Here is a 278664-nt window from a genome sequence, read left to right as displayed (position 1 = left end):
AAAAATACATATTTAATGACTCAACTCAAAAGGCTCCTAAAAGATGCTATAAAAATACAATCCCCTGTAATACAGAGGAATTCTAAATCAAAGGCTGTTTTGAATATTATGAGGTAATTTATCCAAGAAACACACACCGAGGTGAGGGAGGAAGACACTCAGCTCTTTTAAGCTGACTGGGAAGTAATACCAATATAATAAATGTGCTGAGGGAACAGGGGGCTGAATGGAGCTGATATTATCCTGCAGGGAATTCCTCTGTTCAGGCCACTGGCCAACACTACAGGAACAACCAGCAAGCAATGGCTAAGGAGCTGAAATGAGCCTTGGTAAAGTCTAACCTTTAAAAAATGTCATTTTTTGAACGGCTTCAGTTTCTGCATTATTCATTTTTTTAATAGCATTCATTGATGATGTTAATTGGAGCCCACAACTCCACGTTTAAAAGGACACAGGAGATTTTGAAAGAGATGTAAACAAAGACCACGAGTCATCCAAAACTTTTAATGCCCAACAAATCACTGAGGATATAACCCAGACTAAAATATCTTCAGGTTGGAGGTGGGGGAAAGAGAAGAGCTCACAAGTCAGAATACTTTGAGTATCCACAGTCCTCCAAAAATACTTATGTTCCTCCAAATACTCTGCTGCCATTAGAGATTATTCACATCCTCTTATTTTTAATTAGAGTACAAAGGAAATCTCTCTGAGACGTGCATCCATCTATCCCAAAATATCCATTATTTAGTCAGTCCTGAGCTACCCAAATGTGGGAACTCTGGGGTGTTTTTTCCGAGGGCGTGAAAAAGAACCAGAGAAAATTTTATTTCCAGCCCGATCTAATGATTCCTCAATCAAATGACAGCACTTGTGTGGTTCTTTCAGGAGCTGGAGCAATGAACTATTTGCATAAACACACTGAAGAGCTGCTGGAATAAATAAATGTGCAGGATCCAGATTGCCGAGGCGAGGGAACGCCTCGGCACCGCACTGCGCCAACCGGGATGGGAGTCAGCAACTTCTCCCTTCTCCCCACTCCAACAATCCCTCTTCCACCTGGGATCTCACCGAGGGCAGCAGCAGCACTGCCTCCCTTCCTGCTGCTCTGGGGGAGCCACAGGAATAGTGCAAAGCAGCAAAACCCCAACACAGCCACGTTCTTGACGGCCTCTCCCTGATCTTGCATGGTCCTGGATTCCTGACATTACCCAGGGATAATGAGGCAAAACCCCCCTAGAAGGCAAGGGCACATTAGCAAAGAGCATTAGTGGTTGCATTAAGAGCAGCCTTGGATATGGATCAGCTCCTTCCAGCACACAGAGGGCTCCAAATCCCACAGTCTCCATCAGCATCCTCCCCATCAAACACAAACTTTGGGTTTCATCTTGCCCCACCTGCATTCTGGGGCCTGCTGAGGAAAATTGCTCTCCCCTATAGAAAGCTGCTCTTGTTGCCATCAGCAGAAGAGCCCAGGGATGGATTTCAGTGACAGAAAGGGAAAGGACCATCAGCAATCTCCAGCAATCCACCTTGCCTCCATCTATGGGAAGGAAGCCAGTTCCTCACTCTCCTAAATTACCTGGCACAGCCCCACTCCTCGCCCCTTCTCCCTCTAAAGCAATTTCCCTGCCTCCCTCCCTCCTCCTCTGTTTTATAATAGAGATTAGATAAGAACCTGGTGCAGTGACAGCAGCTTCTGCCCTGGGCTGAGGCACGGCCAGGAGAAGCTCCTGAGATCCCCTCTAACCCTGTTTTCCAGCAGAATGGGATTTGTGGCACTTGGAAGTCCTTGAAGCCACCAGAGGAAAAGGGATTTATTTCTGTTTCAAAAGATTGTGCTGTTTGGGATACATCCTGGCACAGAGGATCTGGTGAATTTCAGGGTTTTATTCAGACAGACTGGGTGGACAGCGTGCTTTAATCTTGGAGTTTCAAGTAATAAATTAGTCTGGTCTAATTTGACAGTTCTTCTGGAGGAAGCGAGGTGCCACCTATCCTAAAACACATTTATCTGACACTGTTATGTAAAGGCTGCTATAATTAAAGAGTGTGAAGACTCGGTTGTCACTTCCTCTTGGTTGGAAGCACCTCCAGGGAGAGGTAACTGGGCTACATTTGTAGGTACCCTCTATATTTACCGAGCTGTGAAATGCCTCTTTCCCAGGCACTGGAGACCTGCAGGAAGCCAAGGCCTTCCAGAGGGTTTTTCATAGGGAGCAGTGGATGGTCCCAGCTCCTGAGGCAGGCAGGGTGTGCTCCAAGGGTTCAACAGCTCCAGCCAGCTCCAACTGGGGCTTCCACTGGCGCACAGGATTGAGCAGAGCAAATCCCAAATGGCCTCGAGATCAGCCCTGTGTGAGCACAGGGATCCCCCTGGAAGATGAGGGGCTTGGAATGAAGGGTGTGCAGGATCCATGGGCAGTCACAGGGATGTCCATGGACACCGACCCCTCCAGCAGCTCCCAGGCTGCTGAGAAGGTCCAAAACATCGAGTCACACCCCAGGCACCACCCCAAAAAGCCAGAGTGGATTTGTGGCTGGAATTGTGTCAGATTTCCTTGCTGGAAGGGAGATGGAGGGGTTCTGTTTTTAGGGAAGTTCCACGTTTTTATCTGCCCTGCCAAAAACCATCTGGGCCAAAGGATTAAGCACTTGTTTTATTCCTTATTTTAAAGTTCCTCTGCATTCCTTATGAATGCTAATCAATCTCCTTAGCTGCCATAAGTGCTGATGCTGAGTTTCTGTGCAACACTTCAGCCTGCAACTGTTGGGATGATGGGAAACGCTCTCTAAAAGCCAATTACAAACTTTATGGGAAGCTGCTGCTGTTGTACCCGAGCAGGGAAAGGCACCAGTGCATCCTGGAAACCCCATCAATAGTGGAACACACCCACCAGGGCTGCAATCATCCCCCTGGGACTGGGAACAGCCAAGCTGGAAGTGTGCTGGGAATGCCAGGACATCCCATGACAGAACATCCAACCTCTACAGAGCCAGGAACGGAAAGATTTTCCAGTCTCAGAACAGACAAACAGCCCAGAGAGCTCCTGGTCAGTGTTAATTTCCCAGATGCATTTAAATATTTGCAGTTTTATCAGTGCACACTCATGAAAAGGTTGCTTGAAATGTATTTTTGATAAATTACGATTATCATGTAATAGTTCTTTGGAGAAAACAAAGCCTTGAGTGAGCAAAAAAACAACCCTGCAAGCTACAATGAAATTCCAGCCTCTGTAAAATACAGGATCTCATGGAGGTAATTTTTTTCTTTAGCTAAACTAGTAGAACTACACGTTTTATTTTGTTTTTAGGCTCAAGGAGTAGGTCAAAGGGTGTCATTAGAAGAGTCAGACACAGAGCTTTTAAATCCCAGTGCTAAGAAGAATTTGCTGCTCTTGTTAAGAGGTTAAAAGAATAAATAAATAAATAAATAAATAAATAAATAAATAGGCAGACACAGCTCAACTTCATTCCCAGTTTGCTGCTTCCCCTTGGGACTTTACAGGGATGCCTTGATGAGGCTGCTGATTTTATTGCCTTTCCCTCTGCTTTATAATCCAATTACCATAGACTGCAACACAGCACTTGGAATTCCATGGCAGGGGATGACAGGAAACTCCTCAGTTCCCTGCAGTAGATTTCCATGACTCCTGTCCAGGTGGAGAAACTGATCCAGAAACAACAGATCAATGAAGGAGGAACCACTTGTCCAACCTGATTTCTTGAAATATCTAGCCAGAGTTCTTGGGAGCTGAGTTGAGAAGAACAAATATTCATGGCTTTAGCTCTGCATATTTAAGTGAGTTGTGCTCCTTCCTGTAAAGTCTCTGGGAGATCTCTCCTCATGTACCTGCTGAAACGATGACTCTGGGATGTTCTCACCACCCAGGAGCACAACACACGATCTGTGGAAAAATCCTGAAAATGATGACTCCTCATCCTCCTTGCAGGACTGCCCTGGAACATGCGAAAACCCTATTTGCTGCTTTTCCCAGCTTTCACAGAGATGGGCTAACTGAGAGGTGTTTTAAAAGATTTTATTCTCTTTTCAGTCTCGATGAAGGGTGAGACACAAGAGATGTAAAACTCAGCACCATTCCATCAGAAGCCACCCTATTTCCTGGTCACAATCCCTTAGAAATGTTTTTCAGCCTGGTAGCTTTTGCCACACGGTGCTGCTATTAACCACCTCTATTTTTCCTAACACTAATCACCTCTATTTTTCCTAACACTAACCACCTCTATTTTTTCTAACACTAACCACCTCTATTTTTTCTAACACTAACCACCTCTATTTTTCCTAACACTAATCACCTCTATTTTTACCCCACAGGTCCTGCTACAATGCATCTTTCACAGATGCATTTCTGATTCTCTAAAATACCCAGTCTTTTTGCAAGGCCATATTTTGAAACTCGTTAAAACTTGTAAAAACCCTATTTCTGTATTTCTACTGGTTCTCCATTGGAGAGGTTCATTCCCTTCCACTGGCAATTCCTGAAGGGAGATTTCCAGGAGAAGGACTCGGGGTTTTGCCAGCGAGGTGGGATGGCTCAAAACAAACACCCAAAAGCCAGAGCATCCCCCTGCTGCTCCTCTGCAGGGACACCTGAGCCAGGTCTGCTCCAGGGACAGCACAGGAATTTGGGGATCCCCGGGCTCTGCCATCCCCCCAGAGCCAGGAGGGAGTTTGGGATGAGCAGAGCCAGCCCTGTGCTGTTCAGGTGAGGAACACCTGCCATTCCCACTTCATTCATTCAGCTCCTCCCAGCACCAGCAGCTCTGGTGAGTCCTTTACAAACCCCAGGCACTCGGGAAGGACTGAAAATACCTCCTGCCTGTGCCTTCAAAGGAGAAAAATGTCATTCCAGCACTCCCTGCAGCAGCAGAGCCCATCCTTGTGCTACAGGTCTGAAAACCATGGGCAGTTCATGCAATCCCAGAATCCCAGACTGGTTTGGGTTGGAAGGGACCTTAAAGCCCATCCCATTCCACCCCTGCCATGGGCACAGACACCTTCCAGGTTGCTCCAAGCCCCAGATTGATTAAAATCAGGTCATTTCTGATGCTCTGAACACTTATAAAATGTTAATATTTTCCCTCTGACTCTTCCATGCAGTTTCAGACCTGCATTTTTCCCTAATCTCTCAAACCCTGCAATAAAAAAAGAACGGAATCATTCCTTTATTCCAGTCTTCCACAACATCCCTACAGAGATTACTTAAAAAGCCCCAAACTCTAAATAAACTGCTGTAAGTTCTGTCCTGGATCTAAAACTGCCTACCAGACAGGAAACAAAAATTAGGAATAAATAGGAAAGCATTAACATTCAGTGGCCCCCAAATAATTAATATTTTATTTAGGAAAATAATATTAAGTATTAATATTTTATGTAACAAATTAATATTTTAATTAAGAAATTGATTAACTTCCTAATTAATATTTTAATTAGGAAAGCATTAATATTTTCAGTGGCTCCCAAAAAGTTTGGGGACTTTTACTTCCACTGTATTTCAAGTGAGAATTGGAGTTCACTTGAGAGCAAAAAATGGAAAAATTCAGCCTGAGCAGCTCAGCCTGACAGAGTTACAAGCAGAAAACAGAATATTCTAATTGGGAGTGTGGAGAATAATAACTAATGGCAGCTCTGCCATCCCTGCCTATAATCATGATGAGCAATAGAGGAGCAGATCAGAACCTCATGTTCTCAGCAGTTAATTCAGTGTCCAGATGAGGGAGCACGGAATTAAAAGGTGATAGAACTCAAAATTCATAAAAGGAACTTATTTATCCCAAATGGAGAAAAAGCCCAGGCTCTGTTAGAATGATGAACTTGGAAGCTTAGCCTGAAAAAAAGATTGGCCCTGAACTGGAATATTACACCTGCTGTAGCCCTGCATGTTGTGCTTAGCAAAATTTAGGGATAAATTTTAAAATTTTAAAATTTAGGAATAAATGTTATTTTCATTTTAAAATTTAGGAACAAATTTTAAAAATTTAGGCAAAGCTTTGACTTCAGCCTTGATTCCTTGGCAGGAACAGGCTTAGCAAGGAACATAAAGTTGATTTTTTTTTAATATCTGTTTTCCTCTGCATTTTATTCTCCAAAACTATCTGCTGTGATGGGCAGAATAACAGCCTAAACACACAATAATTCACTGAATTCTGGGAGTTCCTGCCTTGCCCAGCATCCTGTGCAGCCAAGGGAAACCCAAACTTTTTGGGCTAGACCAGAAATTTAGAAGCAGAATTTTCAGATACCTCAATGCAGTGATGAAAAACTGGGCTTGTTCCAGTTCAGGCTAGAAATAAAATAGCTCATTACTGCAATTAAATATTATATTCATGTAAAACACATAAAATGTCTTAGTAGGGAATACTGCTGCCACCTCTTGGTTCAGCAGGATGAAAATAGCAGGGTAAGATGAACCAGAGAGCTGCAGGTGGAGCTTCCCTGGGTGTTCTCTCCAGTCAGAAATGTGGCTCTTGGAAACCTGTGGGTTTAGGATGGCTTTCCAAACCCAGCTGGGAATGGGATACTCTGAAATCACCCCTGTTGATCTTGAGTGAAGGAAAATTGGCTGGGCATGGAGGGAGTTTGGAGGGGGAAAAGCCATAATTTGACTTTACTGTTCAAATTCTCCTTGGAGCTGCACCAATGGACACAGCAAAGGCCAAATTCCCAACAAATGGAAATCCAGCAGGCACCACCTGTGTCCCTTTCTCCCCAGCCATGTCCCACTGGGACTCTTTTCACCTGGCCATCAGGGACCAGGATGGGAACAGGCTCCAAGGCTCCTGGCAGAGTCAGGAATTGTCACTGTTGCTGTTAGGAATGAAGGGATGGGGCTGTTTTCAGGCTAAGAATGATTTACTGCTCAGATAAACATCAGTCTCAGGGGCTGTGAGATTTTAGAGGAGCAAGCTGTCAGCCACAGCTCAAGAGTAGCCACAAGTTCTACTTTACAAGGCATTCTAGAACTTTCTAACCCAACAGACAGCTGCCACAGGGTTTGGTTTGCTTTTCCAGCCTATCACCTTTACTTACTTCTGCTGCCCTGGGGCTACTCCTGTCCAATGGCTTCTGCCTCACACACAGAATGTTTCTGCTCTAACTTCTGAACTCTGTTTCTGTTAAAACTTCTGAACTCTGTTTCTGCTCTAACTTCTGAACTCTGTTTCTGCTCTAACTTCTGAACTCTGTTTCTGCTCTAACTTCTGAACTCTCAGTTTACTCTACACAACCCCTCCACTATAAACCCTTCTCCATCTCACCCATGCAGTTCCTCATTATTTAAACCATACTCTTACTCACAGCTGTAGAAAGAGAAGTTGATGATTTTTCTGCCTACTGTCTGTGTGCTGTATTTTTACATCAAACCTCCCAAGGCTGCAGATCAAATTCTCCTGTGTCTGTGGAAGTTCCTGTTTCCCTGATTCCCACAAGGAATACCCCACCCAAAACCTTCCCTGTCTTGCACCAGCAAAGCCCACTGCTCTTTCCCACCCACTCCAGACTGAGTTCCTGGCAAAACTGCTCCAGTGGAAGATTCTGAGCCTTTGGTTGTGCCTCCTCTCCACCAGCTGAGTCAGATTTTGGGTCTCACAGGCGGCAGGGGCAGGACCCCATCCCACCCCACTGCACTGCTTCACCCCTTCCCAAGGATCCAGAACCCTCCCCAACAGCAGCTGAGCTCCTTCTGCTCCCCACTGAGCCTGGATCCCAGCCCAGGCCAGGGGGATGAAGGAGGGCACTGCAGGAGGGAAGGCACAGGCAAGGCTGCAGCTCCATCCCGGAGCCACCGCTGCAGACCTGCAGAGAAACTGAAACCCCAGAGCCACACGTGGAATGGGCTACAGCCAAAGGAAGTCCACTGTGAAAAATCCATAAATAGCCCTGATCCTGCCTAATGGGAGGTGTGGAAGGGCCAAAAGCTCTAAATCAGAGGTGAGGTGACCCCCCACAAAGGCTGGATGGTCCCTCAGGCTGGACCCACACACTCCTAGAGCCACGGGATTTAACCACAGCAGCTTTACACACTTAGTCATGGGGAAAAAATAAAAATAAAAGGGTTTTTATTAAACGTCTTCAGTACTTTTCACAGGAGCAGGAAGCAGGCATTAAGGATTTCACAGGTTCTTTTGTCCCTGGACTCATTCCTGCCCACACACTTGCGTGCCCGCTCTCCCCACGGAGCTGGAGAGCCCCGAGCTCCTCCTCGTGCAGATAATTTGGGTTTATTCATCTTCTGCAGAGCCCACCTAAACCCTGGGGGCGGTGAGTGGGTGGGGAGGGCAGAGGTGACAGAGGAACGGAGCTGAATTGTGCTCAGAACCAGGAATATCCAGCTCCTGACAGGGCTGATACATCCAGGAAAACATTTCCTTAAAATACCAAATGGCTCTAATTGAAAGCAGACTCTTAAATGCCTTTATCTTCAGTGAGCAGGTACGAAGGGGTAATGAGAATATTCCTTCTCCTGCAGACAATTCCTCCTCTCCCTGCTGAGCACTGACAGACAATAGCTCCAAAATTCCTTCCCAACATCCATAATGCAGATTAAACCTCAGCTTTAGGAGCCATTTCCAGACAAAACTGTTGTGTTGCAAGACTCACAAGCAGTTTTCCCACCACAAAAAAACACCCAGCAAATAACCCAAAAGCAATGTCTGATTCCAGAATCCTCCTCACAGGTAATTCCCAGTAATTTCCAGTGCAGCCAATCAATTCATAAATCCCAAAAATACATTTAATGAATGGAATAAGCAGGTTATGGCCATTTGTGGCCCAGGAATGCTTCACACACAGCATCATTTCCTTATTTCAAATGAGCTGGTTGAAGTCCAACACCTGAAAGAAGTGCCAATTAATGGAGGTGCATTAATTAGCAGCTCTGGAGACCTGGGCTCTGATTTGCAGCACTCCTGAACAGACACGTGGGCAAGACAAACAGGCTGGTGAGCCCAGGCTGGACTGGGGCCAGAAACCCAAAAAATGAACCCAAAACATGACAAGCTGTGGTCTGGGTGACAACACAGAACTGCCAAGCTGCTTCTGCTCTTACCAAACACCACAAATCACACAAGATAAACTCCCAGGAGGAGGAAATGGCACCACACAAAGTGGGGAAAACCAGTCCTGTGCTCCCCTGTGTCCTGCCCCGAGCCAATCCAAGGGAGGATTCCAAGAATCCCTCCAGACAGGAGCACCAGGGGGTTGGGGCAGGTGGGGAAGGGGAGGCAAAGCAGCTCCCACATCAGGGCTTTGGGCAGAGGGAAACCCCCTGAACTCCAGTTCCAGCTCTGCATCCAGCCTTAGAGATGTGATAAAAAAGGGAATTACCAAACCCTGCTGTATTTTACAGCCACATTGCAACCTCACTGACATTCCCAGAAAACCTGGGGACTCCCCATCCCTGGAAGTGCCCAAGGCCAGGCTGGACAGGGCTTGGAGCAGCCTGGGACAGTGGGAGGTGTCCCTGCCAGGGCAGGGGTGGGATGGGATGGGATGGGATGGGATGGGATGGGATGGGATGGGATGGGATGGGATGGGATGGGATGGGATGGGATGGGATGGGATGGGCTTTAAGGTCCCTTCCAGCCCAAACTGTTCTGGGATTCTCAGGCATTGGGATTGCTAGGGTGTCAGTGCAGGAGGCAGATCAATGATCCTGTGGGTCCCTGCTGGAATCTGAAATGTAGGGAACTGTCAGAACTTTGGGCCTGGAAGCCAAAGTTCAGGATTAAACACAGGATTTGATCTGAGCCCTTGGAAAAGGCTCCCAAACTCAGGTGCTAGAAGTGAGAATGTGGATTTAAAGTTTAAAGTAGAGATATGTTAAGTAGAAGAAAGTTTAGAGTTTTAGAGTTTAAAATATATGAAAAATAGAAGGAGTTACAGAGGTGAACCAGGAGCTTAGAATGCAGCACTGCAGGTTTGTGTCCCATAACATGACTGGCTAAGAAAGCTCACACAGGAGTCCATAAGGCAAAATATTCAAGGATTGGGTCTAAACCATGAATATCCTTGTTGGCAGTGCTTTATTGGTCAATAGATGCTAAAAAGATCTTGTAACTGAGGGTCCTGTGACCTTCTGAGCCATGCAGTGACGGTGTGAGCCCAACTCACCCTTCCTGCCTGTGCAGAAGAGAAGAAAAATAAATCCCATCATCTAAAAATCTCCGAGGTCCCATCTCTAACTCATTCCAAATCCCCACAGGTCCCTTTCCCTGTGGATATTCTGTGATTCCCAGCCTGCCTGTCCAGCAGCAGCTCTCCTGCATCATTCCCTGCTGGCTCTGCACAGATCAGCCACAGCTGCCTGGGCAGAGGGGCTGGGCAGGGGCAGAGCTCCTTTCCAAACTGCTGTGGTTCCATGGGCAGGCAGCCAGGAGTGCCAGGGCTCCCTTCCTCTGCAGCTCCCCGGAGTGACTCAGGGCACAGAGCTCGTGTTCATACACCAGTGATGTGCACACCTGCACACCATGAGAAACTTCCTCAGCTCTAGCACGGGGCAACACTGAGTGCTTTCCTCAACACTTCCATTTCTGGGGACACAGGAGCATCAGAAATCAATCAATCAATCAATCAATCAATCAATCAATCAATCCCAGCTTTCATTCGGAAGCTTCTCCAGGACAACTGGGAAAAACAAAATTCTCTTTGATTTCAATAAAAACACAGATACAAATTTCAACAATCACAGCTAAATCACCAAAAAATTAATATACACAGGGAGAAAGTGGCTCCAAAGCAGCTGGCAAGGGAACAAATGAGGGCAGCTTTTACTCCTGAGAGTTGGAACATGTCCAGGGAAGGGAACGGGGCTGGGAAGGGGCTGGAGAATTCCTGAGGGAGCTGGGAAGGGGCTGGAGAATCCCTGAGGGAGCTGGGAAGGGGCTGGAGAATCCCTGAGGGAGCTGGGAAGGGGATGGAGAATCCCTGAGGGAGCTGGGAAGGGGCTGGAGAATCCCTGAGGGAGCTGGGAAGGGGCTGGAGAATCCTTGAGGGAGCTGGGAATGGGCTGGAGAATTCCTGAGGGAGCTGGGAAGGGGCTGGGGAATCCCTGAGGGAGCTGGGAAGGGGCTGGAGAATCCCTGAGGGAGCTGGGAAGGGGCTGGAGAATCCCTGAGGGAGCTGGGAAGGGGCTGGAGAATCCTTGAGGGAGCTGGGAATGGGCTGGAGAATTCCTGAGGGAGCTGGGAAGGGGCTGGGGAATCCCTGAGGGAGCTGGGAAGGGGCTGGAGAATCCCTGAGGGAGCTGGGAAGGGGCTGGAGAATCCCTGAGGGAGCTGGGAAGGGGCTGGAGAATCCCTGAGGGAGCTGGGATGGGCTCAGCCTGGAGCAAAGGAGGATCCCCAGGGATCTTTTCCCTCTCTGGAATTCCCTGCCAGGAGGGCACAGCTGGGGAGATTTGGGATCATCCCAGGGAGCAGGGACAGGAGCAGAGGGAACGGCCTCAGGCTGGCCCAGGGCAGCTCAGGGTGGATTTTGGGGCAATTCCTTCAGGAAAAGGTGCTCAGGTGGAGTTCCCATCCCTGCAGGGATTTCCCAGCCCTGTGGATGTGGCATTTGGGGACATGGGCAGTGCTGGCAATGCTGAGGGAATGGTTGTTCTCGATGATCTTCAAGAACTCTTCCAACCCTAATGATTCCAGGATAATCCCTAAATCAATTCCCAAATTCCATCACCCCCTCCCAGACCCCCTCACCCCAGAGCCCCAGGCTGCAGCTCCAGCACAGCACTGCTGGCTCTGCCTTCCAGAAACACCTCAAAACATCCTGCCCTTCCCACCTGGGGACTCTGCCTGGCACAGCCACCTGTCCTCCCCCACTGACTGCTGCTGGAAAAGTCCAAACCCTGTGGTCCAGCTGAAGGTTGGGTATCCCAGGAGAGACTCCCCGAGGCAGAGCATCTCCTCCCTTCCCAGAGCTGCCACTAAGCAGGGCAATGTCTCCGTTGGAAGGGTTTCTCTCCCCAGATCCATAGCAGGAATCAGTTCATCAGGGATGAGCCCTCTGCATTTCTCATGCTCATGGCCTTGCACTGCTGTTTTCCATGTGGGTTTCCATGGCAATGGGCAGAACCCGGAATAAATTTGTTTTGTCATAATTGCTGCACAATTCTGGGCAAAGGGAATAAATAAATATTCTCTTACTATTTCTCCCAGCTTGACTCAGGAGCTGGAGCTTTCCTGAAGCTCCTGATTTAGTGAACAAACCCCAAAATCACCAAATATGACGAATTTCAGCAATTATGGTTATTTAGGATAACCAAAGCTGAGCCCTGCCAGCGTGTGGGAGTGTTTATTAGTGTCTCAGTGACTCAGAATTATTCCATCTTTAGAACTTTTCCCAGATTTTCCCCGTGCTCCACGACGTGAGGGGGAGAGAGCAGAGATTTGACATCAGCAGAACGTTTTTAGGGCTCTGAGGAGACAAACCAAAGGCTGAGCCAGCTCTGGGGCTCCCCCAGCACTCCCAGTTCCACCAGTCTGGGATAAGGGGAATAGATCCCCACATTCCCAGGAGATTTATTAGAAATCATAATTTAATTTTAAATTTTTAAAAATTTATATATTGTTAAATTGTATTGATTTACTTATTTATTATTTATTTTATTTTATTTTATTTTATTTTATTTTATTTTATTTTATTTTATTTTATATTTTATTTTATTTTATTTTATTTTATTTTATTTTATTTTATTTTATTTCATTATTAAAGTCACCATAGAGAAAACCTTGAGAGACTTTTTCCTCTGCTGGTTTCCATGTGCAAGTTCCCAAGCAAACTTGGATTTAAAAGAAATGGAATATATAAAGATAAATCATGCAGAATAGAATATAAAAATTAAATATTTTAAGTATAAATATAAGTTAATCATTTATAAGTATAAGATATAATATTATGGAGTAGATAGCTGGAGAAGGAGGATGTTTTTGGGGGAAAAGCTGTGATTCAGACCCAGCCACGTGCTCTTATTGCAGCTTCCAGGGAGGCAGTAGGGCAGGGGCCTCTCCCAGAGAAATCCTAAGGGCAGGATGGGGGAATAACTTCATTTTCCCTAGTAAAGACCTCTCCCTATGGAACATCAAGGGATGGGCCACTCAGCTGGGAAAACTGCACCTCCTGAGTGCTCTTTTAATCAGATTTCTCCCAGTTTTATGGTGTCCAGCAGCACAAATGGGGTCATTTGCATTGGCTGCCTTTGCCAGTTCTTTTTTTATCGTTTAAGCTGGAAGAAAATTCCAGATCTTATCATTAAAAAGCCTCAGTTCTTAATTTACATCACCCCAAATCTCAGCAGTGCCACCATGCACCCCACCACAACCCCACTGGGCATTTACAGTTATTTGTGGGCTGACAACATGGAATCTTCTTCCTTGAAAAAATAAATAAGTGCTGGGATTCCCATCCTCTACTCTCAGGACAAAATATTTTTATGCAACATAAACCAACTTTTTATGCAACTTATAAACCAACAGCTCTGTGAGGAGATGAGAGAAACCAATGAGCATTTTGTGCCAATCACAATAAAACAATGGTGATTTGTGGGGTAAACAGCAGGACAAAAAAAGGCAATCATGGAATCAGAGAATCATGGAATGGGTTGGGTTGGAAGGGAGCTTAAATCCCATCCCAGTCCATCCCCCTGCCATGGCAGGGACACCTCCCACTGTCCCAGGTGATCCCAGCCCTGTCCAGCCTGGCCTTGGGCACTGCCAGGGATCCAGGGGCAGCCCCAGCTGCTCTGGCAATCCCAGCCCAGCCAGGAATTCCCAATTCCCAATCTCCCAATATCCCAAAATCCCATCCATCCCTGCCTAACAGGAAGTGTCAATGAGAGAAATGAAAATATCCACCCACCCAACCAAAAAAAACCCAACAAAAAAATCCAACCTGCCTCTGGTATTGATAAGTTCCAAGTTATTGATAAGTTCCAAGTTACTGATAAGTTCCAAGTTATTGATAAGTTCTGGGCAGCCAGAGCCTGGCTTGGCACACCTGAAGTGTTTCCCACATGGAACTGAGCATGCAGCTCTGCAGGAGCAGTTCTGGGGGCTGGCACAGGGTTTTTATTTCTTTAGTTTGTGGTGTTTGCAGCTCAGCTCTCACAGCCACAAAGTGCTGCCAGTCCTGCCCGGAGATGAGGAGTGGCATCCCCCCCTGTGGGCACGGGGAATATTTCACTGGGGAGGTTGGTAAATGCTCTGAAATGGAATGTTCACTCTGCCTTGTGCACCTTGCCAGCTCAGCTCCTGCAGGGGAAGGGGCTCCCACAGCACAGGGACCTGGAGCTGCTGGAGAGAGCCCAGAGGAGCCCGGAGCTGTTCCAGGGCTGGAGCCCCTCTGGAGCCAGGCTGGGAGAGCTGGGAATGTTCCCCTGGAGAAGGGAAGGCTCCAGGCAGAGCTCAGAGCCCCTGGCAGGGCCTGGAGGGGCTCCAGGAGAGCTGGAGAGGGACTGGGGACAAGGATGGAGGGACAGGAGCCAGGGAATGGCTCCCAGTGCCAGAGGGCAGGGATGGGTGGGAGATTGGGAATTCCTGGCTGGGCTGGGATTGCCAGAGCAGCTGGGGCTGCCCCTGGATCCCTGGCAGTGCCCAAGGCCAGGCTGGAACAGGGCTTGGAGCACCTGGGAGAGTGGGAGGTGTCCCCACCCAGGGAATGGGTGGATTGGGATGAGCTTTAAGGTCCCTTCCAAGCCAAACCATGCTGGGATTCTGTGATTCTACAAGTTTCCATTCAAGGCAAGAGAGAGCATCATGGTTGTCTTACCAGGGCTAAAAAAATTCAGGAGTTCCTGGAAGCATCATTCCTTATACCTCCAACTCATCTCTCCTGGGATAACCCAGGCTTCTTACAGACATCCAGCACTGCAAATTATCCCCCAGAAATCAGCAGGAGCAACACTGGAAATCAGTCACTTCGTGTTTGTGGTATTTGTACCTGCGCTGAGGTGCTCAGGACTTTGAAAAATAGAAAAACATAAAGATATAAAAATATCAAACCCACATTTAAATGATGAAAAGGACTCGCAGTGGTGAGGACTCGGTGCTGAGCACTGGCCTGTTCCAGCCAGCCTCAATCCAACATCCCCATCCTGTGGCTTGGACCAGAACTGCAGAGTTTCATCCCAGAAACTCAGCTCCTGCTGCCCCCTCAGCCGAGACGCACACCGGGCATGGGATTCTTCTTTTTAATTACTTTCCTGCCTGTAATTCTCCTGGAAAAGCATTTTCCTATGGATGTGAGCTTGTAAAGAAACGGGAATTGTGTATTTGACAGCCATGAAACTCCTTGTAGTAAATCAAATCTTCCTCCTGACACTGCACAAGAACCTCGGAGCAGATTCCCCCAAATATCTGCAAAAACTGGGCTCACCACATGAGCCAGGATTTGCCAGGTTCATCCTGCCTGAAGGAAAACTAAGGAGTAAGGAGGAATCTTGTGAAAATGGGATTTTAGATGGGAATTAGTGACTTTCTGTGTAAGTGAATACATGACCCAGTGGTCTGACATTGTTATAAGCACTGCTCCTGTTTTTCCTAGGATCAGATATTTCATTCCCATGAAATTCAGTGTTGTGTGTTCCTGCAAAATGCTTCACGTGATGGCATGAGGGTGGAAGGACTCTCAAAAAAATCAAGACAGCAGCAACACAAACAAACTGCAGCAATCTGCTGTTGATGGGACCCAGCCCCACCTCTGGGGCCCCACGAGACAAAAAGCAGCAGCAACACGCCCCAAACGCAGCACTTCTGGAGCCCAAACCACATCTGGGGGGTTAGACAGCAGCTCAAGGGTTTGTGCTCGAATCCTGCACTAAACTGAGAGGCTGAGGGAGGGAACACAACCAGGGAAGGGCTGGGGGCAGCATCCAAACCAGGACCTGATCCAAACCAGGACCAGGATCCAAACCAGGACCAGGATCCAAACCAGGAGCAGGATCCAAACCAGGATCTTGATCCAAACCAGGACCAGCATCCAAACCAGGAGCTGATCCAAACCAGGACCAGCATCCAAACCAGGAGCTGATCCAAACCAGGACCAGGATCCAAACCAGGAGCTGATCCAAACCAGGACCAGCATCCAAACCAGGACCAGGATCCAAACCAGGACCAGGATCCAAACCAGGACCAGGATCCAAACCAGGAGCTGATCCAAACCAGGACCAGCATCCAAACCAGGACCAGGATCCAAACCAGGACCAGGATCCAAACCAGGACCAGCATCCAAACCAGGAGCTGATCCAAACCAGGAGCTGATCCAAACCAGGAGCTGATCCAAACCAGGACCAGCATCCAAACCAGGACCAGGATCCAAACCAGGATCTTGATCCAAACCAGGACCAGCATCCAAACCAGGAGCTGATCCAAACCAGGAGCTGATCCAAACCAGGAGCTGATCCAAACCAGGACCAGCATCCAAACCAGGAGCTGATCCAAACCAGGACCAGGATCCAAACCAGGAGCTGATCCAAACCAGGACCAGCATCCAAACCAGGACCAGGATCCAAACCAGGACCAGCATCCAAACCAGGACCAGCATCCAAACCAGGACCAGGATCCAAATCAGGAGCTGATCCAAACCAGGAGCTGATCCAAACCAGGAGCTGATCCAAACCAGGACCAGGATCCAAACCAGGATCTTGATCCAAACCAGGATCTTGATCCAAACCAGGACCAGCATCCAAACCAGGACCAGCATCCAAACCAGGACCAGGATCCAAACCAGGATCTTGATCCAAACCAGGACCAGCATCCAAACCAGGATCATCCCCTATGGTTGTGCTCCCACAGCCCAAATGGTCCCAGCCCCCATTCCAGGGAAGACACAGGATTTATTTTGGTCAAAACTTTACATTTTGGAAGATTGTTATTACTGCTGGATACCTGCTGGAAACACAGGGACGCTTTGTGCCTGCTCTCCTGGATGTGGGGCTCCAGGAGAGCTGGAGAGGGACTGGGGACAAGGGCTGGAGGGACAGGACACAGGGAATGGCTCCCAGCGCCAGAGGGCAGGGATGGATGGGAGATTGGGAACTGGGAATTCCTGGCTGGGCTGGGATTGCCAGAGCAGCTGGGGCTGCCCCTGGATCCCTGGCAGTGCCCAAGGCCAGGCTGGACAGGGCTGGAGCAGCCTGGGATAGTGGGAGTGTCCCTGCCATGGCAGGGGGATGGATTAGGATGGGTTTTAACCTTCCAACCCAACCCATTCTGGGATTCTGGGATGACCAGGGAAAGCTGGAGATGTGCCAGATGCTCTCCAAGCCCAGCTTAACCCCCTCAAGCTCAAACCAAGTCACAGCTGCCAGGGCCAGGGTGGAGGTCAGGGAGGCAGATCCCTGGGATCCCTTGGGATCTGCTGTGCCAGGAGTGGTGATGAACATCCGTGATGAGCACATGGACACCTCCCTGCAGGCTTCTCCCTCCAGATGGTCCCAGATTTCCAGTCATGCTCTGAAATTTGGGTTTTTTCTCTGCACAGTATTTTGCTTCCATAGGAATAGTGCAAGCTTATCCCATCCCAAAATGTTGCCTTTTAGGTACAACCCCAAAAGGGCTTTTCCAGGAACAAAGGATTTGACCCCCTCCAGACCAGTAACGTGGGTGGACACAGCAGGACCAGTTCAGAGGCACAGTCCTGCCAGGGGAGCCAGAAACCATCAGTACAGTGCATTTTGATTTGGGGTTGTATTAAAATCTACCCTACCAAGAAAGTGTTCTAAGAATAGAACTGAATAGGAAAAAACCCAGGGATTTTATTAAAATACATTGTACCAAGGAAAGGTTCTAATAATAGACCTGAATGGGAGAAAGGCACAGCTTGGAACTGCTGTGGATGGCAAAGCCACCCCTCTCCAAGTCTGAAATTCCCCAAACCCCAGGGAACTGATGCTGAAATTCAGGCAGAGCATCCTCCCTGCTCGCTCGTTAGCTGCTCATTAGCATATTTTACATTAGCATATGGCCAGGGCCTGAACCGAAGTCCTCTGATATTTGCCAACCAGAGAGCTGCATGTGGCACTGAGTCACGTCCCAGGCTGGTCGGGACTGGAAAGGACCTTGAAGCTCATCCTGTTCCACCCCCTGCCACGGGCAGCGACACCTTCCACCAGAACAGAAATAATCGTGCTTAAAAAATGACACAGAACGGGGGAAACTGCACAGATTCCTCATGAAAGCACACATGAGATCAGTTAAATATAGCCCAGGCAGGCTCCTCACACGAGACAATAAAACATTCCCAGTGTCTCTCTTTAGCATCTTGAAACGCTGCCTGCTGCATCCATGGCAAAATCCAAATGGTTTTCCAGGACTGGGGTTTGATTCCCACGATCCTCCCCCCTGCATCTCCTCATTCCACCCCTCTCCGTGGTGCCCACGCTGCTCCACCCGCTCCTTTATTACCATGAGAATCACACTTCCACTCCTCCTTTCCACAACGTTCTGTATCCTTGGAGCAGGCTGATTTTAGGTCCAAAGCTGTTCCATCTTCTCTTCACCTTCCACTCCCTCCCCAAAGCCCTTCCCCAGCAGCTCCTGGCTGCTGGATGTTCCCTCTGCTGCAGTGGAGGAGCTCAGATCCCAGCCCAGTACTTCTCATGGATAATTCTTAGGGCTGCACACTAAATCCCCCCTCAGCTGCAGAAATCTCAATATTATATCTGTATTTTACACCCCCAAATACAGGGTGAGCAGCAACATCCTTCACTTCCTTCAGCAATATCTTCCCAATCCCTTTATCTCCTTGCTCAGTCCCAAAGGTTTTGTGTTGCCCAGGGCCTTGGCTTGAAGGCCACAGCTCCAAAGGTTCTAAATCCATGGATGTATGGACACAAGGGCAGACTGCACCTTCCTAAACTCTCATTTATTCCCACAGATCCTTCAAAACCAGCTGAGGGATCTCTTCAGAGATCTCCAAAGCACAAGATGGAAAGTCCATAAGATGGAAGGCTCTGGGAGCAAATTCAGGAGCCCCTTTTCCAAAGGGGGAAATTCTTCAGAATTCCTCAAGGAAAGGGGAAATTCTTCAGAATTCCTCAAGGAATGGGTCTGTTGTGAGGAAAATAAAGCAGCATCCGGAGCTGCGAGTTCAGCCAAAGTTTAGAGATGATGTAAAAAGAAAGGTGGGGCCAAAAGGAGACATTTGAGTCAATGTAGGTACTGTAGAAATTCAGGGCATGATTCATTAGCCAAAAAAACCCTGAACCCCCTCTGTAGCTATTTCCAAGGAGGTACATCCATAATTTATGTGGAACAGGAGTGGGCTGCAATTTCCCCCACACTGCTCCTGCATAAATTACACCAGCTTGTGATTCCCCAACTCCTGGTTTTCCTGCCTCTCATTTACCCATCACAGGAACCAGAGGCATCTGTGAAAAAAGGAATGGGAAGGGTTTGCAGGTGAAAGGTTCCAAGTTGGACCTGGGGTGCCAGGAACTGGGAATGGTGAGAGGCTGTGGGGGATTCTCAGTTATTTATCAGCAGGGGTTACAGAAACCCACAGAAGCCTCCTAAATCACCTGCACTGAGCACAGAGAGGAGCCAGGTCATGGAGAAGTTTAAAATATCAAGAGATTTATCACCAGAGCTGCTCCCCCACTTGTGGATGGTTTGGAGCAGAAGAGTCCTTGAGTGCATGAAATAAATCCATAAAACATTTCCCAGCCCTGGGGGAGCCCAAGGCCAGGCTGGATGGGCTTTGGTGAGGCTTTGGGGCCAAGGAAATTTCCTTTGTGAAGGTTTAGCCCCTGAGAGAACAGGGACCACGTGCTGAAGTCAAGACTTCAATCTCAGTGCCTTGAGGAAACCCTTTAAACTACATCCCTGGAAAAAGTCCCTTGGAAAAAGGAGAGGGGCAGAGGCTGGACATGCAGAGTGCCCATGGAGAGGGCATCGTGTGGCAGGAGGCAGCAGGTGACTCCTGGTGGCCTTTCTGCTGTCCCCCTGGGGCCACTTTCTGTACCAACCCTCACCCAAACTCTGCAGGGACAAAAGAAAAGGGAAAGGGAAAGGGAAAGGGAAAGGAAAAGGGAAAGGAAAAGGAAAAGGGAAAGGGAAAGGGAAAGGGAAAGGGAAAGGAAAAGGAAAAGGAAAAGGAAAAGGAAAAGGAAAAGGAAAAGGAAAAGGAAAAGGAAAAGGAAAAGGAAAAGGAAAAGGAAAAGGAAAAGGAAAAGAACCAAATCAGAAAGAAAAGAAAGGGAAAAAAGGGATGAAAGCAGAGGAAGCTGCTCCAGGAGCACTGAGGGTGGCTAGGACATCCAACTGCTCCCTAAAGGAAAAGGGATAATTTTCCTTCCAGAACACCAAAGAATGGGGGAATGAAGAGACAGAAGATGAGTTATGAAAGAGTCACCCACTCTTTCGGGCCACTACCCACATTTTGTGCTCACAGACTCTGCACACAAACCAGAGACAGATGCCACCTCCCCTTTCTTGGTCTTTTTTCCCCCTCCTCTTCTCCTTCCTCTCACTTTTTTCCCTGCCCCTGCTTTTTGTCAGGTTTTGGGGAGCTCTTTTTTTATCCCTCAGTCTGTTCCCACCACTTGGCTGATGTGACACCCTGTCCACTGGGCAGCTCTCATTGTCTGGGGAGGGAGTGTCCCAGCACTGTCACCTCTAAGGGACAAACACAAGCTGTGGCACACAGAATGGGAAATAAAAGAGAGTAACAACATTCCCAGGAAAAACAGAAACAAACAACAATAACAACAACAAAAAACAAAACAAAGCAAGACAAAAAAAAACCAAAAAAAACCCCACACGCCGTCCTTATCCGAATTTAACTAGTTACTATAGTAAAAATTTGGGATTTCCCCTCTTCCCACTCTTTTTGTCTGGTACAAAAGTGGGTAATGAGGGAGCTGCTGAAATTCAGTGCAGAGGAACGAGAGGCACTGGTGAAAAGGAGACAGCCAAGGCAAGGCCAGAGGAGCTTTTGGAGGAGAAGGAAGAGGGAAGAGGAGCAGGGCCACGAGCTGCAGGAGAGGAAACAGCCTCAGGCTGGCCTGGGGGAGGTGTAGGGTGAATGTTGGGATCAGTTTTTTCAGGGCAGGGTTGTAAAGCACTGCAGTGGGCTGCCCAGGGCAGTGCGGGGTCCCCATCCCTGGAGGTGGCACTTGGGGACACGGGTCACTGGTGACCACGGTGGTGGTGCTGGCTGATGTTGGACTGGGTGATCCTAAAGGTCTTTTCCAACCCTAACAATTCCATGGCTCATCCCACAAGGATCCTTCCCACGCTCTCCCCGTGGCTCTGGCTCACCCAGCTCCTCTTCCCCACCTCCCTTAACCCCAGCTCATTCTTCACTTCTGTGCATCTCCCACACCACCTTCTCCTGCAAGGAACTGGGTTCCATTTGGAATTCCTGGAATCCTTCTCCTCCCACCCAGCCCAGCACCACCAGCTGTCCCCTCTGCCACCCCCAGGTCACACATCTCCTTTACCCACAGCAGAGCAGAGCTGTTGTCCCATGGGATGGAGCCTTTCTCCCCGTGTGGGGAGCAGGGAGAGGGAGGAGCAGCTGCTCCTGCTGGCCCAAGATGCTCCACGCCAAAGCAGCAGGAGAATATTCCAGCCCTAATTGCCAGCAGGCTCCTGGGAGATGAATGCCTGGCTGAGGCTTCATCATTAACCTCCACTGGTCATTAAGGCCCAAGAAATGCCAAGAGCTGAGGGTGTTTTGATCCCTCTCTGATGAACAAAAGAGAGAGGAGGGAAAAGAAACCCCACCAGGTTATGAAATGTCTCCTAATGGGAAAATCAGTTCCCATTGCTCAGAGGAGATCACCCAAGGAATGGACACCCCAACTAATTCCCAGTACAGAAATTCCACCCGTCAACTTTGAAGTGTGGAGGGAATTTGGCATAAAGGGCTCCAAAAGCACTTCACAAAAATGGGAGTGAACATTTACATGTCAAGTGTGGTCCCCAAGAAGGTCCTGTCCAGGAGAAGGTCCCCTAAGCCCCTGAGGGACAAGTGGAGAATGTAACCACAAGAACCTGGGCAAACAAAATGCAAATCCAAATCAATAATGGGATTTGGCTGGAAAATCCTCCCATAATCCACATTTCTCTTTGGGAATGGAGATGTAACTCTGTAGTTGTCAAGGTTTACTGGAGTCACGAGTGAGGAGCATCACTGGGATTTTCCTCCAGGACCTGCTTCAATCCAGGTGTCTGCTGCTGCTTCAGGTCACCCAGCAAATCCCAATAATTATCCCAAGAAAAGTATCATCTTGATCTCCAAAGGAGTGTTTTCACAAGGTTTTTTGCAAAATTCCAGCCTGGAATTCTTTTACTGCCCTGCCTGGCTGGGTATCTCTGTCTTTGCAGGGATATCAAAGTGCATTAAGAGCAGAAACCTGCAGGGATGTGGAGACACGGGGGCAGCTCCCGCTGTCTGCAGGGATCAATGGGAAAGGATGCATTATGTAAGCTGGGAAAAGAGTGCCTGGGGAAGCACTGAAACCACAGCCTGGAGAGGGACCCCCATAAAGCACAAACCTCAGGAGAAACAGGATCCAGGGAAAGCCAAGAGGAGGTTACAGCTTCCTCCTGGCAGGAAAAGGTGTCACAGCCCCGAGCTGAGCGCTGCACACTGCCAGGATTCAAGGGACCTTCACTGAAGGATGGTAAATCTCTCATTTGGGAAGAGAAAAGGTTTTCCCTGGAGCGTGCTGCTCATCATGGAAGTGCCAAGGAGAGGGAATGCTGAGGGTTTGTTGTTCAGTGGGAACGGGACGGGTGCAACCAGCAGGGTGTGTTTTCCTCAGAACCTTCCAGTGTTTCACACCCCCCTCCCCAGCGTCCCTCTGCAAACACAGGGCTTGGAGTGGGGACACTCAGGGACACCCAGGGACACTCAGGGACACTCAGGGACCACGGCAATGCTGGCACCAAAATTCCCAACAGCCCCGAGGGAGCAGCACCTCCCACGGAAGGGGTGAGGTGTGAAAGGTCCCAAAATCCCACAGGGTTTGTACCAGGGCAGAGAATGGGGCCAGGAGGGATCTCCAACTTCTCTCCCTGTCCTTTAGGAAAGTTTCCCATTTTTATTCGAGGGAAAGGGGAAGGCAGGCAAGGCCTTGCTGTTCCCAATCCCTTTTTATCTGGAGACCTCATTACCAGCAGCCAAAAATTAAAACCACAGAGGAAAGACACGTTCTCATTCCCACTCTCTAAATTCCCTCACTTGTCAAATTATCCATCAGTCATTACCAAAATGCTTATTTGGGATATGGGGAAGGAATTGCTGGCTGAGCTGGAATTGCCAGAGCAGCTGGGGCTGCCCCTGGATCCCTGGCAGTGCCCAAGCCAGGCTGGACACTGGGGCTGGAGCAGCCTGGGACAGTGGGAGGTGTCCCTGATGGAACTGGATGAGCTTTGAAGTCCCTTCCAACCCAAACCAGTCTGGGATTCTGGGATTCTTTTTATCCCACTTGACTATCAGCCAAAACCCCTCTTAACAGCAGATCTTTTTTAACACAGTGAGTAGCTCAAGAATTTTAGATTTTACTTTCCTAGAGCTCTGCTTGATTATTTTTTAAAGCCAATTTGGAAGATTATTCACATCAGGCTTCCCCCCCAACCCTGAAACCAACAGGAAGGAATTCAGGAGTTCTCTTTTTCCCAGCACTGTGGGGCCCCCAGAACCCAAGGGGTTTAGGATAAAAAGCTATTTCTGTTCCTTCAGAGAACAGAACACTTTTGAGCACGGAGTCCCCAGTAATCTCTGCTCCCTCCAGAGCCCATGTGTGTGCTGGTGTCCATAGAAACGCCAGCACAGCCCCCTCTCCTCCCTGGGAAAGGAAAACTGGGGGCACTGGGAGGAGGAGCTGGGAATGGGGCTGCCCTCGGAGCTCCAATCCCGGGCTGAACTCAGGCTGGGTCAGGTCTGCAGGACTCCTGAATTCCAGGCTCCTCCTTGCAGGAATGGGGACAGCAAGAGCACCATACCCTATATATCTATTTTTTAATATATATTTTTTAAATAGCCTTTTAAATATATATATTTTCATGTTTGTAAAGGTATTTTTTAATTCCTTCCTTTTAAATATTGAAGGGGGACAGCAAGAGCATCATGAATTCATATCCTAAATATCTATGTATATATATCTCTATATATATCTATATGTATAGATATATCCATATCTATCTATATATAGATATACATTTACACACACACCTATATATAAAAAACTATATATATATTTACATGTTTGTAGAGGTATTTTTAAATTCTTTCCTATTAGATATTGAGGGGGACAGCAAGAGCATCATGCATTCGTGTCTATATATCTACGTATACATATCTTTATATATATCTATATATATAGATAGATATTCACACACATATATATATATATATATTTATAACCTTTTCACTATATATACTTACATGTTTGCAAAGGTGTTTTTTCATTCTTATCTATTGAATATTGAAGTGGAACAGCAAGAGCATCATGAATTCATATCCTATATATCTATATCTATATCTATTTATATCTATGTTTATATATATAGAGATATATATTTACACATGTATATATTTATAACCTTTTTAATATCTATAATTACATGTTTGTAAAGGTATTTTTTAATTCTTTCCTATTAGATATTGAAAGGGACAGCAAGAGCATTGTGCATTCATACCCTATATATATATATTTATTCCCATATATATATTTTTTTTTTAACATGTTTGCAAAGGTATTTTTTCATTCCTACCTATTAAATATTGAAGGAGGACAGCAAGAACTTTGTGTATTCACATCCTATATATATTTTTTTAATACATTTATATGCTTTTATATGTATATCTTTGCATGTTTGTAAAGGTATTTTTTAATTCTTTCCTATTAGATATTGAAGGGGACAGCAAGAGCATTGTGCATTCATACCCTATATATATATATATATATATTTACATTTATACACAAATATATTTGTATATTGGAATATTTCTGTATTTCTATTTATATGATGCATTTTTAATCCCCGTATTTCCTGTCTGTGCAGGTATTTTGTCACTGTCCCTCTCGAACCTCCCCCATTCACATCCTGCTCCCATTCTGCTGCTCTGAGCACGGAGATGCTCGTTGGGATAACAGAGCTCGACTAAAGGGAATTAATTTTATAGGTCACGCTGCACAGAGCCACGTAAACAAACACCCACAGCCGCCACAGACACACGGATCACTCCCAAATCCCCCAAATTTGGGGTGAGGAGCAGCCAAATCCTATTTTCTCTCCACTCCTGCGTCGCTCTCTATTAATATCCGACTTTTCCTGGGTGACTTTGGGCTCTGTGCAAAGCCCAGCCTGGTTGCCATGGCGACAGTAAGCCGGCCAGCACATCTGCTGGGAGCAGGACCCGGCTTTGGGAAGGCACCATCCCAGCCCCACGGAGGGATCCCGCTCAGCCCCGCAATTCCAGGAGCTCCAATTCCAACTCCAATTCCAGGAGGTGCTGCTGAGCTCCAGCCCACCCCCCTCCCCGCGCTGGGGACACGGATGGTGCCCCAATTCCACGCGTGGTGACACCTCAGCATGGACATCCCCCCTGAGGCTCCAAACCTGGCCAGAATTCAGCAGCTGGGGGGTTTTTCCCTGGAAAACCACGGCCGCCGTGGGGATGTGCTTGCAAACACAGCACACACAGGATCGCCTCCCAGCAGAGCCCCGAGTGAGAGCTTAATTGGGGAATCAATTAGAGCAGGAAGAAACATTCAATTAAGCCTCCTGGTGCCACGGAGATTCCCGGGCACGCAGCATTCCAGAGGAAAAACGGGAATGTGCAGGAGGCTGCGGGCTCCAGCACGGCCTGGCGATGACAGAACTGAGGAGAGAAGCCAATTTTCCTACTCCTTGCTTTATCATTAAAAGCAAAAAGAAAAATCCATTTCATTTCCTGGTATTTCAGCCTGGTGAAGGTTGATGGAGTCACAGAATCTCCTGAGCTGGAAGGGACCCACAGGATCATGGATCCAGCTCCTGGCCCTGCACAGACACCCCAAAACCCCACCCTGGGCACCCCTGGCAGTGCTGTCCAAACCCTCCTGGAGCTCTTGGAAATGTGCCATTCCCTGGGGAGCCTGGGCAGTGCCAGCACCCTCTGGGGGAAGAGCCTTGCCCTAAATCCAACCTGGCCCAGCTCCACAAAGGACATGCTCCAAGTGCATCCATTTCCTGCCAGGAAAGCCTGGGCAAGGTCCCACCTGAGCATCCCAGGGCTCTGACCTCCTCCACATGGGCAGCATCCTGGAGGAGCTGATGGAGGGATGTCCTCTGCATGTCCTGGAACCCTTGGGCCCACCTGGACCTTCCACACTGGGAGCTGTAGGGAAGCAGGGCTGGACTCCTCATTTTCCCAGGATTTCCTCCCCGAGGTCTCTGCAGCCATTCCAAAATGCCAGCCCTGCCCCTTGGTGGGATGGTTCCTCTGCAGCTGCCAGGGTCAATTCCATGGAAGATCCCCAGTCCATCACAGGGAATTCCTGCCATGGATTGTCCCAGTGCAGCCCTGCCACCTTTGCCCTGCAGGGAGCAAACCATCCCTAAAAATCACCTGGAATTGACCTCAGGCCATGAGGACTGACAGAACAGCAGGATCAAGTGTCCCAGGCCAGGCTGGACCCTGGGCTTGGAGCAGCCAGGGACAGTGGGAGGTGTCCCTGCCATGGCAGGGGGCTGGGATGGGAGGGCATTTAAGTCCCTTGCAACCCAAACCATTCCAGGATTCCATGAGTCTGTGATGTCAGCAGAAAACATTGCTCCCCCCCAAAGCTGCAAGGCCCTTTTGGAAAGCTTTTGTGAACTCTGTGGTGCTGCATGCAGGAGAAAACCCCAAACCTGAGGGAAAATCAAGCAAGACACGCTGGGAACATTCATTTCACTGCAGGCCTTAATTCCCTTCCTCGATTCAACCTAAATATTTGGATTTACAAAGTCAAATCTTGACTTTTACAAACCAAACCCACTGTTTCTTCATCAAATGGTGTAACCTGAGAGCTGGCTGAGCTGAGCACCCTGATTCCAGCAGGGATGAGGCACAGCCATGCCAGGGCTGCTGCTCTGGGGAGACAGGGCTCAGCCTTTTATTCACCTGTCAAATGCTTAAACAGCTCCTGAGTGCTGCACAGAGGAAAATAAGAGCCCAGCCTAAGGAATAATCACATTCCATGACAGTAAGCTGTATTTTAGAAATTAATGACTCATGGCAGGATTGAGCTCATCCTGAGCTAAATTACTGAACCTCTGCTCTGCTCCTCTGCAGACACGATTTTTATCCATTTAATCAGTGCTGGATTTTGAGGAATGCCTGGATCACTGCAGGCTCCCACTGGAATGGACCCTGCTCCCAGCAGCTCCAGTGGAGACCTGAGTCCCCAGGTGATGCCCTGAGGAAAAGGATTTTGAGACCAAAAAATGCAGGATTCTGGGAAGAATTCAGATGCACCTTGAAAAGTTCATCAAGAAATGATCACTGACCAGCAGAGCCCCGTGGAAACAAGGCCACAAAACTCTTTTTAAAGATTCTAAATTCTTTTGTCACAATGTCCTCAACCTTTGAAGTGTTACAGCCTGAGAGCTGCTCTGAAACAGAAAATGCTGCTCTTCTCTTCCTTGCAATATTACACAGGAAAAATATATTTAAAAAGGGGAAGCACAAGTGCTGCCAGAGATGCAGCACCAGGTGTAACTAAGTCTCAAAAGAAAATTGGCTTTAACCTCAACTATCTCTAAAGAAGCAGCAAAAACTTCCAGAAATAAACTGCACATCTAAATATAGTTTTGTGTGAAGTTGAATGTCCTTGGGCTGCTCAGGGACACTCAGTGGCTTCACTTGGAGTCTGGCACAAGCTGGGAAGGATTTCCACTGATTCCTGTGCATGTTTCAAGGAGATTTTATTACAAGGCCCTGCTGGTACCAAAAATTCCTCTGGAATCATCGAGTCCAACTCCAACCATCCCCAGCACTGCCAAGGCCACCAGTGACCCCTGTCCCCAAGTGCCACAACCACAGGGCTTTAAATCCCCCCAGGGATGGGGACTCCAGTGCCATGGGCAGCTGTGCCAGGGCTGGGAGACCTTTTCCTGAAGGAATTGCCCCAAAATCCACCCTGAGCTGCCCTGGGCCAGCCTGAGGCCGTTCCCTCTGCTCCTGTCCCTGCTCCCTGGAGCAGAGCCCGACCCCCCCGGCTGTCCCCTCCTGGCAGGGAATTCCAGAGAGGGAAAAGATCCCTGGGGATCCTCCTTTGCTCCAGGCTGAGCCCATCCCAGCTCCCTCAGGGATTCTCCAGCCCCTTCCCAGCTCCCTCAGGGATTCTCCAGCCCCTTCCCAGCTCCCTCAGGATTTCTCCAGCCACTTCCCAGCTCCCTCAGCCCCTCCTGACCCTGAGGTGTGAGGGAGAACATTCCAGAGGGAGACCCTGCCTGAGGAGGTGTCTCAATCTCACCTGCACAAGGGCTACAGTTGGGTCAATAAAAAGCAAAATGTGTAAATATTCCTCTGGGAGACATTTGGAGAGGAGGAGAAGGAGTAAAAGGAGGAGGAGGAGAAGGAGAAAAACGAGGAGGAGGAGAAAGGGACGCTGAACTTCCACCCCAGCATCCCAAGAAGTGGTGGATGCTCTGACACAACCTCTGGGTGCTTGCTGCTGTCCTGCACAGGTCACAGCTTTTGTCAGTGAAATGAATCCCATCAGAAACCACAGGGAATAAACTGATCCTGCCAGAATTCCAAGGTAAAACACCAAATCCTGTGTCACAAGGGCTGGGAACACAAACCCCCAGAAAACACAAGGAGGAGTTCTGATGCCAGCCTTGTGTGGAATCACAAGCACATGTTTCCAGCTGCCCTAATTAGTGTCTAATAATTGACTCCTGTCCCTTAAGGGGGTTCTTGGCTCTAATTGAGCAGCACCTGCCACGTCAGAGGAACAGTTCTGTGCACCCACTCCTTGCTCAAAGGCCACACTTGACCCCTTCAGTGCCAGCTCTGCTGCCAGCCTTGGCTGTGCCCGGATTTGGGGCCCATCCGGTGGGAATCTCTGCACCAGGAGTCACCCCAGGACAGCAGGGACCCCACTCCCTCTGGGGGTGTTTAACATCATCCCACTGATTCCCAGCACACCCCTGGGTGTTCCTGGCAGTACAGGACTCCCCCTGTGCTCTCCAGAGCAGCATCTCCCCCAGCAGAGAGGGCACTGCCAGCTTCTCACGTGGAGAGGCTGGAGCTGGCAGCTCTGTCCTTGAGGACACACACTCCACAGACCCTCTCTGCTTCCCACCACACGGTGTGGACAAAAACAAACGCAAATCCAAAAGCTCCTCCAAACGTTATTCCCTTCCTAAATTAGATTGAGCAATGGATCGAAACCAGAAATTAAATGCAACATAATGAAAAGTCGGGTAATGAGTTCAAATCCCAGGGAGCTGCGTCTCTCCTGGCACAGAAGGAAACCAAGGATGTCATTTCCATAGGCACTGTGGGCTTGGGCAAGAAGCTGGTGCTCAGTTTTTCATGGATACAAGATCTACAAACGATTTAAACTCCTTTGGGACACTGGTTACAGATCTCACTACAGAATTCCCATTTGTTTTTAAATTAGACCTACAAGCACCACAGTGCTCCCTGAAGCTGATCCCTGCTGGTGGGACTTTCTGTTCCACTTCTGCTTGCAGAGCCTGATTGTTGTGAGGGAAAACTTCCCTGTGGGAAGGTAAAGGACAGGGAAAACATCCCATCACCTGATTTTCCTGCTCTTAATTGGAAAGGCCCCTCCAGTGTGGATGGGGGAATGACCCCCCCAGGGGGATCAGAAGAGAAGTGAGTTCCCCAAAACCAGACAAAGACAGAGGGCTGGCTTCCAAAATTCCAGGTCATGTCCTGCTCCCTTGGACACCAGGTGATGCCAAGGACCCTCTGCCCAAACCACCAACCCCGAATTCCCAGGTAGCACAAATCCACCTCTGGAAGCAGCTCCCTTGCCAGGCTGAGAGCTGCTCCAGGACATCTCCCAGGAGCACCCACGGCAGCATCTCCTCAACCCTCCAGCATAACCCAAAACTGCCTTTCTGCTCGTTTATCCTTGTTTCAACTCCAGTCTGCACGGCTCAGATCGCCCTGCACGTCAGACTCTTCCCAAGACTCTCACATGTCACTCTGGAAACGGGGACTGCCAGCCCCAAACGGCTGCTCCGGGCCGGGGCCGTGACAAGGAGGTGCCAGCAGGCAAATGAAACCTCCCTGGGTTATTTAAATCCCTTCTGTGACAGAGCAACCTCCACGTCCTGAGCACAGCACGCTGCCATGCGTGGCAAGTGTCCCTGGATCCACCAAGGGCCCAGCTCTGCTTCCCCTGAGCCTCCTGCCATTCCTGCTGGAGTCCCTGGGCAATCTGGGATGCAGGTTCATGCTCTGGGGAATGCTGCACACGCTGGACTTGGGAAGGAAATTGAGAATATTTACTGCAAACAGCGTTTTTGAGCTGAGGGTGATGCTTCAGGGGACTGGGGATGTCAGTCTGTGTCTGAGCAGGGACAGCTGCAGGCAGAGTGGGAGACTGGGAACAGGGATGGAAAAGGGGAGCAAGGAAGGAAAAGGGAGGCAGAGAAGGAAAGGGGGAATGTTAGCAGGAGGTTCCACGCTGATAGCTCCCGGTGCTCCTGCAGTGCATGGGGCTGCTGTGCAACCAGCTCTGAGCAGCCCCAACCTCAGATGCCGATGCTCTTGACACACTTAAAACCATTTTCTCCCCCAGAAATCCTCAAGTCAGGAGATCAAGAGATCACTAAAACCTCAGCTTCCATTCCCTACGCCCAGTGCATCTCCCGGTGTCCCGGGGAATAGGGAGGAAATGCCCAGCGGGTCAGTCACGGCCGGGAGCCCAAGGCGAGGACGATCCGTGCGTTCCTCCGGCCTCAGCCGGGCTCTGGGGCCGCTCCCAGCCCCGAACTCCGCGGTTCAGCTCCCGCAACTCCAGCGGTGCCGGAGCCGGAGCATCCCCGGGCAGCGGCACCGCCGCGCTCCGCACGGGGGTCCCGGCCCCACCGAGACGGAGCCGCCCGAGCCCCGGAGCCCCCCGGCCGTGCCCGAGCCCCGGAGCCCCCCGGCCGTGCCCGAGCCCCGGCGCTGACCTGCCGCAGGATGAAGCTGGTGGAGGTGGTGCTGCCGTCCGAGCGCTTCAGGCGGCTGCGGCGCGTCGCGGTGCCCCTCGTCACCTGCCCGGGGACAAAGCATCAAGGTCGTGTCACCGCCCCGGCCCCGGCCCCGCCGCCCCCGGCCCCGCACGCACCGCGGCCATGGCTCCGCGCTCCCCGGTCCCGCTCCCCGCGCTCCCGGGCGCTCTCCGGGCGCAGCGGAGCCGCCGCCGGGGCGGAGCGCGCTGGGGAGGGGGCGGCGGGCGGGGGGCGGCCCCGGGGCGGGGCTGGGACGGCAAAACCCCCGGAGCACGGCACCGGGCCGGTTCCAACCGGGGGGCGAGCCCGGAGCCCCGCTGTGCGCTGGGGACGGGCTGGGAGAGAGAGCTGGGGGTGCTCACCTGGAGAGGGGAAGGATCCAGGGCTCCAGGAGAGCTGGAGAGGGACTGGGGACAAGGCATGGAGGGACAGGACCCAGGGAATGGCTCCCACTGCCAGAGGGCAGGGATGGATGGGAGACTGGGAATTCCCAGAGCAGCTGTGGCTGCCTCTGGATCCCTGGCAGTATCCCAGGCCAGGATGGACACTGGGGCTTGGAGCAGCCTGGGACAGTGGGAGGTGTCCCTGCCATGGCAGGGGTGGCCCTGGATGGGATTTAAGGTCCGTTCCTTGGGGGATGCCCTGGGCAAGCAGTGCCCTCTGAGCCCACCGGGCCCCTCCAGCCGAGCCCTGCCCAGCCCTTCCCACATCCATCAGCACCGACCGACGGCGACTCCCAGCCCGGGAGAGAGCTTCATGCCCAGGGCACGGAGGAAAACAAGCTAAATCAGGAGACGATGAGTCGGAATAAAATCCGAGGAAGATTTGGAAGCGGGACCTGGATTTCCGGCTTCCCACTGCCGAGCTTCACCTACAGGCACATCACACCTCCCACCGGGATGAGCAGGAGGAGCAGTGTGCACATCCTCACTCACACCTGCACGCTCTGAGCACAGCCAGCCATCCTCCTGCCTCGCTCCAGACACCAAATCCTGCCATTCCTGGGCTGAAAGGAGCAGCCTGGTTTCTCTGTCCGAGGTGAATGTGGGTCACCGAGGCTGTAGTCTAAATGAGATTATTTTTACATTCAGTTTCATCACTGAATTGGTCCTAGGAAGGCACTTCTGTTGAAACATTAAGCGTGGGGTGGCTGATTTCCCAGGGAAAGGTTCTCTCCAGAGACCTCATGGATCAGGCTGGGACTCAGAAGGAAAGCAAGCCAGCATTTCCCAATAATTCAGGATATTATCTGGCTTTTAAAGGCTGACTTCCAGCCTCAAGTGACCCCAAATCAACCCACTGGGGTCAGAAGCTCCTAAGGGCTGTAAAAAAATGATGGAAACCAGTGAGTGATGTGTAAATGACAATTTTTGGGGCTCTTTGCAGGCGTTTTTGGTGTCCATGCACAGCTTCAGCAGCGGGGTTAAAGCCCAGGGATTCACCCTGACTGTCTGGGATGAGCCAGAATTCTCAGGTGTTTTTGGTGCCCATGCACAACTTCAGCAGCAGGATTGAAGCCCAGGGCTTCACCCTGATTGTTTGGGATGAGTCAGAATATTCAGGTGTTTTTGGTGTCCATGCACAGCTTCAGCAGCAGGATTGAAGCCCAGGGATTCACCCTGGTTGGATTGTTTGGGATGAGCCAGAATTCTCAGGTGCGATCACAGGACTCAGCTCTTGCCTCTCTGAGCAGGGAATTCTCCAGGGTGTGTTTGTGAACAAACGTTGCTCATCCCACAGACAGCTCTCACTGCAAGCAGGGGCAGTGCCTGGGAGCTCTTAGAAAAGATGCACAGATAATAAGGGAAGAAAATCATCTTCATCCCAGGAAATGATCCCTGAGAGAGGCCACAGCGTGGAGGGACAGAGTCCCACAAGCCCAGGGCCATCCCCACCAAACCCTGCAGCACAAAGAACACACAACAGCATGTGGAAGGTTTCAATAATCTGATTTTTAACATTATTTCTGGAGCCAATTGGAGAGACAAAGCGTGGCTGACATCAGGTGACAGCACAAACCCTCAGAGCACTCTGGGGTGACAAACTGAACAGACACAACAGGTCCCCAGCTCACACCAAAGGAAATGGATCTCATAGTGACACTGAACACCCATGAAACAAATATACCACATGGAAAGTCTCATTAGAAAGGTTCCTATGTTAAGGGTTTATATGAAAAAGCAGGAGTTCTCCACCCTGAATTCCTGATAGAAAACAGCAGGTAGAAACCTAAGGTAGAAATCTGGAGTTAGAGAAATCCTTTGGCAGCATGTTCAGTTACAATCAGGCCTTAAAAATAAATATGATCATGTCTAGAAGTATGAAGAGAAACACCAACCCCCTCTAAATACACTGGTTTAATAATAATTAAATTATTTTACACTATCTACAAGTTGCATATCACAGAGTTAGGAGTAGAAGAGGTGACAGAAGGACAAATCCTGCTTTTATAAAAGTTCAGGCATGTGTGGAGCTGTGTAGAAAATCTCAGACAAATGAGTATATACATTATTTATACTTAACAATTAACATCATCAAATCACATCTGGCTGGCTCAATTGAAGATTTCTCTTAGCCCAAAGCTCAGAATCCCAAAAAAACACCAATTTAAATTTTCTAACAAACATGGAGAATTCATAGCAACAAGAGCAAGGTTCAGTTCTACCCCAAACCAACTTGGAACAAAGTAAACTCTGACAAATAAAAGCTCCAAACAATAAGAATTTGGAACAGCAGCATTGAAATAAATTCATTTCCTCAAGAGACACAAGGAACAAGTTACCAAAACACTTCAGTATTGCCACGTGTGTTATTTGTACTGAGCCACTTCCAGGGGAAGGATCAAGACAAATTAAAGTCATGTCCAAAGGAAAGATAAAATCCTCCTTCCAATTGCACACATTTAAATAAAAAGTGATTTAAAGAGCACTTTTTGCACGAGCATGAGGCTGCAAATATAAGGTCAAGATAGCAAATAATTAAATAAAAGGAGGTGCTGAGCAAAGGGTGGGTTTTGTCACTCAGCAGCCTGGGAGTTCCAATCTGGGATGAAGTTTGTACATCAAAAATGCTTATTTAGACATCTGGGAGCTTCCTGCATTTAATGGAAATGTTTTTATCAGTAATTTGCTTCCATTATTTCCCCAAACCAAGGATTATCACTCAGCAGAGGTGGTTAAAAGCAGGATAAATGTGACCATGCTCCAATGAGCAGGTAAATAGGAGGATGAAGTGATTTTTTTGTTCAGCAGCTGAAAGAAGAAAAAGAAAGAAATCCCACATTCCCAAAGGATAATCCAGCTCATGTGCTCCCTTGGACAAACCCCACCCTACAAAAAGTGCATCAGGGAAGAAATTCTTGGATTCCTTTTCTGCCCAGCTGCCACTCATGGCCAGCTCTGAGGCAATCCCTCCCCCAGGGAAAGGCTCTGGATTTCCTGTGCACAGGAGCCCAATCCCACCTTCCAGCACATGGGATGGCCTCAAATCCCCCTTTCCCAGTGGTGCAGGAGCTCCTCTGGGCTCAGGGCAGTTTAGACATGGACACAGTGGCAGAGAAAGGAAATCCAAGAGAGGCAGAACCCCCTGGTCCCATCAGGACAGTTCCTGTTCCACTCAGCTCCCCTTGCAAAGGGAACAGATCCTCAGAGGCTTCAGCAGCTTCAAACGTTCTCCAGCCCCTCCTTTCCCAGAAGGAATTCCAATGCTCCTTCACTTCTACATCCATCCAGAAAGGGAAACTGCAGAGAGATCCTGTGAGTTCCTGGCTCAGCACCTTGGATCCACCTGGAGCATCCCCTGCCTGCTCTTCCCAAGGAGCCTCGTGCTGGCAGTGCCACCTCTGCCAAGACACCGGGGAATTGGAGGAAAACTTGTTTTCCTCAAGAAAAAACACAGCACCTCTCTGTGTTTTCCAAAACACAGAGGCAGCACTGTGAAACCCTCTTTTTCTCCTATTTCCACAGGGATGTGGTCCTGAGGGGCAGAGTTTCCTCTTCCAGCTGGAGCCAGGGACCCCTCGGATTGCGCGGCACATCCTTCAGGAAGGGGACTCCCAAGTGCAGAGGTTCCCTAAAGCCACTGGGACAGAAGGATTACAGAAGACACCAGAGGAGGCAAAGCAACAGCATCTCGGCATCCTCAAGCTTCCAGAAACACATTGAAAAGAGAATTATTTTGGGACAATCTTTCAAAGATTCACAAGTGACGTTTCCTGAAAGCGCAGGGAAAGAGAAAAAAAAGGGACTCGGAGGAATGGGGAATTATTTTAAACCATCCCCTAAGCTAGTTCAGGATGCAAAAATGCAAATAACCATCAGAGCTGGTGCCTATTTTTACTCTGCACCACCCTAACGCAGCGAGCTGGGCTATTTGAGAGGAAGATGGACTTTGACATCCACGGCAGGGACTCCCAAAGACCGCCGGCTCGGAACTCCTCCGTCCCGGCTGTTCACAGCAGAGGCTGCTGATGGAAATTTGGCTGCTGCTGGAGCAGGGAATGAGCAGGAAGTGCCACGGGATAACCTGGTCCTTGGTTGCTCTGGAACGCTGCCACGTCCACGGCCACGCCCATCTGGTGCTGGGGGAAGGCGGCGGTGCCGGTGACGCTCGGGACACTCGGGAAGGGCTGCGGCAGCGCGTGGTCGGGGCTGCGGGGACACAACACCAACCACGCTCACAGGGCCAGCTCAGGGACACCTCAGGGCCACCTCAGGGCCAGCACATCCACCACAGCATCGTGGGCACTCCCAAAACAAGTGGGAGCCTCCAAAACATGTACATTTGACCAAAACGGTCACTTCGGAAGGAATTCCATGTTTTGCCGGCAGCAGAAATGCAGTTTTGTACATGCACACTCTCAGCTTCAATCAGCTCTGGCCTTGCACCTTCCCTCCTGTTACTCCTCCATGTTAATAAACAGTGTTTCCTAGGAATTCCATACTTTTCATGCCTCTAACGTGGCAGTTTTTTATGGTTTTTGCAGGAAAAACGCTTTCACCCTCGAAATTCTTCCAGCAGCTCAATAATTCTACTACAAAACTTTAACTCTTTCTTTTTAATTTACTCTTTTTAACTTATTCTTGCTTTTTAACTTACTCTTGCTTTTTAACTTACTTTTTAACTTACTCCTACTATTTAATTTTTAATCTTTGGTGCTGGGTGCTTAGAGCCAAGGTCAGAGGTTCCTTTTCAACCTTCCTCTCTTAAAAACTTCCTGGGAAATCATCTCGTGCAGGATCAGTTTTATCCAGAATAAAGCTCCCTGGTTTAGTATAATTGGTATTTTCCTCTCAAAAATGACACGTCACTAAATGTAAATGCCACGAGAACATGCAAAGTGGCAAAACTCCCCCCAGGAAGAAGAATTTGCTGGATGCATACCTTAGATAAGCAGCTGGAGGTGGCTGAGAGGCTGCAGAGTTGATGCTCTGAGGCAGAGACCTCACCTGGCCCACCTGCTCCGGGGCCAGGCTGTACCCTGGGGACATGGACACCCCCTGGATCATGTAATTCCCACTGGGAGGCTGCACAGGATACGACTGCAAAGCAAATCAAAGCCAGGAAATTTGGTGCTCAGCACACTTTGGAGTGAACCCACCAGAATATTCTACAGCTGGAAGCAAAGCCTGCACTTTCTGCCAATTCTGGTTTAAATAATGCAAGATTCCCTCCAAATTCAGGTGGCACGGGCTGGAGCTGCTGGTGGGGGTTGGAGTTGGGATAAACAGGTTTGTCCCAAATAAAGCCCAGCACTATCCTGCATTTCTAGGCACCAGTCTTGGGAGGAAACAGCAAACTCCAGTTGCCTTTTGGCTTAAATTACTTTGTAACCTCCAAATATAATGAATTTTCCATCGTTACTGGAGTTAAGGACACGGAATTACTTTTAACTGACATATTTTCAGATCTAGCAGTTGCCATGGCAACTATTCTTTTCCCACTGAACAATTAACATGAAAGTAAAATTCATTTCAAGTAAAAACCCTCATTCTGTGCTTTTTGAAAATCTCTCCTTCCCCTCCATGTTTATTCCTTAAGCCATCATTAGGGACAGTGTAAAACAGTTTGGAGCACAAATACCACACGTTTAGAACTGATACAAAATGTTCATTTTTCTAAGGGCAAAAGGAGCTAAAAGCAGAGTGTTTCTATATTTAGCAAAAAATACACTTGGGATTAATACACTGATATTCCAGTTCCCTCCCATCCCCACTATTAGATAAGAAGGGAACATTTTACTTGGAGATTGACATGACTCACAGCAGAATATCCACCAGGCTGCTGCAACACCCAATCCCAACTGCAAGAAATGAATTATGGAAGGGATCTTTTGGAATTTTCAACAGTGGCCAAGCAAAACCTTCTGCTCTAGTGCATAAATTCCAATTTCTTGCAAAGGCAATGTCAGATTGCTCGTGGGCTCCCTTTGGTTTTTGCTGTGATTTTTTTTAAACCGGGGATAAGCAGCAGGGAATTTCCAGATCCCAGGGATACTGACCTGCACAGAGACTCCAGAGGAGGTGGGTGGGAATTGTGCAGGGTGCTGGAGCTTGGAGTAGGCTGAGTACATGGGGCTCTCATTCATCAGTTTGTTGTAGAGCTCCAGAGCTTCCAGAACCTTCACGTTCAGCTCGGATAACTCGGAATGTTTCCTGTTCCAAAACAAATGGAGAGGGCACTGAGCTGCTGGGATATCTTAGATGGGGAGGAAGGACCAGTGCTGCACGAAATATGCAAGAAAAAAAGCTCCTGAAAGGTAAAAGGCTGTTTTTTAACCCATTAATATTGAAAAATTGGTGCTGTGTGACTGGAAAGAAAATCCAAGAGCTGCACGACCATTTCAGGCACCAAACCAGCAATTCCCAGTGGAATTCCCTGTTCTTTGCACATTCAAATATCCCAGGAGTCACAGAACCATGGAATGGTTTGGGTGGGAAGGGACCTTACAGGATTTCATTCCAACCTTCTGCCATGGGCACCTCCAGCTATCCCAGGCTGCTCCAGCCTGGCCTTGGGCACTTCCAGGGGCAGCCCCAGCTGCTCTGGCAATCCCAGCCCAGCCAGGAATTCCCAGTCTCCCATCCATCCCTGCCCTCTGGCACTGGGAGCCATTCCCTGGGTCCTGTCCCTCCAGTCCCTCTCCATTTTCCTGATCAGCTCCTTCAGGCACTGGGCAGCCACACCAGAGGAGGGAGAGGTGAGGAAAACCTGGAATAATCACCAACAGACTGAAAATTCCAACCTCTGGACAGGCTGGAGAAGGCTACGGTCCCAAAATGCCAAAGTAAAAAGCATCCACGACCTGTGCAGGGAATTTTGGGAGAGCAGCAATCAAATCTCAGTGCAGACACTCAGAACTTGATATTTCAGCATTAAAAAATAAAGGTAGAGTTGTTACATTTTTCTTGCAAGGTTTTCTAGCTTAGGAGATGAAAGTACCAAAGAAATATCATTAAACCTGCCCAATTTGAAGGAAATGAGTGGATAAATTGTGCTCACCTATCTATCTCTTCTAGTTTTTCATCTATCATTGGACCCATCTGTTGGCAGATATCTGTGAAGACAAAGTGTTGAGGCAGTTGATGTCTTGCACAATTAAATGTTTAAATGCAGCCAGAAATATTTTATCCAACTACAGACAAATTAATTTCTTATGTATTTCAGAGTTGGGACTGGTAGATGGATCTTGCAAAGCTCAGGCATTTCACAGAGCTGGGAGTTATGCAAATGACTCTGCTAAACGTGGAGCTGGCTTGGAACTATTAAAAAAATTCAAATTATCCCCAGAGCCCCACACTCCCACGGTGAAATAAGTGTTCTCCAGCACTGTTAGTACAGAGCACAGCTCCCCTAAGCTCAAAATAAACACAAAGAACTCCCAGCTCAATCCACAAAAGGTAATTGTGAGAAGAAGTCATAAAAAAGAGCTCATTTAGTGCTGCAAGTACCTTCTGAGTTGAGAAGATCTGGAGAATCAAGCTTTAAATCCGTGGGATCTATGCTCTGAAGCACCTGCAGTGTTTTATCCATCTTATCCTGAAAGGGAAGCCAAGATGAAGAACTCTGATTTCCCAGCCATGCCAAGATTGGTTTAATATTCAAATAAAAGTTCTTTATGGACAAAGAATCATCTGCCAGCATTCAGCACCGAAAGAATGCAAAAGCCCAGCAATATTTTATTTTTAAGTGGCTTCATACCTCATCAATATAAACTGGCTCAGGTTCTGCTTTCTTAATTTCTTCTGCAGTGTCCTCAGGAACAGAGATTTTATCCACAGCTGCTGGAAGAACAGAGATGAGTTTCTTTTCTTTCTGTTGCTGTGATAACTTCAAACAAACATTTGCTCCTTGTTATTTTTCTGTGTGAAAAGACACTGTGACATTTGAAATGGCAATTTGCTGGATTTGTAAATATGTTGCTGACAAGGAATTATGGTGAATCGAACCAAATTTCTGTCACAGAAAATGGTAATAACTTAAAAGAGAAATAGAGACAGAAATTAAGGGGAGTTATGGAGCGATCTGTGCTTGATTGTTTGAAACAAGGGCAGGATGTCTCTCAATTCTTTCCTGGGGCTGATAGAGGAAATTATTTTGCTGCTGGGCTAATTAGGATTGCAGCACAAAGCTGCCTTTGTGCAGGGATCCATCCATCATTTCAGCAGGTAACTCACCTGCCTCGGGCTCCACAGACAAGTCGGAGGTGACGAAATTGGATGGGAACAGCCCCACTCCTCTGTGGTTCTCCCCCTTCCACCAGTTGGCATCACTGGGGAAATAAAGAAGGGTTACAGAACTCAGGGCTGAACAGAGCCAGGGACATATCTGGGGTTTTTACTGAAAATCTGAGGTTCAGAGACACATTTGGTAGGTTTTTACCAAAACCCTGTGATTTCTAAAAGAGAACTTGCAGGGATTAGCACAAAGCCAAACAGGAGCTTGGGGACAGGGAAGGGAAGGGAGGAAGAGGAATCAGGGGATCACTGAAAATTGAACACAATCCATCAAATCTTTATATTGATTACTTGCCAGCCCTTTAAAGCTGAATATATCCCTAGAGGTGTTAACAACAATCAGTATTTCAGCTATTTTTAATCAGTTTTATTCTTGGCAAATCTGATTCTTGCTAGCCAGAGGTTTAACAGCTGCTGGAAGCAGATGGAATGTGATGTCAGTGCATTTTCTTATGTCAGACAACCAACTAAGATTTATCTTCAAAACTACAAACTGGATTAAATACTCGAGGTTCTCCCTGAACTAAAAAAGATTTGAGGTCAGAAACCAGGAATTTGGAAAGATAAAAGGAAGAGAAAGGGATGTAAGGGAGGGCAGAGTGACAATGACATTTCTGGGGGGGTGGGGGGGAAGCATCAGAGGAAAAATGTGCTACCCTGAGAGAAACAAGAGTGGTGGAACAAAGTCAGCTCCACCTGAGTGTATTGTACCTGTCATCCAAAACAAAAATAATTTCTCCACTTTTAAAGGTGAGCTCATTGTCCTCGACAGCTTCAAAGTCATAGAGAGCTCGCACCTTCCTCAGGCTCTGGGGGTTTTGTGGCATTTCTGCAGGTGGGTACAAGGATTTGGTCTCCATCTGCTGCTGCTTCTGCTCTTGCAAAGACAATTCAATAGCTGCAGGTGGGGCAGAGAGGAAGAGAACGGGTTTGAGGGGTTTATCCCTGGAGACAAAGCAGTTTGATTTCTTGATTTAACAAAACCAGGATTTATTGCTTTATTTAAACAAGGTCTGTATCTGCTTCTGTAGTATTGGAAGCTAACATTTAAAATGTTAAAATGTGATGGGGAAGAATGTGTCTTACCCCAAACCCCCATGGATGAGGGAAACACCTGGAATGCCACAATTCCCAACCCACTGTGGCACTGACTTCAATTCTGTGCAGCAGGAAAGAGCCCAAATTCCCATTTCCCTGCTTTTTAACCAAGCTTCTGGGGTCCAACCCAAGGCTGAGACAGCAACTGACCTTTAGCTATATCCTCATCTTCTTTGGATTTACTGGATGAGGAGCCATTCTTAGCAGCACTGGTGGAAGCCTGCAAAGGTGGGAACAACAGAGGGACAAATGACAATGACATCTCCATAATTTGGTATTTTTTAAAAATTAGCACCGAGTTGTTCCTGATCAGGTGGATTATGGAATCCAGGTGATCTCCTAGAAATAAAAATCACCACCCTTCAGGCTTGTTTCTGTTTTCAGCAGGGAAAAAAAAGTAAAATACATACTGAGATTTAATTGAAATAAGTGATTTTATTGACATAATTATTTTAGTCATATTTATTACAGTGAGACTACTCATTTAAATGACTCTTTCCACTTTTATCCTCCCTTCAAGAGAGAAGATGCTCCAGTTGGGAGCTGCTGACTTACATCCTACAATTCTCCCCAGCAGCACAGTGAAATCATTCCTGGAGTTTTCATTCCCACCAGGAACTGGAATTGGGTGCCAGTGCTCAACTCTTCCATCTTCCTGCCATATGTTTTACACATAGCTCAGATTTAGAAGTGAAAACATCTTTGTGGAGGGAGGAGGGATTGTAAAAGTTAAAAAACTCACAGTGCTTGTAAAAGTTAAAAAAACTCTCTGTGTTTCACATAGAGGGAAGTAAACTTTGTGAGAGGAAATTGTTAATAGAAATTGTAATTTTAATTTTCAGGACTGAGTCACGTGGAAATATTTAGAAGTATCAGTAATAGAAGTCAGGAGAAAACCACCTGGCATCATATCTGCTGTTAGATTGGGCACAACACACCACCAGAAGTGAAAAATAAAGCACCCCAAACCCAGGGCAACTCCTGGGATAAACAGGAAATGGGACAAACAGGAAAAGGGGATTTGGGAAAGGACACCAGAGCCTGGGACCCATCACTGTCCCACAGCAGCTCTCACCTGGGATCCTGCTGCAGGAAAAGTGACCCCTTCTTCCTTCAGGGATTTGATGGTTGCAGATATCAAACTACACTGTGGGTCCTTCTGGAATTCTTCTGACCACTCCACCATGAGGGTTTTTAGCTTTTCACTCACTTTTGGGTGAGCCTGGAAGGCAAAATTGGATTAAAAGGGATGTTTGAGCCTCAAAATGAACAGAAGGAGCCGTTACCAAAATTGTTACCAAATCCATTTTATTGTAAATACACTTAATTATTAATAATTGTGTAGATTGAGAAGATTTGGGGAGCAGAGTGTAGAAAATCTGACCTTTTATACCCTGATCTGATATTCCAGAGAACATGCTGAGCTCCTGGAGCACTAATTCTGGAGAAATTCAGGCTGCCTACCACACTTATCCCAAATTTCTGCCTCTCTGTGTTACTCACCCTCCATTTAACCTCAATTTTCTCTTCATTCCTTCTCAAGTGTGTTGTTTTCCACTTCCCAACCACATCAACTGGTCTGATATAAGCCACTGTCTTTCCCTCCAAGAAATCCTCCAAAAAATCTTTCCCTACAAAAAATTCTCCAAGAAATCTTTCCCTACAAGAACTCCTCCAAGCAATCTTTCCCACCAATCCACCTTTTCTGGCCTCTGCAGTTTCTCCTCAGATGCCAGGACAGCTCTGTCCCAGCTGAGAGAACATCACAAAACCCTGATCTGTGTCTCCTTGAACCAGCTTCTCCCACAAAAAGGAATTATCCATAGGGACAATCCATGGGGACAGTTTCTATTCCCAAACTGGAGCTGAGCTGCAGGGACAGCCTGGTAAAAGATGATTTGTTGGGAGTGGGGGCAAACCAAGATCAATTCATGCTCTGCCTGAATTCCTGTGGCTCCCCCAGATCCTGGCACTGGGACAAGATTCCCACCCCAGGGAATCAGATCCCACTCAGGGCTGTGAGCCCAGCATGGGCTGAGCAGGGAGGGCACTGCCAGGTTTTTGCATTTCTTACCAGGAAGTTTGCTGGGCTCAGGAGCAGCACAAAGACATTTGTCACACTGGGCTGAACTCGTTTTCTCATGGAGAAGAGGGAAAAAGCTCAATTTTATTCATTATTCCTCCAAGGGGGCAGAGCTGGGGGTAAAGGGTCAGTATTTCCCAAAACCACAGAAACTGTGCTCCAGAACCCATCCCTGGGTGGGATCCCAGGATCCCTGCCCGTCCCTGGGTGGGATCCCAGGATCCCTGCCCGTCCCTGGGTGGGATCCCAGGGCTCCTGCCCGTCCCTGGGTGGGATTCCAGGATCCCTGCCTGTCCCTGGGTGGGATCCCAGGATCCCTGCCTGTCCCTGGGTGGGATCCCAGGACCCCTGCCCGCCCCTGGGTGGGATCCCAGGATCCCTGCCTGTCCCTGGGTGGGATCCCAGGATCCCTGCCTGTCCCTGGGTGGGATCCCAGGGCTCCTGCCCGTCCCTGGGTGGGATCCCAGGATCCCTGCCCGTCCCTGGGTGGGATCCCAGGATCCCTGCCTGTCCCTGGGTGGGATCCCAGGATCCCTGCCTGTCCCTGGGTGGGATCCCAGGATCCCTGCCTGTCCCTGGGTGGGATCCCAGGATCCCTGCCCGTCCCTGGGTGGGATCCCAGGGCTCCTGCCCGTCCCTGGGTGGGATCCCAGGATCCCTGCCCGTCCCTGGGTGGGATCCCAGGATCCCTGCCTGTCCCTGGGTGGGATCCCAGGACCCCTGCCCGCCCCTGGGTGGGATCCCAGGATCCCTGCCTGTCCCTGGGTGGGATCCCAAGGTTCCAGGATCCCTGCCCATCTCTGATTGGGTTCCCAGGGCTCCTGCCCATCCCTGGTTGCTGAAGGTCAGTGTGAGCCCCAGGATGGACCCTGGCTAATGGGAACACAGGCAGCACTTGCAGACCTATTTTTCCACAAAAGCCAGAAAAAACAAGAGCTGTGAACTCATTTTGCTTCCCAGCAATTTTATTACTTTCCTTAATTGCTTTGCTCAGCCTCTGATGATTGCAGGGATCTGAAAACTCCTTTTTAACCCATTAACCAGTTCTGTCTCCAACTGGAGCAGTAATTAGGGAAAAGCTGCTCCTGCTTACTCAATTCCTCACAGCCAGATTTAGATCCCAGCAGCTGCTTGACCACAACCATTTCAGTCTCCTTTTCTTGGTTATTTTCTCATTCAACATTCCCAGAATCTCTAAAAACTAAAAAGGATTGTCTGTAACTTCATCCTTTTCCTTGTACAAATGTCATTTCACTTCCTCATAATTTTCCCTTTCACTTCAGTCCAGGAATTTCCTTCAAGCCTAATAAAAACTCCCCTCAAGAAAAGCTGCACTTACCATGATCAAATTAATGGAGCTTAGGAACACAGATTTTAATTAAAATGGCTCATGTAATTTTGTAAAAGTGTGAAGGATTATCAGCTGTCAGCTCTTTAACAGATTATTTTTTCAGAGTTAAAATGACACAGATTTCAGTGAAAACACAGAAAATGTGCATTAACTACAACATTAATTTGGAGAAGTTACCAAAATAATCTTCCCCCAGGACTGCAGGTTCTAAAACAATTACCTTGTTTATTATAGCTCGAGCTTCAGTGGCAAAATCCCTGGAACACACCTCCAAGTGGAATATCTTCCCACAGTTTGACACACAGGCTCCTAAAAGCTGACAGCAGAAACACAATTGGGAAAATGCAGGGGGAAAAAAGTGCAAATAAAAAAGGAGTGCAAATAATCCAAAAAAAGAAAAAGTGCAAATAATCCAAAATAAGAAAAAAGTGCAAATTAAAGAGTGGAAATAAGCTAAAATAGGAAAAAAGTACAAATTAAAAAAAAGAGTGCAAATAACCTAAAGTTTTTAAAAGTGAAAATTAAAAAATGTAAATAATCCAAAATAAGGGGAAAAATGCAAGAGTGCAAATAATCCAAAATTTTTAAAAGTGAAAATAAAAAAGTGTGTAAAAAAAATCCAAAATAAGGAAAAAAAGTGCAAATTAAAAAAATGACTACAAATAATCCAAAATAAGGGGAAAAAAGTGCAAATTTGAAAAATGAGTGCAAATAATCCAATAAAGGAAAAAAGTGCAAATAAAAAATAAGAGTGCAAATAATCCAAAATAAGAAAGAAAAATGCAAATGAAAAAAGAGTGCAAATAACCCAAAATAAAAGGTAAGTCCAGCACAGACACTGATTTACTAAGGTTAATCCAGGTATTAATGAATTGCTCAGTAAATATTTAATTGCTGCACTCCATGAGGTTTTTGGGGGGAATTTGGGGATTTACTCACTGTGAGAGCTTGCAAAGCCACGTGGGGAACTTTGTGATTCATTCTCTTCATGATGGCTTTAAGGCAATCCTTGGCTCTGCAAAGGAGCAAGAAATTCAGGATACATGGGGGTGATAGGAGCTGTGCAAGGAATGAGCCCAAACCTCTACCAGAACTGAGAAAATCATACCAAAACTGAGCTTGTTGAACAAAAATGTCACCAAATCTGAGCCTAAAGAACTGAAATGGCACCAAACCTGAGCCTACTGAGCCAAAATGGCACCAAAACTGAGCTTGTTGAACAAAAATGTCACCAAATCTGAGCCTAATGAACTAAAATGGCACCAAACCTGAGCCTACTGAACCAAAATGGCACCAAAACTGAGCCTACTGAACTGTCACCAAAACTGAGCCTGCTGAACCAAAATGGCACCAAAACTGAGCTTATTGAGCAAAAATGGCACCAAACCTGAGCTTATTGAGCAAAAATGGCACCAAAACTGAGCTTGTTGAGCAAAAATGGCACCAAAACTGAGCTTAATGAACAAAAATGTCACCAAAACTGAGCTTACTGAACAAAAATGTCACCAAACCTGAGCTTACTGAGGAAAAATGTCACCAAACCTGAGCTTAATGAACAAAACTGTCACCAAACCTGAGCCTCCTGAATGAAAATGTCACCAGACCAGAACCTATTGAACAAAACTGCCACCAAACCTGAGCCTACTGAATGAAAATATCACCAAAGCTGAGCCTGATGAATGAAAATGTCACCAAACCTGAGCTTATTGAACAAAAATGTCACCAAACCTGAGCTTATTGAGGAAAAATGTCACCAAACCTGAGCTTAATGAACAAAAATGTCACCAAACCTGAGCCTCCTGAGGAAAAATGTCACCAAACCTGAGCTTAATGAACAAAAAGTCACCAAACCTGAGCCTGTTGAATGAAAATGTCACCAAACCTGAGCTTAATGAACAAAATTGTCACCAAAGCTGAGCCTCTCAGGGCTGGGCAGAGATTTAACCCCTGACCATTTAACCTCTGTCTGTCCTCAGCTGGGGGTTGGATCGGCAGAAATTCCCTTTTCCCCCTGGCATTCCACATCCATTCCCAAAGAGCTGCTGCCAGGCAGGAAGGGAAGCAGTTGCATGGTTTGGGGCAGACAGTGAAGGAAATGTCCCCAGAAAAAGAGAAGATCCAATAAATGGGGATTTTAGTGGAATTCACTCCCAGCTCTTGGATCCTCTCTCCCACAGCCTGAGGACACAAAGGTTTCCCTAATTTGTTTCAGCACAATCTGAGGTGAGTGGAGGATAATAAAGAGCATTTGAAATGCTGCTGCTGAGGGGTTTCCACATTTTAAATGAGCATTAATGGCTGGCAGGAGCTCAGGCACATCAAAGGCTTCATTAACACTGATATTTGGAACATTTAAAGACATGAAATCCTTAAAAAAAAAAAAGCTGATGCAGCGTTTAAAAAATAGTATCAGTGCCAGATACTTGAGCTGCTGGATTAGCAAAGCACAGAAAAGCCTCTGTGCCAGGAAAATACACTTTTAGTTCTAATATTTTCATCTTATTTCATGTACAAAACATCCAACAAACTCAACTCAGTTACTTTAAGTTGTGTTTTTATTTAGGGTAGGCAACAATCTTCATTATTTTCAAGGGCAGAAAGGAAGAAAATGACATAAAATTGAATTAAAGATATGCCAGCAGCAGTGGCATTTAAAATTCAGAATTTGGGATTTTATTTTCTATACAAATATACATATTTAGATTTAATTATGCCTTTTATATACTTCTATTTCTGCATACAAATTTTTTTAAAATAACCTAAATTTTTACAACATCCCTTCCTCCAAAACCTGATTTAAAACAGTTCCCTCTACAAAAGTCTTGTGGCACTAAAAATTTTGATTTTTAATAAAGGAACTAAAGTTTTTTCATTTTTTTTCTTTCAGGACTAGAGATTCCCAGACTGAACAGATTTGCTGTTATTCCTTGTGGCACGTAATCAATTAAAACCAAACCAAACCAATTTTAAAAACCCCCAATTTTAATGTCAAACAGAACTGCTAAAAATTCTGATTACTTAAGAATTCTGCCTATGCACTAATTGAGGATTAATTCCAAATTTAAAAGATGTTATCACTCAAAAATTCAGCAAATACTTTTGGCCACTACAGAATCACTGAAATTCCATTTATGTTCCACTCAGGCTAAACTGATTCCAAGTGATTTGTGCTTTGATCCCTGCTTTTTCCCTTTTCTCTCCCATTCCTCCTAACACCCCAACACAGACAAACATCAAAAGAAGCCCCTGGTCCCAGCCAGGTGTTTTTCTGCCCAGAAATGGTTTCACTCTCTGCTGCAGGCACAGCCCCTTCCCCACATTTATGCCAGATCACTGAATATGGATAAGAGCTCCAGGAGAAAGCTGGAATGTGCTCAGCACACACAAACTGCTCTGCCCAAAATCCTCCTGGAACGTTTCTTCCCAAGGATTTCCAGCCAGCTCCATCTATGTGGGAGGCTGGGCGTTTGGAGCTGTGCTCTCTGTGCCATTTTCCTCCTGCCAGCAGCACAGAATTCCCAGGAATGCTGAGGCCCAGCTTACCCATTGGGAGTGCTCCCAACCTTGTCACAAATATCCATGATAAGCCCCCAGTCCTCGCTGGTGTTGTATTCATTTGTGGCTTTTTCTGGAAAGAAAAGGAAGATTTATTAAGTGATTTATTTCTTCAGTTCAGATTCTATCAATAGAATGTATCCCTAATTAATACTTCATGGATTTGTGGAATGATTTGGGTTGGAAGGGACCTTAAAGCTCATCTAGTCCCACTCATTCTATAGATTCATTATTAAGGCTTAATGGTATTCATTTGTGCTTTTAAATTTTTATTAGCCAGGTTATTTAAATCCCATTTAATAACTGCAGTTCAAGTTAATAAACAGCAAATTAAATATTTTATTGCATTTGCTGCTTCAAGATTAAAGTTTTAACCAACTAAACTCAATTTTATTTTGGCTGCTCAGCAGAAAGATTTCCACAAACACAGCACCCACCAATGTCCCAAATCCATTTTGCTACAGATGTAAGAAATGGAAATTTTGAATTTTGGCCATAATTAATCCTCACAAACTGGAATATTTACTTCGAGGAAGTAAATAATATTTTGAAACCACAAACCTTCTTCAAAGCCTACCCCAAAAATGATAGAATTGCTAAATTTTCTTTTAAGTGCATCAATATTTTAGGGCATGAACAACAAATTCGTGGATGGTGTGGAAAATAAATGAGTGCCTGCAAATTTAAATACTCAAAAATAAAATAAAAAAGGAAAATCAAGTGAAATCAGCCTCAGGAAGCTGTAGATTCCCTGGATATGCAATCTCTAAGGAGTGAAAAGATTCCCAAGGATATCCTGAAGTACTTCCTGAGGATCCATTGAAATTTCCCCCTGTGTGTGCCCTGGTGGAAATGACACCAGCTTTTCCTGCCAGGGCAGAAATAATCCCAACTCTCCCACTGGCAATGGGAAGGTTTGATGATCAAAGGCTTCAGCAGGAAGATTCCACCTCAGAATTATGGAATTATTTCAGCTGGAAGAAAGCTCCAACATCCTCAAGTCCCAGCTGTGCCCATGCCCACCTTGTCCCCAGCCCAGAGCCCTGAGTGCCACCTCCAGAATTCCTGGCACACCTCCAGGGATGGGCACTGCAAACCTCCCTGGGCAGTGCCAAGGCCTGAGCCCCCTTTCCATGGGGAAATTCCTGCTGTGCCCACCCTGAGCTGCCCTGGGCCAGCCTGAGGCCGTTCCCTCTGCTCCTGTCCCTGCTCCCTGGGATGATCCCAAATCCCCCTGGCTGTCCCCTCCTGGCAGGAGCTGTGCAGAGCCACAAGGTCCCCCTGAGCTGCTTTCCTCACAGTGATCCCTCCTCCCACCCCGTCCCCATCCCAAAACAAGCTCAGCCCCCAGCACACCACGCTCAGTGCTGCTCCCTCCCAGCTCCCAGGACATTCCCACAGGAGCCACAGCCCTCCCCTGCACCCACCCTGTGCTGGGAGCAGCCGTGGGATCCCAGCTCTGTCCTTCCCCAACTCTCAGGGATCTGGAAGTTTCCCTCCCTGTCAGCATGACAAACTGAGCAACAGCTGCTGTTCTCCTTGCCTAAATTCAGGAACAATTCTGAAGGATAACTCCCTCACAGATGCTGAGACAGAGCAGAAACAGATGTGGGAGGATGCATTTTCCAGGAGTTTTTCAGCACAGAGGGAACATAACCTTTAAAAACACGGAATGACTTGTCCTCTGCAGCCCCCCAATTAATGAAGGAACATTAGACCTGAGCTGGCTTTTATGGAAATAATGATAAAAGCAAAATGTGCTGCTTGGGGTGCTTTGATAAAGAATTCCAAGGGCAAGGAATGGCTTTTCCCTGGGTGAGCTCCCTGAGCTGCTGCGTGGTTCCAGGGAATGCTGCCAGTCCAGGAGAGGGGAGAGCACTCACAGGAGCAGCTGGGAAGGGGCTGGGAATTGTTTGCTGCTCCCACTGCCAAAAGGAGAAATGCTTGGAGAGCTCCAGCCCCAAAGCACTGCCACAGCTCTTCCAGGAAAGGAGCTGGAAACTGAGGGAAAGGAAAAGGAGCTGAGGGGAAGCAGGAAAGGAGCTCTGCACTGAGGGAAAATCGTCAGGATCATCCCTGATCATTCCCACACCAGCCAGGGACCAGGGGATGTCCTCTCCCCCCTGTCACCAAGCCCTGGGGCCCTGCAGGGCCTGGGGCCACTCCAGGCACCAGCACACACCTCCTGCTCCTGGAGCCCTCTCCAGCTGGGAGAGAAGGGCAGGAAAACAAACACCAAAGGGAAGGAGGCTGCTCCAGGGTGAAGGGAATGGAAGAGGGAGGGCAGAGCTGGGAAAACAGCGAGTGCACGTGGAGTCTGAACGGATCCAGACAGGAAACGTGAAGGTTCCAGAAGTTTTGGGGGTTCCTGTCCAACCAAAGCAGCCACACTCCCCAGAGCTCCAGAGGGTTATCCCGGGATGTGCAGCTGTGTCCAGGCACATTCCAAGGCTCTGCTCAGCTCTGGGGGCTTGGAACCACGGGAGCAAACCCAGCTGTGGGAAAAAATAATAACACTGGGGAAAAAATAATAACATTGGGGGAAAAAAAAAACTGGGAAAAGCAAAAAATAATAATAAAGATAAATACTAGAAAAAGAAAAAAGGAAATAAAACCTAAGGAAAATGGAAACCCTTGAGGGCTGGGTTGGGTAGGAAAAGGAAATTCCTTTTTCCCCCACAGGTGTTCCAAAAAAGAGCAGCTCTGCATGAAGAGGCAGCTGGATCTGTCCCACTGCTGCAGCCAACAAAAGGCACCAAAATTCCAAACTCAGCACCTCCCCAGAGCATCCACATGTGATAATCTGATCTCTTCCATGGTCTAATTTACAACAGAATACTAATTTTTTTAAAAGCTTCTAATGACAAAGTTTTCCTGGCAAGGGACTCTAAGATTTAGCCCAAATAATTAAAGTTCCTATTGTGCTGAAAATGCTAAATTGTAATAAGTGATAATAACAAATGATAACTATTAATATTAAAATATTAAAGAAAAAAATACACTGAATAAAGTTTAAGAAACTGGAAACAAAGAGAGTCCCTATTTTGAAGTTCTGCAGACTGGGAGTCCTTGAAGCATTTAAGTTTGTTAAAGAATCCTGCAGAGTTCAAAAAAAATCCACTTGAACAAATACGTCAGTTTGAGCCACGTGAAATGTGAGTGTGGTCAAACAGCAAACTGCACCAGGGAACTGAAATCAGAAGTAAAATAACTAACAAAATAAGAAACCAGCTCAACTTATACTACAAACAAACCAGAGATTGTGTGGCAACCAGAGCACTCAATCTCTTCCATTTTGGCCGGGACAAAAATCCCAGGAATGTTGAATTCTTCTCTTTCCTAGGATCCCAACCAGAAAGCTGAGCCCCATGTCTCGTTTATTTCACTGCTTTTTTCAGTGCTGCCATTCAGAACAGACGTTGTGTAACAAAGAAGTGACACTGAGCACGAAGTGACACTGAGCATGGGGTTAAGAAAGCACAAGTCAGGGCAGGACACAAAACAAAACAACTGAGTCACCGTCTTCAGCCCAACTCCAGGCAGGTTTTGTAATCACTGAATCACAGAGTATCCTGAGCTGGAGAAGATCCATGAGGATCATCCAGCCCAGCTCCTGGCCCTGCACAGCCACGCCAGCACTCCCACCGTGTGCCCCGGGTGGTGCTGGGGAAGCTGCTGGGAAGGAATCCTCAATAAAAGGAGGAAAAGCAGCAGATCTTCCAGCAGCCACAATTCCCTGGATCCCTGCAAACCCAGCAAGGCCAGGAGGCACAGACACACCTCAGCCACGCTGGGAAAGCTGGGAAACTTCAGGAGTCAGAGCAAAACAGACACAAATCATTCCCAGATGTTTCTGAGGGGAAGGAAGAGAGGGACCCAGGGATCCTTTCCCTGCCAGAGCCCCCAGCCTGGGGATGGGTCAAGAACAGCCAGGGATCCCTGGAGCTGCAGTGCCTTGGGCCCAGCACAGCCACAGGATCAATCCCAGGATTATTTTGGTTGGAAAAGCCCTCCCAGCCCATGGAGTCCCAGCTGTGTCTATGCCCAAGTTGTCCCCAGCCCAGAGCCCTGAGTGCCACCTCCAGGAATTCCTGGCACACCTCCAGGGATGGGCACTGCAAACCTCCCTGGGCAGTGCCAATCCCTGAGCCCCCTTTCCATGGGGAAATTCCTGCTGTGCCCACCCTGAGCTGCCCTGGGCCAGCCTGAGGCCGTTCCCTCTGCTCTTGTCCCTGCTCCCTGGAGCAGAGCCCGACCCCCCCGGCTGTCCCCTCCTGGCAGGGAATTCCAGAGAGGGAAAAGATCCCTGGGGATCCTCCTTTGCTCCAGGCTGAGCCCATCCCAGCCCCCTCAGGAATTCTCCAGCCCCTTCCCAGCTCCCTCAGGAATTCTCCAGCCCCTTCCCAGCTCCCTCAGGAATTCTCCAGCCCCTTCCCAGCTCCCTCAGGGATTCTCCAGCCCCTTCCCAGCTCCCTCAGGAATTCTCCAGCCCCTTCCCAGCTCCCTCAGGAATTCTCCAGCCCCTTCCCAGCTCCCTCAGGGATTCTCCAGCCCCTTCCCAGCTCCCTCAGGGATTCTCCAGCCCCTTCCCAGCTCCCTCAGGGATTCTCCAGCCCCTTCCCAGCTCCCTCAGGGATTCTCCAGCCCCTTCCCAGCTCCCTCAGGAATTCTCCAGCCCCTTCCCAGCTCCCTCAGGAATTCTCCAGCCCCTTCCAGCTCCCTCAGGAATTCTCCAGCCCCTTCCCAGCTCCCTCAGGGATTCTGCAGCCCCATCCCAGCTCCCTCAGGGATTCTCCAGCCCCTTCCCAGCTCCCTCAGGGATTCTCCAGCCCCTTCCCAGCTCCCTCAGGGATTCTCCAGCCCTTCCCAGCTCCCTCAGGGATTCTCCAGCCCTTCCCAGCTTCCTCAGGAATTCTCCAGCCCCTTCCCAGCTCCGTTCCCTTCCCTGGCCCCGCTCCAGCCCCTCAGGGTCCCTGTTGTCCCAGAGCTGTCCCCAGCCCTGGAGGTGCCCCAGCAGTGCCAGCACAGGGACGGGCACTGCCCTGGGGCTGTGTCACACCGGGGCTGGCACAGCCCAGGGACCACCGGCCTCCTGCCCACCTGGGCACCCCTGGCTCGTGTTCAGCCGCTGGCACCAGCGCCTCCCAGGGCCTTTTCCAGTTTTCCACAATTTCGCAGCCTGGAGCATTCCCAGGGCTCGCTGTGACCCAGGAGCAGCACTCGGCCTCGCTGCCTGCCGCAGATCCCCATGGCTGCCAGCGCCTCAGGCGAGCCCTCCGCCCTCAGCACCCGGCCCGCGCTGATCTGACCCTGCCAAGGGAGCACTCGGTCCTCATCCGGATCATCCACCGGGACAGGCAACGGGACCGGGCCCGACACCGACGGGGAGCGAAAGAGCGGGGAGGGGAACAGGGAGAGGAAAAGAGGAGGAAAAAGACGAGGAGGAAAAGGAAGCGGGGGAAAAGAGGAGGAGGAGGAGAAGCTAGGGGACGGAAGGCCGCCCCGCCGCCGCCCCGCCGCTCACCCACGTCCTGCTCGAAGGGGTTGGCGGCGAAGAGCGGCATCTCGGCCCGCCGTGCCGCCGCCGCTCGCCCCGCACCGACTGACCCGGCCGGAGCCGCCGCCGCGCCCGCCCCGCCTCGGCCGCCCCGCGCTCCGGGCTGCCCCGCCGCGCCCGACCGCCCCGTGCGGCCAGCGCCGCGCCCGCAGCGCCGCGAACCGCCGGGACAAGCGGCTGGGCGGGGTAACAGCGGAGCCGCCCCACGGGTCGGGGGGGAACGGGGCGGGCGGTGGCCCCGGGAGCGCGGCGGCGGCGGCAGGCACTGCGAGGGGCAGCCCCGCGGCGTGGGGACCTCGAGGAGGGCGGAACTGACGAGGTGCTGCGTGCGCCCGTGACGTCACGACGGCTCCGTGACGTCATGCGCCGCCATGTCGCGGCGGTGGCTGAGGGGTCGGGGCATTGCCTCGGGCTCTCCCCGGTTGTCCTTTTAATTAACCGAAATTAAATTTTAATTAACCGGAATTAAAGCTGTCTGAGGGCACCAACTGAGGGGGGACTGCGGCTGAGGGGCAGCTCTGTCTGAGGGGATGGTGGGCGGGCGATTCGTCCTGACGTCTCAAGAGCAAGAGTTAAAAAACCAAATAAAAACAGTTCACCGTCGGAAATGCTGAACAGTTTCCCCAGAGGGCTGCAGGGAGAAGGGGGTCATGAGGCAGGGTCCTGCCTGATTATTGTCAAACGTGGAATGCGTAAAGCTTTTCTTCAGGCAGGATGTCCTCTGATGTTCTTTGTAGGTTCCAATTAGAATCAACAAGGAGGGCGATGGAAGCGGCGAGGCAGAGCAGCAGCGAGCTCCCAGGGATATGCAGGTGCCGGGAAAACAAATTCCTCCTGGGTGGAACTGCCGTGTTAAACTCAGGGCTCGCCACCTTTCGTGATGTAGGTGAAGCTAACAACGTTCAGGAGGAAGGATAATGGATCCTGGGATAATAATCCTGGGATTATGGATCCTCTGATAATGGAATGCAGGATTCCTGTTCAAGAGGATTTCCCTGGCAGTGGATCCAGGGAATGCAGGATTCCTGTTCAGGAAGGATTTCCTCTGGCAGTGGATCCAGGGAATGCAGGATTCCTGTTCAGGATTTCCTCTGGCAGTGGATCCAGGGAATGCAGGATTCCTGTTCAGGAAGGATTTCCCCTGGCAGTGGATCCAGGGAATGCAGGATTCCTGTTCAGGATTTCCCCTGGCAGTGGATCCAGGGAATGCAGGATTCCTGTTCAGGAAGGATTTCCCCCTGGCAGTGGATCCAGGGAATGCAGGATTCCTGTTCAGGAAGGATTTCCTCTGGCAGTGGATCCAGGGAATGCAGGATTCCTGTTCAGGATTTCCCCTGGCAGTGGATCCAGGGAATGCAGGATTCCTGTTCAGGAAGGATTTCCTCTGGCAGTGGATCCAGGGAATGCAGGATTCCTGTTCAGGATTTCCTCTGGCAGTGGATCCACGGAATGCAAGATTCCTGTTCAGGATTTCCTCTGGCAGTGGATCCAGGGAATGCAGGATTCCTGTTCAGGACTTCCCCTGGCAGTGGATCCAGGGAATGCAGGATTCCTGTTCAGGAGGATTTCCTCTGGCAGTGGATCCAGGGAATGCAGGATTCCTGTTCAGGAAGGATTTCCTCTGGCAGTGGATCCAGGGAATGCAGGATTCCTGTTCAGGATTTCCTCTGGCAGTGGATCCGGGGAATGCAGGATTCCTGTTCAGAAAGGATTTCCTCTGGCAGTGGATCCAGGGAATGCAGGATTCCCAGGCCACAGAGACACCTGGCAGAGCCCCCAAGGCAGGGAAGATCCCAACAATCCCAGTGCAGCAGCTGTGGGTAAATCAGAAATCAGCTGGGCAAAAGGGAATTCTGGCAGGGGGGAAGATCCCACCCTGAGAAACTGCCTGACCCCAAACAAGGGAAGGATTAATTAGCATGAGGAAGGAGAGAATCATTAACCAGCAGGAGAGAGGACACTAATTAGTAACTGGCAGAGGAGATGAGGGATAAGGGGTTGTGGTGGGATGGTGGCAAACAGGTGACATGCCATAGGGAAGGTGCCTCTGGAAGGGAGGGATGGCTCTGGGACAGTACAGATTTTTGGGATGTGTGGCCCCCCACAAATCCCATTATGGGCACACCTGAGCACCAGGAGTAACTGGGCTGAGTCAGGGCTTGTACCAGCAGCAGTGCCCTTGGAACATGCATGGTCACCCTCTGGGAGCCAGCCTGAGTCATTCCCAAAGGATTTGTGGCAAAGTGAGGCACAGGGCCCGGGTCTGGGAGAAGGGCAGGACCTTGGAAGTCCAACACAAATCACTGTAGCCTTCCTAAAAGCTTCCTGTGTGAGTCAGTGACATCTCCCTGCCCACTCACCTGGAATTTCAGGGGCCACATTCCTTTTCTCAGATGTAATACCAAAGTGTGAGACTCAGAGATGCCAACGTTTCATTTCCATGTGGGAAAACAGTACTTTTTAGCACCTTTTATACAGAGTTTTAATTCTTACATTGGAATTAAAAGAAAGTGAATGATACATTTGAGAAATTAGAAATTATTATAATGATTAATTAAAATTTGAAGGTCATACTGATCTTCCTTCAAAAATTTAGCAGTTCATTTTTGTAATGAAAACAGTTGGTAGTTTTTGAACATTTTGCACTTCAAAACGTCGGTTTTTAAATCAGCTGTGATGGCCTGGGGTTATCAAAGCTTCTTCGTCCAGTTGTTTTGATTCTGAAATTCCATGAAATCAGCAAGGTTGGAGGAGAGCTTTAAGCTCAACGCGGTCGGAGGGATGGGCTGTGGAGGGCCGGTAGGAGGATCTCCTGCCCGGCTGTTCCCTCCCCTCCTGTTTTCCAGGGATTTTTTCCAGGGATTCCGGCTGTCTGCAGGGGGCACGGTTGCCTCACATTGCCGGCCACCCTTTGCCATCCCGGTCCGGCTGCTGGGAATCACCTCCTGCCAGATTTTTAAGGCAAAATGCAGAGTCTTTCCCGAGGTCTGAATTCACTAATTGCATCGAAACTTCTAATTTCGTGTAATGAATCAGAGCGAGAGCGGCGTTAATTGGTTTAATTGCCTTAAAAAAAGGAATTGTGAACCCATTAGTGCAGGAAGGCACCAAACACTGACGTTGTCTGGCCAAAGTGGGAATGTGTAATGGATCCTGGTTAACTCCAGACATTAATTCCAGAGTTTGGGCTTTTCTTAACTCCACACATCCCACGTGGTGCAACAGTCACAGCAGCTGGGCGTGGAAATGAAGGGATGGCTCCTGCATTTCCATAGGTGTTGTCACCTCAAATCAAATGACACTTGGCTCCGTGGAGCTTTGCTCTCTTCTTTACCTGGATGTGGTGGGACAGTGCATCCAGGACCACCTGGAAAGGAAGGATTGGGAAGTCTGAGCCTCCCAGGTCCAAGCAGTCGTGGAGAACCTCCAAACATCCAGTCCAGAAGCACCTACAGAACTCCTGCTCTGGGTGACACCACAGCCAAAGCCACGGCACAATTCCCAAAGGAAAAATCCCCCAGGAAATGGAAAAATCAACAACAACAATATGGAAGGGAAAAGAAAATACCAGGGCACTGCTATCCCAAATCCTGGAGGAACAAACTGTCCCTTGAGGAGAAGCAAGAAGCAGGATAGGAGGACAGCAAGATGAAATAAAAATGAGCTGTTCCCAAAGCTGTATTTCCAGACTCTGGCTCTGGGAATCTCCTTCTCCCTGAGCAGTCTGTGTCCCCGTGTCCCAGGTGTGTCACCACCATTAGGCCCAGCTGCCTGCAGCGTGTCCACAGCCCTGATGGATCCAGGGGCTTTGTAGGGAATCTTTACTCCCCCTCCTCCCTGCCCTGCCCCACATCCAGGGGCCAACTCAGCTTTCCCAGCTTCTTTGTTACAAAATGTTGTCATAATATTTAATCTGCAGCCTCGGCCTGAGCAGCAGCTGTTTGAAAGGACAATTTATATTCCCCAAAGTGCTTTGAAAACCCTCGGGAAGCTCCCAGGAAGCTTTTTCCTGGTGCACAGAAGCAGCTTGTCCGGGCCTCCAGCTTTGTTTTGTGTCTGGCTGGATCCTCTGGATTCCTCCAGCTGCCCTCTGGTTTACTCTGTGGTTTGCTGGAATATTTGTTCCCTGTTGTTCACGCCGCTCCCTCCGTGTGGGAGTCACGCGGCCCCAAAACGGACAAAACAGAGAAATGCCCAAAGTGACTCCATGGAAGGCATTCCAAGATGGGAGGGAGGAGCTGCTGCGAGGTTCCTGTGAGGTGAGAAACCCACCCTGTGAAGTGTAAGTGCGCTGGGGTTTCACAGCTCTGCTCAGCAGCTGGACACGCTCCGTATCCGTGGGGATATTCCTGCAGGAGGAGCCAGCTGGAAAGGCTGGGGTGTGTTGATAACTCCTGCCACTGCACACACAGCCTGGTGCCACTTCAGTGAGCATCCCCTCGCTGCTCAAAGCTCTGATTCATTGCTGCTCAGCTTCCTTGGGCCGTGTCACTCGGCTCAGCCACTCCAGTCTCCTCATGGAAGTGTCTCCGATGCTTTTCCACGAGTGGCTGTTGGAAGCAAGCTGGTGTTAACAGGAATGCATTTGTTTTTCTAATCACACTTTATTTCCTTCTTGTTACACGATGGGATTCCTCTTCCTTACAGTAGCTGCCACGGAGGAGATGGGTCCTAGATTTTCTGTGCTTCCATGCACAGCACCCACCCAGTGTCTGCATCCAGAATTCTCCCAAATGCAGAGAGGTAATTCCAGTGGCAAAAGACCTGGTTAATGGCCACTGCCTGGGAGTCTTGGCATCTCCTAAAAACAGCCTCAGCCAGGACAGGGTGGTGCCAGCAGGGTGAGTGGCTCCTTCTGGAGCAGCCAGAAGATCCAACCCTGAGACCAAACATTTCCCTGTACCCTGGGAAGTATTTGGGAGTGCCTCAGCTCCTTGAGCCACGGCTCTTGACTCCATGTTTGCCGTAGGGAACTCTGGAAAGAGTCACGGAATCCCAGGATGGGATGAGTTGGAAGGAACCTTAAAAGCCATCCTGTGCCAGGGACACCTTCCACTGTCCCAGGCTGCTCCAAGTCCTAATGTCCAGCCTTGGGCACTGCCAGGGATCCAGGGGCAGCCACAGCTGTGCCAGGCCTGCCCACCTCAGAGGGAAGGATTTCTCCCCACTCTCCCGTCCATCCCTGCCCTGGCAGTTCGTTGTCAAAGACCTCAGCCCGCCAATCCTGGGAGATGCTCTCCCAGCTCCTGGCCGGTGGGGCAGGTGCTCCTGTAACGCAGGAAATTTGCCTTGGAGAAGCAATTTTATTGTGGCTGGGTCACATGGAGCATCCCGGTGCCCATCCCATGCGGCAGCAGATCCTAACCCAGGTTTTGTGGACAAATCCCGCTCCCTTTGGCCCGTCTGGTCTCCGGTCCCGTCCCGTCCGGGTGGATGTGCGCCGGGCAGGAATGCGGCCGCGGGCGATCCCGATTGTTTCCCGGCACAAGGCAAAGTCGGGCTCAGGCGCTGCCTGGGCTGAGCTGCGGGCTCAGTGTCCTTTCAGCGGGGCATTTGTCTGTGTCCTTTCAGCGGGGGCATTTGTCTGTGAATGGAAAGTGCCGCAATGCCGCTCTGCATCTCGCTATCCGCGCTCCCAGACAGCGTGTAAGCGATTCTCTCTGCAGCGCGGGCACCTCGTCTGCACCTCCGGCTGCCCCCATCCTCCCCCACAGCCCAAATATCCCAAATATCCCAAATATCCCGTTTTTCCCGACGCCCTCCTGCTTCCCAGCGCCGCGCGTTCCTTTGGGATGCTCGTCCCACCGCCGCAGTGAGCGCCCAGACACAGCGTGCCTTGAAGGAGATAATTAACAAGCAGTCTGGAATATGCAAATGGCACGGTTTTAATTAGCCCTGGAACATCCAAGCACCTGCACAGGGGGTCAGGAGGGGAGAGCAGGGAGGCTGGCTGCGCCCAGACAGTGTCGGAGCCGCCTGGGGCACCGTGTGCCTTTAACGAGGCTCAGATCAGCTGATCCCAGTTCCAGCCCGGGTCCGGTCTGTGCTGCCAGGCTGGTTCCAGTTCTGCCCCGAAAAACAGAACAAACCAAAACAGACCCGGGTCAGGAGGAGGATGGGGAAGCTGTGGGGACACAGTGTGTCCCACAGTGTGACAGATTTAACCCCCGCAGGTGACAAGCACCGCGGGTTAAACTGCGGGGAGTGGGAGTGAAAGGAATCCATGGATCCAGTCCCCTCCTAAATGGTGTCAACCCCCAGATTCTGCCTAATGAAAAGGCACTTAAAATCAGAGATAAACACGGAATTGCACCCCAATTCCAGCATCTCTGGTGATTTAACAGTGGAGGCACCCGAAGATCCGCAGGGCACATCCAGAGGCACCTCTGGAGAGCAGGGCTCCAAGGGCAGAGCTGCTCCTGGGATTCATGTGTGTCCCTTTTCCCATCCCTTGGCAGTGGCAAGGACCAGGCTAGTGCCAGCCTCACAGCAGGATGCCACAGTAGCCCCCGTCCTGCTCCCTGTCCCCAAGAGCAGCTTGTGTTTTGGGGGGTTTGCTAGAGAATCCTGCTTCCTCCAGGGCTCGCTTCCCAAGGCGTTCATGGAAGTGATGAGGAGCAGAAACACCCTTTGCTGCCAGCTGTGTCCACTCACTGCAGGAGCCTGTGGTACTGCAACCATCCAGGATGCTCCTGGATCAGCAATGCCAGGGAGTTCCTGCCCCAGGATCAGCACCACCAGGGTGTTCCTGCCCCAGGATCAGCAATGCCAGGGAGTTCCTGCCCCAGGATCAGCACCACCAACGTGTCCCTGCCCCAGGATCAGCAATGCCAGGGAGTTCCTGCCCCAGGATCAGCACCACCAGGGTGTTCCTGCCCCAGGATCAGCACCACCAACGTGTCCCTGCCCCAGGATCAGCACCACCAGGGTGTTCCTGCCCCAGGATCAGCAATGCCAGGGAGTTCCTGCCCCAGGATCAGCACCACCAGGGAGTTCCTGCCCCAGGATCAGCACCACCAGGGTGTTCCTGCCCCAGGATCAGCACCACCAGGTGTTCCTGCCCCAGGATCAGCAATGCCAGGGTGTTCCTGCCCCAGGATCAGCACCACCAGGATGTCCCTGCCCCAGAACCAGTGACACTCTCTTGGTACTGTCAATGCTGCATCAGAGAACTCTGCCTGAATTTCCCATTCTAACAGCATTCCTATGAAAATGTTTCTTCCCGTTTCCTTGTCTCGCCTTCTTTTTTTTTCTTTTTTAATGTATTTCAAATCTGCCCCAGTGTGACTTCAAGGAAATTCCCCAGATCTCAAGGAGCTGCCCTCTCCTGTGCAAACCTGGGCAAGCCCTGCTCCTGATTCCCCACCTGTTGGACCAGTATGATTGGAGAGCCCTGCCCCAGTGTTTGTGGCTTCATTCATGTTTATAAACTACCCTGAGATCTGAGAAAAAGGATTTACGAGTGCAAAATAATAAGTTGCCAAACAGTTTCTAACCTCATAAACACATAATTTTAAATTCAAGGAGACACAGAGGAGGGCAAGATCACACAAGTGGACTGGGAGCAGTTTCCATCATCCATCCTGGGAGCTCCAACTGCACAATTCCCTCCACTGCTGCAAGCCCAGCCTCGTGTTTAAGCACTAATTGGGAAAAAGCCTTTCTAAAGAAATTTTTTACATTGTAAAAATGGGACAGTCATTTGTTTTTTTTTTTGCAGCCCTCCTCCTTCTTTTGTTTCTCCTTTTGTGTTGTGTTCACGCGGCGTTAGGGAGAAGCTTCCTGGAAATGTGGACTGAGAGGTGGGAATCCATTCAGCTGGGTTTCACTTTGTTCCTTTATGTCCCACAAACCACTCCCTGCAGCAGATCATCCCAACAATTGTGCAGCTGAGCTGGGATCCCGCGGCTCCAATCCTCCTCCCACTTGTGGACCTGCAGTGGGAAAGCTGGAATGGTTGGGCAGGCAGCCTGAGAGCCCCAGAGCCACCGGGGGAATGATGGATGGTGAGGAAATCAGCAGTTGTTCATGGGCCACTTTGCAAACAGGGTGATTAATAATAATTAATTTTGCTGCAGTGGCACGGGGTGCCCAGAGCAGCTGTGGCTGCCCCTGGATCCCTGGGAGTGTCCCAGGCCAGGCTGGACAGGGCTTGGAACACCCTGGGATAATGGAAGGTGTCCCTGCCATGGCAGGGGCAGGTTCCACTGTCCCTTCCAGCCCAAACCATTCTGGAATTCTCTGATAACCAGAGGCAGCAGTGGCTCGGTGGCCACAGCCTGCTGTCCTGGCCACGCTGGGAAATGCTCACCCTGAGCCCCCTGACTCCTTCAAGCACTCATTTCCCCTCCGTTGGCTGCTGCTCCCTGAGTTTTCCACCCTTTCTGCAAAGGCAGAAGCCTCCCCAGCCCTGGGCAGAGCCACTCTCCAGGTGGAGTTTCCTTGTGGAGGCTCCTCCAGCACTGCCAGGAATCCTGTCTCAGTCAGCAGGAGCCCCCCACACCTGTGGGGATGCACCTGCCCCTGGCTGCTCCTCAGCAGGGCCAGGGCTGCCAGGTGTCTGTCACTGGGTGCCCCTGGGTGCCAGCTGGCAGCAAAGTCCCTCCCAGCAGCAGGCTGCTCCCCAAGGCCGTGCTGTTTAATATTTGAGCAGAAGGCACCACAATCACAGCTCCATCTGATGGAGGAGCCCTGATAAGAGGCTCTGCCCCATTTCCTGTTCCATCCTCAGCCTGGGCAGGGAGCAGGGAGCTGGCAGAGCCCCAGTGGCTCCCCGTGGCCACGGATGCTGTGGCTGACAGGGAAGTGCCAAACAAACAGCGTGGACAAGCAGCTGCCACCTCCAGAGCTGCAGCCAGCCCTCACACCCCATTAGGCCACGGACCAAAAGCACAAATCTGGTGGTTTGGCCACTGGCAATTTTCATTTTTCTACAGAAAAGGCTTCTGGCATTTGTTAAAAAGGGGGTGAGGGGGGGAACAGCAGAGGGAAGAGGGCCAAGGGATTTGAGGACTTGTTTAAATAATGGAAAGGCTGCTGCTGCTGGTTTTGTTTATGTCATCAAAAAAGGGCACAGCTTTGAAGTTCCTCATGAGCAACCACAGTGTTGGCTTATGAGAGCAGCAGGGCTGTGATGCTGCTGGGCTTGAACCTCTCCAGAGCAGAGCACCCAGGGGTGACAGCATCCAAACAGGCTGCTCCTCACTCCCTGCTTCCAGCCCAGGGCTGCTGACCCCACAGCCAGCTGATGATTCTTTTATTTTTAATGTAGAAAAAGCAAGAATCTTAATATTTCTCTCCCCCAAAATATTTATTGTGCTACAGCTTCTTCCTGTGTCATGGAATGCCAGGGAAATCTGATCAAGGACACCTGTCCTGGCTGTCCCCAAGCCACATCCTCCTGCTCTGACACCTCCTCCAGCTACCAGGACTAGTAAATCGATTTTAAAAAACATTTTACCATGTTCTGTAGCATTAAACCCTGAGGTGATTCTGTCATAATTCTACAATTCACAGATATTTTCACATGATAGATCTTATTTTCTGTTTCCTGAGTCATCCTCCATTCCCCCTGATCCAATCTCCAACCAGTGAGCAACTCCCAGAGAATGCAGTCCTGCAGTCCTAGTCAGGCTCACCTTTATTTCCAGATAAATCCAAGCTGGATTATGTACCCAGGAAAAGGAAAAGTGTGCAAAAGCCAGATGGGGGCTTCCCCTGCTGCTGTCCTACCCTGGTTCAGCCAGGCCAGGGACAGGGCAGAAGGATTCTCTGTGCTGTCACTGCCAGAGAAAGTGTGGATGTGTGAAAACCTGCTCCAGACTTGTTGGCATTGTCAGATAATTCCTGTTTAACCACTTCTGCTTCAACCCTGGATGGGGCATTTGAATACTTGTGCCTGCACCTCCCTGGCTCGCACTCGGGTGCAAACTCAAACTGTTCTCTCTCACCAGAATCTTGGGAAATTCGTGGGATCCTGGGATGGTTTGGGATGGGAGGGAGCTGGCAGCCCACCCAGTGCCACCCCTGCCATGGCAGGGACACCTCCCACCATCCCAGGCTGCTCCAAGCCCTGTCCAGCCTGGCCCTGACACTGCCAGGGATGGGGAATCCACAACCCCTGTGGGCACAAGTGGCTCCAAGGAGGTCTGAGTGTGGGAGGGAAGTGCCAGGGGTTTCTCCATGCTTGCAAAAATGTTATTCCATTGCTGCTGCAGGAATCAACTTCCCTGATGCTCACCTTGGGACAGGGACAGGGACAGGGACAGGGACAGGAGAGGAGAGGAGAGGAGAGGAGAGGAGAGGAGAGGAGAGGAGAGGAGAGGAGAGGAGAGGAGAGGAGAGGAGAGGAGAGGAGAGGAGAGGAGAGGAGAGGAGAGGAGAGGAGAGGAGAGGAGAGGAGAGGAGAGGAGAGGAGAGGAGAGGAGAGGAGAGGAGAGGAGAGGAGAGGAGAGGAGAGGAGAGGAGAGGAGAGGAGAGGAGAGGAGAGGAGAGGAGAGGAGAGGAGAGGAGAGGAGAGGGAGGTGCTGGTGCCTGCTGGGCTGACCAGGATCTGTTGTAGGAACTGCCCAAAAATGAACAGCAAAAAAAGGAAGAATTTTCTGTTGTGAAACTGTTGTAGAACAGCTCTGTGGGCTAAGCACCACAGGCCCTCTTCCCTTTGCACCTCACTGCTTCCAGATCCTGCTGTGGGCTCCTCTCTGGGCAGGATCTGCCTCTCCCAGGAGAAGATTCCCTGATGGCTCACACAGCTCCATCCCTCCTGCTTCCCACTCTGCAATGGCAGGGCTGGGACAGGGCTGGACAGGGCTGGGGATCCAGGGGCTGGGCAGGGCTGTGCTTCCAGGAGCTCACATCTGGGTCCCTTTTATCCTTGTGGTGCCCATTACTGATGGGAATGGATGTTGGAGGGCTGCTGGAAGCACTGCTCTGCTCCAGAGGGGGTTTCTGGGAGCTCCTTTAACCCCAGTGCTAATGGCTGGTGGGTTTGGCAGTTCAGGCAGGGAGTTCATCTGAGCTCAGCTGGATGGGTTCAGGACAGGACAGAGCCCCAGGGACAGGGCAGGTGCCACCAGTGCCACCTCCCAAAGCCCAGGAAGATGACAGGGCCATGCTCCCAGGTCCTTTCCATGAGGAAAGAAAACTCAGTCGAAAAAGCTGGAGAATGTCACTGGCTGCATTCTACATCTGTTACATCTCAGGATAATTTATTTTAACCTCTGAAGATACAAGGGAAAATATGTGAAGGAGATGGAGACGTGCCAGTATTTCCAGTTCATTACAAGCAAAGAACTGTTGCTTATAGCACTTTTTTGGAGCAGAGAGCAGTCTGGTTTTAAATCCCTCAAGCAATGAGGAATCACATCCCCACCAATGGAAATGGTTCTTCAGTGCAGAGTTTACTAATTAAAAGATTTTCAGTTTGAAATTCAGTTTAAATTTCCTCCCTTTACATAATGCTCTGTCTGCTTTCTGAGGGCACTGCTGCACCCCTGCAGGGGGGTCACCCCGTGCCTCTCCTGCTCTCAGGGGTGAAGCCCCAGCTGGAGGGATTTGGGATGCAGGGCAGGGGCAGTGGGAACAGGGATTGTCATGCAGGATGCTCAAACCTTTGGGGTTTGGGGTTTTTTTTTGTTCCTATTGAAAGGCAATGCTGCAGCTGGGAGGCAGAAGTGATGGATCTGCACTCTGGCCATGCTGGGACTGGCACAGCCCATGCCAGCACCCACCCACCCCTGGTGGCACCTGTGGGTGCTGCTGGGCAGGGTGTGACAAAGCCCTGTGCCCCCCGAGGGGTGACAGCTGTGTCCCTCTGAGCCCACACAGCCCAGTGAACCCAACCTGGCTCTTCTCCAGCTGCAGGACCACGGCACAGCCCCGGGGACCCAGCTGCACAAAAGGGCCCTTCTGCACACTCAGTGTGGGTGGGACCAAAGGATTTGGGCACAGAGGGAGTGCTGCAGCAGGGACCAAAGGATTTGGGCACAGAGGGAGTGCTCCAGCAGGGACTAAAGGATTTGGGCACCGTGCTCCAGCAGGGACCAAAGGATTTGGGCACAGAGGGATTGCTGCAGCAGGGACTAAAGGATTTGGGCACAGAGGGATTGCTCCAGCAGGGACTAAAGGATTTGGGCACAGAGGGAGTGCTCCTGCAGGGACTAAAGGATTTGGGCACAGAGGGATTGCTGCAGCAGGGACTAAAGGATTTGGGCACAGAGGGATTGCTCCTGCAGGGACTAAAGGATTTGGGCACAGTGCTGCAGCAGGGACTAAAGGATTTGGGCACAGAGGGATTGCTCCAGCAGGGACTAAAGGATTTGGGCACAGAGGGAGTGCTGCAGCAGGGACTAAAGGATTTGGGCACAGAGGGATTGCTCCTGCAGGGACTAAAGGATTTGGGCACAGAGGGAGTGCTCCTGCAGGGACTAAAGGATTTGGGCACAGAGGGATTGCTGCAGCAGGGACTAAAGGATTTGGGCACAGAGGGAGTGCTGCAGCAGGGACTAAAGGATTTGGGCACAGAGTGAGTGCTCCAGCAGGGACTAAAGGATTTGGGCACAGAGGGAGTGCTCCAGCAGGGACTAAACGATTTGGGCACAGAGGGATTGCTGCAGCAGGGACTAAAGGATTTGGGCACAGAGGGATTGCTCCAGCAGGGACTAAAGGATTTGGGCACAGAGGGAGTGCTCCTGCAGGGACTAAAGGATTTGGGCACAGAGGGATTGCTGCAGCAGGGACTAAAGGATTTGGGCACAGAGGGAGTGCTGCAGCAGGGACTAAAGGATTTGGGCACAGAGGGAGTGCTCCTGCAGGGACTAAAGGATTTGGGCACAGAGGGAGTGCTCCAGCAGGGACTAAAGGATTTGGGCACAGAGGGAGTGCTCCTGCAGGGACTAAAGGATTTGGGCACAGAGGGATTGCTCCTGAAGGGACTAAAGGATTTGGGCACAGAGGGATTGCTGCAGCAGGGACTAAAGGATCTGGGCACAGAGGGAGTGCTGCAGCAGGGACTAAAGGATTTGGGCACAGAGGGAGTGCTCCTGCAGGGACTAAAGGATTTGGGCACAGAGGGAGTGCTCCAGCAGGGACTAAAGGATCTGGGCACAGAGGGAGTGCTCCTGCAGGGACTAAAGGATTTGGGCACAGAGGGAGTGCTGCAGCAGGGACTAAAGGATCTGGGCACAGAGGGAGTGCTGCAGCAGGGACTAAAGGATTTGGGCACAGAGGGAGTGCTGCAGCAGGGACTAAAGGATTTGGGCACAGAGGGAGTGCTGCACCAGGGACCAAAGGATTTGGGCACAGAGGGAGTGATCCAGAAGGGACTAAATGATTTGGGCACAGAGGGAGTGCTGCAGCAGGGACTAAAGGATTTGGGCACAGAGGGATTGCTCCTGCAGGGACTAAAGGATTTGGGCACAGAGGGAGTGCTGCAGCAGGGACTAAAGGATCTGGGCACAGAGGGAGTGCTGCAGCAGGGACTAAAGGATTTGGGCACAGTGCTGCAGCAGGGACTAAAGGATTTGGGCACAGTGCTGCAGCAGGGAAAGGATTTGGGCACAGAGGGAGTGCTGCAGCAGGGACCAAAGGATTTGGGCACAGTGCTGCAGCAGGGACTAAAGGATTTGGGCACAGTGCTGCAGCAGGGCCATCCCAGCTGGGCAGGTTTGCCCACGAGCCTGCTGAGCACTGGGCTGAGACGACCCCAGCCACGAACAGGAGGCAGCTGTGCCTGCAGACGACACTGTGGAAGCAGATATGTATGAGTGTTACCAAGATTAGGGCTTAATTAAATTCCTGCAAGATTCTTGGGTCTTCATAAATTTCCTTTGAGCTCTCTGCCAACTAGGATATGCTCGCTGGCTCTGGAATATGAAAGCAAGTGTTGTTGTGTTTTGCAAATATATTTTATAATGCATGCAAGTGCTGACTATGCAAAAGTCTCCCAGGTTTCCACGATTAACAAAATTACAAAAGCACAAAGGGTGGCAGTTCTTCTTGTTTTTGACTATCCCTTAAAAACAAGAGATGGATCAAAGTATCCTGTGATTAAGTTCATTAATCACACCCACACCACCAAAAACCATCGACTCCTCTGAACCCACTTCTGGCAGAGGGAGGGCGTGAGCAGTTGGCCAGGGAGGATTCTGCTGTGGGTTGGGTGTTTATTTACTTGTTTTTCCCAAAGCAGGCCCTGGCTGGGGTGGCGTGGCCAGGGGCAGGGATGTCTCTGGCCAGGAGCAGCGGGGTGGGCGAGGAGAGGCCGATCCCTGCCCAAAAACGCCTGCTGCTTCCTCTGCGCTGGGAAGCAAATCCCTAAAAGCAGGGATCGAGCTGCATGGGCAAGGGGTGGGCACGGGGATGTCTGTCTGTCCTGGTCACAGCAGAGGATGGATGGGCAGCAGGGCGCTGCAAAAGCCCTGCAGGGAGAGGCATTCCCTCTGTGTGCTCCTCTAGGGTTTGGATCTTCCTTGCTCTTAATCCCGTGCTTGTCCTTGTCAGCAGAGCCCGGCGGATCCAAGACACGGAGCTCTTAGCTGTGGATCTGATAAGGGAGAGCCTGGGGAGGGACACACCGAGCTCACCCCCTCGCATCCCCCTCGTCTGAAATGAGCTGCAAATGTGCTCTGGGACTCTGAGCACACGTGTTAAAGCACTCGGAAAATCCAGCAGCAGCTGACAGCCACGTCCCCAGGCTGGCAGGGCGGGGAGGATTCAGGTGACAGATCTGTCCCTGCCAGCAGCACCTGGCTGAGGGAGCTGTGCTCAGCCTCTCCGAGGGATGGAGCTGCAGGAGCTCCCAGCCAGCAGGAGATCACCTCAACCCTCGCAGGACACAAGTGTCCCCTGCTGCAGTTACCAAAACCCAGCTTTTTTTCCATGCCTGCTGATGAAGTGGACACTGAGAGGGGCTCACTGGTCCTTGTGAAGGTCCTCCCTGTCCTGCAGACACAGAGGGAGCAGCCCTGGGCTCTGCAGGGACATCCCAGGCTGTGCTGTCCCTCCCAGCACGGAGCAGGCTGTCCCCTGGGCCACCTCCTGCTCTTTTCTAAGCCAGCCACAGGAGCTGGGGCTGGAGGGGCCCAGTCCTGGTGAGGACACCGAGGATGAGAATTTTGTCCGTGCTGAAAGAACTTCTCCAGCTCATCCCCACAGGTTTAACCAAAGCCAGAGATGAAAACACCCAAATCTGGGTGGATTTGCACCAAACTGCAAACGCTCTGCCCAGGGAGGGCGTGCTGTGGCATTGCACCACTGCCACCCCTCTGGGTCTGCCTTTGCCAGGTGCAAGGGAAGCCCTGGCAGGAATTTTGAGGAATCTGGCAGGATGCAAGGGCAGGGAGCCCAGCTGAAACCCCCGTGCAGCAGGGAAGGGGTTATGGCCAGCACCCAGCAGCTCCACGTGGAACAAAGCTGGCATTTCAGGGGCAAGACAATGGGTTGTGTTTTCTGCCTGCATTTCAGCCATCCAGTTGGCACCGAGGCTGAGGTCACCCACCCAGCCCTGCACTGCAGCATCTCCGTTCTGGCCAGCAGGGAGAAGCCAAACAAAGGGGAGCTGAGTGGGCAGGAGCAGGGCAGCCCTCGGGGAGGGATGGACACGGGCTCAGAGCCTCCCTGCTGCCCTCCAGGACACTGCAGATCCCTCTGAACGAGTGTTTTCTCTGCCACACATCCCAGCACTCTGCATGGCCACTGGTCACTCTCAATTCCTGCCTGGCCTGCCCAGCAGTAATGAGGGGCCTGGCCTGGTTCTGGGCTGAGGGATGAGATTTGCAATGCAAGCATGCAGCTCCTGCCACGGGATGCAGCCTCTGCTCTCCATCTGTAAATATTTGCTCCAGCAGCAGCTCCATTTCCTTTGAAGCATTTCAAAAGGTGGCAGGTCTAAGGTGGAGGCACCTGCGGGCACGTGGCTCAATCACACACCAGGCACACACGGCTGGGCTTAGGCTGGGCTTTGTGCTGGGCTTAGGCTGGGCTTTGTGCTGGGCTTAGGCTGGGCTTTGTGCCGGGCTTAGGCTGGGCTTTGTGCTGGGCTTAGGCTGGGCTTTGTGCCGTGCAGAGGAGAGGCTCAATTTGTCACCCTGGCCTGTTTTCTGGGAAATGAGCTTTAATTATGTTACCAATGACTGGGAAACCTGAGCTCTCTCTTGTGCAGTGGCACTGCGAGTTCCTCTGCTTGTGCAGGGGTGCAGATGAGGAATCCCAGACTGGCTGGGGTTGGAAGGGACCTTAAATCCCATCCAGTGCCACCCTTGCCATGGAGGGGACACCTCCCACTGTCCCAGGCTGCTCCAGCCCTGTCCAGCCTGGCCTTGGGCACTGCCAGGGATCCAGGGGCAGCCCCAGCTGCTCTGGCAATCCCAGCCCAGCCAGGAATTCCCAGTTCCCAATCTCCCACCCATCCCTGCCCTCTGGCACTGGGAGCCATTCCCTGTGTCCTGTCCCTCCAGCCCTTGTCCCCAGTCCCTCTCCAGCTCTCCTGGAGCCCCTTCAGGCCCTGCCAGGGGCTCTGAGCTCTGCCTGGAGCCAGGCTGAACTTTCCCCCAGCCCTCCAGCCTGCTCCATCACCATTGCACCACCAGCCCTGCTCCATCACCACTGATTCACCTCTGCTGCTCTGCCACCTCTGCTGGGTGCAGCTGCCCACACAGCAGTGCCCTAAGGCAGGGGTTGCCCTGCAGCTGCCCACAAACCCCCTCCCACCCACACCAGCAGCGTTCTGGAGGGTCTGGGATTGCCTTTCCCAGGCCACGCTGGTGCCCTGGCAGTGCCACCACACCACAGCCATGGCCAGGGCTGTGCCGTGGGCCAGAAGGTGACAGAGCTTGGGAAGTTCTGTCACCCGTGGGCCAGAAGGTGACAGAGCTTGGGAAGTTCTGTCCCTGGCTCCTGCAAGCCCTCCCAGCTGGCTGCTGACAGAAGTTATTAAAGATGCAGCAGGTCTGGCTCACCCTCCTGCATCCCCCAGCATCTCCCCCTTGGCTGGGTTCAGCCAAAGGGAGCCAGGCTGCCCCTGCTCCAGCAGGCAGTGAATAATTCAGGTGAGCTGCTGTTCTCCTTGTCTGGAACAGGAGTGGGGATGTTCAGAGCTGCTTGCAAAGGGGAAATGTTTGTTTTATGGGAAAACCTGCATCGTTGGCCTTCTGTTTAATTTAGCATGAAACAGAACCTTGCAGGTCCCTGGAGAAGAGAAGCTCTGGGGTGACCTAATTGTGGTTTTCCAGTGCCTGAGCCTGGAGGAAAGATGGGGAGAGACTTTGGGCAAGGGCCTGGGCTGGCAGGACACAGGGAATGCCTCCATACTCCATGCCCCAGTGTCCCTGGAGCATGCCAGGAGCAGCAGTTTCATGGCAGCTGTGGGCTGAGGGGGATCTCAGCTCTGCTGGGAGCTCTCACCGTGGGAAGACATCACTGAAGGGAGCTGGTGACATTGGAAAAAGTGATTGAAAGGTCTGGAAAAAGTGTTTCCAGTGCCTGCAAAACTCCTGCCCTGGCAAATCCCCCCCTCCCTCTGCCTTGCTGGGAGGCAAATGTTGTTAATCAGCCCTGTAAACTGAGATCCATATTTTTCTCCTGAGTTCTGAAACCCATTTAAGGCCTCTAAACAGCTTCTATCAGTTGAAAAAAAAATTAAAATTCCTTTTATTGCTCCTGCCTGAGCATCCTGGGGAGTTCTTTGTGCAGAGCCTTTGGTGGGAGCACAGTGGGAGCTCATGGGGCGTTGGTGAGTGAGCCCTGCATGTCCTCCTGCCTCGGGGACAGGGCTGCCATTGTCCCTGCTGGCCTCTGGAGCCAGCTGGGGCTGAGCTCCAGCCCCTCCACTCCCCAGGGAAAGCAGGGAGAGGCATCTCCCAGCCCTTGTTCCAGCCAGCCTCTCCTGCAGCCCTCAGTGCTGCCCTGCTCTCACCCTGCAGCCTTATTAAACATTGACTCCTTCCCCAGCCCTGTTTTCTGCTCCATTATCTCACTTTCCTCAGCATTTGCAACTCCTGGCCTTGCTGGGAATTCCGAGGCTGTGTTTTGTCTGCCTGCCTTCCTGCCAAGAGATGGTGAAGGAGCTCCCAGCCAGGCTGAGTCCCCGCAGGCAGCAGCCCCAGCTGCTGCTGGCTCTGCTCAGCAGTGATGGCAGCAATGTGGGAGCTTCACCTTCAGCTCCAGGTGCTCGTCTTCACCCCCCAGTGCTCCTCGGGCATTCTCCATCCCAGCTCTGCATCTTGTTTTTAACCCAGTTTACACCTGGAGGGATGTTCAGCCTGGAGAAGGCTCCAGGCAGAGCTCAGAGCCCCTTGCAGGGCCCAGAGGGGCTCCAGGAGAGCTGAGAGGGACTGGGGACAGGGCTGGAGGGCAGGGTTTGGGGGATACTGGTCACAGCAGCACACTTGGCTCTGCTGGAGCTGCACCTGATCTACACCAGTGTTGGCAGTGACACCCAGGGACATCAGCAGGGCCAGAGCAGGGCAGGACCAAGTCAGATCCAAAGCCAATCATTTAATTTCCAGCACACAGAGAAAATTGAGAGGGCTGGGTGGATGTGAACCCAAAAACTGGGACTGAGCATTTCCACCCTGCAGTTTCTGCAGAAGCTCATTTTCCTTGGGAAGGCTCTCCTCAGAAAGCAGCCCGTGATTTTTCCATATTTTTTCATTTCTTACAGAAAAGTCCCTCTCTAGGCAAGCTCAGCATTCCCAACTGCAATCAATAACCTCTGCTGAAGTGAGCACTGCTCAGCTCAGGGATGGACTTTATGGGTGCTCTACATCTTTATTATCAATGAAACATCCTTGGCCACTGCTGAGCCATTTATTGAAGCCTCTCCAGCTTTAATCACATCACCAGGAACCTCACTGAAACGGCAGCTCAGGATCCTTCTGGAAGTGCTGAGCATCAGGGAAAATGAGGGGTCACAAATCAATCTTCTCCCTTCAGAGGTTCTTCTTGTATATAAATAGGTACAGGCTGGTTCAGGGGGTTTTAGGAATGACTCAGCCCCAAACTTCCCGCTCTTTATGAGGAGATTTTGGTGACAAACAGAGCAGTTGGGTCAGGGGAATTTAGGAATGACTCGGCCATAACTTCCAGCTCGTTATGAGGAGATTTTGGTGACAAACAGACCTTGAGGGAAGGCTGAGAATTCTCATTCTCCAGTGAAATTCCACACAGGCTCGTGGCACGGAGCCCTTGCAGAGCTGGTATGGCCATTAACCCCTGGGCAGACCAAGCATTCCCTGGTGGCATCACCCGGTGTGAATCACCCAGGTGCCTGGGATGAGCTCTGGGAACTGCACCTTGTGTAGCTGCTTCTTTTATTTGAATAAATAAATGTGAAAACAAAGGTCTTGTTTATTAGTTTTTATCCCAGAATAATTTCTTTACGTTGCACGAGCCAGCTAAGTCCCTTTTTTCACTTACCCACACTAATTTTGGCATTTGCAAATGTCGACATCCCAGTTAGAGACAACAACAAATTGCTTAAAAATCATCTCATCCTTTAAAAGAATTCTTTCCTTTGCTCTGCTGCATTGATGTTAAATGCTCACTGCGTGTAAGGATGCCTAAATTCATTAAACATTTTGCAAGGCTGGTTTTGACCTGAATATGCCTCATAGCAGGATTTAGAGCTGCCTTGGACTTCTTGCTGAAACCCAGCAATGCAGTTTATCCTGCAGTTTTCCCATCCTGTCCCAGGTGTTTGTGGCCAGCAGCATCTCCCCGTCCCCCGAGGTCTCCCGGTGTCCAGAGGGACGAGAAAATGCTGAGGTGGTCCAGGGAATCCCAGAAAATGCTGAGTTGGAAGGGACCCACAAGGATCATCAGAAAACTGTTGAGTGCTTCCATGGTGGGAATTATTGACTGGGAAAATCCTGGGATTCCTCACATTGCAGTGAGTTTGTCACCAGAGGTAAGGAAAAGCCCCGCTGGCGGTTTGCTGCTGGGAGAGAGAAGGATCCTCTGCTGGGGACTGTCTTCAGCCACTGCTCCCTGCCCTCCTCTGTTATCAGTGGTACTCTAACGCTGCCTTATCTCACAGCACTGTTGTGAGGCTTAATTAACTAATTAATCTTTCAGAGAATTGTGATAGTCTTAGATAAAAGACACGGGGCAAAGTATCTCTTTACCCCTCCTTGGCTATCGACAATAACGTCGTTATTAACTCCCGAGGGCTCTCCAGGACTCAAACCTTTGTTTGCCAAGGATATTGCCAGATTCTCAGGCTTTTAACAAAGCAGTGTGTGAAATTCTGAGCTGCTCCTGGGGCCTGCAGAGTGGGAAATCCACACCTCTGGCATCACTCGGGATCCTGGGCCACGTCCTGCTGCTCCGTGGGCAAGGCGGGCAGTGAGCCAGCACAAGGAGTTCCTCCCCATCCCAGTTATGGATGTGTGACTTTTTTTTTTTTTAATTGGAACCAGCACATTTAATTAGTAGTGGGTTTAGAGCTCACAGGGAGCTGTGTGCCTGTCACCTGCATGGATTTCCCTGCAGGACTGCGTGTGCTGCCATGCAGGATTCCCAGCACGTCGCTTCTGCGGCACTTCCTAAGCCGTGCCTCCGGCACAACCCTTATCCCAGAGAATGGAAATGAAGGAATGGTCATTTTCCAAACCATGATGCTTATCCTTTTGTTTTTGCCCCCAAATTAATCCCCATGTGGATCGTTTCCTTGGCCAGGAGGAGAGGCAGCAGCACCGGTGTTGTTGTGAAGGTGAGAGCTGAGTGAAAATCGTTCTTCCCTGGAAGGATAATGGGATGCTAATAGGGGACAGTGGGATATGGATTGGTGGGGCTGACAGGAGGGAATGAGGTCTTGGATTTGGGATGAAACCAGATGTCAGTGAGGACAGCAGAGTCACCAAATGGGCTGGTGGCATCTCCAGGGGCAGGGCTCCAGGCTCCTGTTTCCTGTGCAGCCCTGCATTCCTGGGATGCTGAAACCCCACCTTGGAGAGAACTTGCAGGGAACACTGAAGAAATGGGGGATCACACCTGAGGAACGGGCAGGTTTGAGATGCTGGGGAGGATGAAGCTCCTGAGTACATCCAGGCAGCTTCAGCTCAGGTATGGATTTTTGGGTTGGTGAATTCAATCCCCCTGTTTGTCCTGATTTCCCTCACTCGGGATGAGGGCTGGGGGGACCAAGTCCTTGGCCACCTACAGCCTTTTTGGCGACAGCAGGACCACGGCTTTCCACAGCAAAGGTCTAGAGTTAATCACAGCATCCCGGAATCCCAGACTGGTTTGGATTTAAAGGGACATTGAAGCCCACCCAGTGCCAGCCCTGCCATGGCAGGGACACCTTTCCCTGTCCCAGGCTGCTCCAAGCCCCGTCCCACCTGGCCTTGGGCACTTCCCGGGATCCAGGGGCAGCCACAGCTGCTCTGGGCACCCTGTGCCAGGGCCTGCCACCCTGCCAGGGAAGGATTTCTCCCGAATCTCCGCTCTCCCCCTGCCCTCGCTTAAACCATTCCCTGCGTCCACTCACTCCCGGCCGGTGCCGGCGCGGCCGCCGAGGCAAAATGGAGGCGGCGGGGTCTCCCCCACCCCTTTCCCCCATTTTTCCACTCTTTTCCACCCTTTCCCAGGCATTCCCACCCCTCGCCCGCGTCCCTCCCCCGGCCGGCGGCGGGACTACGAGTCCCATGGCGCCGCGGGCCGGGGGCGGAGCGGGGCTTTGTGCGGGCGGCATGCGGGGGAGCCGCAGCCGGGGCTGGAGCCGGAGCCGGAGCGAGCCCGCCCCGGGGGGAGGAGGGCGAGGGCGGCGAGCCATGACGGGCGGCGGCGCCGCGGAGCGCCCGCGGTGGTAGAGGGCGAGCGCGGGGCGCGGAGCCCGCCCGGCGCGGGGCGCGGAGAGCGCGGAGCGGCCGCCATGGGCAACGCGGGGAGCGTGGACGCGCAGCAGACGGAGCTGAGGGCGCACAGCGTCCCCCTGAAGCTGCCCATGCCCGAGCCCGGAGAGCTGGAGGAGCGCTTCGCCGTGGTGCTGGTGAGCGCCGGCCCCATTGTCTGCGGGCAGCGCGGAGGGGCCGCCGGGGAGGAGCGCGGCGGGGGAAGGGGGGAGCGCCGCAAAGTTGGCTCGGGAGCCGCGGCCGGGCACAGGTGGGCTCGGCGGGGCGGTGCCGCCCGCGGGACGGGGCCGCGGCTCCTCTTTGTCTCGGCAGCCCCCCCGAGGGCCGCCGTGCCCCGGCCCGGGCGGCTCCCGGGGCCGGGTCGGGCAGCGCCGGCGGAGCGCAGCCCGCGGGGAGCGGAGCGGGAGCGGCTCCGCCGGGGACGCTCCGGGGACACCGCTCCTGCTCCGCCGGGGACGCTCCGGGGACACCTCTCGTGCTCCGCCGGGGACGCTCCGGGGACAGCCGCTCCTGCTCCGCCGGGGACACCCCGCTCCTGTGCCCCCCGGGACACCTCCGCCTTTCTCCTCCGGGGGACGCCGCCGTTCTTTTTCCCCGGGCCACCCCGGTCCTGTCCCCCCCGCCCGGGGACACCCCGGTCCTTCCTCCCCGGCCCATCCCGGTGCTGCCCCGGGTGAGTGCGGGCCAGCGGGGGTTTCGTTTCGGCAGCACGGACGAGTCGCTGCCGTGCGAGATCAGCTCTGCGGGAAGGAAGGGCTGAGCTTTCCCTGGGCAAAGCTCCCGCTGCCTTTGGGGTACCCAGGCAGCGCGGCTCCATCTCTTTTCTGCCGTGCTTTTTTTTACTCGGAGCCACGTTTGCGTGTGGAACGGGAGCTGGGGGAGGAGGGCAGCGGCTCCATGTGCGTGCCATGCCCTGCGCTCGCTGTAATGCCACGGGCAGCCCGGAGCTGCCGGGGCAATTCCCGTCCCGCATCCCAGAGCCGCCCCCCCGCTCCCTGAGACGCTCCCGGCGCTGGGCGAGGATTCACAACTGGTGTGTGTTGGGGATTATTTCTGGTTAGACCCAATTAGATTATCATGTCTAAGAAAAGAATAAGCCTATTCAGTCAGGAACCCCCACTGACGAGCCAAATGGCGAGTGAGATGTTACGATTATTAGGCACAGTGGAAAAAAGCCTGGTGTCGCGTTGCTCTTGTCGGGGAAAGCCGGGGTCGTGTTGGGGATGGGAGATGCTCCCACAGGCAGCACATGGCTCAGAATCCGGTCTGGATTCATCTGTGACTACCAGAAGGGCTCCTGGCTCCGTCTGCCTCCGTCTGCCTGCGTGGTCTGCGGGAGGAGATCGGTGGCTTTGGGTTCGGGGATGGTGATGGATGGCATCTGTAAGAGGCAGAGACGTCATCTGGGGCAGCCTTAGAAACGTGTAACGTAAATACGGGAGATAACAGCACCCAGCCTGTCACTTCCCGAGGTGCTCGGAAGGTTTTAGAAGATGGACTTCAATTAAGGCTGGGAGGATGAGTGCTGCAGCTTTGCTGGAGGGAGAGGCTGGCCATGCAGGTGGGCAGTCTGTGCAAATGTGGGGTGGGATGATTTTCCCCCACTGACCTCTTCTCCCACTGGGAGAAGCTGCAAGATGGGACTCAAACAGCCCCAAAAATCACCTTTGTGCTGTTCTTGCAGCCAGCCAGGGATGACTGGTGGTGCTGCAGCTTCCAGGAAATCTCTGACCAGTTCATGAAAGAATAAACTGCTAGGCTGTGATAATTTTGTTTTCTCTGTGGCTCTGAGGGAGAGATGACTGTGCCACTGGTCAAACCCCAGAATGGGGTAGGCTGGAGAAGTGCAGGGATTAACGAGAAAGGAATGATTAGGGGAAAAACCATGAGGAATATTTTCTGTGGGGAGGGAGGATCAGTCAGGAGCAGGGAGTATGAAGAAGGAGATGCTGAAGGTTATAAGACTAAATCTCACCTTCTTTATGTGCTGTCTTAAGAAATTAGCCTGGCACAGGCGTTGCTGGCACACTCAGAGCTCTGGTGAGGTCCCGAGGGCTGTGCTGACAATACCAATTTCCAGATCTCTGATGAAATTCCCAAGGCTGATTTGGATGTTGATGAACAGGGTGAGTGGCTGTGTGCAGGTCTCCCTCCTCACACTGGGGGGTTCTACCCATTCCTGTGTGGGAGAGGTCCCTCCTGTGTGGGACAGGTCCCTCCTGTGTGTTTGGAAGTTTTGTTCTCTGCCCTTGTGCAGAGCAGGGAGCCCTGGCTCTCCAAACCACGAGCAGAGCATGCTTGGCCATGATTTCACCGTGACACCAACTGGTTTATTTTTTCCACCTCAAACACGCTGTCCTGAGCTGCTCCAGCATCTCTGGAGTCCCTTCAGCGAGGGGATGCTGTGCCTGGAGCTGATGGATGTGTGCCAGCTTGTGTTTGTGGGGCTGTCAGAGGATTTTGTGTCCAGAAAGGGCTCTGCGATGGTGGTTTGTCTGCCTCAAAAACACACCTGGTCACCCTGAACACACGCTGTCACCTCAAACACACCTGGTCACCCTGAACACACAGTGTCACCTCAAACACACCTGGTCACCCTGAACACACGCTGTCACCTCAAACACACCTGGTCACCCTGAACACACGCTGTCACCTCAAACACACCTGGTCACCCTGAACACACACTGTCACCTCAAACACACCTGGTCACCCTGAACACATGCTGTCACCACAAACACACCTGGTGACACTGAACACACACTGTCACCTCAAACACACCTGGTCACCCTGAACACACACTGTCACCTCAAACACACCTGGTCACCCTGAACACACGCTGTCACCTCAAACACACCTGGTCACCCTGAATACACACTGTCACCTCAAACACAGCTGGTCACCCTGAACACACGCTGTCACCTCAAACACACCTGGTCACCCTGAACACACACTGTCACCTCAAACACACCTGGTGACACTGAACACACGCTGTCACCTCAAACACACCTGGTCCCCCTGAACACACGCTGTCACCTCAAACACACCTGGTGACACTGAACACACACAGTGTCACCTCAAACACACCTGGTCACCCTGAACACACGCTGTCACCTCAAACACACCTGGTCCCCCTGAACACACATTGTCACCTCAAACACACCTGGTCCCCCTGAACACACACTGTCACCTCAAACACACCTGGTCCCCCTGAACACACAGTGTCACCTCAAACACACCTGGTCACCCTGAACACACACAGTGTCACCTCAAACACACCTGGTGACACTGAACACACATTGTCACCTCAAACACACCTGGTCACCCTGAACACACATTGTCACCTCAAACACACCTGGTCACCCTGAACACACAGTGTCACCTCAAACACACCTGGTGACACTGAACACACAGTGTCACCTCAAACACACCTGGTGACACTGAACACACGCTGTCACCTCAAACACACCTGGTCCCCCTGAACACACGCTGTCACCTCAAACACACCTGGTGACACTGAACACACGCTGTCACCTCAAACACACCTGGTCCCCCTGAACACACGCTGTCACCTCCCTGCCCCCTGATCCTCCTTGCAGTGCACAAACTGCAGGAGATGATGGGCACTGCTCCAGGTCACGTTTTTTGGGTGAAGTTCTCAAATCTTGTGCTCATTGTGCCCTCAGGGTTCCTGAGGATGTCCTGAGCCAGCGGAAGGACGGGGATGTCACTGGCTGTGTCACTCCTCGTGGTCTGTTGGGCAATAATCAGGGTTTTCCCCGTGGGTCTGTGTCTCCTGGTGCTGTTTTGGGCACTGCTGTAGTGACTGTGCTGCCGTGGTTGGTGTGTTGAGTGTGTGCTGGAGGGGTCTGGACTCTGTGTGTGTGTGTTGCAGGAGGATGTGTTTGATGGGATGTACTTCAAGGAGGAAAATGTGGAGGACAACCCAGGAGAGATCCAGGTTTCAGTGTTGTTCCTTCCATCCTTCAAGCTGATTCAAGTGAATTCTCCCCTTTTCCTGTGAGGTATTTCCCTTCCTCTCAGGGTTACACGAGGATGTGAACTCCAGGGAAGCAGTGGTGTGGTTTTGCCACCAAGTTCCCAGTTTGGCTGTGCTGGGTCTGAGCTCTGCCTCTGGCTCTGAGCTTCCCAGCACCGGCACACCCCCTTGGGGACATCCCAGCCTCGTCCCTTCCCCAGTGCTCTCTTCTCTCAGCTGTGTGGGATCTTTCCCTATGGACACGTGGGCATAAACCCTGAATTCTGGTCTGCTGAGAGCAAACCCCGGTTCAGCAGCCCAGGCAGGGGTGGCAGAGGCATCCCTAGACAGGGTGGCACCGGAGCTGGGAGCTGGGGCAGGCAGTCCCAGCTCTGCAGCTCCTGCAGCAGGGTGGTCTCCCTGAACCCGGCGCGGGGCTGCACGTTTGCAGATGCCACGTGGTGTGGAGGAAGCAGCCAGGCTGGGCTTGGCAGGGGAAATCGCTGCCTAATGAGCTGTGATTGACATAATTTGACTGCTGGATTACAAATCTGCGGTGAGGTTAACAGGAAGTATCCTCTTCCTCCTCCCAGTGGGGTTTGGGTGCACAAAGGGCTCCTGTGTGCCCGCTGCTGTGGGGTGGAGGGCTCGGCCAGAGGGTGAGGGAGGTGTTCCTGCCGTGCCCAGGTGAGGCACCTACCTGTTCCTGCTTTGCCCACAGGAGCATCTCCCTTCTGCTGGAATTCCTTTCTTGCCCCTGGATTTTGTCCCAGCGTTGTTTTCCATCCCAGGGAAGGCAGCTTGAGTGTCTCCTGCTGAAGAATTTGGAAGCTCAGTGTGAAAACTCCTAATGTTTCCCAGCTGTTCCCCTTCCTCATTGTCTATCAGATATATTAGGCATTGTTTTATAAAATATATATATATACATATATGTATGGTTTAGGGTCTGCAAGTCATTATGGAGCACGAGGGGGCTGCAGGAGATATCTGTGGGACAGGATCAGCCTCCCTGCTTTGGTGGGGCACTGGATTCCTTGTTGTGATCCCTACATTTAACAGGATTCCCTTGGGATGGGTTTGAGTTGAGATCCTGGAACACCTGATACAGGTGGGAGCGGTACTGGGAGGTGGGAGACACTGAGGTGGCTTTAGGAATCTCGAGGAAAATGAGATTTCTGAAATGCAGAACCCAAGCAGACCTGTGGGGTTTCCTTGTTCAGGCCTCAGCTCTGACGGGCTCCTGCCCCTGGGGATTTTCCTGTGAAGTGACTGGGGCAGTGACACTATTGCTTGAGAAGCAACCTCATAAATCACAGGGTTAAATATATATATTTCACTGGGGTTAAATGTACAGCAGTGCCTGGTGGTGGCACTTCTGCCCCGCTGCTTTGTCACGCAGGGGATGGATGGCATTTGTAAGTTTTTCCACCCAGACATCACCGGAGAACATTTTTGTAAAACAGATTTTTTCCTTTGAGTGTCTGGAATACGAGGGTACTGTGGTGGGTATTTCGCTGGTGGTAACCCTGCTAAGATTAATTTCAGCTCCTGGAAACCTGGGAGACTGCTAAAATGGCTGGGCTGATGTGCATGCATATATTTTTGGGTGTACCATTTTTTCCATGCTGAATAATCCCATTAATTTGGATGATGGTGGAGGGATGAACCCTCCAAATTACAAGTTAAATGTTGCTGAAGGTGAACAACAACAGGTCAAGCAAACCCTCTGCCTTTACCTTTAACCTGTCCCGTCCTCTTACCTCAGAGCACTGAAGCTTTATCCAACATCTCTATCAACTTCCTTAACCTTGTGGGAGAGATAAAGGGGATTTTAGGATTTTTGTTTTGTCTGCATGAGCAAGGTCGTGCAGGAGTTGGCCCTGAGGTGTGAAATGCTCTCTTGTGAACTACTCCATGTCCTGGGTGATGCTGAAGAAGGAACGGAGAGGTGCAGGATGAAATTCAGAGTTTGCAAGGCGATCTGAAATCAATCAGTGGCTCTTGAGTAGTGTCTGATTGGTGATTGAATGACTTGAAGCCACGGGTGGCTGCCCTCAGTATTTCATTTTAAAATCACTTCAGCTTTTCCTGCTGCATGAGGAGGTATTGAAGTGCACAGAAACTTCTCCCCCTGAACGGCAAAACTCAGCAGATAACAAACCCAAACCAAAATGTTTGATTTCCTCCTGTGTTTCCAGAAGCACATTGCTGTTTTTACTGTATTTTGGGATTGTGGGACAAAGACTGTGAATCATCCAGGCAACTTCTGAAGACTCCAACCCCTTTTGGTGTAAAACATCCATGTGAAGGTGTGCATGGCAGTTACCAGCCCTGTCCTGTGTTTGTGTGGAGAAGGAGAGTGGTTTTCCCTGCTGGAATTTTGGGGTTTCCCTGCTGGAATTTTGGGTTTTTCCGTGCTGGAGTTTTGGGTGCTCCTTCCAGCTGCAGAAGGGATTGGGCATGTGGGATCCATGGGTTCCATGTGGGATCAGCACCACCCCTGTCTGCACAGGGTCCAGGCACTTTCCTGCTCCCATTTTGAGCCCAGCACCTGCTGAAGAAATGATTTTTCTGCCCAGTCTGTCAGAAGAAGTGCTTTCAATCTGCCCCTTGCTCTGGAGCTGAGGGGGTGAATGACCCTGCAGGAGTAGCTGGTTTTATTTTCCTCCTTGTTTCTGGCTCTGGATCCATCCTAAAATGAAACCAACCTTTGACATTGACTTTCTGACTTGAGTTTGCTCACTGAGGGACAAACCTTGTGCCGTCCCTGCCTTTCCCCCAAACACACTTTGCCTTTGGAGCTCTCTGCTCATTTTTCCAGGCTGTTGCTGTTCTTCCAGCTCGGTGGCTGGAAGGGGCAATGAGCACAGCCCAGAGCTCCTTTGGAGGTGGGAAATCCCTGGGACTGGCTGCAGTTTTGCTTTTGCTTTCCCTTGCTGAGCCAGCCGTGGTTTGTGACGCTGGCTTTGGGTGGTGGCACTGGGGAGGTGGCTGGGGAGGGTCTCTGGGGCAGGGCTCAGGTGCTCCAGGGCCACCAGCACTGCTGTGCCCAGCTGAAAGGGCTGGCACTGGTGCCCACTGTGGATTTAGGGCACAGGGAATATAAAATCCCCTGGGCTGTGCTGCTCGTTCTGCTGCATGAGTTGCTGTTGGGGTCGGTGACATCCAGCAGGAGAGTTTGGTGCCACTTTTGCACCAAAACCATTCCAGGGTGCTCCGAGCCCTGTCCAGCCTGGCCTTGGGCACTTCCAGGGATCCAGGGGCAGCCACAGCTCCTCTGGGAATTCCAGCCCAGGGCCTCCCCTCCCTCGCAGGGAGGAATTCCTTCCCAATATCCCACAAACTTGGGAGACATCAAGGGCAGCCCTGGGGGCTCCTGCTGCCATCACCAACCCCTTCTGCCCCTGGACCACCAGGACAGGACCTCTGAAAGGGCAGGAGGCCAGAGGGACAGAATCCCAGCATGGCCTGGCTTGGAAGGGATCCTAAAGCCCATCCAGTGCCACCCTGCCATGGCAGGGACACCTCCCAGTGTCCTGTCCAGCCTGGCTGGGACACTGCCAGGGATCCAGGGGCAGTGTCTCTGGGAATAGCCCAGATTTCTGGGATTCTGTGATCCAGAGCCAGCCCTGCCTCTCTCCCGGGCTGGCCTGGGTCTGGCAGGGCAGGCTGGCACCCGGCTGTGCCCGCAGGAATCCGTGTTGGAGCCCTGGCACCCTGACCTGCTCTGCTCTCCCCAGCACGAGCTCATGAATTATGCACGACATGCTAATGCAGCAGCACTTCAGCACCAGCTGATTTTTAAGCATCTGGGCTGCCTCTTGGCTTTGAATTCAGCACTTTCTGATCAGGATCCAGGCACTGCCCCGTGCAGGAAGGTTGGGGATTGCTTTTCCTGCTCCCTCTCCGTGTCCTCACTGAAGGTGTGGGGACAGCAGCAGGCTGGAGCTGTGCCTCTGGAGGGTTCTTCCTAACTCTGCTGGGAGGTGTAAATGGGATTTTTCTTTGGTAAGCAGGAGATGAGAGTTTAAAAGCAGCAGAGCAGTTGGCAGTGTGCTTGCAGGCAGTGCTGGTGATCCGGCTGCCGAGGACTTCTGTGGTGAGCAGTGCAGCCACATTTGAGACAAACTCAGCTGAATGATTGTTGTCTTTGTGTGGAAGAGTCCATTTGGGAATTCGGGATGGGAAATAAGTGACACCAGCTTGTTCCATTTGATTTATATTTGGGTTGGAGAAAATCTCTACCCTGGGGCCAGAGGGCTCAGGCTGGTCAGGTAACAGCACTTGGAGCTGCTGGGGTTTAAAAAGTGGGAATTTCCCATTTGTCACATCCTGGTTTCAGTTCTGGAGGGTTGAGCAGGTTTCCATCACTTCATGTGCTCACTCCAGCTGGCCCCAGGGTTGTGCTCTTGCCCACGTGGTTGCTGGGAAATGCCAGTTAGTTCTGCTCCAGTTTAGGTTGGATTTCAGGGAAAGGCTCTTCCCTCGCAGGCTGCTGGGCACTGAGAGCTCCAGGAGCTCCAGGGGCATTTGGACCCCGCTCCCAGGGATGCCCCGGGTGGGATTTTGGGATTTTGGATCCATGATCCTGTGGGTCCCTTCCAGCTCAGGAGATTCCCTGACCCTGTGATGTGGGGCTGGTGAAAGGTCTGTGGTGTTTTCACTCACAGCTCCGGCCCTGATCCTCTCTGTAGCTCCCTGTGCCCAGAATCCCTTATGGATATACTGGAAAATATATATACGAGCATTAATCTGGGCAGGCTTTGCCTCTTCCTAAAGTAAGGCCTCCTGGAGTGTTTTGTGCCCAGAGACGTGGCTGATGTATACCTTGTGTGTGCTGGGCTCTCGGTGACATATTGCAGAGCTGCAGCGTGCGCTGGGTTTCAATTCAGCCGGGATCTCTTTAACAAAACAAGTGTTTGTCTGCGGGGACTGCGCAGCCTTAAACATACATTTGGGGAGGATATTCATAAAGCACCAGAATGGGGGCATTGTCCTGGCCATGAATGCTGCTCACATGAGAGCTGGGCTCTGCTGGACCTCCAGGGCTCTGCCTCAGCTCCAGAGAGCGGCTGCGTGTCCTGGCGCGGGGGCTGGAGCTTCCCAACGCTGGGGACACCTTGGCTTGGGAACTGGGAGCTGTCCTGGGAACTGGGAGCTGCCTTGGGAGCTGGACAGCACTCCCGGGCCTGGGCTGGGCCCCAGGGAGGGATCTGTGGCAGGAAGATGCACAGGAAAGCTCCCAGAGGTTGTGACTTCCCTCGTCACGTTGAGCAGCGCGGAGCGGGGTTAACCGTGGACAGGACACGGGAATGGCTTCCCAGAGGGCTGGGGAGGATGGGATTTAGGGATTTTGGGAAGGAATTCCCAGCTGGAAGCGTGGGCAGGGGCAGGAATGGGTTTCCCAGAGAAGCTGTGGCTGCCCCTGGATCCCTGGAGGTGTTCCAGAACAGCTTGGAGCAGCCTGGGACAGCAGAAGGTGTCCCTGCCCATGGCTGGGGTGGCGCTGGATGATCCTTCATGTCCTTTCTACCTGAAACCACTCTGGAATTCTGTAGCTCCTTTCAGAGGTTGTGTGCTGGTGTCCAGGGGCAGAAGGGGTTGCTGGTGGCAGCAGGAGCCCCCAGGGCTGCCCCTGGTGTCCCCAGAGTTTGTGGGCAGCTCTGGCCACGCTCCCCACGTGGGTGTTGGCCAAGGGCAGGAGCTGCTCCAGGACAGAACATTCCTGAGCCTTCCAGAATCATGTGTAGAGATTTTAGATTTTGTAATCTGTATCTGGCTCTTGTGAGAGATACCTTAAAAAGTGCAAAAATTGTTTTTCCCCCTCTTTTTCTTTTTAACATATATTGTTTGGCCAGAAATCCTTTACTATAAAAGGACTTGGGGCAGCTCTAGAGTGTACATCTGTTCCTTGTTTGTCTGCAAAATGACTGAACAGTGGAGGCCAAAAGCAGAGAATAGAGGGTTGTACAAATTGGCAAAGTTGCTGAAGTCTTTCAGAAGCCAGTAATTACAATGAAGAAGCAAATTGTTCAATCCAGAAATCCTGGTTGTTCATCCATCCAGCACCCTGGCGTGTCCCCCTGTGGCTCCCCTTGTCCTGCTTTCCAGAGGACATACAAAAATCCCAGTTCCACCTGGGCCAGGTTTGGGGCTGGCCGGGTGGCACCGTTATCCAGAGGGCCTGGGAAGGGATGGGAATGGCTGGGCTGAGTTCATACAGCACTTTTCTGCAAAGGTTCCCAATGATTTACTGTCTTTGGGAGTGCTTCAAAGGCCCCTCTGCCCAGCTCCGAGCCTTGCAAGTGCAGATGATCAAATAAATTAACTATCACAAATATTTAACTTAAAGCCTGCTCAAACAGGAGCTTTGATGTTGAGTGTGTGTGTGGGAGCCTCTGTGTGGCTGTGCACTCTCCCAGGGATATTGGGTGAACATTGAATTCGTCTCTTCTCTCAGATACAAGAAGCCTAAAGCTGGAAATGTAAATAATAATTAATTATATTTATTATTCCTCCTCCATGGGCAGCAGGTTGGGATACAGCCCTGGGTGGCACTGGGATGAATTTTGGCACAAGGAGTTTTCCTGGGAAGCTGATTGAGCAGGGCAGTCACACTTTTGAGGTCTGCAGGGTTGGCCATGCCATCCCTACAAAAAACTTTGGCTCAGGGGTGATTTTTTCATGGCATTGGTGCCAGGTGTTGCTTGGTGGCCACAACTCTCCAGGTAACCAGAGTCCCTTTGATGTCAGGATAATCATTCATGGATTGAGCCAGGATTGCTGGGTAATTAATTGAATCCTTGTGGGATAGCAGCTGCTTACAGGTAGCTGGGCTGGATGGCTGGGAGTTGTTGGCTGAAAACTGCAGCTCCCTGGAATAGTCTGGGAGTTGATAGATCTTCCCAGGGATCAGCTCGCAGGGAATTGTGTCTGAGAGCTCAGCTCCGCTCCGTGGCAGAGCTTCAGCTGCAGATCCCTGCTCTCTTGATCATCTAAATGAGTATTTGAGAGAGGCAAATGCACAATGTGCTTTTTGCTAAATGAAACAAGAACTTCGGTGCTTGACGGGCGTTTTTGCTCCATGAATTTTTCAGGAGCCTCTGGCGGTGCTGTGGGGGAAGGAGAGGAGTGAGAGGGGCTTGGGGCAGCCTGGGGTGGTGGAAGGTGTCCCTGCCCGTGGGATGGGATGGGATGGCTTTTAAGGTCCCTTCCCACCCAAACCATCCCAGCATTCCATGATTCTGTGCCTGAGCAGACAATGAAGTGCACAAAACACCGTGGGGAAAACGCTTTGCTTTGGAAATGTGGTTTTTTATCTCCTTTAATAGCAGACCCTGTGGTACCTGGGGTGGTCAGGGGTGTTTTCCTTGTTGTGCTGACCACACTCAGGGGAAGTGAGAGATTCAGCTGACCCAGATCAAATGGCAGAAGAGTGGGGCAAGAGGAATTTAGGAAGCTGAGTCTCAGGCTTGGTGTGGATCAGAGGGAAGTGACCTTTCAGCTCAGCCCACGCAGGGGTTTCCAGGGTCAGCTCAGGGCCCGGTGACCTTTTCTCCTGTCTCAGGCCTCTCTTGCTCCCTCTGAGTCTGCAGAAGCTTTGGGGCCATTCCCAGCTCTCCCATCACTTGGTATGGGGGCAAGAGGTGTTTTCCAGAAATAAATCTGTGTGTATTCCTGGAAGTACAGCCTGTTCTGAGCAGAAGGCAGGTGGGCTTTCTCCCTGCTAGGGAATGATTCTGTCACATTTAAGTGCTTCAATGAGAACATGAAAGGAATTGTGCAAGAGTTCCCATGGGCTGAGTCCTTCCCTGTTGGTCCCCGTTCAGGATCCTTCAGCAGCCAGGGGGATGCAGATCAATTCCTGAGTGTCAGGAAACCTCTGTTTTCTCCTGCATCCTTGGGTATGGCAGAGCCAAGGTATCCTGAGCTGGATTTGCTGGGCAGAGGAGGAACTGGGATACCTACAAACACCAGTGAGGCAAAAATTGATTAAGCATGAAATTCTTCTCTGGCAGTGAATTCTCTGCTGGCTCGAGGACAAAAGGTTGCACAACTGAAAGGGAAAAGGAATTTTATTTGGAAAGCTCAGAGCTATTGTTTGTTTGGTTTTGCTGGTGTTTATTTTCTGTCTGACGGCAGATCTTTGTTAAAGGTGAATTATCCCTTCTGTTTAGCAAGTGGAGTGAAAACGGCCCCGATGCACTTGTGAGGCATTCAGGGAATTGTTGGAATTGTTAGAATTGTTCGAGGTGCTCTGAGGAAGTGCTTGGGGATACTTGAGGTGCAAGACCTGTGTGGAGCAGAGTATTACTGGTGTGCCTTGTTCTGGTATTGAAACAGCCCAGACAGCACACACCTAAATGTACAGATGCACTGGAACATCACAAACAATTCCTGCTGGAATAGTTTGAGTTTAACCTACGGGCTTGTTTGGGTACCACATCCCTGCTGCTGCTGCTGTGCCAAAATATTTCACAGAAAAGATGTGCAGGGAGAAAAGCACCTCCTCTTTAAACGGGGAAAGTGCAGATTTGGATTTATTCCATCCCAGAAACAGTGGGTTTGGGAATGCCTTGTCAAGAAGATGTTCCTGCTGTGACAGCTCAGGGTCTGCCCCAGGGCCACCCATCCCTGGGCTCACATTTTAACTCTTTTTAGCCGTGATTTCCTGCTCAGGGCCTTTTCCCACAGAGATACCAGGCAAACAGGGAGGCCTTCACTGTGTGTAGCCAAAACACTGAGCCAGGGCTGGCGTGGGGCTGCTCTTATCCCACTGACCTTGTGCTGGAGATGCCACAGCCATGGGCACGGCTGCTGCTCCTCTGGGAGCTCAGGAATGACCCAGTTTTGTTTTCCAAGGTGCCTCAATTCTGGCTGTTTCCTCCTCTTTTCAATCAGCAGAGACTTTTTGTTTTCTGCTCATTCCTTCCATCAGCAAATTTTGGGTGAAAACTTCCCCTTTCCTCTGGGGAGCTGGAGGCAGCAGCTCCTGCAGCATCCCAGTGCTCCACGAGAATGACAGCAGCAATAATAACAACAGTGATAAAGGCTTCAGACAGTGATTAAAAGAGCAGATTTATGGATTTTTCTGGCCAGCCTCCATCCTTGGAGATGTGTGTGTGGGTCCTCCCCTGGGGGATGGTGCCCAGCCCAGGGTAGGGGGTGATCCTTGGCCAGGGTGGTGTTTGTGGTGCTGTCCCTGCCCCATCCCTGGCTCCGTGGACATTCCAGGGCATTTCCAGCCCAGCTGTGGGAGCTCAGCCCTCTCTGTCTGCTCGTGGCTCTCTCAGAGGCATTTGGAACTTCGTGGGAGGGAATGTGGCTGGAGAAATATCAACATGCCACGAGCAAATCCACCTCATTAGGGAGCAGGGTTTAACATTTTTTTGCATTTGTGGGAGGCTGAACTGTGGTGTTTGTGTGCTTGGGGTGGAGGAGGAGGGATCTGTGTGCTCTGTCTGGATAATGGGGGATGGAAACCCATCAGAATGGGAAAGATGGATAAAAGGAAAAACCCCACAGGTTGGGTTTGCTGTGCCACAGCTGGAGGAAATCCTGGCTGGAAGCTGTGCTGGGATGCACAGGAGTGGCTGTGGGAGGTAATGCCAGTGGCAGGGATAGCTTTAGGTGGGATATTGGGAAGGAATTCCTGCCTGGGATGGAATTCCCAGAGAAGCTGTGGCTGCCCCTGGATCCCTGGGAGTGTCCAAGGGACACTGGAGCAGCCTGGGAGGTGTCCCTGTCCGTGGCAGGATGGATTGGGATGGGTTTAAGGTCCTTCTGACCCAACCCAGTCTGGGATTCTGGGATTCCTCTCCAGGGAAAGCTGTGGTTTAAGGAGGGGGCATTTCCCTGTTCCATCATTCCACAGTTCCCTTGCCACAGTTCCCACAGTTCCCCTGAGGATGCCCAGCCTGTGCTGAGCCAGTCTCTTCCACCAGGTTTTTATCATGTTGGGATTATTTATTAGGATTATTTTCCCACTCTCCATCTCCCGGTTTTTGACTGGAGCAGCCTTTCCCAGCTGCTGGGAACCCAGTGGTGTCCTCACGTTGTTTCCTGGTGTGTTTTGATGCCATTTTCCCTACTTTCATGTCACATTTTGACTCTGGAAGATGTCACCCATCCAGGTGTTAACCTAGTCCCTCAGCTGCCATGCTACACAGGAACTCCTGTAACATACAAAGGGCTTTATTTTACTCCAAATAAAACAATGGCTGTACTCACAAAGCTGGCTGAACAGACTGTTCAGGTAGTGCTTTACACTGGATTCTTCCCTTCCTTCCCTCTGCTCAGTGCTCAACTCCTCAGCTCATGTGAAAATAGAAAAGTTTCTTCTTTTTTTAAGTTGAATTTTATTTTAATAGGCAACATCTTTTTCCCAGAGTCCCTGGGTTGTGGTAGCACCGTGCTGAGCAGGGGTTTATGTTACATGAACAACCATTTCACTTGGTCATACCCAATTTCAGTTCTAGGCAGATTTTTACTGGCCTTTCACTTAATAGTTAAATCATCTGGAAAACAGATTGGAGTTTTTATGTTGTGTGGGTTTTTTTTTCCTGAGGTGAAACCAGTCTGAAAATCACCATAAGTGCTCTTCAGTGTGCGGGGCTGGGATGATGTCCCACCTCAGCGTGGGATACAGCAGGAACAGTTTGATAGTTTTTAAAATTCACTGTAATCAGGGCAGTGCCTTGGGTGTGGCTGGCAATGGCTGATCAAATGCCACAGATTGGTATTTTTTACCTTCATGGGAGAGCTTCCCTTTCCTTAAAACAGCGTTCCAACCTAAAAAAAGAATATTTTCAAATCCCATACATCAAATCCTCAAAAATCCCTTTTAAACATCAAGCAATTCCTGGTAACTTCTGAACCAGGACGCCAGGAGAAACCTCAGATGAGACTGAATAAACTCTATTATCCCAGTATTTGTGCATAAGATGAATGGAATAATGGGAAAAGCAGAGCTTTGTTCATGGATCCCATTTCTTCCTAGGAAATGAGTTGGGAGGGTGGATGGGTGGGATGGAGACAGTGCTTCCAGCAGGAGAACTGATGCTAATTGACAGCTCATGGATCAGCAGTTTTCCAAACAAAACTGGGGAGCAGGCAGCCTCACATTCTGCTGGGGTTGGATCATTTGGAGTAGAAAATCCAGGGAGAAACAAAGCAGGAGCCCATTCAAGGACAGTGTTTATATATTTATATACAGAATTTAGCACTGGAGTGGTAAAAAATCAGGGATTGAGTAGGATTTGGTGATTTGGCAGATCCGTGTGGGATGGTCAGAAATGCTACTGCTAAAAAAATGAGGAATTGAGTAGGATTTGGTGATTTGGCAGATCCGTGTGGGATGGTCAGAAGTGCTGCTGCCCCATGTCAGTCACGATTCTCACCCAAGCAAAGGGATTTTTTTGTCTCTGGAAATGTCTCGTTTCAGGAGTGACTTCAGCTCTCCAAGTAAAGTGATATTTTTGTCTTTATGTAGGAATATTAGAGCTGGAATTCCAGCAGAGGTGTTGAGATTCATAAAGGATGGATGCCTGGAATGGGCAATAAATGGAGATGTTTTTATCTTAAATATTGGTATTTAAGGGAGAGTTGTGTAATCTGATTTTTAGGAGGTGATGCAGGATAAGGGATTGGTCCTGGGGAAGGAGCTGGGGATGAAACCAGGCTTCCTTGATCCAGGGGTTTTTTGGGAGCTGAAGAAGACCAGACCTCCTTGTGGGGTGCTGTTTGCCAGGTTTTGTGTGCCAGGGGGCTGCAGAGTGAAAAAAGTTCTTGTTGAACACAGAAAAGGCCAGAGAGTTTTAATTTTGGATTTTGTGACCCTGATAGAAGATGGAGCCTGGAGCAGCCTTTGCTGTCACCCTGAGGTGACAACCCTGAGGTGACAACCCTGAGGTGACAGCCCTTCCTCAGTGCAGTCCAGAGGGTCTGGTCCCCAGAATCCCTGGAGAAATGAATTTTTCCCCCAGCCTGCCAGGGATCACCCAGGATCACACGGATGTGAGAGGGAGGAGCTGGGATTGTCCTCCCCAGGGTGGGGGTGCAGCAGCACCATGGCTTTCCCCCTGAGCTGCTGCTGGGGGATTTTAAGGCTGGTAAAACCAGGGGAAAAGGGAATTCTGCTGTTCCCAAGCAGTGAATAACCTGGCAGTGAGGGACACATTCTGTGTTGTTTAATGCTCACGGTGTTCATCACTTGCTGCACAACTTGAGCAGTTTATTTTAAGGTTTGGGTTAGAATAGATTTGCTGTTGGCTCATCCTGCACGTTGAATTTCTCAGATTTATGGGTTTTAGGCACCCTCTTTTCATTCTGTTCCTTTGGTGTTTGGGAAAGGATATTTTCTTTCCCTTTTTGTGTGGCGGTGCATCCCTCCCTTCCCTCATGTTTTCCTCACCTTTTTAAGTGCTCAGGACTCTTGAGTTGTAAATATTTTGATGCCTCTTTGGATCTAGGTTGTGAATGCTGGAATAATTCATGTTTACTGTTGTTTGTGGCACCTCTCATCTCTTCATTTTCTCCATCCCAGCAGTTTATAGATTTTTATTCTTTTATGCTTTAATCTGAAGATGGAGGAGTTTAACTCATCCAATCTCAGCGTAGTTTGAGGTGTTTGGTGAGCCCAGTGTGGCTCCTGAAAATGCTCCTTTATTTTGTGTATTCCCTTCCCTTATCCACCTCCCTTCCAGTGGTTTTTTTTCTTCTCCCTGTGATTCCATCTGCAGCTTTTTGTTTTGTTGCTGCCTCCTTTGCTCTGGCCTCAGCTTCTTTTCCATAACTTAATCCTCCTCTGCCAAAATCAATCCAGGTTTTTTGTGGGTTTTTTGGTTTTTTTTTGCTTGCAGACAATATTATCCCTGCCTGTCTGTGCTCAATATTCCACAGGTTTTCTTGCATAGCCCTTAAGTAGCTTAGGGATAAAAACAAGGATCATTTTCCAGTAATTTCCTGGGTGACTCAATTAAGTTTTAGTTGTTGCAGTAATTCAGTGCCAGGGTTATTTATGGCACAATCAGCCAGGGAGTCTCTGGAGTGTTCCTGGAGCTTCCCTGGATGGGAAGGAGCCACCAGGAAGGGATGGCTGTGACTTGGGATCGTGGAATGCCTTGGGTGGGAAGGGATGTAAGGATTTCCCAGTGCTACTCCCTGGGACACCTCCCACTATCCCAGGCTGCTCCAGCCTGGCCTCGGGCACTGCCCGGGGGTCCAGAGGCAGCCACAACTTTTCTGGGAATTCCAGCCCAGCCAGGAGTCCCTTCCCAATGTCCCTCTGGCAGTGGGAATCCATCCCCTGTGTCCTGTCTGTCCTGTCCCTCCATCCCTTACCCAAAGTCCTCCTCTGAGGGATCTGCATCTTGCAAGTGCATCTGGAAATCCAGGATATTTTCCCATTTATAGCCAAGCCTCCCTCAGGCTGTGTTTTCCCAGTGGGCTGGGAGCTAGCAGGGAGCAGCTCAGGCAGGCAGAGCTGCTCTCCCTGCACCATTCCTGTGGGATAAAACCCGGGCTGTCATTCCCTTTTTTTGTTGGAAACCCACTTGAACACAGCTGAGTGTAAGGAGAAGTGGCTCTGGCCTGCAGATGTTGAGCATGAATCATGCTGCTTGTCTTTATTTCTCAGCTGGGGTTAACTCCTGGGCTGGGGAAAATAAAAATGGGCTTTTTATTGCCTCGTTGTGGATGGCTGCAGTGGGATGAGAGCTGGAGCACCCAGGAGCCTGGATCCCAAAGAGATGAACCCAGCTTTGTGTTTGCCCTGGGTGCTTTGGACAGGGCTTTTCCTCCCCGGCATTCCCAACAGATGGAAATTCCCACAAATGGGGAATGGCTCTTCCCTGCTTGCTTTGGAGGAGAAATCTCCATAAATTGCTTTGAAGGCAGGAGCACTGATGGCACATGACAACTGCAAAGCAGCAATAATCATCTTCCTGGGCATTCATTTAGGGAATGGATTGGAAAAGCTTAGGAGGCCTGAAATCCAGGATGTTTCCAGGCTCAGCTCTCCCATTTGTTTGATGCTTTTGGGCCTCTCCTGGTCCTTAAAGCAGGGCTTTGCCAGACCTAGGCTAGTGCAGGAATAGGTGCATAAATATAAGCATATATGATTAACAATTGAGTGTTTAATGCTTTTATTATGGCAGTATTTGGAATACTAACAGATGAGGATGATTAATCCAATTGAACGGGTGTCCTTACAAAAATAATCCCAGCAAATGTTTTTTCATGTAGCCTGAAACAGCAAAACACATGAAATCAATTTGAGTTTTTCAATTCCTTAAACTTCCACAAAATCACCCCCAAATTTAGGCTTTTCAGGGCAAAATGCTCCATACTGAGAGCTGCTTATTGACTCTGCACTGGAATAAATCCTAATAAATTGTAATAAATCCTAGGGTTTGGCATTGTTGTGTAGACCCAGCTGTACAGCAGAGAATTGGCACCACAGCCTTGGTTTTGGAAGCAGTTTTTGGGAAAGATGGGACACAAGTGGTTAAGGACAAAATTAAGAGAGATTCAGGGAAAAAGAAGGCATTATTTGGAGTTGGATTTATTTGTTGAGGCTTTGTGTGGTTTGGCTTGTTTGTAGAAGTGGGGCTGCTGGAGGGACACTTCCCTGAAGGCTGCTTTTTGTGCCTGTGGAAGGTGTTAATCAGGGAAGTGGAACTTGGGAAGGAAATGAATTTAATTGCTGTTCAGATTTTCGGCAGGGTGAGGGGAACAATCACAATAATTCCACTCAGCTGCAGCCCCTGGATGGCTTCTCTTGGCAGGGAACAGGTTGGGAGAGCACCTCAGTTCAAGGAGTTCCTGCACTCTGGGGCAGATTTTGCTGGGCTCCAGCCACTTTGGGACAAAAATTCCCCCATAATTAGGTTTATTCTCATCTGGCCATCTGTTGATGGAGCCTTCCCTGTGCTCCAGAGCCTCCTCTGGCTCCAGGGAGATCCTGGCTGGCTCTGAGCCCTTCTGGGAGCTGACACAGAGCTGAGGGGGGTTTGGTGCCCTGAACCTGGGGGCAGCTCCCACAAAGGCTTTTGGATGGATTGAATTCCCTGTGGACAGGGAAGGGCGCCCAGGACACCCTGACAGGGAGTTAGAAACAGCTCAGGGAGACAAAGGAGCTTTTCCAGCCCCAGACTGCCTGGCTCTGGCTCCCTTGGCTCTTTGGGGATGCCAGGGCTCTTTTCTCTCCCTCTGCCACCTTTTAAACACTGGGTTTTCTGTCAAACCCAGCTCCCAGACAAGGGGTACTTTAGGGGTGTTAACCTAATCCCATTTTTCAAAAAATGTCCTGAGCCTGGGGTGGAAATCTCTGTGCTGGTATTCTTTAAGTAAGGAAAACCAGAAGGTTTCACCTTTCTGATGCTCTCTGCCAGCCCCTAGGCCCCGCTCAGTTTGGGGGGAATTATATTCCAAGGGGCAGGAACACCCTCTGCACATCTCCTGCCTGTCCAGCTCACAGAAAACTCCCTGTATGGGTTTGTTTTCCTGGCAAATATTAGATCTGAACGTGCCTGGAAAACTCCTGCCCCTGGGAGGCTGGAGATGTAGTTAATAATTGTATTGAAAAAAATTAAATTACAGAGTTCTCTTTGCCATTGTTACAGAGACATTTTATTCTCAGCTTCCAATTGAAGCTGAATGGGGATAGATGGGATATTGGGATATTGGGAAGGAATTCCTGGCTGGGATAGCATTCCCAGAGCAGCTGTGGCTGCCCCTGGATCCCTGGCAGTGCCAAGGCCAGGTTGGAACACCCTGGGATGGTGGAAGGTGTCCCTGCCATGGCAGGGGTGGGATGGGATAATCCTTAATGTCCTTTCCAACCCAAACCAGTGTGGAATTCCATGATGGAACGTTTGACAGTGCTGTTGTTAATTCATGGTGAGGAGCAAATCCAGGAGCTGAATCCTGCACAGGTGCTCTGGGGGTGAATTTTGTTGGGAGCGCTTCCCGTGTTTTTGAGGGAATTTTGAGGCTGATACCAAACCTCCAGCATTCTTCCCTTTTCTTCTTTTTTGTTTTTAGTTGAAACTTCTCAGTTTCTTTCCCAGTCCCTGCAGATAAAAAATCAGGGAATGAACAAAATCAGACTTGGGTACCCAAAGGTTTTTTAGGTGATTAGACACAGTGATAATAATCATGGGATCATGGAATGGTTTGGGTTGGAAGGAACCTTAAATCCCATGGGCAGGGACACCTTCCACTATGCCAGGTTGCTCCAAGCCCTGTCCAAGCTGGCCTGGAGCATTCCCAGGGATCCAGGGACAGCCAGAACATCCCTGTGGTGTCACCTCTCGTCAAACAGGACATTATGACTTCCAAAATCCACATTCCGTGGAAGGCTGCTGAGCTCAGTGCTGGAGCTGCCTTCCTGCTGCCTGGGGTTGGGACCAGCTGGGGCAGCCACCTGCTCTGAGCCTGGGGCCAGCTCTGGGATTGTCACCATCCCTGGGATTGTCAGCTATCGATGGGATCATTGTCACCATCCCTGGGATGGGATCATTGTCACCATCCCTGGGATGGGATCATTGTCAGCCATCCCTGGGATTGTCACCATCCCTGGGATGGGATCATTGTTGGCCATCCCTGGAGCCACATTCCTGGGGCTCCTGGTTCCATGCCCCTGTCACCCCTGTGGAGCAGCAAAAGTGGTGGTGCCAGCCCAGAGGACTGGGAAAAAATCCTGTATTTCCAATTTTCAGGAGTAGCAGCAGGGCTTGGCATCAGTAGGGAATTAAGGCATTTACCCTAAATGAGTTCTCTCTCAAAAAAAAAGGTGAATTTAGGACATTTTTGGGGTGTTTCTTCATGCTCCCACCCAACAAGAGAGTGAAAAGCTTCTGTTAGCTAAATCTAGTCTGGTTTTAATGATCCTTGATCCAGGACTGGTTTTACCATGGGATGAGCTGTGCTTTGGCCACCTTTTGTTTCTGACCATCAGGGAGTAAATGAACACTGCCCAGGGGGTCCAAACAAATTTTATTTTTCTTATTCTTGTTACTGTTGGTACATTATTATTATTATTATTATTATTATTATTATTCTTATTATTATTACTATTATTATTATTATTGGAATTATTGGTATTATTGGTTTTATTGTTGCTGTTGTTAATAGTAATAATTACTAATGATTATTATATATTCAGTTAATTTTTTGGGGTCTCAGCAATGATTTGGGGTGAGCCTCTCTCTTTCCCCAGGCTCTTGCAACACTCTCCCATTTTTTAGGACATGACAGATGACAGCACAGCACAATCCTTTTTTAATTATATCACTGTGTGTCTTACAACTCCAGACCTCTATAATAAATATTTTAGGCATGCATATGAAAGCTTTCTATATTCTAGCCCCAGAGTCAGATTTGTGTACATGCAACTCCTGATTTATTTTCAGGAAGGATGGAAATTCAGTCCCTGTGGTAGCTCCTCTTGAGTAATCAGCCTCATCCTGCATATTTCCTGTGTTTTCTTTTTCAGAAGAGCTCAATTTACATTTAATTTGTGCTCAGCTCTGTGTATATTCCTGGTCAAATTCTGGTTTGAGTTAACTTATGGACAGCTTGGCTGACGTCAGGAGGAGCTCTCCCTGGTTTGATGCATTTCTTGCTGTCAGTTTTGCTCACGGGGGCAGATCTCTGCTGTTTGCCATTACAAAGAACAGATGCCCCTCATTTCAGACCCAAATTTATTCCTGTCCCACACAGATCTGCTTTATGTCCTGTTATTGTTGCACTCCCTGCAGATGCATTGGTGGTGGGAGGTCAGGAATCAAGAGCTCGGGCAGTGCTGTGTGTTTAAATTTTGCACTCCCATAATATTAACAGTTTCTTACTTTGCTCTTTCCATATTTTGCATCTGGGGTTATTAAACTGGGGAGAGAGCTTGGTTCATCTTTGTGTGTTTGGGTTTGTCCTGTGTTTGGTCAAGGAGAAGGGGGAATGGATTGAAACTGGCAGGGGACAGGGATGGATGGGATATTGGGAATTGGGAATTCCTGGCTGGGATGGGATTCTCAGAGAAGCTGTGGGTATCCCTGGCAGTGCCTGAGGCCAGGCTGGAGCAGCCTGGGACAGTGGGAAGTGTCCTTGCCATGGCAGGGGTGGGATGGGATGGACCCTAAGGTCCCTTCCATCCCAAACCATTCCATGATTCCATGTGGTGAGGTATTTTTGGGTGCCGGGACACATTTTGTCACTTTGCAGTGAGGTGGCTTTACAGCATGGACTGAAGGCTGTTCCTGGCTGGGGCCAGATTGCAGGGGTGTGAATGAACATGGAATTTCCAGCTTTGATCCCTGAATTCCATCCTGGAGTGACCTGTGGTGCCACCCGTGTGCCCGCAGGGATCGAGGGGATTTGGGTGCACTGGCAGGGCCAGGAGCAGTGGGATCCTCTGTCCTGCTTTTGGCTCTGGGGCTGAAATCCAGCTTGTTTTCCTTCTGGGATGCTGTGACCTGTGAAGGGCAAGCCCAGAAGGAATAACTCCTGAGTTGGGAGGGTAGCAACTCCCACAGCAGTGATGGCTGAGCCAAACATCCAAAAAAAACCCCCAGAATATCTTTTTAGCTCTTAAAAATATTGAGGGGCTGCTTTGCATCTGAGTTCCTGCAGGAGGGGATTTGTGACCTTGTTCTCTGTGCCTCTCCTGGAGCTGCTGGGTTCTGTCCTGGCTTGACCTTTCCCTGATGGATGCAGGGGCCCTTTGGGTTCCTGGCACATGCAGGACTGCTGGCAGGGCCGGTGCTGGTGCCGTCTGTTGTGCCATTCCTGTCACCAGTGTCCCCAGCCCAGGGGTGGCATTGCCCTGGCTGTGCCCAGGGAGCTGGCACAGGGCTCTCAGCAGCCACCCAGCACTGCCCTCCCAGCACCTCCTGGCCTTGGGATGGGGAGAATGGGAATTCTGGAGGGAGCAGCAGCAGTCCTGCCCTGGGGGATGTGCTACAGTCATGGAATCACAGCATGGTTTGGGCTCTCCAAGATTGAGTCCACCCTTGCCCAGCACTGCCAAGGCCACCCACGTCCCCAAGGGCCACCTCCACAGGGCTTTGAAATCCCTCCAGGAATGGGAATTTCCCTGTGCCAACAGCTGAGTGGCAGCATGGGTGAAGCATTTTCATTCCTTCGGTGGGATGGAGGTGAAAATTGGGCACTGCGGGGTCGTGGTGGTCCCAGGAGAACCCAAAGTGCCCGCTCCACTCCTTCCCCTTGGACAGGGATCCCAGGAATGCCATGTGGGAGGCGTGTCTCCTTCCCTTCTCTTCGTTACTGGAGGTAATTTATAGATTTCAGTACAAAAGCTCCCTGTTGAAGCCTTGTTGGGTTTAATGAAGTGACTCTGCCGAGCCTGGAAATGAAATAAAAACCCTCCCAAGTCAGTAACCTGCACATGAGCAGGTGATTAAAATGCTCCGTTCCAAACTGCCTGGGATTCTGAGCCATTTCCCAGAAAGGCTTCCTGGTGAAAGGAAGTCACAGTGAAAAATTAAGGATCAGGGCAAAAACAAAGTATTAAAATAAATAATCAAAAGGGATAATGATACCAGCAGAATAATGTTTCTCCTGAACCACTTTTCCAGGCTTGCAGCATAACCCTGCTGGTGCTTCCAAGTCAGACCACATGTCTGAACAGATAATTTTTGCATTTTTTGTGCTGGGATAACTGTAAATACCTGCCTGCATTCAAGGAAGGCGTTTCACAGGCGCTTCTTCCTTCTGTGAAATTACAGCTTCAGCCCTGGGCTTGCCTCAACAGATTCGTGTCCCCAGAGCTGGGGGTGCTGCTGGGGCAGGCTGGAAATCCAGGCTCTGGGTGTCTGATTTGGGAAATTAATCTTGTGGTTCCCTGACCTCAGTTACACCTGAGAACTTTTAAGATGTCGGGAGCATTAAAATGTTGATAAATTATGGAATTACAGAAGGGTTTGGGTTGGAAGGGACCTTAAATTCCATCCAGTGCCATCCCCTTCTACTGTCCCAGGGTGCTCCAAGCTCCATCCAGCCTGGCCTTGGAAACTTCCAGGGATCCAGGGGCAGCTACAGCTGCTCTGGGCAACAAATCTGAGCTGCAAAGGTAAAACCAGCTGAGCTTTCCCTGGTTTTCCTCAAAATTAGAAAATGCTGCAACATACAGATCCATCTCCATAAAATATGTAGGAATTTGGGGATGAAAAGTGAGTTGGGTGCAAAATTACTGCAGTAGAAGTAGGTGGAGGCCTTCCAGAAAATAATGGATTTTGTGGAGCCATTAATAGCCAGCTCAGGGATGTGAATTTCTGTATGTTTGTCATGGACAAGGGGTATTATCTGGGATAATTATGCGGATTGCACTTCCAAACACGCCAGCAAAGAGCAGGAATAACATGAGCCCAAAACTGAGCCAGGCAGGCTCTGGTTTAACTCCCTGAGCAGGACACAGGCAGGTTTAAACTCTGCAAAATGGACAGCTGGCCTCGGCTTCAGGCTCCTCCTGCATCCCATGGAGATCCCTGATTCCACTGCCTGGGCTGTTCAGGCAGTGGAAAATGCATCAGAGCTGGGGGTGGTTTTGTGAAGAGGCTCTGAAGCACGAGCTGCTTGTAAAGAAAGAAGATCTATGAGTGACTTGAAGAAATTGAAACCACTTTGATTTTTAGGGACTTGAAACGGGTTTTGTGAACCCTTCTGTTTCTCCCAGGAGTTTGCCTGGCTGGAATTCTGGGTGTCCTTTGGCGTGGTGAGGCTCAGTAGACATGGCTGCAAGGACACGAGGGCTCAGGGTTTATTTTAATTGTGCTTTTGGAGCATTTGGAGTGAGAGGAGGAAGGGGAGCCTGGAAGGGGAGCCTGGAATTGCTGACGGTCAGGGCAGACGCGTGGGCAGCTGGCTTGGATTTCCCATTGGACATCTGGAAAACCCCTTTTCCAGTGGGTTTCTCATAGGGCTGGCCCTGCACTAGGGGCTCCAGGGGATGTGAGCTTGGCTCCCGGCCCGGGGTGGTTGATGGATGAACTCTTGATCCAAAACCAGTCAGGAGGTTTGCAGCAGCAGGCTGCGGAAATAAAAGTGAAAGAAAATCACAAACCCTCCTGGTCTGGAGGAAAAGTTCCCCTCTGTGGGATCAGGAAAGAGAAGAATTAGATCTCCTTGGCTTTGTGATCCTTGTGGGCACTTTGGAAGACCTTGGGATGAGCAGAAGCTGTGCACCAGCCTTGCTTTTCCTCCTTTCCTTCGCTTGGTTGTCAGAGGCAGCTGGAGTTTGAGGAAGGATTTTTAGGGTTGCTCATCCTCTGTCCCCTGTGAGAGCTCCAAGGGGGGAGCACCTCCTGTGCCACCCTCCCAGCACCTCCCCGGGGCTCAGTGGGTGACAGAGGCAGTGGCCAAGGTGTTGCAGAGTTCAGCATCATCTCTCTCACTTTTGGGATGCTCTCTCTCCCAGTTCTCTCTGGACAGGAGGAATTTTGGTACCAGGAGCCCCCTGACAGCTGATGGATGAGGCCCTTGGTGGGAAGCTGTGCTGTGGGAGGGATTTCAGTGGATGAACAAAGTCAGTTTTGGGTAGAAATCTGTGATGTGTAGAGGTTGCTGCAGTGAACAGTCCCCCGTGTTGTCTGGTATGGTGATTAGTGAGTGACTTAATTACCTCACTCCCAGGGCTCGTTAAACTGCCCAGTGCTCCCAGCTCCAGGTAAACCAGGCTCCCAGGGGCTGCTCCAGGGAATGTGGAGTGGCTTTGCCACATCCTCCAGTAACTGTGGGACAAAATTATTAATTATCTGTTAATTAGAGAACCTTCATTGCCATTGCCAGCAGTGCCGTGCTGCCTGTGCAGCCATTGCAGCGATGTGGCTGCGGGGTTTGGCTTCCCCCTGTCCGAGGGCAGGGCAGAGGGACAGACAGAGGTTTTCCCATGGGATGGGCCCAGTCCTGGCTCAGCCATGGTCCTGCACCCCTCAGGAGCTGGCAGGATCAGGAGACAACCCTTGGAATTAGCGTGAGGGGATAAAGCGCAGCCAAGGGAAAAGGCCCAACATGAATTTTTCCCCCCCCCCAGTTTTCCTTCATGTTTCCTTAAGATCAACCCAGAGCTGCAGCAGCTCCAGGGGCTTGGGAAGAGCTTTCTGTGGAGAGCAGGAGGGATGTTCCCAGGGTACCTGAGGGGTGCAGGGCTGTGCTCGGCTTGGAGGCGCCCCAGCCTTGGCACGCGAGACCTCGGAGCGGCAGGAGCACGCCTGGATTTTCTTGTTGTTTTACAGCTTATGTTAAGTGCTGCTTAAATGAAAAGGCTTTATTTTCTTACACCCACGAGCGTGTTTACTTCCTTGTACCTTCTGGAGTTGAAAGGGCTCTTTCATTAAAAAAAAATTCCCCTTCAGACGGGCACTTGTGCTGTGGCTGTGTGTGCTGAGGGCCTGGTGCTGTCGGCTGTGCTTCCGAGGGGAGCTCCTTCCACACACGGGTTTCCAGGGAAAGCTGGGTGCACCCCGCTGTCTGAGGGCTCTGAGTGTCCCTTCCTGTCCCTGTGGGCTCCCGTCTGAACCTGTGGCCTCCCTGCTGTCCCTGTGGGGTCCTTTTGGTCTCTTTGGGCTACTTCTGGTCCCCGTGGGCTCCTGTCTGAACCTGTGGGCTCCCTGCTGTCCCTGTGGGCTCCTCTTTGTGCCTGTGGGCTCCTTTTTGTCCCTTTGGGCTCCTTTTTGTCCCTTTGGGCTCCTTCCTGTCCCTGTGGGCTCCTCTTTGTCCCTGTGGGCTCCTCTTTGTCCGTTTGGGCTCCTTCCTGTCCCTTTGGGCTCCTCCTGTCCCTGTGGGCTCCTCTTTGTCCCTGTGGGCTCCCTGCTGTCCCTGTGGGCTCCTCTTTGTCCCTGTGGGCTCCTCTTTGTCCCTTTGGGCTCCTTCCTGTCCCTTTGGGCTCCTTCCTGTCCCTGTGGGCTCCTCTTTGTCCCTGTGGGCTCCTCTTTGTCCCTTCGGGCTCCTCTTTGTCCCTGTGGGCTCTTCTTTGTTCCTGTGGGCTCCCTGCTGTCCCTGTGGGCTCCCTGCTGTCCCTGGGGGCTCCTTTTCCTCCTTTTGGGCTCCTCTTTGTCCCCTGTGGGCTCCTCTTTGTCCCCTGTGGGCTCCTCTTTGTCCCTGTGGGCTCCCTGCTGTCCCTGTGGGCTCCCTGCTGTTCCTGGGGGCTCCCTGCTGTCCCTGGGGGCTTCTTTGTGTCCCTGTGGGCTCCCTGCTGTCCCTGTGGGCTCCCTCCTGTCCCTGTGGGCTCCCTCCTGTCCCTGGGGGCTCCCTCCTGTCCCTGTGGGCTCCCTTGTGTCCCTGTGGGCTCCTTTGTGTCCCTGTGGGCTCCCATCTGTCCCTGTGGGCTCCCATCTGTCCCTGGGGGCTTCTTTGTGTCCCTGTGGGCTCCCTCCTGTCCCTGGGGGCTCCCTTGTGTCCCTGTGGGCTCCCTTGTGTCCCTGTGGGCTCCTTTGTGTCCCTGTGGGCTCCTTTGTGTCCCTGTGGGCTCCCTGCTGTCCCTGTGGGCTCCCTGCTGTCCCTGTGCCATGGTGTGCTGGTTCCTATGGGAACAGGCTCTGGATCCTCCCAGGAGGGAGGAGGAGGAGGAGTGGGCAGAGGGACAGGGCTCCTGCTGAAATGTGGCTGGGATTTCAAGGAAGACGTGAGGGCACCCGAGCGTGTGTTGGTGCTTGTTGGTGCTGGTGCTGCTCCCTTTTCATCCAGGCTGACGCTCACATCCCTGGTTTGGGATGAGATGCCAGCTCTGGCTGTAGTGTGGGGTGCAGCACACATTGCAGCTGGGTTTCCAGGGGGGATCTGGGACATGGGAACAGCGTTTTGTGTTATCTGTCAAACCCTTCCTGGTGGGAATCTGTGCTGGCTTCGTCCAGGTGAAAGTGCCTCATTAAAACCTGGCTGTCACCCCTGGGATGTCACCATGCTCTGTACCTGTCACACCACTCCTGCTGAGGTGGCTGCATTATGTTTTTATCCCTCCTGAATGCCTGAGGAGACACAGGGACGCCCATGGCCACAGGGTGGGAGCTGGGATGTGCTTGGCTCCCTCTGCCACATCAGCACCGTGGTTTGTTGGAGCTCCTGAGAGATCCCTCCTCTCCTGGAGGGTCTCTGTGGAGTCCCCATCCCTGGAAGTGTTCAGAGCTGTGTGGATATGGCATCTGGGGACATGGGTTAGTGGTGAGCACAGGTAAGGCTTGGGCTCGATGATCTCAGAGGTCTTTTCCAACCTCGGTGACCCTGTGATTCTCCACCTCATCATCTTGGCGAGGGCTTTGATCCATTTCCATCCATGAGTTTTGGCAAATGAGAAAATTGTGATTTTAGTAATACAGGTGTAACCACTCAGAAGTACAAGCCCCGTTCCCTAGAATGTCTGCTTTTATGTTGTTTCAGAGAAATTAAAATAAGCCCCGGTAATTTGGAGGGTTGATAGTGAAAAACTTCTGTCTGTAAGTTTTGTTCCTGGGATTTTTCATCGTAAAGTGTGAGAAAAAAAAAATCAAAGGCACAAAGCATTTATCTGTGCTTATGTTGCAAATAAACTTTTCGAGAAAACAAGGGAGAAAGCAGGTTGGTGTTGATATTACTGTGGAGACAGTTTTGTCATTGTGGGTGTGGGTGTGTCTGTTTTTGTTATGAACAAGTTTCCTATTTTAGGGATTATGTCAGCAAACAGAGGGAAATGGCATTGTCTGAGATTGAGAAAGGCCAAGGGCCCAAACCTGGCTGCCCTCCTGCACAGGCTGCTCAGGAGGGTTTGGGGAGCGTTGCCGTGGAATAACCCAGGGTGGGATGGCAGTGTGGAGCTGTGCCCAACATCCCTGTCACATCAGACAGGGAATGTGAGCTCCAGCCCGTTGTGTCCTTGTGCTGCTGTCCTGGGCATGTGTGGAAGGACTGAATCCTGGCATTTGCTGTGTGTAGGGAGACTGGAGGGATTGGGGCTGGGATGTCCCTGATCTCCCAGCTCCAAGGCTAAAACCAGAGCCTGAGCTGTTACTGAGCAGGAGAACGGCACTGCCCTGCTGCTGGGTTTGGTATTTCACAAAGAATGCAAACAGGGAGGACTTTTCTAAAACCTTATTTCTAATTTATCCCCTTTGGCCCAGCTCCAGGTGCAGCTTTGGGGGCTTGGTGATGCTGCTTCTCCTGCAGTTGTGACTGGGGCTTTTCTCTGCTGCAGAGGATCAAAAGCTTTATTGTAAATCAGCCAGCAAACACATTTCCTTTTAAATATTAAAAATAGATAGGATATGATTCCAGTGGACAGAAAGGTTTTCTCCCTGTTTTCTTTACCTTTGTGTCTCCCTTTCCCTTTTCGCTGTTGGATTCCCTTTCCCAGAGTGCAGGAGCATCTGCCAGCACAGCTTCCCTGGATTCCTGGTTTGGTTTTACCTGCAGGAGCCCCTGGCACAGCCTGGCAGCACCGTGGTGTCCCTGGAAGCTGTCTGGTGCCATCCGTGCCCGCAGTCACTGTGTCACTGGGTCAGTGGCACATCCATATCCTCTCCTGGCACCGGCGCCAGGCTGCAGAGTTTTAAGATGGTTTTGGACGAGCTGAGCCTGGCACTGTGCCATGTTTGTTCCAGGCTCAGCTCGGGAAGCTCTGAGCACTGAGAGCTTCCTGCAGGGCGTGTGGAAGGAGCGGGCAGGCGTTGGTGGCACAGGGATTGTCCCTGGTTCACCTGGGCTCCTGAGGGGCAGTGCCAACCTCTGCTCTGGGACAGGGACAGCACCCAGGGAATGCCTATCATTAGTGGATGTTTAGAATAGAGACTCAACAAGGTAAAGGCCTTGTCAGGCTGCTAAAGGGGGGAAAAGATGCCTCAGGTTTGGCTTTTCTATGTTTCAGGCTCTGTGCTGCTTCAGTGTGCAGCTCTGAGCTTCACATTCAGCGCTGCTGAGCTCTGTGCACAGAGCAGGGAGACAAAACAATTCCTGCTCCAGCTGGGCACCAAGGACAAATGAGCCAAATCCCAGCCCAGGAGCACAAACCCCGTGGGCTGGAGAGAGAAAAACGAGCAGGGTGGGAGTGCCTGGGCTAAAGCTGGGCTGGGACAATGAACTGCAAGGTGCAAATGGAGCAGAGCTGATCCCAGGGAGAGACCCCGGGAGCGCTCGTGCATTTTGGGGCCATTTTGGGTCATCCTGGGGGCAGCCCTGGCTGGGCTCTGGTGCTGCCCCAAGTGGGTCCATGGAGGAGATCCTTGAATAAATCCCTGCTTTATTCTGTAACTCTGTCCAGCCTAGGGCAGCCTTCTCAAGGCATCAGCATGATCCCACTGCAGCAGCCGATGCAGGACAGGCACACGCAGGAATCCTGCAGCAGCCTGGCTCACTGGGGGTGACAGGGAGGGCAGAGCCAGAGGCTGCTTGGCTCTGAACATTCGAGGAGGTCAAGCCAACATGCTGGAAGAATGGACTAGACATTAATGCTCCTGCCATTGATTGCAGCTCAGAGTACCTGGGGAGAAAATTCCAGCCGAGTGCTTCCACAGAGCGCTCCCGCCTTTGTTCGGCTCTGGCTGCTCCCTCCCCGCCTGCCCAGCTCGGGTTTTAGGGATTTGGAGATGGGAAATGCTGCCTGGGAAATGCTGGAGCCTCGAGGGTATAACACACATCAAGGTTTTCCATGTCAGCTGCACATCTCTCTCTTCCTTGCTCTTAAATCGCTGGCGATGCACTTTCGTCTGGCTGTTACGCCTTTGGGATAAAACGGGAAACAATCGGAGGTCAAGTGAAAAAAGGAAGAGTTTTGCTGAAGGAGTGAAGAATCAGGGATGTAGGTCACACAGCACAGGACTTTAAAGTCTTTTTCCTACAGCTGGCTTGGACTTGGAGGCTGTTTGAAGTGCACATCTGGTGAGCAGATTGAAGGTACAAACCCCGGGGTTTGCCTTTGCTCGCTTCCCGAACATCTGACCCGGAGACCTCCCCTTTGGGGGAAAGGTTCGGGATCGTGCCGAGCTCCTCTCCCTTGCACTGCTCAAGGGGCTGTGCAGGCTCCAGAAAAGCAGGAGGCAGATTAAGCCTTCCTATTTTCAAATTCCCAACCACCTGCTGCTCGGATTTTGTACATCCAGCCCCGGATGAGGGACCGGGGAGCATCTGGGAGCATCCTCAGGGATGTGGGATCGTGCAGTGTTACCTCCCCATGGCCCAGCCCCACAGGAGAGCTGAGAGACAGACACAGCCACGGGGATTTGGGTGAAGCTTCTGGGAGGAGAGGAGTTCTAGGACTTCATGAGCGTGGGTTATGCCCAGTCCTTCCCTGCCTCTGGTGTTTGATGTCGCTGGAGTTGCTCCAGGCTTGCGTCAGAGGCAGCCCCAGCGCTCCTTTGCTCCGACAGAAATCTGGAAGAGCTCTGCTGAAGGAGCAGAGCAGCAGAAAAATATTTATAGACAGGAAGGGGATCTGGTCTCCCCCCACCCTTTGGCAGGATAACTCTGAGTTTCCTGAAGATACATGCTTGGCAGCGGTGGGACCTCATTCATCCCAGCGAGCGCTGCTCGGCATTCTTCAGATGGAAAATGTCATGGATTTGTCATGTCATTTAATTTCTTCCATTTGGATATATGTTAGGAATGAAGTCAGCTGAGGAGATCACAAAAGCAGCATTGATGCTGTGATCCCTGTGCATATTTCCATGGGAGGGATGAAATGCCAGGGAGTTGGCAGCACAGGCTGCTTCTCCGGCCACATCTGCCTGTCCCCATCTCCTGGGATGACTCAGGGACACCCCATGGACACCCCAAGGACTGGGAGGTGCAGCTGGCTGTGCTCCTGTGAAGGGAGAGCTGTGTGGAAGCCCCATCCCAGCATCTCCACTGTGGGAGATGCTAGGGAGGATCAATAAAAGCACCTTGCTGATTTATTGGTTTTTGGAAATCGTCACGTTCCTCCTGTAAACTGCAGCTGTAGGTTCATGTTTTACTCTGCCTTTGCACTCAAGACAGGACAGGCTGTGACTTGATGGTGGCTCTGTCACCACTTGTAACATCTGAGGAGGAACTCTGTGTCATTTCCTCACTTTTAATAGGAATATTATTCACGTGGGAGCACTGGCAGTAATCACTCCTTTCAAAGCAGGTGAGAACTGAAGTGACTTTATGGGGAGTGAGCACAGTGAAAATGCTGTTTGATGTGTGACGAGGACCTGGTTTGCAAAGGGAGATGCTGCTGCATCCTTCATGCATGGGAATTCCTGTCTGCATGGAGCCCGGGGAGCTGGGTGTGGTGTTCTCCATCAGCTGAGATCTGTGTGGTGCCAGAGGGAATTTTATCTCTCGGCTTCCAGGACTCCTCCTCCAGCTTGTCTCCACCCAGTGAGTGCCAGCCCTGCTTCATGGGATGGCAGGAATGCTTCCAAGCCCTTGAGTGGGTGATTCAAATCCCTTGGAGAAGGGATTTGAGGCACAAACACCCCGTGAGGAAGGGACAGAGGAGCAAAGTGGGACACAAAGTTGGGATTTGGGTGTTTGGCCTGAGGAGAGCCCCATTCTGCACCTTCCACCTGCTGGGAATTGCAAACCAGACCTCGGTGTTCCTGTGGGCTTCCCAATCTCATGGAGCTAATCCCAAAAAGGAGTAAGGGGATGAGTGTGGGTTAGTGATAGGAACGGGCTGTGGGTCATGGAGGGATCCCTGGAAAACTCCAAGGAAGAGATTTGCTTTCCTGACTCAAAGGAGAGGCAGCAGAAGTTGTGAAAGCCTGGGATGCTGAGGGATGGGACAGCCTGGGATGAGCCAGGGATATCTATCCATTTATTTATGTTTGTGGTGCTTGGCTTAAAGTTGTGTTTTTGTATAAATAATGGGATTCGCATGAAGGCAGAACCCACATAATCACCACAGGCTCCTCTGTGCCCACTTGCCACATAGCTGGATTATTTCTGAAGTCACTGCCAAGTGGAATTTGGGCTTGGGCACTGCCTAGAGGGGGGAATTGCCTGGAATGGGTTGTGGAGGTGCAAATAGATCCCCACTGTATTTGACAAAGCAAAATCTGGCCTAACCTTCTGGGATGGATCATGATTTGCTGGGAATTTATGCAGCTGCATCCATCCAAATGCATAATTCCCTGATAAACCTGGGAGCCTCAGGATATTTGATTGGAGTGGCACTGTAACAGTTAATTGATGGCTGGTTCTTGTTGTTATTCCTGGTGTTGGGAACCACTTGGGTGTGAGGAAGAAGCAGGAAAAGCTTCCTTTCCTGAGTATGGGAGCCAGAGGGATGGGGTGGCACTCAGAGTGGGAGCGGGGTGATGGGAAAGGAGAACACCCAGCTGGGGAGTGTTGCAAGAGCAGCGTGGTGGAGAGGGAAAGTGATTCCAGCTGTGGGCTGTGGCCAGGGGATGTGGTCAGTGCTGGACACCGGGGCCACAGCTCCCCCAGACAAGTGCAGCCCTTCCCTCCGAGCCACCCCTGAGATCCCAGGCTGCCTGTTCCTGCTTGGGAGTCTTCTCCTGTCGGGAGCTCAGATCCAGAGGGGTTTTTGTGCCTGGGAAAGGGAAAGGCTGGGAGTGCTGGTGCAGGGCTAACCAGTCTCCCCAGTCCCTCCCTCATCCCTGCTTTTCCCTCTTCTTGGGAAGAGCTTTCAGTCTGTGCCAGAACGTGCAGGGATTTTGTGCCTGGGATGCGTTTCCCTCTGGGATTAACTGAAGGCTTGCTTTATTAGTGCCCTAATCCATGTCTGCATCTAGTCCCTGCCTGGGGGATGCCCTCCTACCTCAGCCAGGGTTTCTCCTCACTGCAGCTCTGCTCTGGGAGTCAGGACACCTGGTGGGGCTGGCTGTGGTACCCACACCTCCAGCCAGGCTGAGGAATTCAGGGAATACTGTGGGAACTGGGATCAGGAGACTCTGACCCTGCTGCCTGCAGTACCCATGATGATGAAATAAGAAAATACTAGATCTCTTTTCCATTTGGGTGTCCTTCTTGGCTTTTCTGGGGGGATCCCACAATTTTTGAGCGATTCCTTTGTGTCTGTCACCGAGGGAAAACTTGCACAATCCTTCCCAGGATGGGAAAACCGATGGAGTTTACTTGAGAGTCTGAGTGGGGGAGGTTTATATATTAAATACCTTTAATTAAAGGTGAGGAAACCAAGATGTGGCGAGATTAAGGACCAGTTTTCAGCAGAGGCTCAGTGGCTAGTCAGGACTAGATTTTCAAATGAGCTCAGCTCCTCTTGAAGTAATAAATGAACAACCGGATTTTCCAAGCATCCGATCACGTTAAAAGCTGAGCCCTTCAGCTGGGCTCTAATTGCCAGTGGGAAGTGCCCACCCCGGGCACAGGGAGGTGTTCCTCTCCCTCTGGAGTGGCTCATGGAGTTGTTTACTGCAGAACTGGCTCCCTGTAGCACGAGGAGGAGCAGGAGCTCGGGGCTGGGAGCGCTGTGACCATGGCGGTTCTGCAGGGCAGTGCTGGTGATGCCTCAGGTTTTGGCTTTTGTGTTTTTCACATTCTGTGCTCCTTCAGTGTGCAGCTCTGAGCTTCACATTCAGCGCTGCTGAGCTCTGTGCACAGAGCAGGGAGACAAAACAATTCCTGCTCCAGCTGGGCACCAAGGACAAATGAGCCAAATCTCAGCCCAGGAGCACAAACCCCGTGGGCTGGAGGGAGAAAAACGAGCAGGGTGGGAGTGCCTGGGCTAAAGCTGGGCTGGGACAATGAACTGCAAGGTGCAAATGGAGCAGAGCTGATCCCAGGGAGAGACCCCGGGAGCGCTCGTGCATTTTGGGGCCATTTTGGGTCATCCTGGGGGCAGCCCTGGCTGGGCTCTGGTGCTGCCCCAGGTGGATCCATGGAGGAGATCCTTGAATAAATCCCTGCTTTATTCTGTCACTCTGTTCTTGGGCAGCCTTCTCAAGGCATCACTGGATTTTCTCATTCCTCTGTGTTGGACACAAAGTTCTGTGACCTGAGAGGGGCAAGAAGTGTCCCAGGCCAGGAGAAGAGCTGAGATCCACAGGGAAATGAATCCCCCATCCTTTTTGTTGTGCTTCATCAGTGTCAGTGTAATCAGTGTTGAGGTTCAGCATCATCCGTGTTGCACATGGCCAGGAAAATGAAAGGGTTGGAGACTGAATCATACGGAGAGAGGGTGAGGGAGCTGGGAAAGGGAGAAAAGGAGCTCAGGGGGACTTTATGGCTCTGCACAACTCCCTGCCAGGAGGGGACAGCCAGGGGGGTCAGGCTCTGCTCCCAGGGAATGGCCCCAGGCTGGCCCAGGGCAGCTCAGGGTGGGCACAGCAGGAATTTCCCCATGGAAAGGGGGCTCAGGCATTGGAACTGCCCAGGGAGGTTTGCAGTGCCCATCCCTGGAGGTGTGCCAGGAATTCTGGAGGTGGCACTCAGGGCTCTGGGCTGGGGACAAGGTGGGCATGGGCACAGCTGGGACTCCATGGTCTCACAGGTCTTTTCCAACCTCAGTGATTCTATAATTCCATGGAATTCTCCATCATCTAAGTGGGAGCTCCTGAGAGCTCCCCGAGTGACAGGGCTGTGTGGGTTTAAGCAGATGGTTAAACCAAGGATGTGCCAAAGAAGATGTTAAAATTATCAAGACAAAATTATCTGTTTTGGTGCCTTTATTGAATTGGTGCTGGAAATGTTTTCTGTTTTCCTTGAAAGCCATTGGATTCAAAGAACATGGAATAGTCTGTGGGTGGTGTGTTGGATTATTGCAGGTAAAAATATTCAGTCTGAGTGGCACAGAATGACTGAGATATCACCAAAGGAATTGTCCAGTTTGGAGTGGAGGCCCCAGTGTAGCAGAACTGCCCCGAAAGGATGAAGGAAGGTGTTTGTTATCTCTTTATATTCCAGAAAAAAAAAACTGTAGGAAATGTAACAAAATGTATTTTCCTGTGGAGATGCTGAAATTCCCGCTGCGTGTCCCTGAGAGGTGGCTGCAGGAAGCTCTGTGTCACGGGGAGTGACAAATTGGGAACATTTTGCCATAATGCTGAGAGCTTGTATCCATATCCTGCATTCCAGCACCCTGGGACAGTGCAAGGTGTCCCTGCCATGGCAGGGGGTGGGACTGGATGGATAATCCTTAATGTCCCTTCCAACCTGAACGATTCTGGGATTCTAGAACGTGATTCCACAAGGATTGGGGTGCCTGGAGTGGAAGTGAGCAGGGCTGGCTCCCCTGGGAACCCATCCTTTGGAAATAGAGCCGGGGATGTGGCGCAGCATTCCCTGCTCCCAGAATTCAGGAGGGGGCTGAAACCCAGAGCTGCCTCGTTTCATCCAGGTGGCTCCTGGTGCCATTAGGCCCAGAGGGGTGTTGGAAAGGAGAAGGGCAAGGAGATGGAAGGACAAGGAGGGGCAGTCTGGGGTGTGACAGGAGCACGGCAGCGAGGCTCCGGGCGGTGTCCGGAGGGGCTGAGCCGCTGCGGTGGGGAGCGCGTCCACGGAGCGCTGCCGGGGCCGGGGGAGCTGAGGCAACTCTGCGTCCTTTGCCAGATGTTTCCCATCAATATTCCTGTGGCTGCTTCCAAGAATTATCTGGTGTGAGCTCACCGTGAGGAGGAACAACGGCGGCTTCACCCCGGGTGGGAAGCGCGGCGTTCCAGATCCCGGCCGAGAGCGGGGACCGTGTCCCTGCCTTGGGGATGCTCCAGAATCCTCCCTGAGGAACTCATGGGGGGTTTACTGATACCTGCTCTGAGGGTGTTGCTGTTTTGGGATACTCCAAAATCCTCCCTGAGGAACTCATGGGGGGTTTACTGATATCTGCTCTGAGGGTGTTGCTGTTTTGGGATACTCCAAAATCCTCCCTGAGGAACTCATGGGGGGTTTACTGATATCTGCTCTGAGGGTGTTGCTGTTTTGGGATACTCCAAAATCCTCCCTGAGGAACTCATGGGGGGTTTACTGATATCTGCTCTGAGGGTGTTGCTGTTTTGGGATACTCCAAAATCCTCCCTGAGGAACTCATGGGGGGTTTACTGATTTCTGCTCTGAGGATGTTGCTGTTTTGGGGGACACATGCCATGGATTGCTGCTCCCAGAAATCCCAAACAGCCAGGACCTATTTCCCTGGATGGGGATCCCAGCAAATCCTCCAAAGAGTGCAGGAAGCAAGGAAACGAGGGAATTATCCCAGGAATTAGAAGTGAACTCCAAGTTATTGCAGATTTTTCAGAAGCAAGGCGGTTTTTTAAAGCCATTTTTATGCATTTCTCCCCTCTTACTCCCAGAGATGCCAACATTTTATTTCAAGCAGGTGCACAACCAGCAGGAGCCTGGCACAAAGGGATAGGAGGGATTTGGATCTGTCCAGCCTGGCCTTGGACACTGCCAGGGATCCAGGGGCAGCTCCAGCTGCTCTGGGAACCTCAGGGCCTCCCCACCCTCCCTGGGATTCCTTCCCAATATCCCATCTGATCCTCCTTGTAACCTTGTCCTGCATCAGTTCATTGTCAGATCTGTTGGATTCGTGGATGCAATAATAATTTTCCCCACTTTGGAGGGCACTGTATTGTTTTTATTGCTATTATTGCTGCAAAACAGCTTTTAGATGCCACAGCAATAAGATTTTAACCAATTAATGTGTCAAGCCAGTCTACAGGAATCATTTCCCGGGCTGGATGGAGATGAGGGGGATGGAGGAGCTGAGGGAGGGCAGTGGATGTGTGCTCATCCCTCTCTCTGTGCTGGGAAGGGCTCTTGGCTCGAGCTCCTGCCCCAAAGGAGTGGGTGTAGGATGGGCTGGAGTGTGCAGGAGCCTCCAGCTTCCTGCTCTCCTCTCTTTATTTGTCTTTGCTTTGTACACAACCCCTGCTCCTCCCCAGCTTTCCCTTCCAAGCAGGATTTCTGAAGGTGGGCAGGGGGTGTTGGAGGCATCCAGGAGTTAAATGCTGCCTGGAGTGTCAAAGCACTGGGAGTTTTCCATAGACAACAAAGGGAATTAATCACAAAAATATCTGTTATTAAAGACAAACTGCCAGGGGATTTTTTGGTATCTGATCAGGGAAGGCAGGAGATAAAATGTCAGATGCAGGCAGTGAAATCGTAGCTTGATTTAGGCTGAGAGGGTTTATTGCTGTTTTCTTCTCTCTGAGCAGGATTTCAGTTCTCTACTCAGACTTTTCAGAAATGTCCAGGCCTGGTTGTACTTTCCATGTTGTGTAAGGCCAGGGAGGACCCCAGGGAGCAATTCCTGTGTCTGTGTCTCACAGGAAGAGAGAGGTCCCTGCCTTGCAATCCCACACAGGGAAAATTCCCAGTGACATCAAAAGGAAGGGGATGGGGCGCAGGGAACACGAGATCAAACCCCAGAGATTATAATTCATGTAAATCTGAGCCACTGAAACACCTAAGAGCAACGAGCTGCCTAAATCACCCCTTTTGCATATGGCATTTATTTCTCCCGTAGGTGGCTCAGCAGTGGGCAAGGAGGGCTGAGTTTCAAATTAATTCCTGTTAATTGAGGTTGCTCCAGTTGCTCTCTCCCCTCTCCTCACCTTTTGTCGTCCTGGATGGCAATTTAATTGGGTCACAAACACTATTTTTGGCTCAGCTGGGGACACAATGAGCTCAGGCAGCAGCAGCACAAATAATGAAAAGCCAAATTAATTCCTGGTGAATTTGGATCAGCTGAGGTCTGGCTCTGACCCATCATGGATGGATGGGAAAAGCAGGGATGTGACCACCACAGGTTGGACATCTCCAGGTGCTCCTGCCATCCCTCTGCACTGCAGAATCCATGGACATCTGTGGTGGCCAGAGCTCATTATTCTTAAAACTACAAAAACTTGACTTTGAAAAGCTTTTATTACTTTTCCTAGTCCTGTCCCGCTTTCCACAGTCATTTTTAACCACAGATTTGTGGGTTTGCTGCAGGAATTGCTGAAGGAAATCATGCCAAAAGCCTCACTTCAAGTTGTTATTCTAATTTTTGTCCAAAAATTTGCTGTTTACTTCCTTGCAGATATGTACACATGGCACCAGCAGCTGGATGGAAGGATTTTGGGCCAGATTCTGCTTTCACTGAGTGGTGTAATTCCAAAATAATCCCTGTTCCTGGGTTCTCACTAAGGCTCTGAGCCCAGCAGGGTTGTAGGGCTGTTTATATACAGAATTTTGGAGTTAATATATGGTGAGCCAGCAAGATGTTTTGTTCTCAGTTTAAAGTGGGTTTCTCAGCGTTTTTCTGGTATTTTACTGAAAAATAGAACAAAACAAGAGACACAAAAAAACTTTTGTGTCTTCTCTTTGACCCAAATGCCTGGATTGGCTTTTTGGGCTGCCAAGGAGGGTCAGAGAGTTGACAGGAATTAGCTCAGGGAGCAGCTGGGACACAGAATTCCGTGTGCTCCACACACAGCGTGTAGGAAGCAACTCCACAAAAACTGGAATACTTCCTTTGCACTTCCCTTCAGCAGGGTGGAGATGAAATGGTGGGGATCAGGGTTGATGGGAGTGAGGGGATTTGTTTTGGGAGTGGGAGCTGGTGTTGGGCTGGGCTCCTCCAGAGCAGTGGGGTTTTCTGCTTTTTGGGAATGTGTCTCTCGTGAGCATGTTCCCAGGTGAGGAGCCTGGCTGTACCCTGGGTGTACCTGGACCACTGGGGCTGCACTGAGGATCTGACACCCACAGGAGCTGCTCCAGCTGCCTCCCAGGGACTCTGGATTTCCTGGAAGACCACCCAGGAACACCGTGTGTGTTTACAGAGCTCGTTTTTCCCTTTTTCCCCAAACTCCCTGTGGTTTTCCTTTATCTCTGCCTGGTGCAGGGGTGGGATGCTCCACTCTGTGCTCCACTTCCAGTGCTGCTGGAGCTGCAGGGGTGGGAGCTTTGGGCAGCAGCAGAGGCTGGCAGGGATCTGTTCTGCAGCTGCTCTGGTGCCCAACCTGCATCCCAAAGCATCCAGGGGGAAGCAGAGCCCTCCACAAACTTCCCTCATGTTGGTTTCCCCCCTCCCCCACACATTTCTCCCAGGTTTTTATTCTCCCCACATGACAAAAAGGACACTGGGGCTGGAGTGTGTCCAGGGAAGGGAACGGAGCTGAGGAGGGGCTGGAGAATTCCTGAGGGAGCTGGGAAGGGGCTGGAGAATCCCTGAGGGAGCTGGGAAGGGGCTGGAGAATCCCTGAGGGAGCTGGGAAGGGGCTGGAGAACCCCTGAGGGAGCTGGGAAGGGGCTGGAGAATCCCTGAGGGAGCTGGGAAGGGGCTGGAGAATCCCTGAGGGAGCTGGGATGGGGCTGGAGAATCCCTGAGGGAGCTGGGAAGGGGCTGGAGAATCCCTGAGGGAGCTGGGATGGGCTCAGCCTGGAGCAAAGGAGGATCCCCAGGGATCTTTTCCCTCTCTGGAATTCCCTGCCAGGAGGGCACAGCCGGGGGGGTCGGGCTCTGCTCCAGGGAGCAGGGACAGGAGCAGAGGGAACGGCCTCAGGCTGGCCCAGGGCAGCTCAGGGTGGGCACAGCAGGAATTTCCCCATGGAAAGGGGGCTCAGGCACTGGAACTGCCCAGGGAGGTTTGCAGTGCCCATCCCTGGAGGTGTGCCAGGAATTCCTGGAGGTGGCACTCAGGGCTCTGGGCTGGGGACAAGGTGAGCATGGGCACAGCTGTGACCTTGGAGGGCTTTTCCAACCTCAGTGATCCTGGGATTTTGTGACACATGAACTTGTAAAGCTCTTTTCAGAGCCTTGAGGATTGTTAAACTTTAAATGCAGCAAACACACTGTAGTAATTAATTATGCAAATGGCATTAAGGAGGGAGTCAAACCATGAGAGAGAACGAGGGAGGAATCCCTGTTCCCTGGATGCTGTCAGGGCAGGAGCCTGCAGTGCAGGTAAATCCTGGTTTTTCATGGCTTTCCACATAAACTTCAGACTTCTGGAAGCATCCTGTAGAACTTTCAGTGCTCATGGAATCATGGAATGGTTTCAGCTCGAGGGGACCTTAAAGCCCATCCAGTGTCACCCCCTGCCACAGGCAGGGACACCTGCCACTGTCCCTGGGTGCTCCAAGCCCTGTCCAGCCTGGCCTGGGACACTGCCAGGGATGGGAAGTTCACAAAGACCTCTCACCTCAATCCTGAGCAACCAAATCACCTTCAAAGCCCAGAGTGTGTCTGCTCTCAGCTGAGCCTGGAGAAATCCCAATAAAACCTCCGTGATTCACAGGGCTTTGTGAGCCTTAATTGCTTCAGGTTCCTGAAGAACTTTGATCCAGGAATGAAAGGCATCCAGCAGATGCCAACAATTCCCAGTGACAATTCCCCTCCATTTGGAGGTCCTGCCTTTTTGGCTGTAAATAATTTGAGTTCTTCAGCCACCCGTGGGGATGATTTTTGCTGCCTCCCATTGCGTGGAGGCTCTGGGGATGAGGCTGCACCTCTGTCAGCTTCTGTGGGCTCTCAGAGCCTGTCAAAGCTTGACATCAGCCCCAGCCCCGTTTCATAGTAACCAAAAAGCAGAATTTGGAGAGCACTTTAATAAGCCCTGAAACACACCCACCCAAGTTTACTTGATTGTTCTTGGGATACCAAAAAAAAAAAAAATTGTTTGGACAGAAACATATTTCAGAGGGTTTGCCTGACTGCAGCCTTTCCTGCCTCCTCCTTTGTGTTCCGGATGCATCAGCAGATGTCCATGAAAGTGCTAAAAGCTGCTCCCTGCCTGACCTTTCCTGCTGAGGAAGGTAAATCACTTCTGGCAGGAGCTTCCCAGAATATCTCCGGAGCGATACTATTGCTATTGTAAACAAATCTAATTAAAGAACAACCTTAAGCAGGTTGGGGGTTTGGTGGGGTTTTTGTTTTAATCCCTGCTGATGTTTTAATTAGTGACCTCCCTCGTCGGGGTGCCTTTGGGGTTTTGCACTTTGGGGCTTTCTCAGAAGGTGAAAAACTTGTTTGTGAGTTGCATTTTAGGGGTGTTTGGCTGTTGTTCCTTTTAAAGACTTTTTTGGGGGGGGGAGTAACTTTGAGATTAGAGATTCTTTCTGAGATTAGGAATAGTATGAGAAATATTAAGTCTGAGTTGCATTTTAGGGGGATTTGGTTGTTGTTCCTTTTAAAGACCTTTTTTGGGGGGGGTAACTTTGAGATTAGAGATTCTTACTGAAATGAGGAATAGTATGAGAAATATTAAGTCTGTGTTTGTGATGTGTGGTGATGGTGGACTCCAGAGCAATCCTAACCTGCTCCCTGGTGATCCAGGGCTGGGAGGAATGTTGGGAGGCAGGAGCAGAGTTTGGGATCAGTTATCCAAGCACTCAGCCTTGATGCTGTGGGTGCCAAGTCCCTGTTGGATACATCTCATTGCATCTTCCTTGCTCTATGTCCATGGATTGATTGTTCCCTCAATCCCACCCATCTTCCTGACAATTTGGCCACTGCCTCATCAGCAATTAAGAAGACTTCCTGGGATCTAAAGATCAGTTCCTAAATCCTTGAGTGATCCCCTAAACAAACAAGTTCCTGTCCCAAGGGTGTGTCTCCCCGTTCCTAAGTGCAGAGCTGGTCAGCAGCCGACTCCAAAGCTGGGCTCAGCTCCTGAGCCGAGTCCTAATCCTGTCCCTGGAGCAGGTTCCAGGAGTTCTGCAGAGTTCCCCTGAGCAGGAAGAGGGGGGAGCCCCCAGGCCCCAGGTGTGACCCTGGGAGGGGCCGTGTTGGTCTCCAGAAGGGCTCATCCAGAACATCTTCCAAGTCAAATTTTCCAAAACACGTCTGGATGTGGGTTTAGAAAGGCAGTTCCAGCAGGGAGTTGTTATGTAAGGGGAGGGGATGTTCTGAAGTGCAGGGTGGGAAAATGCCCAGCGTGGCAAAGAATTCCTGCTGCCTTCCATGGGAGTTTTTGGCACCTCCTGTTTGCCAGGTGGCTGTGGAGCCCAGAAAACACAATCAAACAATTCTGTGAAAATTTTTTTAAGAACAAAATAACCCCACTGTTTTTAGGCTGCATCATATTAGCAGCATGATCCTCACCTTGATGCTGAGACTTTGTCATTTGGCTTCAAACAGCTCCTGCAGGAAGTGAATCCCAAAACCCCCCTCAGCATGCGCCGTGTACCAGGAAATCCATGGGATACCAGGAAATCCATGGGATGCTCTTCCAAACCAGAGCCATGTTCTGCAGGAGAGCTGAGCAACAGAGCCAGGGTTTAGCACCCAGGTGGTGTCGGAGCCTTCAGAAAGGGGCAGAGCAGGAGTGTGGATGGAAGGTGTTGGAGGTGATGGGCCTGACATCCCCTCAGGGCTGTGCCACACCATTCCCACAACCATCCCATTCTCCCATGGGATTTGGGGCTGAAGTGGGATTTTTGGTGTGAGGAGTGTTTGTTCCCTGTCTGGGTAGATACCCCAATTCCAAAGGTGTGGATGGAGCAGGAGGGGTCTGTGGGCCCACAGGTGCTTTGAATGTCACCTCCATGAAGGACTGAGGAAAACTAACCAGAATCTTGGAAATCAAACCAAAGGTGATCCAGATGTGGGGTGGTTGGAAGTTTGGGATGGAAGAGGTGCCCTGGCTCTGCTATGCAGGGTGGGGGGCAGGGAGGGGAGCCCTTCCAGCCATGTCAGGGCATGGATTTGGCTCGGGATCCCCTCTTGGAGCACCAGGACAGGGCTGAGACCACTGGGATGCTGCTGTTCCCTTCTCCTTGGTGGGACTGGCCAAGTCTGTTGGGATAAATCTGCATCTGATTTGCATAATTGGCAGAAGGAGCCTGTTTACTGAATCCTGAGAAAGCAGCCTGTTCTTTGTGAGCAGTGCAGTGACATAGCTGAAGGCACAGCCCGAGCTCGCTCAGGACAGTGCTGCTGTGCAGGGTCTCCTTGGGATGCAGTCCTGAGCCTCAGGGAAGCCTCCTGGCATTGTCCTGCTTCCAGAGGCTGAGCCTGGCTGCAAAACTGGGGGCATCAGAGAGCCCTGGAAGTGCAGGGAGTGGCTGGATGCAGATGGAAGTCATGGATGGAGATTCTGGGGTTTGTCACTGCTCTGAATTTTGGGCTGAGATTCACCTGGGAAAGGTGCTGGAAGAGCTTGAAGAGGTGGAAGAGGAATATGCTGAGGTGGATTCCCATCTTTAGAGTATGTTGGATTTCAGGTGGGATGTGGGCTGACTCAGCTCTTTGGACCAATAATGAGGCTGAAAGTTCTGTAGAACTGTCAGGCTTTGGTAAGAACAGAAGCAAGCTCAATACTGATAAATAAATCTCCCTTAAGACTGGATGGAAAGCCCTGACAGCAGTGCCTGAAATCCTGGGGTGTGGAAGAAGGAGCATCCTGGCTGTCAGCGTGGAGCTCGTTGTGTTTAATCGAACAGCACAGGGTGGGAAGGAGTTTTGGGTTGAATAACAGGCAGAATGATCCCTGTTTTCTGCTAAATGAAATCCTGACAGGCCTTGATCGGTGCTGAGATTCCTGCATTATTCATAATTCCCTGGGGTTCCTCCCTGAGCAGCCTCTGCTGGCCTGGAGGTGTTGGCTGTGTCCCTCCCTGGGCTGCTGGAGATCCCAGGGATTTTTCTCCCTCCCGGAGCAGAAAACGGCCATGGCAGAGCTGGTGTGTGGAAAGCTGAGACAGGAGAAAATCCTGGGCTGAAATAATGAAGTTTAAATGTATCTAAACAGGGAAACAGCATGACTTGGGTAATGACTCTAATTAATTAGAGCTTCTTAGGCAGCTTCCCGGGGTTCTGATGAGTGCTGGAGCCGGGAGAGGACCCGGAGCGTGCGGTGTCCCCAAAACCCCGCTCCGTGTGTCGCCTTTAGTCGTGGCTTTGCTGTGTTGTGTTGGATGTTTTGGTGGAGACCACGAGGCCCTAATCAGTAAAAGATGTTGAGTGAAAATAGCCCTCTGCCCTCGTGCTTGGCTGTCCGTGGAATCCGTGCTTGTCAGGGAAGTTGGGAAGCGCCGGAACGCCGAGATCCCCGCGGGGATCGCCGCGCCCGGATTGCGCTGGCCGGAGCTCTCTGGGTGGATCTGGGGGAGCTCGGGGCCAGCTGGGCTCGGGGCTGGGATCCCAGCTGGCCCTGCTTCCTCAGCAAAGCCACGGGAGCTGCTGGGCTGGGAGAGCCCCGCCGGGGTGTTCTCGCACCTGGGCAGGGGCTGGAGCCTTGGCACGTCCCTCAGATCCCTCCTCCTGCCTGCTCCTGCTCCCCTGGCGTCTTCCCAGGTGCCTCCAGGCTGGAGCTTTCCTGGTTTGGGTTTTCGTGGTGTTTCTGGTGGCCCTCATGGGATGGAGGGGACCCCAGTGCGGTGGTCTGGTCCAACCTCCCTGCTGGAGCAAGATCATCCCAGAGCACATCCCAAAGGGATCCCATCTTCACTCTCTGCCCTTTGGGATCCCATCCTCACTCTGGGAACTCCTCATCCCTGGCACTGCTCAAGGCCAGGTTGGATGGGACTTGGAGCACCCTGGGACAGTGGAAGGTGTCCCTGCCCATGGCAGGGGTGGCACTGATGAGCTCCAACTGAATGAGCTCCAATTTCCAGCCCAACCCATTCTGGGATTCTGGGATCACTGAAAGCTCCCTTTGGGATCCCATCTCCACGGGGTCAGTGGTGATGCTCCTGGTGAAGGGAAAACAAGGGTGGATTTAAAAGATTTAAATCAATTCCAGTCTTTATGGGGCTCCTTGTAAAAGCATTTTTTCTGGTGCTTCACTTGGCTTTATCCTTAGGGACACAAGTGCCCCTGATCCTGCTTTTGGAGTGATTTGTGGGGCCTTTTTGGCAGAAAGGTGTTTTTCCATAGAAGGTGTTGGGATAACACAGCTCCCACTGCCACCTCAGCCCCTGAGAGTGGCAGACAGCATCTCCCTGATAGAAATCTTGCCACCCTGCAGAAAATACTGCATCAATCCCTCTCCTGCCTCTTGCATTTCTTAATTTGTGGGTATCCTTGTCAGATGGTCCTTTCCAGCCCAAATCCCTCATGTCCAGCCCTGTCTGCTCCTTCCTTGCCCTTCCTCCTTTTTAAGTACTTGAGTGGAGTTCAGTTTTGGGTGGTTCTGTTTTTGTTCTGACAAATGCTTTTGGACAAAGGCCTGTGTTTCTCAGGGTGGTGTGAACTTGATTCCACAAACTGATTCATCACCATCAGGTCGGGGTGCAGGGCTGTGGGTTTGGGGGCAGATGAGGGCCCAGTTCCTGCTTTTCTGTGAAATTCAGGAAGGATCTGAAGCAATGTCTCTTGTGATGTGTTTATAGAGGTGATTTGATCACTTTTCTGGTAGAAATAATAACCTGGATACTCAGAGCACTTGGGAAAGGTTTATTAATGAAGCACAGTGAGGGAGGTGTTTTCTCAGAGGCACAGAAATGCAAAAAATGAGGTGTTCAAACCCAGGCTGGACAGGGCTTGGAGCAGCCTGGTCCAGTGGAAGGTGTCCCTGCCCATGGTAGGGGGTGGAATGAGAGGTTTTTAAGGTCCCTTCCCACACAATCCAGTCTGGAATTCCATGATTTTGTGATTAAAGAACAGCATTGTCTTGCCCTCCCCTTCACAGGTGCCTGGCGTGGCCTTTTGTGTGTCTTCCAGTATTTCTGTCTCATTTTAGGGAATCCAGAGGGATTGGGATGGATGTGGTGTTGGAAGGTTTCACACTGGTTTTATAATGCTCTCTTTTGGTTTCATTTTAAGCTGGTATTAATGGTATGACTGAGCAGGGAAAGTGCCCTTTTTAATTCCAGGGATTGCAGTCCATGGGAAGCACTGGCTGTGGAATCCCAAGTGTTTGTGTTCCTTCTCCTGACAGCCAGGCTGGTGGGAGCAGTGATAGCCAGGAATTCCTGCTTGCCTGGCCTCAGGACATCCAGGATTAGCTGGGATGAGCAAAGGGCTTGGAACCAGTTCTGCCTCAGGTGTTTGTCTGGAGAGGATGGAGCTGTTCTTGTCAGCTGCCCGAGACCATGGAGTCCAACCATCCCCAGCACTGCCCAGGCCACCCCTGCCCCATGTCCCCAGTGCCACATCCACAGGGCCCTGAAATCCCTGCAGGGATGGGGACCCCACCTGAGCACCTTTTCCTGAAGGAATTGCCCCAAAATCCACCCTGAGCTGCCCTGGGCCAGCCTGAGGCCGTTCCCTCTGCTCCTGTCCCTGCTCCCTGGAGCAGAGCCCGACCCCCCCGGCTGTCCCCTCCTGGCAGGGAATTCCAGAGAGGGAAAAGATCCCTGGGGATCCTCCTTTGCTCCAGGCTGAGCCCATCCCAGCTCCCTCAGGGATTCTCCAGCCCCTTCCCAGCTCCCTCAGGGATTCTCCAGCCCCTTCCCAGCCCCCTCAGGGATTCTCCAGCCCCTTCCCAGCTCCCTCAGGGATTCTCCAGCCCCTTCCCAGCCCCCTCAGGGATTCTCCAGCCCCTTCCCAGCTCCCACAGGGATTCTCCAGCCCCTTCCCAGCCCCCTCAGGGATTCTCCAGCCCCTTCCCAGCTCTCTCAGGGATTCTCCAGCCCCTTCCCAGCCCCCTCAGGGATTCTCCAGTCCCTTCCCAGCTCCCTCAGGGATTCTCCAGCCCCTTCCCAGCTCCCTCAGGGATTCTCCAACCCCTTCCCAGCCCCCTCAGGGATTCTCCAGCCCCTTCCCAGCCCCCTCAGGGATTCTCCAGTCCCTTCCCAGCTCCCTCAGGAATTCTCCAGCCCCTTCCCAGCCCCCTCAGGGATTCTCCAGCCCCTTCCCAGCTCCCTCAGGGATTCTCCAGCCCCTTCCCAGCTCCCTCAGGAATTCTCCAGCCCCTTCCCAGCTCCCTCAGGGATTCTCCAGCCCCTTCCCAGCTCCCTCAGGGATTCTCCAGCCCCTTCCCAGCCCCCTCAGGGATTCTCCAGTCCCTTCCCAGCTCCCTCAGGAATTCTCCAGCCCCTTCCCAGCTCCCTCAGGGATTCTCCAACCCCTTCCCAGCCCCCTCAGGGATTCTCCAGCCCCTTCCCAGCCCCCTCAGGGATTCTCCAGCCCCTTCCCAGTCTGTTCCCTTCCCTGGCCCTGCTCCAGCCCTGCTGTCCCACTGTCAGGGGTTCCTGCTCCGTGCTGACCCTCTGGAGCCGTGTGTCCATCTGGGATGAGGCTGTTCCATCTGCCTGCCCACCTGCCCTGAGCCCACACGGAGCAGTCCCACCACTCCTTGTTCTCTGGCCGGGTTTTTCCTTTTATCCATGCTTGTTTTCCTGTCTGTGTTTGGACACAGAAGCTGTTCCAGCATCCCATTTTTGCTTTTGACTTGTTCAGGGAGGGTTTGCATTTCAGAAGGCTCTGCTTGGTTGGGTTTCAGCTCCTCCAAGGGAACCTTTAGCAACGGGTTTTCTGAGAGGCAGGAAAAAAGATGTTTGGAATATTTTTGTTGTAATTAAGCTTGGCAAATATTTATAAAAATAACATTTTGGCCGCAGAAAAACCTCCTGGTCCCTTAGCCCAGGGCAAGGAGCATTCCCCTGGCCCTTGTCCATGAGGGATTCTTGTTTTCCTTCCTGAACTGGGAGCTGGGGAGGAAACTGGGATGCAGGTGAAGAGGCTAAGTGGGATTTTGAAGTATCCAATCTGCTCCCCAGCACATGCTGGAGGTGCAGGGTTGGGAATTTAAGAGCAAAATAACCAGATTTTGCTCTAAATGCTGGATTTATCTGTTATTTTGCTGCCTTACATAAAAAAGGTGGGTGGTTATTGAGTCCCACACACTGGATTATATCCTGAATTCTGTCCTGAATTTCCAGCCAGAGGCAGAGTGCAGGGACACTGCTGCTCTCCTTTCCCTAGGGATCAGCCTAGGTTCCTGCTGAGCCCCCAGCACGTGCAGGAGTTTGATCCATGCAGGATTTCCCTGCTTCCCCTGGAGGCCAGCCCCATTCCCAGGGTGCCATGGCATGGAGGAGAATTCCCGTGGCTCCTGCTGCTCCCCAGAGCTGCTGTTTCTTTCAGGGCACTTAAATCTCATTCCAAGGCTTGAGCCGAGCTCCCAGCTGATGCCTGGGAGGGGAAAACATTCCCTGTGGGACAGAGCTCCTGCCCTGTGCCCAGAGATAACTCCTCATTCCTGGTGGGTGCTGACATGGGAGCTCCGGGCATCCAGGCAGGAGCTCCTGAGCTCTTCCTGCTGGATTCCACCCTCCCAAGCAGCCTGATTAATGCAGGGGGTTAATTATGAGCCAAGTGCTGTTTCAGTGACCCATTTCCCAGCTGGAACAGTCCCAGCCTCTCTCCTCATTCCCCTCTGGATGCTCTGGCAGCTCTTGTGTGGATTTTCTTGTGTTCATCCCTGTGGATGTGTTGTTCAGGTGACTTTGAGCCTGAGGTTTTGGGCTGAATTCCTGGGATTCTGTGCAGGTTGGAAAGGCAGAGTTCTGACCATGCTGATGGGGTTGGGCTGAGTTGGGCTTGATGACCTTAGAGGTCTCTTTCATCCTAAATGATTCCATGATTTCCTGGGATTTGAGCTGCTGCCCTGTGCCCCCTGTCCTTGGCACACCCCCATCCCCGTCAGCACATCCATCCCTCCATCCATCCCTCCATCCATCCCTCCATCCATCCATCCATCCATCCATCCCTCCATCCATCCATCCATCCATCCATCCATCCATCCATCCATCCCTCCATCCATCCATCCATCCATCCATCCCTCCATCCATCCATCCATCCATCCATCCATCCATCCATCCATCCCTCCATCCATCCCTCCATCCATCCCTCCATCCATCCCTCCATCCCTCCCTCCATCCATCCATCCATCCATCCATCCATCCATCCATCCATCCATCCATCCATCCATCCATCCATCCATCCCTCCATCCATCCATCCATCCATCCATCCCTCCATCCATCCCTCCATCCATCCATCCATGCTCAGCTGGCAGGATCCTGGAATCTGTTGTGAGAATCAGTTTCCACCATTTCACTCAAATTCAAGGATTTGTTTCACCTTACACTGTGAGGAGTTCCTGGAATAAATCCTGTGAAGAGTTCCTAGAATAAATCCTTTGAGGAGTTCCTGGAATAAATCCTTGTCCACCTAATCCACCTTGTACCTTAGAAATATGAAATAAATGCTGTTCAAATACAGAGTATCAGCTCAGATTCCCCAGATGGCTGCTGCAAGTCTGGGAAGAGGCCGTGTCCAGGTCCTGCCCTAATTCCACAATTGTTATTTGTGCCAAGTCGGTTTTGATGCCACATCATTTCCAAGGAAATTTCAAAGAAAGCCCAAGGAAAGCAGGCTGTGTGCTTTGCTGCCTTTGCTGTCACCTGTCCCTCCTGGGCTCTCTCTGCCATCTGCTGAGGTGACATTTGGAAGGAAGGTGTCATGGGGCTGTTCCCTGCACTGGTCTGGAGCACAGGCATTGAAGAGGGAATTGCAGGTGTGCCTTTGTCTTACATTGTTTAAAAGGCTGAAATGCAGCTGGGGAAATAAATGGGATTATGGAGAAGGATTGAGCTCTTGGACTTCTGAGGCTGGCACAGACCTCGCTGCCCAAAGGAAAGGGGAAGATGTGTTTATAAAACTGGTGCTTTGTGTTGGGGTTGTGGGGTTTGGTCTGGTTTGGTTTCCTCATCGACTGTGCCAGCTCAGTGTGGGCACCTGTCTTGAAAGGAAAACCACCTGGATTGGGCATCCAGGAGGGAATGAGGGCTGTAAATCAGGATTCTTCCCTGCTGGCAGTGGAGGTAAGAGCAGCATGGCTGGGTGCTCCTCACTCTGTCCCCTGTGTCACCCTGGCAGGAGGGTGTGGAGCTCCCAGTCCTGCCCATGGAGCTGGAATTCCCTTCCTGCAGAGGGAGCTTATCCCAGCCCCTCGCTCTCTGGGCTGGGAAGGCTTGTCAGCCGTCCTGGAACACAGACATCACACGTCCCGTGCTGTTTCCCACCCTCATTAGTGACAGAAAAGGACACTAATTAGCTGTGCTGTGCCCAGCATGGCTCTGGGTGTGCTGTTCCCAGGAGCAGAGCCAGCCTCTCTCCGCGGCGCCGTGGGAGCAGCCGGGATCTCCGGGGCTGCTGCTCCTGCTCAGTGTGTCCTCCCTGCTTTGGGGGCCTCACATTCCCCCCATCCCCTTTTCCCCTGAGTGCTGGAGGTGCCTGGCTGCTGTAGGAATTTCCCTTTCCACCTAAAGCCAGAGCTGGAAGGGCCTGCAGGATCATGGATCCAGCCCCTGGCCCTGCACACACACCCCAGCAGTCCCACCCTGTGCATCCCTGAGAGCCTTGTCCAAGCATTCCCTGAGCTCTGGCAGCCCTGGGGATGTGACACTGTGACATTCCCTGGGGATCAGGGCCATCCCTCTGCCTGGAACTAAATTTTGAGGAGCTGTTTTGCCAAGTCCCAACCCAAATCTTCCAACTTGGTCCTTCCCTGTGGAGCTGTGTGGGTGCCTGGGGGTGCTGCTGTCCCCCAGTGCCTGATCAAAGGCAGAATTCCACCCTGGAAGTGTGAAATCCTGTTTGTGGGGCTGTGCTGGGGCATCCCTGCTTCCAAAGCCACTTTGAGTGCGGTGACAGAAGGCTGAGCATATGTTCCAAAGGGGCATCATTAGGAGCAGTTGGTTGCAGCCTTGGTAATTCAGGGATTTGCAATCTTCCCATAATCTCTGGTGCCTCTTGAGCTGGAGAAGACATTCCCAAAGGCATGGAGGAGTTGGAGCCTTCTGGAAGGATGGGTCTGGCCTGTGCCCACCAGCTCCCATGGGGAATGGGGGTGCTGGTGGCACCCTGGGGTTGGAGCCTTCCCTCAGGGGATCCATGGTGCTGGAACCCCATCCAAGAGTTCCATTGGTCTGGATTTGTCCTGGGACAGCTGCTCCACTGGCTGTGCCATCACTCCCCCCTGCTCTGGGATGCTGGTGTCACTGCTCCGTGTTGGGTACAGCCAGATCCACAACTCCTTGGTGTGGGGCTCTCTTTTCATCTTTGTGCCCCAAAAGTGAGCCCACAAGTCCTGCTGGCCATCCCTGAGCGGGTTCCAGACAACTGGAGGGGCAGGTGAGGCTGGGAGGGGAGAATTCCCCAAAGTCTCCAGATTGGCACCACGTCACCTTGTGTGGGACCCAAAATTTGGGTCTTGTGAGAATGCCTCCAGCAGGGCTTCCAGACAGCCTCAGTGGGTTCTAGAGGTGGTGTTGTGGAAGCCCTGGAGCTGAGGCATGATCCCAGGGGAAGCACAGCAGCCCCAGGAACACACAGCTCCCAGCAGGGATGGTCTCCCCCAGGAGCTGTTGCTGGCAGTGGGACCTGTGCTGAGGCTTGGAGGGGGAGCTGATCCCTGCTCCCCGATGCACCCCATCCAGGCAGTGTGGCTGAGCTCACACAGGGGATTTGGGTGGTTTTTTTTTGGCATTCTTGGCTGGTTTTTTGGCATTCTTGGCTGGTTTTTTTGCCATTCTTGGCTGGTTTTTTTGCCATTCTTGGCTGGTTTTTTGGCATTCCTGCAGCCACGGAAGCGGGGACCTGCCGATAGCATCTCGGAGTTCTTGCAGATAAGGATGATGAAGTGTGGGGCTGATAAGGAAGTACCATTGCTGGGAAGAATCTCTCTGCTTTGCCAACTCCAGCTAAAGGTAAAAGCTGTTTGTGATCTGGAGCACAAAACTTCCTCAGCTCTGTCTGCCCTGTGCTGTGGGATTGCTGCTGCTTCTCCCATCACCAGTGAGTTTCCCTGGAATCCCTGACAGGCTGGGGCATTCCCAGCAGTTGCTCAGGGCTGGATCCCGTTTGCCCTCCGAGGGTGGAGCTGCCCGTGCCAGACTTGGATCATACTTAGTGGATAAAAGGATTTTTGGTTTGTTTTTGCACCGTTTCAAGTGGAATTTGAGGTATTCCAGCCTGGCCTGGTGCTCGTCCCAACGCCAGGCTGGGAGCTGGCTGTTCCTGGTGCCAGGGTGGGATTAATCCTGCTGCTCATCCCGGTCATGTGCCAGCCAGGGCTCCTTTTCATTCCGTGCCATGCTCTGCCTGGGAGCCCAGGAGCTCTTTAACCTAATTCCCATTCCCAGCTCCCGGCGTGGGAAGCTGAGGAGAGCCAGGGCTCCTTTCACAAAGCTCTCTTCATGTCAGCACTTCCAAAGCCAGAGGTGAAAATCCCAGAGTTTCACTGGTGGGTGACCGTGAAATCCCAGAGTTTCACTCGTGGGTGACACCCTTGCACACAGGTGCCACCTGCCCCCAGGGGAAGGACTTGGGGATGAAAATCTTCCCAGGAAAGCCTCTTTAGAAATAATTTTTGGCTGTTTCTGTCTTCAGGCCTGAAGCTGTTCAGTTCCTGATTGTGCTGACAGCCAGCCCAGCTCGTTCTGCCTGGGAGCTGCACCTCACAGGCCTGGGGTATTCACTGATAACTGAATCCAGCTTCCTTCTCCAGAACCATCCTGACAGCCAAATTGATTCAGCCAGGAATTAGGGACAGTTGTGCCTTAAGGAAACCAAGGAGGAGCAGGTGTGTGGAATAATTTCCCCATTTTGGTGCCATCAGCGCCGTAGCTTGAGTGCTCTGGGCTGGGTGATCCATCACAGGTTGGATTCAGTGGCCTTGGAGGTCTGTTCCAACCTCAAGGATTCCATGATTCCATGATTTTGGCAGCACCCTTGGTGTGCCTCTGGCAGGAGGTACCAGTGTGTGGTGTTGCAGCACAATTCTCCATCACAGTTCCTGTTGTTTTGCAGTTTGTAAACGTTCATCAAAGGGAATTTTGATGGAATCCAAGCTTTGTCTGGTTACAGGCTTCCTGCAGCGGGAGGATCACGAGGGGGGTGTCTGGGAGGGTGAGCAGGTGAAGTGTGTCTGACATGAAAAGATGAAATTAGAAACATATTTGTGGATAAATAGAGGGAATTGTAAACATGTGTTGCCATCAGGTGAGAAATCCTGTGGGATTCAGTTGTAAGGATGACTCTGGAATGACAGGAGCTGGAGAGAAATTCTTTTCTCTTTTCCCTCTGCCTCTCCCTTCTTTTCCTGAGTTTAGGTGCCTGCTTACATTGCCCAGAAATTTGGGATTCATCTTCTCACAGAGATTAAAAATAGCATCCAGAACTGCCTCAGGAGTGGGAGCCCAGCCAGCACAGCCACAGATTTATTTGGAAAAAGTAACCTAGTAGGGATTTTATGGGCGACTTCAAACATTTATTGGTCTACCACCTACCTTGGGACTGGTTTGGGACAGCCACAGGAAAAGTGCTTAAGGAATAAGCAAAGTGATCCCTCAGGAGGAAGCTCCAAAGTGGGATAAGTCTCCCCTCACTCTTTTTCTCCAACAAACCAAGTGCCCTCAGCTGCTCCTCGTATGGCTGCTCCAGGGAAGCTCAAGGAAAAAAGGATAAACCACCTGAGATGCAGGGAAACTCAGGGAAATAGGGAAGAAACCCCTCCTAGATCCAGGGAAATATGAGGGAAGGGGGAATAAACCCATCCAGATCCACAGGAACTCAAAGAAATGACGAAAAAAAAAACCCAGAACCAGGAAAATAAAAGGGAAGGGGGATAAACGCCCTCAAATTCAGGAAAACTCAAGGAAAAAAAACCCTCCACCAGATCCATGAAACTCAAGGCAAGTGGGGATAAACCCCCCTAGATCCAGGAAAACTAAAAGAAATAAGGAATAAGAAATAAGAACTAAAAGAATAAGAATAAGAAACCCCCCAGATCCAGGGAAACTCAAAGAAATGAGGTTGAAACCCCCCTGGATCCAGGGTAAATCAAGGAAATAAGGTTTAAACCCTCCTAGATCCAGAGTAAATCGAGGAAATAAGGTTTAAACCCCCCCAGATCCAGGGAAACTCAAAGAAATTAGGCATAAATCCCCTCAGACCCAGGGAAACTCAAGGAAAGTTGGGTTACCCACCCTGAGATCCATGGAAATCCACTGAAAGTGGGGATAAACTTCCCCAAATCCAAAGAAATTGAAGGAAACTTAATGCTGATGCATTTCTGGGTCTGACATCTGTAAAATATCTGTGTCCAGGAGGAGGGAGCAGGGCCAGGCAGGACAGGTGAATGAATCTGGAATTAGGACACTGGGTTTTCTGGGAGAGCAGCAAAGGAAGGGCAGACAGAGGTGTTTGCCCAGGGCCACCTGCATTCCCTGAAATCCTGATGCCTCCTTCTTGGCAAATCCGTGGGGATTGCCTTGAACACTGCAGGAATAATATTTCAGAGAGGTGCCATGGAGTTTGTGTCTGGTGAAGCAGCAGAAGGCAGGGCTGGTGTCTGAAAACGCTGAATTTTGGTCACTGAATCACTCTCACATTGTCCATGTGGGGTGGGACACGTTTCAGTGGTTTATTGCCAGCCCAGGCAGACAGTGCCAGGGAGCCTTGGGGACAGTGACACCGGAGCACAGGACACAGCAGCCCTGCTGCAGGAATTGTTGTTCATTAGGGCTGGAAAATCACGGGATTTGGGTTTATTTTGGCTTCCCTGCTCCTCCTCTGCCGGGCTGGAGTGGTGCCTGCAGTAGTGAGACCTGTAAATATTTCCAGTATAAATCCAGGTTTGTGACTTGCTGTGAAAAATTCCCTTGGGACTGAGGCTTGGTGTGTGAGAGCCTTTTCTGTGTTTACATTTTTAGGTGTAATAGAATTCCAAATAAATTGCTTTCCCTGTTCAGCAAGCACTTGAGTGCAGCAAAGAGGGATGTAAATAATTTGCATTTTTTGAGGAGTTCTTTTGATTTATCTGCTCCCTCTGGGCAGTTAGGGGAGTGCAGAGACCTGGACTGGCTGGAGGATGTTGGGAAGAGAGAATTGGGAGCTCAGGGAGAATTAAAAAATTAAAAATAGGCTCCAGTTCTGGGCATCTGAGTGAGTTGCTGGCTGCCTCCAAAGCAGCAGTTTTGTCTGGGGCCTGGTTTTCCAAGGAGGGCTCATGCTGACATTCACTGGAGACAGAAAACCTGGGACCAGGCTTTTTATCCCTGACTTCATTTATTTTTCTTGGTTTATCCGACCCTTCTATTGTTGAAATGAAGGTTTTGTTCCTAGAGCAGCATCCAGCAGGGTGTCCTGGGACTAAACCATGCCTGGCCCGTGGGTTGGATTTGCTCTTGGATTTTATTTGTGTCCCTTGAAGCCCATCCCTGGGGTTTATTCTGGCTCTGGGGGGGATGTTTTCCATCTGCTCCTGTGGGGGTGCTGGTGGGATTTTGGCACGTGGGGGTTTTTGGTGGGCGCTGTTGTTGAGCTCTCAGTTGGTGTTGCATAAGAAGCTCACTTGGAATGGATTCCACGGGTTTCTGTCCATGTGTCAGGAGAGTCTTTGTGGGCACGGCTTGTCCAGAGAAGCTGTGGCATCCCTGGAAGTGTCCAAAGGGGTTGGATGGGGCTGGGAGCACCTGGGACAGTGGGAGGTGTCAGGGATGGACGGGATGGGCTTTAAGGCCCTTCCCAATCCAAGCCTCTCTGGAATTCCACGATTTCTGATGGGAAAATACACATCATCTCTGTCATACAAGAGTGTGTAGGATTATTTGGGATCATCAACTGCCTTAAGAATTGCAGTTAGGTGAAGTTGAGGTATTTTGGTGAGACTTTTATCCAGCTTTTCCTGAATGAGGCTGACTTGGCCAACGTCCCTGACCAGCTCATCCCTTTGGAGGGGAACTCAGGGATCCTCCACGTCAGGGGAGCTTGGGGGGATTTTGTTCCACCCACGCTCTGAAAGTCCCTTCTCATCCTCAGGGACATCACAGAAATCACAGACTCCCAGGCTGGTTTGGCATGGAATATTGAATCCCATCCATCCCACCCTGCCATGGCAGGGACACCTCCCACTATCCCGGGGCACTCCAGCCTGGCCTTGGGCACTGCCAGGGATCCAGGGGCAGCCACAGCTGCTCTGGCAATCTGTTCCTGGGCCTTCCCACCCTCCCAGGGAGGGATTCCTTCCCGAAATGCCCTCCAGCTGTGGTGCAGTGGGCTGTGCACAGCTGCCAGATGGGCTCTGCCAGCGTCAGTCGGAGCCACTGCCCGGAATTTTCCTCTTCCTCCTGAGCAGCTGAGGGATGAGCAGCAGTGCAGCCCCACAGGTGACACATGCTCCACTTCCAGAGGGATTGTAGGCAGCAGCATGAGGTGGGGATGGGATCTTCTGACTCACAGCAAAGCTGCTTTGGTAGTGGGATGTGGGGAGGAGTTCCAGAGAAAAGCAGAAATCCCTCGGTGTGTTTGGGATAACTGCAGGGATGCTCGGACCTCACCGCTCTGGCTGTGCTGCTGTGAGGCTGCACAGGAGTGGAAAAGATGTAAAAATTGCTGGGACCCCTTCTGTGTGTGTTTTCCAGCATTTTTGTGCCCTGCAGCTCCCAGCGCTCCGGGCTGCCCTGTGGATGGAATTGTGGGCACTGCCCACCATCTGTGCAATTCCCAGCACAGCCTTTGGAATACACCTCTTGGCTCTTTGGGAGCCTCTCTCTCTGACATTTCACTGAAAGGGCTTTAATTTTGGATTTTGTGGTTTGCCTTATCAGCAGTGGGTGTTCTGATGAAGCCATGGGACGAGCTCAGAGTGAGTCAGGCCTGGCGTGGCCTCTGAAGCATTCCTACCATGGAATTCTTTTCCAGTGGTGAATTAGTGTGGTTTCAGCTTTCCCAAAACGTGAGGCCATTAAGCTGAGTCTGGATTTTTGAGAGGAACAAGCAGCTCTGTGGTCACTGCAGCCCTCAGTCCCCAAAACCTTCCAGAGCTTTCCTGGATAAAATTCCCTCACTGGGGTTGGATGGCTCTCCCAGTGAGACCCCACTGCTGTGTGAGGAGAAGGGGTTTAGGATCAGAGAATCCTGAAGGTTGGAAAAGCTCTCCAGGATCTCCAATCCAACCATTCCCCAGCACTGCCCCATGTTCCCAATGCCACATCCTCGTGGCTTTAAATTCCTCCAGGGATGGGCATTCCCCAGCCCGTTCCATGCCTGACCCCCCTTTCCATGAGGAAATGGTCCCTCATATCCAGCCTGTCCCATCCCTCAGGGAGTGATCCCACAGTGGCTCCCTGTCACTGCTTCCATCCCTGCCGTGCCCTCATTAACCTCTGGCAGGAGCTGGGAAGGAAATGCTAATTTATGATAAATATGCAAATGGCAGTGCTGATCAAAGGGAGCAGAGCTGCACGTGGGGGAGGAGGGAAGACACAGAAGGGCTCAGGAAAGTCATGGAAAACCACAGTGGGGGCAAAACGTGGGAATCTCAGTGTGTGCCTTGCATGTGGGCATTGTCCAGCGTGGGGCAGGAAGCCCTGGCTGTCCCCAAGCCAGGCTCCATCAGGATTCCAGGATGGTGGTGTAGCAGGGCTGGTTGGCCATAAACACCCTGGAAGTGCTGGTGTCCCGAGGAATATTCCCCCTTCCCTTCCCTAGGATTCCTGGGTGCTTCAGGAATCCTGTGGAACCACAGGTTGTCACCACAGTTTTCTACATCCCCTTCCAAATGCTTTTGGAAGCTTTCCCCTTCCAAAGATGAAGGATGGATGACCTCAGGCCCACAGAGATGCGCTGGGGAATCACGGATCCAGAATTCCAAGAGTTTGACTTGGGTGTGTGTCCCAATCCCTTCCCAAGGATGAGCTCCACACGCCGTGTCCTCTCTCCCCCATGCTGTGGGAGCTTCTCCTGCTCTTCCCTACGGATCCAGGGCATCTTTAGGAGGAGAAAGGCCTGGTGCAGGCAGAGCATTGGTATTTTTAGATCAAAGACAAGTTTAATTAAAAAAAAAAAAAAACAGGAGAAGAGAAGGAGGATTAGAACAATAAGCACATTTAATTTTAGCCTAGCTTGGATTCCTCATAAAGTCAGGGAACTTGGAGCTCAGCTTCACTTGCCTCTGGCTTTCCTAAATAAACACACTGGAGCAGGGCTGGGAAGTTAAGCAGCACAGAAAATTGCAAAAAGTTGCATTTTAATATTCTAGGAGAATATTAAGGGCTGTTTTACAGGCCAGGCCCTGGAATTAAATTTTAATGCCGTACAAAAATCCCGAGGTTGTTTTGGTAGGCAGCTCCTGGAGCTGCACAGAGACTTTTTCTGCAGAAAGGGTCACAGGACAGGGGTTAGGAACAGGGCAGGGTCAGGGCAGGGTGAGGAAGGTTTGGGGCCGGATCTGCTTCTTCTGGAATTTTGTAATTTCTTCTGGAATTTTATAATCTCTTCAGGAATTTTTGTCTGGAGAAGAACAGGCACAGGTGGAACCTCATTGATCTCTACAGCTCCTGGACAGGAGGGTGGAGTGAGGTGGCTTGGGCTCCTCTGCCATGTCCCAAGTGAAGGGATGACAGGAAATGACCCCAAGTTGCACCAGGGGAGGTTCAGGTTAAATATTGGGAATTTTTTTCCCAGGAAGAGCAGTCAGGCATTGGAATGAGCTGCCCAAGGGTGTGGTGGAGTCACCATCTCTGGGAGTGTCAAGATGTGGCACCTGGGGACGTGGTTTAGGGATGGTTGTGGTGTTGCTGGGTTGATGGACTCGATGATCTTCAAGGTGTCTTCCCACCTGGATGATTCTGGGATTTTGGGAATTTTCCCCCAGGCTAAAGAGGCCTGCTTGGCACTGCCCTCCTGTGCTGTGGGTGATCTGCTCAGTGTGTTTCACCTGGGAAGTGTGTTGGGATGAAGAATTACGGAATCATTAAGGCTGGAAAAGCCCTGTGGGATCATCAGATCCAGCAATTCCTCCAGCACTGCCAAGGCCACTTCTGAGCCCTGTCCCCAGGTGCCACATGAATGCACCTGTGCATGTACCCAGGTGTGGCAGACCTTTAGGAAACCTCAGCTTAGAGGTGATTTAGTGACTGGGGGAGGCAGGAGGTCCCACTGGGGACTCTTGGTGGCTCCAAGCCACCACCCAGCAGCCCCTGTCCCCTTGGTGGTCCCAGGAGAGTCTGAGCTGGCCAGTTGGAGTTGTCCTGCTCCAGCCTCAAAGGATGGGCACAGAGCCCTGGGTTTGCTCCTGCCTGGGCACCCTCCTCGTTCCAAACTGGTTCCTTTTCACACCAGCTGAATTTAGGGGTTGTGAGGGAACATTTCCAGCCTCAGCCATCCCATCTCTGACAGCCAGGGGTGACAGTGTCACGTGAACCCATCTGAACTGATTTATGGTCTCTTTTTCATGGTTTTGGGATTTGGTTGCTCTTGGATCCTGGTCACTGGGAGGATGTGGGCAGCTCAGTGCCAGGAAGGAAACTTGGACCCACTCAGGAGCTGGGTTTGGTTCTCAGGCTCCCTCCAGCCAGGGAAGGGCTCCTCTGCCTCAGTGTTACAGAGGTGGGAGGTATGGACTTGTCTTAGGAGCCACGTTTGGGTTTGCTTTGTAAGAACTCACTGGATATTAATAAAAGTTAAAAATACTTCAGGCTCTGTCTTTAAACAGCCCTGACTGAAATGCAGGAAAAGCCAGGATTGCAGCTGGTCGTGGTGGAGAAAGTGAGATAAACCCCAGAGAGCTGCAGGCAGCGTGCTGGGCTGAGCCTGAGGAGTTGGGAAGTGTCAGGGGTGGGCTGGAGAACAAACTCGGACTGGGAAGTTCCAGGTGGGGATAGGGAGTCCTTGGAGCCTGGAGTAAGGCAGAGCTTTGGTGTGGCTGTGTGAATCTGAGTCCGAGTCACGAGGACCAAAACTTGTCTGAGGTGTTTTAAAGCCCTGATTTTTGTCCTGAGTGCTGTTGGGAAGGCAGAAACGATCCAGGTTTGCTTTTCCATCTCTCTGGGAGTAGTGGAAGGTGGGAGTAATCCCAGTCAGAGGGAGGACAGGAGGAAAAGCCAGCTGGGAATTAATTCTCAGGAGTTTGAGTTCCTGTGCAGCGTCTCTTGGAGGAGCAGTGGGAATTCCCTTCACCCTCACCTGCCACATCAGGCCATGTCCTGGCAGAGGAGGATTTCCTGGGATACCTTTATTCCTTTCAAGGCCAGCAGTGCCTTTGTGGAAGTGGGGAGTTTAACTCTTTGCTGGGATGGTGTTGATGTCCCTTCCTGCAGCGCTGGTGTTGGTCAGCCTCACCTTCCCTTGCCAGGCCCTCTTTCCTGCCTTTTTCCATCCCCATCCATTGGGTGGTGAGGACATCCCACATTTTAGGGCCTCATGAGCTCCTCCTGACACATCCAGGGCCGTTCTTGGGAACAAATGGGTCAGGAGGACTCTGTGCTCATTCCCAGCACAATTAATGTCATTAAGGATTCATTAATAAAAGGGATGCTCGAAGATGTGGTGATCAATAAGAGCAGCAGCCCGATGCTATTAATTAGCAATGCTATTAATTAGCAGAGCTCATGCTTTTGAGTCAGTTGAGTTGCTCCTACACTGGTTTTCCAAAACATGGGGCCTTTTAATCCTCAGGAAAATGAGGAATAAGTTGGAAAAAGCCCAGCTCAGTCCTTCCACCGCTGGCACTGGCCTTGGTGCTGGTGTGACCTGGGCTGCAGGTGGCACCTGGAGGCATCTGCTGGTGCTTCCCTTTCCAGCTGGGTGCTTTATCCTGCTCTGCCACGTGGGATGCATTTCAGCATTTTCCATGGATGATGCTGGCTGCAGGAGCACTTTGTCCCCAAGGGCTGGGGCCACCACGTGTGGTCACCAGCAGCTCCCTCGGTGCCCTTCTCCCATGGAAGGGGACAGCAGGACAACCCCAAGGGACATGTTTGAGACCAAGGACAAAGCCAGGCCGTGGTGGGGGTGCCCAAACCCTGCAGATGAGTCCACAAGTGAGATTTTTAGTGCCAAAACCTGGAGTTGGAGGCTCCGCCAGTTTGGATGGAGCTGGGCTTTGTTTCATAGGTTAAAAATACATAAATTTCCTTGTTGCACTCTGGTTTTATTTTTAACTCTTCGGCAGTTTAATATTTTGGAGGTCTGCTTGTTCTCCCCCCAGTTTTCCATCTGCTACTGTGATTAATGTAAGGCCCAGCTTTACCCAGCCAAGGCAGAGCAAACCAGAGGAATGGAAACCTTACCCAGGTTGTTTGGCAGGCAGCAGCAGACGTGAATAACTTTGGAATTCGGGGGAGAAGAGCCAAGTGCCGTGCTCCTGGAGCCAGGATGGCTTGGACAGGAGCCCTTGCAGACAGCAGGAGGCTGAGCAGGATCCAGCTGTGCTTCCTCCAGGGCTGTGCTGGAGGTGTTGCTGAGCGCTCGGAAGCGGAGGGCTCCGCTTTCCTGCGGCCTCTCCAGGCAGGGGGACGTGCCAGAGCTTGGCTTCTCCCCCCTCCCAGGCCTGGGAGCACCCTGAGGTAGTGGAAAGTTGCAGTGAGGAAGGTGGGACTGACTGCTCAGGCTGGGGGAGGAAGGAGAGGGGTGAAGCTCTGGAGCTCACCCGGACTCGGCTGCTCGGACGGGGGGCAAAAGAGCCTGGCCAGAAATTTATTTATTTTTAATCTGGATTGTTTAAATCCGGGTTAAAATAGAATTTTAAAATAGAATTTGAATTTTAGAAGTAAAATAATGGGGGTGGTTATTTTTCACCTGGATTGGGAGGAGCCATTCCTGGCAGGGCCAGCCAGGGATGGGGATGAGGATGGAAATGAGGATGAAGGGCACAAGATGAGGCTGCTTCAGCTGCAGTTCCCACTGACAGGAAAGGGTTTATGGGATCCTCATGGAAGCTGGGGATCCAGTTAAAGGTGCAGCTCTTCCTGAGCTGCTGGAAATCTGCTCTGCTGGCAAAGGGTCTCCAGCTGCACCAGCGGGTGGTGACACGGGGGACACAGGCAGGAGTTTGGATTGTTTTAGGAAGGGAGTAGCTCTGCTCTCAGAAGCCTCCAAAGCTCTAATTGGGAAAAGATGGAGAGGGAAACCACAGGACATAGACCTGTCATTAACTGAAAAGCACTGGGGTGTGTGAAGCTCAGGGTTGTAAGAGCTGGAAGTGGCCAGGAGACGTTGGTGAGTCATTCCAGGGATCCACAGGGAGTAGGAAAACCCAGTGTGCCTGGTTGGGTGGGACTCCAGCAAAGCTCCTGGAGCCAGCTCAGTAGCCTCTGCCTCAGATCCTGCTGCTGTGGCTGCAGTTAGGGACCTGGGAGCAGTGCACTTGGATTTCAGGAGCCACTCGGGGTAGTGCCTTGCAGGGATGTAAGAAAACCCCAACAACTATTGCTTCCCGTGGAGGTAAAAATATTGTGGTTTGGGATCCCGTGTCCCAGCAGGGAGTGGCTGTTGAGAGTAAGAAAATCCTTAGTCCAGGTTTCAGAGAAGGTATCCTGGAATAACAATAATAATAATGATAATAATAATAATAATAATATCCTGGCAGAATCCTGGAATATCCTGAGTGAGAAGGATCATGGATCCAGCTCCTGACCCTGCGCAGACACCCCAAAATCCCACCCTGTGCACTCCTGGTGTCCAAACCCTCCTGGAGCTCTGGCAGCCTTGGGAATGTGCCCATTCCCTGGGGAGCCTGGGCAGTGCCAGCACCCTCTGGAGAAGAGCTTTTCCTGATATCCAACCTGAAATTCCATGGCACAGCCCCAGCCCTTCCTCAGGTTCTGTCCCTGACCACAGAGAGCAGAGGTCGGGGCTGTCCCTCAGGAGGAAGCTCCAGGTCTCTCCCCTCAGTCTCCTCTTGTGCAGCTGAAGAAGCCAAGCGGCCCCAAATGCCCCCCCTGTGTCCCTTGCAGACCCCTCCCCATCCCCGTGCCCCTCCTTTGGGCCCTCTCTGGCTGACCTAAGGCTCCCTCGGGCTGTGCAGGTAACCGAGGCGCTTCTTCCCTTCCCAGTTCCCTCCAGCAGAGACCCAGCCAAGGGCTGGGGGGACTGTGGGGTGAGCCCTGGTCCTGCCCGTGCCACGGTGACACTCCAGATCTCTTTGTGGGGAGTGCAGTTCCCCCTCAGCCTGCACAGGGTGTCCAGAGAGGATTTCCCTGGGGAGAGGGCAGCAGTGCCTGGAGTGAGCTGTGGAGGGGCTGTGTGGGGCAGGGCAGAGCACTGGGACCTGCTGCCTTCCCTGGGGACTGGGATCCCTGGAGCTGCTGCCTGGGCCTTGTTTCCCTGCTCAGGCTCTCCTCCCTGCCGTGGCTGAGCCCTGCCCAGGGTTCCAGGCAGGGTTCTTGTCCCCCTGCCAGCCGGGTGCGTAAGCTGATTAGCTCTAAGGAGATCAGAGCTTGACAAGGGCTGCACTGCAGGTAAACACTGCAGCTTCTCCTCCAGCTGGGAGCCAGTGGAGCTGTGAAATATGGCTCAGGAGTGAGGAATGGCGCTGGAAGAACCCTCAGGAAAAATACCAAGGAGTGCATGAAATGATAAGCAGAGCTGATAAGGTGCCTGCTGAGAGACTGAGAGGAGAAGCAAGCACAGATATGATCAGAGCCTATAAATACTGTCAGCATGACAGCAGAGATGAGCAGGAGAAAGAGTCACTGTTATCTGGTGGCAAACAAGCTCTGGGAGGAGCAGCCATGGGAGCAGGAGGTGTGGAGGGGATCCCCAGGAGCAGGAGCACTCCTTGGCTGGGATGGCTCAGCTGTCCTGGTGCCCTTCAGCATGGTCAGCACTGCATCCCCTGGCACAGAATCCCTCTTGGCACCTGTGATCCTGCCAGGAGCTTCCTTAAATTCCCATTTTCCAGGTGCCAGTGAGGTGTCCTGGTTGGCTGATGCCCCCAGGTGCTGCTTGTCCACATCCCTCCTCTTCCCTCCCCTGAGGAAACAAAGGAAGTCTGGGCAGAGGATGGCTCTGGGGTGGTCCCAGGGACCCCCAGGACAGCCTGCTGGAATAAATCTGGAGGCTGTGTGTCACACTCCTTGGGAAGGTGCTCCTGGAGTGGGATTTCAGTCTGAAACTCTGATTAATTGATTCCTGATTTATTGTTGTGGCTGGTGCCACCGGGACCGGCTGGCTCTTCCTCACTGGGAATTACTGCCAGAGGCCTGTGGTCCCCAGGGGTTAACTGGGTTAACTGGGGCCAGTTTGGGAATTCCAGCTGGAGCCCAGGAGATGCTGGAGCCCAGGAGGTGCTCAGCAGATTCTCCACCCACCACTTGGCCTTGCTGTGCTCGGCCAGGCTGATGGGGATCCCTTCCAGACCTGGTGTGTGCAGAGCTCTCCAGCTGTTCTGGGTCCCATCCAGCTGTTCTGGGTCCCATCCAGCTGTTCCTGGGTTCTCCAGGAGCACAAGCACGACAGTTATGCTGCACATTCCAGGACAGGGCTCTTGGGAAAGCCACCCTTCCCAGAGAGCTGTCCTGGAAGGAGAGCTCACATCAAAGGAGCCAGGAACGATAGGGATCAAATAATTGCTGCCTCTCCCCTTCCTTCTGAGTCCTGTCACTCACGGGCTGGGATTGTTATCTCTGGGGCTTGGGCAGCAGCAATCCTGACTGCAGGATCTGTGCCATCCAGATAAGGTGCTGTGTGGTGACTTTTCCAGCCTGCATAGCTGCTGGGGTAAAACGGAGTGGCATTTCATGGTCCTGTTGGGAGAGGACTGTCCTGCAGCCCCAGCTGCAGTGGGAGGTGTTTCCCTTAGGAATGTCCTCAGGGGAAGGGGATGGGACCTGGCGGGGGCACAGAGTGGCTCCTGTGCTGTGGCAGCTCAGGGAATCCTGTCCTCTCTGCTGGATGGAGGTGGATGGTCACAGAACCCAAAAATAGTTTGGATTGGAAGGGACCTTAAAGCTCATCCCGTGGGCAGGGACACCTTGCACCATCCCAGGGTACTCCAAGCCCTGCCCAGCCTGGCCTGGGACACTTCAGGGATCCAGGGGCAGACACAGCTTCTCTGGGAAGCTGTGCCAGGGCTTCCCCACCCTCACAGGGACCTTTTTTTTCCTAAAAACCCAGGAACTGGGGCTCAGGGCTGGCCCTGAGTCGCTCACCTCGTGTGTCCCAGCTCTGCCCTTGGGTGCCTGGTGATTCACCGGCGCTTTTGGGGCCACAACCAACACGGGGAGGGAACGTTCCTGAGCAGGTCTGGCATCAGGAATTCACAGGAAACAATTCAGCAGCCACGCTGCCTTGGTCTGCTGCAGCTGGGTTTGGCTGTGGCTGCTCCCTCACAGTGCTGCTTCTCTCCACAGAATGCCATGAACCTGCCCCCCGACAAAGCCCGGCTCCTGCGGCAGTACGACAACGAGAAGAAGTGGGAGCTCATCTGTGACCAGGTGAGGAGCCTCTGGAGAGCCTCGGGAGCTGCCTCTGCCCAGCTGCTCCATCCACAGCGTCCCTGGGCCGAGCAGGACCTCGCAGGACCCAGGAAACTCCTGTTCCCAGGAGCTTCAGACACTCACTCCTTCTGCTCCCCTGTTGGTAACCCCTCCTAGAGGCCTTGCAGTGATTGCTGCAGCCACCCCAACCCATCCTGGGATTCTGTCACTCCCTGATTGGTGTTTCTCCGTGTCCCAGAGGGCTGTGAGCTCTGGGCTGGAGTCTGTGCTGGCAGCAGGTCAGGCAGGAGCTGTTTGATGCCAGCCTGGAGGTGCCAGTTCCCACCTCACAGAGGGATATCCCTTTCCCCTCTGATGCTTCCATCCTGGATTCCCTCTGGCTGCTGAAGGCTGCTGGGTTTGCCCTGCACAGGCTCAGAGTCTTGCAAACAAGGACAAATGGTCAAATGATCAAATGAACAAATGAACAAATGGTCAAATGAGCAAATGATCAAATGAGCAAATGATCAAGTGAACAAATGAGCAGATGATCAAATGATCAAATGGTCTCAGTCCAGGCAGTGTCTGGTTGCCCACGTCACGCTCCGTGGTGACAGCTGGAGCTGTCACCCCCAGGGACAGGAGGCTGAAGCCCTGTTCACCTCCAGAGGCTGGGAACAACCTGGAGGCTGAGGCATCTCCTGGTGAGCTGTGCAGGGTGTGCAGCAATCAGCAGGATGTGGTGGATAAACAAGAATGGCATTTTGGGGGGATACAAAATGTGACAAAGTGAGATTTGAGTTTGGGAGCCAGCAGCAAAATGCCATGAGGTTCAGCAGTAGTGGCTAATGAAAATAATTGATCCAGCACTGGGAAAGTGGGCTGTTCCCTTGGGATGGGAGCTCAGCAGGAGCAGGGTGAGAGTTTGGCAGGAGGTCAGGGACATTGGGATAAGGACATTTATGGGACACTTCTATTCAGCTGAACAGTGGTGGGCTGCCTGATCCAGTCGTGGAATCCCAGACTGGTTTGGGTTGGAGGGACCTTAAATCCCATCCCATTCCACACCTTCCACCATCCCAGATTGCTCCAAACCCCAGTGGCCAACCTGGCACTGCCAGGGATCCACAGCTGCTCTGGGCACCCTGTGCCAGGGCCTCTCCAGCCCCACAGGGAAGGAATTTTTTCCCAGTACCCCATCTCACCCTGCCCTCTGGCAGTTAAATTCACTGCACAGGTACCTTAAAGCAAAGCTTTGTGAAGAGCTGCTCTTTCCCCACGTGTTTCCTGTGCAGGAATGTAAAGCTGGAGCTGTTTAAAGACTCTCTTTGCTGAGACATGACAAACTGCAGGAGCTGCTGTGAGTGAGTGCAGGTTGCCATCGCTGGCGGTGTCCCAGGCCAGCCTGGACAGGGCTGGTGGCACTCTGGGCCAGTGGGAGCTGTCCCTGCCATGGCAGGGGTGGCCCTGGGTGGGCTTTAGGGTCCCTCCCGAGCCGAGCCAGTCTGGGGCTCCATGGTTTGTGCCAGGCTGTTCCCAGAGCAGCCTGCAGAGGTGTGAGCTCTGTGCTGAGTCCCTGCTGGCAGCGGCACAGGCAGGAGCTGTTTGATCCCAGCCTGGGTGTGCAAATTCCCCCTCGGAGCTGATCCACCCTGTGCAGCTGCTGCTGATTCACTGCCCAGCCTGGGCTGAGGCAGCAGCCTCAGCAGATGGGGAGGAAATCTGCAATCTGGAGCAATCTCCTTGCACAACTCCCCGTCCACCCCCGGGCTGGGATGAGTCCCTTCCCTGGGATGGGCCCTTCCCATCCTTTGGAATGGCTGAGGAGCCAGCAGGGCCGGGGGACCGAGGGCCACCTTTGCCTGGCCAGCCATCCCATGGGACACGCTGGGCAGGGGGCACAGCCTGGGGGACTGCCACCCCCTCAGTCACAGCCCTGGGAGCAGGTGTCACCAAAAGCACCCAAACGCAGCAGATGGGGTGTGGGATGTTTATATAGTCACAACAGAGAAATATTGCCCTGGAATATTGAAACACAGATAGAAAATATTAATATTAATAATAGCGATTATATAGAACATGTGAAGATATAGTATATATTCACAAGATAGAAATATTGTCCTGGAATATTGAAATATATACAAAATATTAATAATATCGATTATATATAAGATGTAAAGATGTACTGTATATTTACAAGATAGAAATATTGCCCTGGAATATCGAAATACAGATATAAAATATTAATATAAATAATATTGATTATATATAACATATAAAGATATAGTATATATTCACAAGATAGAAATATTGCCCTGGAATATTGAAATATATATAAAATATTAATATTAATAATATCGATTATATGTAACATGTAAAGATATACTGTATATTCACAAGATAGAAATATTGCCCTGGAATATTGAAATATATATAAAATATTAATAATATCGATTATATATAACATGTGAAGATATAGTATATATTCACAAGATAGAAATATTGCCCTGGGATATTGAAATGTAGATATAAAATATTAATATTAATAATATTGATTATATATAACATGTAAAGATATAGTATATATTCACAAGATAGAAATATTGTCCTGGAATATTGAAATATATATAAAATATTAATATTAATAATATCGATTATATGTAACATGTAAAGATATACTGTATATTCACAAGATAGAAATATTGCCCTGGAATATTGAAATATATATAAAATATTAATAATATCGATTATATATAACATGTGAAGATATAGTATATATTCACAAGATAGAAATATTGCCCTGGGATATTGAAATGTAGATATAAAATATTAATATTAATAATATTGATTATATATAACATGTAAAGATATAGTATATATTCACAAGATAGAAATATTGTCCTGGAATATTGAAATATATACAAAATATTAATAATATCGATTATATATAAGATGTAAAGATATACTGTATAGTCACAAGATAGAAATATTGCCCTGGAATATCGAAATATATATAAATTATTAATATTAATAATATTGATTATATATATAACTTGTAAAGATATAGTATATGTTCACAAGATAGAAATATTGCCCTGGAATATTGAAATATATAAAATTATTAATATTAATAATATCGATTATATATATAACTTGTAAAAATATAGTATATATTCACAAGATAGAAATATTGCCCTGGAATATTGAAATATATATAAAATATTAATAATATCGATTATATATAACATGTGAAGATATAGTATATATTCACAAGATAGAAATATTGCCCTGGAATATCGAAATATATATAAATTATTAATATTAATAATATTGATTATATATAACTTGTAAAGATATAGTATATGTTCACAAGATAGAAATATTGCCCTGGAATATCTAAATATATATAAAATATTAATATTAATAATATCGATTATATATAACATGTAAAGATATAGTATATATTCACAAGATAGAAATATTGCCCTGGAATATCAAAATATATATAAAATATTAATATTAATGATATTGATTATATATATAACTTGTAAAAATATAGTATGTATTCACAATATAGAAATATTGCCCTGGAATATTGAAACATTAGATACATATCAATATTATAAGCATTAAATATAATAAAATATTACATGTAATATATAAAATATAATAATATATAAAAAGATATAATATATAATACACATTCCTGATATATAAATAATAAAAATATTAATAATAAATAATATAAAATAAAAATATAACAATATAAAACTATAACATAATACACATTTTATAATATATAATACATTTTTAATAATATATTTTAAAATATATATAATATATTATAATATATGACATAAAATATAGTATATATTCACGGGAGCCATGGGGGGCTGATGGAGAGGGGCTGAGGAGGAGCAGGGTGCTGTGGGGTGCTGTGGATTCTTTGTGGCCAGTTCCTCAGTGCAGCCCAGATTTCTCCTCAGGAAGGAGCCCTGGTGCTGCCATTGACCCTTTCCCTACAGAGATCCAGGGCTTGTTTTGCCAAGATCCAACCAAGGATTTTCCAACACTTTGCATGCACTGCAGAAACCATTTACAGCTCTGGCTTGAGAGGCTTTGCTTAAAAAACCTGGTGTATTCCAGGGACTCTGCCCTGCTGGGGTAAACACAGGGTGAAAATCCCATGATTTCCTGAGTTCAGGAGAAGCTGGACTTTGGACACTGATGGCTTCATCCATCTGGCCGAGTCACCCTGGGAGAGGAGGCTCGGGGGAGATCAGACAAGGGGGGGTGGAGAGGTTGGAGGTAAAGGCATGAGGAGTCCAGGCTGTGTGATTTGGGATTGGGAAGGGCTGGGCACCCCTGGGCTCGGGGGGAGCAGCAGCAGCTGGGTCCAGCACGGAGCTGGCAGCGATCCTGGGGGAATGGATCACTAATCCTGGGGAAATGGGGGGTTCTGCTCCTCGTTAGAGCAGGGATGAGCAGCTGCTGTCACCTCGTTCCATGAGGACACTTCCACAGTGACACGTTGTCCTGCTGGTGGGAATGGGTGGAGTGCTGGGATGGGACTGAGCCACCCTCTGGATCTGTGGGAGATGGGGAATTCTGCACCGTGCTCGAGATGTGCTTGAGACACTGCTCCCCATCTCCTTGTCCATCTCCATCTCCTTGTCCATCTCCTTGTCCATCTCCTTGTCCATCTCCTTGTCCATCTCCTTGTCCATCTCCATCTCCTTGTCCATCTCCTTCCCCACTGATCCCAGTCCGTGGGGTTCGTGCTCTCCCAGCACAGCCTGTGGGATTCTCATCCCGACTCGGGTGCTTCCCCAGCATCTCTGAATCCCAGGAATGGAGCAGCTCAGAGAGGATAACGAGAATAATGGGAATAACAGATAATGCAGAGAAATGCCCTGAATGGCTTTGGGAGCCGAGGGCTGTTGGAAAAGGCACAATTTCCTGGTTCTGGGATGAATGTGTTTTCCAGAGCTGGGTGACCTGGAGATGTGTCAGGTTCCTTGTAGGATCACGTGCAGGAGGAAGGGCAGAGGTCCAGCAGTTCCTCTTGGCTGCTGAAGCAAAGCCCCCCCAGCCCCCTTTTCTCCTGTGTCAGCTGGAGAAGAAAGTGCCAGGTCGGGGTGGAAGAGGCACAGGAAAGCTGCTGTGCTCCTGCTGTTCCCCTGAATTATGGAATCATGGAATGGGCTGGGCTGAAAAGGACTTCAGAGCCATTCAGTCCCACCCCTGCCATGGTGGCACACCTTCCCCTATCCCAAGTTATTCCAACCTGGCCTGGGACACTGCCAGGGATCCAGGGGCAGCCACAGCTTCTCTGGGAATCCCAGCCCAGCCAGGAATTCCCAATTCCCAGTCTCCCATCCATCCCTGCCCTCTGGCAGTAGGAGCCATTCCCTGTGCCCTGTCCCTCCAGCCCTTGTCCCAGATCCCTCTCAGGATTTAATCCCAGTGAATCCTCCCCAGTTATCCCCCAAAGGAACGTGCTGGGCCCAGCTCATCTCATTGCTCCCTGTCCTTGCATTCCCTTGCATCCTGCCTTCCAACCCCCCTCCTCAGGGATTTCCCAAGCCAGGAAGGACCTTTATCCCTGGGAATGAGGCTGGTTTGCTTTGTGGGTGGCTGGCAGAGGCAGCGTGCAGCCACTGCTGCTCCGTGCCCCCGTCCTTCCAGCTGCAGATAACGCTGCAGCTCACAGCAGGCACGTAGGGCAGATCAGAAGGGTTTCACCAGGATTTAGGAACTTTGTTGTGTCTGAATGGCTCAGCCCAGGGAAGCCACCACGTCCCAGTCGTGATGTCACCCCGCAGCATTTGCTGAGCAAGGTTTGGCCGCTCCAATCCGGATTTTTGGCTTTTTTTTTTGTGTGTGTGGTAAAAGTGCCCGACCTCGTCCCTCAGATGGTGTTAAATCCTGGGTTTGGAAGCAGAGCTGGCCAAGGAGTGGGTGGGAATTGCCAGAAGTGGAGGGGAGGAGCTGACAGGAAAAAAAGCAGGGGTTTTTAACTCTTTAATTCTGGTTTCTGAGGCACAGCAGTGCCTTGGGAAGCGTGGGCGTTGGGATGCTCCCACGGAGGGTCCTGAGAGTATCCCGGTGGATTCCAGGAAGATCAGCCTGCAGCCAGCTCCATTCCCAACCCCTGGGAGCTCCCAGTCAGATTTTTGGGAAGAGGGTGGCTGTGACCAGACATCCAGGGTGACTTGGAGGCCTCTCTGCACAGCCTGGCCCTCGCAGCTTCTTAATCAGCCTCTAATATAAAACACTCCGAGCTGGATAAACCCAGACAGGACTCATAGCCAGGAAAGGGCCATTTCAAAGGCTAATCCCTCCTAGCTTTCCAAACCAGCAAAAAAGAAACACTTGAGGGGGCTGTAAAAATGTTTCCAGGCCTAGGAGATGTTTACCACGAGTAATTTTGGGTCACTCCTCAGGTAGGGCCTTGCTGTTGTTTGCTGCTCATGGATAATGTCTGGAAAGTCCTTTATCCCAAATAATTCCACTCCACAGGAGTGAGCAGCATCTTTTTACACGAAGCTGCTGCAGAGATTATTACATAAATACATAATTGCAGCCAGGTTTGAAGAAAACAAACAAAAACATCCAGTAGCTGCCTCCCAGACTGTTAAATGTGCTCCTTGAGTCTCTTTAAACGTTTCATTTTGGGGATTCCAGGCAATTAAAGCTGGTGGCTGGGAAAAGCTCCTGTCACTTCAGCAGAGGGTGGATTACTTGGGAAGAGGAATTAATCCAGGAGAGCAGAAGAGCTTCTCTGGGGGATTGGACTGAGCCCAGCTCAGTCAGCAGAAAGGGGGGAATAAATGGGAGAGGGAAGGTGGAGCGTTGTTGGGATGGGACACTGCTGCCAGGAGGGCGTGGCAGGGGCTGGAATTGGGGGATCCTTAAGGGCTCTTCCACCCCAAAGCACTCTGGGCTTCCAGGAAATCTCTGTGTGCCCCATGGGAGCCACTGAGGCCAGCCTGGCTCCAAGGATCCCCGAGAGAGAGCCCGGAAGAATCCAGGATGGTGGACGTGGTGCTGGAGCAGGGCACACCCTGCTGGTGTCACTTGGTCCAGAGAAGAACCCTCAGGGAAGAACTTTGCATTTTCTGAGCTGTTTTTTAGATAAAATAGGAAATGCCAATTCCAGAGCCGTGTGGAGGTGCATGGAAAAAGAATCCAGTTGTAAAAGAGGAAAGCCATGAGTGCTCTGTGGCTTCCAGAGCTCCCACCAGGGCTGGTGGAGCTCACAGAAGAGTTTTTCCTTCATTTTTTCCTGCTGGCCAGGATGGATTGCTTCTTTTCCAGCAAGCAGCAAGATAATAACAGGAAGAACTTGTGGTGTTCAGACAGTTCTGGTGACTGGGCAGCAGTGTCCTCTTCGTTCTGGAACAAGCTCGGGATAATGCAGCCAGAATTGCATCCTGACCTAAGAAAGGGAGCTTTCAGATAAAAGAGGAAATTTCAGGAGATTGGGATGAGATCTTTCCTCCAGGGAAAGGGGCAGAATAGCTCAAAGTTATTCCAAGATCCGAGTAGGATCAGAGAATGGGAATGCTGTGAGGAGGTTTGGACACAGCACACTGCCCGGGGAACAGCTCGTGTTTCACAGCAGCTCTGGAGGGATCAGCTTCCAGCTGGACACTGGGAAAGCAGGGGGAAATCAGGGAGCTCTCAGAAAACAGAGCTTTGGTGTTTGTCACCAAATCTGTGATCTGGGGCTGAGGGGGGATTGATGGGAGATCGAGTGATCCCTGCAGGAGGAGTTGGGACCTTGAGGACCTCTGGCTTCCCACTGCCAGCGGGCAGGGATGGGTGGGAGATTGGGAACTGGGAATTCCTGGCTGGGCTGGGATGCCCAGAGCAGCTGGGGCTGCCCCTGGATCCCTGGTAGTGCCCAAGGCCAGGCTGGACAGGGCTTGGAGCAGCCTGGGACAGGGGAAGGTTTTTTCCAAGTGATTGAAAAGGATTTTGTGTTGGTGCATGGAACTGCTCTCCTGACCCTTCTCCTTCCTCTCCACGCTCCTGCTGAGCAGAAACCCTGGAACTTCAGATGGTTGTGCAAGTAAAATTCACAATTCCCACTGAATGTTTAAGGTGTCTTTTTATACTGTTGATATAAATATCAAGTTCCATTTAAATCTGTTTTAATTGCACGCGTAGATTATCCACTTAGGAAGGGAATCTATTATAAATATATATTGTTTAATATGTATGTGGTGCACGTGTTTTCTGGTGAATACAGAAAAATGGCTGATGTTTATTCCTGCCTCTTTTCCAGGAAAGATTCCAAGTGAAGAATCCTCCACACACTTACATCCAGAAGCTGAAGGGGTATCTGGACCCAGCAGTGACCAGGAAGGTGAGGAGCATCCTGTTTCCTCCTGCCAGGATGGTCCTGGGGTCCAGGTTCCTTCCTGCCTTTGTGCAAATGCCATGGAAAGTTTCGGGGAGAAGCAGAGAGAAATTGGGAATTCGCTGCAGTTTTCCAGCTTGGGAAGGAGAGCAGATGTTGGGAAGCCAAGGACCATCTGACACGGAGCACAGCTTGTTTTAATAGGGTTGGCTTCAGTAAATAATCTGAGAAATTGTCTCTGAGCTGGGCTCTAGGCCTGGCTTTGGCCCTGTCTGATGGCCCTTTGCTCACCCTGGGAAGGGCTGTCCGAGTTTTGAGTCCTTTCCTCTGGGAATTTGCCTGGCAGAGGCTCAGTGCAGCTGAGTGCACTGTTTGTTCATGGTGGTCAGCTCCGTCCATGGGGATCAGCTCCCATCCATGGAGATCAACTCCCATCCATGGGGATCAACTCCATCCATGGGGATCATCTCCCATCCATGGGGATCAACTCCCATCCATGGGGATCAGCTCCCATCCATGGGGATCAACTCCATCCATGGGGATCAGCTCTCATCCATGGGGATCAACTCCATCCATGGAGATCAGCTCCATCCATGGTGATCAGCTCCATCCATGGGGATCATCTCCCATCCATGGGGATCATCTCCCATCCATGGGGATCATCTCCCATCCATGGGGATCACCTCTGTCCATGCTGTCTGCTCCATCCATGGTGACATCTCCATCCATGGTGACATCTCCATCCATGGGGATCAGCTCTATCCATGCTGACAGCTCCATCCATGGCCATCCATAGGCATCACCTCCCATCCATGGTGACCAGCTCCATGCATGGTGACAGCCCCAAGAGCCTCTAAAGCCCACCCAGAAGTGCAGCAGAGCCCAGCAGGCTGTGCCCTGGCCTGGCTGTGCCCCTTGCCCAGCAGTCCCTGCCCTGTGGTGCCCCACAGTGATCCCAGGTGGGTTCCCTGTGGAGAGCACGGATCCTGCCCCGGCTGTTCCATGGCACAGGGAAGGTGCCCCTGGCTCCCCGTGCTCCCAGCCCATCCTGGGGCAGAGCAGACCCTGGGACAGCTGGCTGCTGGTTTGAGCCACACAGGGACCCCAATCTCAGGTTTGTTGTTGCTGAAATGGCCCCAAGATATTCAAGAGTCTTTTTTCCCAGCCCCGTGACTGAAGAAGAAGTCGAGGTTCCTGGGCTCTGCTTTCCAAGGTTGTTGTTTATTTTCTCTTATCTGTTCCATTCTCTCTCTGCCCTGCTGAGATCTGCCCAGCAGGTTGGTCTGTGGCACAGTCCCTGCCCTCGGGGTGGTGTTGGCTTTTCATACTCAGAACTACCTGTGCTTTATTTACAACAACTTCCCAATCCCTGTCACCTGTGTCAGACAGTCTGTCTGCACCCTAAACCAATCCAGAAGTGCCACCATCCCAGCAGGAGATGGAGGGCAAGAAGGAGAAGGACAGGACAGATTCCTCCATCTTGCCTCCTGAACCCCCATTCTAAATCCCCAAAATTCTACTTTTTCACCCTGTGACAAATTCGCTTCCATTCCACTCAAACCCTTGTGCCTTGTAACTCCTCAGACAGAGCTGGGAATTGTTCCCATGGGCTAAACCAAAGGCACAGGTGTCTGTGACCCCCGTGCCAGGGTCTCTGAGCCCCTGCCGGGGTCTGGAGCCCTCCAGGCAGCCAGAGGATGTGCTGGCTCCTGGCAGTGCCCTGGTTGGAGCCCCCAGCCAGGAGCAGGGAGCCATTCCCTAGGAAACCCTGACGTTTCCCTGTGTGGATGTTTCCCAGCCCGGTGAACGGCGTCTTTGTGCTTTTCCTCCGGAGGGATTGGAGATTGTTCCGTGTTTGGCTTCGCTCCGTGGGCTCACACTGGAGCCTTTCTTACCCAGGGCTCCCGTGACAAAGGACAAACCCAAAGGGCCTAAAAATAACTGCCCTGGTTTCCTGCCTGTGGCTGGGTCGTTCCAGATCACCCACAGCCTTTGCTCAGCCCTCTGACACGGGAAGGGATGGCAGAGCTCATCCCACTGGAGGTGAGGTTCCACAGGGATGGCAGAGCTCATCCCACTGGAGGTGAGGTTCCACAGGGATGGCAGAGCTCATCCCACTGGAGGTGAGGTTCCACAGGGATGGCAGAGCTCATCCCACCAGGGTTCCTGCTGGAGGTTCCACAGGGATGGGAGAGCTCATCCCACTGGAGGTAAGGTTCCACAGGGATGGCAGAGCTCATCCCACTGGAGTTCCTGCTGAAGGTTCCACAGGGATGGGAGAGCTCATCCCACCAGGGTTCCTGCTGAAGGTTCCACAGGGATTGGATGGGAGAGCTCATCCCACCAGGGTTCCTGCTGGAAGTTTGAGTGATGGGAGAGCTTATCCCTCCAGAGTTCTGCTGAAGGTTCCACAGGGATGGGAGAGCTCATCCCACTGGAGTTCCTGCTGGAGGTTTCAGGGATAGGAGAGCTGATCCCACCAGAGTTCCTGCTGAAGGTTTCACAGGGATGGGATGGAAGAGCTCATCCCTCCAGAGTTCCTGCTGGAAGTTTCAGGAATGGGAGAGCTCATCCCAGCAGAGTTCCTGCTGGAGGTTTCACAGGGATGGGATGGGAGAGCTCATTCCACCAGAGTTCCTGCTGAAGGTTTCACAGGGATGGGATGGGAGAGCTCATCCCAGCAGAGTTCCTGCTGGAGGTTTCACAGGGATGGGATGGAAGAGCTCATCCCTCCAGAGTTCCTGCTGGAAGTTTCAGGAATGGGAGAGCTCATCCCAGCAGAGTTCCTGCTGGAGGTTTCACAGGGATGGGATGGGAGAGCTCATCCCAGCAGAGTTCGTGCTGGAGGTTTCACAGGGATGGGATGGGAGAGCTCATCCCAGCAGTTCCTGCTGGAGGTTTCACAGGGATGGGATGGGAGAGCTCATCCCTCCAGAGTTCCTGCTGCCATTGAGGTGCTGGCACTGATTTTGCTGCGTGGCTCCACCTGGCCTCTCCCATCCAGGAATTCCTTCCCAATATCCCGCCTGAGCCTGCCCTGATCCCTCCTCACCCACTTAGCTCTCCTTTGCCTTGCTCAGGAAGGAGAATGTGCCAGAACAGCTGCTCCAGAGGGACTTCTCCAGCTGTTTCAGCACCTTCCCATGGGCAGGGAGAAGGGGATGCTCCAGTCCTGCTCCCGATGGGATTGAGGTGCCCCCACTGGCTCTCTGCCACCTCCTTGTTTTCTGAAGCACAGGGGCTCTGCAGCCTTCAGGAGAAAGTCTGGTGTTAAACCAAAGCTTGGCTTATGAGGAAATGTTTATTTATCTCCAGGGTTTTAATTTCCTTAATCCTGGGAGCTCCAGGATGCTCCTGGGAACAGAAGGGATCTCTCCACACGTGTTTTTGTTGACTGCTGGGCTGTTGTTGCTGCATTCCTGGGGATTTAGAGGAGTTCTCAGTTTGCCCCGTGTTTTCTTCATTCCCTCTGTGCTGGGTGAGATGTTGATGTTTTTTAATAGAGCCTAATTGTTATTTTTGCTGCTCATCCCATTGCAGAAATTCAGGAGACGAGTCCAGGAGTCAACTCAGGTGCTCCGAGAACTGGAAATTTCCTTGAGGACAAACCACATTGGGTGAGAGTTTTTGATGCCTCTGCTTCAATCTAATTTTTATTTTGTATTATTTTCATTTTTCATTATTTCTAATTTTATTAATTTTATTTGAAAATTGATTTTATTTATTAATTTATTTTTTATTATTTAATAATTAATTTTTTAACTCTAAAGGTGTCTGTCTGTGAGAATACACCCCTTTGCATGTCCATAAGTGATGCCACTTGACTGCTAATTAAAGCCTGATGGACTTAGTTAAGGGGAGCTGGGCATCTCAGGAGGATAATTCAGCTTTAATCCTTTTCCTGATGGATTCATCCACATTTTTCTAAGGGCTAAGGAAAGGTTGGAGTCAGCTCTTGCTCAGTCCGAGCACAGGGAGTGAAGCTGTGTCCAGAATAAATATATAAAAATCTGTATATTAATAAATCTATAAAGTATAAATTTAAAATTCAAAAAATAATAAATAAGTATAAATAAATAAATAATAAAAATTTAAAAATGTATATTGGTTTATTTAATTATTAAATTTTAGATTTAACGATAAATTTATGTATCAACCCCCCTCCGCCACTCCCAGGGGATTTGCTGCCCCACTTGGGGTTCAGAGAAGAGCAGGGGCTGTGCTGAGCTTCCTTTCCCCCTCACTTTGCCCCTCAGTTGATGGATTTTCAGTTTTTTCTTGGCATTTTCCAAGCTTTGGAACATAGCAGACTTTCCTGAATTATTTTGCAAAACCCAGGGGCCGGAATTCACTGCCACAGGTGAGCACCTTTTAACAAAAGAGGCAGAATTGCTGTTGAATGCACACCCAGGGTGTCCACCAGAGATTCTTTTCCTGCTTTTACAGCCTGCTGGAAATCAGGACGAGACAAAAACTGAGCCAAGTCCCTGTGTGAGGAGTTGACCTTCACAGTGCTGCAAAAACCCTCATTTCAGAACGTTTGGAAAGGCATCTAAAGGACTCTTTAAAGTCCTCTAAATCATTTTGAAAACCCTTTTTTGGCCCAGAGTGGGACCCAGAGTGCTGCAGTGGCTCTGCCTCCAGTTTTCCTGAGGATTCCAGGGAATCCCAGAGGCCCAGGAGGGCTCCAATGTCTGGTGTCTCTCCCCAGGTGGGTCAGGGAGTTCCTGAATGAGGACAACAAAGGCCTGGATGTCCTGGTGGAGTACCTGTCCTTTGCCCAGTATGCAGTCACGTAAGTGAGACATTCCTGGGGGTTCCTGCCAGGAAATACATGGGTTTCAGGGAATGTTCCTTCATTCCAAAGGGGTTAAGCCTTGAACAGGCTGCCCAGGGCAGTGGTGGGGTCACAATCCCTGGAATTGTTCAAAAAGTGGGGCATGCTTGGTGGGCACGGAAGTGTTTGGTGGTGCTGGTCTTTTCCAGCCTCAATAATTCCATGATTCTGTGGGCCTGAGAGCAGAGGAAATCTTGATGTGAGTCTGGAATTGTTTCATCACAGCAGACAAAAAAAAAAAAAACCCAACCAAAAAAACCCAACCTGAATTTAAACCTTGGGATTATTCATCTCTGTTCATATTTTTCATCTTTGGTCTCTGAGCATCGTAGGGGTGGAGAACCCATCCCACAGTGTGAGGAAGGATGCAGGGCTCCTTGAAAATAGGTTTGCAGTTGGTGTCTGGGCCCAGGGCTTTGTGTTCCTGCTGGGATCAAAGGGATTCCCAGCAGTGGCAGCCTGGGCTGGGGTGCTGGGCAGCAGATGTGCTGCAGCACAGCTCAGCAGCAATTCCAGGGCATCCCGGGAGTTGGGAGGACTGGAACCAGAGCTGGTTTCTGACAGCTGGGATGCTGGGATCAGGTTTGGATGTTTGGGTCATAAATCATGAGTTGGGCTCTGAAAAACCAGTGGGGAAATCAGCTTTGAGTGGAGATCTGCAGCTGGGACTTTGTTTTATGGTGGTGGAATCAGCCCAGGCTGGTTTGGGTTGGGAGGGACCTCCCAGCCCTTCCCTGCCCTGGCCAGGGAGCCTTCCCAACCCCAGGGTGCTCCAAACCCCATCCAGGCTGCCTGGGGGTCGTTCCAGGCACGGGGAATCAATCCACATTCACTCAGGACATCGTAGCAGATTTTTTTTCTATAACAATGAAAGAGAAGCCTTAGGTTAAAGATAATTTTGGAGCAGAAACTCGAGCTGGGGAGAGCCGATAATTTATTTTTAGCGAGGCTGCCATCAGATTTACGTCCGTCACTGCCCAGAAAAGAGATTTGTGGTGGGGCTGCAGGAAAATTTATGAGGGAAAATCCTATGGTTTCAAATGTTACCCACTGGAAAAAACCGTGCACAGCAAAAAGAAATGTTTGTGCAAAGCCTTTCTTCCTAAATTTGTACAAATGTGCGCAAGGAGCTCGCTGGGTTTTTCCCCTCTCGCGGGGGGAACATGAGTAATAACTTCAGGAGCTGGAAGGGGAACAAGCAATTCCTGCTTGGAGTAGCAGAACGACGGGCAAGGAGTCAGAAATCAGGGAATCTGGGATGATTGTGGTGATAGTTGAATGTGCTGGGAGGTTTGTGGGGCCCAGTTGGGATGGAGGAAACCAAAGGGGTACTGGCAGAGCTGATTGATGGAGGTTCACTGGAGAGAGCTCCCAGAATTCCCAGCTTTTCCTTCCAGACAGGGATATTCCTCAGCAAGCAGCCAGTGTTGGATTTGTTTTACGTTGAAGAAGCTGCTTGGATGTGTCCCTGAGGGATCCAGTGCCCGGTGGATGTGGCACTGGTGGCCTTGGCAAGGCTGGGAATGGTTGGATTCCATGCTCTTGGAGGGCTTTCCCAGCCTGAATGAACCTGTTGTGGACTTTTCCTTCCCCATGTGAAGCTCATCCTGTTTCCCTGGCCTTTTCCATGTCCCTCCAGCACCACAACTCTCCTTTTCCATCGTTTTTCCACCTGCTGGGATCACAGAACCCTGGAATGGCTTGGGTGGGCAGGGACGTTCCCAGGGCTGGGGGATCACTTGGATTTGGTGGTCCTGGAGATCTTTTCCTTTGCTTTTGTGCCTTTTGGCTTTGTCCAGTGGTTCTGTGATCCCAGCAAAGCCTGCGGCGGGAAGGAGAACTCCGCGCGCGCCTCTCCCGCCTCACCCGGCCCTGGAATTTCCTCTTCCTCGCAGGTTCGACTTTGAGAGCCTGGAGAGCAGCGTGGAGAGCTCCATGGACAAGTCCAAGCCCTGGAGCCGCTCCATCGAGGACCTGCACAGGGGCAGCAACCTGCCCTCTCCCGTGGGGAGCAGCGCGTCCCGCTCCGGCCGGCACTCCACGCTCCGGTATGATCCCTGGCAGCTCTTCCCTCTGGGAGAGCCCTCCCTGCCCCCCGAGCCCGGGGGCACGGCAAGGAATGGTGCCGTGAGGGGGAAGGAACCTCTCAGGGGCAGGAATCACCTCCAAGGGCAGGCTGGGCTGAGGGTGCCTTTCCTTGTGCCGTTCCTCTTCTCCAGAATGTCACTCAGCATTCCCAGCCAGGCTGGGGCTCCCACCCCGAGCCCTCTCTCCTCCAGCAGCACGTTCCCTCCATGCTGCCATGAAAGGGACATTGGATTCTTTGGAAAGGCCACTTCCCTCCCCCAAACCTGCTGTCACCCTCCCACCATTCCACGCTTGACTCTCTCTTTCCCAATATTCCTTTGTCTTAGTTTTATTTATGGAAAAGGCAGGATCGCTCCCCAGGATTGCTTGGCAGTCACCTCTCTTCCCTTCCTTGGGTGTCCCACTCCAACCAGCACCCTCAGCTCCCAGTGCTGATACTCAGCATGCAGCTCAGACTGCTGCATCCTTTGGGACTTTTTTTTGGTCTTTTATGGAGTTCTGCTCCCTAATCCTGTGAGCCCAGCAGAGTCCAAACCTGGAGTCACTCCCAGCCTTTCCCTTCCAGCAGGGGTGGTGTTGCTGTGCCAGGCACTGACCTTGGCCCTGGGGTCCGTGTTGGATGGCTCCAGACCTTGTACCTGGAAGATTTAATTCCCAGCCCTCAGGCAGTGCAGAGGAGGAGAGCTCTGGGGAAGAGATCCAGCTGTGGAGTGCAGCAGGATCACCTGGCCAGCTGATTTAGGGATTTTGTCGTGGTTTTGGTTGTTCTTTGCTCCTGAATTGCTCTGGCAGGAGGCGCCGTGTCCTCGGGAGGAGTGCTTGGGATTAGGAATGCCTAACTCAGGAATACCTTACATGTCTCTTACATTGTTTCTCTTCATTTCCTTCCCCCCTTTTCCCTTTCTCACATCTCCCTTTATTGCTCACCTGTCTGAATCTCCCTTTCAACGTCTCCTCCGTTCCCTTTTCCCGCTCGGACACTCTTCCCCCATTCTCCCGCCCTTCCCACCTCTCCCACCCTGCCCCGTGCTCTCACCTCCTCTCACACCCCATCAGACTGGTTTCTCTGCCCGACCACCTTGAGCTCAAACGCTGCCACAGCTGCTTGGCAGCCGACTGCCTCTGGAGCAGCTTCCCCTTGCGCTCCGCCGATGGCGCTCCCGCCCGGAAAACCCCGTAAGTCCCACTGGGCGCTGTCCCCTCAGGGCACGCAGCCCCGGGGCCAGCCCTGCTGCCATGCCATGGAAAATGTGCTGCCACACGGGCTGGGACGGCCCCAGCCCCAGGAGAAGGGACTTGGGCTCAGCACGTGTGGTTGGCACATTGCAGTTCCCAGCCTGGTTGGCTTCCGTAGAGCGGCATGTCCGCGGAGAGAGGGGAACAGCTGGCATGGAAGCACGAGCTGGCTTCTCCTTATCCTGGTGCAAATAGTTGTGTTTGATAGCTACACTTAGAGCTTTTAGCCCGTGTCCCTCTCATTTCCCCTTTTTGTTATAAATAGAGGCTTTACTCATGCCCGAAACTGCCTCGGAAACGGGACCTGACAGAATTTTCCAGCCAAAATTTTCCTCCTGCCTCCAGAGCCACCTTAGTGCTGGGGCAGCATTTTTGGAATGGGTTTTGGAGGGCTTTTTCCCTTAAATCCGTGTTTTAAAATCTGCTTTTTTAATATTCTTTTAAATGGGCATTTTTTAAAAAGTGTATCTTTTGAAAATACCTGTTTTTTTAAAATGTTATTTTTTCAATAGCTAGGGATTGTGTGTATTTAAAAAATCCCTGAGAGCTAAAGGTAGGTGAGAGATTTTTAAGAAGGGAGGGGTATTTTTTATTATTACTATAATTTTTGAATAGTAATTTTTATGATGATAATACTGTATATTATAAACACACAATACACGTAGATGCTGGTGAACTGAAGGAGAATCTTCTCCTCGGAACAAGGCACGTGCTCAACTGAGGAGGGGGTGCAGGGTGGGGTTTTTTGGGCCAAACCAGGAGGTTCTGCCCCATCTCTGAGTGGTAAATGAGATTTTTTGGGATGTGTGGACAGCCAGGCTGTGTGGAAACTCCTGGAATGGTGGAGACTGTGCAGTGGGAGGAAGGACCCCCAGAATCCCAGCCTGGTTTGGCTTGGAAGGGTTTGGACTCATCCCATCCCATGGGCAGGGACACCTCCCTCTCTCTCCCCCAGGCCAGGCCCATCCCAGCTGGGCTGAAAGGGTTGGAGGAGAAAGGAGAAGGCTGAGAAGATCTCACCGGGATAATGCAAAATTCAGGAGCTGCCCGGGGTGGGCAGAGCTCAGTCCGTGCTCCAGGACCTTCCCTCCCTAATTCCAGCCCCAGCTGCCTCCCTGCAGCTCCTCTCAGCAGAGCTGAAGCTGCCAATTCCCTGCTCCCTGTTTCCCTGGCAACTGAGAGGGGTTTTTTCCTCAAGAGGAGGCACAGGGATTTGGGAAACCGACACCAAAATGAGGGCAGGAGGATGAAAAAGGGGGAAGAACCTTGGGGGATTTCAGTGCTGCTTTTTTGGGAGAAGGAGCTTTACTGAGAGCCAGACTCTGCTGTCAGATAAATATTAATGCAGGCTTTGCAGTGTCCCAGCCCATTAGAAATTCCCTTTCTTCTGAGGAAAATATGGGAGTTTTCCTTGGATTGAACTGAGAAACTTCAGTTCTTCCTCTGGAATCTGTTGGGTCTGTGAGGAGAGCATGATCCAGGCAAATCCAGAAGTGGGCTTTGGTAATGGGGTTTAAATCTGACACGGTTTGGGAGCTGCAGTCACTGAATTTGGGCTTTGCCAGTGACACTTTCACTGCTCAGGGGCCTGGGGAGTCGTCCTTTTGTCAGGTACTTCCTAATTTACCAGAACATCTTTGTGAGCAGCTCCAGCAGATCACAGAAACCCCAAACTGCTGGGATCAGCCAAAACCTTCCCTTCTGAAGGGAATTTCTGCTGTCAGTGGATACAAACCCCACAGTTTCCAACCCAGCACCAGCAAAGTTGCAGGGTTGGAACCCAAAACCCACCCAGCCCTGCTGAGCTTCAGCTTCTCATCTCTGTGAGACCCACCCTGGGCTGCTCTCCTGGGAGCCAGGGGAGGACAGGCTGTTTGTTAGCACCTCAGAGGTGAAAATGATGGGGGAAATCAGCTGTGATTTGTGACAAATTGGGGCATTCCAAGGCTGCACCACCAGAGTGGGCACGGCCTGGAATTCCAGGAGGGTTTGGGATCCAATTCCAGCCTTCCTCCCACCATCCCAGGCTGCTCCAGCCTGGCCTTGGGCACTGCCAGGGATCCAGGGGCAGCCCCAGCTGCTCTGGCAATCCCAGCCCAGCCAGGAATTCCCAATTCCCAATCTCCCACCCATCCCTGCCCTCTGGCACTGGGAGCCATTCCCTGGCTCCTGTCCCTCCATCCTTGTCCCCAGTCCCTCTCCAGCTCTCCTGGAGCCCCTCCAGGCCCTGCCAGGGGCTCTGAGCTCTGCCTGGAGCCTTCTCCTCTCCATGGGAACATTCCCAGCTCTCCAGGCTGGCTCCAGAGGGGCTCCAGCCCTGCAGCAGCTCCGTGGCCCTAGAATGTAAAAAGATTGTGGAATTACTCTTTAACAGAAACGTTTTTCTGTCAGATCTAGGTGAGGAAAGGAACCTCAGACTCTCTGTTCCAGCCCAGGATCAGCCCTGGCTTTGCTGGTTGTTGGTTTTCCCACGATGCTGATGAAATCCTGCTCTCTTCCTCATCCTCCTCATCCCAAATTCTGGATCAGCTCCGTGCCCCCATGTGCCACCCCCTGCAGACCCTTCCCCTCTGCAGGGGCTTCCACAGGCTCAGCTCTCCAGCTCCTGCTCCTTTGCAGGGGAAAGGTTTTGTAGTTCCCCTTCCAAGGAGGGGCCGTGGAAATGAAAGAGGAACCATCTGACTTTAATTAGCAGGATAAATATCCTGGGGGTGACATCATCTGGGACCTGCAGCAGACAGGAAATCAAACCCAACCAGTCCTCCAGCTGCTGGGCCAAGCCTTGGGGAGCCAGGAGTGAAGGAAAAGCAGGAGAAGCTCGGCCACCATCCACCCTTCCCTGGCTGGTGCAGCATGAGGGGAGGTGTCGGAGCTGCCCCACCTTGGGGAGCAAACAAAACCCTCAGGGAGCCTTGGCATGGCTGCAGACCCAGGGAAAAGCATCCTGAGCTGGAACTCCAGGGCCAGAGCCACCTTCTGGGGGTCCTGTACCCAAATCCTGGTGGATGCTTGGTTCTGGAGGCTCGGGGAAGGAGCCACATCTGCTGAGGGGATGGGCTGGGGGCCAGGGCAGAGTTCCCTGTGTCCTGGGGGCTGGCTCAGCACTGGAGCTCTCAGGCCATGATCCATGGCCAGGCCCCACCTGGACTGTGCCCCATGCCCAGAGGAGGGGACTGGGTGCCAGGCAGTGGGACCAGGAGCAGGAACTGACCCCAGGAAATTCCACCTGGGCAGGAGCAGAGCTGCCCTGGGCACTGCCCAGCCCTGGATGGAGTCTCCTCCCTGGGGATGTTCCAGAATCATCTGGAATGAGCCCACCCCATCCCACCAGGGACACTCCCACCATCCCAGGCTGCTCCAGCCTGGCCTTGGGCACTGCCAGGGATCCAGGGGCAGCCCCAGCTGCTCTGGCAATCCCAGCCCAGCCAGGAATTCCCAGTTCCCAATCTCCCACCCATCCCTACCCTCTGGCAGTGGGAGCCATTCCCTGGCTCCTGTCCCTCCAGCCCTTGTCCCCAGTCCCTCTCCAGCTCTCCTGGAGCCCCTTCAGGCCCTGGCAGGGCTCTGAGCTCTGCCTGGAGCCTTCCCTCATCCAGGGGAACATTCCCAGCCTGGAAAGCCCCCCAGGTATGGAGAGGTTTGGGAGGGACACCTCAGTTTGGGAAGGTTCCACCCGAGTGCTTGGATCCAGGCAGATCTGACCCAGTGCTGGACATGCTGGAGTGTCCTTGCTTCCCAATTCTGGTTTTCCAAGCACCTGGAAGTACCAAAATCTGGGTTTATGGTCGTTTCTATTATTTAAGGAGACTTCTCCCCATTTCTTAGAGCCAACAGAACTGGTGGGTGCTTCAGTTCTGGAATTCACCAGGCACTGAGGAAATTATTTTTCTTCCGACAGTGGCATGATAAAAATCTCATTAATGATTTAAAATGTATGGAAAATAATTCTGCAGCCCTTCCTAATTTAAATCTGAGATAAACCAGTGTAGGAACCATCTCTGTGGGACTAAAAATACTTCAATTTTTTTTTTGGGGGTGTGTTTTTCACATGTGGTGGGGTGAATGTGTGGGATTGGCAGGTCTGGGGGGTGCACGTTGTCCAGGCAGTGCTGGAGCTGCTTCCACGCTTCCCAGTTCAGATTCCCAGTTTGGGGTCACTCATCTCCTGTTGTGAGTGGGGAAGGGACAGCCCTGGCAGCCCCATTCCCACCAGGAGCATCCCAAATATCCAGGGCAGGAGCAGAGCTTGGGGCCAGCAGCCTCCTCCTGTGCTGCTGCCAAAATTCAGCTCCAGTGCTCCAACCCCTCCAGACTAAAAACTAAATGTAATATAAACTCCTTTATAATAATACATTATTTTATAGCTTATAATTTATTTTAAAATTATTTTAATGAATATTCAATAGCAAATTACATAAATATTTATTTTATTTAATCTGCTTGTCGCATATACTTTATACATTAGTTCATATGGAGTGCTGATCCCAAACTGGGTCACGTTTTCCCCAAAATCCTGCAGTGCCCTGAGCTGATGGATTCATTCATATTTATGGATTGGGGGAAAAAAAAAGGAAGAACTCCTTTGACAGAATCCTGCCTTGGATTTGGGGATTCCTTTCATCTGGGTTGAGAAGGAAAAGCTCAGGGGAGGGATTGTGGGGAGCTGGGAATTGTGGGCAGGGGGGGCACAGGGAGCACCCAGCCCTGGTGGGGGACCTTGGGTTGTGCATTTAAAAAGGGGGAATTTGCAGGGATGGGCCAGGAAGTCACCATGAACCAGCATGGTATTCCCTGTCCTTACCTTTTTTGTGGATTTAAACAGGGAATTTGCAGGGATGAGCCAGGAACAAGTATGAAAAAACTGTTCTGATGTTGTGTTCCCTCTTCTTGCTTTTATTGTGGACTTAAACCAGGAATTTTCAGGGATGAGGCAGGGAATGACAATACATCAGTGTGGTATTCCTTGTTCCTGCTTTTATCATGGATTTCAACAGGGATGTTCAGGGATGGGCCAGGAAATCCCAGTACACCAGTGTGGTATTCCCTGTTCCTGCTTTTATCATGGATTTCAACAGGGAGTTTGCAGGGATGAGCCAGGAAGAAGTATGAAAAAACTGGTGTGGTGTGGTGTTCCCTCTTCCTGCTTTTATTGTGGACTTAAACCAGGAATTTTCAGGGATGGGCCAGGGAATCCCAATAAGCCAGTGTGGTATTCCCTGTTCCTGCTTTTATTGTGGATTTAAACCAAGAATTTTCAGGGATGGGCCAGGGAGTCCCAATAAGCCAGTGTGGTATTCCCTGTTCCTGCTTTTATCATGGATTTCAACAGGGAATTTGCAGGAATGAGCCAGGAAGAAGTATGAAAAAACTGGTGTGGTGTGGTGTTCCCTCTTCCTGCTTTTATTGTGGATTTAAACCAGGAATTTTCAGGGATGGGCCAGGGAATCCCAATACACCAGTGTGGTATCCCTGTCCCTGCTTTTATCGTGGATTTCAACAGGAATTTTCAGGGATGAGGCAGGGAATGACAATATACCAGTGTGGCATTCCCTCTTCTTGCTTTTATCGTGGATTTAAACAGGAATTTTCAGGGATGAGGCAGGGAATGACAATACACCAGTGTGGTATTCCCTGTTCCTGCTTTTATAATGGATTTCAACAGGAATTTTCAGGGATGAGGCAGGGAATGACAGTACACCAGCGTGGTATTCCCTGTTCCTGCTTTTATCATGGATTTCAACAGGAATTTTCAGGGATGAGGCAGGGAATGACAGTACACCAGCGTGGTATTCCCTGTTCCTGCTTTTATAATGGATTTCAACAGGGAATTTGCAGGGATGAGCCAGGAAGAAGTATGAAAAACTGGTGTGGTGTGGTGTTCCCTCTTCCTGCTTTTATTGTGGACTTAAACCAGGAGTTTTCAGGGATGGGCCAGGAAATCCCAATACACCAGTGTGGTATTCCCTGTTCCTGCTTCTCTGTGGATCTAAACAGGGAATTTTCAGGGATGAGGCAGGGAATGACAATACACCAGCGTGGTATTCCCTGTTCCTGCTTTTATCATGGATTTCAACAGGAATTTTCAGGGATGAGGCAGGGAATGACAATACACCAGTGTGGTATTCCTTGTTCCTGCTTTTATCATGGATTTCAACAGGGATGTTCAGGGATGGGCCAGGGAATCCCAATACACCAGTGTGGTATTCCCTGTTCCTGCTTTTATCATGGATTTCAACAGGGAGTTTGCAGGGATGAGCCAGGAAGAAGTATGAAAAACTGGTGTGGTGTGGTGTTCCCTCTTCCTGCTTTTATTGTGGACTTAAACCAGGAATTTTCAGGGATGGGCCAGGGAATCCCAATACACCAGTGTGGTATTCCCTGTTCCTGCTTTTATTGTGGATTTAAACCAAGAATTTTCAGGGATGGGCCAGGGAGTCCCAATAAGCCAGTGTGGTATTCCCTGTTCCTGCTTCTCTGTGGATCTAAACAGGGAATTTTCAGGGATGAGGCAGGGAATGACAGTACACCAGCGTGGTATTCCCTGTTCTTGCTTTTATCATGGATTTCAACAGGGAGTTTGCAGGGATGAGCCAGGAAGAAGTATGAAAAACTGGTGTGGTGTTGTGTTCCCTCTTCCTGCTTTTATTGTGGATTTAAACCAAGAATTTTCAGGGATGGGCCAGGGAGTCCCAATACACCAGTGTGGTATTCCCTCTTCTTGCTTTTATCGTGGATTTCGACAGGAATTTTCAGGGATGAGGCAGGGAATCCCAATACACCAGTGTGGTATCCCTGTTCCTGCTTTTATCATGGATTTAAACAGGGAATTTGCAGGGATGAGCCAGGAAGAAGTATGAAAAACTGGTGTGGTGTGGTGTTCCCTCTTCCTGCTTTTATTGTGGACTTAAACAGGGAATTTTCAGGGATGGGCCAGGGAATCCCAATAAGCCAGTGTGGTATTCCCTGTTCCTGCTTTTATCATGGATTTCAACAGGGAATTTTCAGGGATGAGCCAGGAAGAAGTATGAAAAAACTGGTGTGGTGTGGTGTTCCCTCTTCCTGCTTTTATTGTGGATTTAAACCAGGAATTTTCAGGGATGGGCCAGGGAATCCCAATACACCAGTGTGGTATTCCCTGTTCCTGCTTTTATCATGGATTTCAACAGGAATTTTCAGGGATGAGGCAGGGAATGACAATATACCAGTGTGGCATTCCCTCTTCTTGCTTTTATCGTGGATTTAAACAGGAATTTTCAGGGATGAGGCAGGGAATGACAATACACCAGTGTGGTATTCCCTGTTCCTGCTTTTATCATGGATTTCAACAGGGAATTTGCAGGGATGAGCCAGGAAGAAGTATGAAAAACTGGTGTGGTGTGGTGTTCCCTCTTCCTGCTTTTATTGTGGACTTAAACCAGGAATTTTCAGGGATGGGCCAGGGAATCCCAATAAGCCAGTGTGGTATTCCCTGTTCCTGCTTTTATTGTGTACTTAAACAGGGAATTTTCAGGGATGGGCCAGGGAATCCCAATACACCAGTGTGGTATTCCTTGTTCCTACTTTTATAATGGATTTCAACAGGGATGTTCAGGGATGGGCCAGGGAATCCCAATACACCAGTGTGGTATTCCCTGTTCCTGCTTTTATTGTGGATTTAAACCAAGAATTTTCAGGGATGGGCCAGGGAATCCCAATAAGCCAGTGTGGTATTCCCTGTTCCTGCTTTTATTGTGGATTTAAACCAAGAATTTTCAGGGATGGGCCAGGGAATCCCAATAAGCCAGTGTGGTATTCCCTGTTCCTGCTTTTATCATAGATTTCAACAGGAATTTTCAGGGATGAGCCAGGAAAAAGTATGAAAAACTGGTGTGGTGTGGTGTTCCCTCTTCCTGCTTTTATTGTGGACTTAAACCAGGAATGTTCAGGGATGGGCCAGGGATTCCCAATACACCAGTGTGGTATTCCCTGTTCCTGCTTTTATCATGGATTTCGACAGGAATGTTCAGGGATGGGCCAGGGATTCCCAATACACCAGTGTGGTATTCCCTGTTCCTGCTTCTCTGTGGATCTAAACAGGGAATTTTCAAGGATGAGGCAGGGAATGACAGTACACCAGCGTGGTATTCCCTGTTCCTGCTTTTATCATGGATTTCAACAGGGAATTTGCTGGGATGAGCCAGGAAGAAGTATGAAAAACTGTTGTGGTGTTGTGTTCCCTCTTCCTGCTTTTATTGTGGACTTAAACCAGGAGTTTTCAGGGATGGGCCAGGGAATCCCAATAAGCCAGTGTGGTATTCCCTGTTCCTGCTTTTATTGTGGATTTCAACAGGAATTTTCAGGGATGAGGCAGGGAATGACAATACACCAGTGTGGTATCCCTGTCCCTGCTTTTATCGTGGATGTAAGCAGGGAATTTTCAGGGATGAGGCCGGAGTCCCAGCCCTGTCCCAGTTTTATTGGGAGCTTTCCCTGTCAGCCGTGCTGGCCCCAGAGGCCGAGGTGCAGCTCCTGCTGAGCCAGACATCCCGGTCTGTCCCTGCCGGGACCTTTCCCTCCTTGACTCCCAGGAGTGTTTCCTGCCTGTCCTCTGGAACCCTGCGTGCTCCCCTGCAGGGAGGGCTGTCCCTGTCCCTGTCCCTGTCCCTGTCCCTGTCCCTGTCCCTGCCCTGCCCAGGACCCCTGGTTGATGAGGAGTGGTTTTTGCAGGTACAGCACGCTGCCCAGCCGCAGGACGCTGAAGAACTCGCGGCTGGTGAGCAAGAAGGACGACGTGCACGTGTGCATCATGTGCCTCAGGGCCATCATGAACTACCAGGTGGGCTGGGCAGGTGGGCAGGGGGCTGGGCAGGGGGCAGGGCAGGTGGGCATGGGGCAGGGCAGGTGGGCAGGGGGCAGGGCAGGTGGGTCTGGGGGCAGGGCAGGTGGGTCTGGGGCAGGGCAGGTGGGCAGGGGGCAGGGGCAGGGCAGGTGAGCATGGGGCAGGGCAGGTGGGTCTGGGGGCAGGGCAGGTGGGCAGGGGGCAGGGCAGGTGGGCAGGGGCAGGGCAGGTGGGTCTGGGGCAGGGCAGGTGGGCAGGGGGCAGGGGCAGGGCAGGTGAGCATGGGGCAGGGCAGGTGGGTCTGGGGGCAGGGCAGGTGGGCAGGGGGCAGGGGCAGGACAGGTGGACATGGGGCAGGGCAGGTGGGCAGGGGGCAGGGCAGGTGGGCCCAGGGCAGGGCAGGTGGGCATAGGGCAGGGCAGGTGAGCCCAGGGCAGGGCAGGTGAGCATGGGGCAGGGCAGGTGGGCAGGGGCAGGGCAGGTGGGCAGGGGGCAGGGGCAGGGCAGGTGAGCATGGGGCAGGGCAGGTGGGTCTGGGGGCAGGGCAGGTGGGCAGGGGGCAGGGGCAGGACAGGTGGACATGGGGCAGGGCAGGTGGGCAGGGGGCAGGGCAGGTGGGCCCAGGGCAGGGCAGGTGGGCATAGGGCAGGGCAGGTGAGCCCAGGGCAGGGCAGGTGAGCATGGGGCAGGGCAGGTGGGCAGGGGCAGGGCAGGTGGGCAGGGGGCTGGGCAGGGGGCAGGGGCAGGGCAGGTGGGCAGGGGCAGGGCAGGTGGGCCCAGGGCAGGGCAGGTGGGCATAGGGCAGGGCAGGTGGGCAGGGGGCAGGGCAGGTGGGTCTGGGGCAGGGCAGGTGGGCATGGGGCAGGGCAGGTGAGCCCGGGGCAGGACAGGTGGGCAGGGGCGGGGCAGGGGGCAGGGGGCAGGGCAGGTGGGCAGGGGCAGGGCAGGTGGGCATGGGGCAGGGCAGGGGGCAGGGCAGGTGGGCAGGTGCAGGGCAGGGGGCAGGGGCAGGGCAGGTGAGCCCAGGGCAGGGCAGGTGGGCAGGGGGCAGGGCAGGTGGGCAGGGGCAGGGCAGGTGGGCATGGGGCAGGGCAGGGGGCAGGGCAGGTGGGCAGGGGCAGGGCAGGTGGGTCTGGGGCAGGGCAGTGAGCCCGGGGCAGGGCAGGTGGGCAGGGGCAGGGCAGGTGGGTCTGGGGCAGGGCAGGTGGGCATGGGGCAGGGCAGGGCAGGTGGGCAGGGGGCAGGGCAGGTGGGTCTGGGCAGGGCAGGTGAGCATGGGGCAGGGCAGGTGGGCAGGGGCAGGGCAGGTGGGCATGGGGCAGGGCAGGTGGGTCTGGGGGCAGGACAGGTGGACATGGGGCAGGGCAGGTGGGCAGGGGGCAGGGCAGGTGGGCAGGGGCAGGACAGGTGAGCATGGGGCTGGGCAGGTGGGTCTGGGGGCAGGGCAGGTGGGTCTGGGGCAGGGCAGGTGAGCCTGGGGCAGGGCAGGTGGGCAGGGGCAGGGCAGGTGAGCCCAGGGCAGGGCAGGTGGGCATAGGGCAGGGCAGGTGGGCCGGGGGTTCAGGGAAAACTGATGGGAATGGTGAAATTGTCACCCAGTGTGAGGGATGGGACACAGCGATGGGATTTGGGGATGTAGGGATGTAGGGAAGGGACAGTGGGGGCCTGGATGTGTTGGGCCAGCTCCTCTTCGTTAGACATGCAGCTAATTAGGTTGTAATTAGTCTGGGCTTTAGTATATTATTATAAGTTATAAATAAAATTATATATTGTTATTTTTTATAAATAGGAAATAACATTAAAATAATAGAAATATAAACTATAAATATCAATTTAATATTAATGTAAATATAAATTGATATTATAAATAATAATTATTGCATCATAGAAATGTAAAATACCTACAAAATATGTATATAATATAAATAATACTATAATATACTATACTATAGTATAATACATGATATAATATAATATAATATAATATAATATAATATAATATAATATAATATAATATAAATTATATTAATATTTAAGTCTATATTAATAATTGATGATAATTAATAATTTCCAACTATATATTATTGTATTATTATAAAATATCTATAAAAATATATATAAAGATAATAACATACAGTTATTAGAAAATTTTTAATAAAATTGTATTATGAAATTATATATTATTATTATGAATTTTATATTATTATTATAAAAATCTATTATATAATTTTATAATAATTTATTTTTATAATAATTTTATTATATTAAAATTATTAAAATTATTAAAATGAAAATTATGATAAGATAATGATATAATATATTTTTATATCATGTATTATATTATATATTTATAATAAGTACATAATATAATATTAAATATTGATCTTAGTATTTAAATAATAATTATAAATACAATAATATATTAACTAATATATAAAATATATCAGTATATTAAGTAATACAAATATATTAAATCACAAACATTTACTACCTAATATTAATTAAAGTGATTATAAAATAGTTATAAAATGAATTATAAGTTGTGAAATAATACATTATTATAAAGGAATTTAGTTATGTTCTATTCAGCTATTAGTCTGGAGTTTAGTAGTGACACTAAAAGAAGGAGATTTTTAGAGAAAGGGGAAAATCCAAGTTTTCCCTGGTGTGTGCCTGTGGCAGAGCCCTTGGCTAACTGGAAATAACCCCAGCCAGCCCATCCTGCCCTGCTGAGTTTCCCTCTCCAGTGGGTGCTGGGGTGGAGCCTCGGGAGTTTGGGATTTTCTGAGGATGGGAGCTGGCAGGGATTTGGGGGAGCTCTGCTCCTGGCCAGGAGGGGTGCAAGGAGCAATCCGTGGGCTGGGATTCCCGAGGAATTGTTTGGGGTCTGGGGAGCAGAGCCAGCTGTGCTCCTGCAGGGCCTGCAGCACGCTGGGGTCTGGCAAACTGCAGCTCTTGGAACTGCAAATTCCAGCTTGGACAATGAGCGAGGCACACAACCCACACAGGGACTGGAGGAGGAGGGAGCCTCTGGGAGTGCTGGGAGCGGTGTGGGAGCAGCTCTGGGACCCTTTGGTTCCTGAAATGGCCAAACCCAGCACTCGCAACGCTGCTGGGGGCAGGGAACTGTGGACTCTGGAATTGTGAACGCAGGGAATTGTGAACTCAGGGAATTGTAAAATCATGGAATTGTAAAATCATGGAATTGTGAATTCAGGGAATTGTGAATTCAGGGAATTGTGAACTCAGGGAATTGTAAAATCAGGGAATTGTAAACTCCTGGAATAGTAAAATCAGGGAATTGTAAAATCAGGGAATTGTGAACTCATGGAATTGTGAACTCAGGGAATTGTGAACTCAGGGAATAGTAAAATCAGGGAATTGTGAACTCATGGAATTGTGAACTCATGGAATTGTGAACTCAGGGAATAGTAAAATCAGGGAATTGTGAACTCATGGAATTGTAAAATCATGGAATTGTGAATTCAGGGAATTGTGAATTCAGGGAATTGTTAACTCATGGAATAGTAAAATCAGGGAATTGTAAAATCATGAAATTGTAAACTCATGGAATTGTGAACTCATGGAATAGTAAAATCAGGGAATTGTAAAATCATGGAATTGCAAAATCATGGAATTGTAAAATCATGGAATTGTGAATTCAGGGAATTGTGAACTCAGGGAGTTGTAAAATCAGGGAATTGTAAAATCATGGAATTGTAAACTCATGGAATTGTGAACTCATGGAATAGTGAAATCATGGAATTGTAAAATCAGGGAATTGTAAAATCATGGAATTGTGAACTCAGGGAATTGTGAACTCATGGAATAGTAAAATCAAGGAATTGTAAACTCATGGAATTGTAAACTCATGGAATTGTGAACTCATGGAATTGTGAACTCAGGGAATTGTGAACTCCTGGAATTGTAAAATCAGGGACTAGTAAAATCAGGGAGTTGTAAACTCCTGAATACCCAGAGCTGGGAGCTGTGATGGACGGTGGGAGGATGAAATATTCTGGTTTGCAATTCCACGAGGTTTTGTTTGGCTTGAAGCGCTGGGAGGGGCTGTCAGGGAGGTGGGATTGGTGGGATTGGTGGGATTGGTGGGATGTGGGTCAGGCTGAGGCAGGATTGTCCCTTCTCTTCCCAGTATGGATTCAACATGGTGATGTCCCACCCTCACGCCGTTAATGAGATCGCACTGAGCCTGAACAACAAGAACCCCAGGTAGGCTCCTCTGGCTCCTAGGGCTGCACCCCCAGGTGAGTGGAGAGGGCTTGGAAAGGGCTTCCAGAGGGGGATCTGGAGCAGGAGCCAGGCTTTGCTCTGGATCAGATGGGATCTGCAAGGGTGCAGATAAACCAGCCCTGAGTGTCTGATCCCAGTGCTTCCAGAAGCTGCTGCTTCTCCAGCTGGAATTATGGCTTCAGGCTGAAGGAGGGTGGATTTAGGTGGGACATTGGGAATTCCTGGCTGGGCTGGGATTGCCAGAGCACCTGGGGCTGCCCTGGATCCCTGGCAGTGCCCAAGGCCAGGCTGGAGCAGCCTGGGACAGAGGGAGTGTCCCTGCCATGGCAGGGTGGCCCTGGATCATCTTTAAGCTCCTTCCCACCCAAACCATTCTGGAATTTTGGGATTCAGCTGAAATTTGGCTGCTGGAGCCCTTCTGCTCTGTTCATTGCAGGGAAACCCCAGTGGCAGTGAGCAGCTTTGTGTGGGATTTTCCTGAAGAGAGGGAGAATCTTCTTTGGGAAATGTTATCCGAGATCCTTAGCTTGGAATTTCTCTGGGAGAGGGTTTCACTTCTGCTCCGGGTCAGGTTGCAGTAATGGATGCTGTGACTCCTCAGTGGAGCTGCTGGTGACTCCACGTCCCTCCTCTCCCACACATCCCTGTGATCCCTCCTCCAGCAGCTCCTGGAGTTCTGAGCCCTGGCAGGTCAAAGCAGCCCAGCTCTGGCACAGGGATGGTTCCAAGGAAAGGGGAAACAGGGGGCTGAGCTGATAACTCACTGGATGGGCATTCCCAGCCTGGGAATTCCTGAGGCTGGGAGCAGGAGCCCTGTCCTGAGGGAAGCAGCTTCTCCCTTCTTTCTTTTATTGAGCCTCAAGCCAGAAAGCCAAGAATAAATGTGAAATTTATTGTTTTTATAATTTTAAAATCATTTTTATCATCATTTTTAATCACTGATTTTCAGCATCAATTTTTATCATCATTTTTATCATTTTCCAGTGCCTGGAAATCAGGGGAGAGCCCAAGTTTTCCCTTTTGGAAGAAGTGGGTTCTTTCAATTCTGGTGTACAAAAAAGCTGCTGTGAAATGTGACTGGAGCAAAGTGAGGGCTGAGCCCTGCTCAGAGCCCAGCCTGGGTTTGTTTCAGCCCTGGGGGAGCTGTGGGAGAGCTGGGATGTGCCCAGGGCCAGCAGCAGCTCCAGGGAATTGTGCTCCCCCAGAGGAGAGGGCAGCACTGGAGACCCCAACCCCAGGGATCTCCATCCCCTCCCCGTGGAGGGAATATTGCAGCAAATCCCCTTGATCCTGAAAAACCCTGCGAGTTCTTCTTGTGCCAGGAGGAAAATAAAAAACCCCAACCCTTGAGGAGGCAGAGCTGAACATTCCATTTAAAATTTCCTAGGGCAGTGACCATTTTTTCTGGTTTCCAAAGATAACCCTGACCCTTTGAGAGCCCACAAGGTATTTCTTGTTCTGTAACATCTGCTTGAGCATGGGACTGATTTTTTTCTGTGTGTGCATGGTTTGCCTCTGCTGAGGGCTCAGCTGTCCAGAAAGTCTTCTGTTTTCCAGGAATCCTGGAAGGAAATACTGGGGATGATTTCCATGAGGGTTACACCGAGTTTGCTGCATGTTTTTCCCTCAGTGATCTCGTTTTCTCTCTGCTTCACTGCTGAAAGTCAGCTCAGATTCCTGATTTTTAAGGGGAAGGACGTGCTCCAGCAGCCCGTGTTCCTGCAGTGAATTGTGTGTGTGTGTGTGTGTGTGGCTATAAATACAAATTGTCACAGAGAATAATTCAGATTTGTGTCAGGGAAACAGCAGATGGGAATTTTAACTCTTCCATTAAAACCTGGTCTCCAGGGGAGGTGGCTGGGGGTGCTCAGCTGCTCCTCCAGGTGTGTGCAGGGCATTCCCTGGCAGCAGCAGCTCTCAGACCCTGCCCTGCCTTTGCCAGGCTCCCACCAGTGCCTTTCTGCTTCCGTTCCCACCTTGGGGTTTTGGTCCCTGCATGGTTTGAGAAGCTTTAAAAAGGGGGAAGCTGCATGGCCCCAGGAGAGGCAAAGCTCCCCGTGCACCCTGCAGCATCCACTGCAGGGTTAAACACACCTGGGGTAAGGCTGCAGCACCTGCAGGATCCACTGCAGGGTTAAACACACCCAGGGTGAGGCTGCAGCACCTGCAGGATCCACTGCAGGGTTAAACACACCTGGGGTAAGGCTGCAGCACCTGCAGGATCCACTGCAGGGTTAAACACACCTGGGGTAAGGCTGAAACACCTGCAGGATCCACTGCAGGGTTAAACACACCCGGGGTGAGGCTGCAGCACCTGCAGGATCCATTCCAGGGTTAAACACCCATGGGGTGAGGCTGAAACACCCTGCACTGTGCAGGATCCACTGCAGGGTTAAACACACCCGGGGTGAGGCTGAAACACCTGCAGCATCCACTGCAGGGTTAAACACACCCAGGGTGAGGCTGAAACACCCTGCACCTGCAGGATCCACTGCAGGGTTAAACACACCTGGGGTGAGGCTGCAGCACCTGCAGGATCCATTCCAGGGTTAAACACACCCGGGGTGAGGCTGAAACACCTGCAGCATCCACTGCAGGGTTAAACACACCCGGGGTGAGGCTGAAACACCTGCAGGATCCACTGCAGGGTTAAACACCCATGGGGTGAGGCTGCAGCACCTGCAGGATCCACTGCAGGGTTAAACACACCTGGGGTGAGGCTGAAACACCTGCAGGGATCAGTTCCAGGGTTACCCACCCCTGGGGTGAGGCTGCAGCACCTGCAGGGATCAGTTCCAGGGTTACCCACCCCCGGGGTGAGGCTGCAGCACCTGCAGGGATCAGTTCCAGGGTTACCCACCCCTGGGGTGAGGCTGCAGCACCTGCAGGGATCAGTTCCAGGGTTACCCACCCCCGGGGTGAGGCTGCAGCACCTGCAGGGATCAGTTCCAGGGTTACCCACCCCCGGGGTGAGGCTGCAGCCCTCCCTGTCCCCGGCAGGAGCAGCTGCTGTCCCTGAGCTGTCCCCTGCTCTCTCCACAGGACCAAGGCCCTGGTGCTGGAGCTCCTGGCCGCTGTCTGCCTGGTCCGGGGGGGCCACGAGATCATCCTGGCTGCCTTTGATAACTTCAAGGAGGTTGGTGCAGCTGCCTCAGCAGCTCTGGGGGTCCCCACTTCTCCTGTGGTTGATGGGAGCCTCCTCATCCAGCTGGATTCCCTGCAGGAAGGGTTTGCCATCAGCTGCAGTTTCCCCTGGTGCCCTCTCCATGGTTCCCATGATTATACAGAAGGGCTGTAATTCCAACAATTCCAGCACCTCTTCTTCCACCTCTTATTCCTCTTATTATTGCCTTGTGCCTCCCAGGGCAGGCAAGCTGGAATGGGATATCCCAGCTGAGCTTAGCTCTACCTGATCTCCCATCATAAATACCTACAATAAGAAATAAATCATAATTATTTATTATGAACTTAATAGCATGAACTAACATAAGTATTGATATGAAGTAACATAAGTATTAACATGAACTAACATAAGTATTGATATGAAGTAACATAAGTATTAATATGAACTAGCATAAATATTGATATGAAGTAATATAAAAATAATTATAAGTGATATAAGTAAATTATAATAGAATTATATAATAATACATACTATTAAGTAATATAATTATAATATAATAATACATACTATTAAGTAATGTATTTATAATTGACTTAATTAACATATAATTTATATATATAACTAATCAAATAATAAAATCCTACAACAAAATAAACCCTCCTCAACACAGAACAACAATCCAGACAAACCTCTTAACACAACTATTCAAAAAACTTTTGAAAACAGCGAGTCAAAAACTCAAAATACCCCTCACAACTCTCCATGTAACCCCTCAACACAATAATTCCATAAAATTAATAACAACAAAACTCACCAAAAAAAATGTGTTTCATGTATTAAGAATTTAAGCATATAACAAAATATTACACAAAATCTACAAAAAATACATAAACACCAAATGTATGTATTTGGTTTTGGGTAACCAAATTGTTACCTAAAAAACAAAACAAAAAATGTGATTTGGGAGGGGAGGGTGTGCTCGTGGCACCTGTGGGTGGGAAATCAGCTGGAATCTGCAGACAAACCCAGGATTCAGGTGCTTTGGAAAAACCCAGAACTGAGGAGCTTTTCTGAAGGTGCTCCATGGCTATGAAGAGCCCAATGTGTTTTGCTCCAAGGCAAGAAGAAATGCCAAGGAAACAAACTGGGATTCAGCTTTTGGGAAGGTCGCTCTGGAATTCTGACCAGCTGATTGTTGCACTGATTTATTTTCACTCCTCCTTCAGCCGGGGATAATTTTCTCTTTTTTCCCTCCCTGTCATTTGGGTTTCTCCCTAATTACAGAGAAAAGTCAGCTCGGAGCTGTGGCACAGCCTGGTGCAGCCCTGCTCCTTCCCCTGGTGGATGAGATCCAATTTTTCAGGAGAAAACAGATAAAAAGCGTTCTTTTGTAATTCCAGGGGCACAAGAGCTGTGCTGGCCCCTCAGCCTCCCCCTGCAGTGCCCACATGGAATCCCTCGGGATATTTTAGCGGGAGGAGCCCCGGCTGGAGAGGCTCTGAGCAGCAGCTGAGCAGGGTTTGGGGTTCTCTGGGCTGACCCAGGTGTGGTGCTGCTTTCCAGGTGTGTGGGGAGAAGCAGCGCTTTGAGAAGCTCATGGAGCATTTCCGGAACGAGGACAACAACATCGACTTCATGGTGAGTCCTCTGGCCCAGACTCCAGAGGGTTTTCCAGCTCCTTCCCTGCCTGCCTCGGGCAGGGCTGCAGCAGCAGGGAGCTGTGGGAGGGGTGCTGGTTGCAGGGCTGATGGCAAAGATCTCCCAGATCTGGGGGTTTAAGGTCTTTGCTGGAGTGTGAGAAGCTGAAATCCCGATTTAATCAGGAAAAGCCTCCCTGGAATTCCTGCTCAGTGCTTGGATCCCGTGTGGGTCCGTTCCCAGCAGGATTTCCCACCCCAGCGCTGGAACTCTGAGGCCTCTGGTGCACTTTGTACCAATTCAGGGCTGAGCTTTGTGCAAAAGACCTTTTCCTGCCAAAATTCAGGTGTGAGAGCACCAGTGGGGGGATCCCTGCGGGCTCCAGGAGCGTTTCCAGGATGGGATCCCAGCCCTGAGGGCCAGCAGGGTAAAAATGAGGCCTGTGAGGGAGGCAGGCTGGCAGATTCCTTGGATTTAAAAAGAAAAGGAGGAAATTACATGATCCTGGCGTTTGCCCTCAAGGCAGCCAGCCTGGAGTCTCAGATTTATCCCATCCCTTTTTCCTCTGGGCCCTGGAACAGATCCCAGGGAAGCAGCCAAATCCCAGTGCCAAACTGGGGGTGCCTTCAGTTCCTTCTTCCCACCCAGAGATGTGGAGTCTCTGGAGGCTTTTCCTGCAGGAAAGTCAGATTGCTGCAATCCTCAGGTTCCTCCTGGAAATCTGGGAATGGTCCTGGTGGATGTTGGGAGGCTGCTCTCAGGATGGGGTTTATCCATGAGGAACCCAGCAAGGATGAGGGAAATTCCTTCCTGGAGCAGCTCCAGGGGTGAGGCCTGGGGCCACCTGGGCACAGCAGGGTGTGGCAAGGGAAGGACGAATTTTGGGGATTTGTACCCCAGTCCTGCCACTCCACAGGAGATTTCCCCACATCCCATGCCCTGGAGAGCCTTTGCCTTGCCCTGGCTGCCTTGGGATGTGTGTGGATGCCAATCCCTGGGATCTGCTTCTTGTTCAGCTTGGGAAATGTGCTTTGGGCAACCAAAAGAGGTCTTTTTGTGCAAGTCCCCTTTCCTAAACCAGGGCTTCCAGGCCCAGAGTAATCTCACTTTTACAGGCCCAGAGTAATCCCACTTTTCAGGCTGTTTAGAACCAGGCCCAGCTGAATTTCCCTTCTCTGGACTGTTTAGAACCAGGCCCAGAGTAATCTTACTTTCCAGGCTGTTTAGAACCATGCCCAGCTGAATCTCCCTTCTCCAGGCTGTTTAGAACCATGCCCAGCTGAATCTCCCTTCTCCAGCTGTTTAGAACCAGATCCAGCTGAATCTCCCTTCTCCAGCTGTTTAGAACCAGGCCCAGCTGAATCTCCCTTTTTCAGGCTGTTTAGAACCAAGCCCAGCTGAATCTCCCTTCTCCAGCTGTTTAGAACCATGCCCAGCTGAATCTCCCTTCTCTGGGCTGTTTAGAACCAGGCCATGATGAATCTCCCTTCTCCAGGCTGTTTAGAACCAGACCCAGCTGAATCTCCCTTCTCCAGCTGTTTAGAACCAGGCCCAGCTGAATCTCCCTTTTTCAGGCTGTTTAGAACCAGGCCCAGTTGAATCTCCCTTCTCCAGCTGTTTAAACCCAGGCCCAGCTGAATCTCCCTTTTTCAGGCTGTTTAGAACCAAGCCCAGCTGAATCTCCCTTCTCCAGCTATTTAAACCAAGCCCAGCTGAATCTCCCTTCTCCAGCTGTTTAAACCCAGGCCCAGCTGAATCTCCCTTCTCCAGCTGTTTAAACCCAGGCCCAGCTGAATCTCCCTTCTCCAGCTGTTTAGAACCAGGCCCAGCTGAATCTCCCTTTTCCAGGCTGTTTAGAACCAGGCCATGATGAATCTCCCTTCTCCAGGCTGTTTAGAACCAGACCCAGCTGAATCTCCCTTTTTCAGGCTGTTTAGAACCATGCCCAGATGAATCTCCCTTTTCTCCAGGCTCTTTAGAACCAGGCCCAGCTGAATCTCCCTTTTCTCCAGGCTGTTTAGAACCAGGCCCAGATGAATCTCCCTTTTTCAGGCTGTTTAAACCAGGCCCAGCTGAATCTCCCTTCTCCAGCTGTTTAGAACCAGGCCCAGCTGAATCTCCCTTCTCCAGCTGTTTAGAACCAGGCCCAGCTGAATCTCCCTTCTCCAGCTGTTTAGACCCAGCTCTGTTTTTTCAGAGCTGGAGCCTGCCCTGGCCCGGGCAGCGTTCCCTCTCTGGGGAGGTGGCTCTGCAGACACGACTCAGTTCCTGGGATGCTCCTTCCCCTCCATCCCAGCAGAGCAGGGTTCCCTGAGCCCAGCCTGGCCATGGAGCAGCTCAGGGAGCAGCTGCTGGGTTTCTGTGCTCGTGGCTGTGCCCAGCCTGGGGAGCCCGTTCAGATGCTGCTCCTGGGGATCCTGTCCAGTGCTGGTCCCACAGATCCCATTCCAGCTGTTCCAGGGAATACCTGGGCATGGGGAATTGTGGAGGAATTTTGAATAAGCTAGAGACATGATTTCTGGGTTGCTTTAGAGGTGCAATTTATTTTTCTTATCTTCTGCATAAGTGAGAAAGGTGGGTTCTGTTCACATCTTCACCACACAGCTCAGAAGGTCACAAAACCTCCAATTATAGGAACTTTCTTAAAGATTTATTAACCAATAAAACATTATTAACAAAGGTGTTTCTATTTTTAACTTAATCTTTAAATGTTTCATCTTACGAACTCATGTTATAATGTGAATTTTCTTAATCATGTTATAACATACAAACCTCCAGTGCTATAGTCTAAACTTACTTGCCTTTGTAACTGCTTTTATTTTTTCTGCATCTTAAACTCTAAAACTCTAAACTTTATTCTTTTCAACTTAACATCTTAACTTTAAGCAAAAAATTTACATTCTTATTCTATCACTTAAGTTTAGAAACCTTTTCCAAGGATCAAATCCTGCATTTATTTATTTCTCAGATCAAATCCTGTATTTACTTCTCAGATCAAATCCTGTATTTAATTCTGAATTTTGGCTTATGAGGCCGAGGTTCTGAGGTTTCCCTGCATTTCCATGTCCCCCCTGGTGTCACCTGGCTGTCCCTGCAGGTGGCCTGCATGCAGTTCATCAACATCGTGGTGCACTCGGTGGAGGACATGAACTTCCGAGTGCACCTGCAGTACGAGTTCACCAAGCTGGGCCTGGACGAGTACCTGGATGTGAGTCTGGAGCTGCTCCCCTCCCCAGCCCCCCTCTCCCCGCAGCCTCCGGGCTGTCCCACAGCTGGAGGGGCCGTGGCCAGCAGGGAATGGCTGCAGCCAGCTGGAATTACAGCCTGCAGCTAAATCTGGAGCCTGATAACAAAGGGAGGATGAACCACAGCCACCCTCGCCCTGCCACGTCCCCCAGCTCCAGCCACGGGGCTCCCTCCTTCTCCAGGCTGGAGAGGTCTCCTGTGGGATCCTCTGACAGACAGACAGACAGACAGCCACGAGCCTCTGCTATCTGTCTGTCTGTCAGCTGCTTGTTTCCCCTTCTCTATTCTCCATGGGATCCCAGAATGGTTTGGGTTGAAAAGGACCTTAAAGAGTTTCCCAGTCCCCTCCTGCCTTGGGCAGGGACCCTTCCACTGTCCCAGGCTGCTCCAAGCCCCTCCAGCCTGGCCCTGGACACTCCCAGGGATTGGGGCAGCCCCAGCCTCTCCATTTTCCCCCTGTCCTTGGGAGCACAGCCATGGAAGTCCTGCTGCTGTTGGCATGGGAGGGACCTGTCCCTGCAGATCCCTGCTCAGTGTCCACCAGGAGAGGGATTTGGGGTCTGTGGGATGTGTTTGGGCTGGGTGTGTCTGGGGTCTGGGGGTGGCTCTGGGGAGCCCATGGGGACCAGGCAGAGCCTTCCCAGCAAACACAGAGGGAATCATGGAGTGGTTTGAGCTGGAAGGGACCCTAAAGCCCCCATTGCACGGGCAGGGAAGCTGTAATGTCCCCTGCAGGAACAGAGGATAAAACCCTGCCTGACTGAGCTGGGGCTCTTTGGGCTCCGGAGGGTTTCCCTGGGTGGTGGAGGTGCCCTGAGCTGCCCCTGTCCCCCAGCCCTGTGCCAGTGCCCGGTGTCACCGGTGTCCCCTGTGTCCCCTGTGTGCCCTGGGCCCTGCAGAAGCTGAAGCACACGGAGAGTGACAAGCTGCAGGTGCAGATCCAGGCCTACCTGGACAACGTGTTCGACGTGGGGGCTCTGCTGGAGGACGCCGAGACCAAGAACGCGGCCCTGGAGAGGGTGGAGGAGCTGGAAGAAAACCTGTCCCACGTGAGTGGCCCAAGCATTTGCATATTTACAGCATTTGAACATAAACAGCACTTCTGCACTGGCCTGGCCCAGTTTCCCACTGGGAAAAAGCCTTGGGATCGCTGGGCCTCTGAACTGGGAAAGAGCCAGGCACTGGTTGTGCTTCCAGGAGGGTTCACCTGGCACAGGGAGCCTGGCACAGGGGTAGGAGCTGGCAGAGCTGATTTCCATGCCAACTCTAACTCCTCAGCAGAGCAGGCCCAAAATCAGGGGGAAAAACCATCCTGGTTGTGCTTTAAAGAGGGGCTCAGGAGGGAAGGGGCTGGAAAATCCTCTTGTGTGGATGCTCAGGGTTTGCTGTCCCAAACCTTGGGTCAGTCTCTCTAGGCTGGAAGACATGGCCTGGCTTTTGGAGAATAATTTTTAAAAAAAGGATTTTCCACACTTTAAAACTGAGAAAAGGCTTCTCCTTCTCTCAGCATCCCTGTGTTCCCATCCCTGTGTTCCCATCACTTGGAATAAATAATGTTCTTAACTGGCTGTGCAGTGTTTGCACTCTGAGGTGTTGTGGGAGCCAGGGAATGGTTTGGGTTGGCAGGGACATTAAAACCCATCCAGTTCAACCCCTGCCATGGGCAGGGACACCTTCCACTATCCCAGGGTGCTCCAAGCCCTTTCCAACTTGATGTCTCCCATCTCAGGCAGGAATCTGTTCTCTTTCCAAGGAAAAGCTTCAGGGTTTCCTGCAATATCAATAATTTATCCACTTATCCAAGATGGATACCTCTTACCTCTCGTTTTGATGGATAAGCCCCCGGTTTTCCAGTTCTTTAATCATTTCTCTTTTGCTGGGCAGTTATCTGAAAAACTCCAGGATACAGAGAACGAAGCCATGGCCAAAATTGTGGAACTGGAAAAGCAACTGATGCAAAGGAACAAAGAACTGGACGTGATCAGGGTGAGTGGGACAGGGAGGCCCTGGGTGGATTCAGGATGCAGGAGTGGAGATCGTGGACCTGGGCCAGGGGAATTCTCTTGGCTTCCCAGTATTGAACCCCAGGCAGATTTCAGGTGGAATTGTTTGTGTGCGCACTCAAAGGATGGACAGAAATCCCTTTGGATGTGCCAGGAATCACTGAGTGAGGTGGACACATCTCATTCCCCAGCTCTGGTGCATTCCAGGTGGGAGTTTTGGACCTGTGGAGGTCCCAAAGGGTGGGAGAATCCCAGAATTTCTCTGGGGGGGGCTGCCCTGGGCACGTGCAGCGCAATCCCTTCTCTGGATCAGGCTGTTCTGATGCTGCCCTTGGGATTGTGAATGCACATTCCCTGCTCCTGTGTCATTCCAGGAGATCTACAAGGATGCCAACAGCCAGGTTCACACCCTGAGGAAGATGGTGAAGGAGAAGGAGGAAGCCATCCAGCGCCAGTCCACACTGGAGAAGAAGATCCACGAGCTGGAGAAGCAGGGAACCATCAAGATCCAGAAGAAAGGGGATGGGGACATCTCCATCCTTCCCGTGGCCCTGGGCTCCGGGATGGTGCCAGCAGGAGCAGAGGCAGTGCCAGGGACCTGTGCCACACCTGGAGATGCCTCCTCAGTGCCACTGCCCCCCCCCTCCACCCCCCCTGCCCGCCCTGCCAGGCTCACCTGAGGCAGGTGAGGAAGGAGGGAGATCCCAGCTGAGGGCACCAAACCTCCCTGGGCAGTTCCAGTGCCTGACCACCCTTCCCATGGGGAAACTCCTCCTGGTGCCCAGCCTGAGGCTGCTCCCTCTCCTGCTGCCCCTGTTCCCTGGGAGCAGAGCGTGACCCCCACCTGGCTGCCCCCTCCCTCTGCTTTTCCATGGATGGAAATATTGGTCCTATCTTTCCTGAGGGCACTTCCAGGTGCTCAGGGAATGGTTTGGGGGGAGGCTCACTGGGAAAAAGCCTTGGGATCGCTGGGCCTCGGAACTGGGAAAGAACCAGGCACTGGTTGTGCTTCAGGAGGGTTCACCTGGCACAGGGAGCCTGGCACAGGGGTAGGAGCTGGCAGAGCTGATTTCCATGCCAACTCCAACTCCTCAGCAGAGCAGGCCCAAAATCAGGGGGAAGAACCATCCTGGTTGTGCTTTAAACAGGGGCTCAGGAGGGAAGGGGCTGGAAAATCCTCTTGTGTGGATGCTCAGGGTTTGCTGTCCCAAACCTTGGGTCAGTCTCTCTAGGCTGGAAGACATGGCCTGACTTTTGGAAAATTATAAAAAAAAAAAGGGGTTTTCCAGCCTTTGCTCCCTCAGTGGGAGTAAAGGATGGAAAACCCCTGGGTGGGGAGGGGACGTTGCGGGGATGCTGTGGCTCTTTCTTTGTGCCCCTTCCCTCCACAATAACTCCATTTTCCCTCCATCCCACAGTGCCCAACGGCCCCGTGGCAGTGCCTGTGCCACCTCCACCACCTCCTCCTCCTCCTCCTCCTCCTCCCCCTCCTCCTCTCCCGGGCCCAGCTCCGGATGCAGCTCCAGCGGCTCCGCTGCCGCCGCCGCCGCCCTCGGCTCCCCCCCTGCCCGGCACAGCCTCGCCCACCGTGGTCTTCAACTCTGGCCTGGCAGGTAAAGCCCCCTCAGGGCTGCTGGCCCTGAACAAACCCCATTGTTCCTCGTCGGGCTGGGGATGAGGAGCTCCTGGAAGGAAAAGGAAGGAGCATTCCGGGCTCCCTGAGGTTGCCTGGAGGAGCTGTGACTGCTCCACGCAGCCCTGGAAGTGTCCAGCTTGGAGCAGCCTGGGATGGGGGAACTGGAACATCCTCAATGGCCCTCCCAGCCCAGACCAGTGGGAGATTCTGGGATTTATCAACCCAGTGGATTGGGTTTGGTCTGGAAGAGTGAGATTCTCCAGTGGAACAAAACTCACACCAAACGTGTTTTATAGACAGGGTCGGTTTTGACTTTGACAGAATATGGGTTTGATTTCTTCTGAGAAGTATCAGTGCAAAATATGTGAATTTTTGTGGAAATTTGGGAAGAAAAGGCAAAAGTTGGGGATTTTTTGGAAGGAAGAACAATGTGCTGCCCATCCTTACCCGTGTTTCAGTCACTGCCTCCTGCCAGGCGTCTCAGAGCTCACTGGTGTCCCCAGAAATCCAAAGCAAGAGACTCTCATTAAGAGCTTTGCTAGAGACAAAATTCTACTTAAATATTCCGGCCTTTAAAGGTTCCTTGGAAGACAGAAAGCATCCTGGCTCAGAGGGTCCCAGGGTGTTCTGTAGGAAAATCCAGCCCCGAGGGGAGGGCTGATCCCTCGGGATGTGGCTGTGGAGGTGCCTGGGGGCTGCTGGGCTGCAGATCCCATTTGTCAGTGGGAATTCCCAGGGAGTGGGACTGGAATTGCCTTTTCTGGGTGCAGGGGCTCTGCAGGAAGGAGCATTCCCAGGGCAGGAACGCTGTGGGGCCGAGGGGAGCTGGGAAATAACAAATGCTGCTTCTCTGGCCTCTCCTAACACTTGTTTCTCTGTTCCTTCTGCTTCCTGCTAAGATGGGCCCATCAAGCTCTTCTGTAGGTTCCTTCCTGCTAAGTATTCCTTATCCTGGCATGCCCTGTGTCCTGGGGGGTGTCCAGGGGTTGGGCAGGGGGAGGTTGGAGCCAACCCTCGGGATCTGGGCACCCAGAGCTCGGGAAGGGAGGAGGAGGAGGAGGAGGAGGGGGAATCTGAAGGGGTTCTGAGCTCCACTGTCTTTCCCACGGGGCATTCCTGCCTTCCTTGTCCTGGAATAACCTGGGAGCAGTTAATTATCCTTTCCAGTGTGTGCACAAGTAGAAAATTCCTTTTTCCATGGGTGTTCAAAGCTATTCCTTCTTTTCTCTTAGGAATAATTTTAAGTAACCCCATCAGTTAAGCAGAGAGCAAAACCCTGTTTAGTGTAGATGAGCACAAGTTGGATAAATACAACTCCCAAACCCCCACTGGAATATTCTGTGTATTCCCTGTTACCCACTTGGTGTCCAGCACTGCAGGACCAGGGTTTCTGTTCCATGTCTGCCAGATTTTTGGGGGAGTAATTCAGGAGCAAGAGGTTGATTGATGGACTTGAATTCATTGATTTTGTAGCAAGGAGCAAATTCATGTTCTCATGTAAGGAAAAGGAAATGGGAACTGGATTATGGAAATTTTACATGTGGCTTCCAGATTGAATGGAATAGGGATAGGAATAGGAATAGCAACAGGAATAGGAATAGAAATAGACATAGGAAATAGATATAGATATAGGAATAGACATAGGAATAGAAATACGAACAGGAATAGGAATAGAAATAGGATTAGGAATAGGAATAGATATAGACATAGAAATAGACATAGGAATAGACAGGAATAGGAATAGGGTTCTTCCCTTGCTCAGTCGGGCCTCATTTCCAGGTTTCATTTTCACAGCTCCTCTGTTTAAATTCCTAAATTACTCCAAAGTTCCCAAATGACTCGGATTTGCTGGATTTGCACAGCACAGGAATTAAAACCTGGTTTTAAATCCCTGTTAAGCCCAGCTTTGCTGCAGCTCATCCCCTGTGGCCTTGAAACTCAGACCTGCTGAGAAGGTGCCCCACTGCAGTTTCCCCAAATCCCATTTCCCAAAACCTTGGGCACGAGGCTTTTTTCCCTTCCTGTCACCTGTTTGTGACACAGCTCAGAGTGGCCAATTCACCCACCCTCCCCCTTTCCCATGGAATGTGGACAGAGCCTGGGAGTTCAGATCGATCCAGGCAGCTCGTGGGGCTACAGGGATCCCAGATTTCCCTTTGGGAGGTTTGCAGAGCCTTGGGGGCTGGTGCTGTCCTGCTGAGGGCTGGGGTTCCCCTCTCCAGCAGCCTCTGGAGGCAGTGACACCTCTCCAGGCTCCCAGTGGGACACTGAGCTCTGCCCCAGTGCTGGGCCCAGCTGGGAGCTGTCCTGGGGTGTTCCCAGGCGGTTTTTCAGGAGCTGCCCCTGTGCTGTCCCCAGCTGTGAAGATCAAGAAGCCCATCAAGACCAAGTTCCGCATGCCCGTGTTCAACTGGGTGGCCCTGAAGCCCAACCAGATCAACGGCACCGTCTTCAACGAGATCGACGACGAGCGCATCCTCGAGGTGCCCTGCTCCCTCCCCTCTGCCCAGCCTGCATTCCAGACAGGGAATGTTTGGCCTGGAAAAGCCTCTTAGACCGCCCAGTCCAGCCCCCAGTCCAGCACTGCCCCGTGTCCCCAAGTGCCACATCCACAGGGGTTCAATCCCCCAGGAATGGGGGCTCCAGCCCCCTCCGGTGCCTGACCTCGCTTGCCACTCTCCAATATTTCCTAATATCCAGCTAAAGCTCTGCTGGAGCAGCCTGATTCCATTTGCTCTCTTCCTGTCCCTGTTCCCTGGGAGCAGAGCTGGCTGTCCCCTCCTGTCAGGGAGTTGTGGGGAGTGGGAAGTTCTCCACAGGGATAGGGCACGGCAGTGGCCTTGGGACAAGGCTCATTCCAGGTCCTGGGTGCTCCCGTGGATGCTTAAGCCACAGCTGGATAAAGCTCCAGTGCTCACCAATGTTTTCCTGAATTTCTGAACCTGTGCAGAGCTGTTTGGGATTTCTGGGGTCTGGCCAGATTTCCTCATCCCAGCTCAGGAATGTGTTGCTTCCATCCCTCAGCCTGTGACAGAACTCTCCGGGTTCCAAAGCCAGGTTGGACAGGGTTGGAAAAACCCGGGCTGGTGGAAGCTGTCCCTGCCCATGGCAGGGGGTGGAACTGGGATGAGCTTTAAGATTCCAACCCAAACCATTCCATGATTCCATGGCCCTGTCTCAGCCATCCCAAGGCTTCCCCTGCAGTTCTGGATTAGGATTTTAGTCTTCCTTGTAGGATAAATCCTTTCCTTTCCTTTCCAGGATCTAAACGTGGATGAATTTGAGGAGATATTCAAAACGAAAGCCCAGGGCCCAGCCATGGATCTGACCTCCAGCAAGCAGAAGATCCCTCAGAAAGGATCCAGCAAGGTGACGCTGCTGGATGCCAACAGGGCCAAGAACTTGGCCATCACCCTGAGGAAAGCCGGGAAAACGGCGGATGAGATCTGCAAAGCCATCCACGTGTGAGTGCAGCCAAGGAGTCCTGCCCCAGCCTCGCTGGGAGGGCTGGGAAGTGCTGATGGAAGAAATGCCAGGGGAAGGACGGAATGGTGGTGGATTCCCAGAAATCAGAATTGGATTTGTGTTGCTGAGTCACTGCTGGGGTTGGACAAATTACCACTTCCTTTATTAAGGCAGCTCGTTCCAGCCTGTCCAGTTTGCCGTGGCAGCTCCACGGTGTTTCCTGTCCCAGAAATCCAGAGGGAAGCCAGGAAGAGGCAGCTCTTCTGCTTTGCTCCATGAAGGATGAGTTTAGTCCAGGTGCTGGAGCAGATTTAGCATGGAATTAGGTTTGTGGAGCAGCCTCAGGAACTGATCTGGATCCTTCCCTGCTCCTGGGACAGGGAGCTGCTCCTTGGGGCTGATCCCAAATCCATCCAGACTCATCCTGGCCATGGCAAACATCTCCCATTCCTCCCTTAAGGAATATCTCCAAATGTGGATGCACAAGCTTTGCCTTTGGCTGAGAATGACCCAAACCTGCCCCAGGTCCTGGCAGGTTCAGCAGTTGGGCTTTAGGGGGCTCTGGGCCATTTAAATACAAATATTTGTTCCTCCCCACCTCTTTTCCCTGGAAAAGTGAGCCTGGGGAGGTGGGGGAACGGCCACGTGTTTGGAAATGGAAGCAGCATCATTCCCATTATCCCTGGATCCTGTTCCCATCGTATGGGATGGGCAGGAGGAGCTTCACAGCTTCTTCTTTGCTTTTCTTCCTGTGGAGCTGAATCCCAGACTGCTCCAGGTTGGGAGAGGCCTTAAAGCCCATCCAGTTCATCCAGGGACACCTCCCACTGTCCCAGGCTGCTTCAACCTGGCTTAGGACACTGCCAGGGATCCAGGGGCAGCCCCAGCTGCTCTGGCAATCCCAGCCCAGCCAGGAATTCCCAATCTCCCATCCATCCCTGCCCTCTGGCACTGGGAGCCATTCCCTGGCTCCTGTCCCTCCATCCTTGTCCCCAGTCCCTCTCCAGCTCTCCTGGAGCCCCTTCAGGCCCTGCCAGGGGCTCTGAGATCCTTCCCTCATCCAGGGGAACATTCCCAGCTCTCCAGGCTGGCTCCATGGCAGAGGGACATCCCTGGCCTGGCCATTCCCTGGGAGCTCTGTCCCCACACCCTTTCTGGGATTTCCCCACAGCTTTGACCTGAAGACGCTGCCGGTGGATTTCGTGGAGTGCCTGATGCGGTTCCTGCCCACGGAGAACGAGGTGAAGGTGCTGAGGCTCTACGAGAGGGAGAGGAAGCCCCTGGAGAACCTGTCAGACGAGGACAGGTTCATGATGCAGTTCAGCAAGATCGAGAGGCTGATGCAGAAGATGACCATCATGGCCTTCATCGGCAACTTCGCCGAGAGCATCCAGATGCTCACCCCGGTGGGTGGGAGCAGGGAATAGCCACAGCTGGAAGGGACCATGGGGTCATGGATCCAGCCCCTGGCCCTGCACAGACACCCCAAAACCCCACCCTGGGCATCCCTGGGAGTGGTATCCAAACACTCCTGGAGCTCTGGCAGCCTTGGGAATGTGCCCATTCCCTGGGGAGCCCCAGCAGCCTCAAAGGAATACTGCTGGGAAAAGTTGGGGCTGGTCCATGGGCCCTTGGAATTGTGTCCCATCCAGCCTGAATCCCTGGGACAGCTGTAGGGGTTGGAATGTGAATCCTTATTTACATCTGAGGGGTGTAAATCCTGGGTTTGGAATCCTCGGGTGTCAGGGCAGGGGAATATTCACAGAATCCCAGATGGATTGTGGGGGAGGGAAAATAAGGAATATCTCATTCCAACCCCTGCCATGGCAGGGACACTCCCACTGTCCCAGGCTGCTCCAACCTGGCCTTGGGCACTCCAGGGATCCAGGGGCAGCCCCAGCTGCTCTGACAATCCCAGCCCAGCCGGGAATTCCCAGTTCCCAATCTCCCACCCATCCCTGCTCTCTGGCACTGGGAGCCATTCCCTGGCTCCTGCCCCTCCATCCTTGTCCCCAGCCCCTCTCCAGCTCTCCTGGAGCCCCTTCAGGCCCTGCCAGGGGCTCTGAGCTCTGCCTGGATCCTTCCCTCATCCAGGGGAACATTCCCAGCTCTCCAGGCTGGCTCCATGGCAGAGGGACATCTGTGCTCTGTCCCATGGTGTGGATGAAAACCAGGAAGGTTTTTTCCAGGATGTGAATGTTGGGATGTTCATTTTCCTCCTGGCTGGATGTTCATTAACCAAAGCTCTCCCTGTGTTTCCCCACAGCAACTCCATGCCATAATCGCTGCCTCTGTCTCCATAAAGTCATCCCAAAAACTTAAGAAAATCCTGGAGGTAGGTCCAGTCCCAGCTCTCCTTCCAGGGGTATCTAAACCTCCAGGAATTTGTCCTGAGAATTCCTGCTCTGCTCTGTTTCATCCTGGCAGATCATCCTGGCTCTTGGGAATTACATGAACAGCAGCAAACGAGGGGCTGTGTATGGATTTAAGCTGCAGAGTTTAGACCTGGTAAGAAAAGCAGGGATGTGCTGTGGGCACCAGCTGGGAACTGGAGCTGTGGAGTTCTTGAGGCTGGAAAAACCTTCCAAGATCATGGAGTCCAACCATTCTCAGCACTGCCCAGGCCACCACTGCCCCATGTCCCCAGTGCCACATCCACAGGGCTGGGAAATCCCTGCAGGGATGGGGACTCCACCATTCCCTGCCACTCCCTGAGCGCCCTTTCCATGGGGAAATTCCTGCTGTGCCCACCCTGAGCTGCCCTGAGCCAGCCTGAGGCCGTTCCCTCTGCTCCTGTCCCTGCTCCCTGGAGCAGAGCCCGACCCCCCTGGCTGTCCCCTCCTGGCAGGGAATTCCAGAGAGGGAAAAGATCCCTGGGGATCCTCCTTTGCTCCAGGCTGAGCCCATCCCAGCTCCCTCAGGAATTCTCCAGCCCCTTCCCAGCTTCCTCAGGGATTCTCCAGCCCCTTCCCAGCTCCCTCAGGAATTCTCCAGCCCCTTCCCAGCTCCCTCAGGGATTCTCCAGCCCCTTCCCAGCCCCCTCAGGGATTCTCCAGCCCCTTCCCAGCTCCCTCAGGGATTCTCCAGCCCCTTCCCAGCTCCCTCAGGGATTCTCCAGTCCCTTCCCAGCTCCCTCAGGGATTCTCCAGCCCCTTCCCAGCTCCCTCAGGGATTCTCCAGCCCCTTCCCAGCTCCGTTCCCTTCCCTGGCCCCGCTCCAGCCCCTCAGGGTCCCTGTTGTCCCAGAGCTGTCCCCAGCCCTGGAGGTGCCCCAGCAGTGCCAGCACAGGGACGGGCACTGCCCTGGGGCTGTGTCACACCGGGGCTGGCACAGCCCAGGGACCACCGGCCTCCTGCCCACCTGGGCACCCCAGGCTCCTGTTCATCACCCCCAGATCCTTTCCCAGTTTTCCAGCCTCTCTATCCCAACCCTGTGGCCCTTCAGGAGGTCCTGGTGACCCAGCTGGCTGCTGGGGACTCCACTGGTGGTTCCCAGCATGGGGAACATGCTGGAGCACCCCAGTGAGTCCCTCTGCTCCCCACACCTGCATTCCTGCTGCTCCCAGCTCCTGGAGACCAAGTCCACGGACCGGAAGCAGACGCTGCTGCACTACATCTCCAACGTGGTGAAGGAGAAGTACCAGCACGTGGCCCTGTTCTACAACGAGCTGCACTACGTGGAGAAGGCAGCAGCAGGTACAGCCCCTCCCCTGCCCTGCCCTGCCCTGCTGGGACATTCCTGGCACGGCTGGCACGCTCAGCATTCCCGTGCTGCTCCCCAGTGTCCCTGGAGAACGTCCTGCTGGACGTGAAGGAGCTGCAGCGGGGCCTGGAGCTGACCAAGCGCGAGTACACCATGCACGACCACAACACCATGCTCAAGGACTTCATCCAGAGCAACGAGGGCAAGCTCAAGAAGCTCCAGGATGATGCCAAAATAGCCCAGGTACTTCTGTGCTCCCGGGATCTGCAGTGCTGGGGGTGACACCCAGGGCTGGGCTGTGTCTCCATGGAATGCTGGGGATGGGAAGAGAGCCTGGGAGGGCGTGCAGGGCACTGAGGCTGGGCTGTTGCAGGATGCCTTCGATGATGCTGTGAAGTATTTTGGGGAGAATCCCAAGACGACCCCTCCCTCGGTCTTCTTCCCAGTGTTTGTCCGCTTTGTGAAGGCCTACAAGGTAAACCAGAGCTTCCTTGTCCTTGTCCTTCCTTGTCCTCCTCCTCCTCATCTTCCTCTTTCTCTTCTTCTCCTCCTCCTCATCCTTTGTTCTCCTCCTCCTCTTTTTCCTCCTTTTCTTTTCCTCTTCCTCCTCCTCCTCTTTTTCCTTGTCCTCCTCTTTTTCCTTCTCCTCCTCCTCTTCTTTTCCTCCTTCTCCTTTCTCCTTCTTCTTCCTTTTTTCTTCTTTCTCCTTCTCCTCTCCCTCCCTCGAAAAGCCCCATGGTGGCACAGATCCCATTCCTCCCTGGCTCCCCTGGGATCTCTAACCTGTGGATTTTCTCACAAACAGCAAGCAGAGGAAGAAAATGAGCTGAGGAAAAAGCAGGAGCAGGCCTTAATGGAAAAACTCATGGAGCAAGAAGCGTTGATGGAGCAGCAGGACCAAAAGGTATGGCACACATACAGCTTCCAGGTGGGATTGGGCTCCTGATTTTCAGAAACTCTGCTCCCAGTGAGGAACTGTAGTTGCCTACAAAGAGACTGGAAGTTTTTATGGAGGGAACTGGGATCGGCTGGAATAGTTCCAATGTGTGTTCTGCTGCTTTGGAAGTCGGCAAAATTAAGGAAAACTAAATAGGTGGAAAATTGTAATGAGCTAAACTTTATCCTTCCCTGACTTCTCCATGGAGGGGGGGAGCAGGAAAGGAGGAGGAAGAGAGAGGAGGAGGAAGAGAGAGGAGGAGGAGGAGGAAAAGGAAAGCAGGAGGAGAAAGAGGAGGAGAAGAAGGACAAGTGGGAGGAGGAGGAGGAGGGTGAGGCTGTTGGCAGCCTTGGGAATGGGGTGGAAAGGGCAGTTCCTGTGGGAATTGCTGGGGCACAGGGGTGAGTGAGGCTGAGGAAGAAGCCAGGAGAGGAGGGGGAGCTCCGTGCTGACCACGGCCGTGCGTGTCCCAGTCCCCATCCCACAAGAGCAAGCGGCAGCAGCAGGAGCTGATCGCGGAGCTGCGGCGCCGGCAGGTCAAGGACAACCGGCACGTGTACGAGGGCAAGGACGGCGCCATCGAGGACATCATCACAGGTACCCTCTGCCCCTGCCCAGCAGTGCCCAGGGCACCTGCCCAGGCCTCTGCCCCTCCTGGGCTCCCCTCCTGCTTGTGTGGTGTGGAGCAAGTGCAGAAGGAGGCTCTGCCCCTTCTCTTCCAGCTTGCGGGGATGTCGGCAGGGTTTTAGTGCCTGATGCCAGCAGCTGCTCCAGCTGTGCCCTGTGGATCTGTCCCAGATCCCTTTTTTCTCCCCACAGATGGGATCAGGGTCAGGATGAAGAGCCTCTGTTTTCATTAAGATTGATCCCAGAAATCCCTCAGTCAGCCCCCAGTGACCCCAGACTGCTCCAGAGGGAAGGGACAGAGCCCCTGGTGCAGCCAGGCACAGTCAGGACTCGGCTTCAAATACTTGCTGATTGAAAGAGCCACCTGAACTGCATCTTTCCCAGGAATGAAATCCTTTTTAACACTTCCAGCTTCTGGGATTGCAGAACTGGGAGCTTTCCACACGTTTTTCACCTGTGGTGTGGAAGGAAAATGATTTAACATCTCAGGAGCTTCACAAACTCCATTTCCTTGCACAGAACCCAAAAATAAAAGGTCTTTGCCAACTGCTCCTGGAAGTTTTCCACAGGAGTTTTTCCTGCAGAGAGGCAGAGGAGCTCTTTGATCCCTCACTAAGGAAGCCAGGGAATTTTTGCCCAATTGGATGAAGTGTGTGAAGCTTGCCCAACTCCTTTTAACCTTGATTAATGGCTCTGAGATAACATTCCTCATTTAAAGGGCAGGGTGGCAATAATATCCAACCTGGCATTGCTTCCACAACTCCTCCGGACTCCTGGGACTTTGTTTAATTGGAAAAATGGCTTTCCTGCTCTGTGGAAGGAACAGATTGTGTGACAGACGCCCAGCCCTATGGAAAAAACCATCCAGGGGAGAGGGTGCCAGGCTCCAATTAAACATTTCCTGCACTCTTGTGCCTGGATTTGCCCATTTTGGGGCCTCAAGCCACGGAGCAGGAAGGGTCAGGCATGGAAGGTCAGGTAGGACCAAGGTCACCTCCCCATCCCTGCAGATCTCCCAGTAAATCCTGCACCTCATCTCTGGGAGTGCTCCAGGCCGGGTTGGATGGGGCTTGGAGCACTCTGGGACAGTGGAAGGTGTCCCTGCCCATGGCTGGGGTGACACTGGGTGGGATTTAAGGTCCCTTCCATCCCAAGTCATCCCAAACACCAAGGTCTCCCCACAAACCTGTAGCACACCTTAAAGCAAGTTCTTCGAGGGAATTACTTTATATAGAGAGGGAATGGCTTTAAGATGAAGGAAAGGTCAGGGATTGGGAAGGAATTCCTGGCTGGGTGGATGGAGCAGCCCTCCCACGGGGTGCCCAGAGCAGCTGGGGCTGCCCCTGGATCCCTGGCAGTGCCCAAGGCCGGGCTGGACAGGGCTGGGAGCACCTGGGACAGTGGGAGGTGTCCCTGCCATGGCAGGGGTGGGATGGGACGAGTTTAAGGTCCCTCCAACCCAAACCAGGCTGGGATTCCAGAAGTGGATGAAATACCTCCTGAAGCCTCACAGCCACCTTGTCCCGAGGCCAGTGAGGAGCAGGCTGTCCCCAGGGGGAGCCCTGAGCTGTGCCCTGGCTGGAGCAGGCTGACCTTGCTTTGTGTGTGGCTGTTGTTGTTCCCATGCAGTGCTGAAGACGGTGCCGTTCACCGCCCGAAGCGCCAAGCGCGGCTCTCGGTTCTTCTGCGACCCTGTTGTCCCTGAGGAATTCCATTACTAAACTCTCCCTCTTTCACACCTGACGCTCTTAGAAACCAGGAAGGTCGCTGTAGACTTTTTGCCACTTTGTTTGTGCGGATCTCAGCCAGGAATCTGTGACTGTTGAGTGTGTAGTGGTGTCCAGCGTCCTCCTGACTTTGTAGTGGTGTCCCCTCTGTTGCACGTCCTCTTCATCCCATCCCTGTTCCCATCCCATCCCATCTGGCTGTCCTCGTGTCCCATAGAGCAGCAAGCTGGGAGTCACTGGGATGAGTCTCCTGCAGTGCTGAGGAGCCCAAGCAGTGACAGCTCAGCTCACTTGGCTTGTGTTTAACCCAGGGTGCCATGCATGTGGCACCTCCGAGTGGAATTCCGGGCTGCATGGACCGTGGGAATGGCCTTGGGGGTGGCTTCTGGCTCGGGAATAACACCCATGGGGTGGTCCAGGATTCCTAACGAGCCCCTGCATGTTCAGCTGCATGGGGTGGAACAGCGGGGGGAAATCTCTCCTTGTTCTGTCATGTCCATATTTAACTCTTTTATTCCATGTCAGTTCCATGCCAGCTTTATGTCATGGAATCAGGAATTCTCTCTGAGGCTGGGCTCAGTGTGTGCAGCAGGGGAGTGGGGAGCAGGGCTGGGAGCTGGGAATACAGGGCAGAACCACCGGGACAGTGCCAAGGCAAAGCTGACATGGAACTGAGTGATTCCCATCGTGGTGTCCCTCACCCAGCATGGCCCTGGACACTGTTGTCCTCATTAAGGACTCAGCTTAAGAAGCCAGCAGTGTTCCTTCCAGCGTTCCCTGTGTAACTCCATCAGTGCTGCCAATAAATCCACAAACTAACCCACTCCATGGTTCTTTGCTCTTCCGGGTTCTCTCTGTGTTCTCTTCCTGGAGCCACCTTCAAAGCAGCTTGGAATTGGGGTAGGGAGCGGCCTCCTGTCCCCCTGCCCTGTCTAACCCCTCTTGCTCTGTGGTTTCTGCCCGGGAGGTTTGAACACTGACTTTTGCTCTTCATTCTCCATCCCATTTTTTTACTTAACCATCATTTTTTTGTGTTCTGTTTTTTTTTTCTTTGTTGTTTTGTTTTTGTTTTTTCTGTTTAGCCCTAAAGAAGAATAATATCACTAAATTTCCCAATGTTCACTCGAGGGTAAGGATTTCTTCTAGCACAGCCGTGGTGGAGGATTCCCAGAGCTGGCAAGCATCTCTTTTTACTTGGCTTCCTCCTCTCTCTCTGTGCCAGGCAGCTGGTGGTAGATGTGGCTGAGCTAATACTGGTGAGACCCTCGAGGCCAGTGGAGACCCAGATCCTTGATTTTCACCTCGGGAGGTGCAGGGATCCACAGGATGTTGGCTGGTGACCATCATCACACTGTTTTGGCCACTTCTCCCCAAGTTGAGCCCAAAACAGTTTTGTCCCCAAGTGCTGTTGGTTGGTGACCATCTTCACAGTCCATTTTGGCCATTTTAATTGAAGATGAGCCCAAAATAATCTTGTCCCCAGGTGCTGTTGGTTGGTGACCATCTTCACAGTCCATTTTGGCCATTTTAATTCAAGATGAGCCCAAAATAATCTTGTCCCCAGGTGCTGTTGGTTGGTGACCACCATCACACTCTGGTTGGCCATTTCTCTTCAAGTCCAGCCCAAAATAGTTTTGTCCCTAGTGTTGCAGCCCCACAGCTGGGATCTGCATGAGGTGGACAATCTCCAGCTCCAGGTGCAGAGAGGGGAGAGCTGAGAAGTTTGGGAGTTCTGTGCAACCCCCAACACAAGTTATCCAGGAGATCTGAGGGATGTGCCCAATCCAACACAAATTTGTCGGCCAGGAGACCAATATTTGAACTGGAATTGTCTTTAGTGCTTGTTCTCTTGTAGGTGCACAGGTGACAGCACATGTGACACCTGTAATGGGCTTCCACCATCCCACCCATCAGCCTTCTCTCTCTTCCATCCATCCCATCCCATCCCATGCTCAGTGTTCCCTCCCAAGCTCTCCCCTCCTATGGCTGATGAAGCATCACTCCAGCCGTGGAAAGCAGCTGGAGAATCCCAACCCAGTGCCAGCTGCTTTTCCCAGGGCACCTCCTTTAGACCTCAGAGGGCCTTGCCAACCTGATCCATTCCATGCTCAATGGGATGCAGGGATCCTAAATCCCTCCCGGCGTGGCTGAACTAGGGTCACACACCCGCCATGAGGGCGGCTCAGGCGTGAGTGTGGGAACACACAGGGACCACCCCAGACCACCTGGCTGGGCTCCACGTGGCCTTGGTGAGAGCTGTGAGGAGATTCCCACCAGCACCATTCCCACCAGCATCCCGATCCCACCAGTATTAACCGGCCGCTGGGGCGCGTAGTTCGGGCACGTCCGTCCTTCCCCGCGCTGCGCCCGATCCCCGCTCCCGTCCTCCACAAGCTGCTTTGACTGGCTTCCAGCGGGCCTCTCCCTGTCTGTCCTGCCGCGCCGCGTGTCCGTGTGTCCCGCGGGCGCTGCTGACTGCCGGCTCCCCGCAGATCTCCGGAACCAGCCGTACCGCCGCGCCGACGCGCTGAGGAGGAGCGTGCGCCGCCGCTTCGACGAGCACGGGCTGCGCTCCAACGGCGCCGAGCTGGCCATGTGAGCCCGCCGGGGAGCGGGACGGGCTCCGGCACATCCCGCCTGCCCCGGGGAACACTCACCTCCGCCGGGACCCCGGCCCCGCGCCAAGTGCCTCGAAGGGAAGCTCCCGCTCCGACGGATCCAAGCAATAGGATTGGGGTTGGTTGGGTTCCTCCGGACTCTGCCGAGACTCTGCAGGATTTGTAACCAAAATGTAAAATAGGGGTTGGGTTGGGGGGTTGGGGTGGTGAGAGCAAGGGCTCCCGTGGGCCTGACTGGTTGGAAACTGGGAATACTGGGAATACTGGGATGTGCTTGGCTTTAACGCTGGGCCGAGGGGCAGGCCCGGCCTTCAGCTGCACTTAACGGCTCTTTTTTAATTCAAACTACAAACAAAGACATTTGAGGGCTTTCTGTACCCGGAATTAAAATAATCCCAAGGAGGAGCCCAGCCCTTTTCCCAGCCCATGCAGCCTCCCGAGGGCTAGGAATGGAACGGGAGGTCCCCTGGCCCAGCGCACGCGGGGGTTTGGGATGTTCCAGGGCTTTGGCTGGGCGGCCGAGGCAGGCAGCGTTGGGATAACAGCGTATTTATTAATTAGCACTAAGCAATTAACAGCCAGTAATCAGTATTAGGCTCTGAGGACCAGTGCAGTCCAGTTCCTGGCAGGGGGATTCCAATCCTGCTCTGGCTCCGAGACATTCCCGCTCGGATCCCTGCTGAGGCTCCTTGGGAGGGGAAGCCCATCCTAGAATTCCCAGTAGGGTTTAGGTTCTCCATGGCATTTTCCAAGCCCAAAAAGGGACAGGAGGCTGATTTAGCACCATGGTGCCCCTCCCTGTGCCCCAGAGCAGCGGGATGGATCCCACTCCCGGCCAGCAGCAGCCAGGAGTTGGGAAGAGCTGGACTGAGGAGAAATTTGTCCTTCCCAAATCCCATTTCGCTTCCAGCTTCCCTGCCTGGGCTCATCCATCTGTTAATTGTAAAATTTCTTGTATAGTATTTAACCACTGAATTTCTTTGCCCTTTTCCATTGTGCTCCTGTGAACCACTGGTGAAGGTCCCTGTTTTGTTTTTTTTTTTCCCCTTGGATAATGTGTAGTTATATGATAATCTGTTTTTAAATGTACAGATATTTTGCTACAAAATTGGTGCAGTTTTTTATGGTTTTTACACTTCCCCCCCACTTTAGCCTCTGGGTAATATTGTAAATATTGTTTAAAAGGAAATAAATGCATCAAGCCTGTGCTATACAATCTGAATGTTATTTTAACTTATAGTTTTTGTTTTTATATTTAACTAAAAGGACAGTTTTGGACTCAGAGTTACCACATTGACCAATTTCCAGGAATTTTTCCTTGAAAAACTGCCAAGTTTTGCATTTACAGCACTGTGTACTTGACCTGCTAAAGAGAACATGCCACTGTTGGAACGAGTGTTTGGATCAAAGAAAATTGGATCATTTGAATTTCAAATTTCAGCACTTGTTGGGGTATAAGCACTAAATCTCCTTTTCTTCAGCTCAAAGGTATTTTTATAATAAAAGCCCAGAATGAAAGCCAAGCTGGCATGTTCTCTTTCATATTTTTCTAGTCATAGATCTGCTTCTTAGCAAGATTAGAAGTGTTTCTAAAGCAGTTCACGTTCCTTTCCTGGTCTGTTCCTGCCATAAAATCAAATAAACTATTTACACTACTACACTGAAATCCAGAGGGGTTTTTTGGGTCACTTTTACCTGTTTGGTTTTTTCCCCAAAAAATGCTGGTATTTGCTAGGTGAACACCTGGAGCTTGTGTGGATGAAGACTGGAAGAATTTTGAAAGAATTGATTAATTATTTGTTATTCTGGAAGAGGCTGAGGGAAGAAATTTGGGGGGTGGATGTTCCTGGGAGACACCAGGAGAAAGAAATGGGGATTCATATTTGTCAGAAATGCACTCAAAACAATCCAAATATTTAGGCCTAAATAGCTTGAATTTCAGTATTAAATTTAATTTTTAAAAGGGTTTAATAAAATTATTCTGAGGGGGGTCAGGATTAACCAGCACAGCCAAGGTTTCAGCATCGATGGACACAGTTAAAAATCATCCAAAATAACCCAATAATTGATCAAAAAGAATCAATTTGGCTAAAATTCCTTCCAGTTTCCAGCAGGAATGCAGAGGTTGGCTGTGCTGGGGCTGCCACAGGAAAAAATGGGGCTGGGAAATAGGAAAGAGGAAAACAACAAAAAAAAGGTGGAAAAACAAGCCTGAACTCGGTTCCCTGGAAAACTCAATCCTGCCTTGCTTTGCTTAACAGCAGGCTCAGCTTAAGCTGAGTTTCTTCCAGCAAACTGAATTAAGATGTAAGAAAACCCCAGCACTGGAATATGGACATTCCTGGTTTTTTGTTTTTGATGGAACAATCAATGCAAACCTTTTAAAAGTGATACTCCCTTGGGAACAACTTTTTCCTCTTGGATTTGTGTGGATGCAAGGGAATGAGAGCATTGGAAGAATTTCTCCCCACTTACAAACCCTGAGGACCTGTCTGCCTCTCAATCCTCCTCCCAGCTCCAGGCCAGATTCCAGGACCTGCTGCCCTCCTGTTTTCCAAACTGCTGGGCTGTTCCCACTTGGAGCATTCCCAGTTGGGGATATAAATCCAGGGAGGTGGGTGGCAGGAGAGCAAAGCAAACCTGGCTGATTGTTCAGTCCAGGAGCAGCAATTACCCCCTCCTTCCTTGGGAGAGCCTGCAGGGAAAAACCTGGAATATTCCAACCTGGATTTCCACACCATGGATACCAAAGATCCCCCCAAGCCCTGTTTGACCAAATCCAGGTGGTTTTCCCCCAGGCAACAGGTGATGAGCAATGACCCTTCAGAGGGAAACAGCAGGATTGGGATGTGCTTTCCCATCCCAAAGCATCCCAGGGAAAAATGGTTAAAACCTCCTGCATTTTATATTTCAAACAACTCATTTCAATTTCAGGGTGTTCTTAAGGATTCTGAGCCTTGTAACCACCCCAGCCACAATTCCCTGGATAAATCGATCCTTCGGGTGTTTATGCACTGGTAAAAGTGGTCAAAATTCAGGAAAAAATTCCTGAAAAGGAATCCAAACAGTCCTCAAGCAGGTTTTGGGAGTGATTCTGTGGCTCAGAGCTGTACAGAGTATTTAAGGAGAAATAAATACCAGTACATGCTAGAAGACAAGGTTTAATCATTGATAAAAATGTACAAAAATATTCCAAGGACAGCGGCTTCCCAAATTTTCTCACCGAGCAGGACTGGGGGCACCTTCCTGAACGTGCAGGGGCTGGAAAACAGGGCTGGAGCTGCTTCCTCCTCCCTCCTCTGGGCTGTGCAGGTACATTCTGCAGCAGGTTCTTAAGGCAACACATGGAGTTGTGTTTAACATTGGATTTTTATTCCTAAGTTTTCGGAAGGGGGAGAGAAAAGGTGGAGAGAAACGCTGGAGTAACAGCCAGGGCTGGGCCGGGGTGGGATTTCGGGAATGCCGAGGTGGTTGTGTCCCAAACGCTCCCTCTGCTGGCACTGCAGGAGAGATCCCATCCACACTCCCTGCGATCTGGGATCGATGGGAGTCAGGGCTCACACCAATCAGTCTTGGACAAAAGCCCCAGTGCCAAACAACCCCCAAATCCAGGGGGCTGCAGAATACGCCAGGACATGGATTCCTTACTCCTGCTGCCTTCCCAAAAAAACCCCACCCAACCAAATCCATCAAAGCACGAAAGCACAAAGAATTAAATTAGGAGTTTTTTCCCCAAAGCTGAACTGGGCTCTGCCCAGGCAGCCCAGGGTTGTTCCCTGCCTCGGGAAGGACACCGGGAAAGTGCTTGGGGACACCGCTGCCACCTCTGTGTCCCCTCCAGGGGATCCCTGCCCCCATCCCGCCCCGCAGCTCCAGGCCAGGCACAGCTTTGCCCTCAGAATTCCATGGATTTTTCTACTTCTGACTGGATTGAAGTGGTAAAAAACTAAAAGCCACCGTTGTTGTGGCCATGGGCCACCGGCCACCGGCCCCAGGGCCTTGCCCACACAAGGCTTGGTTTTATTTTGCCACCTGTAAACATTTTTGGTATCAAGGATCTTCTCATTGATCTTCATCCAGCTGCTCCAAAAGAGTCCTCCTCTGTTTTTCCAGCTCCCCCTCGCTGAGCTCGCTGCCAGAGGTATCCCAGTTTCCCTGTGGAGAGATGGGACAGTGGTCAGGATGGGATTGTGCAGGGAGTTCCACACCGGGAGCCTCAGCAGGGACACACAGCCAGGGCTGGCTGCTCTGTGTCACTCAGAAACCCCAGAACCCAAACTGGAGCGTGGCAAACACCTCCAGGATCCTCCAGTCCAACCTTTGGCCTCTCCCAGAGCACACCTACGGAGCTGCATGGAGCAGAGCCCAAAGCACTGGGAGAAACAGGGAGCAGAGCTTACGGAATCTTTTCCAGGCCGTTTTTTAGTGGGAGATTTATGCTTGGACTCAGATCTCTGTCTGGCTCTTTCCTTCTCACTGTCCCTCTCTCTTTCTTTCTTGTCCTTCTCTCGCTCTACATCAGATTCTGGTGAATCCTATGGAAAAAAAATGGGAATAGTGAATATTAATGTGGAATATTTTTTAAGTCCAGCTTCCATTTAAAGAATTGTAGAATCATGGAATGATTTAAGTTTGAAGGAACTTTAAATCTCATCCCATTCCATCCCTGTCATGAGCAGGGACACCTTCCCCTATCCCAGGTTGCTCCAGGTTGTCCACCCTGGCCTTGGACACTTCCAGGGATCCAGGGGCAGCCACAGCTTCTCTGGGCACCTGTGCCAGGGCCTCCCCACCCTCCCAAGGGGAAGGGAAGCTCTTTCTGCATTTTGGATCCTTCTGCTGCTCTTGTACAACTCAGAGCTTCCAACACAACCCTGATGCTCAGGCAGGCACAAGGAATGGCTGGGATCCTTTCCAGCTCCTCCAACAAGGGAGAACACCTGGACTAGCCAGGATAAACTGAAAATTCAGGATTCATGGAGTCCTTCACCTGGAGTCAAACCCTCCAAATTCAGCAGTTTTCAGTGGTTTAATATTAGGAATATGTAACAGAAAGTTGATATTTTGGCAATAACAACTCCTCCAGCTTGATCCCAATTTTTCCCCAGGATCACCCAGCTGGGATTACTGACAGCAGCTGCCAGGTTGTCCATAACCCAGTTAAAAACTGAGCTCCACTTACAGACTTGTGCCTCCTCTTCTTGCTCTTCTTCTTGTGTTTTTTGGACTTCTTGTAACTCCTCTCTGCAGCCACAGGGAGAAACAAACCCCCCAGGAATCAGTGGATAAATCCCAAAGGAGAACAGCACAGCTGGTTTAAAGCCAGCCCCATCCCATCCCAGCCCGTACCGGACTCGGCGCTGGAAGAACGCTCCGACACCGACCGCGATTCCGAGCGCTGCCGCTTCTTCTTGGAGTGGCTGTCGTCATCCTCAGACTCTGAGCCCTTCACACACAGCCCAGGGGAGAATCCCAATTAATAATGGGAATTCCAGCAGCAGTCAGTGCAGCTGGGAGTGGCAGAGGGAGGCTTCCCAGGGATACTCACGGAGCGGGAACGCGAGCGCTTCCGGTGGTGCTTTTTGGATTTCTTCGAATGTTTCTTGGTCTTGGAGTGGTGGTGCTGACACTCGTGCTGTGGGCAAGGCAAGGAGGGGACAGCTCGCAATTCCCACAGGGATTGGCCTTGGAAAAGCCCTAAAATCCCAGCTTCTTCCACCATGGGTAAGGACAACTTCCCTGGAGCAGGGTGCTCCAACCTGGCCCTGGACAGTTACAGGGATGGGGCAGTAAATCCTCATCAGCTCCTACAGCACATCCCAAAAACTGATGGGATGGTTTTCCTCATCCAAGAAAGTTGGGAAAGGATAAAAATTCCATAATGGACATTTCATGGCAGAATCATCTCATCACTGCCTACAGCACATCCCAAAAAACTGATGGGATGGTTTTCCTCATCCAAGAAAGTTGGGAAAGGATAAAAATTCCATAATCGACATTTCATGGCAGAATCATCTCATCACTGCCTACAGGACATCCCAAAAATCTGACGGGATGGTTTTCCTCATCCAAGAAAGTTGGGAAAGGATAAAAATTCCATAATGGACATTTCATGGCAGAATCATCTCATCACTGCCTACAGCACATCCCAAAAAACTGATGGGATGGTTTTCCTCATCCACAAAAAAGTTGGAAAAGGTTAACAATTCCCTAATCACTATTTCATGGCAGCACCACCTCATCAGCTCCCTACAGGACATCCCAAAAAACTGATGGGATCCTTCTCCTCATCCAGAAAAGCTGGGAGAGGTTAAAAATTCTGTAAAATCAGCATTTAATGGGAGAACCATCTCATCATCTCCTGCAGGACATCCCAAAGAATATATGGGATGTTTCTCCTCACCCACAGCCCTGGGAAAGGTGAAAAACTCCACAATCACCATTTAATGTCAAAATACCTAAAAATGGGCACTGCTGCCACGTTGGAGCTGCAAACAAGGCAGCCAGGAGCAAGGAAAAACACCTGGATTCCCACGGAGCTGCTCCCTGCATCCCAGTTAAGCCCGGCCTAAACCCACCCCTTGCTCTGCCTAATTGGAAATTACAGAATTTAAAGTCCAAATTTCAGTTCAAATTCTTCCAAACTGCAAGAAATGCAACAAAACCCCCAAGTGTGAGAGCTGAAAAATCAAATTCATCTCCTGGTATCATTTTATGGAAACAATTCCATTAAATCCTTCCCCTTCCCACTCAATGTAGAAGGAATTTTCCTTGTCTGTTGTCCAGCTATTTCAAAAATAAAGGAACAATTACCTCAAGCACATGAAGGAAATCCTTAAATATCCTTTTCCTTTCAGATTCCAGGGTGATGTCTTCAAATGCTGGTTCCTTCACAAATCTGTCTCTGATCTGTCAGGAAAATTAACTCTATTAATGATATTCAAAGAAATTAAATTACAAATCAATTAAAATATTAGGATTGAAGAAATAGAATAAAATAAAATCTAGTAATGAAAATGGCAATAATAAATAAGAAAACCAGTAAGGAATAATGATAAAAACTCTATAGATAATGATGAATAAAACTAAAAGGAATAATAAAAATAATAAGGCATAATAAAAGTAATAAAAACAAGAAATAAACTGAAAATAAATAATAAAAATAAGAAAACGAAAACCCTGAAGAAATATAAAATAAGGAAAAATAAAAACAAAAATAAGGAAAAAAACCCAAAAATAACAGAAATACGAAGAAATAATAAAAAATAAATTTTAAAAAGAAAAATAAGAAAACTAATAGAAAGAAGAAAAAATAGAGATAACAATTAAAAAAAAAATAAAATTTATAAAAATTAATTTTCACCAGTTGAGGAGCCCCTGAACTGCTACAAGGCTGAATTTTTAATCCCAGATTTCCAAGCAAATCCCAAACTTCCAGTGTTCAGGGAAGGTCTAACTCATGGAAACATGGAGAATTCCATTGTCTTCCTGCACATTCCATTTAAGCTTAAAAAAACCCCAAATATTTATACAAATTATCCTTGGAAAGGAAAGGTTTTCCAGGGTATTTTATCCAGGACAAAGTTCTAAATAACTTCAATTGACTTTGGGGGGGTGTGAGATTTTTGGAGGGGGTTTTGTTTATTTCCAGTTCTTTTAGGATGTTTTTGTTTCAAAAGGATGAAGCTTTCCCCACCCAACTCCAAGTTTTCCTGAAGAATCCACAGGGTTTGATGGGATTCTGAGGCCCCAGCAGCAGAACCAGGAAGAGCCTGGCGAATGTGGGGTTTTTTAGGGATGAGCAGGGACCTGGTTGGGAATTTGGGCATGTTCTCCCCAAGGAATTCTCATCCTTACATCCTCCCAGACAGCATCCAGCTCGATGGGGGGGGTGGCTTGTTTCAGCATGCTCTTGAAGGCTGATTCCTTCCTCTTCATCTTGCGGGCCTCCTCCTTCTCCCGCTCCCGCTCCCGCGCTTCCGCCTTCTCCAGCAGCTGGGGAGCAAAAGGGAAAGAATTCCATTCCCTGGCATTTCTGCACAGCCCACCCTCGGAGCTGGGCCTGAGTCACCTGGAAATCCATTGCTTTTCCTCTACTTCATTCATAAACAAAGCGATGACATTAAATGATTTAATCAACAATTAATCAATTATTGTTTCCAAGCATGGAATTGCTGCTGATGGAAATAAAATGATGCAAAATTACAGAACCACACAAATCAGGAGAAATCTTAATGTACAAACAGGAGAGCACCACTGAATTCCTATCCCAGAATTCCTCAAGTTTGGGAATGCTGACTGCTTGGGAAAAGGTTTGTTTTTATTGTGGCAACAATGTGAAATCAGTTCAATAACCCTAAATAACAGAATAGTCCTCAAATATTATGGAATTAGTTAAAAAATAAACCCTAATTCCTGTTTGGAGAAGGGATTTCCCATCCTAATCATCCCAATTAATTTACTAATTCATACTTACACTGTTGAAAGCCAGCTTGATATTCCCTGCATCCAACGTGGTGGCTCTTTTCGTGGAGCTGATGACAGTGACAAAATCCTCAAAGGAAGTGTTCACCTCCACCACAAATCCTTTATCCTGGAAAAAACAGCTCCTTTGGCACGAGGGAAACCAGGAATTCCTTCAACTCCAAGGGAATCCCAGCTCCCTTGGATGAGGAATGTGCAGTTCAAGGAGGAGCCAGGTAATGCTCACCTTTAGGATGTCTTTAATTATCTTCTTCTCATCGTGGTAACGAGCTTTTAAATCCTCCACATAAAACTTGAACAGGTCAAGTGCTGTTGATCCTGAGGGAGGGGTTTAGTTAAGCCACAGGTCAGGTTTAACCCAAGAGCAGCATTTTGAGGTGTTAAAAAGCAGGAAGAATTGCTGTGGCCTGCCCCAAATCCCAGGATTTCCCCTCCTTACCAGGCTGGCCGAGCATGCTGGTGAATCTGATGTCGGAGCTGATGGCTGGGTACAATTCCATCCAGGAGGACATGGAGTGTAACTGCCCGTGCTCGTGCAGCTCATCCAGAAACAGCTGCAAAAAACAGAGGAAATGGGAATTTGGAGTCATTCCTCCAGCTTCTCCTTGGTACCAGCTGGGATGGATTGGCTTGGTAACTGGAATTCCACTTTTGCTCCAATAGGATTAAAAGAATCACTTCTTCTGTTGTTCTTCCTGCTTTTCTCCACCACCTAGCACATTCCAGCTGCATCTCCTTCCCATCCTGGCCTATTCCCCTTGATTTTCCCTTGGGTGTAACACAGCAGAGAAAATGCCTCAGCCCAACACCTCAGGCTTTCAACAGCCCCTTGAATCAACCCTCAGAAATAAAAAACCTCCATGTGGAATATCCCATGAGATTTTTAGGGCAGAACCCCAAATTGCACCAACCTGGAAAGATTCCCTGTTTTTACGCTGCCTCCTCCTTTCCCTCAGCAAACTTTTCTGCTTCTCTTCCTCCTCCTCTTTCTCCAAGGCCCTGATATGCTCCTCAAAACAGATCAGGGCATCCTCCTTATCCATGTCTAGCAAGAACACAGGGAGAGGGGGGAAAAAAATCAGGTTATTCCTTCCAAGTCAGGAAGAATCCTCCTTCCCAAAGAATTCCAGAGCCCATGGCCATACTCTGGAGCTCCTCATCCTCGGCAAAGGTGGGGTTGTCCATGAGGTACTGCTGGGCCTCTGACCAGGTGGTGCAGTAGGTGACGTTGGCCATGTTATCCAGGATGTTCTTCAGAGCTTCCCAGTTCCTCTTCCGCAGCTGCTTGGCTTGTTCCTGAGGGGAAAAGGTTTTTTTTTTGGGCTCAGTTTGAGGTGGTTTGGATAGAAATGTAAGACATCTAGCATGTTCTTCAAGAAAGTATGAAATTAGTCTTTAATTTATATAAAATAATGGAATTCTAGAGTGGTTTGGGTTGAAAGGCTCCTTAAAGCTCATCCCATTCCAACCTCCTGCCCTGGACAAGGACCAGGTTGCTCCAAGCCCCATCCACCCTGGCCTTGGACACAAAACAACATAAGTTTTCCATCTTATTATTATTTCACTGATTCAGAATAAAATGCATAATGTGAGTGATTAAAATCCCCCATAAATTCAACCCATGGTAAAATCAGTAGGAATAAACCCCAACAAACCCCCAAACCTTCTCTAAAAGCTGCCAAAAAGCCTCAAGCACAGGTTTAAAGTGATGTAGGAACAAGTGAGGAGATGCTGGATGGATTTGAAGGGAACTTACCTTCTCCTTCTTGGACAGGAAGAACAGAACATCCTCATAAATCTCCAGCCGGTCCCGCTCGGATATGGCATTCCACACCTCCATCTCCCCAAACATCTGCTCAGCTTTTCTGGGCAAAGCAAATGAAAACCACACAACTGTTCATTTCTTTATTTATTTATTGGTGACTGAATTATTCACCAATTCCCCACAACATCAGGGAGAGCTCTGTTCCAAGAAGGAACACTTTAAGGAATTCTCCTTGATTTTCCCTCTTGGGAAGTTTGTTTTTTTTTTGTGATATCTTTTGAATTTTTATAAAGGAAGGAAAAATCTAAAAATGGGAGTTGATGCCACTGCAAGCAGTGCATCCCATCAGGATTTTTATCCCAGATTTTTATCCCAAGTCTCTTACTTGTATCTGGTGGTGGATGTCATCTTCTCATGGTTTTCCAGGAAACGCTGGAAGGATTCCTTGGCTTCCTTGTACTTGGATCTGGCTTCTTCCTTCTCCTCCTTCTCTGTCTGAACTTTGTAGGCATTAAAGGCCTGCTTCTTCTCACTCAGTTTTGCCAAAGCACTTCCCAGGAAAGGAAAGGAAAGAGCAATGTTAGTTATAAATTTAAAAAAAAAAATCAGGAAGAGAAGACAAAGAAAAACAGAACAATCAGAAAAGGAAAATCAGGGGAAAAAAATGAAAATCTGAAAAAGTAAAAGGAAAATCCGAACAAAAAGCGAAAGAAAATCAGAAAACCAGGAAAAAAAACCCAAAAACCTAAATCAAGAACATTCAGAAAAAGAAGAAAAAGAAAATATGAAACATAAATAAGATAATCAACACCAGAAAGCAAAAGGCAACTGTTTGAATAATCCAGATTTGAGATAAAATTAATCTGAACACTTTAATCCTTAAATCAGCATAAAATACCAACTTCCAACTTTTTCCCAATAAAAATGAAGCTGTTGGAAGCATTTCCTTATGGAGGAAAGGAAGACAAGTCCATGCCAATGGCACAAGTGCAGGAGTATCTGCTGCTGACAGAACTTTGGATTTTTTGGAAGCAAATTCCCCCAAAAAAGGTTTGTGTGGAATTGAAGGAGGACTCAGTACCTGTATCTGGGGTCATTAATGATCATTTTCATGGCCTGCTCCCAGGAAGCATTGGATGGAACCCGCTGTGAAAACAGGAAATTATGGATGAATCAGACCTGGAATTAACATCCAACAGGGAATAATTCCTTAAAAACAGCCACGGGGAAAAGAAAAAAGAACATTTCATTTTTAAGCTAAAACAAAGCTTCACTGCAATGCTCTTTTTCTTTCACTTCCTCAAGAGTGAGGAATTTTTCCCCAGAAAAATCAAGTAAAACCTGGCAAATAAAAGAAAAATGAAACGATTTTGTAGTTCAATAAAACATTATTAATTGGTCAATAAAATTTTAATAATTGGCCCAAATACCTTTTCTTTTAACAGTTCTTTAAATGCTTGTTTGGCCTCTTCCTTTGTGTTCCACGTGTAGGTTTTTTTAACTGGTTGGGCATCCTCATCTTCCTTCTTTGCAGCAGCACTAAAGCAAAACAAATTTTATTATTTCAGCATTTTTTTCTAAGTTAGAGGCACTGAAAAGAGTCAAAAACCACCACAAAATGAGTTTTTTAAATAGCAGCTCCAAGTAAAAAAAATAATTCTAATAATTCATAGAAGGCTTTTCCTTACAGGCACCACAACTGATGAAAAAAAGATCAAAAAAAGTGAATTATTGAGGCAAAATATTTCCCTCCTGCAATTGGCTGCCTGCTGAAGTTATCTAGAAATTATTCCTAAAAATATAATGTTGAAATTCAGCAGGAATATTAACATTTTATATAAAAATATAAGGAGAAGTGCCTAAAAATGGTCTTCTCCTTAATTAGGTCCTGCTGTCTAAAATCCCCCACAGCAATTCTTGTTCTTGAATTATAAAAATCCTAAGTTATAATTTTCCACATAATAGATCTTTTGTTATTTAAAAAAAAAAAAAAAAAAGGAATCATGGCTGGAACAGATAAAAATCCATTTAGTATTTTATTTTCTTCCAGTGATAACCAATGGCACAGATCCATGAAAAAGGAGAATACATAGGGAAGTGTTTAATGGCACTCTGGGAATGTTCATGTCACTGATGCTGCTGAGAAATGAAAAACTGCAGCAAAGCCTTGAGGGCTTCATAAATTATCATGGAATCATGGAATGGCTTGGATGGGAAGGGACAGTAAAGCCCACGCAGCTCCATGGCAGGGACACCTTTCACTGTCCCAGGCTGCCCCAAGCCCCAGTGTCCAACAGAGCCTTGGGCACTGCCAGGGATCCAGGGGCAGCCCCAGCTGCTCTGGGCACCTGTGCCAGGGCCCCATCACCCACCCAGGAAATGACTTCCCAATCCCTGATCTAAGCCTGCCTTCTGTCACCTCAAAGCCATTCCCTCTTGTCCTGTGGTAAATTATTTATTCCCTTGACAAAGTTGCTTTAATTGTGCTACAGGTTTGTGTGAAGATCTTGGTGCTTGGGATGGGCACCATGGAATGGGTTGGGTGGGACAGGACTTAAAGGATCATCCCAATCCAGCCTGCCAAGGCAGGGACACCTCCCACTGTGCCAGGCTGCTCCAAGCCCTGCTCCAGCCTGGCCTGGGACACTGCCAGGGATCCAGGGACAGCCACAGCTTCTGGGGGAATTCCACCCCAAGGCCTCACAAGGAATGAACCCCCATAACATCCCCCCCAAATCCTCTTTCCTGGAGCTGACACCATCCCCTGGCACTCACTCTCCCGAGGCCTCCTGCTTGGCCGCCTCATCCGTGGCGGCCGCCGCGGTGTCCGCGCTCCCGTCCTGCGCGCCGGGGGCGGCGCTGCCCTGGCCCTGCTCCTCGGCCGTGGCGGTGCCAGCGGCGTCCGTGTCCCCCGTGGCGGTGGCCGGGGCAGATTCCCCCTCGGGAGCAGCTCCCGCGGGAGCGGCCGTGGCGCTCTCGGCGGCCGGGGCCGCGCTGGCCCCGCTCGGAGCGTCCCCGGCTGTGGCCGGAGCCGAGGCGGCGGCGGCCGCATCCTCTGGCTTCGTGCTGGGGACAAAAACAACAGCGTCACCTGTGGCACTGGCCTGGAGATTCAGGGCAACGGGGCAGCTCAGGGGTGTGGTCAAAGTGGGGATGAGGGGTTTAGGCTGAGTTAAAGACTCAGGAAAGGGTTATAGGCCCTCAGGAGAAAAAGGGAGAAAGGCCCTCGGGAGAAAAAGGGAAAAAGGCCCTCGGGAGAAAAAGGGAAAAAGGCCCTCGGGAGAAAAAGGGAAAAAGGCCCTCGGGAGAAAAAGGGAAAAAGGCCCTCGGGAGAAAAAGGGAAAAAGGCCCTCGGGAGAAAAAGGGAGAAAGGCCCTCGGGAGAAAAAAGGGAAAAAGGCCCTCGGGAGAAAAAAGGGAAAAAGGCCCTCGGGAGAAAAAAGGGAAAAAGGCCCTCAGGAGAAAAAAAGGGAAAAAGGCCCTCAGGAGAAAAAAAGGGAAAAAGGCCCTCAGGAGAAAAAAAGGGAAAAAGGCCCTCAGGAGAAAAAAAGGGAAAAAGGCCCTCAGGAGAAAAAAAGGGAAAAAGGCCCTCAGGAGAAAAAAAGGGGTTAAAAGCTCCCAGGAAAAAAAGGGTGAAAGGCCCTCAGGAAAGAGGGTTTGAAGGATCCTAGGGAAGGTTTGAAGGCCATCAGGAAAAAGGGGTTGAAGCCCCTCAAGAAAGAGGGTGTGAAGAGCCTCAGGAAAAAAGGGTTTGAAGGATCCTAGGAAAGGTTTGAAGGCCCTCAGGAAAAAGAAAGGGCTGAAAGGCCCTCAGGAAAAAAAAGGGCTGAAAGGCCCTCAGGAAAAAAAAAAGGGCTGAAAGGCCCTCAGGAAAAAAAAAAGGGCTGGAAGGCCCTCAGGGAAAAAAAAGGGCTGGAAGGCCCTCAGGAAACAAAAAGGGCTGAAAGGCCCTCAGGAAAAAAAAAGGGCTGAAAGGCCCTCAGGAAAAAAAAAGGGCTGAAAGGCCCTCAGGAAAAAAAAAGGGCTGAAAGGCCCTCAGGAAAAAAAAAGGGCTGAAAGGCCCTCAGGAAAAAAAAAGGGCTGAAAGGCCCTCAGGAAAAGGTTCAAAGACCCTCAGGAAAAAAGGTTTAAACTTCCTCAGGAAAGGTTTGAAGATCCCCCAGGAAAGGCTTGAAGGCCCTCAGAAAAAGTTTGAAGGCCCTCATGAAACAATTAGTATAATGTTAAAAATGTACCTGTTTTCTTCAGCTTTAATCATTGCTAGAGGAAAAAGGAGAAAAACAATTAAAATATAGCTTTAAAATTGTTCATGTACACAGGGAGTTCTGGTAACTCTTGATATAATAAAAGCAAAGTTTTAAATGTTTTTATTACTATCAAAAATACTAATGTTTGTGCCCTTCAAAGACTAAAATGAATTGAGATCAAAATAAAGTTTAGAAATGCCATTACGGGAAGACCGGGGAATATAAAAATGACTTTTTGGCTTAAAATTATGCTTTTAATATGTAAAAAAATATTTCAAAGACCTAGAAAGAAAGTCAGAATTATTAAACAGAATTTTAAGAAAGGAAATATTTAAATTACTGATACCTATTATTTTTTTAACAATTATTCTCCTCCAATCTGATTTTGTTGCTATTTAAATAAATAATGTAATTAACTAATATATATTTATAAAAATACAAGTCCAGCGCTCTTTTACCTTCAAGATCCTCCAGCTCTTTGGGTTTTGCCCAGCGGGATTCCTTTGTTTGGGAATTGTAATAATAAGGCTTCCCAGAATCTGATTTATACTCCTTCCAGGGACACTTGGACAACAATTGCTGATGGAGAGAAAACAAAGGTTTTCCAAGGAAAATCTCCTTTAGTAACTCCTTAAATAAGGACTCCTGCTCCCCCCTTAATTATTTCTGCTCCTTAAATAAGCAATTAGGAACATCATTAGGTGGGATAATTATGGGGCACAAGGTTTTGGATGCATTAAAGTTGCATTCCTGGAGCTCTTTCCTCTTGAAATTCCTTCCAATTAAGGGGAAAAAAAAAAAATCAACAAAATTCCAAGTTTTCCCATTTTTTTTTCCTTGTGGATTTGGCTTCAGTTAAGGTTTATTTTCATCTCTCAGCTACAAACATCAAATATTTCCCAAGAAAACAGAAAAATTGGCCAAAAAGTGCAAATAAATCACATTAGATCAATTTGACTTGATATTATCCAACAAGAATAAACCAGAGGAATTCTCAGGAATTTGTGGTGTATTTTAAGAGCATTAACTTGGCCAAAATAGTAATTTTTAGGGATTTTTTAATTCTCTAAATTATTTTTCTATTACTTCTCTAAAAAATAAAAAAGGACACATTTTAAATTAAAAAAACCTATTTAAAAATGAGGAAAATTGAGGAATTTTGCACCCTCAGGTTCTCCCAACATAAGGAGAGCAATCCAAATATTTTAGGAACATTTCTTACTGGAAGAGTTTGCTCCCATTGCTTCCAGCAGAATTCTCCCTGCTGCAGGTGTCAGGCTTGGAAATCCTCGTGTTCCCAGAGTATTATCCCAGAATTAATTTGGGATTTGGTTACCTCAGCAGGGGTTTTGAGGTCATCTGGCTTCTCCCACGTGGACTGCTTGGTCTCAGTGTTGTAGTAGTAAGTTCTTCCATCCGGGGACTTGTGCTCCGTCCACGTGGATTTCTGGGAAAATCCCAAACCACATCAGCAATGCTGTAAAAAATGGGCTCCAACTCCAGGAAAAGAGTGGGATACAGACCTGCTTGGAGTGCTCCTCGCTGGCAGAGCTGGTGCTGGTGGAGCTCTGCTGGACTGTGGAGACCACGGGGTGCGTTGTCTGAGGAGGAGACAAAACAGGGCTTGGAAAATCCTCCCTAACTGGGGGGTTTCACCCAAATATCCTGGATTATCCAAGTGGCTCAGCAGCACAGGAAAGGCAGGGAGCCAAATTCACACCTTAAGTCACTATTTTTCCCAAAAAAACTCCTTCTTTGCGAGTGGAGCTGTTCAACTGCATATTCCCAAGGGCCTGATTCCCCCAGGAAGGGCAAGTGAAGGGGTCAGACCACAACAACCCCAACTCACAATGCCAGCAGCACTCCCTGCTCCCAAAGCTTGAGGAAAATTTGCTTCAGGAAGATTCTGGCTCCCTGAGCTCCCTCACACCACACTTGCTGCTGCTTTCCATGGCCAGAATTCCCTGGAATCAGGACTGTATCCAGGTGCTGTGCATCAGGGATTGGATATGGCCAGGGAAAACTGGATTTCCTGACAGACCAATGGACAGCATGGAAATCTCATGGAAATAATGTGGATATCATCTATTTAATATTTAAGCTGAGACAAGGCCCACAGATTTCAAGGAACAACCAAAAACTTGGAAAAAAACAGGGGGAAAGAGGGAAAGAGAAGGGGAGGAAAACCACAGAATTAAGGTTTTCCTTTAAATCCCTAAAACCAAGTTTGCCCCACACCACAGTGGAATTCCAGCCTTCTGGAATTGTGCTTTCCACATACCTGAGTCCCAGGAGGGGTCACTCCTGAAAAATAAATAATTAAAAATTAATTAGAGGTTTGGTTCCTTCATTTTCTTAAATATTCCTCCAAATGTGCACGGAAAAAAATGTCCTGGGCACCAATGGAGATTCCAGGACTGAAATGTTCCATTCCATTTCAGGGAAAAGTGGAATTTTTAATGTTTCAGCTGCTTTTGGTTAAATATTTTGAAATTATATCAAGTTGTTTTACTCACCTACTTGTGCATCCATGCTGTTCACTCCTGGCTGCAAAAATAATTAAAAAAATTATACATTAAAACAACTAAATTTAAGTAATTAATTCCTGAGGAATTAAATCCTTAAAGAAATTTCAATATTCATTATTCAAACAAGGCTTTTCTGCCACAAAAGAATCAATTCCTTAAATAAGGATTCCTGCTTCCCCATTAATTATTCCTGCTCCTTAAGTAAGCAATTAGGAACATCATTAGGTGGGATAATTATGGGGCACTGGGCTTTGGTTGTATTAAAATTGCATTCCTTGAGCTCTTTCTTCCTGAGATTCCTTCCAATTAAAGAAAAAAATCAACCAAATTCCAAGTCTTCCCATTTTTCTCCTTGTGGATTTAGCTTTGGCTAAGGTTTATTTTCAGTTCTCAGCTACAAACAACAAATATTCCCCAGGAAAACAGAAAAATTGGTTAAAAAGTGGAAATAAATCATTGGATCAATTTGACTTGATATTATCCAACAGGAATAAACCAGGAAATTCCCAGGAATTTGTTGTGTATTTGAGGAGCATTAATTTGACCAAACCAGTAATTTCTAGGAATTTTTTAATGAATTTTAAGAGCATTAATCTGACCAAAATACTGAGTTTTAGGAATTTCACTGCTTCAAATCAGCACAGCAAAGGTTTGTGCTCAGCACTACAGGAAATTCCAGAGGAATTTAGGGATTTAAATCTGCATGGGGAAAAACCCTGTAAAAATAATTTATTTCTAAATTGAAATGGCTGGAACTGGTTTTGAGTGAATCTCTTAGGCTGGGACTAAATTTATCTCTTAAGAACAGGATTTAATTTAAATTTTTTCCCCTCAGAGATTTCACCTGTATTTTAACTTTTCCCTCTCTACATAAATAATTCCACATAAGTAATTCCTCATTCCTTAGGCCATTTCAGCAATTTTTTATACTCAACTGAATTTCAGGAACTCTTAATAAAAAATCTCTCTCAAATGGACTCAAATCTCTTTAATATTGAACTAAAAAGATTAATATCTCAGCTAATGATTAATTAAAACTCTTTAAAAAATTACAATTTAAGAGAGAAGAGTCTCTTGGTCAGACAATTTAGCAATCCAAGGTCACAGTGATTCCTGCCAAACTCGAGGAAGTGAAGGATAAACAATGAATGAAAAACTAAAAGGAATTTAAAGACTGATGAAAATCACAAAAATCTTATTTTATAGCCATTCAAGAGCCACATAAACCTCCACTGCAATGAAAAATAATTTAAAATTTAAATTCTTATTTTCTAATTAAAGAAAGCAAAGAGTGATCAACAGCAATTGCTAAAAAGAGCTTTTAAAAGCTTTAAAAAAAATCAATTAAACTCACAGGAACCGTGGGCTGCATGGCAGCCTGGGACATGTGGGACATCATCATTCCAGGCATCACCGACTGCATCATTCCAGGCATCTGGAATTCAAGAGCATTTCCCATATATTTATCACAGTCTCAGCAGAAAATACAGTATTTGTATTTAAAAGCCATTATCTGATACTTCTTTTAAATTTAAAACAAATTAACCCAAGCATCCCTCTTAGGCAAGGAAAAATAAAACACATTTGTGGGGTTGTGATTCCCTTCATCACATTCCCACTAAACTGGGATATTCCTATTAGGAATGGCATGTCCAGATTCCAGATGTGGACAGGAAATAACAATAAAAACCATTTAAACTGCAAAGGAACAATAGCAAATGATGTGGGACCTGATCCCATTAGTGAAATCCCGAGTGAAAGCTGGAAAAGCAAAGGTTGGGAATGCTGAATTCCTGCTGAATTCCAAGGCTCCAGGGAATAAAGCAACAAAGGAAAGGTGAACTCCCAGGTGTGACATTTACCTTCAGCTTTTTGCTCTCCATCTACCAAAAAGTCCTGAGTTGCTCCCTAAAATATGAAATATTGAAATATTCCCTGGCTAAGAGTGGGAATTGTGGAAAAGGAGGTACAAAAAGCAGAGAAATAAACCAGAATTCCTACTTCACTTCCTAACGAGCACACACAGTGCTAATGAGTCAAATCCTCCTCATTTTTAAAAAATTGCTTTATTTTTACCCCAGAGGCTGCAAATCCCCACTGAAAAAATTCCTACCAAGCCTTCATACACCGATTTGAGGAAAACAGGGAGGCTGTGTCCAAGGAGTTGCAAAGGAAGGAGTTGTCACCATGGGCTGTTCCCAAAGGTTTAATCCTTCCCTGCCTCTCTTCCATAACCCACCATCACAAGGAGCATCCCGAGGACATTCAGCATTCCTGGGATAATTATTATACCCACAAGGAGAACTGTTTCTCCTAAGAGTTGAGGATTTCATCACAAACCACACAGGAAATGTGGTCACTGAGAAGAAAAGCTGCCAAAAGCAGGGCCATGGTTGTGGCTGTGTCACCTGCCAGGGCTTTTCCAAACCCATGGCATCAGCAACAGTGGGATACAGGGATTACAAACCAACCCCTGGGATTCCACAGGAATTCTGTAAAAATTCTGAAATCCTTTGTTTCTTCTCTTGCTGTAATGTTCATGTGTGTGGATGGAGGAATTGGCCAAGAATTAAAGAAAGGTGAAGTCCCAAGACAAACTTATCCCTTCAAAATCTACAAGAAACTTTCAAAAAACTCAAATAAATCCCAACTTACAGATTGATAACTAAGAGGTGCATTACCTGTTCTCATTCCAAAAACTTCAATAAATCCCAAATGATGGACTGCAAGTTGGAAGTGCATTAATTACCTGTTCTCACTCCAAAACACTTGAATAAATCCCAAACTATGGATTGATAATTAAAGCTAGAGGTACATTAATTACCTGTTCTGATTTAAAAACTTGAATAAATCCCAAACCAAGGATTGATAATTAAAGTTAGAGGTGCATTAATTACCTGTTATCCTTTCCAATTAAAGTCACAAAGGTGCATCAATTCCCTGCTCCCCATAAGAAGAGTTTTACCCTGGCCAGCATCAAACCCCCTGAGTTCTCCCCTTTCCTTTCCCAGGGAGATTCCCCCCCTCAGGGATCCCTGGGAACAGAATGCTGCTGGAATTGCCTTACCTGCCCCATCGGGGGTCCTCCCATGGGGGGCATCATCTGAGGCATCATCCCGTGGGGAACTGGGGGCATGTTGGGAGGTCTCTGGCCCATGGGGTGCATCCCCATGGGGGGGTAGTGGGGCATTCCTGGGTGGCCCATCTGGAAAACACCAACAGCCAGGGAAAATCAGCACCGAGGCAGCCACCCCAAACACGCTCACCAAAGGGAATAAGGAAAAGCCCTTTCCTGGAGCTCTTCATTATTCCCACACTTTAAGTACTTTCTATTCCACACAGATGCAACAGCTCTGAGAGTACCTGAAGATAAAGCCTGGGCAGAATTTCTCTCTGGAAAATACATTCAGCAGGAGGGAAAAAATAGCAAATTATTGATCACAGAATCCCAGAATGGTTTGGGTAGAAGGGGCCTTAAAGTTCTTCCAGTTCCATCCTCTGGGACACCTTCCACTATCCCAGGTGCTCCAACCTGGCCTTGGACACTTCCAGGGATGGGGCAGCCTGGAATTCTATCCCAGGAACCCCCACCCTCACAGGGAAGGAATTCTGCCCTAATTTCCCCTAACTCTACCACCTTCCAGCCCAAAAGCAGTTTTCCAATGATTTTTTTCTCATCCCAGCAGTCTCCCTGGGGCTGTAAGTCACACAAAGAAACCATAAGGATCTAAAAAGGTTTCAATCTTCTGGACAGAACACTTGACTTTTCCCAATCCCATCCTCTCACAGTACATGCAGTGGCAGCTCCTGTTTCCCAAGACCCACGTAATTCCAGGTGGAACACTGTTTCTTGGAAATCTCCTCTGACCCTCTCTGGAGTGTTGATTCACTTTCAGAGGCACCCACCACCCTGGTGCTGAGAAGGTCCTCCCAAGCCTGCTCTTCTCTAGGCTGAGCCCTTCTCCAGCTCCCTCAGCTGCTCCTGGGGCTCCAGATCCTTCCCCAGCTCTGGGTACAGCCAGGTCTGTGAGCCACTGTGCCCTGGGGGACATCGGGAAGGGCATTCCCAGCAGGTCAGGCAGTGATCCTGCCCCTCTGAGGCACCTCTGGGCGCTGTGTCCAGCTCTGTCCCTCAGCACAGCAGGGACAGGAGCTCCTGGAGCTGAAAAGGGGCTGGAGCATCTCGGTGCCCAGGAAAGGCTGAGGGAGCTGGGGTTGCTCAGCCTGGAGAGGAGCCCCAGTGAGAGGAGCCTGAGTCCTGGCTGTCCCTGGGTGCAGGGAAGGCTCCAAGCAGGGCCCAGCAATGGCACCAGAGGAAGGCAGGGACTGATGCCCAGGAAGTTACACCTGTACACGAGCGAGAACTTCCTCCTTGTGCGGGTGACAGGTGCCCAGAGAGGGTTTGGCGTCTCCCTCAGCGGGGACACCCAGAACCGCCTGGACACAGCCCTGAACCACAGGATGCCCATCCCACCCAACCCTGCGATGACCCCGGAGCAGGAAGGCGGGACCAGCTTCCGCACGCCGCCACTCCGTGCCCCCCCCCCCCCCCACCCCGAGCCCGCACTCACCATGAGAGACCCGCGGTCGACGCCGCCGGGCCGCATGGCGGGGCTGAGCAGGGAGCCCCCGCAGCGGCCCAGGAGGCGCCCGCGCAGCGGCGGCCGCGGGGCCGCGGGCCCGAAGGGCAGCAGCGGCTCGGGCTCCCCGCGGGGCGGGAGCAGCGGCGCCAGCAGGCTGACGGGCTTCCCAGCCGGCCAATCGGGGCGCGCCGCCAGCCGCGCGCTCTTCGGCGATTGGTCGGCGCTCGAGCCCACCGGCCGCACGGCGTCGCCCGGCGTCAGCTGCATGAGGGGCGGCGGCTTCGGCAGCGAGAACGGCAGCGGCTGCGGGGAAGCGGTGGCAGCCGCGGCCGTAGAGTCCCCGCCGGACATGGCGGCGGCGGGCGGCCCGGCTCCGCGGCTCGGCGCTGGCTCGGGCGGCTCCCGGGAGCGCGGGGCGCGGAGCGAAGCAGCGGCTGCAGCGGCCGAGCGCGGGGTACGCCGGGAAACCGCTCACGTGGGTCCGGGGGCGGTGCGCGATGAGCCGGGCGGTACCAACAGCGCCGCAAGGAGGGGGTAACTTCCCGCTACACCATTTCATCACAGCTCGAGAGGCGGCGGTAGATCTCCCCTCAGCCGTGCTGCGGGTAGTACGCGCCGCTTTCGTGCGCTCCCCCCGTGGCGGTGCGGGTGGTACGGGCCGAGCGCGGCTGGGGAGGCGCTCGGACCCCCCCCCCCCGCGCCGCTCGCCGTGGTTGGCGCCGCTGAGGGGGAGCGGCCGCCATGGCGGGCGGGAGATCCCGCTGGGATCGGGGAATATCCCGCTGGGATCGCGGAGATCCCGCTGGGAGCGGGGAATATCCCGCTGGGAAGGCACCCACGGGCACCAGCCCGTCCCACTCCTGCACCTGCACAGCCCCACAGTCCCCCCCTGGGCCTGCGAGTCCTTTCCGGGAGCTCTGGCAGCCGTGAGGCCGTGGCACTGCCAGGGATGCAGGGGCAGCTTCGGCTTCTCTGGGAATGCCATTCCAGGGCCTCCCCTCACAGCCGGGAATTCCCAATATCCCATCCATCCCTGCCCTGTGACCGAGAGAACCCACTCCCTGTGTCCTGTCCGGTCCCTCCAGGGCCCCGGAAAAAAGGCCAGAGAAGGAGAACTGAAAACAAAGAATGTTAAAGCTCAATGTAACTTCAGCTGAAGTGTCTAAAATGTAACTCTGGTTTTCCGGGAAAGGTTCAAATCCTGCTGTTTTCCTCACACAAAGCCCTCCTGCCAAGGTTTTAGTGCGGAGGAAGGAGTTAATTAATTAAATCGAGGTAAAATTGTGCATGACCTAGAATTCCTGCCCGTCAATCAAATCGCTGGGAGAGATGCATTTGATGTGTTTGATAATCTTGGTTTAATACCCAAAATCCACCTGAAAAAGTGGGAGGAGGGCTGGGAAAGTGGGGGGAAATTCCCCAATAATTTATAATTTGATCTTGTGCCTCTTCACACCAAGTTTATTTGGATGGAGTCTGCCCCACACAGCAGAGTGGGAGAGGGCTGGGAATTCTGTGGGATAAATGAATTTAAGTTGGGACCCCGGAGGGGAACGACTCGGGAGAGCGAGGGAATGATCTCTGCTCCCTTAGGGTATTTATTTATCCGTGTTTCTCCCCCTGGAATTGCACAACTTGGAATATTTTCCTGTCCCCAGCATTGCATGCCCTGTGTTTCACCGTTGTCCTTGAGCACAGGGGTTTTCAGGGATGTGGATTTATTTTCCATAATGTTTCTGGATTCCCACACACCTCCATGGTTTATCAAACACCTCACTTTACATTTTAATGTGTAGATATTTTATAAATCTCTTGGCGGCAGTGAGGCAGGGGCTGGTTTGGCTCGGCTCATGGAACTATGGAATGGCTGGGACAAAAAGGACAGGAATTCCTGCAATCCCACCCTTCCATGGGCAGGGACACCTCCCACTGCCCCAGGTTCTTCCAGCCTGGCCTTGGACTCTTGGAATAAACACCAACCCTCACCCCCCGAGCCTAAAGAATTCTCTAAATCCACCCAAAAAGGCCTCAATTAATCAGATTTTCCTGCCACGATCAAGCAGTGAAATTAAAATTTAAATTGATTTTTAATTAAATCTTGAAATCTCATTTCAGTCTCTCCTGGTGTGCAGTGAGCAGAGCTCCAGGGGGGCACAGTTGCTTTTGTCAGCCTGAGGTGTAACTTCAGTACTTGAAGTATTTTTATTTCTTTCTTTTTAAGCACAGCTGCCTAAAAGAAGTCCAAATCAAGTGAATTTATTTAAATTTTTCTGAGTTTTAAACTGTTTTTGTGGTTTTACAGAAATTTTGATAGAGCATCCAATCCTTCACTCTTCTTCCTGATCCTGGAGGAAACTCCTGGTTTTTAATCTGGATTTTCAGACAGGATTTGTTGGAAAATACAGAATTCTGAAATTAAGAAAACTGAAACAAATATTCTGAAATAGAGAATTTTGGAATAAAAATTCTGAAATACAAATTCTGAATTGCAGATTCTGAAATAAAAAATCTGAGCTGAAAATTCTAAAATGGAGGTCTTTGAAATATAAATTTGGAAATGCAGACTCTGAAATTAAAGCCCTGAGACACAAATTCTGAAATACAAATTCTGAAACAAAAACCTCTGAAATTAAGAAGAGAAGAAAAGTGCAATCAAAGTTTGGAATTATAAATTCTGCAGCTCAAATTCTGAAATATGGAATTCTGGAATACAAGCTATTTGGGACAGTGAGCCCTGGAATTCCTTTTCCATGGAATTTTACCTGTTGGCTGGAATGTATTTAACCAGTGGGATTTGTATTGAATGCATTTAACTTTTTTTTCTCTTAGAAGAACTCTTTTATTTCCTGTAAACTCAACATAAAATCGCTCTCTGGTGTTTCCCGGGCACCGCGAGCCGGTTTCTTGAGGAAAGCCAGCGAATTCCAAGGGAATTCCTGGAGCGGCCAGCAGGGAGAGGGCTCGCACACGGAATCGCTCGGGCAGGGATCGCGGCTGGTCCCGGGATCCTGAATCGACAGCATCGGGGCGAGGACAAAAACCAGAGGACTTGGAGAGAGATTTTTCCTTTCCTAGCCTTTTGGAATTCTGGGATTCCCGGGAAAAGGCGGGGTGGTTCCATGGGCACAGTGGCCTTGGAGCCGCGTCCCACTCCAGGAGATCTGGAGCTGCTGACCCAGCTCCAACAGGGAAACCTCGCTCTGCGCAGTCCCAAACCCGGCATGCCGTCCGACGGGATCCAGCGGGATTCCATCCAGGGGGATCCAGCGGGATTCCATCCAGTGGGATCCAGCGGGATTCCATCCAGTGGAATTCCATCCAATGGGATCCAGCAGGATTCCATCTAGTGGGATCCAGTGGGATTCCATCCAGTGGAATTCCATCCAACGGGATCCAGCGGGATTCCATCCAGTGGGATCCAGCAAGATTCAATCCAATGGGATCCAGTGGGATTCCATCCAACGGGATCCAGCGGGATTCCATCCAGTGGGATCCAGTGGGATTAGATCCCGTGGGATCCAGTGGGACTAGATCTAATGGCATTTAGCAGGATTCCATCCAATGGGATCCAGCAGGATTTGATCCAATGGGATCCAGCGGGATTCCACCCAGTGGGATCCAGCAGGATTTGATCCAATGGGATCCAGCGGGATTCCACCCAGTGGGATCCAGCAGGATTCCAGGATTCCATCCAGTGGGATTCCATCCAGTGGGATCCAGCGGGATTCCATCCCGTGGGATCCAGCAGGATTCAATCCAGTGGGACCCAGTGGGATTCCATGCAGTGGGATCCAGCAGGATTAGATCCAGTGGGACTCAGTGGGATTCCATCCAGTGGGGCCCAGCAGGATTCCATGCAGTGGGACCCAGCGGGATTCCATGCAGTGGGACCCAGCAGGATTCGATCCGGTTGATCCAGCAGGATTCGATCCAGTGGGACCCAGCAGGATTCGATCCAGTGGGACCTAGCGGGATTCCATGCAGTGGGACCCAGCGGGATTCGATGCAGTGGGACCCAGCAGGATTCGATCCAGTTGATCCAGCGGGATTCGATGCAGTGGGACCCAGCAGGATTCGATCCAGTTGATCCAGCGGGATTCGATGCAGTGGGACCCAGCAGGATTCCATGCAGTGGGACCCAGCGGGATTCGATCCAGTGGGACCCAGCAGGATTCGATCCGGTTGATCCAGCGGGAAGCTGCGGCTGCCTTCCCTGGGCTGGCTTTTCCCGGCAGCTCGGCCCCCCGCAGATTTCGCTGCTTGTTTTCTGGTTGGTTTTCTTTTTTCCATTAGAGCTCATAACTTATTTAAGAACTGCAGTGATTTGGGGTTTTAAAGTGGTTCTGTGGGGAGGGTGGGGCTCTGTTTTCCTTCCAAGGAGTGTCAGGATGTCTGAATCCATGGATTCTGCACATCACCCTTTGGAAAGCAGCTGCAGGGAGCTTTCCCCCATATCCCCCAAGTGTTTTTTGCCCTTATTTCTTCCTCTGATAAACTTGTTTTTCATTCTTTAGCCCATCAGCCCGAATTTCCCACCAGTGAATTTTCCTTATAAATCGGAGTTCTCCTTATGAATTTCCTGTGGGATTGGGTTTTCTGGATGCTGCAGTATTCCCTATGGGAATCTGTTGTCCCAGGCATGTTCTGCTCCCACTTTTCATCCCAGAAAACATCAGGCTACAGCTGGGCTGTCACCAGCTCAATGTAGGGAAAAGTAAAAATACAAAATCCAGCTTCTTTTCCTGGGAAAGAAGTCTGAATCTGAGGAGTAATAATTCCTAGGGAATGTTTCATGTGATGGGAACAGTGGGAGTGCCTCTGGAATTGAGGTGTCACCTCTGGAGGGGTCTGGAATGTCCCTTGAGCAGCGCGAGCATGGAGCTTGAGCATTCAGGAGATCCATTTGAGGGAATTTGGGAGCCTGGAAAACTCAGGATCTGGGGAATTCCTCTTTTTAACAGCTCAGGAAAGTGAGAATTTTAGGGATGGGCCCCATGAGGAGCAGCACATCCCAACTTCAGCACCGGAGAAAGGATGGGAGGCAGCTGGAGCAAAGCCAGGGCAAAATGCAAAGGAAAAGATCTTAGAATTCCAAAAATAAATGGACATTCCCCTTGGATCCCCTTGGATACCTCCTTGGATACAGGAATTCTCGCTGCAAGAGGGATAATTTGGACTCTGTATAATAAATGTTGGGCTTTTCCCACCTGATTTGCCCTCCAGGAGAATCCCAGTTAAACCCTGCTGCACTTCACCTGCCTAATCCCAGATTTCAGTGGTTAACAAGGGATTTGATCCTAAAGAATTGCAGCTCCCACCTTATTGTTTCCATCTGCTTGTTGCTTTCCATAAAAATCACGCCCTGGAGCCGAGATCAGTAATATTCCTGCCTTGATCCCGCTGCTGCGTGGCTGATGAATTCATGGATTTAGGGCAAATAATCCCGATTTCATTACCAGCAAGTGCTAGAAATAAAATCGGGCTCCGGACTATTGGTGGAAAAACAAATCCCGGAGCCGTAAGAGAGGATTAAAATTGGAAAGATAAAAAATCTCTCCAGAGAAATGTTCAAAAGCTGTGAGAGTGGTGACAGCTGCTTCCCAGAATCCAGCTCTCCAGAGGCACTTGGGAGCCTTTGGATACGGGAAATAAAAGTGGGCAAGAGGTGGGGGAGCAGCGTGTGGAGAAATCCCAATAAAACAGCTCTGGATCAGCTAGAATTGTTGTTTTCCCACTTTGGAGCTGTCTGGGATGTGCCCTAAGGAGCCTCACGAGGCTGAAGATTAAAGTGTGGGGATAGAGCTTGAAGGGAGCTGAGCCCCAGTTAATTCCCAAACCCTGGGAAGAGCAGTGGGATAGTGGCCATTCCCTGTTCCTGGGATCTTCCCCAGCAGGAGGGGAAACAAAGGCAGCTTTTCCAGGGAATGTCGAGTGGGATCAGAGAGCTGGAATGAACACCCTGAGGGGGGATTTTTCAGAATAGCTGTGGACATCAGCTCCCTCCACATCCAGGTGTGGCCTCTCCCTCAGGAAGGCAAATTCTTAGTGAATAATCTTCTGGAATGCTTTTCCCCCCTTAAATTTTATTTTTTTCCCTTCTACTTCTTCCTATTTTACTAAACCTTATCCCAGTTCTGGAGTTAATTCCATAGGATGCCAGACTGGTTTGGGTTGACACCCTAAATGCCACCCCATCCCACCCTGCCATGGCAGGGACACTCCCACTGTCCCAGGCTGCTCCAGCCTGGCCTTGGGCACTGCCAGGGATCCAGGGGCAGCCCCAGCTGCTCTGGGAATTCCAGCTCAGCCAGGAATTCCCAATCTCCCACCCAGCCCTGCCCTCTGGCAGTGGGAGCCATTCCCTGGGTCCTGTCCCTCCATCCTTGTCCCCAGTCCCTCTCCAGCTCTCCTGGAGCCCCTTCAGGCCCTGCAAGGTCACATTTAGGTCACCCCCGAGCTCCTCTCCTCCAGGCCGAGTTCCTGAGGAAGTTTTCAATTCATTAACCGTGTTTAAAGGCATTGGATATAATTGGATTTTTTAATTTGGATGCAAAATGCAATTACAGCAGGTTGTGTTTCCATCCTGGCAGGGCCTGTGCCCGTGAGCTGACTTTGGAAAGGGCTGGAGGGACAGGACCCAGGGAATGGCTCCCAGTGCCAGAGGGCAGGGATGGGTGGGAGATTGGGAACTGGGAATTGCTGGCTGGGCTGGGATTGCCAGAGCAGCTGGGGCTGCCCCTGGATCCCTGGCAGTGCCCAAGGCCAGGCTGGAGCAGCCTGGGACAGTGGGAGTGTCAAAACACAAAACTGGAATATTTATCTTCCACACAACACAAAATTCCAAACCCCTGGGATATTTTCTGATTTTCTTGATGTTATTTTCATGCTGGTTTGGAGATGCAGGGAAAAGCAGACAAAACCAATTTACAATTAAAATGTGATGAAATACAGTAATTTTTCCTCACTTCTCCTCCTGTTTAACTCCCACCTGATACAAATCAGCAATTTTGGGTTCCTGTATTCGAACCCTTGGGCTTGGTGATATTTGTACAGCACTGTTTTATTTTCTAACCCCGCAGGTACTGAGTTATTTAAGAATTTTTATTGGATTCAGTGAAAACAGGATTGCTTTTCTATCTGATTTTAGGAGTTTCTCTTCCCTATGGTTTTTATAAATCCTGGAGTTTTAATTCCATGCCAGACGTTTGCAGCCAGGAGTAAATTCCAAAATTAATTGCACCAAGGATACAAAAGGGTTTGGTCAAACAGGAAAAAGGCTAAAATTGCTGCTGTGTTATTGTATTTTAAATTTTATATATTTTAGCATTGTTTAGAATTTAGTTGCAGATTTAAAGACTAAATAATTGCAGGAGGAATTATTAGGAGAGGTTTTGTCCTTACAAATGATACAAATCCACTTTTCCTGCAGTATTTTTCCCAGGAAAATCAAGTCTCTAGTCGTGTGTGGAATTTCATTTGTCTCACGTAATTTCCTTCATCTAAATCATGAGGGAAAAGATGTGGCTCTGAGAAATATAAACCGGTTTTGTGTCAGGATGAAATTGTGGAGGAGCATTCCCTGTGAGAAATGCAGGATTTTAGGGAATTATTTATCCAGAGAAGCCTGGGAATGAGCCGTTCTCTTAGAAACCACAGCTGCGGTGGCCGCAGGTGTTTGTGTGACTGACAGCCCCTGTTAAAAATGTATAAAAATACCTTTTGATTGGTCTAAAAATGTGTTTTATTCAAGCAGGTGCTGTCCATGGGGGAGCTCAGCAGGTTCTGTGCTCGTTGCCCTCAAACCAGACTTGTCCCCTTCCTCCTCCAGCTGTTGGTGTCAAAACACCAGGAAAACAAATTCCTGCTCTCCTTTCAAGTCTCTTCACCACCAGGATTGGAGGAATTTCAAATAAATGCATTTAAAAGTCAGGGTGAGTCTGCAGAGCCTGGTTTGGTTTTGAAATAATTCCGTGAGATGGGTTTGCAGCTCAGCTGTTGCCACCCAGCAGGGCAGAGCTGAGGGGTGGGGGAAGGATGGAGCTGGAATTTCTCCACCTGGGATGGAGCTGGAATCTCCCCGTGTGTGCCAGGGGTGGGAGGGGAATTCCAGCTCTGCACGGCACCTTTCCATCTGCATGTCTGGAAGTGCAAAGTTGGAGCTTCCCAAGACAGAATCCCAGGATCCCTGAGGTTGGAAAAGCCTCTGGGATCATCAAATCCCAGCTGTGCCCATGCCCACCTTGTCCCCAGCCCAGAGCCCTGAGTGCCACCTCCAGGAATTCCTGGCACACCTCCAGGGATGGGCACTGCAAACCTCCCTGGGCAGTTCCAGTGCCTGAGCCCCCTTTCCATGGGGAAATTCCTGCTGTGCCCACCCTGAGCTGCCCTGGGCCAGCCTGAGGCCGTTCCCTCTGCTCCTGTCCCTGTCCCTGGAGCAGAGCCCGACCCCCCTGGCTGTGCCCTCCTGGCAGGGAATTCCAGAGAGGGAAAAGATCCCTGGGGATCCTCCTTTGCTCCAGGCTGAGCCCATCCCAGCTCCCTCAGGGATTCTCCAGCCCCTTCCCAGCTCCCTCAGGGATTCTCCAGCCCCTTCCCAGCCCCCTCAGGGATTCTCCAGCCCCTTCCCAGCTCCCTCAGGAATTCTCCAGCCCCTTCCCAGCCCCCTCAGGGATTCTCCAGCCCCTTCCCAGCCCCCTCAGGGATTCTCCAGCCCCTTCCCAGCTCCCTCAGGAATTCTCCAGCCCCTTCCCAGCTCCCTCAGGAATTCTCCAGCCCCTTCCCAGCTCCCTCAGGGATTCTCCAGCCCCTTCCCAGCTCCGTTCCCTTCCCTGGACACACTCCAGCCACTCAGGGTCCCTCTTGTCCTGAAGGTCCCAGAACTGTCCCCAGCCCTGGAGGAGGCTCCCAAGGACCAGATCCTGGCCTGTTCCTGATGGACAAACCCCTCCCTGACCCAGACTTGCACCCTTTCCACGAGCAGGATCAGATTTTCCCGAGAGCTTTCCGATTTCTCTCAGCACTGCCGGCTGGAAGCACAGGGTGAGGACAGTGTCTGAGATCCAATTCCGTGTCACTGAGGGAGTGTTGAGAGTTGCCACAGTTGTGCTCTGGTGGCCTCATCCCTTCTCCTTCTTTTTCCTCCTGTGTGGATTGAAATCTGACCTTCCAGCCCTCGTCATTCCCTGCAGCTTCATGCCCCTGGATGGCTCCCAAAAACCTCCACCCCGAGGAGCTGATTCACAATTTCTTTATTCCAGTGTGTGACTCCTGGAGCACACCCAGCATCCCCAGCGGATTTTTTTGAAAGTTTATTTTTAGCTTTCCCAAATAATTCCCAGATTTGGATTAAATTTCCCTCCGTGGAGCAATTTCAGGCCGTTGGTTTGTGCTCAACGTCTGTCACTGCCACCGGTGACCTACAAAAGGCGGGTGATGATATCCCAAGGATGAATTATTCAGCTGCTCTCCACTCTGGACACCCAGGAGAGGCTCTGGAAATCCACCCTGAGCCTTTGATCCCATCCTTCCTCCCCTTCTGGCACTTGGCCTCAGCTGCCTTTGGGGAAAGGGCTGCTGGAGTGGGGGGAGACCATGGAGGAGGAGGTGGAGGAGGGACAGAGGTGAGAAGGTGATTGAAGGAATGGTGCTCAAGGATAAAATCATGGAATGGCTGGGTTGGAAAAGTCCTCTGAGATTACCGAGTCCAACCAGCACTGCCCTGACCCCAGTGCCACATCCACAGGGCTGGGAAATCCCTGCAGGGATGGGGACCCCACCTGAGCACCTTTTCCTGAAGGAATTGCCCCAAAATCCACCCTGAGCTGCCCTGGGCCAGCCTGAGGCCGTTCCCTCTGCTCCTGTCCCTGCTCCCTGGAGCAGAGCCCGACCCCCCCGGCTGTCCCCTCCTGGCAGGGAATTCCAGAGAGGGAAAAGATCCCTGGGGATCCTCCTTTGCTCCAGGCTGAGCCCATCCCAGCCCCCTCAGGGATTCTCCAGCCCCTTCCCAGCTCCCTCAGGGATTCTCCAGCCCCTTCCCAGCTCCCTCAGGAATTCTCCAGCCCCTTCCCAGCTCCCTCAGGGATTCTCCAGCCCCTTCCCAGCTCCCTCAGGAATTCTCCAGCCCTTCTCAGCTCCCTCAGGGATTCTCCAGCCCCTTCCCAGCTCCCTCAGGGACTCTCCAGCCCCTTCCCAGCTCCCTCAGGGATTCTCCAGCCCCTTCCCAGCTCCCTCAGGGATTCTCCAGCCCCTTCCCAGCTCCCTCAGGGATTCTCCAGCCCCTTCCCAGCTCCCTCAGGAATTCTCCAGCCCCTTCCCAGCTCCCTCAGGGATTCTCCAGCCCCTTCCCAGCTCCCTCAGGGATTCTGCAGCCCCTTCCCAGCCCCCTCAGGAATTCTCCAGCCCCTTCCCAGCTCCCTCAGGGATTCTCCAGCCCCTTCCCAGCCCCGTTGCTGCACACAGAGTTTCTGCTCACTCCTTGGACTATAATGGATCTCAGAAAGAAGGGATATTGGAAAGGAATAAAAGAAGAACAAAGGGAAAAGGAAAAACAGCAGCACCATTGATAACTGCAGGTTTCCATAAATCCTAAAAACTAAATTCCATAAAAACTGCTGCCATAAATCCATGTTCTGGGATCAAACTTGATGCATCGTGTCAGTCACTGATGGACCCTGTGGAATGATCCAAGTGTGGGAGTAAAACAAAGGATTTTCCAGGAGAATATTCCTCTTGGACTGTCATCTGTAATGTACAATTCCTTTAGGTTTTGTAGGATTCCTAAAACTCACCTGGGGGTTTCTTTTCCTCTTGGATACAGGACCCGTGGCCTGGTTTGATTCCTTTTTTTGGGTTAATTTCTGACAACAAACAAATTGTCCTGGAAAGCTGCAGTTTAAGCAATCGCTATTTTTGTTAATTTATTCATCAACAGAACTCTGCAAACGAGCTGAGAATTCCATGTTCCTTCAGCTTTTCCAAGGGGTGGCCCCTGTTCCCACTTTCAGCCCTGAAATCTCGTGGGGCTTCATTTAGAGGCACTGACTGAGTGATTTTTTAGGCAATAAAGGGAATGCCAGGCAATTCCAGTGCAAAATCCTGAATAAAAGCAGGAAATTGGGAAAGGCAGTGCTGGGGGATAGATGGAAATCTTATCCTGCTCCCAACAGGTGGATACAGGTGCCCAGCAGCAGGAAAACCTTTGGCTTTTGTGAGAAAATGAATGGAATGGATGTTGTTGGTGCAATGATCCAAGGGCTGGGAGAGCTGGGAATGTTCCCCTGGATGAGGGAAGGCTCCAGGCAGAGCTCAGAGCCCCTGGCAGGGCCTGGAGGGGCTCCAGGAGAGCTGGAGAGGGACTGGGGACAAGGATGGAGGGACAGGAGCCAGGGAATGGCTCCCAGTGCCAGAGGGCAGGGATGGGTGGGAGATTGGGAATTCCTGGCTGGGCTGGGATTCCCAGAGAAACTGGAATTCCCTGGAAGTGCCCAAGGCCAGGCCGGAACACCCTGGGACAGTGGGAGCTGTTGGGATGAGCTTTAGGGTCCCTTTCCACACAAAAATCCAGGATTCTGGGATGATTCAAGGAACTAATGGCAAAAAGCAGCTCAAAAACCCCATTAAAATCCTTCCTCCTTATCTCCCCAGTGCCAGCTCGGCCCGAGCTCCATTGTGAGGCTGCAGTGACTGAAAACCCTTTTTCCTCACCAGTAAAACGCAATTTGCCCAGTCTTTTGTGCTTTTGGTCCAAATAAATAGAAACTTCTCTTGTTCTGGCCTTTCATCTGCATAAATTACCATAATTAATGTGCAAAGTGATTCGGCCGGGCCACAGGCATTTCATAAATTGGAGTCCTGATGTTTTACACCGACGTGGCTTTGTGTTGGAGTTATTTGTAGGGAATAAAGGATGTAGGGATTAAAGGAGCTGCTCTTCACATCGGAGTGTCTCCCTGGGAATGAGGTGGAATTAATGGGCACAGCAGGAGCTGCTGCTCCTGGGGGTCTGCTGGGTTTGGAAAAGCCTCAGTGGGAGAGAAGAAAATCAAGGGATGGTGTCTCCAACTTCTCTTGGGAAAGAACAAAGGGAGATGTTTGGGTTTGTTTCTCTTTGGTCCTCACAGGTGCCCCACAAAAATCCCTTTATTTCCCAAGTGCATCCATAGGTTCAGGATTGTGCCTTTTCCCAGTCCTGCCCTCAGGCAAGGGCAGAGGATGGATCTGCTCCCCTGGAATCCAGGCAGGGATGCAGTGAGGCTCAGCCAGGGCTTCCAGAGCCTGATTCCAAAATGAGGAGGCGCCACTGGGGCAGGACAATCCACGGATCCTCTGCTCCCATAGCACCACACGGGACAGAAGGATCATGAATCCTTAAATATGTGCAGTGCCTTGAACTTCCCAAAGGTCATTGAAGCACCAAATCATAAACTCATGGAATGGTTTGGCTGGGAAGGAACCTTAGAGATTTCCCAATCCCCCCTGCCAGGGCAGGGACACCTTCCTCTATCCCAGGCTGCTCCAGCCCCAGTGTCCAGCCTGGCCTTGGGCACTTCCAGGGATCCAGGGGCAGCCCCAGCTGCTCTGGCAATTCCAGCCCAGCCCCTCCCCACCCTCCCAGCCAGGAATTCCTTCCCAATATCCCACCTAACCCTGCTTTACCACGGCATAAGCTCGGCTTTACAAAGCCCAGCTCACACTTTGCACCCTGCAGCTCAGCACAGCCCCAGCTCTGCTGGTGCCCAAAAGCTCGGGAGATTCATCAGGAAAAGCCTCGTCAAGCACAGTTTGAGGCTCTCTGGATGCCTCATTTCCATCAGGAATTATCCCTGCAGCTAATTGAGGGCTCATAATTCCTGGGCCTGATTGTGCTCGGCGGGAATGAGCAGCCCTGAGGACACACTTCCATCCCCGTGATGAGTGCCAGCCTCCACCAGGGCCTGCAGGGAATGTTACAGCTCAGGGAATGGAATGCAAAGCTCCTCATGGGTTTGTTTTCCAACGGATCCACGAGGAACTTTATCATCCTTTCGCACTTCAAAATTAAAATTAAAAATAAAATAAAAATAAAAATTAAAATAAAAATAAGAATAAGAATAAAAAAATTAAAATTAAAATTAAAATTAAAATTAAAATTAAAATTAAAATTAAAATTAAAATTATTTTCCAACCAATCCAGTGTGAGTTGTTGCAGTTAATAAGCCATAAAGGTGATTACATCCCATAAAATGGTGGCATTGCTGAGGTTGGGAAAGCCCTCCAAGGGTCACCAAGTCCAGCCTGTGACTGTTTCCAACCAGCCCAGTGCCACATCCAGGAATTTCCAAACTTCCTGGGATCTCTCCCTGCCTCCCAGGCTCCAGGTGCTTGAGGGCTGTGGCTGCAGGGCTTTGGGGCTGGATGGGGAATTTGGAATTCTGGGAATCTCCACCCATTGGAACAGGCCATGGATCACCTCCCCAGCAATGGGGAGATCCATCATGGCCAGAGCTGGGAAATTCCCAAATCTGGGACTTGTGGTAGATGGGAATGGGGGAATTCCCACATCCTGGAGAATTTGGGTGTGGAGTGTGTGTTTTGTTGGGATTGTAGTCCCTGGTTTCATTGGGAAAGAGGAATCTGCTCCCTGGAGAACACTGGGATTCAATCTCCCAGGAATACTCATTGCTCTGGGCTGCAGCTGTGGGAGAAGGAGCCTGGAGAAGGCTCCCAGGTCCCTCCACATCCTGATGTTCAGGGCACTTGGAAAACGGCTCCATTGGCATCCCTGCAGAACTGTGGGATTCCTGGGAGCATTAATGGGCACTTGGGCAGCCCAGCAGGGATCCAGCTCCATGTTTCCCTGGATTTGCCATCCTTGGAGCAGCTCAAAGGGCGCTGGTGGGAAAGGATTGGGACGTTCCTGGCAGAACTCATCCCATCACACTCCTTACTTTTCCTGGGGAGATTTCATCCCCTCTTCCCTCACTCACATTTCCCATCCTCTCCCAAGCTCTCAGGAGGACTCTGAGCGTGGAAGAGGTGGATGGGGAGCATCCCACCCTCAGCATTCCCAGGAATGGGCTGGAGGCTCTGTGCTCCCACTGCTCTGAAACCCGTTGGGGATTCAGGCGGAGCTGCCGATGGAGCAGGGACAAATGCAGGATAATCCCAGCGCTGATGAATATCCATGAATATCCCTCCCAAAGTGGTTTAGCCACAAATTAGGAGCCTCTGCTACCAAGTGAGAGCACTCCCAGCCAAATCTGGGCTTTATTGGAAGATTATCCAAAGAATCAAAGGGATTCTCCCTGGCCTGTGGTTAACAGTTCATGTCTGGAGCAGCGGAGTCGCCCGGAGAGCGGGGCTGGAATGGAGCACCCCTTCCTGGGCATCATTTCTTTGGGATACCCCAAATAAACCCCTGATTCCAGCCAGGAACGGCAATTCCAACCAGCTTCAAGGACAGGGGTGGCATTTGGGATGGGTTTCCTGGCACTTTTTCCCGGGCAGCAGCTCAAGCAGCAGAACATCTGTGGCTCCCTCTGTCCCTGCTGCTCCTTCAGCTCCACTCGTCACCCTCAGCCTGGCACAAAGGAACCTTTGGAGCCATTCCCCAAGTTTTTCTCAACTTCAGGAGCAGGGAATTAACAAAAATCCTGGCAGGTGCCAGCTGAATTGGAGGATTTGTGCATCTCATGGAGAGGAAGGTGGGGGAACAAACCCTGAGCTCTCCACACCCCTGGGATCTCCACACTTCTGTTCCAGGAATGTGGAACCTGGGACTGGTGGGGATGAGGCTCCTCCAGCTGCTCCATCCCCAGGGAATTTACAGGGATCTGAAACATTGGATTTATGGGAGAGCCTCAATGCTGCTTTTGATTCCAGTGGCAAGGAAGGACAAACCCAGCAGGGAGGTGGCCTCTGTCACTTCCACACTGAGTCTGAACCCTTCCCTGATGGGAAATTCTTGGAATTATATCCACAAGGTGCAGTCTGGCTGGAGGTCACAGGGCTGAACTCCAAGGATTTTGGCTAATGGGGTGTGGATACCCTAGGAAAGTTTTTGAGGGATGTCTGTGGGCACTTCCAGGTTCTCCCGTTGGACAATTCCAGCCTGGTCTGAGGTTGTAGGATCAAATATTCCCAGATGGACATTGGGAAAACTGATGGTTTATCCAGGACTGCGGTCCCAAGGTAGGAATTGATCATTCTGGGATGGAATTTTGCTTCCAGCCATGGTGGTGGGAATGGCTGTTTGTCCATCACTGCTGAGGAGACCACGGAGCCATGGAATTGTTTGGGTTGGAAAAGACCTTTGAGATCATCGAGTCCAACCCAGCACCACCATGGTCACCACTGCCCCTTGTCCCCGAGTGCCACATCCACAGGTTTTGAGCAATTCCAGGGATGGGGAATCCACCCCTGCCCTGGGCAGCTGTACCAGGGCTGGAAAACCCTTTCCATGAAGGAATGTCCCCAATATCCAAGTAAACCTCCCCCAGCTGAGGCCGTTCCCTCTCCTCCTGTCCCTGTTCCCTGGGAGCAGAGCCCGACCCCCCCGGCTGTCCCCTCCTGGCAGGGAATTATGGAATGAGAGGGTCCCTCCTGATCCCCCTTTTTTCTAGCATAAGCTCCCTAGTTCCCTCAGGGAAGATCAATCCAGCAGAGTTGAGGCATGGAGCAGGCTGTGCTCCCATCCCCAACCTGTCCTTACAGAGAATTCCCTGGAATTCCCAGCACTCCCCATGCCAGCCCCCAGGAGCTGTTTCCCAGTCCCACTGCTGTCCTGTCGGAATCAGGACATCCCTCTGGCTGTCCTGGACTGCCCAAACCCCTGCCAGGGGGCTCAGAGACCCTGGCACAGAGCCCAGGACCCCTGTGACTTTGATTGTGACCCATGGAGAAATTACCAACCTTGTATGAAGGATTGCAAGCCACGACAGTTTGAGTAGAATGATAGTGAATTTATCACGGGGTAAAAAATAGATTTTGGTGTTTTTAGAATGGGGGTTCAGGGGCAAAGATGGAGGAATCTGGGCATGTCCAGCCTTTCTCCTTCTTCTTCTTGGCCTCCACCTTCTGCTGTGATGGTGGCACTTTTGGATGGGTTTAGAGCAGAAGCTCACTGTCTAACACAGGTGATAGGGATTGGGAAGTTATGGTAAATATTGCACAGGTAGTTTTTAGTATAAATAGATAACAACACTGCCCTGGGGCAGGCAGAGTGCCTCTGTCTGTCCTGCTGAGCTGACCTCGGCAGAACAGAGACAGAATTTTGTAGATAAGGAACAATGAACAACCTTGAGACCGAGAGCTGAAGAGCTCTGAGTCCTTCCTGGAGTGCCGGGCTGGGAAAAGAGACTTTGTGACACATCTGGGGGTCACTGTGAGCAGCCAGAGCCCCGGGACTGTCCCGCAGTTCCCTTTGTGTGCCCTCGATCCTTGTCCCGCCGCTCCCGTGGCCCTTCCCACGTGCGTGTCCCGAGGGGACAGAACAGATCGCGCCCAGATGTGCAGCGTCTCGGGCTGCCGGGATTGCCGCTCCTGCCAGATGTTGCCGCACATCCCAGGGCAGCAGAGCAGCTCCCTCCCCTGGGATGAGCCCAGGATCTCCTGCAGGGAGCTGCTCCCAGCTGGAAAGGGGGCTTGGCGCTCTCAGCACCCGGCTTTGGAGCAGGACAAACACCTAACACAATTAGCGCCGGGCTGTTAATGAGCAGGGAGGTGGCCGAGGGAGGAGGAGGGATCAGGGATGGGAAGGGATGGATGGGCTCCGGCAGCTCCGGCTCCTTGGAGCAGCCACCGCGTCCCGGAGCCCTTCCAGGGATCCACGTGGAGGCAGAGCTGAGAATCTGTTTTCCCAAAGAGCCTCCCTCTGCTTTTCCCACATTCTCCCCTTTTCCCGAGTTCCGGTGAACGCACGGCGAGAGATTTAATGGATACGACAGAAATGCCTTTAAAGTGCTTTAGCCCCAAAATCACCGAGCCCCGAAGGGAGGGAAGAGCTCCCTGGACAGGGGAGGCAGTGGGATTTATCTGGGAGCAGGGAATGGGATCGTAGCCAGTGGGAATTGTAGGGAAAGGGGCCGGGATGGCTGCGCTGGGATTTCCTTCCTGTAATTCCATCCCTCAGCCCAGGGAACACCTGCTGTAGGTGTGGGGCAGCAAATCACAGATTATGGCTCTTTCAGGGGAAAAACTGTCTCCAGGCACAGGAGGAACATTCCCTTGGGAAGAGGCTCCTCCAGGCAATTCCCAGGGCCTGCAGAGTGCAGGATCCTGCCCAGTGTGGGGTTTGGATTTGGAGACCCGGGTCAAACTCGGAATTTTAAAGATCCACAAATCAAACAAATATTTGAGGCTGCTCTCTGTTGGGTGGGTCGTTGAATTAATAATCCATGGAATCCCAGAGTCCTGGGATGGGTCGGGCTGGATGGGAATTGGAGATCACCTGGTTCATGGACACCTTCCACTGTCCCAGATTGCTCCAAGTCCTGGTTGGACACTCCCAGGGACAGGGCAGGAATGTGGGTCCCTTCTTGGATCATGTCCCACCCCTGGAGGATCCCTGTCCTGCTCCCAGCTCCCAGCAATCCCACATTTTGCTGAGAATTCCTCCTGCTGTGCCTGGCATGGAATTGCCCCAGTGCCTGCCCTGCTTTCCCAACCATTCCCATAATCCCTATGTTTATTATTTGTGGGATTAATGAGCTCCCGTGGGGCTTTATCCAGCCTGGATCTTGCCAGTGGGGGAAGCAAACGCTTCCATGGATTCTGGGCACGTGCTTGGAATTTTAAATCTTTGGGATGAATGATTTAATTCCATGAATATACATTTAAATGGGAATATAATGTATGCACAGTATACGTAAATATAAAATTGAAACATAATGCATTGATATGAAAATGTGGAATTTAATGTATCTGCATAAATGGGGCATTTTGGAATTTCATATATCTGCATTAAAAGGATATTCTGGAATTTCATACATCTGTTTTAACAGGATATTTTGGAATTTCATTTATCGGTTTTAACAGTATATTTTGGAATTTGACATATCTGGATTAATAGGATATTTTTGGAATTTATTCTGTTTATAATGTGACATTTTGGGTTAAGTTTCCCTGTTAAATAAGAAATTTTAAATGCCTTTGCAATCAGTGGATGTCCAGTCAGAGCCTGATTCCCTGTCTGGATCCTGCTCTCGGAATCCTTGGGAATCAGGATTGTTAGGGTTGGAAAAGACCTCCAGGATGAACCTCTGGAAAACACCATGGGAAGCAGAGCTGATGGAAAATCCACCCCACAATTCCCAGCCTGGAGCCAGCCGGGCACAGCTGCTGATCCAGGGGCTTGTCCCAATTCCCAGGAGCCAAATCCCAAACTGGGAAGCCGTGCCTGAATCTGTGATGGGGCCACAGGGTGGGATCATCTTCCATGGGTGGCGTCATTCCCTCATGGGGTGGGATCATTCCCTATGGTTGGGATGATTCCCCCAGAGATGGGATAATTTTCCATGGGGTGGGATCATCCCCTATAGCTGGGATAATCCCCCATGGGTGAGATCACTCTCCATGGGTTGGGATCATCCCCATCTCCCATGGGGTGAGATCATCCCCCATGGGTGGGATCATTCCCTATGCTTGGGATGATTCCCCCATGGATGGGATCACCCTCATGGGATGGAATCATCCCCCATGGATGGGATTATTCCCTCATGGATGGGATCATTCCCCCATGGAGTAGGATCATTCTCCATGGGGTAGGATTATTCCCCATGGATGGGATCATTCCCCATGGGTGGGATCATTCCCCTATGGTTGGGATGAGTCCATCATACCCAAATGGGTGGGATCATTCCCCATGGATGGGATGAGTCCCCATGAGTGGGATAATTTTCCATGGGTAGGATCATTCCCTTTGGCTGGGATGAGTCCCCCATGAGTGGGATAATTTTCCATGGGTGGGATCATTCCCCATGGATGGGATGAGTCCCTCATGAGTGGGATAATTTTCCATGGGTGGGATCATTCCCTTTGGTTGGGATGAGTCCCCCATGAGTGGGATAATTTTCCATGGGTGGGATCATTCCCTTTGGTTGGGATGAGTCCCCCATGAGTGGGATAATTTTCCATGGGTGGGATTATCCCCACGGGATGGATCCCTGTGGGAAGGGGCTGTTTGCTCTGCTCTCAGCAGCTCGTGCAAGCCCAGGCAGGGAAGGATTTCCTGACTCCGTGGAATGACGTAAGGATATCCTTGATCCCAGAAAGGACCTTTGCGCTCGGATCGGCTTAGCACTACTTACTTTCCATCTGTGGCCTTTTTCACTGCTGGGCTTAACGAGCTGTTAGGGCTGGCCTTCATTCCTCCTCCTCCTTCCAGGCTGCTCCAGGAAGCTGGGAATGTCTGGGAGCCGCACAGGGAGCTGCTGGGCTTCATTCCTCATTAAAACCTCGGGATCCGCCACTGCCCTGGAGCTGCTCCCGCCCCTGGTCCCTGAGGAATGTCCCGGCGGGCTTGGGGCCATCCAGCAGGAATTGCAGCCTTGACCAAAGCCCAGAGCAGCTCTGAATGAATCATTGAGGCCTTGGGATGCTCTGGGTCATTTGGAGACTCGGGGAATTTCAGGCAAAACTTCCCAAACTCAGCTCCAGGGCCTCCGAGGCTGGAATGAGCCTGGAGGAGACCCCAAGGGCTGGAGCCCCTCTGGAGCCAGGCTGGGAGAGCTGGGAATGTTCCCCTGGAGAAGGGAAGGACCCAGGGAGAGCTGGGAATGTTCCCCTGGAGAAGGGAAGGACCCTGGGAGAGCTGGGAATGTTCCCCTGGAGAAGGGAAGGATCCAGGGAGAGCTGGGAATGTTCCCCTGGAGAAGGGAAGGATCCAGGGAGAGCTGGAAATGTTCCCCTGGAGAAGGGAAGGATCCAGAGAGAGCTGGGAATGTTCACCTGGAGAAGGGAAGGATCCAGGGAGAGCTGGGAATGTTCCCCTGGAGAAGGGAAGGATCCAGGGAGAGCTGGGAATGTTCCCCTGGAGAGGGGAAGGACCCTGGGAGAGCTGGGAGTGTTCCCCTGGAGAAGGGAAGGACCCTGGGAGAGCTGGGATTAATTCAATTTTTTTAATCTTAATTTTAAATGAATTTTTTATATTCAGTTATATCTGAATTTGACAGCAGAACAGCAAAGTCCTGCTGTAGCTGTGGGATTGTTGTGAAGATCAAAAAATAATCAAAACCAAAATAATCAAAATAAATGCAAATAGCATAAAAGTAAATGTAATAAATAAAATAAAATAGAAACAAATAGTAGCAGCAATAATAATAAAAATAAATATAATAAAAAAGAAGAAAAACATATTAAAGATAAGAATCAAAATAATTTATAATTGATTTATATGTATAATAAATAGATTTCTATATTATATGTAAAATATATAAATACAAATATAAGAAATATATGAATATAGGAAAAGTCTATATAATATAAATAATATAAAATATAAATAGAAAAGTAAATATGCATATAAGAAAAGTAAATATATTAAATATAACAAAATATACATTAAAAGTAATGATAAATACAATAAAAATAATTAAAAATATAATAAAAGATATAAAGATTTAATACAAAGACAAAAATAAATATAATAAAAATAAATATAGTAAATGTAATAATAATAAAAATAAAATAGTAGAAATCATTAAAATAAAAATAACAAATATAACAACTAGAATCATATAGAAATAACAATGAAATTAGTAAAAATAAATGTAATAAAAATTAAAAAATAAAAAAACAAAAACAGATATAATAATAATAATAATAACAATAACAATAATAATAATAATAATAATAATAATAATAATAATAATAGTGCCGGAGCCGAGCTCGGAGTTTCCCGGCTCTGGCAGGAGCTCCCCGATCCCGCAGAACTCTTTGCAGTCCCCAGACCCACCCGATGCGGCGCCGCTGGGGTCCTCGGGTCCCTAATGAGCCTTAATGAGCAGGGCTGCTAATGAGCAATCCCGGCGGGAGCAGCGGGGGAGCAGCCGGGATTTGGGGTTTTGTGCTGTGGGATGAGAAGTGGGGACAGGGGGTGATGCTGTGGGATGGGGCAGGGGCAGGAGCAGGAGTTCCATGGCTGAAGGAGGGAAGTGCTGGTCCCTGAGGGAAAGGGAAATTTTTGGTTTGTGCTTTGGTGAGTGAATACAGGCACTGCTTCCATAAAATCCCACAATTATTTGGGGAATGGACTTTAAATCCCACCCCATCCTATGGATCCCATCCCATTCCAACCCATCCCATGGATCCCGTCCCATCCCATGGATCCCATCCCGTCCCATGGATCCCATCCCATGGATCCCATCCCATCCCATGGATCCCATGGATCCCATCCCATCCCATGGATCCCATCCCATGGATCCCATCCCATGGATCCCATCCCATGGATCCCATCCTGTCCCGTCCCATGGATCCCGTCCCGTCCCATGGATCCCGTCCCGTCCCATGGATCCCATGGATCCTGTCCTGTCCCATGGATCCCATCCCGTCCCATGGATCTGATCTCATCCCATCCCATGGATCTCATCCTATCCCATGGATCCCATCCCGTCCCATGGATCCCATGGATCCCATCCTGTCCCGTCCCATGGATCCCATCCCGTCCCATCCCATGGATCTGATCTCATCCCATGGATCTGATCTCATCCCATCCCATTCCATGGATCCCATCCCGTCCCATCCCATGGATCTGATCTCATCCCATGGATCTGATCTCATCCCATCCCATTCCATGGATCCCATCCTGTCCCATGGATCCCATGGATCCCATCCTGTCCCATGGATCCCATCCCATCCCATGGATCCCATCCCATGGATCCCATCCTGTCCCGTCCCATGGATCCCATCCCGTCCCATCCCATGGATCTGATCTCATCCCATGGATCTGATCTCATCCCATCCCATCCCATGGGTCCCATCCTGTCCCATCCCATGGATCCCATCCCATCCCATAGATCCCATCCCATCCCATGGATCCCATCCCATCCCATGGATCCCGTCCCATCCCATGGATCCCGTCCCATCCCATGGATCCCATCCCATCCCATCCCACTCCAGCCTGGCCTCGGACACTTCCAGGGATCTGGAGCAGCCACATCTCTGGGAATTCCGGCCCCTCCCCCTCCTCATTCTGGGAACTGCCCCTCCCAGGTTATTTAGGAATAACCCCCTCCCAGCTCTCCTCCCAACTTTCCAGGGACAGGGCTGGGGGTGAGCAGCTGCACCTGGGGATAACTGCCAGGCTGTAAATGAGCTTGGAGGGGGACTGTGGGATGTGGGAAGGAGCAGTTGGGATGGTCCTGTGGGATTTGGCCTCGGAGAGCAGCAAAGGTAAGGCTTTGGTTCTGCCTGTGGGTGTGAGGGTGTCTGTTGGGTGTTAATTGTTGTTTTTTGGGTATTCCTGGACATCAGCTGGCAAACGAGCAGCTTGGAGCACGCAGGGGGCTGGAAGGGAGGTGTGAGGAAAGCGGGATGGGAAGAAGGCACCCACAGGGGTTTATAGTTTGGATTTTTGTGGGATAAATGTGTGGGAACACCCAAATCTTTGGGACATGCCCAGTTTAGCCCCTCTTTTCCCAAGCAATTCCATCCTGGGTCTCCTTGTTTTGTGTTCCTGAGTTAAGCTCTGCCCACCAAGCTCTGGGAGCAGTTCTAAACTCCCTGCTGAGGGGGGGAATTGCAATTTGAGGTGGTTCCTGCTCTTTTTATCAATTCAATCAGAATTTGGTGACTTGCTCTGCCTGTGAGGAGCCCAGAAGTGATGGCCTTTATTGGATATTTAGGGATATTTACTGGTATTTATTGGTATTTGTGGACATTTGGACACTTCTGTATTTGGAAAATGATCAGTTTGGAGCATGCAGTGGGTGGAAAGTGAGGTGTGAGGAAAGCAGGATGGGAAGAAGGCACCCACAGGGGTTTGTAGTTTGGATTTTTGTGGGATAAATGTGTGGGAACACCCAAATCTTTGGGACATGCCCAGGTTGCTCCCCCCTGACACTGGGAATTCTGAGCCTGTGGATGTTGTTGGAGGTCTGCCCTGAAGTTGAGCTGGTTTATCCCCACCCCACCCCTGGTGTTCCTGAGCTGCTCTGCAGTTTCCATGCAGGATTCCTCTCCACTCCCTGCAGCACTTTAAAGATTGATGCCAGGTAATTAACGGGCAGATAACGAGGCAAGATTAATTGGGAATGCAGATGGAAGCCATTAGGGATGGAGCTCTCAGTGCAGAGTTTTTGCTGTTATCACAGAGTGAAACTCCCCTTTTTGTCTTCCCTCACAAGCTGTACCCTTGCAGAGGTGGAAAGCAAGGTTTGATGTTCCAAAAGATAAAACTGGGATTAATTCCACTCTGCTCCGGGCTGGGGGGTCCTTAATGGAAGAGTTCAGTGGGAACTATGAAATTATTCTTGTGAAAATCATAAAGTTGTCATGGGAAATTGGGAATTTATAGCTGAGTGTGCTGCCAGAGCACAGGAATGTTGTTTTAATAACAGCATGGCCAAATCACCAGGATTTTCCAGGTTTGCTGGGCTCTACTTGAACTAATCCTGATTCCATGGGTTCCCTGGATTTACTGTTGGCTCAGTCCAGCATTTGGCAGAATTCCAGACTGGTTTGGTTGGGAAAGGATATTAAATCCCATCCCCAGGGACACCTCCCACCATCCCAGGGTGCTCCATCCTGGCCTTGGGCACTGCCAGGGATCCAGGGGCAGCCCCAGCTGCTCTGGCAATCCCAGCCCAGCCAGGAATTCCCAATCTCCCACCCATCCCTGCCCTCTGGCACTGGGAGCCATTCCCTGGGTCCTGTCCCTCCATCCTTGTCCCCAGTCCCTCTGCAGCTCTCCTGGAGCCCCTCCAGGCCCTGCCAGGGGCTCTGAGCTCTGCCTGGATCCTTCCCTAAATGTTTTCCTGCATTCCTGAAAATATCCCAGCCTGCTTCCTGCCTGTTATTTCTTTCCCATTGTCTCCCATAACGATGAATCCCTGGCATTTATCCTTCTCTGCTGGAGCACAGAGCAGCCCCCTTCAAAAACCAGGGAGAGACTGTGAGCAGGAGGGGGTGGGAAGGGATCTGAGGGTGGTTTGTGCCCTCGGGGAAAGGTGAAATATGGACTGGGCTGAAGGGCAGGGGGCAGATTTTGGGATTTAAAATCATGGGTTTTCCATGTGGGAAGGAAAATGGATTGAGATGATAAAAATCAGGATGATTTGCCATCGGTGGCTCAGCAAAATGGGCACTTGGACCCTCCCAAAGCTGCTCCTGGAGTGCCAAAAATGCCTGGGTGGGAACACAGGGAGTGCCTCGGGAGAGGGGGCACAATCCATGGGGGGAGTCTGGGCCCAGGGCACGGGGAGGAGAGCTGGGAGTGGGGAAATTCCCAAATCTCCTCTGCAGAGCTGGGAGTGGGGAAATTCCCAAATCTCCTCTGCAGAGCTGGGAGTGGGGAAATTCCCAAACCTCCTCTGCAGAGCTGGGAGTGGGGAAATTCCCAAATCTCCTCTGCAGAGCTGGGAGTGGGGAAATTCCCAAACCTCCTCTGCAGAGCTGGGAGTGGGGAAATTCCCAAATCTCCTCTGCAGAGCTGGGAGTGGGGAAATTCCCAAACCTCCTCTGCAGAGCTGGGAATGGGGAAATTCCCAAACCTCCTCTGCAGAGCTGGGAATGGGGAAATTCCCAAGCCTCCTCTGCAGAGCTGGGAATGGGGAAATTCCCCAAATTCCTCTGCAGAGCTGGGAATGGGGAAATTCCCAAATCTCCTCTGCAGAGCTGGGAGTGGGGAAATTCCCAAACCTCCTCTGCAGAGCAGGGAGTGGGGAAATTCCCAAATCTCCTCTGCAGAGCTGGGAATGGGGAAATTCCCAAACCTCCTCTGCAGAGATGGGAGTGGGGAAATTCCCAAATCTCCTCTGCAGAGCTGGGAGTGGGGAAATTCCCAAACCTCCTCTGCAGAGCTGGGAATGGGGAAATTCCCAAACCTCCTCTCCAGAGCTGGGAATGGGGAAATTCCCAAATCTCCTCTGCAGAGCTGGGAGTGGGGAAATTCCCAAACCTCCTCTGCAGAGCTGGGAATGGGGAAATTCCCAAATCTCTCCAGATGTTTGTTTCAGTCCCAAGGGAAGCAGGAGGGAGGTGCAGGAGGTTTTGTTTAGTCACAAAACGTGGTAAAAAATGATGAGGTCGTGCAAAATCCAAGAGAGTTAAAAAATGCCCTTTCCTGAGGGAGAGTCCTTTTCCTTGGCTGTGTAAAATCCCTACACATTCCAGGCTCCTTGGGCTGCCCCAAGCTGTCGTTTCTCTCTCTGGTGCCTCTGCCTTCACCTGCTCTGATTCCAGCCTCATCTCCCACCTGCCGAGAGCCAAATTGTCGGGAGGTTTAAATTCCAAAGGCTCAGCTCTGCTGACTCCGGTCTGGGCTGTCACTCACACCCTTAATTAGCTCCCAATTAAGATCACTCTGGGTTTGCAGGGTCCAGAGCCTTTTCCTGTGCTGGTTCTGGGCCTGAACTGCTCAGTTCAGAGGAAGGGGTTTGGTTTGGGGATGGACTGGGGGATCCTGGGGCTCTTTTCCAACTTTGAGCCCATAAAATGAAGGATTTGGGATTCCTTTTTAACAGCAGGAGTGCCAGAGTTGGAGTGGACATTTTCCTCCTGTTTGGCAAGGAAAACTGCAATTCCAGGAGCCCAGAGAGGGGAAATGAGGCTCTGGGGTTATCCCAGAAAAGCTCAGCCAAGCCCTTCACCCTGCCCACTGGGAATGGGATTCTTTAGGCAGGAATAGCCAGAATATTCCAAGATCCAGGTGCAAGCAGAAGGATTTGACTTCTTTGAGCCTCAGGTCAATTAAAAGGATTTGTCTTTTTCACCTCCTCTGCCGCATCCTGCTGGAGCCAGGAGCTGGAAAAACAGGAGGAATTCAGGCAGGAAAATTGTCTTCTCTTCCTCCAGATCTGTCTCCAGAGGGAGATGTCCAAATGTGTGCAACACCAGGAATGGGGAGAGACAAAGCTGTTCTGGCTGGGATGAGATGGATTTGGGCTTTGGTGGAGGATTCATTCGTGCAGGGATCAACTCAACTCCCAACATTTTCACTCCATCCCGGGGGTTTCTCTTGGGAGAGGAGGAATCTCATTTCCCCACCTGCTTCCAGGGCTCATTGGGTGTTTCCCTCAAGGAGGGGGGAAAACAAATCCCAGCAGGAATTATCGGGGAAAGGACCCTGACCCCTAAAACTTCCAAGCCTGATTTAATTATCAATATCCAACAGCTCCCAGTGCTTCTTTCCCACCCCATTCCCAAGCTCTGAGCAGGAATTCCCTGAGCAGACACCTCCACCCAGATTTTTCCAGCTTGCTGTGCCAAAACATCCCTGTGCCCTGGGGGGAGCAGCTTTCACGGGAGTGGATTTGTCATCCCCCAGACCCCCCAGCCCCCGCCCTCAGCAGGGTCCTGGTGGCTGCTGCTGTTCAGGCCAAGATGCTCTGGCATGCTGGGCTGGCTGCAGGGGGTGGGAGAGCCCTTCCTTTCCCTTGGCAAGGATGGATGGGAGGCTTGGGGGAGCCGGGGCTGCATCCCGGGGTGTTTGCAGCTGCTGCAGTGGTTCCTGCGAGGTGATGAGGGAAGTGACAGCAGGGCTGGGGTTTGGCTTGGGAGGAGGCCAAAAAAAAGGAGAAAATTTGGCTTCAGGCATCAAATCCATCACTGGGAATGAAGGGGAGGCAGAGCAGCTCAGAGCTGAGCTCTGTGGAATAGCAGGAGAAATCCTTGCTCCCCAAAAAAGGGGGGATGAATCCAGGGCTGCAGGGGGATCCTGGGCTGGCCACATCCTTTAACATCCCATTCTTTTCCCACGCTGCTTTCCCAAAATCCTGGAGCAGCTGATCCCTGGTTTGGGGTGACATGCAGGGAGGGATTTTCCAGCTCCTTGGGCTCATTCCTGCTCCCATTCTTCCCATTCCATGGGTGCCCCTCACCCAGCACAAAGGCCTCCCACTCCTGGAGAAAAGAAATGCCATTTGATTCCCACCTGGAAGCAGTCAGAGTGGGAGAAATGGAGCATAAAATATCCCTCAGCAGGTGGCAATGGTGAAGTGAGACCAAACACAAAATCACCACGGAGCTGCTGCTTGCTTTCCTTTTTTTTTTTTTTTTTTCCTTCTTTTTCTTTCCCAGAAGGGGACAATGATTCAGGAGGTAATTTGGGATGGATGCTTGTGGATGCTTGGAGCCTGGGTGGTGTCAGTTTTCCAGGGCTGAGGGATGTGGATCTGAATCCACCCCCTCAGTGGGGAGCCAGCAGCTCTTACTCTGAGATTTTTTATTTTAATGAGCCCGTGGAAGTCAGCCCAGACGAGCTGGAATCAAGATATTCCCAGAAGATTTTCCCTCTAAACCCTGCTTGGAAGCTGGAAAAATCTGGGTGGAGGTGTCTGCTCAGGGAATTCCTGCTCAGAGCTTGGGAAATGGGGTGGGAAAGAAGCACTGGGAGCTGTTGGATATTGATAATTAAATCAGGCTTGGAAGTTTTAGGGGTCAGGGTCCTTTCCCCAATAATTCCTGCTGGGATTTGTTTTCCCCTCTCCTTGAGGGAAACGCCCAATGAGCCCTGGAAGCAGGTGGGGAAATGAGATTCCTCCTCTCCCAAGAGAAACCCCCGGGATGGAGTGAAAATGTTGGGAGTTGAGTTGATCCCTGCACGAATGAATCCCAAAATTCAGGCTCTGCCTGGCGTGCTTTGGACTTGAGGCTGAATTCTGTGGGCCAGCAGAATCCTGCTGGATTTTTCCTGCAGGAGTTCCAGGACTGTCAGGACAACACTGCTGGGCACAGGGTGGGATTGTTGGGGTGTCCTGTGCAGCTGGAAAATGATCCTGGGGGATCCTTCCAGCTCAGGATGCTCCATGGGTTTAAAATTTGGGTAATTTGGGATGATTCCTTTAGGGTTTCTCTGGAATGAAAGTCTGTAAGGAAGTAATCAGTGAGAAATTGTTGCTTTTATCCTCCTGGTGTTGCACAACACCTGGATTGTTACAGAAATTGGGAATAACTTGTCTTAGTGAAACCATCCTTGTGCCTGCTGGGACTTTTCCACCAGGGAATTCCCAGGGATGAACAGACCATGGAAGCAAAGGATTGTTCCCAGATCTCCTAAGTGCAGAAACTTGGAGGGAATGGGAACTCTGCAGTTCCCTCTGCCTGCTCCTGCAGCTTCCCAGGAATCCTTCTGGCACTTTTTGGGAGCAACAAACCAGGATTTGAATCCTGGAGCAGTGAACAGGAGCAGAGCTGCTGTAGGAATTCTGGCTGGGATGGGGTTTCATTGGGATTGCAGTTTGATATAAAAACAGGAGGCAGGAATGTCCCTGCTGGGAATTCCCACCTGGATGTGGGGCTGGCCAGGGAGCATTGGGGGGATTGGGGGTGCACAGAGCAGAGAAAGCACTCTGGAAAATTCCAGGAACAAGGGGATGGATTTTGTGCTCCGTGCACTCAGAGAAGCCTTTGCCACTCCAGCTGCATTTATTCCCATTTTTCACTCCCATCATCTCCAGTGACAGGAAGTTTCCCAAGTTAATTGGATTCTTCAGCAGCTTTTTGGGTATTTTTTTTTTCCCCAGGGGAAAAAAAAAAAGCAAATTGATCTTCCCCCATTGCCCTGAAGATGCAAAGCTTGGAAATGAATCCGAGGTGGAATTTATTTTATGACAAAACAGGAGATGAAAAACAAATACCAGGAATGAGCCATGCCTTTTTCACGGGGAGTGGGAGAGCCGTGGAATGTTCTGGATAAACCCCTGGGGCAGCTCAGGGATGGGTGGGAGGGCTGGAGCATCCCCCATTCCCAGGGATTGCTGCTGCATCCTGCAGGAACTCTGTCCTGGCTGATCACAGGGGTGGGGATGAGCCCCAGCCCTCAGAATTCCAGATTGCTGTGCCAGGGCCAGGCTGGAGCTGCCTGGGAGGGTGGGAGGTGTCCCCTGGCAGGGCTGGAATTCTGAGCTTTGATGTCCCAACCATTCCATGATCAATAACTCCCCCATCCCTCTCTCCAATTAAAATAAAACACTGGGAATGCTGGTGGGTTTATGGATCTTCAGTTCTGTAATTAAGTGTCTGTTTGGCTGAGATAATTGAAATTAATCCAATTAATATTCTGGGGTGGAATCTTTTCAGAGATAAGAGAATTTCAATGTAAGGAGAGGTTTTTCCACTGAGGGAGGAGAGGCCCTGGCACAGATTCCCAGAGCAGCTCCTGGATCCCTGGAAGTGTCCAAGGCCAGGCTGGAGCACTGGGATAGTGGAAGGGATGGCATTAATGATCAGAACCATTTCCCTCCTGTTTTTCTGGCCCTAATCCAGGTTTTAATTCCCAGGTGTCTGAGGAGATGAAGGGAGGGATGGGGCAGCTGTTCCAGCTGTTCATCCTGACCAAAGCCAGCCTCCTCCTCCTCCCCTGGAGCTCCTGCAGGGTCTGATCCCTCAGAATCCCCTGAAAAACGAGATATTTGGGCTTGGGATGGGCAGGGATGCTGTGTTCCCAGTGCTGGGTGTGCAGGGGGTGTGGGACCGTCCCCCTGTGGGGCTGGGACAGCATTCCTGCCTTTCCCTGGGTGCTCAGAGCTCTCCTGGCTGGCAGCAGCCATGCCACGAGCCCCAGGGAGGGTCCCCAGGGTGAAGGATGGAGGGGATGGTGCCCGAGCTGCCAGGCCAGGCTCAAAACCAGCGTTTGCCAGCTCCAGTGGTGTCCAAAGGGCAGCTCTGCTCCCTCCTGCAGTGCAGCTGCCCCCTCAGCTGCCCCCTCCTCCTTTGTGGGTGCCCAGGCGAAGGAAGGAAGGATGAATCTGACTCATGTGTTCAGAAGGCTGATTTATCATTTTTGATAATTTTTGTTTGTTATCAATTTTGATTTTATCCTATTTGTTTTGATACTATGTTATATGAAAGAATATTAAACTAAACTACACTAAAGGATGCAGAAAGGATACTTAGAGAAGGCTAAAAAGATAATAATGAAACTCCTGACTCTCTCTCCAGAGCCCCAACACAGCCTGGCCCTGGCTGGCCAGTAAGTGAAAACAATTTTCATTAGAAACCCAATGAAACAATCTCCAACCACATTCCAAAGCAGCAAACACAGGAGCAGCAATCAGATAATTCTTGTTTTCCTTTTTCCCTGAGGCTTCTCAGCTTCCCAGGAGAAGAATCCTGAGCAAAGGGATTTTTCCAGAAAGTAGGAATGTGGCACTCCTGGGTTTTGGGGGGTGTCTGAGGCTGCCCATGGGTTGTTGGGCTCTGGCTGTGGGGCTGCAGAGCTGTCCCAGCTCCAGGGCATGGATCCTGCCTCCCTCCCTCCTTCCTCCTCTCCCAGCTGGGAATGCTGTGTTCCCAAAAGTTCTCCAGCCTGGATTCCCATCCCTGGAGGGATCCCCAAGCTGTGGGAATGTGGCACTGGGAGGGACAAGGGGCAGTGCTGGCAATGCTTGGGCTCCATCCCGGGGGGCTTTCCCAGCCCTGATGAGTTTGTATTTGATTCCATGGATGCCATGGAACTCCAGTCCTGGTCTGGGTGGCTGTCAGGCCGTGGAACTCCATTCCTTGGCTTGTTGCAGGCCTGCCATGGGATTCCATTCCTTGGCTTGTTGCAGGCCTGCCATGGAATTCCATTCCTTGTGCTGGCTGCCATCACACCATGGGATTCCATTCCTTGGCTTGTTGCAGGCCTGCCATGGGATTCCATTCATTGTGCTGGTGGTTGTCACACCATGGAATTCCATCCCTTCTCCTGGTTGGCATCAGACCATGGAATTCCATTCCTTGTCCTTGTTCCCATCACACCATGGGATTCCATTCCTTGTCCTGGTTGCAGGCCTGCCATGGAATTCCATTCCTTGTCCTTGTTCCCATCACACCATGGGATTCCATTCCTTGTCCTTGTTCCCATCACACCATGGAATTCCATTCCTTGTCCTGGTTGCCATCACACCATGGAATTCCATTCCTTGTCCTGGTGGCTGTCAATCATGGAATTCCATTCCTTGTCCTGGTTGCCATCACACCATGGAATTCCATTCCTTGTCCTGGTGGCTGTCAATCATGGAATTCCATTCCTTGTCCTGGTTGCCATCACACCATGGAATTCCATCCCTTCTCCTGGCTGCCATCACACCATGGAATTCCATTCCTTCTCCTGGTTGCAGGCCTGCCATGGGATTCCATTCCTTGTGCTGGCTGCCATCACACCAGGGAATTCCATTCCTTGTGCTGGTTGCAGGCCTGCTAGAGAGCTTCTTTCCTTGTCCTGGTGGCTGTCACACCATGGGATTCCATTCCTTGTCCTTGTTGCAGGCCTGCCATGGGATTCCATTCCTTGTCCTGGTGGCTGTCACACCATGGAATTCCATCCCTTCTCCTGGTTGGCATCACACCATGGGATTCCATTCCTTGTCCTTGTTCCCATCACACCATGGAATTCCATCCCTTCTCCTGGTGGCTGTCAATCATGGAATTCCATTCCTTGTCCTTGTTGCAGGCCTGCCATGGGATTCCATTCCTTGTCCTGGTGGCTGTCACACCATGGAATTCCATCCTTTCTCCTGGTTGGCATCACACCATGGAATTCCATTCCTTGTCCTTGTTCCCATCACACCATGGGATTCCATTCCTTGTCCTTGTTCCCATCACACCATGGGATTCCATTCCTTGTCCTTGTTCCCATCACACCATGGGATTCCATCCCTTCTCCTGGCTGCCATCACACCATGGAATTCCATCCCTTCTCCTGGTGGCTGTCAATCATGGAATTCCATTCCTTGTCCTTGTTGCAGGCCTGCCATGGGATTCCATTCCTTGTCCTGGTGGCTGTCACACCATGGAATTCCATCCTTTCTCCTGGTTGGCATCAGACCATGGAATTCCATTCCTTGTCCTTGTTCCCATCACACCATGGGATTCCATTCCTTGTCCTTGTTCCCATCACACCATGGAATTCCATCCTTTCTCCTGGTTGGCATCAGACCATGGAATTCCATCCCTTGTCCTTGTTCCCATCACACCATGGAATTCCATTCCTTGTCCTTGTTCCCATCACACCATGGAATTCCATCCTTTCTCCTGGTTGGCATCAGACCATGGAATTCCATCCCTTGTCCTTGTTCCCATCACACCATGGGATTCCATTCCTTGTCCTTGTTCCCATCACACCATGGAATTCCATCCCTTCTCCCTGGCTGTTTTCAGCTCCCTTTTCCCTGTTTTCTCCCCCAGGGCTGAGGCTCCTCCTGGCCCAGGCTCCTCCTGGCTGCCTGGGGAGCCTGGAGCAGCCCTGAGGCAAACCCACTTCCCCGAGCTGTAAATGTCAAATGATCACTGTGAAATATTCCCTGGGACAGTGCTGAGGGGTTTGGAAGGGCTGAGGAAGCTCTGGCAGGGAGAAAAAAAATCCCTGAAGGAAGTGGGATGGGGATTTCTGGCTTGGAAGTGTCAGAGGAGTCAAACCAGGCTTGAATTTGGGTTTAAATATGTCTGGCTGCCCGAAATTGCTGACAGCCTGGGAAATGGATGTTCAGCAGGAGCCCAAGGAGGAGTTTTAGTGGCATTTCAGGGCTGGCTCTGCTATTTTGTGGTGATTTGTGGGATTTGAAGAGCTCAAGGATCACCCTGGCATTCAAACAGGGTGAACATTCCATGGGGGGAACGTGTGGGAATGCCATTAAAAGGCAAATCCCTCCAGGAAGGGAAAGGTTCCAAGGTGCACGGAGTGATTTGAAATAAATCCATTGTTTTTTAGCAAGAAAAAGTCAAATTATAATCCAGAAAACAAACCCTGGTGCTGTTCATTCCCTCCCAAAGCAACAAAGCCATCAGGACAAAAAGCTGCTTATGGCAGCACCTCCCCTCCTGCCTTTTCTGCTCCCAGATGGAAATCCTGGAGTGGCAGGATAAATCTCCATCTCCAGGCCTCTCCCAGCAGGGCCATTCCAGAGGAGCTGCTGCTGCTGGCTGCAATATTGAGTTGAGTTCACACATTTGTCTGTATTTCCTCAGCAGTGGAAGTGCTAAAGCTCCACAGTAAATCAAACCCTGGCAGTGCAGGGAGAGCTGCCTGTCCTGCTGTTGGTTTTATCCCCAGGCTCCTCTTCCAGGGCATGTGGAGAAAAATTCATTTCAAATCCAAGCTGTGCTTGCTCTGCCTCAGCCTCCTCTTAGAGAGCTGGGGAGGAAACGGGGATTTATCCAAAATAAATCTGTTTTTGTGCTCTGCAGAGCTCTTGGAAAACGCTCCAGGCTCGACTGTGGGTTTGGTTCTGCTGGAAGTGGGAATTCAGGGCAGAAATTCAGCTCTGAGGTGGGGCAAGAAGAGGGATGGGGAAGCTCTGCCCTCAGAGCAGCACCAGAAATCACCCAGGGTTGGGCTGGACATGGAGTTCTTGTGAATCCCAGAATCCCAGGGAACTGAAATCCCATCCAGTGGCACCCCTGCCACGAGGTGGAAGTTGGGAATGTCTGCAAGGAGTGCAGAGAAGCTCTTCCTGCCCTGGGGCCTGGATTTTCCTGGGCTACAAACCCACAGGAAGAGGAGAAAAATGTGTGTTTGGGGTTTGTGGAAGGCTGGGATAGCTGGGCTTGGAAAGGATGTTAAAGATGGTCCCACCCTGCCATGGCAGGGCATTCCCACTGTCCCTCTGCTCCAGCCTGGCCTGGGCACTGCCAGGGATCCAGGGCTGCTGTAACAATTCCCCTGGCCTGGCTTTTCCTGCTGCTCTGGCTGGCAAACATGGAACAGTCTGCTCCAGGAGAAGTTTGTGTCTCAGAGCCCTCCTGCCCTCCAGGCGCCGCTTCCTCTGTAGCAGAGACAGCTTCAACAAAGCAAATTTTTCTTGTTATCATCTCCTTCTCCTTCCTCTGCCTGCCCTTTGTGCCTCGGCTGACAGGTTTTGAAGGATTTATTCCAGCTCTGAGCAGCTCTCTGTGGGCAGATGCTTCACCTGTCTGTGTGTCTGGGCAGCTCCTGCTGCTGATCCCAGGTTTTCCCTGGACTGGAGAATTACAGTGAAAGGGAAGATGTCTGAGGTGTTTTAAAAGCACATCTCAATCCTTTCTCCACATAAACCTCAGGGTGGTGTGGCTCCTGTTTTAGTCCTGGTTTAATGCCCTTTCTCCTCATAAAGCCAGGCTGGATCTTATCCCTGAAATCTGATTTGTGCCGTGGGCTGGAAGGCAGGAAAAGCATTTTCCAGAGTTGATTGTGTTTTATGAGGCTGTGCAGTCGTGTAAGCCTCAGTCCAATAAAGCCACGGGTGAGAGATGGACACAAATCCCTCTTCCATGTGAGGCCCCAGAACTGGGATTCAGTGGAGCAGGAATGGGGGGGAAATGTGGGATTGAATCACATTCCAACACCTTTGAAGGTGAGTCAACCCCACCCCAAATTCAGTGAATTTGGGGCTTTTAGGTCCTATTGCCCCATTCCAGCCGGGCATTGAGCATGGAAAAGGAATTAAGGCTGATCCCAAAAACCCCTGGGGGCTGCAGGAGCTGCAGGTGCAGGGGGATGTTGGGATTTGGCCGATTTCCCACCCCATAGGAAGTGAAAGCTGGGAATGGGGGCAGTGCTCCTGGGCCAGGAGTGCAGAGAAGCCCCTCCTGGCCTGGGGCCTGGATTTTCCTGGGCCAAAAACCACAGGGAGAGAGAAAAATGTGGGTTAGGATTCCATGGAATGTGAGGCTAGCTGGGCTTGGAGCCGACATTAAGGATTGTCCCAATCCACCCATTCCATGGCAGGGACACCTTCCCCATCCCAGGCTGGCACTGCCAGGGATCCAGGGGCAGCCCCAGCTGCTCTGGCAATCCCAGCCCAGCCAGGAATTCCCAATCTCCCACCCATCCCTGCCCTCTGGCACTGGGAGCCATTCCCTGGCTCCTGTCCCTCCATCCTTGTCCCCAGTCCCTCTCCAGCTCTCCTGGAGCCCCTCCAGGCCCTGCCAGGGGCTCTGAGCTCTGCCTGGAGCCTTCCCTCATCCAGGGGAACATTCCCAGCCCTCCCAGCCTGGCTCCAGCCCTGGAGTTAAAGGGTTGTGAGGGGTTTTGTGGGATATGGGTGCAGGTCTGGCTGCAATTCCCAAATCTGCTCACTCCCATTTTCCTGGTTTTTAGAGCTCTACCCTGTTCCAACCCACTGGTACCTGCTTCCCAAAAACCCAGAGGTCACCCTTTGTGGCAGAATCCTCTTTTTTCCCCCAAACATTTTGTCCCAGGTCAGGTGCTTTGATGGACAGCTTTGAGAACTGGGCTGGTTTTTAGGGAAACACCCACGTCCTCCTGGATGAAACACTTCCCATTTCCTCCTGGGGTTCTGCCTTCCACTGCCCAGAGGGTTTTGGTTCAGCCAGGGGGTTAAATCAAAGTGAATCCAAAACAGAATTGAAGCCTTCCTTTTACTCCAGCAAGGACTGGGATGATTTAAAGGGGGGAAGGAGGATCTTGGAAAGCTTCTCCTGCAGGAAAATGTTGGCCAGATAAACAGCAGCAATTAGTGCCTAATGAGGACACAGAGTCCCAACAGTTTCAGTCCATACTCCCACATTTATTTTTCCAACAAAATGCATCCAGATCAAAGAAAAAAAAATAGCACGAAAATCATCTGTGTAGGGGGTTTTTTTTCACTCCTAAACCGAGTGGATAATTTGCATTTAAATCCAGCACTTCCATGCATTCTTTTGTTCCTAATTAATTGAAATATTAATTATCCCTCTAATGCCTCGTTGTTTTTATTGTTTAAGTTTTATAGAGGTGGTTGCTGTTATTTTTTGTGCTGTTGGACAAGTGGGACTGAGATAAAATCAGGGATTTCTGGCTGTTCCCAGCAGTTTTTGGTGTGGGATCCTCCCCCAGCTTGGATGTGCAATTCCAGGTTGGATTTTGCTGCTGGTTGTGACAATTGAAATTAAGCCTTCAAAACAAATTGGCAGGAATTAGATTAAAAATTGGGAAAGTCATCCAAATATTTCTCCAAGAATGATAAGAGTTTGTCTTTATTATGAAATGAAATTAGGCTTGAACTGCAGCACAAAAGCTGAGCTTAAAATAACCCCATTTGTTTTCTCCAGCTGCTAAACTGCTGCCCAGGCCCAAATGATCTCCATTAGGGAAATATTCATGGAACCATGGTGTTCTTTAAAGAGGAATTTTCCTTGAGGAGAAATTCCAGTGAGATGAGAAAATACTGGTGGGAAAAAGGGGAATAGGTGGGAAGTGATGGGGAGGAAAAAATCAGGGAGCAGTGGGAATATTGAGAGGGCAAATAATGAATTTTCCCCCATATCCAGGGGCTGAGGGACTTCCATGGATAAACCTCTCCCAGATTCCAGACAGAAACAAGAGGAGCCAAGGTAAATCCTGTAAAATCTGTTTATTTTGGGAATGCTGGAGCTGGGAGCAGCCACTCCTGGAGTCCCTTCAGCAGAGACTTTATTGGTGCTCCCTGTAAATGTGAAGGCTTCCTAAAAACACATTTTATTCTGAGGGGGCTGGGGTTGGCTGAAAAGTCAGGAAAACAGGGTGGGAAGGAGGTGGGGGAGGGAAGATTTCCTGGAATTTTGGGAAGGAATTGTTCCTGGCAGGGTGCAGCCCCTGCCTGGAGCCCTCAGCCTGCTTTTCCTGGGGGTCAAGTGACAATAATTCAGTGTAAATTTAACTTTTCCCGAGATTTCTGGCATTGGTTTTTGTCCTGCTGCAATCCTGGGGTTTGTGTGGAAATAAATGAGAGGGAATTCAGCCATTCCAGGATTCCTGTTGGGGTTTTTGCTGGTTTTGCAGAGCAAGGCTCTGACATTTCTGTGAGACCAGAGGGGCGTCAAGGCAGCTGCAATTCCCAGTTTTAGTGGGAAAAGTGAGGATTTTACATCTACTGGGATTAAATTGGGGTTTTTTCCCCCTCATTTCCCCCTCAGATCAGGGGCAAGCAAAGACCTTGGCCCACCTTGGTGGCATTTTTTATTCCTTTTAAAACAAAACTCCAGCAGTGCCAGCAAAACCTCTCCAGGGAATTGATTGGTTTTCTCTGCCGTGTGGAAACTCCTGAATTTGGGGTCTTTTTTCAAATTATCTTCTATTTTTATTTTTTTTTTCAGTCAGCCAGGCTGGTTATTGATTTTATTTGCTGCTTTTTGTTGTGGAGTTGGACTTTTAAATCCCAAACCTGTCGAGGCATGAATCCATCCTGGAAAAAGCAGCTGGGGAGCAGCAGAGGGATGAATCCCACTGGGCAAAAATGGTTGGAAGGATGGGGAAAAGCCCAAGCCAGGCTGTGGATGAGCCTGTTCAGCTTTTCCCTGCCAGGCTGGGGCCTCTTCCCATCCATCTCCACATCTCAAATGCTGCTCAAGGAGTCACTCAGAGGTAAGAGAGCCAGGGGTGCTCTCTGATCCTTCCAATGCCTTGGGAGGTGTTGGATTTCAGGCCAGGAATGTTTTGTTTTCCCACAAATTCCCAGCTTGGGGGTCCATGGGATACCCAAATCCACTGGACTGGCTGAGAGCTGGAGCATTTCCCACCCAAATCTGGGTGATTTCCATGGAATTTGGTCACCTTTGGGGTTTCCCACGGGGTGCTGGAGTGCCTCTGACATCCTAAATAAGCTCCAGCAGTTCTCCTTAAGGAAGGAGGATTGGGTGTGAGAAAAGGGTGGGGTGGATTCCCCCCAGTTCCAGCTGGGTTTGGGGACTGAGGTGAGGAATTGTGTTTTTCTTGGTGGTTCCACCTCTGGCATGAAGTGGGAGTGGGAATGTGGTGCAGGAGCAGGAGGTGTTGGGTGAGATGAGGCTTCACAGGGGAAGGATAAAGGCAAATTAGAGTAACCCTGACTGCTGAAAAATACAATAAATTCAAGGGTTTATCAATAATTCCAAGAGGAACTTCCTTCCCACCCCCAAATTCTGGCGGCAGCTGAGGAAAGGACAAAATGCCCAGCCCTGGGGGAGCTCAGGAGCAGAATTTTCCTGTGGTCTCTGTGGTTTTTTGGGAAAAAAACGAGGTGGGTGAGGGGGTCAGCATTGGGTAATTCTGTTTTTTAAAATAAATCCGGGCAATGAGGGAGAGAGCGAGGATGTGAGGGAGAGTGGTCTGGAAAAACGAGCTGCCCTGGAGCCCATGGATTTCTGGTGGGGAACCGAGGGATCCGGGCAGGAAAAGCCGTGTCCCCCTGCTCCCGCGGGGACCTGCTGGGACACTCCGGCGCTCCATCAGCTCTGGGCTGAGGAAGCCGATCCTGGTTCCCCTCGGGGTGTGGGAGCAGGGAGGGGCCGGGCTGTGTGCCGCCCCGCGGGATGCTGCGCTTACACAACCCCGCTCTCCGCTCCCAAATCGATTGTCCTGGGCAGCGGCATCCCTGGGGACAGCGCCGTGTCGCACGGCATCAGGCCACGCCTCGCTGAGCTCCGGATCCATCCATCCCCTCCCGATCCATCCATCCATCCCCTCCGGATCCATCCATCCCCTCCCGATCCATCCATCACCTCGGATCCATCCATCCCATCTCCCTCAGATCCATCCCATCCCCTCCTGACCAATCCCCTTGGATCCAGCCATCCCCTCCTGAGCCATCCATCCCCTCTCAGATCCATCCATCCCTCTCAGACCCATCCATCCCCTCCTGAGCCATCCATCCCCTCCTGACCAATCCCCTTGGATCCATTCATCCCCTTGGAGCCATCCATCCCCTCCTGATCCATCCATCCCCTCCTGATCCATCCATCCCCTCCTGATCCATCCATCCATCCCCTCCTGATCCATCCATCCCCTCCTGATCCATCCATCCCCTCCTGAGCCATCCCCTCCTGAGCCATCCATCCCCCTCAGATCCATCCATCCCCTCCTGATCCATCCCCTCCTGATCCATCCATCCCCTCCCATCCATCCCCTCCTGATCCATCCATCCCCTCCTGACCAATCCCCTTGGATCCATCCATCCCCTCCTGATCCATCCATCCCCTCCTGATCCATCCCCTCCTGATCCATCCATCCCCTCCTGATCCATCCATCCCCTCCTGATCCATCCATCCCCCTCCTGATCCATCCATCCCCTCCTGATCCATCCCCTCCTGATCCATCCATCCCCTCCTGATCCATCCATCCCCTCAGATCCATCCATCCCCTCCTGATCCATCCATCCCCTCCTGATCCATCCATCCCCTCCTGATCCATCCATCCCCCTCCTGATCCATCCATCCCCTCCTGATCCATCCATTCCCTCCTGATCCATCTATCCATCACCTCCTGAGCCATCCATCCCCTCCTGATCCATCTCCTCCTGATCCATCCCCTCCTGAGCCATCCATCCATCCCCTCCTGATCCATCTCCTCCTGATCCATCCATCCCCTCAGATCCATCCATCCCCTCCTGATCCATCCATCCCCTCCTGATCCATCCATTCCCTCCTGATCCATCTATCCATCACCTCCTGAGCCATCCATCCCCTCCTGATCCATCTCCTCCTGATCCATCCCCTCCTGAGCCATCCATCCATCCCCTCCTGATCCATCCCCTCCTGATCCATCCATTCAGATCCATCCCATCCCTTCCAGATCCTTATCCATCCCTATTGAGATCCATCCCATCCCCTCAGATCCATCCATCTCCTCCTGATCCATCCCCTTGGATCCCTCTCCTCCTGATCCATCCCATCCCCTCGCATCCATCCCCTCACATCCATTCATCCCTTCCTGATCCATCTCCTTGGATCCACCCCCTCCCCTCGGGATCCCTCCCCTGGGATCCCTCCCTCCCCTCCTGATCCCAATCCCTCCCCTGGGATCCCTCCCTCCCCTCCTTATCCCAATCCCTCCCCTGGGATCCCTCCCCTGGCCCCAGGGATGGGCAGAGGCTGCCCCTGCTCAGCTGCTGCAGCACACACACAGGGGGGAAGGATTCCCTGAGCTTTCCCAGCTGTAAAGGGGAATTCCCATGGTTCCTGGGATGTTGTTGGGAAGGGTTCTGTCCTTGCTCTGCAGCCAGGCTGGGAGAGCTGGGAATGTTCAGCTGGAGAAGGGAAGGATCCAGGGAGAGCTCAGAGCCCCTCCAGGGCCTAATCCCATCCCAAGGCAGGGACACTCCCACTGTCCCAGGGTGTTCCAGCCTGGCCTTGGGCATTGCCAGGGATCCAGGGGCAGCCCCAGCTGCTCTGGCAATCCCAGCCCAGCCAGGAATTCCCAATTCCCAATCTCCCACCCATCCCTGCCCTCTGGCAGTGGGAGCCATTCCCTGGCTCCTGTCCCTCCATCCTTGTCCCCAGTCCCTCTCCAGCTCTCCTGGAGCCCCTTCAGGCCCTGCCAGGGGCTCTGAGCTCTCCCTGGATAGATTTGATCATTCCCAACATTCTGAGCACAGCTCTCATGAATTAAAATGAGATTTCCCCCCATTTTCCTAGGATACAAAAAGCCAGGCCAGTCCCTGTTTTGTCATGATCAATCCAAGGCTATGCAGGAAAATCTCCCAAAAATGGGATATTGAAGCCCTTCCCACCCTGGGAACAGCTCCCAGAAATTTGCCTTCCCTGGGAATGCTGCACAGCCACTTCCTGCTCCCTCTTCTTGGCAGGTCCCTTTTCCTTTTGGATCAGAATTGTTCAAAATCCATTAAAAAAAAATTAAATTTAAATATGCAAATCAGTTGCTGAAAGGTAAATATTCCCTGAGCCGGTATTCCCTGTGTGGCAGGAATGGGATATTTTTAAACCAAAGGAAATATGGCTGGGAAAAGCTCCATATGTTAATGAGAGCTGATTGGTTCCCAACTTAATTAGGGATGGGAGCAGGGGAGCCTGAGTGACATCTGTTACTTCCTTCTGTAACTCCTGCTATTTTCCATGGATGTCATTCCAGGAGAAGCTCATTCCTGAGCCACTTCTTCCCAGAGAAATCTTTGGATCAGAAATGAAGAATGGGATTGGCTCCTTTGGGCCAGCACTGGAATATCTGAGATTTTGCTGGGTTTGTGTTCGTGCTGTCCCTCCAGGTTTGTTTGGCATGGAGTGTCCCAAGGGGAGAAATGTATTCCCAAAAGTTGGAATTAATCCCAGGATCTGTTCTGCTGCAGGGGTTTAACCTCCCTCTGCCAGGCTGGACAGCACACACTCAGATTCCATGGAATGATGGGATGGTTTGGGGTGGAAGGGCCTAAAATCCCATTTATTTCCCTCTCTGCCATGGCAGGGACACTCCCACCATCCCAGGCTGCTCCAGCCTGGCCTTGGGCACTGCCAGGGATCCAGGGGCAGCCCCAGCTGCTCTGGGAATTCCCAATTCCCAACCTCCCATCCATCCCTGCCCCTGGCAGTGGGAGCCATTCCCTGGGTCCTGTCCAATATCCTGGAGGATTTCCCAGCCCACACCATTCCTTGGCTCCATGAAACCACGAAGAATCCTTGCTGAGGGGAGCTGTGTTTGGAGGGATGAGCTCCCTGAGCTCCCAGTGAGGCTGGAATTCCCCAAAATGGGAGGGAGCACAGGAGATCCATGCCTTGGAACACCAATTTCCCTCTCTCCCTTTCGTTTCCATCAGGATACAAAGGGATGGCTCAATTCAGAGCTGGAGTGGAGCTGCTCAGATGAGATCCCAGCTGGAAAATCTGGCACTGGGAGGAGAATTTGTCCCACTTTGTCTGCATGCATTAAATCCAGGAGTGGCTGGGATGTTCCCGTGGAGCATTTACAACTCCGTGTTTACAGCTCCGTGCAAAATGAGCATCCCTTTCCTGGCTGAGCCTTCCTCCTTTGACAAAGTAATTCCAGCTGGGAAAAGAGGGATTTATAGGGGTGTAGAGCTGGGAATCTGCAGCCAAAGATCCAGGGCTTCCCCAAGTCCCTGTTTTCTTCCAGGAATTTTTGGCAGAGCCCAACCTCCCTCAGATGGGAGGAGAAATCTCTGCTTGGAAGAGAAACTTTTGTGCTGGAGAAAACCCTTGGAGAGAAATCCCTGTTCCTCACTAACCATCCTTGCAGAACATTCAATGTGCAGGGAATTTTTGCTGGTTGATTTTCAGGGAAAGAGGAGCTCTGTGGTTAAAGCCAACCTCCCCCTGTCCCGCGGGGTGTGCATTTGGGGTTAAAACTTCTTTTACTCCAAGGTTTAAGATCCAGTGTTGAGTTTTTGGAGTTTAAGGTTTTGGAGTCTTCCTCCTCCTTTTGGAGCTTTCCTTCCCTTTTGGGATTTCTCCCCCACTTTTTGGTGCCCAGGATTCCCTGGATGTGACCGAGCCCAGAACTAGCGGGGCTGGGATCGCCGGGTCTATCCCACCCCATGGAATGGTTTTTGGGAGTAATTCCTGTCCAAAGGCTCAGCTCACAGCTCGGGCGTTTCCGGGAGCTCATTTCCCTTGGAATAGCGGGTTTGGGATGGGGAATTCATGGAATGCTCTCAGGGAGGGAGGAAGGTCTGGCTGGGAGCGGGGAGCAGCCGCTCCCTCGGCTCCACCCGCGGCTGCCCCGCATCCTCTGCTGCCATTCCTGCTTTTTGCAGGAACAGCCGAGCCTGGCCGCTTCCCAGACTTCCATGAGGTGAAATTCCCGGGAGGAATGAGGGGGAGCAGCTCTCAGCTCCTGCAGCCACCGGGCAGCAGCTCCAGGAGGGGAAGGGGCAGCGTCGGGAAGGGGCTGGCACCGGAGGTGGCTCCAGGAGCCTCGAAGGGCTGGTTCCAGGGATTTGGGGATGAGAACCTGGGAAAGGCTGGTCCAGGGATTCAGGGGTGAGAACCTGGGAAAGGCTGGTCCCAGGGATTTGGGGATGAGAACCTGGGAAAGGCTGCTCCCAGGGATGAGAACCTGGGAAAGGCTGCTCCCAGGGATGGGAACCTGGGAAAGGCTGGTCCAGGGATTCAGGGATGAGGATCCTGGGAAAGGCTCGTCCCAGGGATTGAGGGATGAGGATCCTGGGAAAGGCTGGTCCCAGGGATTTGGGGATGAGAACCTGGGAAAGGCTGGTCCCAGGGATGGGAACCTGGGAAAGGCTGGTCCAGGGATTTAGGGGTGAGAACCTGGGAAAGGCTGGTCCCAGGGATTTGGGGATAAGAACCTGGGAAAGGCTGGTCCCAGGGATTTGGGGATAAGAACCTGGGAAAGGCTGGTCCCAGGATGAGGATCCTGGGAAAGGCTGGTCCCAGGGATTTGGGGATGAGGATCCTGGGAAAGGCTGGTCCCAGGGATTTGGGGATGAGGATCCTGGGAAAATCTGCTCCCAGGGATTCAGGGATGAGGAGCCTCTGCAGAGTTGATCCCAATCCACCTTGGAGCTGGGATATGGTTTTAGCTCCTGGTGCCATCTGGGAATTGCAGCAGGAGGGATCTCAGGGGTTCCTTAAAGCAGGAATTGTGCTGCAAACACCAGGGATGCTCCTGGAAATGCCTTTTTGGTGGGAAGGAGGCCAAGGAAACCCAGGGTGTCCCAGCCCTGGTGTGGCACAGCCGGGGCAGTGCCCATCCCTGTGCCAGGGGAGGGCAGCTTGGGAAAATCCTGGGAACATTCCTGCATGGAAAAGGCTGGGAGCTGCAGTTCCCATTCCTGGAGGGATTCAAAGCCCTCTGGGTGTGGCACTTGGGGACCTTGGCAGGTCAAGGATTGGATTTGACAACATTAGAAATATTTTCCAAGTTTTCAAACTCAAGAAAAAGTGGGAATGAGGGCAGCAGGCAGGTCAGGAACTGCAGATTCCCTCTGGCTTTAGGGCCGTGGAGAAATGTGCTCCAAATGCAGCAGGAGCTGAATCCCAAATATGAAAATGGCACCGGAGTGCAAAAAATATTCCCTTTTTTTTTTTCCTTTTCTTTTTCCTACGGTTTTGTTTGTTTGCTTTAATCAGAAGAAGCTCACTCGGGCTCAGGGAAGGGAATCCAAGTCCTTCCCATGGTTACAATCACCAAGGAAACCACTCTGCTGGTATCCAGGGCTGGAATTTCAGTTTTCCAGTTGTGTGCCTCTTGGAGAACTGATTAGAGAAGGAAAACTCCTCCAGGCTTCATGGATTGCTCAAATTCCTCATAATTTTACATCCCTTTATCCCAGAGTTTTCCCATCCTGATTTTATATCCCTTTATCCCAGAGTTTTTCCCATCCTGATTTTACATCCCTTTATCCCAGAGTTTTTCCCATCCTGATTTTATATCCCTTTATCCCAGAGTTTTCCCATCCTGATTATACATCCCTTTATCCCAGAGTTTTCCCATCCTGATTTTATATCCCTTTATCCCAGAGTTTTCCCATCCTGATTATACATTCCTTTATCCCAGAGTTTTTCCCATCCTGATTTTATATCCCTTTATCCCAGAGTTTTTCCCATCCTGATTTTATATCCCTTTATCCCAGAGTTTTTCCCATCCTGATTATACATCCCTTTATCCCAGAGTTTTCCCATCCCTCCAGAGCTCCTTGGAGCTGCTGCTTTTCCTCTCTCAAATCGCAGCCAAATTTAAAAATATGGATGGATATGATAGAAAAGCAGGAATCAAGGAATTCTCAGTATTCCAAGTGTTTTCCAACCACCTCAGACACTTCCTAAAAGGATCCTTTATCTAAACGTTTCCTTGGAATCTTTATTTCAAAGTTGGTCGCTCCAAAGAATTTCCGGAGCTTGAAAGATTTTCCCAAGTCAAGCAGATTGTGGGAAATAATTGGAATCTGTGGGAAAACTCAGTGGGTTTTGTGGAAAAGCAGATTTCTGAGCCAGGGAAAATGTTGGAATGTGGTGCAAAACTGCCAGCAGCAGCTCTCCAGTTGTCCCAGTAAACTTTGGGATGCCTGACCTGGACTGGATCTGTTATTTGTGGCAATCCTTGATTTTCCCAAATATATTTCTTGAGGAAATCTTCCAGACCCAAAATCTTGGGAGAGCTGAGGGAATGTTGATCCAAGCCCTTTTGAGAGCCAGGAAATGAGGAGAACAATTGGAGGATCGTGGGGGGGTTTGGGTTGGGAAAACCATCGGAGGGCATCGGATCCCAGAATTCCCAGCAGTTCCCAGGCCCAGTCCGTGTCCCCAAGTGCCACATCCAGGTGGATTTGAAATCCCTGCAGGAGTGGGAGGGACTGGGGCAGCTGGATCCATGGAATGGAGCCTCAGGGGGGTTTTTCCTGCTCCTTTGGCAGGAACATTCCAGAGGTGGGATTGCCCTGGGGTGGAGATCCTGGTTCTCCAGCCTGGGAATGCCACGGGATTGGCTCAGGAGGAGATTCTCTCCTCTGGCATTCCCTGCCTGCTGCAGGGCAGGAAAGCGGGAAGGAATTGGGAAAAGGAGTCAGGAAATCCCTGGAAGCTGAGGCTCCAAGAGAAGCAGGGAATTCCAGCCTGGATGGGAATTCAGAACCCCCGGAGAGGCTCCTAAAGTGAAACCCGAGCTTAGAGCTAACCCTGGCTGCAGGTGTCCCTCTGCTTCCCAAAAACTGCATCTGGGACAGGCTTCCTGGGAATTGCAGGTGTTTCCCAGCAGATTCCAAGGTGAAGCCCCACTCCCTGTTTTTTTGGGAAGCAATCCCTTCCCAGAGGAGGCCAGGCTGGAGCTCCGGAAATTCTTTGGAGCGACCAACTTTGAAATAAAGATTCCAAGGAAACATTTAGATAAAGGATCCTTTCAGGAAGTGTCTGAGGTGGTTGGAAAACACTTGGAATAATGAGAATTCCTTGATTCCTGTTCCTCAGGGACAGCAGGACCTTGGATCTGGAGGCTTCTCCAAACAATCCCTTTGCATTCCCACCTCTGTCCCTGCGCAGATGAGCCGTGCTCCTGGATCCAGGGCTTTTCTTGGGCTTTCTGTGGGCAGAAGAGAAGTGGGGATGATTATCCCGGGGAGGTTTCCAGTGCTGGAGGCCACGCTCCCACCTCCCCTCTCCTTCCTCTGCCATTCCCTGCAAGGAGCCCTTCCTGAGCACACGGAATTTTCCCCACACAAACTCTTCCTCCCCGTTATCAGACAGAGAACGCTGCAGGAATCACATTACACCCAGCAAAAGGCAGGGATTGGCCCCTCTCTCCCTGCAGATGGATTTTGGCTATTGTTCATTTCTCTCCTGTCATAAAATCTCCCATCCTTTATTTTCCCTCCATGTCCCGGACAGTTCCTAATCCTCTGCTGAAGCCTGGATGGCAGGAGGTGATTTTCCAGTTTGAAATGAGATGGCAGTAAAGCCTCTGGCTCTGCAAACCTCCTGCTTTTCCTTTGTTTCCATTTATTTCCCTCCTTTTCAGGGGCAAACCTCTTTGTTTTCCCTTTCCCCCTTTATTTCAGGCGCAAACCTCCCAGTTTTCCTTTATTTTCCTTTTTTTCCCTTTCTTTTCCTTTCTTTTCCTTTCTTTTCCTTTCTTTTCCTTTCTTTTCCTTTCTTTTCCTTTCTTTTCCTTTCTTTTCCTTTCTTTTCCTTTATTGATGCTACAAATCTCCTTGTTTTTCCTTCTTCCCTTTATTTTCCAGTACAAACCTCCTAGTTTTCCTTTATTTTCCTTTCTTTTCTTTTATTGATGGTACAAATCTCCTTTTTTCCTTTTGTTTTCCTTTTTTCCCTTTGTTTTCCAGTTCAAACCTCCTAGTTTTCCTTTATTTTCCTTTATTATTTTCCTTTATTTTCCTTTATTATTTTCCTTTATTTTCCTTTATTATTTTCCTTTATTTTCCTATATTATTTTCCTTTATTATTTTCCTTTATTTTCCTTTATTTTCCTTTATTTCCCTTTATTTTCCTTTATTTTCAGTGCAAGCCTCCTGGTTCCCCTGAATTCCCCTCTATTTTCAGGGGCCAACCTCCTGATTTTATGGGATGAGCTTTAAAGTCTGTTCCAACCCAAACCAGTCTGGAATTCCATAATTCTTTCATCCATTTCCAACCAAATATTCCCATACATCCCCAAAAGTTCTGCAGGTCCAGAATGACCTGGAAAAGGAAAAAAACCTTTTTTTTTTTTTTTTTTTTTTTTGGAATGAGATGGGATTTAAGGTCTTTTCCATCCCAACCCAGCCTGGAATTCCAGTGCCAGCTCCCTGGAATGCTCTGAGCTCTGCCTTGGAGGCAAAGCCAGGCCTGGGCTCTTCCAGCAGCTGCACATTCCAGGCCTGTGGGGATTGCCAGGGTTTGGTGTTTTGACAGGAAAACTCCCAGAATGAATGAAGGAGCCTGGTCCTGGCTGGAATCTGGGAAAATATTGGGAGTTCCACCCCCAGATGGCCGCTGGCACCCTGCCCAGATGCAGGATGTGGATCCTGCTGGGGGCCTTAGGAGCAGGAGAGATCCCCCTCCTCTCGGGGCTCTGGGGGATCAGGGGCTCCTCTCCCTGCGGGGCTGCTGCAGCCTGGCTCATCCTGCAGAGTGGGAAGGAGCCCTGGCACGGCAGGAGCCATTCCCTCCCCTCTCCCAGGGAGCTCCGGGTACCTGGGATGTGCTGCTGGGTCTGGGATGATGGGAATGGTGAGAGGCAGCAGCGCGGCGCCATCCCCGGCCATTAAAGCCAGCCCGGGGCTCTGAGTGCTCCCGGATTTCAGCCGGGAAACCACAGGCTGTCCATCCTCAGTCTGGGATGGAGAGGGATTTCCCAGCCCCTTCTCAGGGGGATGGATGAGCTCCCCTGGCACAGGGAGCACCCGCCAGCAGCCAGGGCTGGGAGGGAGCGATGGAATTGTGATTTTCTCCCTCCTCCCACCTTGGCTGGATGCAGGAAAATCCCTGGGCTGAGTGCAGGGCTCTGATTTATCCCAGGGCGTGGGATGAATCAGAGCCCTGCACTCAGAGCCCTGCACTCAGCCCTTTTTGGGAGATGGGAATGACTGCACCTCCTGGCGTTGGCTCAGGAGATGCAGTCATTCCCATCTCCCAAAAAACCTGAGTGTCCTGCTGGGAAGGAGCCACTGGCACCCAGCTAGGGGTGACACAGCCCAGGGCACCTCCAGGGCTGGGAACAGGAGAGATCCAGCTCCAGGATCCAACAGGAGAGACCCTGGGGGGCTGGAGTGGGGCCAGGGCAGGGAACAGAGCTGGGAAGGGGCTGGAGAATCCCTGAGGGAGCTGGGAAGGGGCTGGAGAATCCCTGAGGGAGCTGGGAAGGGGCTGGAGAATTCCTGAGGGAGCTGGGAAGGGGCTGGAGAATTCCAGAGGGAGCTGGGAAGGGGCTGGAGAGTCCCTGAGGGAGCTGGGAAGGGGCTGGAGAATCCCTGAGGGAGCTGGGAAGGGGCTGGAGAATCCCTGAGGGAGCTGGGAAGGGGCTGGAGAATCCCTGAGGGAGCTGGGAAGGGGCTGGAGAATCCCTGAGGGAGCTGGGAAGGGGCTGGAGAATTCCTGAGGGAGCTGGGAAGGGGCTGGAGAATCCCTGAGGGAGATGGGATGGGCTCAGCCTGGAGCAAAGGAGGATCCCCAGGGATCTTTTCCCTCTCTGGAATTCCCTGCCAGGAGGGCACAGCCGGGGGGGTCGGGCTCTGCTCCAGGGAGCAGGGACAGGAGCAGAGGGAACAGCCTCAGGCTGGCCCAGGGCAGCTCAGGGTGGATTTTGGGGCAATTCCTTCAGGAAAAGGGTTTTCCATCCCTGGCACAGGCACCCAGAGGTGGAGTCCCCACCCCTGGGGCTGTTCCCAGGCCTGTGGAGGTGGCACTTGGGGACAGGGTTAACGGTGATGGCTCATGATTTATATCAAGTCCCCCCTGAATTCCCATGAATTCCCAGCCCTCTTCCCTGTTCCACAGCCCAGAGCTGCTGCTCTAGCTCTCCCCAAGCCTTTAATCCAATTAAGGCCCCAGCTCCTCCATGGCACCACGGAGCTCCCTGGAAGCTTTGAGCTCTTTTTATAGCAAAGTTCCTCATTTTTCCCGAAACCCTCACTTTAATTAATGCCTGGATTTTCCTGTTGTGTCCAAGGATGTCCAAAGTCAGGGCTCATTAGCTAATTCCTGCTGGCCTCCCTTTCCCAAGGGAATTCATTTCCCACTCCAAGGCTCTCCCAAGCTCTGCTTTGTTCCAGCTGTAATTCCTGTGCCAAAACGGGCCTGGGAGAAGGTGCTGTTGGTAAAATTTCACCTCGGAGGACTCACGGAATTTTGGGGTGAGAAAAACCAACCCTCAATCCCAACAGGTGCCTGAACACTTCAAAATAATTCCTGCTACAACCCTTTGACTCCAGAGTTTGGGAATTACAATTGGAAGAGGGCAAAAAAGGGGTGGGAAGTGCACGGAATGTGCAAAGAGAATTAAGAGAATTAGGATGCTTCATGGTTCCCTCTCTGCTGATATTCCAGAGGGGTTTGACACAAGGAATGAGGGATTATTTGCTGCTGGGATCCCACATTCCACCCTCCTTTCCATTTCTCTGGCCAAGGCCACACGTTTTTATTTTGTGGATTTATTTCTTCATAACTTTTCCACATTCCTGGTGATTTTTGTTGATGTTCCTCTCCCTTCCCAGTTCACTGGTGATATCCCAGCGGGATTTTTAGCTTCCATTATCCAGGACTACAAATCCATCATTAATTCCATGGCACAGCCCCAAACCAACCTGAGAATTCCTGTGCCAGGTTTTAATCCTCACTTGCATTTTTCCTGCTGTGAAACCATCCCTGCACTCCTCTTAGGCCCAATATCCATGGGTGGGTCCTCCTCTCCTCACTTCAGCTCCTTGGATGTTACTGGGGACAGGGAGAAGTCCCCACTCCACCTGCTTCATCCTGACTCCATTTATTTCATCCTGATTCCATCTCCTCCATCCCCACTCCGTCTCCTTCATCCTGACTCCATTTATTTCATCCTGATTCCATCCCTTCCATCCTGGCTCCATTTCCTTTATTTCCTTCTCTTCTATTCCCATTCCATCTCCTCCATCTCTCCTCCTTCTCCTCCATTCCCACTCCATTCCTTCATCCTGACTCCATTAAATTCATCCTGATTCCATCTCCTCCATCCTGGTTCCATTTCCTTTATTTCCTTCTCTTCTATTCCCATTCCATCTCCTCCATCCCCACTCCATTCCTTCATCCTGACTCCATTTATTTCATCCTGATTCCATCTCCTCCATCCCTGCTCCATTTCCTTTATTTCCATCTCCTCCATCCCCACTCCATCTCCTTCATCCCAATTCCATTTAATTCATCCTGATTCCATCTCCTCCATCCTGGTTCCATTTCCTTTATTTCCTTCTCTTCTATTCCCATTCCATCTCCTCCATCCCCACTCCATCTCCTTCATCCTGATTCTGTCTCCTCCATCCTGGCTCTATTTCCTTTATTTCCTTCTCCTCCATCCCTACTCCATCTCCTTCATCGTGACTCCATTTATTTCATCCTGATTCCATCCCCTCCATCCCTGCTCCATTTCCTTTATTTCCTTCTCTTCTATTCCCATTCCATCTCCTTCATCCCTGCTCCATCTCCTTCATCCTGATTCCATTTATTTCATCCTGATTCTGTCTCCTCCATCCTGGCTCTATTTCCTTTATTTCCATCTCCTCCATCCCCACTCCATCTGCTTCATCCCAATTCCATTTATTTCATCCTGATTCCATTTCCTCCATCCCCACTCCATCTCCTTCATCCTGACTCCATTTATTCATCCTGATTCCATCCCTTCCATCCCTGTTCCATTTCCTTTATTTCCTTCTCTTCTATTCCCATTCCATCTCCTCCATCCCCACTCCACCTGCTTCATCCTGACTCCATTTATTCATCCTGATTCCATCTTCTCCATCCCTGCTCCATTTCCTTTATTTCCATCTTTTCTATTCCCATTCCATCTCCTTCATCCCTGCTCCATCTCCTTCATCCTGATTCCATTTATTTCATCATGATTCTGTCTCCTCCATCCTGGCTCTATTTCCTTTATTTCCATCTCCTCCATCCCCACTCCATCTCCTTCATCCTGACTCCATTTATTCATCCTGATTCCATCTTCTCCATCCCTGTTCCATTTCCTTTATTTCCATCTCTTCTATTCCCATTCCATCTCCTTCATCCCTGCTCCATCTCCTTCATCCTGACTCCATTTATTTCATCCTGATTCCATCTCCTTCATTCTGGCTCTATTTCCTTTATTTCCATCTCCTCCATCCCCTCTCCATCTCCTTCATCCCAATTCCATTTAATTCATCCTGATTCCATCCCTTCCATCCCTGTTCCATTTCCTTTATTTCCTTCTCTTCTATTCCCATTCCATCTCCTCCATCCCTGCTCCATCTTCTTCATCCTGACTCCATTTATTTCATACTGATTCTGTCTCCTCCATCCTGGCTCCATTTCCTTTATTTCCATCTCCTCTGTCCCCACTCCATCTCCTCCATCCCAATTCCATTTATTTCATCCTGATTCTATCTCCTCCATGCCCATCTCCTCCATCCCTACTCCATTCCTTCATCCTGACTCCATTTATTCATCCTGATTCCATCCCTTCCATCCCTGTTCCATTTCCTTTATTTCCTTCTCTTCTATTCCCATTCCATCTCCTCCATCCCTGTTCCATCTCCTTCATCCTGATTCCATTTATTTCATCATGATTCTGTCTCCTCCATCCTGGCTCTATTTCCTTTATTTCCTTCTCCTCCATCCCCACTCCATTCCTTCATCCTGACTCCATTTATTTCATCCTGATTCCATCTCCTCCATGCCATCTCCTCCATCCCTGCTCCATCTCCTCCATTCCCACTCCATCTGCTTCATCCTGACTCCATTTATTTCATCCTGATTCTGTCTCCTCCATCCTGGCTCTATTTCCTTTATTTCCATCTCCTCCATCCCCATTCCATCTCCTTCATCCCAATTCCATTTATTTCATCCTGATTCCATCTCCTCCATCCCCATCTCCTCCATCCTGGCTCCATTTCCTTTATTTCCATCTCCTCCATCCCCACTCCATCTCCTCCATCCTGATCCCATTTATTTCACCCCCACTCCATCTCCTCCATCCCATCTCCATCTCCCTCCCTGGTTGCCCCAGCCAGGCTCCCTGGAGACATTCCCAAAGAGCAGCACGGAGTGGGGATGAACCCCTCCGGACGGTGATGGAATAACAGCCAGGACAGTGATGGATTGCTTTGTGTGTTTGTCATATCAGGTGCTCCTGGCACTGTTTTTCCAGGGCTAAAAATACATCCCATAACTGTGGAATAGGTCCCGAGCTGCCCGTGGCTGAATTGATGGATCTGCTCAGCCCTGGACAGCTCCAACTTCCTTCAGCTTCCATCTTCAGAGGAAGTGTCTGGGCCCCAGAGATAAAAAATATCGGATTTTTGGCATGAAATAATAAAAGTGTCCATAAAAAAAAATCTGTAAATGCTCAGGGGATAAGTCATGGAATTATGGGATGGTTTGGGATGGAAGGGACTTTCAAACCATCCTATTCCCCCCCTGCCATGGCAGGGACACTCCCACTGTCCCAGCCCTGTCCAGCCTGGCCTTGGGCACTGCCAGGGATCCAGGGGCAGCCCCAGCTGCTCTGGCAATCCCAGCCCAGCCAGGAATTCCCAGTTCCCATTCTCCCACCCATCCCTGCCCTCTGGCACTGGGAGCCATTCCCTGGCTCCTGTCCCTCCATCCTTGTCCCCAGTCCCTCTCCAGCTCTCCTGGAGCCCCTTCAGGCCCTGCCAGGGGCTCTGAGCTCTGCCTGGAGCCTTCCCTTCTCCAGGGGAACATTCCCAGCTCTCCCATGCCTGCTCTGCATTCCAGAGGGAAGAAATTCTATCTCCACCAATGTCCCTTGGGCTGGAATTCAGTTCAGTGAAGGGAGGAGATGCTGTTGTTAGAACTTCACCTCGGAAGATTCACAGAATTTTGGGATGCGAAAACTTCAAAATGTAATTCCCCTTTGACTCCGGAGTTTGGGAATTACAATTCCAGGCTCAGGGGCTGGGAATTGCCTGAAGAAATTTGGTGCCAGCAGCAGCAGCTCCAAAAATCCGATTTTGGGACAGAAATTCCAACCCTTAATTCTGGAGCTGGCGCTGCCGGGGTCTGTTCCAGGGGGGTTGGAATGGAGCGTTATTCCCGCTGGGATCGATGGGAGCCGATCATTCACGGACACGAAAAGGCCCGGGAGGAGGAGCAGCCCCTTAATTAGCCCCTCGTTAATGATCATTAATGGGCTCCTGCTAATGAGGGGGCCAGCTGAACATCGGGATTTTTAAAGTGGGTTCCCAGCTGAATATTGGGATTTTTAGGAGGGAGATCCCAACCGAATACCAGGAATTTTAGAGGGGGATCTCAGCTGAATATCAGGAATTTTATAGTGGTGGATATTTTGCAGGTGAATATTGGGATTTTTAGAGGGATTCCCGGGGGAATATTGGGATTTTTAGGGAACATCCTTTCATGAAGAGTTGCCAGCCCGGGGCTGCCGTATCCAGGAACAGATTCCATTTGGAATAAGAAATACTAAGGCAAACCGGGAAGCTGGAGCTGCTCTGTCCCTACAAAGGTTTCACTTTTTAGCTCCCAGTGAACTCCGGGTGCAGATTTTCCTCATTGGAGCGGAGCTGCTTTAAAAATCGTTGGGAATTTGGCCTGAGCATGGAATTGGAATTAACCCCCTCGCCCCCGGTGTGGCTGAGCTGCCAAAGTGCTCCTTCCCCTCCTCCCTCAGCCGGGGCCGGACGAGGATTCCCGAAAAAAGGTGGGAAGCAGAGGATGAAAAGCCCGGAGCGCTGTCCGGAGGCGCTGGAAGCTCCAGGAGTGATTTCAATGAATTTCTCCGGGCTGAGATCTCGACCCAGCCTCTCCAGAGGGGCTCCGGGAGCACCCGAGGCGCCTCCAGGATTGTCCAGGGATGGATCGGCAGCGCTTTGGAGCTGGCAGGGGGAGATCCATCCTGGCTCTCCCCAGCCCGCATTCCTGGGGGGAGCAGGGGCAGCGGGATCCAGGCGGGATTGGGGGGGGGTTATTCCCAGCAGAGGGTTTTTCTGGGATTTTCCAGCTGGGAGCTGAGCACTGAGGGTGTGTGGCCTTGAGCTCTGCCCTGGAGCTGCTGGCGCTGGGATTCAATCCATAGGAATGATGTCATGGCTGTGGAGACAGGAATTGGGAATTCAGGGAGCCTGAGGTGAGAGCATCCCAACCCAGACTCCAACAAAGTCACACTGGAGTCTTGCATTGCTGTGCTCCCGGAGAATTCCAAGTATTCCATCAGGATCCTGCTCTGCTTGGGGCTGCAGGGAGTGTTTGGGTGTTGTTCACCCCAAAAAAGCCCTAAAAAATCCAAAACTTGTTGATCCCCCAGATTCTTCCTGCAGCTTTCCAGGTGTTTTTCTAAAAAATGGTGGGAGAAGCTGGAAAATCTCTGTTCCCATGAGGTTCCTGCTTCTCCATCACCCCAAAAATGTGGGATTGAGGTGATCCCAGAGTCTGAGAGGTTCTTCCTCCCCCTCCCCCTCCCTCTCCCAGCCCAGCACAGGTTATAAACATCCCATCTGTTCTCCAATTCCCAAATCCCATGGATGCACTGGATGTGTCCCAACATCTCCACATCACCAGGCAGGAAAAAACCTTTCCCCAACACATCCCTGCCTAAAAGGAGGGATATTTTTAGGGATTAGAGCCACAAACACTGGATTAGAGCGGGGGCACCAGGCTAGGAGGGATCTTGGATTGAGGCTGAAAATTCCACAATTTTAGGTCAGAACCAGAAGTTTGCCTTGGCTTGGAATTCCGGTGTCGGGAATTAAAGTTAATTAAAATGTGTTCCACTCTAGGCATTCCCTGTAATTAACGAAGGATTCCTGATGAATTAACTGCCAAAAAGTGCCCAAGCATTCCAGGATTCGGGAATGCTCGTGTTCTCCACAACACCACAAAGTGTTCCAGTTAAACAGCTGCAAATGCTCTGGAATGACACTGAAACCTCTCCATCATTTCTCCCTCTTACTGTGCTATCCTAAAATTCCTCTTTTCCCAACGTTCCTCTGGCACTGAAGGGTAAAAAAGGGAATTTTGGATGCACCTCTCCAGCCGGTTCAGCCTCGGGAACATTTCCGTTCTGTGATTCCCGACCCAGGGTGTGTTTGTTCCCGGGAGAACAGGCAGATCTGTTCTTTGTCCTTCCCGAAATGCGGCTGGAAATGAGGGATCGCTGCCGAGATTCCTGCCGGGCGCAGGGAATTGATTCCATGGGGATGCTCTGCTCTGCCTCAGCCTCTCCCACGAGTGCCTCTGGCAGCTCCAGCTTTTTCCACCCCTTCCAGCCCAGCTGTAAATGGGTTTCACCTTCTCCATCCCCAGTTTAAACTCCTGATAACCTCTCCTAGGGGCTCCCATTAAATCTCGGGAGCTCGGCCATCTCCACCCCCGGGATCAACCAGGAAGCTCCAAAAGCTTCCAGCACTAAAAACACGGACAATCAATATTTCCCGGCGGGAGTTTGGGTGCCAGGAGAGCGATTTTCCCGCAGGTTGTTGGAGCCTCTGCGTCCCCATCCCGCTGCCCGGATTCCCGGGAAGAGCCTCTGGCGCTCCCGCTCCTCCCGGAGCCGATGTGGGAGCACGGATTTATCCAGGAGCCAGAGGAGCCCCCGGGAACGGGAGAAACGGCTCGGGGAGCTCGCACGGGAAGATCCCAAGGGAGGGAATGGACGGAGAAATCCAAATCCCGTGGGAGCAGCGGCTTCTCCCTCCCTGGAATGTGCCCGCGCCAAGTCACCTGTTGGTCCGGCTTGTCGCTGGGATAATAAAACCTGGATTTTGTGCTTTCCCAGGGCCAGAATTCCCGCTGTATTCCCGGGCAGCGGGATCCCGCCGGGCTGGCCTGGGTGCTTTCCGTGGCCAGAGCCGCGATCCGGGGGCAGGAACGCAATTCCCGCATCTCCCGGCGCGCAGGGATGCGGGTCCCGCGCTCGGCCAGCCGCGGGGGCCGGAAAAGCGCTGGAAAAGCGAAGATTTAGCCCGGCTGGACGGGAAATCCCGCCGGACGGGCCGCGGGGGCACAGGGAAAGCGTCATCCCGGCCGCTGCCCGCTCCCTCCGCCGCACCCCGGGAGTGGCGGGCGGGAGGGAAGGGGAAGGAGAAGGGGAAAGGGAAAGGGAAGGAGAAAGGGAAAGGGAAGGGGAAGGGATGGAGGCGGACGGAATAAGGAGCCCAGACCTGTTGCCATCAGAGCAGGCTTTACTTCGGCAGCCGCGGGCGGCGGGACCGGACCGGGACGGGCCGGGATGGGCGGCTCCGGCCGCCCCGAGCATCTCCCGACCTCCGGCATGCCGGCATCCATTCGCCTGATGTTTTTCGGGAGGAAAAGCTCCGAGCCGACCCCGCGTGTCGGCGGGAGGGCTGCGGGCGGTCAGTCCGGCGGTCGGAGCGGCGGCCGGCGCTGCGGGCAGCCCCGGGCTCGGCGCTGCGGTCAGTACGGCCCCACCACCACCGCCTCCACCTCCTTGGACGGGCGGCGCTCCTTGACCAGAAAGTTGATCATGCCCTCGGACTTGATGAGGAGGTTGCAGCCGAGGAAGAAGATGCCGAACACCACGGTGAGGGCCAGCACGCACATGACGGCGATCTGCACCACGCGCATGATGTACAGGCTGCGCTCGTCCGCCGCCGCGCCGCTGCCGTCGGTCACCACGGAGGCGGCGGTGCAGCAGCGCAGCGCCCGCTCCAGCTCCAGCGCCGCGCCCCCGGCCCCCGCCAGCAGCCCCGCCGCCGCCGCCGAGGAGCCGTTCGGCGCTGCCGGCATTCCCAGAGAGCCGTTCATCCCTGCCGGGACCCCCAGCGAGCCGTTCATCCCCGCCGGGACCCCCAGCGAGCCGTTCATCCCCGCCGGGACCCCCAGCGAGCCGTTCATCCCCGCCGGGAGCCCCGCCGAGGAGCCGTTCATCCCTCCCGGCAGCCCCGCCGCCGCCGCCGCCGCATGCAGGCGGCCCGAGCCGGGCCGGGCGGAGCCGTGCCGAGCCCAGGCGAGCCCAGGCGGGCCGGGCCGAGCCGTGCCGAGCCCAGGCGAGCCCAGCCTGGCCGCTCCGCGCTACCCCGCGCCCGCGGAGCCGCCGCGCTGCCAGCCCGGCACCGCCCGGTCCGCTCCGCTCCGCCCCGCGGGGCAGCCGGGGAGGGACCGGGCTGGGCTGGGAGGGACGGGAGGGGAGGGAAGGGAAGGGAGGGGGATTGGGATGGAGAGAGGGAGGGAAAAAAGGGAGGGGAGAGAGGTTGGGGTGGAGATAGGGAGGGTGGAGATAGGGAGGGGAGAGGGGCTGGGGTGGGAGTGGGAGAAGGGAGGGGAGCAATAGAGGGAGGGTTGAGATGGGGAGGGGCAGAAGGGAGGGGGAGAAGGTTTGGGGACGGAGGGAGGGAGAGTTTGGATGGGGAGGAAGGGGGAGAAGGGAGGAGAAGGGTTTGGGGCGGGAGGGGGAAAAGGGAGGGGAGAGAGGCTGGAGAGATGGAGGGAGGGGAGGGATGGGAAAGGGTCAGGGTGGGGACGGGAAGGAGGGAGGGGTTTTGGGGGGACAGAGGAGGGGTCGGCGTGGGAAGGGGTCGGGAAGGGGAGAGGTTTGAGGGGGATCTTTGGGAATCGGGGTTGGGGGTCAGGAAAAGAGGAAGGGCGGCGCTTTTGGGAAGAGGGAAGAAGGTCCGGCATGGCAAAGGGTCGGGAAGGGGAGCGGGTTTGGGGAGGAGGGAGGGGGCTCTGGGTGTGGCGAGGGGAGGATTTGGGCATCAGGAGAATGGGATTGGGGGCTTGCAGAGCTGGAATGGGGCATGGGGGGCATGTGAGGGGCCTTTAGGGAATGGGCTTTGATGGGAGAAGTTCGGAGGGGGATGAGGAGGGGGATTTGGAGATATGGAGAGCAGGATTTTTGCCCGTGGGATTTGTGCTGGGTTTTGGCAAACGGATTTCAGGGATGGACTTCCCTGAGGGAGGGGCCTTTGGGAAGTGGCTCTGAGGGAATGGGTTTGGGGGAACTCGAAGAGATCAGATTTAGTGGGAGTGGGATTTCCCACGTGGGTTTTAGTGGGAGCAAGCTCCAGGCTGTGCACTCCCAGAGAAGGGGTGTTTTTTTTGGAGAACACATTTTGGAGGAGGTTTCTGTGCCGAGGGGTGCAGGGCCAGTCCTGGGAAGTGCGGGAAGAGCCAGAGCAGCCCTTTGGGGTCCTGTGGGCTCGGGCGGTGGAACCCCCATTCCCAAAGTTCCCCCAGCTCTGTTTTCATGGCAGATCCAGCTCCGAGTGTTTTGGAGCCTTCCCGTGTGCTCGGGGGCGGTGCCGGAGGAGCGGCGACAGCCGCGTGTGACACCGGGGACCCCTGGATCCCACTGCCCATCCCTGCCGAGCCGCCCGAGCACCCCTGGGGTCCAAACTCCTCCCAGGCGCCTGGGAATTGCTGGGAATTGTTGGGAATTGTTGTCCCCCTCCGCTCAGGGGAGTGCCCAGCCTGGGGCTGCTCAGGGCCAGTTTCCCACAGGTGATTTTGGAGGTTTGGGAATAGCTGGAGGGTGGCAGCGGCTCCCGAGGACTGGGTGTGTATCCCAGCATTGCAGCTCCCCGGCATTCCCAGGGATGGGCATGCCCAGGGATGAGCTCCGAGCTCCGGCCCAGCCATGACTTGGAGATTTCCTGGAGGAGAGCGTGGATGCAGAGCCGGGAGCGGCGGCCGAGCTTAACCCTGTGCTGTCCTTCCCGAGTGGAGCTGGGATCATCCCAAACAGCGCCAGGGATCCATGTGTGGGATCATCCCAAACAGCCCCAGGGATCCATGTGTGGAATTGAGATCATTCCAAACAGCCCCAGGGATCCATGTGGGATCATCCCAAACAGCCCCAGGGATCCATGTGGGATCATCCCAAACAGCCCCAGGGATCCATGTGGGATCATCCCAAACAGCCCCAGGGATCCGTGTGGGTTCCGTGTGGGATCAGTGGGGCTGGGACAATCCCTGCCCACGGGGGTGTGCTGGCCCTGGGGCACCTGGGGATTTCCTGGGATGCTCCTCACGGGAATGACCCGGTGGAGAGGCCAAGGCCTGGAGAAAGGATGTTTTCCAAACCCCTTCCAGCTGATTCATCCTGCTGGGGTGGCTTGGGGTGGCACCGGGGGTGGCACTTGGGACTCAGTGCTGGGGGAGTTTTGGACTCGATGGCCTGGGGGGGCTTTTCCAACGAAGCCATTCCAGGATTCTGCCATGAACTGGATGGTGGATGTCACCTGAGCCCCTCTCCTGTCCCCTGCACCTTTAGGGGTGACAGTGCCCCGTGGGGTCCCCCCACTGCCGAGAGCCTCCCGGCAGCAGGCCCATGCTGGCCCTGCCTCGCTCCCTCATCCAGTGGGAACATCCTGTTTTCCTGCTGGAAGGAGAAGATGGGATTGATTCTAGGGAGCCAAGGCCGGGCTGGCAGCTCCTGCAGCCAGGGAAAAGATGGAAGAGCTCTTGGAGCTCCACACCATTCCCGTTTGGAGTGTGGCTCTCTCCCTTCTCAGCAGGCATGTGGCTCAAGCTCTGTCCTTGAGCTCTTCACCTCCAGCTCCTGGCAACTCTGAGGGAAAATGCTTCCCATCCCGGAGTTATGGCAGGGAATATCTCATCCCTCAATTAGGAAAGGAACAATCCCATCCCTGAAGTTATGGCAGGAATAATCCCATCCCTGAAGTTATGGCAGGAACAATCCCATCCCTAAGTTATGGCAGGAACAATCCCATCCCTGAAGTTATGGCAGGAACAATCCCATCCCTAAGTTATGGCAGGAACAATCCCATCCCTGAAGTTATGGCAGGAACAATCCCATCCCTGAAGTTATGGCAGGAACAATCCCATCCCTGAAGTTATGGCAGGAACAATCCCATCCCTGAAGTTATGGCAGGAACAATCCCATCCCTGAAGTTATGGCAGGAACAATCCCATCCCTAAATTATGGCAGGGAAAATCCCATCCCTGAAGTTATGGCAGGAACAATCCCATCCCTGAAGTTATGGCAGGAACAATCCCATCCCTAAGTTATGGCAGGAACAATCCCATCCCTAAATTATGGCAGGAACAATCCCATCCCTGAAGTTATGGCAGGAACAATCCCATCCCTAAATTAGGACAGGAGAAGTCCCATCCCTAAATTATGAGAGGAACAATTGGAGTCAGGAAGGCTTCTGTTCCCTCCTCCTGTGTCCCACACATCCCGGTCCCATTCCCCCATTCCTGTCCCATTCCCCCATCCCTGTCCCACACATCCCTGTCCCACTCCCCCATCCCTGTCCCACTCCCCCATCCCTGTCCCACTCCCCCATCCCTGTCCCACTCCCCCATCCCTGTCCCACTCCCCCATCCCTGTCCCACTCCCCCATCCCTGTCCCACTCCCCCATCCCTGTCCCACTCCCCCATCCCTGTCCCACTCCCCCATCCCTGTCCCACACATCCCTGTCCCACTCCCCCATCCCTGTCCCACTCCCCCATCCCTGTCCCACTCCCCCATCCCTGTCCCATTCCCCCATCCCTGTCCCACACATCCCTGTCCCATTCCCCCATCCCTGTCCCACACATCCCTGTCCCATTCCCCCATCCCTGTCCCACACATCCCTGTCCCATTCCCCCATCCCTGTCCCACACATCCCTGTCCCATTCCCCCATCCCTGTCCCATTCCCCCATCCCTGTCCCATTCCCCCATCCCTGTCCCACAGATCCCGGCCCTGTTTCCTCCTCCCGGAGTCCCCCTCAGCCCGGTGTCCGGGAATGCGGAGCGGGGCCGGGATTGCCGGGAGAGCAGTGACACCTAGTGACACTCGGGATACCGGGCTGTCGGGACACCGGATCCAGGCACCGGGACACCTGGACAGCGGCACCGGGACCCGGGAATGAGCCCGGGAACGGGGACGGGCTCCGGGCAGCCCCTTCCCCACCGCTCCCCTTTTCCAAGGGCACAAATCCCGTTCCTGAAATCCCAGGAGCTCCGGCCTGGCTCGCTGTCACTGCAGAGCTCCGCTGCCTTGAACTTCAGATTCCCGGGAATTCCACGGCTGGAATCGCAGACCATGGAAGGGTTTGGGATTGGGAGGGACCTTAAATCCCATCCTCTTCATCCTTTCCATGGCCAGGGATACCTGCCACCATCCAGGCTGGCAGGGACCTCCTGCTGCCACCACACCTCCCTGTGGGAATAATCCCGGGAATCCCAGTGCCTGATAAAAACCTGGGAATCTCCACAGGGACATTTTAGGACCTTGGCAGCTTTGACCTTTCCCTATATTTTTTCCCTTACATTTTCACTTTGGCTGTGATTGGAATTTGTTCTGTTCTGAGCAGGGCAATGCACGCAAAATTTGGGATTGTTCTGGGATCCCTTTAATCCCAGCATCCAACTGGGAATCCACACTGCCAGCAGGGCCTACATCCCACTCCAGGATCCTCCTTTTTG

The 278664-nt window shown here is 51.0% G+C and overlaps 4 protein-coding genes across 6 annotated transcripts; 1 reads left to right on the top strand and 3 right to left on the bottom strand.

The window, feature by feature from the left end:
• Positions 1–33123: 33123 nt before the first annotated feature.
• On the bottom strand, positions 33124–53658 carry STAM2 (signal transducing adaptor molecule 2). 3 transcript variants are annotated; one of them, XM_059852451.1, is made up of 14 exons: positions 53538–53658; positions 48002–48086; positions 45398–45473; positions 44679–44774; positions 42100–42246; positions 41175–41244; positions 40638–40824; positions 39867–39961; positions 39391–39473; positions 39141–39228; positions 38692–38746; positions 37691–37844; positions 36574–36731; positions 33124–35840 (listed from the first exon to the last, which is right to left on the bottom strand). In XM_059852451.1, exons 1-14 carry the CDS (start codon positions 53575–53577, stop codon positions 35642–35644), a joined length of 1533 nt encoding a protein of 510 aa, XP_059708434.1. In that variant the 5' UTR covers positions 53578–53658; the 3' UTR covers positions 33124–35641. The 3 variants fall into 3 exon arrangements, with proteins under 3 accessions (XP_059708434.1, XP_059708435.1, XP_059708436.1); XM_059852452.1 differs by having other exon boundaries at positions 39391–39470; positions 53538–53631; XM_059852453.1 differs by lacking the exon at positions 53538–53658 and adding an exon at positions 49441–49563.
• A 21706-nt stretch (positions 53659–75364) lies between these two features.
• Positions 75365–197383, top strand: FMNL2 (formin like 2). Its single transcript, XM_059852449.1, is given in 27 exon segments — positions 75365–75555; positions 141331–141414; positions 149690–149770; positions 153305–153381; positions 154476–154559; positions 156497–156649; positions 166632–166740; positions 170897–170973; positions 174037–174130; positions 175682–175756; positions 178854–178964; positions 179902–180051; positions 180887–180988; positions 181380–181640; positions 181642–181690; positions 182424–182618; positions 185000–185124; positions 185903–186105; positions 187278–187512; positions 188373–188441; positions 188534–188614; positions 189672–189801; positions 189888–190051; positions 190182–190283; positions 190614–190712; positions 191219–191342; positions 195592–197383. Coding segments are annotated over 27 exon segments (3258 nt in total). The 5' UTR covers positions 75365–75438; the 3' UTR covers positions 195699–197383.
• A 1479-nt stretch (positions 197384–198862) lies between these two features.
• Positions 198863–217726, bottom strand: PRPF40A (pre-mRNA processing factor 40 homolog A). Its single transcript, XM_059852450.1, has 26 exons — positions 217312–217726; positions 215808–215945; positions 214095–214175; positions 212729–212759; positions 212494–212516; positions 211736–211813; positions 211549–211659; positions 210671–210791; positions 210201–210225; positions 208742–209032; positions 207397–207505; positions 207048–207112; positions 206352–206516; positions 205958–206066; positions 205347–205497; positions 205113–205246; positions 204641–204755; positions 204428–204519; positions 204194–204310; positions 203575–203712; positions 202531–202626; positions 201266–201352; positions 201067–201163; positions 200900–200961; positions 200118–200252; positions 198863–199872 (listed from the first exon to the last, which is right to left on the bottom strand). The coding sequence occupies exons 1-26, from the start codon at positions 217672–217674 to the stop codon at positions 199780–199782; spliced, it is 3027 nt and encodes a 1008-aa protein (XP_059708433.1). The 5' UTR covers positions 217675–217726; the 3' UTR covers positions 198863–199779.
• Positions 217727–273431: 55705 nt separating this feature from the next.
• On the bottom strand, positions 273432–274330 carry RPRM (reprimo, TP53 dependent G2 arrest mediator homolog). The gene has a single exon (XM_059852314.1). It carries the CDS (start codon positions 274153–274155, stop codon positions 273682–273684), a length of 474 nt encoding a protein of 157 aa, XP_059708297.1. The 5' UTR covers positions 274156–274330; the 3' UTR covers positions 273432–273681.
• Positions 274331–278664: the final 4334 nt, after the last annotated feature.

Source organism: Haemorhous mexicanus, chromosome 8 (assembly GCF_027477595.1).
Source record: "Haemorhous mexicanus isolate bHaeMex1 chromosome 8, bHaeMex1.pri, whole genome shotgun sequence".
In the NCBI taxonomy this organism is placed as follows: domain Eukaryota; kingdom Metazoa; phylum Chordata; class Aves; order Passeriformes; family Fringillidae; genus Haemorhous; species Haemorhous mexicanus.
The sequence above is the reverse complement of the archived record's forward strand: the minus strand, read 5'-3'. Positions and strand labels throughout refer to the sequence as shown.

Bases quoted from the DNA above. Each gene is read 5' to 3' on its own strand.
- STAM2 (XM_059852451.1), bottom strand. From the start codon at position 53,577: ATGCCGCTCTTCGCCGCCAACCCCTTCGAGCAGGACGTGG. The intron at 38,747-39,140 runs GTACTTGCAGCA...TTGTCTTCACAG, and splicing joins AGATCTTCTCAACTCAGAAG to ATATCTGCCAACAGATGGGT. The intron at 36,732-37,690 runs GTCAGTATCCCT...TTTGCTTTGCAG, and splicing joins CCTCTGGAGTCTCTGTGCAG to TCGTATCCTGTGCAGCCTCC.
- PRPF40A (XM_059852450.1), bottom strand. From the start codon at position 217,674: ATGTCCGGCGGGGACTCTACGGCCGCGGCTGCCACCGCTTCCCCGCAG. The intron at 210,792-211,548 runs GTAACCAAATCC...TCTCTCCATCAG, and splicing joins ACCTCAAAACCCCTGCTGAG to CAATTGTTGTCCAAGTGTCC. The intron at 204,520-204,640 runs GTAAGGAGGGGA...CCCCTCCCTCAG, and splicing joins CAGCATGCTCGGCCAGCCTG to GATCAACAGCACTTGACCTG.
- RPRM (XM_059852314.1), bottom strand. From the start codon at position 274,155: ATGAACGGCTCCTCGGCGGGGCTCCCGGCGGGGATGAACGGCTCGCTG.